The following is a 226,021-nucleotide window of genomic DNA, read 5'->3' on the forward strand; positions in this document are numbered from 1 at the left end:
CAATTAGAATGGCGATTATCAAGAATACGAGCAACAACAGGTGTTGGCGAGGATGTGGGGAGAAAGGTACACTCATACATTGCTGGTGGGGCTGCAAATTAGTGCAGCCACTCTGGAAAGCAGTGTGGAGATTCCTTAGAAAACTTGGAATGGACCCTCCATTTGACTCAGCTATCCCACTCCTTGGCCTATACCCAAAGGACTTAAAATCAGCATACTACAGAGATACAGCCACATCAATGTTCATAGCTGCTCAATTCACATAGCCAGACTGTGGAACCAACCTAGATGCCCTTCAATTGATGAGTGGATAAAGAAGATGTGGTATATATATACAATGGAATATTACTCAGCCATAAAGAATGATAAAATTATGGCATTTGCAGGCAAATGGATGAAATTGGAGAATATCATGCTAAGTGAGATAAGCCAATCTCAAAAAGCCAAAGGACGAATGATATCGCTAATAAGTGGAGGATGACACATATTGGGGGGGAGGGAAGGGTTAGTGGTAGGGTTAGAGTTAGGATTATGGAGGGGGGCAAGTATGGAGGAAGGAAGTACTGTATAGAGGGTAAAGAGTGGTGGGAGGGATGGGGGGAAGGGAAAAAAATAACAGAATGAATCAAACAACATTACTCTATGTAAATTTATGATTACACAAATGGTATGCCTTTATGCCATGTACAAACAGAGAAACAACATGTATCCCATTTGTTTACAATAAAAAAATATATATATATATATATATAAATAGGTAAAAAAAAAAGAAAGAAAAATGAAATTCTATTATTTTCTTCTTGGTTTGTTTAATAAAATAAAGCCTAACAAAGAGAAAAAAAAAAAAAAAAAAGAAAAGAAAAGGTTTTGGTGTGTAGGCTCTAAAAAAGTATTTCTATCTCAATCAGTATAACATGAAGAGGTTTAAAAATAAATAAAGGATGAATTTTTTTAAATGTGATTTTGATAGAAATAAACTGGATAATATTTTGCTTTTGTAAGATGTCTATAAACCTATTATGTGTATGGTTTTAAAAGTCATAGTTGAGTAATGTAAAACCTAAATAAGTACTATGCATTTCCACTTTCCACATAGCATATTCATGAATAATACCTAAAATACTATAACACATTAGCTACAAACATGGATGAGGCCAATAGTTATTTTATATGCTTTCTCAGTAGACCATTCCTCTCATCTGATTTTTATCTCCCTAATAAAAACTATATTTTTTATTTATTATTATTATTATTATTATTTTATTTTATCTATTTATTTTTTTGCAGTGCTGGGGACTGAACCCAGGGCCTTATGCTTGCAAGGCAAGCACTCTACCAACTGAGCCATATCCCCAGCCCAATAAAAACTATTTAAACACTAGTTCTCAGATGATGACTCCCTGCATGATAACTTGGAAGACTTTTACCCCCACTGGACTCCAAATTCTTTTTAAAAGAACTGAAATAGTATGTACTTGCTCTCTCCACTGAGATATTTTTCAATGTTCTATTCCAACACAATTTTTAATGCAATTAGCTTAACCCATTTAAAAATACTAATTCCTAAATTTCAGGTTCAAATTTGGAGCCTAGGCACCAACTCATTCGATTAACTAACAATTTTTAAAAACAACATTGAATTAGGCTCTAGTAAAATACAGGGATGTCACAAACAGTATCCTGGCCTAAAGTTACCCAAGCAAGAGGGGAACAAGACTTAAATAAATAAGATTATAAAATAGTCTTGCTAGAGGTTTCAATACAGCTAGGGAGAGATCAATTTTCTCTTCTAGAACTTTGAATATATGGTTTATTGTAAAGGATATACAACAAATAGGCTAACTTAATGGCACAAACCCAACATTGGTATTAAATGTATTAAATGTATTAAAATCTTAACATGTAATACTTTTTTCCTTCTTTAAATATTTCTAATTAGTTATACATGACAATAGAATGCATTTTGACACATCATACATAAATGGAGTATAACTTCTCATTCTTCTGGTTGTACATGCAGGTGGCTTAAATATATATGTACATAGGGTAATAATGACCCACCCCTATGCCCCCTCCCCCCACTTCACTCCCCTCTGCTAATCTAAAGTACCTCTATTATTCCCCAGAGATCAATTTTTAAAGTGTGTGTGTGTGTGTGTGTGTGTGTGTGTGTGTGTGTGTGTGTGTGACTGAGAGAGAGAGAGAGAGAGAGAGAGAGAGAGAGAGAGAGAGAGATAGAAGGACTGGCAAAATAGTGTCTCAATTTGTCTGTTTTCTGCCAGAGGAAGGACATTTCAGCTACTGAATCAGCATGCTTTCGCTTTTGGCCAATAAAATCAGCAGTTTCCTTTTTCTGTATACTTGGAATCTTGGGGAGTCTTAATACTGCCACACCTGCCCAAGCCTGGTCTGGGTCTAGGATGAGACAAAGGAGGCACTCACTGGCCTTAGTGCAAGAAATAATGAAGGGGGTTAGGGCTGTGGCTCAGTGGTAGAATGCTTGCCTAGCATGAGTGAGGAACGGCGTTTGGTTCTCAGCACAGCATATAAAGAAAAGAAGAAAAAAAAGGTCCATCAACAACTGAAAAATATATTTGAAAAAAAACTAAGAGGTCACCAAACACTCAGCATTTAAAATAAATACCTTAGTGCAATATTTAAAAAATATTTTTAGCTGTTGATGGACACAATATCTTTATTTTTATTTATTTTTATGTGGTGCTGAGAATAGAATCCAGTGCCTCAAACATGCTAGGCAAGCGCTCTACCACTGACCCACAAACCCAGACCGCAATATTTTTAAAATCAAAATTTATGCAAAAAAAATCCGTGATAAATGAAATGTCAAATTTTAAGTAAAGGCAGAATCAGCGGTAGATGTTTTTATCTTTTTGCGCCAAGCTCCCCTAAGACTGCGCGGGGAACCGCTACACTCTTACCCGCCAACATCTCACATTCTGGTCAAAGACATATCTAATTTTCAGAACCAAGATTTTCTGATATTACAATTTCAAATCAGGGAAACAATTCCTGGGTGGCTCCGTTCAGGTCTTCCGACCCACGCATCCACCACATGCATCCCCCGAGCATCATCCTAGCACAGGGATGTGCTGCAGCATCACATACATAGACGTCATAAAAGTCAGGGTTTGCCTTCATATCTTCTCTTCTTGGGATTGGCTTTAGGTCGACAGGGATGAGATAAACTTTATGACAGAACAATGAGCCACAAGATCAGCCATGTGGACCGCTGGTGCCACTGGTCGCCCGTTTTCCTGATGACCTGAGACCTGAACACCATGTCCTGCGCCCTCCAGCACTCCAACAAATCTCCGGTCGCCGAAACTGCGCTACAGAGCAGTCTTCGGGTAAGCAGCGCCTCCCTTCCGAGAACGAGTCCCAGGGCAGGGGGGGGGGTTGCTCCTGAGGTCCGGGTAGGAGGGGGTCGAGCAATTTTAAACACCTAGCAGGGTTGGAGATCAAACATCTCCTGGTTAGAGTTTAGGTACTACTAGAGATCCATACTGAAAGCCATTGACATTTTTCCATTCACCATCTGCTGCATTATGTAACTAGGGTGATTTGGAGATTATGGAGCCAGAAATTTTGGACTCCCGAATCTCACAGCCATACATTTGTGTGTATGTGAGTGTGCCCACCCCTGATAATGTTGTTCCCCCGAGGTACAAAAAAGACACTTAGAAGAGGACAAATTCTTTGAGGAACAGAAGAAGCAAAATAGAGAGCAATAATGATGGCTTAAAGAATATCTGAGAGAGAGAGGATCTGAGAATCCTGCAGCACAGGAGCCGGTAGGGCTTCCTAGAGTTCTCAGACCTGTTTGAGAGGTTAGGGGCTACTATGATTCAACAAGAATGAGAGTTTTATAATGTATCGAAAGCCATTCACAGCCAAGTCCTAACTGGAGGGGTGTATTGCATGTAGGTGAAGGAATTAATCTTCAAAGAGGGCAGTTGCTGGGCTGGGGATGTAGTTCAGTTGGTAGAGTGCTTACCTCACATGCAGAAGGTCCTGGGTTTAATCCCCAGCACCCCCCCCCCCCCCCCCCCCCCCCCCCCCCCCCCGCCCCACACACACACGGATAATTTCTCCTATAGACTTCAATGCAGACTATTCTGGCATTAAGTAATGCTACCATTTTTAAACCTTTTTCTGTTGAATCTAGATTCTAAGGTATTGGGGCAATGGAGGAAGCTGTTGTTTTTCTCCCTATGCTAGAACTGTCTACATCCCAATTCTGTGTTGGACTGTTTTTATTTTCTTGTTGTACTAACCAGTTAATTGGAAATCTGATTGCCCCCCTCACTAGGCTACTGAAATCACCCTTCAAAATCAATACCTTTTCAGAGTAACATCCTCTCTCACCCAGCGCAATCCTGCAGACTTAAATTCTATCTTCTTGCAATCCTTCTCATGGCTCCCACTGCCCTGAGGTCTCTCCCCTGACTTTACAACCACCCCTCTCTGTCTCCACATCCAGCTTGCTTCCCTCCTCCTCTCCCTATAAGTAGACACTTCACCATGATGCATTTGGGTCCCACTCTCTCCTTTGGACTGACAGGTCTCACCAGATTTTCAAATCCACCTTGATGTCTCTGAGATCTGCTTTTACACTTACAGCTTTCTGGTGGGGCCTTGACCTCTGTGTTCCACCAGAGCTTCAGTCCCAGCATTTCTCAGCTGACTATATCTTCCCTCCCAGCCTAGTCACCTTTCACATCACCAAGTCATCACATCATGAGCATCACCAGTGACTTCTCTTGCCTTGGCAGAACCTCCAGTTGCCTGCCAGTTCCCGCCAATGCTCTTTACGCATACCATGTCAGATCTATTCACTACTTCCCACTTGCCATACCTCTCAGGTAGGTTCATGACATCTAGTCTTGATGTTTTAGAGGTGGCCTTGCTTGCTGTCTGCAGCTCTCTCTGCACCCCAGGTCATCATATACCTTGTTGTGAAAGGTAACTTCCTGAAGCCTAGACTGCCACATCTTCTCTCCAGTTCAGAGATTCTGTAATATATCTGTATTGTTCCAGAATTGAGTCAATGCTGAATTTCCCAATACTTAATTAAGTCCATGCTTTTAAACTATCAATAAAACAAGGACAACAATAGAGAAGGAGGAAAAATGTGTTTGAAATAGCTTCACATTGAATAGTGTTTAAAAGCATTGATGTGGTTGTCATGGGAAAAACAAGAACTTTCTAAGATGGATTTTACCATGTAGTTAATTCATGAATATGTATGTGTGTGTGCGTGTGTTTCATGTACGTGTGTATAGATCATATAAAACTAAGTTAATTTTAAATTATAGTTTTCAACATAACTTTCCTACGTTCATATATGAATACACCACCAATGAAACTTCCACATCAGTTCCCACAAGAAAAGGATTCTAATTAGAACAAGTTCTACTCCATGTATGTATAACATGTCAAAATACTGCTGTGTATTTCTAAAAAGAACAAAGAAAATTATAGTTTACATAAAATATGTAAATTTCAGTGAGAGTTCTCCAGGCCTGTAAAAGTTTTATTTGGGCACTGATTAAGCACACACATTCAAGCCTAAATTTCAAAATTAGCTTCCATAATATAATGCAAGCCCACCTTTCTTAATTTATTTCTCAGTTGCCTTCTATATGGCTTTTCAGCTAAAGGCCACACAGCCCCACACACCTCACAGTTTACTCTCTTCTTCCATCAACATCCTATTTCTTTTCTTCTCACCCTTTAAGGCCCTGCCTGTTGGTCCTGTCCTGAAATCTTCTCATCGTGTCCAGACTGACAGGAATGTTTTCTTCCTCTGAATTTCCCAGAGCATGTTTTCTCTTTTCTTATAGCCCTTCACACATGCAACCTTCTTTTATAGCATTCTGTGTTCCTTACCTCTCCTATAAATAGATTTGTTCATAAAGAACAAGCATCTTACCTAATTTATTCCCACATTTACCAGCTAGTCACAGAGGAAACTAGTCATGGCCTAAACTAAGTGCTCACTATTTGATTGAATAAATGGTTGAGTGAATCTGTTTGGACCTACTATTTTAAAAAATATTCATCTTAAAGAATGCTTGTTGCATGCAGTCACTATAAGAGGCAGTATGGAAATTCCTCAAATAATTATACATGGGATTCCTTAAAATCTAGCAATTCCACTATTGTATATTTACTCAAATAAGTGAAAGATAGGGACTCACACAGATCTCTGTATATCCATGTTCATAGCAGAGTTATTTGAAATAGCCAAAAGGTAGATTGAGATCAACCTAAGAGTCCTTTGACAGATGAATGGGTAAAGAAAATGTGGTATATAGGTAAAAGTGAAAGAAGTTCTGACACATGTTACGACATGAAAGAATCTTGAAGACATGATGATAAGTGAAATAAACCAGTCACACAAGGACAAATGCTATAGAATTCCACTTATGTGAGTACCTAGTCAAACTCAGAGACAGAAGATAGAATGGCAGGTGCCGGGGCTGGAGAGAGGAGTGAAGGAAGAGTCAGTTGCCTCTGGGTGCTAAGCCTCAGTTACAGAAGATGAACAGTTGTGGGAACGGACGGTGGTGATGGCCACACAGCAAGGCAAATGTGCGGCCTGGGAATGAACTTGATACCACAGAACTACAAACTTTAAAATGGTAAATTCCATGTTTTTAAAAATAGGGAAAGGGTGCTCGTGTTCCTTGAGATGAAGGAAAGTGCAACTGTGTGGCTGTGTGTGGGTGGGGACTAGAACAGATTCTTCACAGACTCCCTGAAACCTGAACTTCTTGGTATAAGTTCAGGTTTCTTGGCACTTTGACATTCATACTTTGTACTAGATTCACAAAAAATTGTTGGCTGGAAAGAAACATGCCATGATTCGAAGTTGTATAAATAATTTTGTTAGAGATTTACATACACTGCTGGTATTTTCCATTTCCCTTTTTGTCTCTTCTTTTTCTAAATTTGATTTAAATCCTACTAAATACTTAGTATAGAGCTAAAGTTTTCAAAATATGTATTCTTTTCTGATGGTCAAATTAATATGGGCTTATTACAACATAGTCAAACATTTAAAAATGTATTACCTTGAGCCAGGCATGTGACATGTGCCTTATAGTCCTAGCACTTGGGAAATTGAGGTAGGAGGATCACTTGAGCCCAGGAGTTTGAGACCAGTCTGGGCAATGTAGCAAGACTGCCTCATAAATAAATAAATAATAAAAAGAAAGCAACATTTCCTTATGTTTTTAAGTGATGACTTTTGCTAACAATTTGGAGTATGTGCATTTTGTTTTTTATTTTTATTTATTTATTGTTTTTATTTTATTGTAAACAAATGGGATACATGTTGTTTCTCTGTTTGTACATGGCGTAAAGGCATACCATTTGTGAAATCATAAATTTACATAGAGTAATGTTGTTTGATTCATTCTGTTATTTTTTCCCTTTCCCCCACCCCTCCCACCACTCTTTTCCTTCTATACAGAGCTTCCTTCCTCCATACTTGCCCCCCTCCCTAACCCTAACTCTAACCCTAACACTAACCCTTCCCTACCCCCATTATGTGTCATCATCCACTTATTAGCGATATCATTCTTCCTTTGGCTTTTTGAGATTGGCTTATCTCACTTAGCATGATATTCTCCAATTTCATCCATTTGCCTGCAAATGCCATAATTTTATCATTCTTTATGACTGAGTAATATTCCATTGTATATATATACCACATCTTCTTTATCCACTCATCAATTGAAGGGCATCTAGGTTGGTTCCACAGTCTGGCTATGTGAATTGAGCAGCTATGAACATTGATGTGGCTGTATCTCTGTAGTATGCTGATTTTAAGTCCTTTGGGTATAGGCCAAGGAGTGGGATAGCTGAGTCAAATGGAGGGTCCATTCCAAGTTTTCTAAGGAATCTCCACACTGCTTTCCAGAGTGGCTGCACTAATTTGCAGCCCCACCAGCAATGTATGAGTGTACCTTTCTCCCCACATCCTCGCCAACACCTGTTGTTGCTCGTATTCTTGATAATCGCCATTCTAATTGGGGTGAGATGGAATCTTAGGGTGGTTTTGATTTGCATTTCTCTTATTACTAGAGATGTTGAACATTTTTCCATATGTTTGTTAATTGCTTGTAGATCTTCTTCTGTGAAGTGTCTATTCATTTCCTTAGCCCATTTGTCGATTGGATTATTTGAATTCTTGGAGTAGAGTTTTTTGAGTTCTTTATAGATTCTGGAGATTAGTGCTCTATCTGAAGTATGATTGGCAAAGATATTCTCCCACTCTGTAGGCTCTTTCTTCGCATTGCTGATAGTTTCTTTTGCTGAGAGAAAGCTTTTTAGTTTGAATCTATCCCAGTTATTGATTCTTGCTTTTATTTCTTGTGCTATGGGAGTCCTGTTAAGGAAGTCTGGTCCTAAGCTGACATGTTGAAGATCTGGACCTACTTTTTCTTCTATAATCTGCAGGGTCTCTGGTCGGATTCCGAGGTCCTTAATCCATTTTGAGTTTAGTTTCGTGCATGGTGAGAGATATGGGTTTAGTTTCATTCTGTTGCATATGGATTTCCAATTCTCCCAGCACCATTTGTTGAAGAGGCTATCTTTTCTCCATTGCATATTTTTGGCCCCTTTGTCTAGTATGAGAAAATTGTATTTGTTTGGGTTTGTGTCCGTGTCCTCTATTCTGTACCAATGATCTACCTTTCTATTTTGGTACCAATACCATGCTGTTTTTGTTACTATTGCTTTGTAGTAGAGTTGAAGATCTGGTATTGCAATACCCCCTGTTTCACTCTTCCTGCTAAGGATTGCTTTAGCTATTCTGGGTTTCTTATTCTTCCAGATGAATTTCATAATTGCTTGCTCTATTTCTGTAAGGTACGTCATTGGGATTTTAATTGGAATTGCATTGAATTTGTATAGCACTTTAGGTAGTATGGCCATTTTGACAATATTAATTCTTCCTATCCAAGAACATGGAAGATCTTTCCATCTTTTAAGGTGTTCCTTAATTTCTTTCTTTAGTATTGTATAGTTCTCATTGTAGAGGTCTTTTATCTCTTTTGTGAGAATGATTCCCAAGTATTTTATTTTTTTCGATGCTATTGTGAATGGGGTATTCTTCCTAATTTCTCTTTCTGAAGATTCATCACTTATGTATAAAAATGCATTGGATTTATGAGCATTGATCTTGTAACCTGCTACTTTACTGAATTCACTTATGAGTTCTAAGAGTTTTCTGGTGGAATTTCAAGGTTCCTCTAATTATATACTCATGTTATCAGTGAACAGGGATAGGGATAGGTTGAGTTCCTCTTTTCCAATTCGTATCCCTTTAATTTCTTTGGTTTCTCTAATTGCTCTGGCTAGAGTCTCAAGAACGATGTTGAATAGAAGTGGTGAAAGAGGGCATCCCTGCCTTGTTCCAGTTTTTAGGGGGAATGCTTTCAGTTTTTCACCATTTAGAATGATATTAGCCATGGGCTTAGCATAAATGGCCTTTATAATGTTAAGGAATGTTCCCACTCCCCTATTTTTTCTAGTGTTTTGAGCATAAAGGGGTGCTGTATTTTATCAAATGCTTTTTCTGCATCTATTGAAATAATCATGTGATTCTTGACTTTAAGTCTATTGATATAGTGAATGACATTTATTGATTTCCTGATGTTGAACCAACCTTGCATCCCTGGGATGAAACCCACTTGATCATGGTGCACTATCTTTTTAATATGTTTTTGTATGCGATTTGCTAAAATTTTGTGGAGAATTTTTGCGTCGATGTTCATTAAGGATATTGGTCTGAAATTTTCTTTCCTTGATGAGTCTCTGTCTGGTTTAGGTATCAGTGTGATATTGGCTTCACAGAATGAGTTTGGGAGGGTTCCCTCCTCTTCTATTTTATGGAATACTTTGAGAAGTATTGGAATGAGCTCTTCTTTAAAGGTTTTGTAGAACTCGGCTGAGAACCCATCTGGTCCCGGACTTTTCTTTGTTGGTAGGCTTTTGATGACTTCTTCTATTTCAGTACTTGAAATTGGTCTATTTAAATTGTGTATGTCCTCCTCATTCAGTTTAGGCAATTCATATGTCTCTAGAAACCTGTTGATGTCTTCGAGGTTTTCTGTTTTGTTGGAGTATAGATTTTCAAAATAGCTTCTAATTATGTTTTGTATTTCAGTCCTGTCTGTTGTGATATTTCCTTGTTCATTCCGAATTTTAGTGATTTGGGTTTTCTCTCGTCTTCTCTTTGTTAGTGTGGCTAAAGGTTTATCGATTTTATTTATTTTTTCGAAGAACCAGCTATTTATTTTGTCAATTTTTTGTATTGTTTCTTTTGTTTCAATTTCATTGATTTCAGCTCTGAGTTTAACTATTTCCTGTCTTCTACTACTTTTGATGCTGGTCTGTTCTTCTTTTTCTAGGGCTTTGAGCTGTAGTGTTAGGTCGTTTATTTGTTGAGTTTTACTTCTTTTATTAAATGTGCTCCATGAAATAAATTTCCCTCTAAGTACTGCTTTCATAGTGTCCCAGAGATTTTGATATGATGTTTCTTTGTTCTCATTTACCTCTAAGAATTTTTTAATTTCCTTCCTAATATCTTCTGTTATCCATTCATCATATAATAGCATATTGTTTAATCTCCAGATGTTGGAATAGTTTCTGTGTTTTACTCTTTCATTTATTTCTAACTTCAATCCATTATGATCTGATAGAATACATGCTAGTGTCTCTATCTTCTTGTATTTGCTAACATTAGCTTTGTGGCATAATATATGGTCTATTTTAGAGAAGGATCCAAGTGCTGCTGAGAAGAAAGTGTATTCACTCTTGGTTGGATGGTATATTCTATAAATGTCCGTTAAGTCTAAATTATTGATTGTGTTATTGAGATCTATGGTTTCTTTGTTCAATTTTTGTCTGGAAGATCTGTCCAGTGGTGAGAGAGGCGTGTTAAAATCATCTAGTATTATTGTATTGTGGTCTATTTGGTTTCTGAAATTGAGAGGGATTTGTTTGACATACATGGATGAGCCACTGTTTGGGGCATAGATGTTTATGATTGTTATATCTTGCTGATTTATGCTTCCCTTAAGTAGTATGAAATGACCTTCTTTATCCCTTCTGACTAACTTTGGCTTGAAGTCCACATTATCTGAAATGAGGATGGATACTCCAGCTTTTTTGCTGAGTCCATGCGCATGGTATGTTTTTCCCCATCCTTTCACCTTTAGTCTATGGGTATCTTTTTCTATGAGGTGAGTCTCTTGCAGGCAACATATTGTTGGATCTTTCTTTTTAATCCAATCTGCCAGTCTATGTCTTTTGATTGATGAATTCAGGCCATTAACATAAAGGGTTATTATTGAGATATGATTTGGTTTCCCGGTCATTTGGTTCATTTTTTAAATTTTATTTATTTATTTGTTTGACACAACTTGGCTCCTCCTTTATTTGACAATTCCTTTAGGATAATTCCTCCCTTTGCTGATTTGCTTCTTTGTTTTTCATCTCTTCCTCATGGAATATTTTGCTGAGAATGTTCTGTAATGCTGGCTTTCTTTTTGTAAATTCTTTTAGCTTTTGTTTATCATGGAAGGATTTTATTTCATCGTCACATTTGAAGGTAAGTTTTGCTGGGTATAAGATTCTTGGTTGGCATCCATTTTCTTTCAGGGCTTGAAAAATGTTGTTCCAGGCCCTTCTAGCTTTTAGGGTCTGGATTGAAAAATCTGCTGATATCTGTATTGGTTTCCCCCTGAATGTAATCTGGTTCTTTTCTCTCACAGCCTTTAAAATTCTCTCTTTTTTTTGTATGTTAGGCATTTTCATTATAATGAGCCTTGGTGTGAGTCTGTTGTAATTTTGTGTATTTGGAGTCCTATAAGCCTCTTGAACTTGATTTTCCATTTCATTCTTCATATTTGGGTAATTTTCTGATATTATTTCATTGAATAGATTGTTCATTCCTTTGGTTTGTTTCTCTAAGCCTTCCTCAATCCCAATAATTCTTAAATTTGGCCTTTTCATGATATCCCATAGTTCTTGGAGATTCTGTTCATGATTTCTTACCATCTTCTCTTTTTGTTCAACTTTGTTTTCAAGGTTAAATATTTTGTCTTCAATGTCTGAGGTTCTGTCTTCCAAGTGTTCTATCCTACTGGATATGCTTTCTATGGAGTTCTTAATTTGGTTTATTGTTTCCTTCATGTCAAGGATTTCTGTTTGGTTTTTTTTTTCAATATCTCTAACTCTTTATTGAAATGATCTTTTGCTTCCTGTATTTGCTCTTTTAACTGTCGATTGGTGCGATCATTCAATGCCTGCATTTGCTCTTTCACTCATCGTTTGCTTCCCTGATCATTTTAATTATGTACAATCTGAACTCCTTTTCTGTCATTTCTTCTGCCATGCTGTCATTGGGTTTTATTGATGTAACATCTAGATTTGTTTGCAGCATTTTCTTTCCTTGTTTTCTCATATTGTTCAGGTATCAGTGGACCACTGAGATATTGCAGATTTCCTTTATTGACTTACAATGTCCCTGAAGATTTCTATATATATCCCCTCTTAGCCTTCAGTAGGCTGAAGTCTTGGAGGAAGTTGATAATGCGGTGCTCCACAAGGAATCTGCCTCTCTAGGAGTGGTGGCCTTCAGGTGGGGTATATTCTCTGCTAGTGGGCAGAGGTGCCTCCACTTGTTGACCAATGGTCATCCAAAGGGGAACTAGGCTGCGGGCTGAGGCAAGGCCTGTTTGGGCCTGTGTCTCTGGTTTTACCGTCCTTGTGGGGAAACCTCACCCGGCAGGGAAGACTCACCCGGTGGGGAGGTCTCGCTGGTCAGTTCCCTCCTAGAGGTTCCCCTCAATTTACAGCTACCGCCTGGGCTGGGCTGCCTTCCTCTGCAAAGTTCCCAGGGGCCCGGCCCTACCTCCTGGGCCTGGGAGCCTCACCCTTCGCAGATGAATCTCCTTAGGCTGCCCCTCCTCAGAGAATCTGCCCGCAGGCCTGGAACCTTCACTCCGCCCATAAGCCTGTCTCTGTGCGGCTCTTCCACCAAGAAGCCTCCTAGATCCTGGGACCCTGCTCTGCACCTAATCGCCTGGCTATGCGGCCCCTCCTCTGAGCAGCCACCTGGGGCCCCGTACAATCCCTCTGAGTTCCAGAGACCCGCCACACGCCTCCTCCTCCAGACAGCCGCCCAGTATTCCGGTGCGGTCACTAGGAGTCCAAGAAACTCACTGCGTGCCTCCTCCTCCCACCAACCACCCGTAGCCCTGGGCAATCAATCACTCCGAGTCGAAGTGATCCTCCCCATTCCTCCTCCTTCTCCAGATAACCCCCCGGGTGTTCAGGAGCGGTCACTCTGAGTGGCTCTGAATCCACGCGACCCGCTGCACACGTCCTCTGGGCAGCCGCCTGGAGCTCTGGTGCGGTCACTGGAGACCAAGTGACCCACCGCGCTTCTCCTCCAGGCAGCCCCCCTGTGTTCAGGAGCGGTCGCTTTAAGTCCAAACAACTCACCACTTGCCTTCTCCTCTGAGCAGCCGCCTGGAGCTCCAATGCAGTCACTGCGAGTCCAAATGCCCTGCCGCGCTCCTCCTCCTCCTCCTCCTCCTACTCCTCCGGGAAGGCCCCGGTGTTCAGAAGTGTTCTGAGTCCAAACAGCTTGCCATGCAGCCCCTCCTCTGGCAACCTCCTGTAGCTCTGGTGCAGTCACTCCGAATCCAAGCGGCCCCGCTCCTCCTCCTCGTCCTCAGGGCAGGCCCCGGTGTTCAGAAGCAGTTGCTCTAAGTCCAAACAGCTCGCTGTGCAGCTTCTCCTCTGGCAACTGCCTGTAGCTCTGGTGTAGCCAATCCGAATCCAAGCAGCCACGCTCCTCCTCCTCCCCCTCAGGGCAGGCCCCGGTGTTCTGAGTCCACACAGCTCTCCTCGCCACTCCTCCCCTAGGCAGCCTCCGGAGCCCCAGTGGTGGCTCCGAGTCCCATCGCTGTGCTGAACAGCCTCCTCTACGATGCTCCCAGTTGTCCGAGTTCACTGCTCCAGCGGGGGGAGGGGTGTCTCGCCGGCAGCTCTACTTCACAAAGTTCCCTGCGTTCCGGAACTACCGCCCCATCTGGGATGCCTCCCCAATGGGAGAGTCTCACCCGGCTGCTTTGAGTTGGTCCCAAGTCTCTCAATTTCTCTTCTTTTGAATCCTGAGTCCTGGAGCAACATGAAATGCAGCCACCCTCTAGGCCGCCATCTTGAAACCTGTATGTGCATTTTGTATGTAAGTTATTTTTAATAAAATATTGCTCTGTTTACATGAATTACAATGACAATTCCTTTTTCTCTCTCTCTTTTTTTTTTTTTTTGCTATGCTGGGGATTGAACCCAGGGTCTTGTGCTTGCAGAAGACAATTACTTTTTAAAAATATTTTTGGATATCTTTATATGTCTAGATATCCACCCATATTAGGGTCTCCAAAGGAACAGAACTGATAAGATAAACAAATACATAGAATAATTTAGTGTGAGGGATTGGATCACTTGATTATAAAGTCAGAAGTCCTGTAGTATATCCTAAAGAAGAAGACATAAAATAAAAAATCATTAAATGGGATAGTATCAAACTAAAAACCTTCTTCACAGCAAAGGAAATGATCAAAAGCATGAAGAGAGAGCCTACATATTACTTTCCTTTGTTCATATATGAATACACCACCAGTATAACTCCACATCATGTACAACCACAAGCATGGGACGTTAAACTCCATTGTATAATATTTCAAAATAGACTCTACTGTCATATATAAGTAAAAATAACAATTTTTTTTTTTTTTTTTAAGAAAAGAGAGCAAGAGAATGAGAGAACATTTTTTTGCCACCCACACTTCAGGAATATACAAAGAACTCAAAAAGCTTAACACCAAAAAAACAAATAACCCAATCAATAAATGGGCAAAGGAACTAAATAGACATTTTTTAAAAGAAGAAATATGAACTGTCAACAAATATATGAAAAAAATATTCAAGATCTCTAGTAATTAAAGAAAGGCAAATTAAAACTATCTAAAATTTCACCTTACTCCAGTCAGAATGGCAACTATCAAGAATACAGCAACAATAAATGTTGGTGAGGATGTGGGGAAAAAGGTACACTCATACATTGCTGGTGGGACTGCAAATTGGTACAACTATCCTGGAAAGCAGTATGGAGATTTCTCAAAGAAATTGGAATAGAACCACCATTTGAACTGATTATACCACTTCTCAGCATATATCCAAAGGAGTTAAAATCTGCAGACTACAGTGACACAGCCACATCAGTATTTATTGCAGCTAACTCACAGTAACTAAGCTATGGAACCAACCTAGGTGCCCTTCAACAGATTAATGAATAAAGAAAATGTGGTATATATACACAATGGAATATTACTCAGGCATAAGGAAGAATGACTCTATGACTTTTGCTGGTAAATGGATGGATCTGGAGACTATCATACTATGTGAAATAAGTCAATCTCCAAAAATCAAAGACCGCCTGAATGTTCTCTCTGATATGTGGATGCTAACACATAACAAAGGGGCAGTGAAGGGAAGAATAGAAGTTCACTGGATTAGACAAAGGGGAATGAAAGGAAGGGAGAAGGATAGAAAAAGGAAAGAGTGATATAAATCTGACATATGTACTTTCCTATGTACACATATGAATACACCACAGTGAATTCCACATCTTATACATCTACAAAACTGGGATCCTAACTGGCATAAGATATACTCCATGTTTGTATAAATATGTCAAAATTGACTCTACTATCATGTATAACTAAAAATAACAAAAAAAAGAAAGAAAGAAAAAATAAATAAAAAAGAAGTCCTATAGTCTGATTTCCACAGGCTAGAGGCCCAGAAAAACCGGTAGTATTGTTCCAGTCTAAGTCTGAAGGCCTGAAACCTGGAAGTGCTAATTTCTACCAAGAGAAGTCATATGCTCCAGTTTCAGAAGAGCAAAGATGAACTCATCTTTTCTCTGACTTTCTGTTGTTTTGGGTCTCAAAAGACCCATGTTAGTAAGAGTGAACTACTTTACTCAGCCTATCCATGCAAATGTCAGTCTCTTCTGGAAACATACTGACAAACATGCCCAGAAATAATGTTTTGCCAAGTATCTGGGCATTCCTTAGTTCAGTCAATTTGACACATAAAATTAACCATCATACCATCTCTATATTTTCAACCTTCTGCATGCACAGTATTCCATTGTGAGGTTACACCTAATCTGTATTCCAATTATTGAGACTATTTCACAAACACAGACAAGGTGGACAGATGAACAATAATGTTCACATTTTTGGTGTGTACATCCCTGTGTATTTCTGAGTAATGGAAATGGGCTGGTTGAATGAAGTTAAAAGTATGTTTATAATTTTAACAGATAACTGCAGATTTTAAATTCTACTTTCATCAGCCTTTGCCACCCAAACACTTTGGAAAGTTGTGATTAAACATACACAATAGAACCTGGGAAGTTCAGATGTTTAAAATCCCCAGATGAGAATAGGCCTGATCCGGTGAGTTTTTCCAAGATTCAGCTTGTGTCCCAGGATAACAAAATGCCCTGATAGGAATACCTAGGCCTTAACCTACACATTCTACAAACTCCTAGATTCAGCTTGCTTAGCAAGGAATCAAAGGAAGATTGGAACTGTAATTGTGCAGCTGCCCTTATCACCAGGAGACACACCTTCCTTACTTCTTTAAATATTTGTTCATCCCACTACATTTAACTGTTTTTAAAGTTCTCTACTAAATAGCAAAACCATTCTCAGAACTTTATGAATCACCTGCTGACATTACAACCTTATCACCCACAAAAAATCCCAGCTAAAGTTTGGTGATTGTCTTCATTCTGATAATGACATGGTTTGTTATGTTCCAGAATCACAAAAAAAAAAAAACCAAAAAAACAAAAAAACTGTACCTTTCTCTTTCCTTGTGTCTTATTAGTATTACCCTTCCATGGCAAATTACAGATGGGCTCTAATTTTTCCAAATCATTTTAGATCACGTGGCCTACAAATGTTCTTTTATAATTCAGCAAAGAGCCTTAAAAAGAAGAAAAGCACTTCGATAGCTGTGGCTGGTTGTGTATTTTCAAAACAAAACCTATGGGAATAAAACTTGCTTCTTCACCAAAACTCCCATAGTATGAGTGTGTTAGTTACTTATGAAAAATGAAGATGCTGTTGCTTGCCAACCAAGGGGAAATACATTTTTCATTTGTTCAAAGAATCATAACATCTATTCATTCATTTATTCATTTGTTTGGCACTTGCTGTGAACTTCCTGGGTGCCAAGTGTACTGTGATAGACAACAAAGAGTCTTCGATAGTGACATATATTATATCCTGCTCCCTCCTCCTCCAACCCAATACTGTGTCTTCTATAAATATGGGAAACCTATCCAATACTGATACTTCATGTTTAAAGGAACATTTCAGAATAATTATTTAAAGACCAAATTATCCCACCTCATAAAGAATCAAAAACTTGTTTTGGGTATATACGTATATAGGCACATTTTGTCTCTGATTAAAAATTATTTGCAAAAAAAAAAAAATATATATATATATATTTATATACACATCTGTGCCCAGAATGAAGAATAATGAAATTCAACCACAAAAATGAGTAAATAATATATAATTGCAGAGTTGGAGTTTATCAGTTTAGAGTGGTTACTCGATGCTCACCTTCCTTTTGATCTTTTTGTAGACGTATTGTTATTGACTGCAAATGTCTCAGTACTTTTGCCCACTGGAATGTGGCTTGACAGATTAATTATATGTTATCAGGCAGTTGAAGATCAACTAAAGATGTGTGGCCACAAGAGGGATGTTGATGTCTTTGAGCTGTTCCTTTCTCGAAAGTAAGTGTACTTGATATTAAAAATAAAATTAAAAACATTATAATCTTTCATAGATTCATTTTCCCCACTTCAAGGACTGGGTAGGGAACTACAACCTAATTACTTTGCCCCTGGTTGGGGCTCACCAATTCTATTGGAGAGGCAAGATATTAAAATACGTCAAAACAAAGAATATTGAACCAGGCCCAGTTTGAATCCCAGCTCTGTCTCCTCTAGCTGGGTGATCTTGGGATAGTACACAGCCTCCCTGTTAGGACTGTCAGATTTAGCAAATAAAAATATAGACCATTTAGTTAAATTTGAATTTTAGAGAAATAGGCTTACAATTTTTAAAACATATTTCATACAGTATTTGAAACTTTTTTTTTTGTCTCTCTGAAATTCAAGTGTAATTGGATATCCTATATTTTATCTAGGAATCCTATTCCATGTGAGTACTAATACTCCCTTAGTCACAGGTTGTTGTAAAGATTAGGTGAGTTAGAAGTTAGAAGAAGATCGGGTACTCAGGTCCTCAATTATCATTAGTACAGTTAATATTGTTATTATTGTCATCATCATTAGGAATAATGGCCCATTATACTCCTATATTATAATAACTCTTATTAAATTCTTTAACTCCTAACAACCTCTATAATTTTGCTACTAAATAGGAAAAACCCTCCCTTATATCAACAGCCCCTTTGATTTCACACAAACTCTCTCCAAGGTGGTAGATGATAAAGTAGATTTTTCTGTAGGGCACTCATAGCACCTGAGATAGGAACGTAGGTATGAGAAGAAGAGGAGGTTATGGATAGGATTGTACTGTGACACCACCATTTTCATTGGCCAGTAAGTGAAACCCTGTGTAGGCATAGCTTGTATTTAATAGCAATGACCCTACAGTGGTTTGAATAAGTCCCCCAAAGTTCATATGTTGGGAAACTTAATCCCTGATGGAACATCATTGAGAAGAAGACTATTAAGAATTGATCAGGTCATGAAGACTTTGCTTTCATGCACGGATTAATGCCATTATTGTCACTCTGTATTAGTTATCTCAGGTGTGAGTTCCCAAAGAAAGAATGTACTTGGCCTCCTCTCTCTCCCTCTCTCATGAGCCATTCCACCATGTTATGATGCAACAAGAGAGTCTTTGCAAATATAGGCCCCTTGACCTTGGACTTCCCAGCATCTAGAATTGTAAGAAATTAATCTCTGTCCTTTATAAATTACCCATTATCAGGTATTATGTTAAAACAGCACAAAATAAACTTAGATATACCCGAGTCTTACTCTTCATTGTCCTTCTCCCTTTCAACCCCCAGTAGTGAGGATTGAACCCAGAGGTACTCTACCACTGAGCTACACTACCCAGCTTTTTTATATTTTATTTTGTGGCAGGGTCTTGCTAAGTTGCCCAGGTTGGCCTAAAACTTGCAATCCTTCTATCTCAGTCTGCTGAATCACTGGGATTATAGGCACATGCCACTGCACCTAGCTCCCCTTCATGATCTTTAATGCCTGCAAATTCTATGTGTTATTTAAAAATAGGCTTCACATACTTTACTAATATGTAAACATGAGTAAAACTCACCTTTTTTGTAAAGAAAATATCCTATTTTATCAATAAACTAAATCACTTTATCTCTGGTGATTTGAGGAAATATTTTATTAATAAACATTTCTTTTGTTATAATTGAATACTTATTTTTAATTTATCAGTATAGGAAAAATTTATTTATCTTTATAGTGGCCCTAAATCTTTTGGTAGTAAGGGAATAAAGAGGCGACCAATTTGAAATCTTTAAAACACACCTGTTGTAGAATGGAAAACACAGTAGAGATTTCTGACACATGGTCATGTTTTCAGCCTTTGTATAGATTAGTTAGTTTTACAATAAAGATAAATAATTCATGTAGTCCAAAGATTGCATCTTTAACCTTTCACAATTTTGACAACTGTTAATTGTTGATCACTAGGGTAAGTAGATAAAAAGAATAGCTTTGAAACACTAGAAAAATAAGAAATATCCATCCTCTGAATGTGAGTAATTGGTGATTTTCTTGTGTGAAAAGCAGCATTTTTTATATCCTAAGAATACTAAATTACCATTTAATACAGCTGGGGACAAAAAATATTTCATAATCCAGAGGCCAATAAATTAGGTGAACTGTGTTATTTGCTCCTGGAAAATGGAAAGCATCGTATCAAAATCTCCTTGAGTAATTACAGAAAACACACACCATGACATGTGTTGATAGGTTATTGTCAGTATGATTCATGGCCATCTTTAGCAGGAAAACTACCTCTTCTTGTCTTCTGTTGGCCTCTTCTTAAAATGTAACAGCTCATTATTGATTTAGGACAGGTTATATGCAGAATAAACCTTTCCAACTTGAAAGAGTTAAAGTACTCTTAAAAAGTGAATCACTTTATTATGTCATATAATAGCTGGAAATTCAACATTGATATTACTAGTACAAGAAAATTAATAGCAAGCTGGGCATGGTGGTGGACACCTGTAATGCCAGAGACTTGGGAGGTTGAGGCAGGAGAATTGCGAGTTCTAGCTTCAGCAAATTAGTAAGACCCTCTCTCAAACTAAAATATAAAAAGGGCTGGGGATATATATATATAGGTCAGTGGTAAAGGGCCCCTGAGTTCAAATACCTAGTACCACAAAAAAATTAATAACAACTTGACACATTTAATATCTTAAAGTGCTAATGTATTAAAATGACACAGTTAATATCTTAAAGTGCTAATGTATTAAAATGAATTTTATAGTCAGTTCTCTAAAGGAGGCTTGAGATCCTTTGGAGCAACCGTGTAATGCTTGTATTATTATTTGTTGTGGAAAGAGGTGAAATTAACACACTATCATTATTGCCCAATGCAATAGCTAAGGTGCACTGAGGTAAGAGCTCTCTCCCAGAAATTAGTTACAGGTCTACATAAAGAGTATGTCTTAAGTGTGCAAATTTCCCACTGAAAGTTGCTTTGGAGGAACCTGGGATATTCTACTGTGCCAGGGAAGTGCTCCAAGACCATAGTACATGTCAAAAAGACATAGGAGTTTGCTTGAAAGCCTTCAGCCTGGGTGATTAGAGAATTTTTTAAAAACACTGACAAAGAATTTTTTACAAAGCTCTTTAAATCCAGAGAGGATGTGTAAGAGAATGAATGATAGAAGAGGAAGGGCTGGGGATGTAGCTCTGTGGTAGAGCGATTGTCTTACATGCAGAAGGTCCGGGTCCAAACCCTAGCACTGAAAAAAAGGGAAAGGGGCATGCTCTTATCAGAAGAATAACAGTTAATACATGTAAAAACAATGAGAACACTATAAAAACTGAAATTTTATAATAAAAGAAAAAAAAACTATCGATTCTGGTAACATCAGTTGAATCTGAAACAATTGAGTAAAGAGTTGCTTGGGGAACAAGATAGACATGTGGGATTATAGTTTGGTCCCATGTACTACTTTTCAATTTTAAAATGGAACTAGCAGATAGCACCTTAAACAAGTGACTAAACTTAGCTTTCTCAAGAGTGGGACAAATTGATATCACTTGTCTCCAGGAGTGATGTAGTAATTAACAACTGACGTAACTGAGAAGTAATCTATCTTGAGCTTCATCATGAGGAGATGACAAGATAAATCAAGAATGTGATGTGTTCTATCAGACAACTGTGACAGACTTTTCCAAAGGTCAAAAAAGGGCAGAAGGTGACTAATCTAAACTTAAAAGAACTAAATGGTTAAGGCACCTGAATGCAAGTAATGAATGTTGATGAGATTTTGGATTTAAACAAACATTATTAAAGATATATTGGTTAATGGGAGAAATTTGAGTATGAATGATAGATTAGATGACATTATTGGATTACATTCGATCTTTTTAGGTGTAATAATATTATTGAGATTTTGCAGAAGAATGTCCAGATTTAAGGAAATGTGTACTAAACTATTAGGAGTGAGAAACCTGCATTAATAAAACTGCTCCTTACTTTCAAATGCTTCATCAAGAAAATTACCCATCTATAAGTATGGGTGTGTGTTAGATGATTAGAACAAGCAAAAATATGGCACTATATTAAAAATTATGAAAGTTCTACAAGTGTTCATGGACCCACTCCTTCAGCTTTTCTTAGGTTTGAAACCTTGATGCCAAAAGTTGGAAAGAAAAATTTATTTTGTTTAGAAATATTGTTGGCAAAGGTTTTAAAAATATATACGTTTTCATAAAAATTAGGAAAATTTTGGTCCTGCAGAGTTTTGAGTTTAAAAATAATTGTGAGAATAGGGTTGATGATACAGTTCATTGGTAAAGTGCATGCCTAGCCCTGGGTTCAGTCCGTAAGACAAAAAAAAAAAAAAAAAAAAAAAAAAAAAAAAAAAAAAAAAGATTTACCATGAGTTAATATATAATAATTAACATTAGTAACATTAGTATTGTTGAAGTTCTTTCATAAATGCCTGGCTCTTATATGCTCTATAAGTATTTGATAAAACAGTATGTGCTTTGTTAGTGTTTGAATGACAAAAAAGACATACTTGAGACCTATAATTTCTGCTCTGAGAAATAAAAACGAACTGAAAACTCCAGGCCAGGGCTGTCAAATGACCTCAGAGTCATTGCCCTCTTTTCTGTCAGGTCCCTCTGCCCACCTATCACCTGCTCCTTTGTTAAATGAGTTGCATCACCAACAAAGACCAGGGCCACTTGGATAGCTGGAGTCCCACACGGTGCAAGAAGGGAAGGTAACATATTGAAACTATAATTAAACAATAAAGTGCTCTGCTCAACGTCTGTCCTTTGGTATCCTGCAATTTCATCTAAGCCCAGCCTGCAGTCTGCCAAGATCAGAACCAACCCTGAAGTGCAGACAAGACCAAAGCAGGAGCCAATTGTTTCCACATTCACTTGAAAGTCCGATATCTTCTGTTTCTTTTTCCTCTGTCCTCTCCCCAGTAAAATCTGTTTTGAACTAAGGTTTCAGTAAATTCAGTCATGATGAAGTGCAAATTTCTACTGTTATAAAAATCTCTCTTTAAGTATGTATTAGCTTCAACTAGCTGACAAATCTTATCCAAATGGATGAAGTTATAATGATGGAATTTCAGAAATTAGCAGGAAAGTATGCCTACAATTTTGTAAGGACAGAAAGAGAGACCTTTCTGGTTACTCCCAAACCATACTAACTCTATGACCAGCTTTACCTATGAGCAAATTCATTGTTGCTAATATTCACATTTTTTTTTCTTTCCAGGGAACTGACAGATGTCATTGATCTATCTAGATTTAAAAAATTAAAATACTTATGGCTTCATCATAATAAGGTAGTATTATATTTTAAGTTATCTTTCATGTTTTAATGGAGCTAATATTTAAAAGTTTTAATATTTTATAAAATTAAAATATTTTCTAAAATTTAAACTTAGGTAAGGAATCTATATATAACATATATATCTGGTACCTAAGTATCAAGAATCTATATATCGATTATATGTATATATGATATATTGAATAAAGGCAATCTGTAAGATTCTATCAGAATGCAGTTTTATGTCTATCTCTCATGTTTTATGTTCAGTAGAATGTCTTCCTTTCCTGGATCCTGGAAAAACAAAGAAAAAACTTAGATAATCTCATGTTTCCTCTCCCATGTAATACAAAATCTTACAGTCTATTTGGTCATAGGCATAATTTCAGTTCATAAATGGGAATACATTAATAAACTGTCTTTCATCCACAAATATCTCTCTCTCTCTCTCTCTCTCTCCCTCTTTCTCTCACACACACACACCCACCACACACAAACACACACATACACACTCACTCTCTGACCTAGCTAGGACTGACAGCCGACATCCATCTGCCTCATTAAATAGGAAGGTGTGATTGGCAGTTTTCCTCTCCCATCACTTCTACCCCAGTCTTCTCCAGGTTTGGTATGGAGTTAGCAGTGTGGAGATTGAAGAAAGGGAAGGGAGAAGCAAGGTTCTTTCCTCTAGTACTAGCAAATGCTCAAGCTGACTCCTCTTTGTAGATTATTCAGTGGCCTGCCTGTTAGACCTCTCCAACACTAATTCCTCTTCACTGGTCACTCCTGAGCTGACCTCATCTTTATTCCAATGCTACTGGCAACTGAGGGTTTCCAGACTCTAGAAAACTATGCCCTTGGGCAGAATCCCTTGTTACGTGTTCCTAGTCAGCATTCCTGTAGTACTCCTGCATCTACCTTCAAAGACACAAACTGCTGGTTTTGCATTCAGTGTCCAAGAGGGTCAATGCACCCAGTTGCTACCAAACCAATTTAGCTTCCTTGAGAACAATCAGGCACCAGCCCACCATGCATTCACCTGCAGGGTGGAGGCCTCAAAGTCACAGTGTGGCCCTTGAGATTTCTCTTGAAGGCTAGGGTTTAGGTAGAAGTTTCCTTTTACCCTGTCCCTCATCATGGAGACCTAAGTGTGGGGCTCCAAGCTCTTTCTAAGCAAAAGAACAAGATTCAACTACAATTCAGACCTAAAAATTTGTTATAGTTAATTAGTCATGAGGTTTTCAACTTTAAAAAATACGGCTTTCCAAGCTTATACTTTGTTCATTATATGTTGATAACTCAATTTTAGCATTTTGAACTTAGACTTCCCAACACCAGCTGATAAAATAATTATTTCCAGCAATAATCTGCCTTCATGACCAATTCCAGATTGAATCTTTAAGCACCTAAGTTTACGAAAATGTTTGACTACTTCATTGCCTTTTTTAATCAAACAACGGAAAATGGAAAATGAAAGTGTTTCTAGTATTAACTATAAGCATAAATCTCATAAGTTGAAGTAATTTCTAGGGGAACAAACACAAATAACTTCAAGGCCCAGGCAGCTAACTGAAATGGAAAGTGCATATACCACCTAAGGATATAGAAGTTCAAAACTTTTCTAACACTCTGCCAAAAATTATTCTGGGTCATAGCATGAAACCTCTGATTAGAAAAAGATGGGAATCATCAGGCATGGCAAAAATGACTCATCTTTGTTTTCAGAGTGTGCTCCTTGCGGTGTTCAGTGGTATTCAATTTTGAAAGAAATAACATGTACAAATGTTGGCATTATGTCTACAAGGAGAGGTACAAAGAGGGGCTTAGTAATATTTTTTACTTTCTGGGAGTGGATATTGTCTGACTTCCAACCACTCATTAGATTTTCAGACAGTTGAACTGCAGATGAATTATGCACATAGGAAAGATTGTGAACTCTACAACTATTTTGTTCTTTTGTTTTTTAAGGGGATGGTGTAGGAAGGGGATACAAGAAGAGACTGAATTTCTTTCTTGTGTTTGATTTTATATATATATATGTGTGTATGTTTGTATATATATATATATATAATTCATTATATGCATAACAAATTAACTATATTATTTCTATAATCACCATCACTTACTTTGTTCTTTAAGACAGATTCGTGTAGTCCATATAACACTAAAAAGATATCACACCTAAAGCAGATTTTAAGTGAGATAAGAAAATAGGCTTATGTGAGTTTTCTTATTGATTGATAATTGACTAAGTGCTAAACTGCCTCAGCATTCATATTCCCAAACTCTTAACATGCATATTAGATATTATGGTGCTAAATCAAAGTTCACATGTAAAATGTTGATTATTTATTTTCTTCAAAACCCAGATTGCACTAGGTTGACCACCTGGAATATACTATGCCACTGTAAAATAGTCTGGAGAATTGTGTTGAACAACATTAACATTGACATATGAAAATAAATATTTAGAATTATAACATTTTGTGAAGAACCATCTGAATTTGTGACCAGCATCATTCTTACATTAGTGAACATCTTTAGAACTCTATTTAGAAAAAATAAGGCACAGTCAAATGAAGTGAAGACATCTTTATTTGTTTATTCACTTATTCAATCTACAATATTTACTGAGGTCTATGAAGACATTAGTGGTTGTCCACTCAATATCCATCTTCTCCTTTTTCCTATCCAACAAAATCTGGGTTTGGGTTTTGGAACATACTCTTCCTCCATTTCATTCCAGTAGGTGGCCCCATTCAGATCCAGGGGTGGATCCTGCACTGTCTAAGCCAACCGGGATAATCCCCTCCTCCTTGTCAGGGGCTGAACTAGTCAATGAAGGGTTTGTAACCCAATTAGGATGGGGACTTAAAGGCACATCTGCTGGGCGGCTTCCGGGAGAGGTTTCTTTATTCCTAAAAGAGAGGACAAGAAGAGAAATTCCTGTTTTCTCTGCTTGTTTTCTTACCTGGATGTGAAGGCAGGAGCTATACTACCAACTTAATGAATCAAACATACAGAAAAACCCAGAGAATCATGGAGATGGCAAGATTGAGGCGCTCATGACATCTGAACTTCCTAATGGGTGAGATGATAAATAAGAGCTCTTATCTTATGTGCTGGTTTGAATTGATCTTAGAAGTCACCTGGAGTCCAAGCATCCTAATTGATACTGCTTATTTTTTACTCCCATTAGACTCCTGACAGAATAAATGTGATGGTCCCCAATGTAGTGACAGAATTAGGAGAAGCATACAGGAGTGACTATGTTCCTGGTGAGGACATCATATTTGCAATTTGCCTAAAATGAGAGAATGCAATAGTCACTGGAGGCAATGAATGTAGTCTGGCAATTTGGGAGCCTAGCATGGTAGAAAGATACCTACTTCTTCCAAACATTATCTAGTTGTTGTCAAAACTTGACCTTCTCATCTGAACCTGGAATAGATGATGAGGTAGACCCAGGTTTGTTTCTAAGGATCTCCTCTGTTCCAGCCTACTAGATCTCCTCTAGAAACTCTGGGTTCTTTGCGTGGCTTATTTCCTCCTCATACTTCACAGCTTTTTATTAGTACTGTATTTGCTTCCTTTGGGGATTGTGTTTTCCTAATGTCCCCTGATATAATTAGGGAGATAACTGTTTTGAGGTGCATATTAACTGAGGCTTTCTGAAGACTCCCTTTCTTGTCTCATCATCTGAACAAGGAAATTTTAGATGCACAGTCTCTTCTTTCTGACCTCTCATGCAAAGATGGGTTTGGTTCAGACAGGCAATCTAGGTGATATGATCTTTCCTATTTTGCCTCATTACTTCAAAAATTTTCTTTTAGGGATTTCTGATATTGAGTTCTATATTCCTAATAATGGTACTACTTGTTAGTATCTTTCTAATTCTGAAAGTACAGCAGTACTTTGGTATATTTTATTTTGTCTCAGGTTAAGATAAGCATTTGATGAAAACTTGTATAACACCTCACCAAGCAACTATTCAAAGTGGAAGCTAGGTTTCTGTTGTGCAAAAAAACCTAATTTTAACAAATTTTACAAATTCACTTTAAATTAAATATCTTCCTTTTCATCATCTAAAGAATAACTGAAACATTTATAATAACATCGCTCTTACTATCTGACGAGAGAATGGTCGGGCTAGAATAAGATTGCTAGCTGGCTCCAATGGTGTGCACCTGTAGTCCTAGGTACTTAGGAGGCTGAGACAGGAAGATTGCCTGAACCCACAAGTTCAAGGTCAACATGGACAACATGGCAAGACTTTATTTCCAAAAAACTAAATAAATAAACAAAAAGAATAAGATTGCTTTAGGAAAGATCATAATTTGAAAATAGAAGTAATTATTTTAATGTGCTGTTTTAAATATTTGATAAAGAATTCTTTTAATGGTAGTATAGTATAATCTTACCTTAACAGTGGGAAATACAATCCAAGAACCCCCTGTCTCAGGGATGCCTGAAACTATGGACAATACCAAACCCTATATATAGTATGTTTTTCATATATATATATATATAAATATACATATATATACATATATTATGTATGAGATAAAATTTAATTTATATATTAGACATAGTAAGAGATTAACAACAATAATAAAACAGTTATAACAATGTGCTATAATAAATAATTATGTGAATGTGGTTTCTTTTTTGCTCCTAAATATTTTATTGTACTTCCACATTTTCATTCAAAGGAAGAACTTTATGTTTTCTCTTGGACATATCCAAATAGCTTGCATCACTTCTCCTGCCCTTTGGGGCCACTGTGAGGTCAAATAAAGGTTTCTTGAACATAAGTTCTATGATACTGTGGCAGTTGATATGATAACCAAAAGGCCTACTGACTTTTTTTTGGTGGTGGGCAGGGAGGTGGTATCTATCATATGAGTTTGCTGAACAAAGGATGATTCACATCCCTGGCAGGATGAAGCAAGACAGTGTGAGATTTCAACAAGCTTCACAGAATGGTGTGTGACTTAAAACTTATGAATTGTTTATTTCTGGGATTTTGCATTTAATATTTTCAGACTGTGGTTGATAGTAGGTACCTGAAACTAAGAAAAGTAAAAACACACGTGGATTAGGAAGGCTGCTGTACTTTTTCCCTAGGAATTTTACAACACGCTTTATATGGTAGAATTTGTTTGACTCCCTCAATCAGATTTATTTGTGCATTGTTTATTTATACATATTTATTTGTTTATTTGCACACAACTTACCTTTTATAAAAAAGTGATTAAAAGCACACAAACCCTATGGTAGAGTATAAGAGTTATTAAAGAACAAAATGAACCACATGCATTTCATATAATTTGTGCTCTTACACATTTCTGTTACCTCAGGGAAACATTTATTATATTGCTATGTCAATTTTGCTGAAAGAATTATGTTCTTAAAATATATTTAAAACTTCCTAGAAAAAGTAAGCTCAACATATATTACCAAAATAAACCTTCCATGGATAGTTTTGAAATTTGTGGGTATGTCTGATATATATCTACTCATGATTTAACCAAGAAATATAATCTATTTTTGGAAAGAACATATACAAAAATTTTAGTAACTTGGAAATGAGAGGGAAACACATGAGAATGAAAGTCTGTTTGTACTAGATAAAAATAGTTATTTCTGAATGTTTTAAACTGCAGATTTTATCTTTAAACACTATACATATTTTAAACTAAGAAATGAATGTACTATTTTAATTTATAGGATAGGAACATCACAAAAGTGAGCCAAGGAATCCTGAAAGTATATTGAATTTTTTTCTTTTTCCTTCTATATAATTCAGTGCAATTATTAAATTCTCTCCAACTCATATTTAAAGTTTATATAAATTTAAATCTCTAGTACCAAAAAAAAAAAAAAAAAAAAAAAAGAATTTCAATTCTGTGGCAATTTTTCTGAGCCAGTTTCATAATAAATGACCAGGTGACAGGATCAATGTGCAGCTGTGTCCAGTTGTGGGATATTCTTTTTTTTTTTTTTTTTTTTTTTATGGGTGTTAGGTAAGGAGTCTCCCTCTGGTGAGATTGATAAGCTCCTATGTCTGGTGTTTCTGATATGATTTGATATGCCCAAGTGTCCACGTGCTCCTATTTGAATTTAATGTTAAGTTTTCATTCACATGAATAAATTATCATTTTGTGCTTTTGGGTTGTCATGGATAAATGGTGGTTATTTATTTGTACAAACAAGGTTTGGAGTCATTCTACCTTAGGGCTTTTACTCAAAAATAGAGTAACTCATGGCAAACTACTAGCTTTATAAAACAGGGTAATCAAGCAGGGCACAACCTGCTCTCCACACTAATCTGTGGTCCTTCCCTCTAGAATTTTCCAAACTTGATACTCCTTGATACTTGAACTGTGTAATTCCAGGTGGTGGGAGCTGTCTTGTGCATTTTAGGATATTTAGTAGCATCCCTGGCCTCTACCTATGATTTTCCAGGAGGTTCTCCAACCCTAGAACATTTACCCAAAATATTCTCAGACATTGTCAAAAACTCCCTGGGGCTAAAATCTCTCTCTCTCTCTCTCTCACACACACACACACACACACACACACACACACACACACACATCCCTCTGCCAAGAATCACCCAATATGACAAAAAAATGTGATTGTGAAAACCTAAGTGAAAACATTCCAGGCTTCTACTCAAAACCCTGGGTGATTCCCTGTTACTTTTAGGAATGTTTTGACAGTAACCTACAGGGTCCTACACAAGTGTGATCCTGGCTATCTCTCTGTCCTCATCACCTATGATCTGTCCCTGGCTGGCTCTATCCAGTCACCCTGGGCACCTTACTGTCTGTGGATTCAGGCGCTGGTTTGTCCCCTAGTGCTTCTCCACAGGCCCCACTCCTCCTTCAGTGAGTCATTTAAAATAACTCCTCTGGGAGGCAGACCTGATCCACCTCATTAAAATGCAGCACTGCCTCCACAGACTGATCTCCAGGCTTTATTTCTTCCCACAGCACTTAGCAACTTATAACATGCATTTTACTTATTGTATGTGTTGTTTATTTAATCTCACCCTACTACAACAAAGGCAGGAATTGTTTTTCTTTTTTATTCACTGCTATGCCCTCAGAACTTAGCAGAGAAAATTGAACATAAACTACCCTACAGTGTTGAATGTAAGAATGAGTAAAACCTCTGATATTTTCTCATAAATACAATAATCCCATTTTGTCAGTAAATCACAAATGGCATGTAATTGGACATCAATTATAAATGTGAAGAGACTAATCTGGTAATTTTTTGCCTGGTACTTTTGTTCATTTGGAAATGTTACAGTCTGTTTATTTGAATCATAGCTAGAAACTTTTCTTTGCATAAACATTTGTTCAGGTGATGGGCAGAAGCATGCTTCTGCTGCTTTAAGCAGAACAATTATTAATTGAAAAGATATTGGATAGATATTATGGAGTTCAAGAATCAAGTTCAGAAAATACTCAGAATCAAAGGGTGTGGTCACAATGATGTCATAGAACCAGTTTCCACAAACACTATTGACTTGCCAGTCCACAACAAAAGCCCCAGCTTGCACTGTTGGTGCCGCTAGCACTGGCCACTGAACACACCCACTGTCACCACTGCCATCATTTCCAGGGCTCTCCCAGCCACCACCAGAATTAACTCCAACGGTCTCAACCGCTTTGCCTTACCCTTTCTTGATTTGAAGTTCAGAGTGGGTGCACTGGATTGTCTTAGTCTAGGCCCTGTGAATGCCCTGAAATGGGAAAACAAATACCTTGTCCAATGGGGAGTAAGTTCTGATTCCTACCAACATTCACTGAGTGGGGAATATCTTGAATTATGGAAAGGAAGTTTAGATGCTAGGCATTCAAAAAATCTGACAAGTGTCTCCCAAATTTTATTAAGTAATGTTTAGGAAGTTGAAATGAAAGGAATAGCACCAACATTTTCCTTAATGATTCCTGTCAGAACACCCGGATGAGAGTAGTTATTTAATAAATGCATAATGAATGGTGGGTTCAGGAATGGCTCTGATTCTGTCAGCTAACAGTATTTAGCAAATCACATCATCTCTTTAGAGTTGTTTCCTCTTGTGTAATATGGCATATTTATTCTTTTCATTGTCATGAAAAAGAAATGAGATGGCATATGTGAAGTACTAATCCAAGGAACTCACAAACAGTAGTCACAGGATAAATATTAGGATCCTATTTCCCTGCTCTTAAAAAAAGAGATAGTTCTTCTTTCAACAGAAAAATTTATGCATATATGATAATTTAAAGAATTAGCTAGTTCTACAAGTTGACAGTAGTCCCACATGCTTTGCCTCCATTTGTCTTTCTTTAGATGCAACAACTTTCGATTCCTTTAAGTGATACTTTGTTATCTATCAGCATTTCTCTAAATCACATGCAAGTGTTGCTACTACTTGATTTTTTTCTCTTTTACACAATAGCTATCTTGTTCTCACTGAAGAAGATGAGGATCTAATTCTTTCTTGTCTCCACTTCTACCACACTCATGCATACTTTCCATTCTCCAGTCTCCTGATGTGGTTGTATTGTAATTTGAGTTAAATCAATATTCGCTGGTTATATTGTTATGACAAAGTATGCTTTTCAGAACTAAACCATGTATTATGCTCTATGTTTCCTTTATTGCATTTCCTCTGATTCCCTGGAGTTTATATTTGTCTGGGTATTTTTTTTTTAATTTGATTTTTGTCACAGGCTGAATTGTGTCCTCCCCGCCCCCTAAATTTAGATGTTGAAGTCCTCATTTCTAGTACCTTAGATTGTGACTGTGTATGGAGCTTGTGTATTTAGAGAAGAATTAAGTTAAAATTAATAAGCCTGGGCCCTAATCTGACAGTGTCTATAAAAAGAAGAGATTAGGGCACAGAAAGAGATACTAGTCATGTACCCAATACAGAGAGAAGATCATGAGAGGGCACTAGCAGGTTGTCATCTACAAGCCAAGCGGAGAGGCACCAGAGTGAAGCCCAATTCTTTCAATAAATTGTTGATCAGGGACTTTCAGCTTCCAGAACTGTAAGGAAAATTTTCCTGCTGATTAAGCCAACTGTTCTATCATGTTTACTATGGCAGCCCTAGCGATTGAATACATTTTTAAGCTGCTATTCCTACTTATTCAATCTGAACTGTTAATTGACCAAAGCTACTTAATATATTTTATTATTATTATTATTTTTATTTTTATTTTTATTCTTTTGGTGCTGATGATTGAACCCAGGGCCTCATACATGCTAAGCAAGCACCCTACCACTGAGCCACAAATCTAGCCCTACTTTCATTTTCTGCCCAGGCCTTGTGACTTGCTCTGGACTGCTTGTCCTGTGTGACATGTGCAACTACAATCACCCTTCATCACCACCCTGGGCATGTCCTTGGCTCATCTCTTTCTTACACTGCATATCTTTTTTCTTCCCCCCAGAGCACAGACTCCAGTGTCTTCCTGAGAAAGGAGTGAAGGTGATAAACTTTTTAAGGTTGTGCAGGCTTGTACTTGTGTTTATTCAGTTCTCACATTCGAACCAATATTTTGGCTTGTTTAACTAATAGAATTCTAGATTGACAACAAAACACCTCTCCCTCGTCTTCTAATTTTCAGTGTAGCTGTTGAAGCATGTGAAGCCATCTGAGTCCAGATCCTTGAATGTGTGTGTGTGTGTGTGTGTGTGTGTGTGTGTGTGTGTGTTCTCTTTGGAGGCTCAAATTTTCAAATTTTCTTGTCTTTGTTCTCAGTGTTCTGACATTTCACAATAGTGTGCATTGGTTCAAGTTTATCATCCACTGGGTTGGATTGGGGAAAATTTCTATCTGGAAACTCATGTCTTTTAATTTTGGGATATTTGCTTGGGGGATTTTGATTTCTTCCTCTTCTATGGCTACAGTTCTTTGTTCCTGAAACTATATGTACATGTTAAACACTGAAATTGTTCTCAAACTTTCTTTTGTTTTCTCATTTTTAAAAATTTTATTTTGGTTTCTTTGTCATTTTCTTCTACTTTTTGGAGGAGTTCTCCAACTTTCTCTTCCAACCCTCTTAACAGGACATAACACGTTCCTAACATCTGCTCTCAGGTTTTTATTTTTCAAAGGCTCTTTTTTCTTTGTTTGTATGTTTGTTTGTTTATTTATTTTGGTATGGGGGATCGAACCCACCAGTGCTTTACCACTGAGCCACTCCCCAGTCCTTTTTTATATTTTATTTTGAGACAAGTCTTGCTAAGTTGCTTAGGGCCTCACTAAGTTGCTGAGACTGACTTTGAAGCCACAATTCTCCTGTCTCAGCCTCCAGTACCACTGGGATTATAGGTGTGTGTCACTGTGCCTGGCTTCTGTGTTTATTTTTATATTATCCTTTTATAATAGTAAAATTATATGTTTATATAATATGATATTTCATATTAAAATGTATTTATATTACCTTTATGCAATTTTATGTTGTTATATTAAAGAATATATTTTCAAGTTTTTTTGAGGCACAACTCATACATAAAAAAACTTCATGTTTAATGTATACAACTTGACGAGTTTGGACATATGCATATACTGATGAAGCAGTTACTACAATCAAGGTAACAAACTTATCAATCACCCTAAAATATTCCTAGTATCACTTTTGTATGTCCCTTTTGTTTGTTTCTTTTTGTGGTAAGAAAACAACATGAGATTCACCTTAATACATTTTAAAATGCATTCCGCATTGTTTTTTTTTTTTTTCTTTTTTTTTTTTCAGGGTATGTTAGCTATATATTTATATATATATATATTGTAAACAAATGGGATACATGTTGTTTCTCTGTTTGTAGTAAAGGCATACCATTTGTATAATCATAAATTTACATAGGGTAATGTTGTCTGATTCATTCTGTTATTTTTCCCTCCCCCCCACCCCTCCCACCCCTCCTTTCCCTCTGTACAGTCCTTACTTCTTCCATTCTTGCCCCCCTCCCTAACTCTAACCCTAAACCTAACCCTAACCCTAACACTAACCCCTCCCACCTCCCATTATGTGTCATCATCCGCTTATCACTGAGATCATTCTTCCTTTGTTTTTTTGAGATTGGCTTATCTCATTTAGCATGATATTCTCCAATTTCATCCATTTGCCTGCAAATGCCATAATTTTATCATTCTTTATGGCAGAGTAATATTCCATTGTATATCTATATCTATATATCTATATAGATATAGATATACCACAGTTTCTTTATCCATTCATCAATTGAAGGACATCTAGGTTGGTTCCACAATCTGGCTATTGTGAATTGAACAGCTGTGAACATTGATGTGGCTGTATCTCTGTAGTATGCTGATTTTAAGTCCTTTGGGTATAGGCCAAGGAGTGGGATAGCTGGGTCAAATGGTGGTTCCATTTCAAGCTTTCTGAGGAATCTCCATACTGCTTTCCAGAGTGGCTGCAGTAATTTGCAACCCCACCAGCAATGTATGAGTGTACCTTTTTCCCCATATCCTCGCCAACACCTATTGTTGCTTGTGTTCTTGATAATCGCCATTCTAATTGGGGTGAGATGGAATCTTAGGGTAGTTTTGTTTTGCATTTCTCTTATTACTAGAGATGTTGAACATTTTTTCATATATCTGTTGATTGCTTGTACATCTTCTTCTGTGAAGTGTCTGTTCATTTCCTTAGCCCATTTGTCGAATGGATTATTTGTATTCTTGGTGTAGAGTTTTTTGAGTTCTTTATAGATTCTGAAAATTAGTGCTCTATCTGAAGTATGAGTGGCCAAGATTTTCTCCCACTCTGTAGGCTCTCTCTTCACATTACTGATAGTTTCCTTTGCTGAGAGAAAGCTTTTTAGTTTGAATCTATCCCAGTTATTGATTCTTGCTTTTATTTCTTGTGCTATGGGAGTTCTGTTAAGGAAGTCTGATCCTAAGCTGACATGTTGAAGATTTGGACCTACTTTTTCTTCTATAAGGTGAAGGGTCTCTGGTCTGATTCCAAGGTCCTTGATCCATTTTGAGTTGAGTTTTGTGCAGGGTGAGAGATAGGGGTTTAATTTCATTCTGTTGCATATGGATTTCCAGTTTTCCCAGCACCGTTTGTTGAAGAGGCTATCTTTTCTCCATTGCATATTTTTGGCCCCTTTGTCTAGTATGAGAAAATTGTATTTATTTGGGTTTGTGTCCATGTCCTCTATTCTGTACCATTGATCTACCTGTCTATTTTGGTACCAATACCATGCCATTTTTGTTACTATTGCTTTGTAGTAGAGTTGAAGATCTGGTATTGTGATACCCCCTGCTTTACTCTTTCTGCTGAGGATTGCTTTAGTTATTCTGGGTTTCTTATTCTTCCAGATGAATTTCATAATTGTTTGCTCTATTTCTGTAAGGTACATCATTGAGATTTTAATTGGAATTGCATTGAATCTGTATAGCACTTTTGGTAGTATGGCCATTTTGACAATATTAATTCTGCCTATCCAAGAACATGGGAGATCTTTCCATCTTCTAAGGTTTTCTTTAATTTCTTTCTTTAGTGTTCTGTAGTTCTCATTGCAGAGGTCTTTCACCTCTTTTGTGAGCATTCCGCATTGTTAACCACATGACACCACACTGTACAGCAGATTTAGAACACATTCCTCTTCTATATCTGAGATTTCCCCACCTCCCTGCAGTCCTTGGCAACCACTATTCTACTCTCTGCTTCTAGCAGTTTGACAACTTCAGATACCTCACAACTGAAATCATATAGTATTTGTTTATTAAAGGAGTGGCTTATTTTACTTAACATAATGTCCCACAGGTCCAGCTATGTTGCCAAAACTGTAGGATTGCCTTCTTTTTTAAGGCTGAATAACATTCCATTATATTTAGATAACAGATTTTCTTCATCCTCTTCATCTTTTGATAGACATTTGTGTTACTTCCACCTCTTGGCTACTTTGAATAATGCTTCAATTAACATGGAATGCAGACAACTCTTTGGGACCCTAATTTCAATTCTTTGGGGGTACATATCCAGAAGTGGGATTACTAGATCATGTAGTAATTCTATTTTTAAATTTTTGAGGAGCTTCTACAGTGGCTTCACCATTTTACATTCCTGCCAACAGTGTGCGGCTGTTCTAATTTCTCCATTTTCTTATTGATGGTTATCTTATTTGATCACAGTTATCTTAAGAAGTATGAGCTGATTAAAATATATATTTATGTTATCTTTTCCTTGTTTCAAGGATGAAGTATCCTAATCTTTTCAAGCATAATAATAACAGTGTTGCTGCTGCTGTTTACATTGTATTTATTTTCTCTAAATTAATCTGGTTTCCATTTATTTCTTTTAATCTTTTTTATATCAGAATTTTGCCTCAAATGTACTTTACTAGCTGGTTGCAATTAAGATGGAGGTCTAAGATGTCCATGGAAAGTACTGAGCATGTGTGGTTGGAGCTTGTCAGCTGTGAGATTTATTGTAAGGTGGTTTGACTGGGCAGATTTGGGGAAAACCCTGGTATTAGTACACTGGGATCTCCTCTTCTGATAGTTGGAGTCTCCAGAAAAACCATTTTCAATCCTCTGCCCAAATGATAAAGGTCTGAACATCAATGTTCTGGGAGCCAAGCTGTGGGCAGAGGGCTGAGAGTTCTCAGCTTTCGGTGTGCATGCATCCCCTTAATCCTCCTGTTTTTCAGACCCTCTACCTTCAATTCTACCTGGTGTCTAACTGTCCATGGACTATGCACTATTCCATCTTTAGAAGAAGCCTCCAGTCTTCTGATGTGGTAAGAGAGGCTCAGTTGCCTAGTAGTAGACTGGGAACATTCTCTAGGAATAGACTCTCTTCTTACACAGGTGTCCTTGACAAGGAGAGAGATACAGCACAATGTTCTAAAAAGACTCAATAACTGAAAGTAAAAGTTAAAAGGAGGGAAAGAGGTTAGAGAGGATATTTTATCCTTGAAACAAGAAAAAGATAACATACAGTATATTTTTAGTCAGCTCATACTTGTTAGGATAGCTATTATCAAAGAAGATAAGTGTTGACAAGGATATAAGGCTTGTACGATTCACTCCTCTTCATTTTTACTTCCAGTTATTAAGTCTTTTTAAAACATTGTGGTATATTTCAGATTGTTTTCTGATTAGAATTTGGCTGTCTTATTTCTGATAATTCTGTTACCACCTGACAAATGCTTTTCAGCTTCCCACATTATATTACTGTTATCTCATTTCCTGTTCTGTTTGTCCTTATTGAAATATGTCTTTTAAAACAATCCCTCTACTGTCACTTTAGATAAATTTTTGGATGAAACAAAATTAGATATATGTGTATAATCTGTATCTTTAACAATGTCAGTTTCCTCACCTACACAATCTCATGTGTATGATTTTTATTAATGTTATCTTAATTAAAATCATAATTACATTTATGGAATATATAACATGTGGTGTTTCAATATATTATACAATATGGAAAAATTACATTAAGCTAATTAACATTTCTATCACCTTGCTCACTGGTTTTTATGGTGAAAGATTTAAAATTACTCTTTTACTTGCTTTTGAAATATATAATAATATTGACTATAGTCATCCTGCTGTGCAATAGGTCTCAAAACCTTTTCCACCTATCTGTTGAAACTTTGTATCCTTCCATCAACAAACTTCCCATTCTTCCTTATCCTCCCATCCTCCCTTTGGTAACCATCTCTCTACTTTTCACTTCTGTTAAATTCAACTTTTAGGTTCCACATACAAGTGAGATCATGTGGAGTTTGTCCTTTTCTGGCTCACTTCACTTAGCATAATGTCCTCCAGGTTCATCCGTGCTGTTAAAAATAACAGGAAGCTGGGCGCAGTGGCTCATGCCTGTAATCCCAGTGGCTTGAGAGGCTAAGGCAGGAGGATTGTGAGTTCAAAGCCAGTCTCAGCAATTTAGGGAAGCCCTAGGCAACTCCGTGAGACCCTGTCTCTAAACAAAATACAAAAAAGGCTGGGGATGTGGTTCGGTGGTTAAGTGCCCCTGGGTTCAATCTCTAGTACCAAAAAAAAAAAAAAAAAAAGAAGAAGAAAATAAAATGACAGGATTTCCTTCTTTTTTAAGACTGAATAGTATCCCAGTGTGTATATATACTGCATTTATTTTTCATCCATTTATCCATTGATGAACACTTAGGTTGATTCCATATATTGGCTATTGTGAATAATGCAGTGAACATGGGAAGGCAGGTATCCCTTGGACATGCTGATTTTGATTCCTTTGGATATATACTCAGAAGTGGGATTAATAAATCATATGATAATTCTATGTTTAGTTTATTGATGCATGCCATTTTCATAATGACTATATTAATTTACTTTTCAACCAGAAATATATAAAAATTTCCTTATCTGTTTTCTCCATCCTCATCAACACTACTCTTTCCTTTTTTTTTTGATAAAGCCTATTTTGATATTTGTCTGATGATATATCATTATGATTTTAATTGGCAATCACCTAATGATTAGTGATGGGTGTTTTTACATGTATCTGATGACTATATGTTCTTTTTTTTTTAACAAAAAAATGTGTTCACGTCTCTCTTTTTTTTTTTTTTTTTCCTATGGGGTAGCAGGGATTGAACTCAGGGGCACTTGACCACTGAGGAATATCCCCAGCACTATTTTGTATTTTATTTAAAGACAGTTGTTTTTAGTACCTCACTTTTTGCTGAGGCTGGTTTTGAACTCTTGATCCTCCTGTCTCAGCCTCCAAAGTGGCTGGAATTACAGGTGTAATCCACAGGTGTGTGCCACAGCACTTGGCTCAAGTCCATATTTTAAACAAGTTGTTTTCTTGTTACAGAATTTTTGGAATCTACATATATGGTTTGGGAATGTTTTCTCTTATTCTGTGAATTGACTCTTCATTTTGTTGATTATTGCTTTTGCTGTGCAGAAGATTTCTAGTTAGATTTCATCTCACTTGTCTATTTTCACTTTTGTTGACTGTGCATTCATGGTTATAGCCAACGAGCTGTTGCCTCAATCAGTGTTGTACAGCTTTTCCTCAGTGTTTTCTTCTAGTAGTTTCAGTTTCAGTTTCTTATATTTAAGTCTTTGATCCATTTCAAATTTACTTTTGCATATGTCTGCGACAAGGATGCGATTTTATTTTTCTGCATATGCAGTTTTCCTAGCATCATGAGAGCCTGTCCTTTTTCTCATGTGTGTTCTTGACATCTTTGTCAAAAGGTAATTGACCATAAATATGTGAGTTTATTTATGGGCTCTCTACCTTTTTCCATTGTTCAATATGCCTATTTTTATGCCAGTAACAGGCTGTGTTGATTACAATTGCTTTACATAATGTGTTTTGAAATTTGGAAATGTGATATTTCTAGCTTTGTTCTTTTTGCTCAAGATTATTTTGTCTACTCAGAGTCTTTTGTGGTTACATGTAAATTTAAGGATTGTTTTTTCTATTTCTACAAAAAAAAATGACACTGGAATTTTGAGGAATTGCACTGAATCTGTAGATTACTTTGAGTAGTATGGACATTTTCATAATATTAATTTTTCTAAGTCATGAACATGTAATATTTTTCCATTAACTTATGTTTTCTTGAATTTCTTCATCAGTGTTTTATAATTTTAAGTATGCAGTATTCAGTTTTTATAATTTTTACCTCTAACTAAATTTATATCTAAGTAGTTTAGGTTATTGTTGCTATCACAAATGGAATTCTCTTCCTAATTTTCTTTCTGGATAGTTCATTACTAGCATATAGAAATGCAACTAATTTTTGCATGCTGATTTTGTATCCTAGGACTTTACGAAATTCATTTATCAGTTTTAAGCAAGTTTGTTCATATATTAATCTTCAGATTTTTCTCTGTAGAAGATCATATTGTTAGCTTATAGAGACAACTTCCTTTTTTTTTTTTTTTTTTGAGAATGCATTTGCTTTCTTTCTATTATCTAATTACACTGGCTAGGACTTTCAGTAGCATCTTCTTGAAAAGAAGAGGTGAGACTGAGCATTCTTGTCTACACCCTGATCTTAAAGGAAAAGCTCTAGTTTTTACCACCGAGAATTACATTAGCTACAGGTTTGTTATATCTTTATTGTGTTGAGACACATTCCTTCCAAATCTAAACCATTAAGAGTTTTTATCACGTATACAATCTGAGGTTCTCTGGCAAATCTAAAGCTCTGTGATCTTGTTTCACACAAAATGTTTAAAGCCTTTTTTTTTAATTAGTGATGCTATTTGATTTTCATAAACATAGTTCCCAAAGCTGATTTTACAATCCTGGTATCTTAGGAAGTTGTTTTGGAACATAATTTGAGGGATATTCAAAAGTTTTTCTGGGTCAACCATGGCTATTCAAACTGACTTGAAAGTCAATAATTAGAAAGTCATTGAGTGTAATCCTCTAATTTCAAAGAAATACCTTGAGATATCTAATATCTTAATCTTATGAATAATATAGTAGTTTACTTTTAGAACATTCAGAAACAGGATGTTGAAAAGGAATAAAGTGAGAAGGAAAAAGGAATAATCAAGAAGAAAAAAAATGCTGAAAGGAAAGTTTTGTACCCTTACTTGTATATGATATTGCTTAGCACCAGTGTTGGGTAGTTCTTTTAGTTTGGATTTATTGGTAACCATAGGCATCTATCTAGGTTTGCTGAAAGATTTTATTAAAAAAATAAATATAAATAAATAAACCATAAGAATCTCTCTTGTGGAGTGGGGAAAAAAAATAGAACAGAGCCTAGGATCCAAAGTTATGCTGAAGTTGGGTAACCAGTTTAGAGAAACTGTTGAAAAGAACCCAGATAGTTCGAGAGGTTGAGATATGGATCAGGTAGATGGAGGGGGCTGGACAGCTCAGTTTCCTACCCTAAGTGCTTCTCAAATGTAGTGTTTTCCAAAAGGTTCTTGGGAGCCTGAGTCAAGGCCCAGTTCCACCAGGTACTAACTATATAAACTTGGGCAAGTTATTTAGCCTCTCTGTGTCTTAGTTTCAACATCTTAAATTAAGATGTAAACATTATTCCTACCTCATGTGTTTACAGTAAAGATTAAATATGCTAAAATGTATATGCATAAGGCCAAGATTATTGCATTTATCTTCTTTCTCTTCACATTTCAGGTCAAATATTTTTGTGTATAATTTAGACATGTTTATGTGCTATTGCTGAAATACTGGAAATAAATTTATAGAATATTTCCCAGTACTTGATCTAATTCTCAAATGAATAACTTATGGGTGGTTTACATAAAAGTCCTCACCTCAAATAAACAAACCCAATTATGATGTACAATATGCCAATTGTTGCTTTGAGAGTCGGACTTGGATTTGAATCCTCATTTTGCTACTTATGATCTATGGACTTTGAGAAAGTTATTTAACTTCTCTAAACTTCAGTTTTCTCTGAGGTAAACTGGAGACTGAGTAAATAGCATAAAATAAATAATATGATCCTTTCCTAAGGATCATACTGGATAAGTGTGTGGAAACATCTAGCTTAATTTCTCCCTCATAATAATCACTTAATAAATATTCTTTTCTTTCTTATCCTCCAGTTAGCTATCCTCAACTGGGAGCAACTATGCTCCCCTACCAGAGAGTGTTTCTCTCGACTAGAAACAATTTTGATTGTCACAGCTGGAGAGTGTGTGTGCTACTGGCAACTAGTGGGTGGAGGCTAGAGATGCTGCTAAACATACTGCAATGCCCAGGGCAGCCCCATGTTCCCAAATCCAAGAATTTTCTGGTCCAGAATATCCAAGTGGGAGAGGTTGAGAACTGTGCTCTAAACTATGCCTCCTTCATTTTCTGTTCATGTTGGTATCTATTTTTCCTTGGCAGTACCTCAGTGTTTCCTATAACTGCTTCACATTAAATACAAGAATCTGTAACTGTATAAAAATAATAGTAATGGTTAAGTAATAATAATAGCTATCATTTATCAAGCATTTTGCCATTAGCCAAACTTTGAATTAAGATATATAACTTATGAAATATTACATAAATATAAGATTTTTTGGAAATCTTTAGAATGAATCTTTTTTTGTTTTTCTCAATGAATAAGCATAGTAACATTTCATTTTACTAATAGCTTAAGTATTAGAACAATTAGTGTGTCTTCTAATTCCTGTCTCTGACTTGAACAATTTGCTAAATTTCCATATCTATTAATTTCTGTGAATTCTACCTTGGAACAATTTCTCAATTTCCTCTAATTTGTTCTTTTTTTCCACAGCCATTACTCTACTTTGGGTCACCACCTGTTTTCCCAAATTAGACTAATACCTTCCTTTTTTGTCTCCTGCCATTGTGGCTGCTATTCTCTCTTCCCTATGTTCTACCCTGCCATATTTTGCTGAAGTCAAATTGAGCAATAGCAGCTTCTGCACCAAATATTTTAATAGCTCCCAAAGGTCCTCATGGCCTGACTTTGTCTCTTCTCATTCTACTTCCTCTCATTCACCTCATGTTAACAAAGAGTACAGTCATAATATTCCAATAGTTGTGATCCAAGGATGTCAATGGGAAAACCATGGTTTTATAATCAAGATGAGATGGTCACGTTTGTTAGTGTTCTGTGTTAGTGAGTAATAATTAGTAACACTCCATTTATGTGTGGTCAGCAGAAGAAGAAGAGGTGATGATTTCCACTGCTGTTCTTTGTCTACATTGATGTCAGGTGTAGTGATTATTGCAGCAGGGAGAGAGGTGGAAGGAAGTAGTTTCCCTGCCTTGGAGAAACACGGGTCCTCTCATGCCTTAATGAAAACTGTGGTGAAATCATTGGTGGTTCTGCTGAATGAGTGCTGACATAATTTTGTGGGGTTGAGGCTGTGAAATGATGAGATGAACGGTACACATGCCTTTTATAGCATCATAATTTGTGCATGTTACCAATATGAAAAGAAAGGCAAATTCATCAAAGAAACTAGTGTTCAAACTTTGGTTACAACCTCAAATTCTTTTTCTGAAATATGAAAAGAATATGAGTAAAATTTCTAATAAATTCTCGCTGTCACATGGGTTGACACGTATTTAACTGAATCTATTCCTCAAATGATAAAATAGTTCTATTTAATAATAACGGACCTATAACTTTAGAAAAACAAATTTATGATCAAGATCATATATTTCTGTATATATAAAGGATTTAATATTTGATCAATAACTATTTCATGAGACTCTTCACGCTGTTAGATCCTTTTTAAAATAGTAAGAGACAATTCTTGACTCACCTGCTGCTCTTAGAATATATCTGCCCCCTTCTATGGCTCTACCATGGGCTCATCATAATTCAAACAAATAAGTGAAATTTTATTGAGATTATAGAGTCAATGTTTTTCAAATGGGGCTCTGATTGCAGGCTAACAAGGATTTCTGAAACACATTTTATCATTGAATATGCTCTATTATGTATGTAGTACTTACTGGTTCATTTAGGAAGTTTTTAAGAGAGCACTTATTTCCAGAGAGCATTTATTTCTAACTCATACACACTGAATTTTAAATCAAATCTGAAAAGTAAGAATGCAACTTCACCATATGGTCTGCAGAGCGGGGAGTGGAAAGGATACGCTACTGGAGAAATATGGTTCCTTTCTCTAAGGAAGACACAAAATTTTAGTGATTGAGTGATTCGTTATAAAAATCAAATAAATGTTGAAGTGATCAAGAAAATTGAGGTTCATGAACCCAGTGATTGTCAGGAAAGGCCTTATGAGAAATGATGAACTGCAAAGTAACAGAAGTAATAGGATCACATTGTGCCTTGTCCTCTAGTTGTCATCACTGGTTGGTTAAGTTGTTAGCACCAGACCTGATGGGCAGAGTTGCCTCCTGTATCAATTCAGATTACACAGTCCTTGGCTAAACTGAGGAGATCTGCATACCAGAAGGACAATGAGACTGGAAAGAAAAGATGGTTTTGCAGAAAAGGGCAAAGAGCATTCAAAAATGGACCATTATTCAAGAGATATGACTCAAAGTGCTGGAGCAGGTACAAATTTGGAGAAGAACATAAGTCAGTCAAAATAGCAAGGAGACAGATGTGAGATGCAAGGAGGCCAAAGGAAAGTTTTAAAAAATCGCTGGAATTGTGAAAATGTACTGTGGCAATTCACTCATGCAGGGTTTGGTATGTCTTGCTGGCCTGAGGCTGATCCTTAAAAATAACCAGAAATGTACCAGGAAGGAGGACATGCCAGCAAAGGGAAATTGTGCCTCATACAGATGTAGAAACATCTGCAGTATTATCTGAGGAGAGAACACTTGACTCACAATAATAATAGATGGGGCATTAATGGATGCATCAAGCCAAATCCAATGAAACTATGTGAAGGAGAAGTAAGAGAAACATTGCCAGAGCAAAAGAAGTAGGCTAGGTTTTCAAAGCCAGGCCAGGGAGTCTGACCAAGTGTGATAAGAGAAGTTGATTTGAAGTTAGTTAAAATCATCCTTTTCTTCACTTGGTCCTCAATGGCAACCCAGATATAATTCACAGCCCAGTCCCAAGGGCCACAGATAATTCATAATTGCTGCTAAGGTTGAATTCCTATTGTCTTATTGTGATTATGAATACATATCTATAATTATTATATAAAGTCTGTGATTCTTTCATTTTCAGCTCCATGGGATAGCATTTTTAACTAGAAACCATTGCCTGACTGAGCTATATCTAAACAACAATGCAATATTTGAGATAGTAGGTATGTTTTAAACTTTCTTTGTTGATTGAATAGGTTTTCAATTAACTAGTAATTTTCAATTATGGTAACCGTTAATGACATGCGAAAATCTGTTTTAAATAATTCTCTTAAAAATATGTGACAATCTATTTTTTAAATGTTCTTATGCACATTTCAAGAAATGTGGTGTTAGATTGGTTTTCTAACTTAATATTTTCATGTGTCTTATATGACATTTTAAAAATATCTCTTTTTAACATAGGAAACTTGCTCTATTGCACAGTTGGACACAAACTAAATAGCGTGGAAATGAATTTTAACCATATTTGGGAGCACTAATAAATATTAAAACATTATTGTCTTAAAAGTTTTTACTGGCTATAATTTTTACCAGCCATATTCCTATTTCCACTTCAAGTTAATTTTATATGTGCAACAATCTCTAAGCTGACAATTTCAAGACAGATATAAAAATATATGAGGTGTCATGATCATGAAATATGAAGAGTTACAGAACAAAACATTTCTTTTTAATACCATAAATAATGGAATCAGGGGCTGGGGATATAGCTCAGTTGGTAGAGTGCTTGCTTTGAAAGCATAAGGCCCTGGGTTCAATCCCCAACGTTGCAAAAACAAAAACAAAAAAACCCCAGCAATAATGAAATCAAAGTGTCATAAATTTTAATACCTATCATAATCTTCATGTACCATTAAGAAAGAAAATCTTGTCAATTAAACTATGATGGGACTATGATACAGCCTTATCTCACATGGATTTATGTTTAAAAATGTGGAAAAATGTACAATTCAGGAACAACGAAAATGATACGATTTTTCTATTGTATAAAGTACTTTTCAATTTGGAAGGAGACATTGAATTAGATAAGTAGTTAGTCCCTTGATTGGCATTATATATCTAAGTAACAATCATGCACATGCATACAATCATGCACATGCATACGTATACACACACCCTACAAAACAAAGAGAAGAAGGCAAATGACCCATCCAAATTGAAACAAGCAAAACCATTGCTACAGAAAACCAAATAAAACAATAGTAGTGGGAAGAAATTGACTATATTTGCACATCAAAATTAGTTATTTGAATTCATATGCGTTGTATGCTTAGCAGTGATTCACAATATCATTGCTAGGCATTCCTCTTTTTACCAGCTGTAATATATTCTCTTTAGTTAGTGTGTCTGATTAGCATTTTTAAATGTTTGTTTTCACTTATCAATTGAAAAATAAATAATCAACTTAAAAAATTGTTTAAAATCTTGTTCATTTTTTTAGGCCTGCACTATTTGCCTTCACTGCATATACTCCTGCTGCACCACAACGAGTTAACAAACATTGATGACACGGTGAAGGAATTAAAGGGAATGCTGAAATTGAGGACCCTAAGTAACAATTTGTACTTTTATATGGTCATGAATTAAAATAGCAATAGTCCATGACAGTTTTCCACTTTTGAAGTATAAAATTCATTAGAGGGGGATTGCTTCTAACTAAAATGCTTACATGACTCTATTTTATTCTTTTTAAAGACATGCTTTTGAAAGAGCAACAGGAAGAAAAGGATTATTTATGTAACAATATGGCATGTCCAATAAAAATGACAAAAATAACAAAAGATGATTTACATGTTTAAATCTGTATTTTTGGTTTTATCTCAAAAGTATGTTTTAAAATATATGATTCTATTAACATGAAATATTCCCAACAGACACATTTCTACAATACAGCAATACTGAGAGGTAACTGTTTTTAAATAGATTACTGTTCACTTAGGGTTGGGGAGATGAGTGAATTGGGGGATGATAGCTAAAGAGTACTATATAGCTAAAGAGTAAGGTGGGGGGAACAGGACCTTTTTGGGATAATAAAATGTTCTAAATTGCCTGAAATGATAAGTTGCACCACTCATGAAATCTACTAAAAATGCATAAATTATATATTTTAAATAGATTAATTGTCTCGTATATGAAGTATATTAATAAAGTAATAAACAGCAAACAAAAAGAGTAAGCTCTTAAAGTTTTCAGTTGAGTGAGAGCAAATGTCATTTACATTTACTGAATCACATTCAACAAGGAATTGATCTCAATATTAAAGAAATCTGTCTGGAAATGTATTAAAAATATGAATCATAAGCAGATTCTACACACAATACACTTTGATCTTGAGGTTTAATAGACATGTATACAACTGCAATTCAGGAAAAGCAATTCCAGGGGCCCACGGTAAAGACCCTCAGGTCAATGGGTAGGTTTTCAGATTATGGAATTTGAAGACTTCTTCATATGCTATGCTTATGAAATAGATGTTATGAAATAGATGTTTTTCCCTATCGTTTTCTATTCATTTTTGAGAATTGCTTGAGCAAGTGTTTAATATGTATAAACTAATCTTGATGGTTAAGGGTCTGCTCAGGTCAACACATAGTTACTAAAGTCTCTGTGTATTTTCATTGTTATCAATAACATCTGTTGTACTGAGGAGAAATGATTCATGTGCTTCAGGTAGATTCTTCAAATTCAAATATTAAAATCACAAAATCACACCAAGTTCATGGCAATTCCAGGGTTATTTTGGAGACATGATGAGGCCACCTACTGTTAGGAGTTTTTCACAGCCTTCTGATATTCTGTGAGAGGCTTGCGATTGGCCTGTATATGTATTTTGCCCTTCTAAGCTGAACAAATGCTTCTATGATTAAAAGACTAGTTATACTAGATCAGGAACTCTGGCCTATCTTTGTTTTTCTATAAAATTAGCTAACAGATACCTCTCAGAATTGCTTTAAACATAGAGATAACTCTGTAAAACGCTTCCTGCCATTAATGCTATTTTGAAATAACAAAATAATAAAAATTATTTTAATTATTATATATTATTTGTATGTTATATAAATAATACAATAAATTAAGAAGTCTCTTGTAGTATAGAAATTCTGCTAAGTTGGAATTAAACTCAATATGATAAGACTAATATTTTAAATAAGAATCATTACAGTAGCATATTTGAGTCTTCCCTGCTGATAAAATACTTTCTTATATTCTCATTTAAACTTTTACAGCAATCTTCTAATTAAAACTATTTCTTCTTCAATGACTGAAGTACAAGGTTCTGAGAGATTTGATCAAAGTATCAAGGAATGTTGAAATTTAATTCATGCCTGGTTTCATTTATCACTTACACGTTCATTCATTCAGTAGTTATAATATATTCATTCTTTCAATAAATATCATACATTCACTATATGACACTATACTAGATTATAAAACACAAAGTTAAATGAAAGACCCAGTCTGGGCCTTTTTGGGACTTACAGTTTTATAACTCTCAGCCTAAAGATGTCTTAGATGGAGGGGTTTGATGTTTAATTATTTGAACATGTAATTTGCTACATGTAAAAACTCAATAATTTAAGCAAATAAATTCAGAGACTAGTAAGCAAGGTTGGCCCAATAGCAGTAAACAGATTTAGGCCCTGAACCAAGGTGCTGGGTCCAGAACTAAGGGGACCCTGAAATCCAGCCTCTGCCCTATTTGTCAAGAGGGTGTGTGAGCACAGAATTGTCAGGATGGGGGTGGGGATGGAATGTCCTAGTCATTTTTTGAAGACCAGCCAGGTAATATAATATCCATATCATTACCTGTCATGACAGGTAAAGGGAATTCTACTTAAAATTGTAGTGATGTGATTCAAGTTATAGCTATGTTTTCAACTAAGAAACTTGTCATGGGGTCATTTTTTAATTTTTTTTGAAGTGGAGAAAATGCTATGTCTAATTACACACACACAAAAAGCATTTTCTGAAAATGTTTGGTAGTGAATATTAATATTTCGATCCCATATCCCATTTTGGTTAAAGTTATAATATAGGGAAAAAATGTCTGCATTCACTCAACTGCTAACGTTATTTGTGCAATCGTGTCCTCAGATTAAGTTTCTCATTTACAATCAGAGATTAGATTCAGCTCGTTAAATAAAATGAGAAAACCATGTATTTTCAAATGTTGTTGTAATTTTTGTCTTTTCAAGTTGTAAAACCATATAAAAATTTAAAGTGTTATTATTATTCCACTTCAATTACAAGTTCTTCAGAGGGTGAGAAAATAGCCTGGAGGATAAACCTCTAATCCACTTCAGCATTGCACCCTCCGCTGGCATTTATGAGAACTGCCAACTGATTGCCCAGGAGACGCAGGGCTGGGAGCTTCAGGGAGGCCTGAAACCAGCACAGAGTGTGAGGTCCTGGTAACTGGAATTCCTGTCTTCCGGCGAATCAGGGGCCCCACCTCTTCTCTCCAGGAGGTCTACCTTTCCACACCCTCTTTGCCAAACTCCGTTTTCCTCTTCCCTTCCCTCCTCCAAACTCTAAATCAGAATTTGCATGTGCCAAAGACCCACTTTATAGACGATGATTATTACTTGCCTTCAGTCTTCCTGCCCTTTTGTTGAGAATTAGGAGAAAAAACATTACCAGCAACACAACACTTAAACCATTGTTCTGTATCTCTGCCTTCATTCTTACTCATTTTTCTCCAATTTTCCCTATGTTTCATTAAGCTCATTGTTGGAAAGTATCCTTAGACTTCTACCTTTCATAATTGTTAAGACATGCTTCCTGGCGGAGCTCTCAGGAGTGACCACTGGGAACGAGAGCTTGCTCTTTTATGAGAAGGTCTCCATGTTTCCAGAGGTACTGAAACAGTCTCTAACCTTGCTGTCAGCAGTGACCCTATCCTCTGCTGATGACAAAAAGCCAGGGCAAAGACAGATGTTGGGAGGTAGGATAGGACTGTGATATCTGAGGACTCTATTTGAACCTCTCTACCTTGAAATGCTCATCAAGGCGGACCTCACAAACAATCCACCAAGTAAAAAGAAACAACTGGGTCTTTCACAACTGTTTATCTTGAAGAGAATGTTCTGATCCCTCCCCTCTCTTCATCTCCTGATTTATCAGTTTGTCTTTTAAAATAAAAGATGATTTCCATATTCAGTTAAATCATGTGTAGTGTGGTGGCACACAGATTTAAGTTAAAATTAGATAGTGGTGACAATGGAGATGTCAACCCATCAATGTAACCTTGCCCCAGAACTTCAAAATCTAGGGGTCTGATGGGTGACAGCTGAACTTCCTTCCACAGACTGTTGGTAATGCATAAGCTTTTAACCTTTCTGTATCATTTTCATTTTCCCCATCTATTAAAAAAGTATCTTACTAATTACATCAATTTTCTCCAAAGGCAACTTAAGAACATTTTGGATTCATTTAAATGATGGGTTTGTTAAATTCTGTTCTCAAAGTTTAAAAAATTAACTGAAACCAATTATTTAGATGACTGAATCTTCTTATTTTCTGTTTCATTAAGAAGTAGCTTTACACATGAGTCATGTAACTCAAGCTTGTGCAGTGTAGAGACATTTTGATATATTATTGGGAAAAAAAATTGCTTAGACTCTGAATCCCAAATTAAGATAAGCAAGACAGTGCTGGCGCCACAGAGGTGTGCTCTATAAGTAGCCTAGAGGGAAGGTGGATTAAATGGTATTAACCTATTGAAAGTGAAAGTGTAAGCAGTTTTGCTTCATAGTTTCTAAAGGAATGCGCCCATACATCACCGAAGGCTTTCAGAACATTCAGACACAGGAAACTGACTTCATATCTTGGAAAGTTAATTTATGGTAATTTTAGTAGCATCCATCCCAAACCCATAAATGCAAAATGCTATATGTTTAATAGTGTAAAAGGGAGAAAAAAAAAAAAAAGAGTTGAAAATGCTTCCTTCTAAACTTTAAGAGCAGGGACAAAGTAAAGAATAATAAAGATGAAAAGCCATTCAAATTATTTAGTTCAATTTATTTTTTAAGTTAATTTATGCAGAGGCTGCACTAGCAACTCAATTTTCTGTCACTCAGATTTTACTTTAAGATGAGATGAACAGTGAATCACAACATGCAGTTTTTAGTATCCAGACACCTCGTTAATAAGTAACGTAAACCCAAGTTAGGTGTTTTGTTTAATTGAAGCTAGAGCTTTAAATTTACATAAAGGAGTTAACTAGAGATTAGGAAAGAAAAAAAAAAAACAAGAAAAGAAGTAAAACGGCTATATTCTTTGAGGAAAAGACACTGAAAGGTGCATGGAGAGTAAAGGTCATTGAAAGATGTTGGTACATATTCCATTAGCATCACGTGCAGAGGCAGACTGGAACTCCCAGCTGCTACAATGTAGTGCAGGGTAATGAGGTGTCAGATGCGATTCCCCAAGACAGCAACCACAAGGCAGACTTCTGCACTAAAACATTTGTGACTTTTTCTTCCTCCTAAATTCTCATTAGAAACAAATGTGCTTTGCTTTTATATCCTTGTAGGGTGTCCTTTTCTTTACTTTCTCTGACTCCAACTACAATGCATGATCCCTGTGGATTGCATTAAAAATCTGTCCTTTTTACTGGTCTAATATACATCCTTTCTATTCCCTATCCTGCAGTTACAATTATGTGTTCCCACTTTAAATTCCTTCTCTTTTAAGAATAAAATTCAAGTCATTTTTTGTCACTTAAGACATCTTGAAAAATTTCTTTCATTCTTCCTAATTTCTTTCAATACATACAGATTTTCTTTCAAGTTTCTTTGTTGCTCCTGTCTGCATTTTCTTTTCTGCCTTTCCTCACTCATAACTTTGTTATGCACCAGCTGTCTTCTACTGCCTGCTTTATATCCCTATAAAGCTCATGTTTTCCACAGGGAATAGCTATATGTAGAGATTTTATTAGCCAGAGAAATTTGTGTTTATACAACAAATATCAGAATGTTTTATTATCTGCAGAGAATACATCCAGATTTTTATTTTTCAGTTTCTAACTAGTTTGCTATCTTTTAATCATGCCCCACCCAATCTTCTTTATGTCAGTCAGTTGAAGACTTATATTATCGTGCCTTTATTAAACTCCGCTGTATTTTATGAATCGTCTACAGCAGTTTTCTTACATTTAACATAGACTTTGAGGGAGTTGCGTTTTGTGGTGTCTGAGCAATAGCTGCAGCTCTTTCTGTTACTGCCATCTAGTGGTCCCCTCACTATATGCATTTTCCAAAAATATTTTCTAGCATTGCATGGAAGCAGAATCCAAAAAGCTAGATGCCCAACTTGAAATCAAAAATGCTTTATTTCAGAGTGTATTGAAATAATATTGTCTAATATTACCTGGTGGTAAATAGGGAAGATTCTTTACTTGCAAAAAAAAAAAAAAAAAAAAAAAAAAACCCTTCTGGCTGAAGATTTTTAAAAAATGCATCTACATGCTAATTCCTGAAGGAATGTGATAGCAGAAGCGCCAGGAGCCCTTCTGCACCATGTGCCTCCCTACTCCAGCCCCTGAACTGCAGAGTCAGGTTCATTACATGAAAGGACACCTGCACACAAGGCACTCAGAGCCTTGGTGTCTGGCCAAAGGTATACAAGATGCAACATCCACGCCTGCTGGGCTCCACTCTTACTGAGATCCAAAGCTGCATTTACCTATTCTGAATGATGCATAATGATGTCAAGTGGAGGGAGAAAACTCTATTGCAACAGTGCACTGCATCTCTGCCCATCCTCACGCTGGTTCCTGGAGACCTTTGAAACTAGCGGAAGAGTCCCAAATGATACTTTTGTCAAAAGCAGCCTCAAAACTTCCGTGGAGCTGATACCCAGTCCGTCCTTTAGGAATTTAAATTTACGTTTAAGTTTTTGCTTATCTGTGGCAGATTTGGGTCAATAAAATGTTCCAAGCACCGAGCACATTTCCTAGTAGATGGTAGTACCCAGTAATTATTTGTTGAATGAATGAATATAACAGATAGGAAAATTTAAGTGCTGCTCTAAATAAAAAAGGGTCTGATGAGGCCATTGGTTTGATATGAAGTAGAGCTTTATGTGTCCTTATGTTGTACATGAATCCTGCAATTTCTCAAGTTTTATCAAGTGACATACGAAGCTCCTTCTGAAATCTGACATCTTATTTTGGACTCTTCCATTGTAGGTCTATACCAAAACCCTTTGTGCCAATATAAACTATACCGTTTGTATATAATCTACCACCTTCCAGGAGTAGAGCTGCTTGACCGAAATCGTAAGGACAATTCTCTCTTGTAAAGAAATATTTGATGAGGACATATAAGGGGGGGTTGGGAGGGGTTAGCGTTAGGGTTAGGGTTAGGTTTAGGGTTAGGGATAAGGAGGGTGGTAAGAATGGAGAAAGGAAGGACTGTATAGAGGGAAAAGAGGGGTGGGAGGGTTGGGGGGAAGGAAAAAAAATAACAGAATGAATCAAACAATATTGCCCTATGTAAATTTATGATTTTTAATTAAAATAAATTTAAAAAAAGAAATACTTGAAAATCAGCCTTGCAACTCAGTGGTTTAAAATGCAGAATACCTTTGAAAATGTGTTTTTGTAAAAGAATACCATTGGATAATTGTCTTTATAATGAAAGTTTTTTAATTATTTGTTTTTGAAATTTTTGCTCTCTGAAATTTGCCCTAGTTTTAGGAATTCATGTCTTTTCCACTTTATTGGCAGAGTCATCTAACTGAGCATGAGAAAGGCTCTCCTCGTTTCATGTTGACATGCTCCATGCCAAATCATTTATGCCTAGCTCCTTAGTTTCTTATCTCAAAGATGAGGGAGTTGAACTAGATAGAACTCTGACGACCTGAGTCCTAAAATTCATTTTCTTTTAAATTCTGTAAATTCATACATATTGAAATTAATACAATCAATGTTAATGTCTTTATAAATATATCTTCCTGCATTACAGGCAAACTAGAATGTTTGGTTTATATAAGCCATGTACACACAGTCCACATCAGTGTATGACATTTTACATTTTTTGAAAGCTATCTTACCCCCAAGTGCTATGTTTTGTACTTCCTTGTCTACACATACAGATTTGAATATTTTAAATAATTTATTAGTAACTTTTATTTGTGAGAATTTATCAGAATCTCCTGGTTATACCTCTGCTTTCTGACAGCTTTGAGGGAAGGAAGGGACTAGAACATGTGATGTCAGTCATCCAATAGTGATGTGTTAGAAAGTGTGCAGGATGCAGTGGACTGCAGGATTGTGCTTCACCTTGTGACATGAGGAGCACGTATCAAGGGCTTCTAAGATTATGGAAGTACCTGTGACAACTGCTTTACGAATCTATTTTGACAAGATGTTTCCACATAACAGTTCAGTTAAATACATTTTTGAAACTGTTCAATTCTCTTTTGAATCACTCTATATCTATTTATAATGCTGTGTACTAACATTACTTTTTGCATTTATCAGAGGTTACAGAAAAAGAAAGAAGATCAATGATTACAATTTTTAACCATAAAAAGGCTCATATCATTCAATCAATTGCATTTGGAGAAAAAGTAGATGCCTCATGGAATCCAAAATTACCACTAAAGCAGAAACCTGTCCAGAGACTACCTTCAGGTAATTGGTGAGTGGGTGGGGGGTGGAGTGGTGGAAAATGAAATTAAAATTCCTTAATTTTGGATAATGATTATAATAATAGCTAAGTAAAAATTAAGTACCTACATAGTGAAATAATTTCTATTTATTTGCTAAAATATTTTTAATTTTATGATTTTATTAGTCCAATTACAGTGAATATGCAATTTTTACCATCATTCATACATATTAAACTAAATGAGGTAATGAGATAAAATGAGATAATATTAAGAGGAAATAAAGATCATTTGCAATTTTGCCACCCAGAAATAAGTACTATTAATATTTTGGATATATTCACATACGAGGTCATTATATGCAAATATAACAAATATATTCAGTGACATTTCATTAGTTGGAATTTAATTTCTTATTTCCAATAAATAGGGGTTTATTTTTCCCACATAGCAGAGTACAGAGATAGGTATGTAGAGCTCCTTGATATCATCAGTGTTGAAGAACACATTTATCTTTGGTTCTGCTTTTCTTAGTGTGCTTTAATGATTATAAGGTTGCTATACCACCATGCATCTTCATTCCAAGAAGGAAGAAAGAAGAGATGAAAAATGATGCAAAAATATAATCTTTTTTCCTCATCATGCTTTGCCAAATGGACACTCTTATTTGAAAAGAACCAGATGGATTTTATAGAAACAAAGGGGAAAATATGAAATTTGAAAGTAGCATAGAAAGAAATAGAGATATAAATTGATAAAAATTAGATGTTGAGAAAAGGAGATATTTAAAAGAGAAAATTCTATGAAAGTTTAGTAATTCCTAAAAAAAGTTATACAGAGAAATTAAGTAGATGGTAATATTTGAAGTGATAATGACTTAGAATTCTCCAAAGTTGATAAATTATAGGAAGCCTTAGGTTTGGATGACAAAATGAATTTAAAGACATAAAAGACACATAAAGTTAAAAAAAAAATTGTTTACGTTAAAGGCAAAGTAAAGTAACTTTAAAGACATCAGAGAAAAATGCAGATTATCTACAAAAGAATGACCCTAACTCCCCAACTGCGATTATGGAAGTCAGGAGACAGTGAACTAATACCTTAAAATGCTGAGAGAAATTAATGACCAACAGAATCCTCAAACCAACTATATTCAACACTGAGCAAGTGAGGGAGGAAGAAAGGAAGTGGGGGAAGGCAGGAAAGAAGAGAGATGAGGCCCAAATTAAGGCTTTTTTCTTAACCTTTCACTGTGAAATTTTCTAGGTTGAAGGAATATTAAAATAAATGTCTATACCTGCCCATGCTTATTCAACAATTGTTAATAGTCTGCCGTATTCACCAGCTTCTATATGAGGTTTGTTTGCCTCTTTATTCACAAGGACAGACCTCAGACCTGGGATTTAGCTTAGTGGAAGAGCACTTTATCCCCAGTATGGCAAAGAAGAGAGAAGGAAGGACAGGCCTTCTCAGAAGCTTCTATTTATACTTCATTGTTCATCCCCAGCTAAAGAGTCAACTGGAAAACATCAGTATGTGGTGGAACCACTTAAGTGTTTCAGTAGTAGAATCTCAACACTTCACTATTAAATAATTTAGCCTGCAAGTTGAAGAATAAGGGCATCGCTCTGTGTAACGACACCACCACTATCAGACATAAGAAAAATAACAAATTATTTAATATAGAATCAGTATTCACATTTTCCAAATTGTTCCAAGAAGGCTTTTGCCGTTGCTTTTTTCAAACCAGAATCTAGTCAAGACTCACAATTACATTTGTTTGTATGGCTCTTTACTCTCTTTTAATTTAGAATAGATTCCTCAACTTTTTTCCCCATGACCTAGAAGTTATATTATAGGATGTGTCAATTTTGATGATTGCTTCCTCCATATGTCCTTGAATTTGTGTCTTTATCCCTTATATTTCCCACGACTAGAAGTAATGTCTGTAGGACAGGTAGTGGGTGCAGCAGAGTAACGTGTAAAGCAGGGTGGGCCTTCTGGTGTGGTCCCCAAATTACCATTATCAGCACCACTTAGGAGCTTGTTATGAATGCAAATTATTGCCTGATTTACCAAATTGGAAACTCAACCACTCCCTACCTCACCCTGTGTTTTAAGCAGTTTCCTAGTGATTCTGATGCCCCACTCAAGTTAGACAACAATTGATGCAAAGGTAAGAGGCCAAACTGGGATCAGAATCCCTGGGTTTGCATACCTGTATTGCTGATCATGGTAAGACTCGTTTTGGACATTAATTTGCTTCAACTTTCTGATGTTTAAAACAAAGATTATATCTTCCTTTGACTGTTGGGATGCTTAATATGTAAAACATTTTAACACTGGATCTGACACATACCAAGCGTATCAGAAGTTGAACTATTTCTACTAGTCACTTCTTTGGTCTTCTTGTGCTTCGTGTGAGAAGTGATGGCTCAAACTGAATATTATTGGATGCATGGGAGCAAGTAAGGAAAGGAATCTATGGAGAGACAAGATCCCCTCTTAAAACCAGCTAATGCACATAGGAACAGGAAACACAGGCTGCTCCAGTCTGGTTTTCAGCCCTATAATTATCATAGGTATGAGGGAAGAAATGAGCTCTATCTTTGGTACTTTATATAGTTTTTATATAAACAGATTGCTAAAAAACTATTATCCTTCTTACTGCTTTTCATTAACTTCCAAATCAAAATCAGAGGAAAAGAGGATAGAAACTTTTTCTTCTAATTTTTTTTTTTTTTTTTTCTGGTACCAGGGATTGAACTCAGAGGCAGTCACCGAGCCACATCCCCAGTCCTATAGAGACAGAATTTCATTGAGTTGCTTAGCGCCTCGCTTTTGCTGAGGCTGACTTTGACGTTGGGATCCTCCTGTCTCAGCCTCCTGTGCCACCGGGATTACAGGCATGTGCCACCATGCCAGCCTAAATTCTTAACTCATACATATTTTGACTATAGGCATCTAAAAATCCGCAGTGTGACTCTTGATCAATCTGCTTATTTTCCAGAAAAATGACACTTGCATCAGAGCAACTAAAAAGTATTTTTAGCTCATGTGTCTTACTTTAGCTAGCCAACCATTTACAATGAAGCTAACAAAGCACACTACGTAAGTTTTCAAAACATGGCTTACAGTTTTGTAGTTTCTAAATTTGTTTTGATATAAATTTTATCTTACGGTGACATGCACATTTAGGACTCCAAATTCTTTTCTTGCAAAGAAACCATGCTTGAAATTGTTTATGAGGCAATCATTAACACCACATTTCCATTTTATTATCCTTAATCTTGAGAAAGAAACCAATTATATTCAAAATAGCTTCAGAAGCAATGTCAATTTTAAGTTTTCTTCAAATCTCAGCTAGTACTCCTTATCTGATGGGTATGGTTAAAAGGCTTGTACCTATTTTTGTTAATATTTTTGTGTCCTACTATATGAAAAGTAATACATTCAGAACCAAAATGCTTTGTCCTTTTACATGGTTTTGCGGAAACTGAGACATTTGCTGATTTTCCTGCAACTACCCAATTATGGAAAAACATTAGGGGTGTTTATAGTAAAATATCAACACACCTTTAAAATGTCTATTAATGATCCAAAAGTGAGACTGCTGGATTTCTATCACATGTGCTCTTCTCTCCAAACAAGACAGAGTTCCAGGAGAAGATACCAGGCTGAAGTATACTATGGCAGAGACTAGGCCTAGGAGCTAAAGTATCTACTACTCAGCAAGAAAAAGGGGTAAAGGAAAATCAGTCAGATTATTCCACAAACCACAATTTACCACTGAGTTGATCAATACAGACACAAGATAGGACGGCATCCAGAAAAAACAGAATTAAGTGATGAGCTGGGGAATTAAAAGCTTGGGGTCTAGTCTTGAAGAAATCTCTGACTCTGGGTAGCTATGACACCAGGTTTACCCAGAAAAGTGAATGCCAGGTGCTATCTATTTATGCCTGAAGTCTAAGATAGGTACTTGAGGTCAATGTGAGGCCTAGAGTTTGGTTAGCATCAGAACTGTGCAATTCCAAGAGTTGTGCAGTCAGAACTTGTAGAGGCAAATGTCAGCAGTCTGCAGAGCTACCACATTCCACAACTCTTAGTGGGCACCATTTACATAGGAAAGGATGGGATGACTGGGGTAGAAGGCTCATCATCCTTTCTGCCCTGCACAGCCCTGGGCCAAGAGATAAACTGGACTATTATGTAAGGGAGACATTAGACACAAAAATAGATCCTAGAGAGATTAAATATCTAAAATGTAAATGAAACTGGAGAGCACAGGAAAAAAAATATTCTTATAATTCTGAGAGAAAGGGCAATCAAAGTGCCATACAAAACCCAGAAGTCATGAAAGAGAAAATGTTGACAGATTTAACTACAGGAAAATGAAAGCTACGAGACAGCATGGGAACAAAATTAAACAGAAGTTTGGAAAAAGAATTTGCAACACATAACAGGCAAAAGGCAATATTTAGATTTCTAAAAGAATTTAACAAGTCAATTTGAAAAATTCCAGTAGATCAGAGACCAAAAACATGGACATAATTTTAATAAAAAGAAATGTAAATACTGCTCATTGTCACTAATGATCAAATTAATGTAAATCAAAGAATGAAACATCATGTTTATCTACAAGTTGGCAAAATTTTTAAAGGCTGTAAAAATGAAGGAGAAAGAGCACAATTCATTATTATTATTGAGGAGAACACAAACTGGTTCAGCTTTCTTGGAAGACCACATGGCACTATCTATCAAATGGCAAACCATTTAACACAGCAATTGACTTGAAAATCTCCCCTTCTGAATTTCCAATACACATGAACAAAAACATATAAGTGTGTCTAAGGTTGATTATTGCTAAATTTTTTGTAATAGCCAATATAGTAGAGACCACTAAATGGTCATTTATAGAGGAATGCTAGACTATGGCACATTCATGTACTACAACAATCCCACTATAGAATTATTCTAAGAATATATTGGGAGTGTTTAAAAACATTGCAGAGTAATATAATGTGGAGTAATAACAACATTTAAATTTTGTCAACAAATAAATCTGTGTACATATATGTGTGAGTACACCTGTGTGTACACATAGACTGGAAACATACATACAAAACTCAATAATGATACTTTTTCTTCTCTTTTATTTCTTTTTTTTTTTTTTTTTTTTTTGGTGCTGGGGATGAACCCAGGGCCTTGCATATGCTAAACCTGTGCTCTACCATTGAGAGAGATAGGGAACCCAGTGCTGAATGGTGTTACTTTTTTTTGGTGGGGGGCATGGTGGGACAGGGGCATTTTACAACTGAGCCACATCTCCACCTCTTTTGTATATTTAGAGACAGGGTCTGGATAAATTGCTGAGGCTGGCTTTGAACCTGAGATCTTCCTGTCTCAGCCTCCCAAGCAGCTGGGATTATAGGCGTGTGCCACCGCACCCAGCTAACAGCATTACTTCTGATAAGAATTGGAAAGGTAGCCAGATGTGGTGGCGCACGCTTGTAATCTCAGCACTTGGGAGGCTGAGACAGGAGGATCATGCGTTTACAGACAGAATTTAGAGAGGCTTTAAGCAACTTAGCGAGACCCCCTAGCTTCAATCCCTGGGTTCAATCCTGTACCAAAAAAAAAAAAAAAAAAAAAGGAAAGTTGAAATGGAGATTGGTTTTTACTCACTGTTGTTCTTTCTTATTGTTTATAATTTATATATATTTACATAATTTACAATATATTTATTATTATTCATATTGTTTATCTCATTGTAGGAGATATGTATGCTCTTTGTAATTAGGGAGGCCCTACCATTTATAGCAATATGGACAAAACTGGAGGGCATCAAGTGAAATAAGCCAGACATAGAAGAAAAAATACTGCAGAATATCACATATTTGAAATCTAAATGTTCTGACTCGTAGAGCAGGGAATAGAATGATGGTTGCCAGGGACTGAGGAGAGGGAGAGATGGGGAGATGAAGATCAAAGGGGGCAAAGTTTCAGTTATGGATGATGACTAAATTCTGAAGATTGAATGTAATATGACTTTAGTTACAGTATTATATACTTATAATCTGCTAAGAGGGTAGATCTTAAATGTTCTCATCACCACCCACACACACACCCCAGAAAAAGAAAATGATAACTTCGTGAAATGACGGATGTTAATTAGCTTATTTTGCAATATATTTAAATTGTGCACCTTAAATATGCTTAATTCTTATTTTTTGATTATACCTCAATAACACTTGGGGTGGGGGGTTGAAAAAGAAAAGAGACCTTGGGCAGCCATCATGAAGGAAGCAGTGCCCTGAATCTCCCAAGGCAGCGGCTGTGCTCTCTGATGCTTGTGGATTGGCAAGAGCCCACGTTGTGTTTTAGTGGCCCAACAGGTGCTGGTAAGTTCTGCCTTTCGCCTGGCACTAGGTCTCCTGGAGAGGAATAAACAAAGCAAGGACAGTCTGGAAGATACCCTGAGGACTCCTGGCTTTCAGGACTAGTCCTTGAACTCTAAAGCTCAAAAAGATAGAGACTCTTGTGATCTAGGATTTGTTTATTCTCTTTCTTTGAAGTTAATGCCAAGAACCCAAATGGGTGAAATGGCTCTAAATATTTCTCCTCATTTGGACTATTCGTCCATTACAGGTGCATGTGCCTGTCAAAAGAAAAAATCTACTTCAGCATTGAGACTCAAAATCTTAATTATAAAAATTCTCACTTGGGTTCCATTAGTAACTAAAATGATTAAGCGTTCTATTCTCAGGGTTTTGAGAACTGGATTGTATTAAAGATTCTGAACCAAAACTAAGGGGAAACCCATCATATCTAAGAGAAAATTTCCATTTTAGGTTAGGTACCAAGGCATTTTTGATAAACTATTTGAAAACAGAAAGCTAATTAGTTTATTTACAGCACATTTGTTTTTCAATGCTATTAAACACTTGAAAAATACTAATTTAGAACTTTTTTGTTTTAGATTTTGCATTTGCGGATAATGTAGACAAGTAAGTCTTTTTAAAAATCTTTTATGATCAGATTTTTTCTTCATTATTTCCCTAAATTAGCCCTAGTTCCTAAAATAGATTTTAATGAATTAAGAAATGACTAGCTCTTCAATAAATGTGAAAATGACTATGTCTTTTTGTGATAAATGAGTTCTAGTTTTGTATTCATGTTTGGCATATTTAGGTTTTTAATATGATTATTACACCCCAAATAAATGAAAAAGTGATTTGATGCATAAAAAAAATAACTGGAAAATTATTAGCTATTCCAAGTGAGGGGCTTTGTTTACTCTTCCTGTAAATAGGTTCAATGAGTGCAATTATGGTGCAGATCAATGTTTTATATGCACTATAATTTACATTTTAAAAAGCAAACACTTCATTAATTCTATAGAAGGTCTTTCAAATTCATAAATATTGATGAATTTTAAAATCATTCTTTTAAATTTTTGCATTTATGAATCTTTTCATTGGATTCCATAGTTGAAAAATATTATTGGGCACATTTTTAAAATGCATGAGTGTAGACAAATAATAACCTGGAAATAAAATGTACTTATGATACTAATATGCATATGCTATCTGAAAGTATTTAATCATCTAACACTGTTTTCAAACATAAATGCATGACTGTGTGAGACTCAAACTTCAACCCCAGATCCCTAAACATACCCAAATACTCTAGTTTTGAAATAAAACATATGCAACAAAAATAGTGTCACTTAGACTGAAAATCATTTGTCAGAGTTGACAAGTTATTAGTAATACTATACTGCAAACACCACAGAAATATTATAGGGCATTTATTAATTTAAATAAAAAATAATTCATTTTGATCAAACTGATTTGTTTTCTGACATGATTGCCACCCTTGCAGAACTGTCTTTGACAACCTAGAAGATGCTGTTTTTGTAAGGTCCATGAAGAGATCAATGATGGCTCTGACCACTGTGAACTGGGACTCAGTTCCAACACGAGAAGAAAAATTCCTGGAAGAGAAAGGCTCAGAACCTCCTCAGCTGCTCACAGTTACACTGAGATAACCCTGGCACTGCCGAGCCCTAGTGGCACCCAGTTGTGTATTAAACCTCCCTGCAACTTAGCATATTACTTGTTTAGTTGATATGGTTTGAAACAGTCAAATGTAAACAGAAACACTAATAATGAAAAATAATTTCTATAGTTAAGTTTTTTAATGTAAAGATTTAGCTGAAGCAAAACATGTACACAGAAGTGTACGCAAATTATAAGGGTTGAACTCAATAAATTTTCAAAAACTGAAGAGTACCTGGCATCCTTAAGAAATAGAACATTACCAGCACTCTCAAAGCTCCTCATACAGACATCATTATCCTAAGTACATGTCTGATTACATGAATGGTGTGAATCTACATTTTGTGCAACCACAGAAATGAAATGCTGCACTCCATTTGTGCACACGAATCAAAATGCTTTGTAAAAATAAACAAATGCCCCTCATTCTTATTACCAGTCACTGACCAAACTTCCAAAGTAATTGCTGTCCTGTCCTGATTTATAGATAATAAATTAAGTTTTGTGAAAGACATATAAATAGAATTACAGCAGATGAGTAATTTGTGTCTAGATTCTTTCCCTCGACCTTGTAAGATTCATCCTTTTTGCTTGCAACAATAATTCTATCATTCTCACTGCTGTATAGTATTCCATCAGATAACAATACACAATTTATTTACCCAGTGTACTGTTTTTTTTCTTGCCTCTGGAGACATTTGCCAGTTTCATATGTGGGCTATAATGATCTGGGCTTGGCCTAGCTAGAAGCCTGCTGCTAGGGAAAAGAGAAACCAGATAAACTTTTAGCAACTGCCTGGTGACTGTGACAAAATTAGACACTTACAGTAACTCAAACTCATTGGTGTTTTTTCCCAACTAATAAAGTAAAAAAAAAAAAACTTATAAAAGGCAGAGTATTTCTCCCTATCCTGTCCACACTGGGGAACACACACACACACACACACACACACACACACACACACACACACACACACACTGTAGAAGGAAGGCTGGCAAAATAGGCAAGAAATGAAAGCTTAGAAGTAGTGAATTGACACCAGGAATCTATTGCCGCCTTTGTCTGTGGGCACTTAGAATTGTGGGCACAGACAAGAGCCTAAATTTTGGGTACGATTCCTAGCAGAAGATTGTAGTTAGGGTAAATTAGAGCAATGATTTGCACATTTATGTGAGGGTACCTGATATGAAGGTGAAAGCAATTGCATGTGATATTCAAGATTAGGGGATAGAAGGAACTGACACATTCTGCTCTCTCCTGAATCACTTACTTTGGGGGAATCTAGATGCCATGTCATAATGACACCCAAGCAGTCCTTTGGAAAAATCCATATTCTAAGGAACTGAGATTCTCTCCAAAAGCCAACGAGGATCAAGTCTCTCAGCCAACAACCATGCACACAGATCCTCAATACCCACTGAAACCTTCAGATGACTGCAGCTGAAAGCTGAAAGCTGGCTGAAAGCTTTTCTGTACTCTCAAGTCAAGAAACCCCATACCAGAACCACCCACCCAGTTAAGCTGATTCTGGATTTCTGGTCTTAGAAATGGTATGAGCTAATGCTTATTGATGTTTCAAGTTGATAACTTTGGGAAAAATTTCTTACATAGCAACAGATATTCAATGCAATAACCTGGGCTAATCCATGGTGGTGTGGAGTCCCTGACAGGCTCCAACAGGAGAGTCACAACATAGTCTACAAGGGTTCATGAGCACGGACACACCACCTGGAGCAAAGGACTATTCATTATTCACATAACATTTCTAGCCATTCTACTGAATCCATCTTAGTACTGAGAGCCTGACCATTAATCAAGTAATTAACTAAAGCAACTCGCCATGAGCTAAGAACAACCCCAAGCATCAAGCAATAACACTGGGTGACAGCAATCCATTTCATGGTGAAAATACTGTATGTGGGATCAGGTTTAAGCTGGTCCATAACTTACAAAAGCACTATTTAATTAGCAGTAAATTAAGGATGATATTATAATCTCTAGATTAACCACTAAAAGAGGACTGTGCAGTCTTTGTAGCTATATTTTTAATCCCAAAATCACTGAAAAGAATGACAAATTTGTCAAAAAAAAAAAAAAAAAAGTCCAGGGTAGACAGTGTAGCTCAGTGGTAGAGTCTTGCCTAGCATGTATGAGGCCCTGGGTTCAATCCCCAGCACTGGGAAAAAAAAAAAAAAAAGAATCCTAACAAATGTTACTTGTTCTCCTTGTTAGGGAACTAATGCAATCATGCTTCAAAGAAAAAAGTGTTCTGTAAAGTGCATTCTTTACTACAGGATATAGTTTCCTCAATGAAGGGCTATGACAATGATTAGAAAACAAGTGTTAAATACCATTTGGGAAGAACACAAAATGAAGATGTGGCCCAGAAGTTAGCTAAGACTCTATGTGAGTGCAACACACCATTAAGAGGATTTTTAAAATTATATGAGATTATATTCTTTACTTTTAACAGATCTACTCTCTTTACTTTTAACAGATCTACTCAAGTGTGACTCAACTGAAAGCATATTTCAGCATCCATTGGGAGGTCTCATGACTAGGAAACAGAAAATCCTGATATATACAGTTATAGGGCTATAGAGGATTGTGGCTGAAAGCTGGGGCTCTAGAATCAAATCTACCTTTTTTTTTTTTTTTTTTTTTTAAACTTATTGTTACTTAGAAAATTTAGTTAACCTCTCTAGGCCTTAATTTCTGCAGAGACATGTTTAAGTAGCCCTAAGATGGCGGCTGGCATTGAGCCAAGAGGTGGCACATAATTGGTGTTAACATGGCATGATCTACCTTTTGCCCAATTAGTTAATGTCTCCTCTGTGCTAGTGGTCAACAGATGTTCCTCATTCTTTCTTAATTGGTACCCTGGCACATGCATGCTCCAACCGTGCTACTTAATCCTAAGCTGATTGGCTGCCTTAGGGTATACAAGACATTCTCTTCGCCTGGGAGAAGATCGCAGATTGCAGGGCTAAGCAGACAACTCTAGGTTGCAGATTGCAGAACAAAGATCGCAGAACGTGGGACTAAGAACACACCTCTAGATCGCAGGTTGCAGGTCACAGACGCACCACTAAGAAGCACCTCTGATAGAAAGCACCTCTGATAGCACGCACCTTTGGGTCGCAGGTTGCAGGACACAGGCTGCATGCCGCACGCCGCACCCCGAACCTCCAAGAAGCGACCCACCTTTAAGAAGCAGTAGACCTTTGATAAGTGTAGCCTCTCTGAAAGAGTAGCACCTCTAAAATTAAGCAAAATCTCTCTTCCTCTCAGCAAAGTCTCTCTTCCTCCATAAACTATCGAACAAGCAAGCAAGCCAGGAAGTAGCACAGATAAAGATAATAGAAGTAGTTCATTCCCAGTCCACCTCTGATAAATTCCCGCGGGATTGTTGCTGCAGGCAGCAACAAATTTCCTCATATAAAATAATAATAAAAGTGACCTCATATTCTCAAAGATTCGCATGTACAGTTCAAGTAAGTACTCAATGTATACCTACTGCTATTGTTATTTCAAGGACAATTGTGCCACTTAGGGACTGAATTCAACCCTTATGGGTTAAATGTTGGTGTATGTCTAATATTGATTTGTTAAACTCCAATTCCTAATGTAATATTATGTGGAGTTGCTGACTTTGAAAGATAACTAGGTCTTGAGAGTCCTCATGAATGGGCTTAGTGCCCGATTACGAGGCCAGAGAGCTAGTTTGCCTTCTTCTATGTGAGGACACAGTAAGAGGGCCCTTCATAATCAGTTGGTCACCAAGAGCCCAAATCTGCTGGTACCCTGATCTCAGACTTCCAACTTCCAAAACCATGAGTAATAAATACTTTTGTTTCAGTCATTTGGTATATGATAAATTGCAGCAGTAGTCCAAACTGACCCAGATACCAGATGTATTAAGGTTCTCCAGAGAAACAGAACTCAAAGACACAGGCAGAGACAGAGAGAAACAGAGAGAAACACTAACTCATTCTAAGAAATTGGCTCATGCTCTTGTCAGGGCTGGGAGGTCCAGAGCTTGGAGGATAGGATGGCAGCCTGGCCATTCAGATACGACTGGAAGATACAATCTTTAGTTTGAAATCCATAGGGCTGGCTAGCAGAGTGGCAGGCTTTTGATGGAACTTTTTAGTCTGTAGCTGTTGGAGTTTCCATGTTGCAGGCTTCTTCAGCCCCAAGTGTGGGATATATGAGGCAAAAAAGAATACATGTCACTGCCCAAATCCCAGGGTCCCAAGCCAGTCTGCTAGATCCCAGCCTGGCAGAGAGCAGGGAGAGGGAAAGGAGGGAGAAATGATAATAACACAAACATGCAAAACCATGAAAATTTAACCGGGAACTCATGTTTGTGGAGAGCAAGGCCTACAAAAACACTTTTACTACTGAAAAATAAATGCTTATCACTGTATAGATGAGGGTACTTTGATTTTTATTTTGTCAAAGGAGGCTTATTATAATTGACGATTCAGACAAAAAAAATCACCCACTGAATTCCTACTTAGCTAACCCTTAGTGTTGGATTTACTTGCATGAAGTCATCCTGGACCAGAGTGGTACAGGGTGTGTGAGAAATGCATGTGATCGGGCTGGGAGAATAACTGAGTGTAAAGAAGTGAGGGTCAAAAGATGGAATCTGACGTGCAAAGAAGTGAGAATTCTAGTCACTTGGCCCTTGACGGCACATATTAAAATAACTTTTACTTTGTTCTCTTGGTCACATTTCCTACTATTTGTCATGTTCTCTAGTATTTGTCACCTCCTGACAACAATAAATCATGAAACAAGATGAGCTGTTTACATTAGTAGGCACAATTTATTTTAAAGTCAACACAAGAAACTTTGAAACACAGAATCATCTTCAGACCTCATACCCAAGCTCTGTTTAAACACTACATCTGCTGAACATGGGGGCTAGTAAATGATAGTTACTGGGGGCTCTGAATGATAGTTAGAAATCAGTTTCTGGGTTCAGAGTCCCCTGAAAAGCTTGCAGGAAGATAAGAGTCAGCCTTTCAGGTAGAATATGGCACATGAATTAATTTTACAAGAATTGTATATTCAGTCAGTACTAAGTCAAGAACTTTGGAAAGTATCTTTTAATCCACATGTTGAAACAGCCCTGGCTCTGCCTTGGTTTCTTTGAGAGATGTGACATCTCTGAAGGTAAAAATACTACACAGAGAACATAGCTACAGGAACTGCATAAAGTTCAGACTTGCTCAGGATAATTTCTATATACAACTACAGTTAACTGAACTATGCAAAGATCTCTAATGTATAGCTTTTCTTCAGTTCAATGCGTCTTAATGTGTAGAACTTCACTACAGTAAATGCTATTTATAGGTATTTTATTCACATATATTTTTTTTCCCTAACTACACATCTCTATGGCTGTAAAAATTTTCTTTCCTGAAAATCTCTTGTCTCACATATCTGTTCTCCTTGTCCCTTTGTTCCCTAGAGCCTATATTTCTTCTTTAAGGGGATTTATTTTCTTTTGAGAACAATTGCTGGGGAGCCAGCCTCAGAAAGGGGACAAAAATATTTTTCCTGTATTGAAAGGAAAAAATATATATATACACACATATAGAGGAATACCTGTTAAATTATGGTACAGAAATCAATGGGGATTTAGGGCATGGTAGACAGAACTCTGCTTGAAAGCCTCTATTCTATGAAATGTGCAATCCTGCCACGCAGGCTTCACGAGGCAATGAGGGTACATTCACGTGAGTTTCCCAGCTACCTGTCAGGGTGAGGCCCCTTCATGCCGGCACCTGCTACATACAGCTTTTACTCCTCAGATACCTGTGGACCTGCAGGAGCATTCTGTATACCTTCTAACCCAGCCTCACTTCCAAGAGACTCTTTTTTCTCTTCCACAGAATTGTTAGGATTGGAATCCTCTTGGGAGATGCCCATTTCAGCCTCTGGTTGCTCTTCATTAACACAATTAGAATTGACATCGAGTTTGCCACCTGATAAAAAGAAAAAAATAATTTGTTCCTACCATGTGCCAGATACTATTAATGCTTTACATGTATTGACATTTAATTCTCATAACTACAAGAGATAGATTATGTCTATTACAATTACCATCATTGCTTTACAAATAGGGAGAAGACATGGGTTTGGTTACTTGTTCCAAGCTTTATAGTAAAATAGCAGAATTATCATAGAACTCAGACCCTGGGCTCCTAAGCCAATCTTCCAAACCAGGATTGCAGTTTGGAATTTGACCCAATCAGCATTTAAATACAGTTTTCCTTTTTTTTTTTTTTAATTTTGCAGGTAAATGCATGGAATTGGAGAATATCATGCTAAGCGAAATAAGCCAATCCCCAAAAACCAAAGGCTGAATGTTTTCTCTGATAGGTGAATGATGATATATAATGGGGGTGGGGAGGTAAGAGAAGAATGGAGGAACATTAGATTACATAGAGGGAAATGAGAGGGGGGAAGGGGGATGAAAGATGGTAAAATGAGACAGATATCATTACCCTATGTACATATATGATTATATGAATGATGTGAGTCTACATCGTGTACACACATAGAAATGAAAAGCTGTACCCCATTTGTGTACAATGAATTAAAATGTAGTCTGTAAAAATGAAAAAAAGAAAAAAAAAATTAAAAATTTTAACATTTTTATTACTTATAATTTTGCTTCTGCCATCTTCATAAATCAGAGCTTTTCTTATAAATGGCTTGATGTCTCTGGGTAGGTAAATGCCTCTATTCCTTGTTTTCTTATCTATAAAATCATGTTTGTAATAAAGCCTACCCTGCATTTGTGAAGAGAAAAGGTATCTATAACATTTAGAATAGTGTATGGCACATGGCTGGGAATTCTCACTCTACTGATATTTCTATTCTCTCATGATGGTTATTAGTACATAAATAGGTACCATTCTTTGTTCTAAGCACAGGATAAAAAGTTTGGTCCTCAGAACAAGAGAGGTCAAGGTAGTCAGAAGGCCTGACTATTCTCTTAATGATAAATGGTTTAATTTTTTATAGATCATTCAATCAAAACAAGAGTGTTCTTAAACCAAGTGATAAAGAGGACATTGTCCCATCGTGGGTAGAAATAGAAATACCTAGGATTGATCACTTCAGCAATTTTATCAAACTACATATATTTCCCAAGAACACAGGATAGCTTCTCTGGGGTGGGGTACAGGAGTGTGGATGATTCTCCTCTTGAATATAAGAATCATTGCTGAAGCAATTAAGTCACTGAAAAAAATGAGTCATGTAAACTTACAAGTGAAGGAAAGAAAAAGAATGTGGAACTCACCACTCTGACATTTGAAGACATTTAATCTGTATATTAGATCTGCAATTTAATCTGTAATTTATAAATATACTCTAATTTCATCTGTAGTATTAAAATTTAATTAAGAAATTTAAAGGCTTCTAATTTTAAAATCTTCTGATACCTATTAGGGCAAATTTAAGTATCCCCTTGTTCAAAAAACCTTAAAATCCTTCATAAGCAGAACACAAGTGAGTATCCATTAAGAGTCCCATCATTTCAGGGCAGTCTCCTGAGTTAGTGTACTGAATATGGAATAAACCACATTCCCTCAGTATCCTGTGCTCGTTTTCCAGTGACATTTCATCTGACTATATCCTATGTGTTATTCCAAAGACGAAAAGGGGACGCATTTAGGTGTGGTCCTTATGTCGGTCACTCTTGAGCTTCCTTGTTCCCCAGAGACTATTCAGTTCCCATGTTCTCAGTGTAAATATCAACTATCTTTCATTTCCCCCACCAAGAAGCAGAATGAGCTAAGTGGTTACATATACATACTGTTCTCCTCTTGACTCTTTTCTTTGGCAGCCTCCAACTGTTGCTTCTCATAAACGTCCTTCAGATTCTTACAGATTTTCTTATGTGCAAACCAGTGTGTTTTTTGGCATGTTTGATCACAATATATCACCTGAAAGCAATTGTAGGCTTATTTTCATTTTAAGAACTAGGACTGGAAGATTTGCCAATTATAATATCAAACCAAGAACTATTCTGTAAAAATGTTAAGTTTCCCCTGTGTGTCTCTAATTGCCCAGTGGAACTTTTCCATTGCCATGAGAACAAGCTCAGCTGTCCATCTGTCCCAACTGAGGCCAGCCAATGACAAAACACAAAGTGATCATGATTATAAGAACTGGTTTTAGAGGGTTTTCACAAGCGGTAATAGTTAGCCAACACGGATAGTCCAACTTTCACAATTGTAGCCCCAATTCACACATAAGGAAACTGAGGTTCAGAGAAGTAAATAATTAAAGGAGATAAAACTGGAGAAGTAGACTGTAGCAGATTGTGATGGGGTTTGTATAGTATGTTAAGAATTTCACCTTAAAATCAATAGGAGAAAAAAAAGTCAACAGGAGATTGTTACCAATGGGATTAAGTGAATGTACAGACACACACACATGCGAGCCATGTGTGGATCTGAGAAGATGTACACAATCAGATATGCCCTTTACAAAGATAATTCTGGCAGAAGTGGGCAGTGTATTCTCTAGAGATTAAAATTTGGTGACAGTCAGAAGAAGCCATAGTTTCTTTTATTTTAATGGTACTGAGGATTGAACCTAGGGATGCTTGACCCATGATGTTACATCCCCAGTTCCCCACCCCATCACCTTTTGTCTTTCTGAACAGGAACTCCCTAAGTTGCTTGGCTGGCTAAAATTTGGGATCGTCCTGCTTCAGCCTCCCAAGTAGTTGGGATTAAAGTTGTAGTTTTAAAAAGAGTTGATGAAAAGACTGTAGTTACAGTCAACATAAAAACAGTTAACACGACTGTGTGTTGGGGCTGTGGCTATGGCTCAATGGTAAAGCACTTGCCTGGAATGTGTGCAGCCCTGGATTCGATCCTTAGCACCGTGTATAAATAAATGAAAAATAAATGAATAAATAAAGGTCCACTGACAACTAAAAAATTAAGTAAAAAATACTGTGTATTTGTGAACTGTCTTAATCTAGGTTTCCATATCTGCTCCAACCTCAGTCCCCTCATGAATATTTTCTCATATCCACCCATTCATATCCTTTCTTTCTGTGGCATAGTCAGCATAGAAACTCAGGCAGACTGGTAATTTGGCAGAAGATAAAACACAGAACTACATTTACTCTATAATTCTCTTTCAAAACTAGTGTTTAAAATATTAGATGCAATATTTTCATATATTAGAACTTATTAAAGACTAACATCAACTGCTATGTTTACAGAATATTAAAACACAATAGCCAGCTTGGATGCAATATTAGCCAGACAACGATGAACTTAAAAGAACTCCATTCTCACCAATTTGCACACTGAACATCTCTTACTTGCTCCCTTTTCTCCACAGGTGGTGCAAAATTCAACATCCACAAAACCCACCTGACCAGTGATGGCTTGGGTAAGAACAGAGAATGCAGTGGGATCAGAACCCTAGAGTGGGTGTGAAGAGAAAACAAAACAAAACTCTGAAATCACCATAGAAGAATACTAAGATGTCACCCCATGAACAATGTTATCTAGAAACAGAAACACAAGAAAGAAAGCATTAAGAAGTCATTTACATTGACTTTTTGACAAAATGACAAATATTCTTTAAGTATACATTTTTTCTATACAAAGCATATAAGAAATAAATCCCCAGATCCCAAAAATTACAGAGAAAAAAAATATGACCTATTTTTGAATACAAGCATTTTTCAATTAGCATTACTCAGTAAGCCCATAGTGATTTCAGATAAAGGACAGTAAACTCAAGAGTAGAATTTTTGAAAACTGACATCAAGACAATATTCATATAATTGTGGGACAGTTATACACATCATGAATGTTTAACCATCTTGATTCTTAAAAGTGTGGTACAATTTAAGCATTTAAATTAATTACTAATAAAAATCAACAGTGTGAAATTATTATTACAGGGCTATTGAAAATTAAAATGGGAAGTTAAAGAAGATATATGAAAATTTGTATGAAGAGAATTATGAGGGGAAATATTTAGCTACCTGAGGTGATGCTATTAAAACCTACCTAGAATAAGTAAGCAAAAATAATTATGGAGCATCTATTTTTCTTACCTATTCCTAATAGTTCTTTGCTATGGATTACTTATTTTGAACCAATATTTTTCCACTATTCATAATTTTCATTTTCATTTGAGTCTTTACTTCTTCCTAAAAATGCTTTTTCTTTTTTTTACATTTTCTTACCAATTGTACATAATGGATCTTTAGAAAACAACACCTGGGAGCAATGTTCTATACTGTTCTATATAGTCAAGATAGTTAAAAGACTCAGGAAGTACTTTTAAAGTAGAACTCTTTTTGAAACTCTCATGCTCCTGAACACAAATAATAATGACAATAATATTTACTTTTCATGTTAAGGTGTTAGGAATTCTCTTTTGCAATAAATATTACATACTACTAAGAAAAAATTAGGTCAAATGACCCCTAGGATATCAGATACTTATCTTAATAATTCCTCCAGAAATAAAGGTGGCAATTGTGCTCAAATGGGGACATGCATCAGAGAACTTATTAAAAATTCAGATCCACCCCCTTAGTCCATATCTAAATTAGAACTTCTTAGGGTGGGGTCAAGGTACCTGCATTATTACCAACATCCCAGGTAATTCTAAGGCATATTAAAAGTTTGAGAATCACTGATACTTAACATAACACTGAATGCACATAAATCTATATAATCCTTTTGCCTTCATAGTAGAGTATCAGATTAGATAGCAATCTGGTCCACAAATCAAAAGAGTATATGATATATCCAATAGACACAGCAACAATTACATTTTCATATCCCAATAGTTCTTCACAGAACTGCCCAAGACATATTCAAAATCTCCCCCAAAATGGGACTTTTGTGGGAGTCATACAACACACTGACATTCCCATGAATAAAACTAAACATAAAACCAAAGGATATTTTACTAGGAATATGGCTGTTCATGTGAACTATTACTTCCAAAGAAAAATTAATGATGGAACAGATGAGAAACCACAGAGAATCTTTCTTATCACTGATGTGTGACAAGAACTTTCCTGTTATACAAAATCTTGTTATCTACTTAATTAAACAAGAATTTGTTTAGGTGCCAGAGCTTCTTTTATGAAAAGATATTCAGACTGGAAATAAATAGGAAGTTTTATCCGATGTATCCTATAAAATCAGAGACAGGAGCTAGGCTTTTAAAAGTTAAAATACATAATATCAATGGACACAGCAAAACATCTGCAACAGCATGATCTGCTGCAATGCTGCAGTACTATTTCTTAAATTTGGCCATGTGCCACACTTCCTACTAAGCTTTGTGACAGATAGAAGCCAGAGTCCTGTACTAGGCAGAAGGAATCAAAACCTGCCACTGGTGAACCTAGGCATGAATAGTCAGAAAGCAACAGGCAATCCTCAGGGTAGCAGCCTTGGGAACCTCATGTTACAGGAAAAGGTCAGAATTATTCCAGAGGCTTAAGAACTTGTGATACAACAAAAACTATTAGGCAATAAACAGTGGCTATCTGGGACACTCAACTACAAGCACTCAAAATAAAGTTCTCCAGAGAGTAGATGATATAACAAAGGACAACATTTTTAAAAAGAATCATCTTTCTAAATTGCATTAAGTACTATCTTAACTTTATTATGAACCTTTTCTTGATAACTTAGATTATTAGTGTAAATATGAATCATTATACTTTCAAATTTAATCACATTATTCTATCATGTGGGGCTAAGATGAATTGTTGAACCCTACGCTGACCTGCACTGACTTTTTTAAGTACTCTGGGCTGCTGTTTAAGTTTTTCTGTTTTCTTCCATGAAGGTGGAATGCCAGCAGCACTTCTTAGTGCTGGAACCCCCCCACAACAGGCTCTGCTAGTTCCTTTTCTGATGTCAGTTTCTCCAACTTCCTCACTAACCTAAGCATAATCTTGTTTAGAGCAGGAGAGTATGAATAAGACAAAAACACTCATTTCCCCAGATTCCTGTGCAGCTGAGTGGTCATGTGATACAGACAGAGGGTGTCTCAGAGAGCTTATATGTTCCAGATATGGGACCCTCTGTCTTTCTGCCTGCCTGGGATGGGAATGTGAGCCTGTAGGAAGTGTCAAAAGCCTTGTGAACATGTGGATATCAGCATGACTATGAGAACCCACACGGCTAAGGAAAATTGGGTGGAAAGTGTTTTTGAGAAATGCACCAGACCTGGTCTGCCTACCTTGGGCATTTGAGTATATGTGACTATATAAATCCTTATCTGTTTAAGTTAGTTGGCTGGAGTTTGATATGAGCAGCCAAAACATATTTATAATTAATAAGTTAACCTCACAATTTGCTAACTTTTATCTCTGAAGGCATAAACACCATATAGCAAACTATACTAAAATGGAAAAGTAAAGAATCTCTGGTGCTCCACATCATGTACAACCACAAGAATGAGATCCTAATTAGAATAAGTTATACTCCATGTATGCATAGTATGTCAAAATATAATCTATATAAAGAACAAATAAAAAAAAGAATCTCTGAACAGATGGGGAATTCTCATGAATAAATTAATGTATGAAGTCTATGAGATCTTCTTGCCTATTTCACATTTCACAGTAGGTGAAGTCTTAATGTACAAAGGAGCAGCCAGAAGTCATTTCTAGCCTTGATTTTTCTGCACTAAGAGTGATACAACAGTCTAGAGAATGAAACCAAATGCCAGAGGGAGAGAGGGAGACCGGTTTTAGGACCAGTTTTTTTTTTTTTTTTTTTTTAATATATATATTTTTTAGTTGTAGGTGGACACAACACCTTTATTTTATTTTTATGTGGTGCTGAGGATTGAACTCAGGGCCTCATGTGCTAGGCGAGTGCTCTATCACTGAGCCACAACCCCAGCCCAGGACCAGTTTCTTGGCTGAGACACAACGGCTGATACTGATAAAGGATTTGACTGATATATATATAAAAGCATGAATGGGGTGGATAAGCTGAACAGAAACCTAATCAAAATAAGGAAGACAGAGAATGTCTTAAGAAATACTCCCTAAATAAATGGCAAAAGGACAATCAGTAATTTTAAAAAACAGATAAAGTTAACAAAATTCATTTAGCAGGGAAATACGTATACACAGTTTGTGTTTTTTTCAAGTGTGAAAAGTTCCTAATCAGAGGCATCAAGAAGGAATAAAAGAAGCTGGGATATGCTTTGAGATTAGGAACCACATGACCCTTCCCATGGCTCATTCAGCTACACGCCCACAGCCTGGATATCATCACCTCTTATCATCTGTCCATGATGCAAGACCTTGTACTGATGATTCTTAATAGCTACAAGTATACCTGTGTGTATCTGTATTACACAGTAGACCTGTACCCACCGGCACAGGTTTCACAGGCATATTTAAAATCTAAGTGTCTATTATAACCATCTACCTCTCTACATAAAGAAACTCTGATAATTAAATTGAGCACTATAAAAATGTAAGAAGAGGATCACCAGGGGAGAAATGAATAAACAGGAACAGGTTTAGCAGGCAAACCTATTTCCATTTTTGTTCCTAAAAACTTTATAAAAAATAAAAATAAATACTAAAAGATAATTCATCTTTAATGATAGGATACGTAGTAACTAGGTCTTACTGATAGTAAACTTGGTTAAGAGGAGCTTACAATTTCAACAGGAGCAATGCTTCGCACCAGCTGCTGGAGGAGTGTAGCTTCACAGTAAGGGAATTTTCTGATACTTTCTCTAATGATCTTTTCCTGATACACTGGAAAGCCATCAGAAGCTCGGCCTTTTAACAAGCTGAAAGATATTTTTTAAGGACATGTTGAAGTTGACTCACTAAACATTCCCTACTAGCTGAACCCAATAGCTTTTATTAGTTTCTTCTTCGTTACGTAAGATTTTCATCATTTCTTTAAATCATGAAGATGGACTCAATTCAAACTGCAGTTCAACCTGAACATTAGGCCAAGCCTTTACAAGTTTCCAGGTTCTGAGATGCACAGGCAAAAGTGACCCCACTAGAAAAAGCTAACCACTGTTATCAGATTAGTTGGTTACTTATTACCACGTCAGTTATTTGTAGGAAGAATAAAAACTCATTGAGCCACACCCTTCTGACTTGGTTCCCATTTCTCAGTAAAGCTGCAAGAGAATATATCTCTGGTGGTCAGAAAACAAAGACAACACTCAGCTCTCCCAAATATGGCAACAGATACCCTGAGTGCCATTATGAATCCTCAGTAGCAACCTCTACCACAACACACTGAATCTCACACTTGGACTTAGGCATTTTCTAGCTGCATGATCTTATACATACTACTTAACCTCAGAATCCTCATGTATAAACCAATAACAAAAAAGCTACTGCAATGCCTATAAAAGTAAATAACTAATCTAAGTATAATATGGTCGGTCCCCTTATTTCTTGCAGACTAAATGTGATCCCAACAGTAGCAATTGCTGCTAAAATTCCTAATTTTTAAATTCATAACTAGGTTTCATATAATAAAACATTATCTACTTGTCTGTAGTTCACACATGACAGGGTAAAAACAGTACCTTTTGATCAGGGTGTCCAATTTATTCTCTCCATCTTTTAAGAAGTTAATGCATTTCTGAAAGATACAGCTGATATAATGCATTTTCATAGCTAATACTTCATTCATGTCTCTTTGTTTCATACATTTTTCACAAATCAAATCCATCACTTTATAGCACTTATTCAGGGCTGCTTCTTCTGCCAGCAGAGGATTCTCATTTACAAGCATCACAATCTAAAAGAAATTCCAGTGAACTTAGAAATTCCATGAGATATTTTCTATTTACAAATTAGGGAGGTAATTCAGTTGAATGCAAGAGATTACCAAATAAAGTCTTTCTTAGGATCATATAATTGGTGTACTAATTCAAATTCGAATGCAAATTGCCACCAAAGTAATAAAACTCATACGCAAGAACTCTAACATCAAGATATCTCTTCATATCAAAGTTAAAACATGACCTGCCATCTCTCTGAATCAAGGTATTAGTATGTCACTTCAAGTAGAGGTTTTATTGCCTCTAAAATAATCATGGCACATTTGTACCTTTATGTATAAAATCAAGTCATTGAGAAATCACTCCTTTTACTTAGCATTACTAAGTTCTATAATTTCATGAGTACAAGCATAATTCTCATTAATTCTTATTAATTATAAGGAAATGAGATTTTTATTAAAAAATATAAAAATAAAATTGTTTTTCTTTCCAATTAACTATATTTCTCTGAGGAAATTTTCCTGAAGATGCTTCAAATCATCTACACTAATATGAATAAGTCAAAGAAGAAACTATAAATAGCTTTAAAAGTGGAAACAGTCAAGAGTTATCAAATCTTACATATTATGAATCCCACATTTCTTTGTTTACCTTTTTACTTTTAAGTTCCACATCTCTTATGAATGTACAGATTAAGCTTGAATTTGGTGTAATAAGGAGTATTTTTCTTATTAGCTTTGTTACAGCATAGATTACTTGAAGTTCGGTCTGTATGAGAGTCTGCATAGAAACCCACGGTGAACATCTATATAACATGACCACAATTGTGTGCACAGTCAGTACTTGCTAATCTACATGTTCCAGTTAACTACTTATCCCAGGAATTGTAAATGTCAGGAAACACAGATAGCAGATTTAATAAATTACATTCTTCTCTTCAGGCATGAAGAAAGATCATTTGTTAGTTAAAGTAAAACCTATACCTAGCCTTCTTGGAAATTTAACACAGATTAAATGGACATGAAAAACTGAAACAGGATTTTCACTTAATCTTGATACTACTAGATTTATATATAAACTATTTTTCTTAAAATCTAACACAAATTATCAGGCTTAAGTACATATAATCAGAATCCTTATTGGCCAATTTATTGATTACTCTCCCCTCCAAATATATATCAAAAATTAATTTGTGGAGGAAAAGACTCATTAATTACCTTGTTTATGTCTGCTTACTGCAACCATTTAAAATTGTTTGCTCAATAATTTCATATATTGCATTGCAATCAGAGTATAAGCTCTTAACTTACAACTGAGAATTCTTTTTCAAAGAATCTCAAAGAGAACCTAGATTAATGATTTGTCTTGAGATACTAGGCCTTATTTTGCAGAGCAAATATTTATAGATATGATAACTCACATTTCTTTTTTACTTACCTTTCATTTTCTTTTGAGTCCCACATTTCTTATGTATGCATAGATAAAGCTTGAATTTAGTGTAATGAACCATTAGCACGCATTTCCTGAAATATTTACATAGTTGTACACAAAGGAATATTTGTGCTAGTTTCCTTCCTTTTATCTGTGCAGCATTATGAAGCAATATATTATGAAATGAATCCTTATTATTAATTACCAAGGAGAAGAAATGTATGCTTTTCAGCATTAAAAACTAGTTGGATCTGAACTCTCAAAAGACGATACCTGAGAATATGTTCATGCAGTGGCATTTGAATTCATTTTTTAAACCCCCCCTGAAAGACCAGGTTCCATACAAACATCAAAAATTATTCCAGAACCTCCTCATAATCTAAAGGCATAGAAATGTAGATTTAAAAAGTCAGCGAATCCGGGGCTGGTGATATAACTTGGGGTAGACTGATTGTCTAACACATGGGCTACCATAGGTTTCATCCCCAGCACTGAAGAAAAAAGAGTTGGTAAATCAGAAAAATAGAGGAAACTTCTTCAAATCAATCTAAACTAGAAATCCCTATAATACTCAGGGCAAAAGGAAACAAGGATCTTATAAAACCATATACATTCTCTACAGTGAGAAATCTGGTATCCCTACGAAAAACCTGTCGTCTTCCCAGCCAAGCCTGCCACACATCAGAGTGTCACAGACAAGGAGGTGATGCTGCTGTTCCCTGGAATTCTCTCTTCTGAAGGTGTGCTGGGAAGGAAAGAGCCATTAACACAAAAGAGGCAATTTTTTTTAAAGGTAAATTCTAAGTACCATTTTCTTCAGATTTTTTATGCAGTTTTTTTTTTTTTTGTTGTTGTTGTTTATAAAATGATGAATCCAAACAAAATAGCACTGAAAATAGTGAGAAATGATTCTTGAAGCTTCCCAGTTAAGCAATTTGAACTAATATGTTGGTCTAAAAGTTGAACGATCTGTTAGATTTGACTAACTGCTGGAAGAACTATATTACTTAAAGTCATTGAAGAGTCACTTGAATTAAAGATGTGTTCATGATTTCAGAATATTTCCTAGAAAGATAATAGGAGATGCCAACAGAGCACTACTCAGATCCTTTTTAATAGTCCTGTGCATCAGGCTCTGGCCACTCTGAGTGTTGGCTGAAAAAGGTTCAGAGTGGCCTCCTCCTGTCCTCAGTCAATGGCAGCCATCTCACTTCTTTCCAGATGGGAGGTTGTCTCTTCTCTCCAGGAATGGACACGAAAACCTGAATCACTTGCCACTCAGAGCAGAATGGGGTGAAGACGACTCCACCTGGGCCCCACTCTTTGCTTGGCCTTTCCTCCTACTCCAGCCTGTTGCCCCTCCTGTCTCCTAGGTTTCAGCTGAGCGTGCTCCTTCAAGAAATCTAATGAACAAAGGAGCCCACTCCAAACTCCACATCTATAAAGCTCAAACCCAGACCATTATGAGCCCATATAATAAGAGCAGTTCAAACTCTGAAGCAATATTGAAATGAAAAGCAAATACAATCAACACTGTACTACCTTGACAGGATGAAGATTTGTTGTGGTGATAATTTTGTGCAGTGGGCCTGCCAACTTTGGGGGCAGTTTTGGCTCTTTATCCAGTCCCTGGGGTTTAGTGTAATAATCCAGTCTCTCTCTTGGAAAGAAATTGTTGATTATAGTCACACAATCATGTTGACCTTTGAATAGAAAAATAGAAAAGTTGTACTTTTATCATTAAAACAAGGCATCATCTGGATTTTTTTTAACTATGATGCTGTTTCCTTGTGAAGTAATCATACATCAGGAAGGGAGTGTGGAGGAGGAAAAGGAGAGGTACATTATTTTAGAGAACATTTATAAGCATTCTAAAGTAAAGAAACAATCTTTTAAAGGAGCAGAATCCACAAAATATATGAAGATTGTGTGGATTACAAAAAAAGTAGTGTTCAAGTTATTAATGACCCTGAAGTCTTTTGTAAAAATTGGGTGTCATTTAAATGTCTCTTCTTCCACCCCTACACAAATGATAATCGTGCTTCCCTAGTCACAACCAGTTGTATTCACACGTAATTCAAATATACTCTCATATAAAGTATATCATTATAATAATTATTATTAAACTATCCCCTCCAATTTGAGAAAAGCATGGCCTTTCCTTTTTTTGCTCCCACAAGTATGGTTTCTCGTGAATCTCTAAGCCACTCCTCTGAGCCATCTCTAGGATTAGAAATGGTTCTACCGAGGCAAACCCTTCCCAGCGAGGTTGGTGGCCTCGGAGTGTGTTCGTGCTGCCTCCCCCTCCCGGGCTCCCTCTCCACTACCTCTCTGGAGCGGGGAAGTGGCCACTCTGGGCAAGCAGGCAGAACCTGCAGGGCACACTCGAGGGCACAGGCTCTTCCGTGATCTCTGGAGGAGAAACCTTTTCCTCCTCTCTGCCTGGTAAGGGCCGAGGGCCCTGTGGCAGCCAGTCCTGGGGAGGGCGCCTGATTGACGCGGCTCCAGAAGAGTGACCCTCCCTGGGCTGCCTGCGAGGCGCCTGCCCAGTGTGTACAGTCCTGGGAGCATCTGCTTGATTCTTTCGACAACAGGTGACCTGCAGGGGGATTGCACTGTGGGCCGGCTGGACCCCCGGCACTTGAGGCTGGCAGAGGGCTCAGCTTGTCTCTGGGCATTCCTGGGACAACACCGGAATGGAGCAATCCCTCTTTGTACCAGGGTCAACCTTGGACCCAAAGGCAGACTGTCGCACTTCCTTCACTGATGCCCAATCCTGGCATCCTCACCTGGCTGCCTTACAGACACAGAGCAAAGTACCCAGGGAGACTCAGCAGCTCCAAGCCTACACAGTATCTAGGACAGATGGCATCTTGGATTGACAGTGTACTAACATTAACCATGACAACTAAGGCCACAACCACAGCTGGAAAATAACAGCCCTTCAGTGGATTCTATTACAGTATATAAAGACTTTCAAGAACCACAGAAACATTCTAATTTTAAAGATTATTACATAAACCGAAAGAGGTAATCCTGTTGACTATTGAGAACTGAATCATTAATGCAGATCAAGTGGACAAAGCATCTCAAGACAGAATAATTCAAAGATAAAAATTATTACAGAAGAGAGAAGGGAGCTGAAGAGATCCAAGAAATTTAATAGTGAAAAATCCCAGAGAGAAAAAAAGGAATGGAGAGAGAATTAAACAAATGATAGAAGAATATGTCACTGATTGGGAAAGAGAATTTAGTAGTGATCACAATATCGTTTTTGGTATTTCATGTTACCATTAAATTACTGAACCACCAGTTAGTAAGTTCACTAGTTTCTGTCTTTTTTTCTTTCCTTTGGGTGGGGGAGGGGGTCTTTTTCTTCTTTCTTTTCACTTTCTCTCTCATTCTTCTTTTCCTTCCTTCATCTCTTCTTTCTCTCTCTTTCTTTCCCTTTCCTTATATAAGAAAGCTCAACGGCCTGCACCTTGAGGAGAAGTCAAACAGCAACAGTCTAAATTGAAAAATCTGTAATGAGCCAAAGCGCTCTGTAGGGAATGATCGGATCTCCCTCCAGAATCTTAAAGAAGAGAGGAAAATGACTTTCCTTCTAAGGCAGGTGTGTTGGAAATATGATAGCAGCAAAGGCAGTACAGGTATCTCTGTGTGTGTCTTACACCTGTACTTGAAGAAACTAGAGAAGATGAGACAGATTACACATGCTTCCTTGAAACACAATCTACACCCAGATTGAATAAAACATATGTTCCTATATTTTATAAAAAAGTTGTTTCAAAATATCTCATTGAAATTACCAAACCAGATACTTTTTTATCTGGTGTGACTATAAAGGAGTCAGAGGGAAATATGGAATTACTTTAAAACTGACCCTCCTTATCAGTCCCCAATTAGTACAGTCAGAAAATACTGTTAGCAGTTGGACATGGCTGTACATAAAAATTACAACGACATTGTCACAAGACTAGGGGTTTAATATTATACCTTTTTGAAAGGTAAAGATAATATTATTTTACTTTTTGTCAAGATCAATCTTTTTCATTTTAGGTGATGCTTAATTTGATATTTTGTTTCAACTAATCAACTAATGATTTATATTATAGTGATATATATGTTTAAAGTTTATCTTTATAAATGTAATTTTTACTTGATAATGTGTTAATTTTTGTAATTGGAATTCTTAAATATTTAGTTTTGCTGATTTTTAATTTATAAATTCTGAATACACAAATATAAAGTATTATCAGTATAAAGAATAAATACTATGGGAAAAGTCAGTACATCATTTAGCTCTAGTAGTACAATGACTAGACTTGAGTCTTCTAGCCTACAAAATCTCATAACATATCCTAGTAAAATTGTTTAATTTCAAGGATGAACTAAACATCAAACATTCTTTCATAATAAAAGATGAATGGTTTACAAAAGAAAATAAACTGAATTCTCATTTGCAAAACGAGAAGTGATAAAACCAATAACAATATCATACTAACATACCATATTAAAAGGTGAAAAACTAAAAACATGTTCACTAAAACCAGGATGAATTATTTCTCTTTAGTTTGAAATTTGACAATAATGCAAATACAAAATAAAATGGAAATGAAAAGCTGTAAAATCCAAGAGACTAAAAGAAATGACAAGAATAAAAAAAGGAATCAACAGTTCTTCTCTTTTTACACATAACGAGATCGGAGAAGTGGCAGAGTGTTGAGGTGCTAGTAAGAATTCAACTTAAAATAGGGATGATAACCACGAATTATTCAATATGAACTTTTTAAAAATGATTGATATTAAGGAATCCATTAAATATTGTTGAGAGACCAAACAAGTCCTGCCCAAAAAAACACATAAACAACTATGTAGTTGGATGGGAAGTCCTGACATCAAATAGATGTTTATTCTGTGCATATATATAATGACCATTAAATAAAAGATAATTTAACTTAAGGTGGTATTTCAGTACAGTGGGAAAAAGTTGGGTTGTTCAATAAATGATACTATCACAGCTATGTATCTAGGAGAAAACAAACTGTTCAAAAAAACAGTTTGAACAGTTTAAACTCTAGAAGTACCAAAAACAAACAAACAAACAAAAAAAATCCTTAGATTAAAAAAAATCCAAAGGACATTTAGGAGAATACTTGTGTAATCCCCTAACCAAGAAGACCTCTAACAAGAGAAGAAACATGGAATTTATAAAAATAAATAAGATTACTTAAAAATAAACTCCCTGTGGTAAAGCTCCTCATAAAAATCAAAGGGAGAAAGAAAAAAAAAAAAAAAAAGAGAGAGAGACTGGCGTAAAATAATTGAAATACATTTTGGGAGAGAAGGGCTTAACAACCATAAAATACACGAAACTCCTTGGCATAAGAAAAGACACCAAAAAAGAAAAATAATTAAAGAATATGAGCAGGGCTGGGATTGTGGCTCAGTGGTAGAGTGCTTGCCTAACGTGTGTGGCACTGGGTTCAATCCTCAGTCCACATAAAGATAAATAAATAAAATAAAGGTATTGTGTCTACCTACAACTAAAAAAAATTTTAAAATAAATAAAGAATATGGGCAGGCCATCCACAGAAGAGAAAATACATTTGATCACCAATAGCAATTTAATTTCACTTTAATGGAAACTTTCTCCTTATGAAGGGAAGGTAAATTCATGATCTACCATCTTTTCAACTATCATATTGGCAAAACTGAAAGAATACTAACATTCAGTTGAGGATACTAATGTGAATTGCTATATCCTTTTGGAAAACAACCTAGACTTACATTAAAATTAAAACTACATATCTTTTGTCTCAGCAACTTTACTTCTGAGAATATATGTCTTATAGATACTAAAGAACTAACCTGTAATAATTATAGCAAGGATGATTATTACATAGTTTCTACTGAACTGGTCAAAAAAACCTGTAAAATCTGTCAACAAGGAGGAACTAAATGAACTGGGAAACATTTATATCAAGGAATGTTATATAGCTACTGAAATAAATGAACTGGATTATACTTACTGAGTTTGGAGGAACTCCCATAGTGTACTGGGTAAGTGAAGGAAACAAGTTGCAAGGAATGTTTACTGTATAGTTGATCGCATTTAAAAAAATGTTTTGTACATGTGTATGCTCGTGTATATATACTGACCCACTTGAAGGAAACAAAAAGGGGAAGTGACTTTTTTTTTTTTTTGGTACTGGGGACTAAACTCAGGGACACCTAACCACTGAGACATATTCCCAGTACCTTTCATATTTTATTTAGATACAGGGTCTCACTACATTGCTCAGGTCCTCACTAAATTGCTGAGGCTGTCTTTGAACTTGTGATCTTCCTGCCTCAGTCTCCTGAACTGCTAGAATTACAGGCATGTGTATCACACCTGGCACGAATGATGTTTTTTAAAAGCTTATGGAAAACATAAGTAATCTTTCCAACTGAAGGGGTGCAATGTAATTTTCGGTCGGTGAAATCAGTCTAAACAGATTAAAATTCTATTCTTATTTTAGAATGTGACCGTGGACAATTTCTGCTTGAGATTTTTGTTAATGTTGCAGTGTAAAGAAAAAAGAACATGTGTTAATGACTGCAAGAAAAGCTCCTCCACTTCCAGACCTATGAGCTTAGGAAGGTTAAACTCTACCTGAGCTCTGTTTTGTTTCATCGTGGACATAATGATCCTCATAGAGTTAAACAAAAGTTTGGGCATCATGTAATTCCCCTGCTTCATTGCACACAGATCAGAAAACTGAGGCTCATGGAAGTGATTGGATTTTCTCAGGATGCCAGTAACAGCAGGCATCAACTAAAATATGTTTCCATAATGGTAGTTTAGCATTCTTTTCCCACTGCACTGACCCCCTCAAAATTAGCTTAGAGATGAGCTGGGAGCAACCATGGGGTCCCCAACAGGGAGATAAAATATCTCTCTGAAGCTTGCACAGCAAGGCCATACACTTCTCAAATCCTTCTGAAATCAAATTGAAATAAAATAGGAATATTTGTTTTTATAAAGCTGTCACAAAGTGACTAAGTATCAGATTTAATCAATGAAAGTTTCTATTCTCTTTAAGAAAATTTAATAATAAAATTTAACTTGATACTTAGTTATAGTTGTCCATACCTGACTAATGTCCACTGTATCTCAACTCAAAACACCTTGGAATAAAAAAGAATATCTCCTCCTTCTATGTTTTTCTATGGAATTAAATTCTCCCTTGATGTAGAGTTTCACATTGTCATTGCTATTTGCTTTTAAATGCCATGAAAGCATGCACAATCTCTATCTGTTGACCACTATAACTGAGCCACCTAAGAGTGATACTGGGTATGTAGGTTACAAACATTAAGAATTTTTAAAAATTAATCATTGGCCCCAAGCTCACTTACTGCAGACCCAATAAATCAGATGCTTCTGTCTTTGCTTTTTTTTAAAAATCAATGGACTCTCTTAATTACTAGATCAATGAGGCCAGAATGTCAATGATCAAGCATTCATTGTCATTTTGTCCTAAACCCATACATTGCATCAGGTAACAGGACTAACATGCCAAGAATCATTAGACACACAAAATAAACATTTGTGATTGATTGAGAAGATAATGAAGCAGCTGAATATTATCACTAAACATTTCTTCCTAAAAAGAATTGCATCACTGTTGTAATTATTAATAGAAACTGATACAATTTGTTTAGGACTGCATGTAAGGTCCCTTAAGTCTATCATCTCTTTTAATCCTTAAAATAACCCTGTAACCATTTTACAATGAGGAAACTGAAAGAATTGTTAAGTGCCTTGTTATTAAATGGCACAGCCAAAATTTCAATTTAGGATTGCTGACTTCACAGTTCATATTTTAAAACTTTAAGTCAAACTACTTCCATTAGAGAAATAAAATATTGTACTTCAAAGCACTTGACTGCAATTAAAATGGCCTACCACTCTTTGTATCTCACAAAATGGAAATTCAGTATAGCTGTTCTTTTTCCCCAAAGTGTCATTAGGTATTTTATTATGCTAGAGAGAATGTAAACATTTTGTTTTTCAAAAGATAACAACAAAATTTGCACTCTGAGAAGCAAAGTGGTGTTTTTTTTTTTTTTTCAGAAGGGAAACTTTGAGAATAATCTAATGGAAAATTATAGCAAAAACTCACCCACAAAAGCTGCCATCTGAGCTGCAGTTCTTCCTACAGAGTTGACAACATCTGTCTCTGCACCAGCCTCCAACATTGCCCATGTGATGTCTTTGTTACCTAGTGTTAAAGGAAATATATTTGTAAATATAAGAAATGTACAATGTAAACACCTTCAAAATTATCTATATCTCTCCTTCTTCCTCCATTAACTTTTAGCTTTCCATCATGGGAATATTTTCATGTTTTTCAAAATACGAATCATAATTATAAGTAAAAAGTAAAATGCTACAAACCAACTTAAAAATCAGGCAATAAAAAAAAAAAAAGGAATGGCAAGGGATCAACTATCGTATTTAAAAATAATTGAAATGTTTTCCTAATGATATCCTCAATATAAAATCAAAACAAACATATGAAAGTATCAAAAACAACAACAGAAGAGAAAAAATGAATAGGAATTCTCCTTTAATATCCACTAACTCATTCTGACCCTCACAATTAAGGTTCTGCAATAACTATTAACCACTTAGAATCTATCTTTCTAGATGTTTTTCTATCTAAACATCATAGCTGTTCACATTCTTTCACTACTGGAATCGTTACAGATGCTCTGCCATTAAAAACTACAGTTAGTGAATATTATTTTCCATCCATTTTTCTAAATTTGAGTCACGATTTCCTGAGGAACAGTTCCTGGAAAATATGGATGGCTTGACGGTTAGGCATATTTTCAATGTATTTTGCCAGGCTGACATCTAGGAAAGTTGGACTAAAATGTACTCACCCAAACAGTGCAAACAGTTCCTGGGCATTATCACTTTCTTAACCTTTGCCAATGTAATAAGTATAAAATTATAATTAATTTGGTTATTGCTGAAAATGTTTTGTATGTTGATCAGCTAATTGTATTTCTTTTGTTCTTTGGTAATACAGTACTTACCATTTTCTAGTTGATTTATAAGAATTGTTTATATACAAATATAGCAATATAACCATTTAAGGTATGTAATAAATATTTTCCTTCATTTTTCTTTTGTACTTTAACTCTATGGTATATATCATATATGACAATGTTTAAATTTTATGTAATAAAATTAGTCAATATTATCCTTTTGGGGCTTATGAATGCTTTTGTGTTCTAAGATTATAAAAATACAGATTACTGCTTTTAAAATATGAGATTATTGAAAAACTGCAATAATAACAGATAACCTCATTTAATTTTAGATCATATTTCTCAATTGTCTTTATTCAGCAAATAATAAACATCATGAATAAATTTCTAATGGGTGATCATGTTAAAATTGCAATGAAACAAATTGCCCCATCATAGCAGCTACTTGATCAAGAGAACCAAGAAGCGTTCACCTAAAAATATCAAGTTATAAAACAAAGTATATAAAAAACTCAGCTCCTTAATTATGTATTAGCAACATAAAAAAACAATTGAACAGATTACCAAATTAGCTATATAACTGATTTCATACTTTATAACTTTTCAAAAACCAATTCCCACCATTCTATCCCATCAAATTTGATCTTAAAATCACTAAAATAAAAATGCATTTAATTTTAAATTCATATGTACTTAAAACAAACTTGTGTAAGTAACTAATATTAATAGAGCAAATGTTCAGACTTCACCAGAAAGTGCAGCAAACATGAGGGCCGTGTATCCATGTTCATGTTGATGACAATTCACATCAGCTCCGTGTCGCAGAAGTAACTTGCACATGTCAAGTTTTCCTTTATATGCTGCATGCATGAGAGGAGTCATTCCATTCTTCAACAGAAAGGAAAAGCATATTAATTTTACATATTTACATTTTCCTTACCATGAACACAAAATAAACATGAATTAATAAAGGCATGTTAAAATCTGTAAAGTAATTTTTTTATTCATTTCTCCATCTGGATCTTTCATCAATTTCTGAGGGTTTTTTTTTTTTTTATAGATAAGCATACAGATTCAGAAAGAATATGTTCGACCTCACATGAATAATGAATGGGTGGGCCAAAGACAAGAACACAGATTTCCCAGCATTCTCATCTCTACCATACATACTTAGCTCCTGGGGAACATATAAACACATGTCAAACTGAAGAAAAATCTTTAAGCAAACCTATCAAGGGGAAAGCTGAATAAAGAATAGCATAGCCTTAACAATGGGTATTATTTAGCTATCGAATAAACTAATTTATCTGTACCTACTCATTTGGAAAAATTTGAATGTATTACTGCCAATGAGAAAAAGAAGGTACAACATATGTTTATTAGAGTACAATCATTTCATAAAACAAATATCCCCCAAATCACATCTAGTATGATCACATTATGATATCATATATATGATTGTATATATAGAGATGGTTGAAGTATTCACACTAGACTATATCGTTTGGTCTCCAAATATTTTGTACATATTCAATGGAACAGTCATCTTTATATGTACTGTGCTCCTAATATTATTTGGTGGATACATGAATGAGCTGTTTTCTATAAGTGAATTTTCTCCAGACTAAACTCTAGGTGCTGGAATGCCAAAGTGGTTTAGGATAAAACCTTCCTAAACACATGATCCTTCATTATTGTAAATCTTAGAATGCTAATGTAGTTTGAATTGCTTTTACTGATTTCAGACATTTTTCTTTTTCCTAGTACTGAGGATTGAACCCAGGAGACTCTACTACTAAGCTACATCTCCAGCCTTTAAAAAAATTTTTGAGAGTCTCACTAAGTTGCCCAGGCTATCCTTGAACTTGCAATCCTTCTGCCTCATCCTTCTGAGTATCTGGAATTACAGGCTTGTTCTACCATGCCTGGCCAGACTATTATTCTTAATACAAACTATCATCTTAACACAATGCCATACTGTTCTTTAGAAGGTTGCTGACAGAAGGATAGGCCCTTTCAGGTGGTTACACAAGAGGAAACTCATTGGGAGTAATCAATATTTCTTGGGTATAAAATTGGAAAAATAAGGAGATAATAACTTAAGACACCCTTAATTGAGTGTTTTAACAGGAACAGAGTGGGCGGGTTAGTGCGGCACTCAGACTCACTGGACACAGGCCGCCAGTGGAATGCTTTAGGGAGAGGGAATGGACTGCATGGGAATAGGCCTTGAGTAAAGCAAAAATTGAGAACATAGGATGACAGCCCTAATGGATGCTATAACCTGCACATAAAAGGAGAGTGTGTAGAGCAGGCTGGAAGGACTATCAGGGCTACCACAAAGAAGCAATCAGGTATTTCTTTCATAAATTTTTAGGAGTCAGGCTTCAGTCAGGGAGTTTAGCATTTTCTGTTAATCCAGAACACTAGGCAGCCAGAGGGTGCTCATTTTCTTGTCTGTGCTTTAACTAACTGTGTTAATCAGTTCTGCCCATTGACCTGTCTACTTCCCTTTGTTTCCCACTAGTCCCTTTCCTCTCATTTTAAAATGTTCTTTCTTTTTTCTTCTCTCCTGTTCTTTCTCATTTACCAGTTATCACTGTAGTGGGAATTATATTCTAAAGCCAATCAATAAGTGAGCTTCTTTCCAAAAATATAAAGTTAACTCAATTACATCATTTGCTGTGCAGTCTCCGAACCTGATGATGTTTTCTTGGGTCAATAATGCAGTATATATTTTTCCCATATCAATTTCAGTGCTGTGCTGGATGTTTCTGGGTGTTAGAAACCAAACTGGTAGTAAATAACAACTTTAGTATTCGAAGAATTGGGTATCACACAGGCTTTCTCATCTCCTAGTTCAATTTTGCATTATACAAATTTAGAGTAGTAGTAAGTAAATTATAAATTTTGAGTGCAATGTTACTATGTATCACCTTGGTTCTAGTACCTTTTATGGACACATTTCAATGGGCCACAAAAAAGAAGTGGTATTAATAAATTTTGATGTTCAAAGAGATGTAAAGCCACCACTATAAACTTTCTATCTTTCTGGTATATTTATACTATTTCAGAGTAAACACCAAGAAATTGAGATGAATAATTCAAAACACAACTGCTAATCTTCTAGAAAAATAATATTCCCATGTTTGAAATAAATTTGGTAAATTAAATTTAATATGCCACATTCCGATTATAACAGTATCAGGAAAAAATTAAAATATTGAATGTTCAGCTCTGTTGAAATTAGGAAAATAGTGAAGTTTCATAAAATGTTACAGTGTTAAATGTAATTCATCAATTTTATGAAATATTTCATTTTTATATTTAACATCTATGAAATTGAGTTTCCATTTAAGAGTACTGGAATCCTACAAATCATAATGTTGTTACCCCTCTTTTTTAACATCTCTAAAATCTAGATGAGTTTTTAAATCTATGGCATCTTGGATCCAATGAAAGACCAGAATGAAACTTCTAACTTCTGCGCCCTTTCCCAAAGACAAACTAGGAATATCTATCTAACTAAATTGTATGAAAAATGAGTTTTTATAATTCTTTAAATACAATGACTTTAAAGATAATTGTATGTATCTTCCATAATTCTCAAAGAATTCATCAATATTAGGCTACTATGTTGCACTTCTGTAAGAACTCTAATTTCTTCACATCATCATGGATATTCATTATTACCTACTTTTTAAAATTATAACTATTCCAAGTGGATATGAAGTAGTATGTCATTGTGACTTTGATTTGCATTTCCCTGGTGGCTAATGATGTTGGGCATTTTTTCACATGTATATTGATCATTGATCTATTTTCTGTGGAGTAAAGAATTTTTTTGAATAAAGTTATATGTATCTTATTTATTAATTTATAGATGTTTTTAATGTATGTTCTTGTTGGAAGTCCCACCTCACATATACTTTAAAATTTTTCTCCTATTTTATAGGTTCTATTTTCACTTTCTTAATGGTAGCTTTGAAACATAAAAGGTTTTATTTTGGTGATTTCCAATTTATCTAGTCTTCATTTTGTTGCTTTATTATTGCTTTTAAATATTTTATTATATTTAATTTTATTTTTCCTAACTCATTTCTCTTACTTTTTGTGTATACTTTAGTCCTTTTATATAATTCCATGAGTTTAAAACTTAGACCATCACAAAGATTGAAAGTACAATGATAGCTAGGCATGGTGGTACACTCCTGTAATTTCAGTGACTTGGGAGGCTAAGGAAGGAGAATATTAAGTTCAAAACCAGCCTTAGCAACAAGGTGAGGCTTTAAGCAACTTAATGAGCCCATGTCTTGAAATTTAAAAAAAATAATAAAAAGGGCTGGGGATGTGGTTCAGTGGTAAAAGGGACTCATTTTCAATCCCTGGCACCCACCACCCCCCCCCAAAAAAAAAAAAAAAAAGAAAAAGAAAAAGTACAATGATATAAATGCATATCATGTCTTCTAAATATCACTTTGGTCACCTAGCACAGCTTCTGATAAATGTTGTATTTTGAGTTCAAAAGTAGCCAATTTCTATTTCTACTTCTTCATTAACCTAAGATTTATTTTTTTGTTTTGGTTTTTTTTTTTTTTTTTTTTTTTTTTTTGGTACCGAGAATTGAACCACAGCCACATTCCCACCCTTTTAATTTTTTATTTTGAGACAGGCTCTTGCTAAGTTGCTGAGGCTGGCTTTGAACTTACCATCCTCCTGCCTCAGCCTCTCGAGTTGCTGGGATTATAGGAGTGTGCCAACACTAGCCTGTTGGTAAGAATTATTTAGAGTTAACATATTCTAAGATATATGTTTAATTATTTTGATTACTTTTTATTTTTCATAATGCATTTGGTGAACCTGTTTGATATCAGCTAAAATTTCATTTAAAATAGTATAACACATAATTAATTAGTATATAAAAGATCTTGTTTCTTATACTTGACCAAAAACCAATATGATTTGGACTTAATTTGTACCTATTTGATTACTAACAAGGTTAAACATGTTTCAGATGCATGTCTGTTATGACTGCTTACATTGGTTTGGAGATTGTCAGCATAATTTGAACACAAATACTAGATAACTTTTATTGACAGATTATATATGTTATCCATTCACACAGGAAATAAAACTTAATGTTTTTCATTTTACCTCATCCAAACAGTTAACACGAACATTCTTACTGGATAAAAGTGTTCCAGCTTCTTGGACAGTACCTGAAAATAAGTTGAAAACTAAGATTATTTACCACTAGAATTAAACATATCAAATAATAAACTTTAAAAGTTTATCTATAAAACTAAGTCCAGTCAGCTTGGGTTGCAAGGAAAAACAGCATTCAGTCACATACTACTTATTCATAAAGTCCAGAGGAATAGATTTATAGAAACTAAAATAGATCATCTTGTTTTTACTTTAACTGACCTTAAATTATGTTAAATTGGCCACATTTTCCTTTTGGCTATCCTACAATAACCACAAAGCATAAGGATTAATACTGAAACAAATCTTATAGAACATCTGATCTAAATTACCATACACAGCTTAAATTCCAGTCAGTGTAATACTTGGAATTTAAAATGCAGTCAGTATTTATATAATTTGTCAGCACTAGGTCTTATGAATTGTTGCATGTTTATAATGGAATGCTTGGTTTGGAAATGCTTAGGTAAAACTCAGCTGTAAAGTCTGGTACCCCACAAAAGTGTTCTATGGTCAATATTCAAACCAGCATGCTGAAAGTGATCAAATTTAAATTTGAAGGTCAGTCCTCAGTGAATTTGGAAACCATTCATAATTCGGCCCATGATTATCAGGTTTTTCCAGTTTTCTGTGAGGTGTAATGGCAGAAGCAAGTGATTGTGGGAGAGAACGTTGAAATTATCATCATTAATACAAGACATCTTCTGCCAAATAATTTCTGGTTTGACTGGAAAGAGAACAAAAAAATTGATGTTCTCAGGGAGGAAGGATGAGATGAGCCTCTTCTCTAAAAGAACATTAACAAATAGGTGTTCTCTGCTTTTCAGAATTATTGTTCGAGAATGTGCTAAATTCTGCTAGTCTTCCAGAGTAAAAGATGGAATACTTAATGAAGATTAGCATGTTCTTTTCCCCCAACCCACCTCACAGACAAGTCCTCTCAGTGTTGCACTCCAACAGAGGAGGAAGAGAAATTCCCCTTGGTATACGAAGACATGGCTCTGTTGGGAAAATGTCAAGAGAATGATCTACATGTCCCTGGAGTATGACAGCAGCTATTTTTGTAAATAGTGCATTTCTGACCCTGAACTCCAACCAAAGACAGTTGGTATCGTTAGCTGAATGCCTGGGGGTTGGAGAGAGAAGGGGGTGCTTTCAAGTTAATAAGCAAATTCTACATTAACCTTATTCATATCTGTGGCTTCTTGTCAGAGACTTTCTCAACCCACTTTAGAGAAGAATTAAAACTGAACAAAAACTCTTGCATACCATTTTCACTTGAGGAAGACATTTCAGCTGAATCCCATTCTCCACTGAGAACTAATGCAGTTGCTTTGGCCAGGAGATGTATATGCAGTGACGAACACTATAGGGATTGTGAGCATGTCAAAGCCTGCTACGTGTCAAGGTGAGAATGGGGATTACAATCAAAATCATTTGGCTCTCGTTAGCAAAGAGTCTGCTAATTCTATAAAATGTTTGCTCAGTAGCCAACAATCCGAGTTAATCTGGTCAGAGAACATTTTTTTTTTTTTAAGTGTAAAGAGACAAAGCAAAAACAAAAACAAAAACCAAAAAACAAACCGTTCTCTTCTGTTAAACTCTCACTCAATACTTCACTTCTGACACCAGATATGTGAAGGTTTTATTTTCCACACACCAATCAATTCTCCAGCAGACAACAATGGGGCGTTCTTCTTGAGTCTGAAGTCTTCCTAAGATAGCTCACAGAACTCAGGGAAAACCTTTGCCTACTAATTTTAAAGAACATTACAAAGGATGCAGCTAAAAAGCTCAATGGAAGAGAAACATAGGGCAAGTGTATCATCCTTCAAGAAAGGGGGAACTTTAGGAGGCTGAAGGAGGATCCCAGTTTGAAGCCAGTCCCAGCAACTTAGTGAGACATGGTCTCAAAGGAAAAAATTAAAATGGACTACAGTCGTCAAGTGCTCCTGGGTTCAACCCCCAGTACCCTCATCCTCCAAAAACAGAAAAGGGTGACAGTAAAACACCATGTCCCTGAATGTTCCCTTTCTGTTTCCAAATACCTACCCAACTTAAGGGAAGAAGTGAGAGCAAGCCTGGGCCAGAATGTCCAGATACATATTATCTTGAAGGACATTGGCTTTCTCAGGCACACTAGAGGCAAGTTAGTGCTCTCTGCTGAAAGCTACTTTCTTGCATGTATGCCAGGACAGTTACTCCTAGGGATGCTTATCACATAAGCAAACTAAGCAAGCTAATGCTGATGTCACTTCTGCAACCTAACACAAAATTCCTCAGTGGTGACTAGTGCAGAACTGAGGGCACTGTATAAAGGATATGTGTCACTCATCCAGCCAAACACCACTGGACAAAATCCACGAGGAACAGAAGCACTACTTGGTGAAGCACTTTGAGGGATGGAGGTACTTTCAGCCTATTGCCACAGAACTCTTCTTAGAGCTGTCACTGATATCTTGTAAGTTTTTCTCAAAAAGTCATGTTTCCCATTCCATCTCTGGGCACTTTCTTTGATCTTTCAGCAACATTACCAATGGCCTGGCACAACTGGGGCTGTGAATGTGACAACAGGGTATATGGAAAGGGGGACAAAACTCTCTTTGGGTGTTCCAATTAGCAGTAACCTGGATACTCTCCAAACCTCATAGTTAGCAATACATGTAGAGGCTTCAACACAGAGACGTAATCTATAATTGACTCAATCTTCAGCCCCTCTGCCCTTCCTGGAGGATGGCAAGAGGACAAAACTAAAAGATTCTAATCAGGGCTTGGGCTCTAGTGACGAGCCCCATTCTTAAGCTATCTAGGAGACCACCAAGAGGCAACTTATTATAACAAAAGATGCTCCTGTGTCCCCAGATATTAAAAGACATTAACAAGTGTTTTCAGGAACCAGGGTCAAAGAACAAATGTTACAGCAAAAGATGCACTAGAACTCCTGTTATTTAGGAGTTTCTGAGAGTTTTAGAAACTGTGTCAGGAACTGAAGGCAGAGAGCAAATACGTATTTATTATATCACAAATGCATGTGCCTGCATACACACAAACACACACATATATGCCATTCAATAAGCTAAGGAGTTAGCCTTTTGAAATGCAAGGACCAGGATGAGAAAATTTCTGAAATAGTTTGGGCTTCTATGGAATAAAAACAGGTTTTGGAAAATGGATGAGCAACAGTATCTCAAGAAGAAAAACTTGTGATGGCTTTTGAATTGGTGTTTATAATTTAATGATAGTAGAAGAAACCATAGACAGTCCAGAATAGTATAGAAGTGCGAAAAACATGGCTTATATGGAGGTTTTACTTTATTCATTCCTTAGTGCCCATAGTACATCTCAAACAATATTTTTCAATGAAGTTTGAAAGATAAACTGATATAGTCTGAGACAGAAATGTGTTAAATATGATATAACAAACTCTTAAGGTGTGGAGATACATCACTGAAAGAAGAGATGTGATAAAGCCAAAATGTACCTTCACTGGAGAAAAAAATTAACAGATCTAATTTCTTTTGCTATTTTAAATAAAAATTCACTTTTATGTTAAAAAAATTAACATATCTAAACTAATGAAAGTAATATTAATGATTTGTTTCCCTTCTGAGGAGTTCTCTAGGTTGCTCAAACCAAAGAAAACACAACACAACACAACATGCTTCATTGAAGTGAAACTGTTCAATTTATCTGAATAAATCAGCATTTCAGCAGGGAAGAGGTGGTGTAAGGAGTTACATTTTCTGTTATTGTGTTCTCTTCCTCCATACTACTGCCCTTTCAGGACTACTGTGAAATTCAACATGACCTACAAAACCCTCAGATTCTTCATAGATGAAACAAAGATAGTAGTATCCATCCCACAGGATTCTGAAGAGGACTAAGGGTTTTCCCCAATGTAGGTAAGCTGTAAGCCTTTGCTGTGTATTAGCTGCTCTTTTTATTTCATATTCAGAGCAACACAATATAATTCATGGTTACATTTCTAATATCTAGAGACAGTAGCTCATTACTGAAGATAATCAGATATAGCCAAAGCAAACAAAAAGGGAGCAACAAACCTGTGACATTCTGTTGCCAGAAGTCCATCACCAGAAAATCATGAGATTCAGGCATGTATTTTTCTTTTCTTTTTTTTTTTTTTTTTTTTTTGCAGTGCTGGGGATTAAACCCAGAGCTTCACACATGCTGGATGTTCAGTCTACCGCTGAGCTACACCCTCAGCCCTTAGGTAGGTATATATCTGAATAATTATTTTAGTGAAATCCCCAAAAATGGACATTGTAAGGAATCTACACCTGAGTGAATGATTTAAAAACTATTTGGCATGTTACTTGCTATAATGTTTATATATAAATAAAGTTATATAAAAACATTTAAAGTGCCTTAATTTAAGAACATACAGATCTTGATATAATCACAGATATAAAGTTATAAATATATTTCTATAGACTGTCATGTGTATTTGCAATAGTGGATTTGCGTGAAGTCTCTAAAAGTTCTCCTACTTCATTTTCCTTGTCTATAAAGAAGAGATTACCATATTTACCATAGCAACAGGTAGCAGTGCTTTAAATGTTTTACCTATACAGATTCATCTCATTCTAAGCACAATGTTGTGAGGGAGGTACTGCTATTATTTTCATTTTTCACATGGAAAACTTGGAACTTAGGAAAAATAACTTTCACACGGCCACATCAGTAGTAAATGATTGATTCAAAACCAGACCACATGGCTAACCACCACCCCAAGTGGAATCTCAAAATGTAATAGTTTAAAACTAATTTCTAGCTCATCAAGATTAAATGCATTAATAAATGCACAGAGCTTAGAATTATGCCTTGCTTGTAATAACATTCAATCAATACTGCCTATAGTTGTTATCTTCTAGTATCTCCCATTACGCTTCTTGAGAGGGCAGGAATCACCCACAGACCTTCATTTATGAATAAATGAACAAACTAAATTCACTTCCACTCTTTTCTCATTGATATGGGCCAATAAAAGTGATGAAACATAGCATCCTGCACTCATGCAACTTGATCCATAATGTGATTCCAGAAACATCACAGTACATGAATTCTGTTCTACATAATCTTCAGAATAATAACTGGTGGACCTCTCAGACTTTATCCAAGAATACCCTCCTCCTCTTTGAGAGACCTAGTTTATAAAACTGCTCACTATTTTTCACTTTCAACAGAGTATGTGATAGTTCTGGCCTGTTTAAAATTCTCATCCTGGTGGACTGCAAGTTGATCTTCTGTCCCCCCCCCCCACACTTTTTTTTTTTGGCCCAGCAAAAAAATCTGGTACACCCCTGGAATTCACGTTTCCTGAACTGAATCCCTCAGACACCAAAGAGAGGGAGAGATTACTCAGAGACAGGCAGAACAGAAAGACTGCAATGCCAAATAGGTCATCCAGAACTGTGCAGTACCAACAATAACAACCCAACCCGAAGTTCCACAACTCTGGCAAAGAACACAAGATAAATCTAGCTGCAACTTACTTGGAAATGTTGAGATAAAATGAAATGGGCTCAGCCCATCATCACCTGTTGAGTTTAAACCCATTTTCTTTTCTTCTTTATGTCCGGGCTTTCCTTATTGTTACGAAGAATAAATAGACCTTATTCTCTGAGATTTCACATTTTAAGTGGCTATTTAGAAGATGGGAAATTGGGGGGCCTTATGCTGCAATGCTGGGCCTTTCTGCCATTCGAGGGCAGACGTGGCTTTCTAATTCCTGAATTTAAAGCACCACATTAATCATGCCGACAGTCCCACGCATCCTCATCCCATAGCTCTGACAGTGCAGGAGAAGCACGCGGTCGTGCGGTTACCTGCCAGGTAACGGGATTCGGCAGGGAACTCCTCTGGGACGTCCACTCTAGGGACTGAGGCCAAAACATGGCTTCTGGCTGATCCCGGTGGCTCCCTTTCTACAACCTCGAGCAGCGGAAGTGGGACATGCGTAGGGAGGGTGGAAGCAAAAGTGCTGAGGAGCGGGATTAGAAGACCCCAGAGGTGCAACACTGGCAGAAGGGTGATATTGAAGTCTTGACAATTTCCTCGCCTTTCTGCATGATCTTGCGGCGGCCGGGGCTTCTGGAAGCAAGCCAGGGAGGCCCTGGATGCGGGGACCTCAATACAGCAAATTACGGACCTAGTTCTGTGCCCCTGTAAGAACTCCCATCTGTAGTAGGTCCCACCACTCTCCAAGAGGGGGCGGGGACTAGCAAGGGATCCAGATCACTAGGCCTCCGGAAGTCGAAAGGGCCCTTCAGACGCCCGCCTAAGAACCTGAAACTACCAGGCCACTGTGGACAAGACGAACTGTGGTTAAAATCACCTGAGGAATTTTGAAGAACATGCACGCTGGGGCCCTCGCCCCGGGGAGGCTTCATTATGGTCTGAGGTGGGCAGTGGCAATCTGTACGTTCCCAAAAGCTGATTTAGAGGACGCTCTTCTGCAAACCTCCTTTCCTGTACCAGCAGTGCTTCTGCTTCCCTTACCTTCGCCCCCGCAACGCTTTTCCTCCGGCCCCAGGCTGCCAATTTCACAGAATCGCAGAAAAGGGTCACCCGGACCAGGGACGCCCCCGGGGTCCAGCCACTTCCCGCGGCCAGGTTGCAGCGCCCAGATCAAAGCCCGACACCCATACCTTTCCCGATAACTTCCAGCAGCTCCTTTTCCTCCTGAGTCAGCTCGCCTTTCTTTATGTGAACCATTGCTCCCGCCAGCTTGAAGATTGGTTTCTTTGGAAGTGTTAAAAAAGAAACGATGTCCCTGTGTTTCAAACGTGAACCGCAAAGACGCAACTTGAGACCTGGACACAGTAGCCAACCGCGGAAGCGCTAGACTTCTCTGGCTCCCACAGGCTGGCGGGCTAGGGGCGAGCTTGGGCGAGCCGGGAGGGCGGTCTCCGCAGATCCAGCTGCAGTCACCGCCCCCCGCGCGTCATTGGCCCGGCCAGAAGGAGGAGCAGCAATAGGCAGCATTAAGAGATCTCAATTGGAGCAGCCTAGGAGGGAAAATCCAAGTGGAAAAAACTAGAGGGGGATATTAAATTCGCCTTACACATTCCACACCTACATCACGTCTGGTTCACTTATTTGGGGATAAGCATATTTAACATTTTGTATTTGTCATTCTCTGTCCGACATTAGCTTCCTGGGGTGCGCAAAGGTCTCCAGCTCTCGCTTCAATCTCAAGAAAACCCCGGGAGTGGCGCTATCCCGGCGCGGGGCGGGCTCGGAGGCGGGGGCGGTGCGGGAGGCGGAGCTTCACCAGGTTCCGTGTGTCTATGTCAATGTGTCTGTCCTTCACTCCTCCATTGTCTGCCGCCGCCACTGCAGCTGCAGGAATCGCCGCAGCCCCCAGCCTCGCGCGTCGTCGCTACCTCCTCGGACAGGTAAGAGGAAACCCGGATGGGACCGGGAGACCCAGCAGGATTGTGGGAGCCGTGGCTGCCACCGCGTCGGGGGCTTCTACCCGGCCAGACCAGGCAGGGAAGAAGCATGTGCCTCCTGGGGTGGCTTCCTGCCTTTAGGTGAAGAAGCCCCGATTCCACCCCAACATCGCCACGTATATCATGTATCAGTGCCCGGGAATGGAGACCCCCCCCGACTCGCCACGTTTGGCAGCCCCAGGAGACCCTATGAGCACGAGCGGGCGGGGGCCGACCACGCGGTGAGAAGTGGCGGGTGCACATGGTCTCGTGCGTGGCACCGCCAGATGCGACCCCAGGGGAGGCGGGGACTGGGGCTCTGGGCGAGAGATGAGGAGTGGAGCTCCTTTTTGCGAGCGAGATGAGCTCATGGTGAACGACTCGGAGAAGGTAGTTTTCTTTTGGCAAACCTCCCCCTCCTACTACTTGTCATCTCCTTTTGGCCTCTGTGGAAGCTGTAGGAGAAAACCGCACTTGATCACCCTGTGGTGCCTATTAAGGATGTTTGGAAGCAATTTACACTTCCACTAATACTAGGTTTATAAGAGACAACCTGGAGGAGAGGGAAGGAAGGGCCTCTTCACTCTTCTAGAGTTCCCAGTCTCTTTGTAACTCAGATTTTGAGATTTATGGAACTAGGGAGGGGAGGGTGGAGAGGGCGGAGATTAAATTGGTGTTGCTGTCTATATATAGCCTTAGATTAGCCTCTTAATCCAAACTTCATTCAACTGTAATAATGTAGCCCGAGTTTCCCCATAGGTAAATAGTGGGTATATAAAAGTGTGTACTCTCTTGTGGCTTAGAAGAAACAGGACTTGCTTTCTAAAATATGTTGTCAGTAATTCCTCCAAGGTGCATATCCATAATGTATTTACAGCATCAACGAAAGCTTCTTTAAAAATTACTGTTTGCAGTTTTACTGTTGTTTCTCTACAGGCTAGTATTGATGTTTCTCTCAAGACCCATCTGTGTCAGAGAGAAGTATTTGAATAATTATGTAGATGGTTTTTGCTAAGCATCCCCAGGACCACTTTTTCTTCCCACAGTGCCATATATAAAGTGAAATGCATTTTCCTCTAGCCTTATGTCTTCATTGTGCTTAAAGCATTTACTAACTCTTTTGAAATCCAGGGAAGATGTTCATCATTATTTCTTACCTTTAACAAAAATTTTCTCAACTCCTGCTACACCCCTCCACCAAGGCTTCAGCTTTTGGGGGAAGAGGGTAGATGTGGGCCAGAATATCTCACATAAAAATGGTTTGAAATTATTCATCTCCATTTATAACAAAGAAACTTTTGTTTGATGATGCTTTAATAATGATGTGGCTGTTCAAACAAGTAGCATAGCTTTTGAGAGAGACCAGTCTTTTGTAACACTCAGAATGCTTTACTGCCACAGTTACAATCAATTTATAATGTATCCTGCCAAAGAAACCCAGGGACCTAAGAAAATGCTTGAGGGGTAACCTCAACATGTGACATAATATCTTACCAGCAGATGCATAGGCAGAATTGGGTGCTTCCCTGCCAGTATTTCCATCTCTTGTGCCAAATCTGGGCCATGGTTACTTGAAGGTCACACCTGTTTGTCTTGCTGGGGTTGTCAGTTCCTCGAGGATACCAATTTATTATCTATTTTCTTGGTGTTTTATGATACCTGGTTAATCTGTGAATAATGACTTCTGTCAATTTTAGAGTCAATAAAATTTAAAGACAAAGAAAAACTAACATCCACCTAGAATGCAGATAAATTGCATGTGCAGTTTAAATTTCTAGAAACTGATACCTAATGGAGAATCTTCATCAGATAGATCAAGTTAATTAACTTTATGTAATATGAATAATTAGTGTAGGGATAGGATTGAATAATGAGCATATTATTAAAATGTTTTCATATCAAAGAAGTATTTTGATAATAAAATTGCTATTCAATATTGAGTATTTCGTCTATCCTAGTTATTCTACCAGATGATTTGCATAGAATTATTTTTTTCATTGTTGTAACAACCAAGGAATTAGCCAGTATAATCTCTTTATGCAAATAAGAAAACAAATTAAGGTAAGTTTTTTTGCTCATAACCCCATAGTTAAAAAGTGTCAAAGCCAGAATTGGAACCCAGTTGGTTGGTCTATCTCTAAAACTTTTTTCTTTTCATTATTCTTTATGGGCCTGCAAGAACAGGGACATTATATATTTTTCGACTAGCTAATAGTTAGTAAATCCATGTAGTTCAACATGCAAAGGTACAGAAGTCTTCCTCCAACCTCTTCCCCCAGTTTCTTTTCCATTATGTACTACTAATGGGAATGAGTATGTGTGTGTGTGTCTTCTTTCTGAAATATAGCATATATGTGTATTTCTACTACTCTTTTTCTTTTTCTTTATTTTTTTCACCCAGAATTGGGAATATATTAATAGACCATTGTTTAATGGAATTTGTATGGTGCTCTCTTCCATATCTGTCTCTACCTTTTTAAAAACAATCATTTCTGAAATATTCTTCTGTATCCTCTCATCTCCTTTTCTACTACTACTGCCTTAGACTTCTCTTGGCCTATTCTAGTGAGTTCTCAAATAGCCTGCATTTTTCTCACTTCTACCCATCCTCCTAATTCAAGGAACTCTCAGTTCAACAAATATTGAATACCTACCATGCTGTTATTGTCTCTCCATCAACCACAAAACAGGACTCCATCTTGTGGTCCCAACAAGCATTTCCAGTCAACCAGACCCTCCCATATTGCCCTGAGGTCACCACACTGCTGGTTCCCTAACCTGCCGGTAATTTCCACCCCTTTGTTCCTGCTTTTCTCTTCCGGGAATCACCTCCCTTCTTTCTTCACCCAGTCTCTTCTCCCCAGATCTGATGAACTCTTCACCTCTCAAGACATGACTTAAATATGTTGTTTGCTCCAACTTCATATTCACTTCTCCCACCCTGTTCAGTGAGGGGAGTACAGAACATGTGAAACACATTATTCATGTCTCTGAGCAAGTAGGCAAGGAAAATCTTTGCACAAAGATGGCATTGACAAGCATCATAGTAGCTGGTACTATTATTGGTGTTCTCTGATTCTTTCCCATCTTCTTGCAGACCCCAGGAAGCCCCGCCCCTTACCCTCCTCTGAATTACCTTCATTACTTCTGGATATGGATCCACATAAAAATATGTAAAGCTAGCACCACTCTTATCACATTCTATTATAGCTTATATTAATTTGTTTGGCCCCTTCCTGTTCTATGCTATAAATTAACTAGGTCAAATTCATCTTTGTTTCTCAAGATATAACCCAGTAACTTGCTCAGTAAATGCTGAGTTGAATTCATTTGATCTCTAAGTTATTTTAGGTGGATTTGTTTCCCCACTTGACTAATCCTTCCTGGCAATGTGAGATGATGTGGCACTGAGCACATATAACCATAACCAGGGGCAGAAAGTCTTTAAATGCTTTGAGTCTCAAGCTTCTTGACATTCGAGTGAATGCTGTCAACCAAGAAAAGAAAAATTGTTCATAAGCACATATTAGAAATTTCTCATTCCATTCCTGGATTCCTCCATTCAAGAGTCTGATCTCCAGCTCCACTTTAAGAGGACCCTGTGTCCTTTATATTGCAGTACACAGCTCATTTTTTGAGTTTTGATTGTCTTTCAGATACTGTTTGCCTTGACATTGTCTTAGACTTATACTGAGAGTATATCTTAATTGATACTTGATATTCAGGAATTTTAATTGTTTTTATGTTTGGAATAATGTTGTGGTTATTTTCAAAACATTCCTATCTTTCAGAGAAATGTTCTGAATTATTTAAGGGGGGGATGGTATGACATCTGGGATTTGCTTTAATGTAATTCTGTGACAGGGGAAAGGGACTGAGTGAGGTTATAAATGAGATAAAATTAACTATGCTGTTAGTGTTTGAAGCTGGACGATGACTACATTATACTGTTTCCTTTTCTGTGGATATGTTTGAAATTTTCCATATCAAAGGTTTTAAAGGGAAAATTTGGAAGCAAAACAGCCCCTAAGAAATTGTTTTGTTTTTTTTTTTTCACACAACATGAACTACTATGAATGCAAATGTCATTTCTGTATGATTGGAGTTTGACTTATGCAATTATTCATTTAAGTACTAAAACAATTACTCTTAAATCTGCAAAGGACTGTTTTGTGAACATTTCCATAAGCAAATCACATCACATTTTAAACTTCTCAACAGAACTAGAAGGTAGGTGGCATCACTCAGTGCTTGTTTCACAGTTTTATGAGTATCTTGCTGGCAGTTCATCTCCATCTTTTTTGGAAACCAATGAAGTAATTTTGCAGGCAAATCAGAAGGGGTGCAAATATATTTAGCTTAACGAAGAATTGAAATGTGAATGAAGTAGAGATAACTGATTCTCTTCTGTGTCTTCTAAAGCAACTTCAGAAAGTATTCCCAAAAAAGAAATATGAAAACTGTTGTGAGCAGTATCAGCATTGTTAGGATAAGTATGTTAATATTGAAAAATCAGGGCCAGAGGACAGGGTGTGCCTGCTAGTTTCTTACTCAGGGTTTGCGTAACTGAACACTAGCTTAGACATCTTCTTTCTGCTTCTTTTAACTTTGTAGTTTGTTTCCTGGTGTTCAAATATCTTTGTGGGCCTGGTTTGTGGCTCAGTGGTAGAGTACTTCCCTATCATGTGTGAGGCCCTGGGTTCAATCCCCAGTACCAGGAGGGGAAAATTTTGCTTTATATTTTGGATATGTTTATTATTATTATTATATTATTATTATCATTACTTTATGGTGCTGGGGATTGAACCCAGGACTCCGTGCCTGTGAGGTAAGCATTGTACAAACTGAGCTATATCCCTATCCCAGTATTATTTTTTATCATGTCTTCACACACATTATTTGAAGGGTTTTTAGAGATCACTTAATTACTATAAAATCTACCAATATTAATAGTTCATACACAAGAATGCTTTCCATTCTTCGCTCACTCTGGTGTTTGTGTATTGAGGCCACAGATCTCTTCAGCAAGTATCCTTTGGGCAGTTAGGTGCCAAGTGGAATGATTTGGCCTGTTCCAAATTTGGCATGTGTTGAGTCAAGAGTGCCAAAAATGCTCAGATAGTCATATTTGTAAACTATCTGCATTGAAAATAAGGTTTAGGTAGCTCACCGAATGAACCGTTCTTTGTTAAATGCCAGAGAGACAATATTCTCTTTATTCTTTCTTGGATTTTAGCATTGGGTACTTCCTTTGATTTTGTTGTATGTATGTCAAAAACAAAGGAAATATGATGATGTAGATAAGATTAATGTCCCATATTAATATTAAGGATTTTGTAGTCCTTTGGCTATCTTTAATTTTCTTAATTCTAGAAATATTATTTTAGTAGGAAAACAATCAATTTGTGTAAGATGGAAAATTAGAGTTTCTCTTCATATGTCAACTTATTTTTATACTAGATGAAGACTTTTAAAAAATAATTATTAGATGTACCTGTTATTTTTGAGAACTTCAAATATATCTCAAGAAAAGCCCCAGGGCAGAGGAAATAAGGGTACTAGGACTTAGCCACTGTAGAGAACATATCATAAGATCCTATGGGGTATGTAGTGTTGCAATTCTCCTGTCATCCTTTTTCTGTAATCACAAAAGGACTTTAATGCTTTTCACACTCATCTGGACAGCTTTCTAGATTTATGGTCATTTCTAATGAAAAAAAGAGCATGACATATGTTTTTCTCAGTGTACAGAGTAATAGAATGGGGCCATTATAAACAGGAAAGGGAACCCCAAGTTGATGGTGCAGAGGAAACTGCTGGCTGAAGGAAGAGGATGTAGGGTTGGTGTTTGGAAGGCTAAAATTGTTTTTTGCTAGAGTTGATTTCTACAGGAAACAATTTAGAAACTAGATTTTATAGTGTTACAGAAATCATGGTGCCATAAATTTCCTAATATTAGTATGTTCCTAAGAGGCAGTATTTTTGTTAAATCCTCTCTCTAAAGATAAGTGGTTGTTTTCCTTAATAGATCTCTGTGGAACCGGATGTGGCAGCACACACATATAATCCCAGACACTCAGGAGGCTGAGGCAGGAGGATCACAAGTTCAAAGCCAGCCTCAGCAACCTAGTTAGGCCCTAAGCAACTTAGTAAGACCCTGTCCCAAAATAAAAAAATGAAAAGGACTGGAGATATGACTCAGTGGTTAAGTGCCCCTGGGTTCAATCTCTGGTACCAAAATAAAAATGATGAACTCTATGGAGAGCTGTTTGGCATTTTGGAGGTAACACATGCTAATTCAATTTATCTAAGTGCTGAACTAGGCTTTAAATTAATATTTATGTTCTACTCTATCTAATTCTAGACTATAAAAATCTCTGAGGCAAATAATGAAAAAACTGCCTTCAGGAATCATATAAATAACTTGCCAAGACATGGCAACAACTTTGGTTCTTTGGAAGGTGCATTGAGTAGAAACAGTTGATCGACTCTGGCCCATACTCTTCTATCCATTTAAGGTCCAGATGAGCAAGGATCTTTGTGCTTTGATGCTTTGTGCTTTGTACTTTGATCTTCACTGTATCACCACTTCTAAAGTGAAATGTATGCCCTCAGCCAAGTGGTTTGTCATCTCCGTACCTTATCTTGGAGTTAGCTGAGACCAGTGTTTAGAGCCATGGTTTTCAAAGTGTTCCATTCCTCATAGATGTCAATTATAATTTAAAAAGGAAAAAAAAAAAACAGTATTATTAAAACATTAATAAACACAACTGAACTACAACTCAAATTTACGACGACATAATGTATGATCATTAGTTTTTTTTTTTTTTTTTTGTCAGTGCTTGGAACTAAAGCTCCACCTGCTAGAAAGCAAGCATCATGAAACCTATCTGATATGCTGATCTGCTCCCTATTGTCTTCCTATCAACTAAGCACCAGACCTGGTTGTGTATTTGGCAAACAAGTCAATGAATGATTCTCTATGTGTTTGAACCTTGTCGAAAAGTGCAGTTGAGAGAGTTTGTGTTGCAGTGGTCTCCCCACCTCCTTTTTAATTAGAATTTGTGTGGTCTACTTCTATACAATTCTATCAGGGAATGTTGTCCAATATCATAGGTATGCTGTGTCTTATCTAGTTCATGTTCTCACTCTGTAATAGGCTTGTGTGTAGTTTGTGTGTGTGTGTGAGTGTGTGTGTGTGTGTGTGTGTGTGTGTGTGTGCATGTGAGAGAGAGAGAGAGAGAGAGAGAAAGAGAGAGAGAGAGAGAGAGAGAGAGAGAGAGAGAGGAGAGAAAAGACAAACCCTTCAAATAAAGCATCACTTGGTAGACAGGCTTGGGTAAGTCCCCTACTGAGAGGAAGGGGCAGGAGGTTGTTAGTTGAGAGAACTAATAAGTGAGCAAATGTTTGAACACATGCTCACTCCACCATCTTTAAGCTTCTAGAAAATCTATTACCATGTATTTTAAACAGTTGCTACAAGGCAAAATTCTTCCACTATTACCAGTCTAGGACTTTATTTTTCCCCCAAAAGATTGTTTTTCTTTCTCCTTGATTAAAACCCTGTGAAGAGAGAGATACATTTCAGTACACATGGTAGAAACTTCAGTCTTGGCTTCCATTTTGACCCACTAGCCACAAACACTCCCATCTGTTTTGTGTTCATTCGGCCCTCAAAAACTGACTACTCTATGACATTTGACATCTATTCCTTGTATCTCCTGGATTTACTTACCTCAGTTAGGAAGGCCTTGGTTGTATGTGCATCTTGGATGTACGTACATCTAGGTGAAAGGTAAATCTCAGGTAAAAATCACCTTTTTCCTGTACTAAGTAAGGCAGTCTTCTGAAGAGGTAGACTTTTCCTGGAGGAATAAACATTGGAGATGAGGAGACTTTTACCTTTGTGTTTTATTCAATATAGGTGGAAATTTCATACATACACTTTTTCTGAAGGTCATGCAAGACAATGTTAAAGAGTTGAAATTACTGTCCTTCCCATAGAGTGCAGCTAGCACATGAGAACAGTGAAAAATTGAGAAATGGACTTCACTTTTTACTTTATGCCCTCTGTATGTTATTAATATTTGTTGTTGTTTTGCCATAAGTACATTATCAACATAGAAACCATCTTGTTATTTCCTGAGCTTAAAACTATAATGATGATTAACAAATTTCATGTATATTTCCCTTTCCAAGAAAGGTTTCTACTTTTCCTAACGTGAAGCATTGAAACATAACTCCCACTCCCACCCATTGCTGGAGATCAAACCCAGAGCCTTGTGCATGCTAGGCTCTGAGCCATACCTGCAACCCAAAATAATGCTTTTAAAAGAAAGATGCTAGAGACTTAAGTTGAATTAAGTCATATAACTCCAAGTCCTAATGCAACATTTTTCAAAGTTATACTTTAAGATTAGAAAAGATGATAGAATTGGATTTTAATTTTTTTCTGCATATATGCTGTCTATGAAAAGAAGGAATTTACATTTTGTTTAAATATATACAAATGTCACTTACTGAAAGTAAAATTTATAATTTTTCCTAATTTTTCTAAATTTTCTAGAATATACATGGTAAGCTGACTTTATAATCAGTTATTTTAAAGGAATTATTTTCTCTGCACAGGCATTTTTTTCCACACCTTTATCAAATAAGGAAGTGGCATATACTGTTGTATATGAAATATATGACCATATGTTAATGAGAAAAAAAAAACAAGCATAATGGGTAAAATAAACCCAAGCATTGGAAGATATAGAACTTCCAAATCACCACCTTCCAAGATTGTGTATTCACTGCTGATACTTCAACTAATCAATAATGTTTTTGAAATTACTCTTGAGAATTATTTATTACCTTGAATGCTATATATAAAAATTGGTCTTATTGTTTTATAGTCACCCTTCACTTTCACTTAAAACTACTGTTATTACTCCCCTTAATTACCTACATTTAGTTTTTTTTTCCAATATTTTATTTCAAGTACATATAAAGAGTATGTATATCAGGAAATATGACTTGATTGAATATAGAAATACATACACCAGGTAACTTCAAAATGGCCACATGCTTTTTTCAACAGATTAGATTCTAAATTATCTCTGATTTCCTAGAATTAAACCCTCCATCAAACAGTGAAATTTTCATCATTGAAGATAATGAAGAGAATGTTCTCCAGACTCTGGGGAAATTCTTTATAACTCCCTTTAACTCCAGGGATTGGAGTTGAGAAATATATTAATTAAAAGGAGTTTTGATCAGTAGTAGCATTATTAGTTTAATTTATAGTCTTTGTGGGGGGTTTTGTTGTTAGTTTTTGTGTAAATTCTGAAATATGTGCTTTTTAATGAGTTTAATTACTATGTACCATTGTGTACTTACATGTGTATTGCTTTAATAAGTTTTTTTAATGTAGAAAATGGGTTTTAATAAATGTTTAAAAATTTTTGTTCAGGAATCATTTTTTAGGTATTTGTTTTGAATTTGCATTTTCTTTAAACACCTCGTTTTATTTTACACACACACACACACACACACACACACACACACTTTTTTAGTGTTGAGTTTATTTTTTTCAGGATGACAGTATTTAATAATCACTTTCATTTCATATATTTCTGAATTTTTCCTCCATTGACAGTGTAATGTGGAAAAATATTTCCACAGCAGGAGTTGCAGAGGTAGTACAAGGCGTGGCTAAGCACTTCATGGCTCACTTAAGCCAAGGATTTTATATAACGTTGGTGTGCAGCAAGGTGAAGAACCCCCTGCTATGCTATAGCAATAAAAACTTTTTAAAAAAATTCATCATTGTGCACAGAACAGTGAAACACAAGCTAATATACTAGCCAGAATAATCTATTTATTATTAACAGGTTCATATCAGGAGTTAATTTATTTTTTCCTGAGTGTGTGAGTTGTTTCCTACTTTACAGCTGAGCAAATTCTGAGTGATGTGGAGAGTGATGCTACCTCCCTCTGTGGCAAGCTGTATTTCTTAGCAGTCCCAGAAAATACAAAATTCCTTTTGAAACTGAGCTTCCTGGGCTTGTTCATCTCCTTGAATCATCCCCCATGCCAAAATTCATTCTCCAAGATATAAATGGCTTCCTGTGTTTGCCTTTGCTCTGTGTGTATATAATCATTTATGTTTCTGAAGGATTTGAAAGTAAGTTGTGTACACTATAACCTTTTTCTCTTGAGTATTTCTGAAGAATAAGATACATTTCTTACAGAACCACGGTGCAATAATAATATTCAGTTAATATAACAGATACTAGTATTAGTTATAACTTTTTGGTTCCCTTTTAATCTAAAACAGTTCTTTGGTCTTTGATTGTAGAGACATTTACATTTTCTAAGAGTACAGGCCAGTTGTTTTTGGAGAGTATTCCTAGGTATACTTTTGTTTCTTGATGATTAGATTCAGTTTATCCATTTTTGTGTGGAGTACCACATGAGCAATATCCCATGCTCCTCAGTATAAATCCTCTGAAGGTGTGTGGTTGCCCGTGTTTCTCCAATGTGTACTCACTGTGTTTCCTTTTGTGATTTGTGTGAAGATGCTTTCAGGCTTTGCAGTTGTCCTGTTGATTATCATGGGCTTCCCAACACACACACACACACACGCATATTCATCTTGATTTAGCATATAGTGATGAATCTTCCATATATTGATGCATGAGTCAGTTTTTAGTGTGATGTTTGCAGAATGGTGAATTTTCTAATTCCATGTTTTCTTTTCTTGTTTTTATTTATTTATTTTGTTTATCTGTTGGTTTTATGGTGCTGGGGAACAAAACCAGAGCCTGGCATGTGTTAGGCAAGCACTCTGCCACTGAGCTACTATATCCTCAGTTCCCATGTTTCCTTTTCTATTTACTTGTTGATATTGTATTTAAAGAAAAATTTTACCTTCTCCCCAATTATTTACCTTTCTGTTATATACTAAGTTGTTTACTTTAAAAGGAATATGAGCCAGGGGTAGCGACATACACCTGTAACCGTAGGGACTCAGGAGGCTGAGGCAGAAGGATCTCGAGTTCAAAGCTGGTCTCAGCAACTTAGTGAGGCCGTAAACAATATATGGAGACCCTGTCTCAAAATAATAAAATGAAATAGGGCTAGGGATGTGACTCAGTAGTTAAGCGCCCCTTGGGTTCAATCCTTGATATAAATAAATAAATAAATAGAATATGAAGGTATAAGTATAAAATTATGAGTTCTTTTATTCAATAGCTTATTCATTATTGCTATTCTTTCATTATTTTGTTAATCAAATTGTCCCCAAGCTAAGCTAGAGGAATTGTTCTATCTCAGTATCTATCCCGCCCCCCCCCCCCCCCCCCCCGCCAAGAAAAGATCCTGTGTTTTGTTTAATTCTGAGTTTTTTTAAACAGTTCATATTTTCTGGAATAAGACATCCCAGGATCACAGTGAATCTAACCACCTGTAGTCTCGGAATCAGCCATTTATCCAAAGAATCTTGATTTCTTTTAGCAGGGAATGATTCTAGTGTTATAGAAAGTTGTTTAAATCCTGTCTAATATAATTTCTCTTCATGCACATATAATATTGTTGCTTGTGACTCTGAATTTGATAGGAACTTCAGAGGAAGTTAAAGTTTTTCACTTAAATATATACAATTTTTTTTTATCTATGCCTGTACTTATATTACAAATAATCTAGAGAAGTATAGATAAGAGGAATTAAGTGTCCCCTTGAACCCACTGCTCATTGAGTGCTGATGTATTTTACATAGCCAGCGTCATATCATGCATACAAAATTTTGCATTTTACTGTATCCACTCAGCATATCTTTGTTTTCTCCAAGTCATAAAGATTAGACAATTTCATTTTTAGTAATGTTTATCATTTTAAAATTTGTCTTGGTTGTCTTTTTGCTCCTATTCATTATTGCACTATCCTAAAATAGGAATAATACATCTGCTAGTGCTCAACCTTCTCTTTTCTAATTCTTTCTTTAAAATTATATTCTGTCTGTCCTCTACCCTCCCCATGAATATCATAGAATATAAAACTATCGGTGCAGAAATAAAAAAACTGGGAAACATTTATTTCATACATTTTGGTACTTTGCTTTCATGTAAAACAGTCTACTCAGTGACAAATTTGTTTTTTCCAATATTTGACATCAGTGTTTGACAAATGTAAATAAGTCATTCAATTAAATATCTGCCGAGTTGCTGCTGTGGTATGGTTAGTCCTGTGTGCAGAATTTTTAGGTCTTAAATACGCCACTATTTCTTTTCTAGTGTAATGTCTTTTAACCAGAGCACTGTTGAAATTTTGGACCACATACTCCTTTGTTGTGGAGGGCTTTTTTGTGCTTGCAGGTTGTAGGATGTTTAGCACCATTGCTACTCGATGCCAGTAGCATCCATCCCCATCCTCTGACTGTGACAATCAGAAGAATCTCTCGAGAAGCCAGGCACAGTGGCACGTAACTATAATCCCAGTAATTTGGGAGGTTGAGGCAGGAGGCTCACAAGTTCAAGGCCAGCCTCAGCAACTTAGTGAGACCTTAAGCAATTTAGCAAGAACCTGTCTCAGAATAAAAAATGTCGAGACAGGCTCAGTGGTTAAGTGCCCTTGGGTTCAATTCTCAGTAACTGCACCCCCCCCTAAAAAATAAAAAAATGTCTCCAGACATTGCCAAGTGCTTCTGGGGGACAAAATTATCAACTATCCCTAAGTGAAAACACTGTTCCAGTACAATGTCTTACCTATAATAGGCACCCCCAAATACTTGATGCATTAATATATACACTTTAGAAATTGGATGGATCCTTGTTTTATACCACTATTTCCTCAAATTTTTCAGGATTTACTATTTTCAATATTAGAGGTATTCAATTGTTATTACAATTATGTTATCTTGTAGACAGAGGTTCCTAGGGTCTTATTTAGAATAGAGGTTTTAGGCCATCAAGCGATAGGTTTTCTGTTCTTTAATGTAGGTAGTGTGCATGTGTCCATGTCTTTGCAAGTACTGAAAGACATAAGAATGGCTTCAGAAGATCAGAGCATCTGGAAGATTGAATAAGCCTGGTCAGTTGAAGAGAGGTGGATGAGAATCAGGGAGAATGTCCATCTGGGGACAGCATAAGGGTTCAAAGAAGGAAACATGGATGCCCTAAAGGACTTGGAGGTTAGATGAAGTGGAGAGCAGGGGTTGACGGGTAAGACTTAAGTATTTTAGGAATAAAGTATGTTTCTTAAAAGTTTTTGAAAGTAACTTCATTAAGATAAATTATATGTAATTGCCTTAATTTGGTTCTATATAAAGGTTGTACATGGATACTTAGCATGTACTTTTTGGAACATTTCTATTTTTATTCCAAAGGAAATATCAGCATTCAGAACTTAGGTAGTACTAATTACACTTGATAGGAACTAGTCCTGGAAATATGAAAATGCCAACTTTGTCATGGTGCCTTTATGTTTTCTTTCTCTTATTTTCACAAGCCAATTCCCTTGGGCTTAGATAATTCCTTCCTTATAAGGTAGTTGCTTAGCACAACTTGATTCCACCATTAATGTTCCCCACTGAAAAATATGCTTGTAAATTTTTGAGAAGAAACTAATATTGTTTTATGCTGTTTGACAAGGTTATTTATGCTCTTTTATAAGAAGAGGACCTGAACATAATAATATTTTTGTCTTTTAAGAATATTGGATTTATTTAGAAACATTTTATAGCTATACGATCTTGTTTTTAATTTTAATAGTATAACTTAGAATTCGTTAGGGCATTTCATTAAGTTTTTTGCAGTGGCTGGATGATTTTGAGTATGAAGAGGCTTAGTTACAAAGTCATAATAAACAAACTAATGCTATTCTGGGCAACAAACTGCATGGTATTACTATAGACATTCAGTTGATTGCTTTAGTGGTAATATTTTAAACTTGTAAAGCCAGTTTAATTATTTTTGGGTTTTTTTTAGAGAACTTTGCTACAATATTATTGACCCAAAAGTTTCCTGGATTGGACATGTTTTATAAAGGATTTTATGATGCTTGTTCTTGAACTTTAACTTTAATGAAAAGAAAAATCGTTTATAATTTCAGGTAATTTTTAGTTCCTTCTTTTTTGGTGAGTTATCTTACTCATTAGGATGTGGAATAAAAGATAATTCTTGAATCTTGGTCCTAAACACAAAATACCTCAGGAGAATGGCTTAGTTTTATTGAGTTTTATGGGGGGGTCGTGTTCCATCTTTATAAAACTCTTTCTACTTTGGAGGTGATATTCTTGTCTTATACCCATTAGACTCTAAAGTCTTCTTCCCCAAAGTCTTAAGCAATATTGTTGGTACACAGGGCTCTTTGAAGCGTGATGCCACATGACTTTGATATTTGGATAAAATGCTCCACAGAGCTGCGTTATTTGAAAAATATTCATTAGAAGTTTCTGTCTTTTGGATGTATTTTACTTTTTTATCATTAAGTATTAGACAAGAGAAGGATAACTTCATAAGTGCAGTCCCCAACATGGGCCATCAGCCACATTGACTATTTAAATTTAAATTTTAACTAATAATATGAAATAGAATTAAACATTCAGCTCCTCATTCATACTAGCCACAGTTCAAGGGCTCAATGGCCAAATGTGATTATGGTTACCATATTAGACTATGAAATATAGAACAATTCCCTCATCAAATATGGTTCTATTAGATACAGTGCTATAGAATAGAGGTCTATAAACCGACTTGGGAGGCCAATGTACACTACTGTCCATTTTGTTAATAAAGTTTTATTGGAATACAGCCATTATTGTCAGTTTGCATATTGTCCATAACTGTTTTCAGACCAGGGAATCAAGTAGTTGGAACAGAAACTATGTCACTCACAGAGCCTAAAATATTTCTTTTTTTGTCCTTTCACAGAAAAAAAAAATGTTGTGACCTCTACTTTTGACTATATATATTCATAAGGCTGAGGTTAAATAATATGATTATTATGTGCATAGCACATATTGAATACATTTGTAGTATAGCATGTCATGTAAGGCAATTGATCATAGTTTAAAGATGAGCTAAGCCAGAAAAAGAGTTAAAAATAAAGCATGAGACCACACCTTTGGATTACTGGATAAGAACACTCACTCTCATGTAGAAACAACTGAAAGATTAAGTCCTTCTCTGGTAAATCAGCTCTTTTAAAAAATGGAGAGAATTAAACAAGAATACCGGGCAAGACTCAACAGCCAACATCCAAGTTGTCAGTCCACCTTAAGTGGACTGGGAAAGCTAGCCGGATTTGTTATGAGGCCCATCCAGGCTACAGGCCCAGTTGTCACCTGTGGGCCCAGAGCTTGGTTCTGAGTTAAGGATTGACTCTATGGTGGACACTAGGACAGTTCGAGAATTAGTGTATTTGGGTGTGGTGAGAAACATCTAATGTGTCAGACCTTAAAACCTTCCCATTAAACCCTTCAACATACTTTGAAAGAATGCCCCCCCCCAAGAAAAAACAGTTTTTAATTCATTAAAAACTAGTTCCCAAATTTTGACTGATTGAATCAGTTAAATATTTTTATGACTCTTTTATTTTGTGTGATATCCAAGAAATGCAGTCTTTAGGTGACCCATAAAATACTTAAATCCATTTTGATGACCGTTCTGCATATAAATCTTAATACTATTAAACCATAGAGCTGTTCCATTTTGTTATTTTATTTCAAAATTATAATGAAAAGTAATACATGTAAGTTTTTGACATGTAAGCCTTAGAATTGCCTGTTACTGTTTCTTTGTTACTTTTCCAGGTTTAAGCTAACACTGTTTTCTGCTCAAAGTGCCCTGGCTTCTCTTAGGCCAGGGCTCTCTCTGATAAGGGCTTAGCAAGGACCTTATAAAGGCTGACCCTCACTGAGCAGATTATAGTGTAGCATGGAGCTAAATTTAGAGGAAAGCTGTGTCTCTGCTCCAAATAGTAACAGCTAAACCATAGATACTCTTGGTGAAGAGAATACCTTCATTTAGTCTTTCACTACGTGGGTGAATTTTTGAGTTTTGTTAGTTTTATATGGTAGTTTTTATGTCAAATCTTTGCATATATAACTGCTTACATTTTATTATGTTATTTTCTACATAAACCATATTGACGGTGTGGAAAATAAGCCCCCATAACTGGGCTCTGAAGAGAACCTTTTTCATTTAGAACTGAAGTAGGTATAAAAGCTAGGAATTTTTAAAATAGAGTAATTCTCTCATACTATGTTGGTAATTTTCCAATTAACAGAAAAAAAAAAAAAAATAGAAACAAGATGCAAAGGTAGAGTTACTTAGAGAGAATTCCATGAGTTTGTAATCTAGACTAAAAATTAAAAAAATTAGATATGGTTCATGTTTAAATTGTTTTAAAATTAATTATGAAACAAAAACATCTTTGGTAGCGAGCAGCTCCTTGAATGTTTGCCTACTGAAGACCTTTCAGTCTATTTAGGCTCTGTTTTGTTTTCGAATGAGACCCAAACTCTTGACAGATCTTCGTTGTTGCCTTTTTTTTTTTTTTTTTAAAATAATAAAACAAGAATACATTCTGAATATTTATTATGTTTGGAAGGTACAGAGACAAGGAGGAACTGCTTACACAGTGACATCAATTTTGCACCATTAAATGTTTGTTGATCCACAATGAATCTGAAAATGCCAACAGGGAACTTTGTGAATGAGTTTTACAGTGAATATAAATAATGGATTAGAAACGATTTCCAACATCCATCAAATGAAATGGGATTTTATCAATTACATTGATAGTACTTGAAACTTTTGATATGCAGCTATTGCCCCATATTTGAGCTAAATTTAGAGGAAAGCTGTGTCTCTACCTGTCACTGTCTCTACCCTGATTCTGGTCTGTACTTCTGTTTCAAGAGTTGCATTGTTTTGTGAAGGTTTGGATTTTATCTCTCCTGCTAGGTTCGTTCCTCAAGGGTGTGGATTTTTGGCTTAGTCACTTTTTGTATCTCCAAGTGCTCTGTTAAGTTCATTTTACTTTATAGAAATGATCAAATTTCTCTCAGGTGGTAAAATAAGTTACTTTTGCATTGTTACAGCTTTTGTAATTAGTTTCACTTTTTAAATAATGATTGATTAGAACTTTTCTATGGCAAATTGTTATTTTGTTTTACTTTGTTGGTGCTGAGGATCTACCCAGGACCCCCAGCATGGTAAGCAAATGCTCTGCCACTGAACTACAGTCCTGGAATGGAAAGTTTGTTTCATAAATAAAATAATGATTTTTCCATGTTTTTAAAACTGTGGAAGATGAGATAATTTGCCTCACTAGTACATAATATCTTTCATAATTTAATTAATCCAGATATATTTTAGTTTATGATATTTATACCAGCAAACTTATTCTCAATTGTTAAAGAGGTGTTTTGGAGCAAGTTTTACATAATTTTTAATCCTTCTCAAAATTTCCTTTTGTAGAAAAGTATATATTCTATTTATTCCCTTTTTAATCAAATAAAATTATACATTCCATTCTCTTATTATTATTTTGGTTGTTTTTGTTTTCTGTTTTGTTTTTGTTTATTTCTTTCTCACTAGTATTATGCCTGGAACATTCTTCTCTATCAGTGGAGCAGTGTATTTGATGAGCATTTATTAAATGCTATACTTTGTTAGCTTTTTGGGTATTAAAGATACATTATTGAGTAAAACCTATATGACTCTTACCTCATTGAGGTTAACTTTCATGGGGGAAGCAGACCACAAACAGATAAAATGGCAGATAATGCTAAAGGTTAGGATGAGAGAAAAAACTAAGTAAAGAGAGAGTAACAAGGGGCCATCCATGTTTGTCAGAACATTCAGAAAGGCATCTCTGAAAATGAGGCATTTGAATGAATGCAGTAGGTAAGCCTTGTGGACAACTGGGGAAGAGGCTTCCTGAAAGAGGCAGGTGCAGAGCCTCAGAAACAGGACCCTGTCAACAGTAGGGTAGTGTGGCTGAAACTCACTGAGTGATAGGAAGAGATGTAGATTTAACATGCATATGTAATCAGAGACACAGCTAGGGCCAGAAATCCAATTCATTCTTTTGTAAAGCTGCCTGATGTTTCGTGCAGTGACTGACTTAGGTCTTGTCTAATCAGACTCATATTTATGGTCATTTAACTCTCCTTGTTTTTTTTTTTTTTTTTTTTTTTTTTTTTTTTTTCCATGAATCCAGCAATACTGCAACTAAATCCTTTTACTCATACACATACACATGTATGTTGGCATTTTGTGTGGTTATAGCTGTAGGGTAAATTCCTAGGAAAGGAATTGATGTAGTATTTATAGATACTCACCATATGCTCCTCAAAAGTATGCTATTGAGTCTAACCTTTGCCAAAGTTGACATGTGGTTGTTTTCCCCGTGTCGTTTGAAAACATTTGGTATTAGTAAACTTTAAAAATTTTTCTAGTCCAATTATTTTAAAATGATGTTCATTTGTTGGTTGAGAGTGAACATATTTATTAGCCATATTTTTTATATGAACTGCTTATTTTAAGTATATAACGTTTATTTTCTTTTTCAGAAATTTTATGAATAAGCATCAGAAGCCAGTGCTAACAGGCCAGCGGTTCAAAACTCGGAAAAGGGGTAGGCTGTATTGTGTTTGTGTGTTTAAAATTCTAATCAAAATATCAGATTGAAGGAGAATTCAATGATTTGTGCTTCCACTTAATTCCACTAATTCCATTCATTTGTGCTCTGAATGTAGAATCTAAAGTTTTGCAATCAAGCGAACTCCCAGTTTCCTAGATGTTTGTTGGAGAAGTAATTTAGCTTGAGAGCAATTGATATACTTTACTCTTTTTAACATCAGCATTTGTATTTGGATTTTGTTTTCTTTCTTTTTTTTTTTTTGAGAAAATATTGATAGCAAAGGTGGTAATACTGAGAGAAATATGGATTATTAAAAGAGATGTTGAAGATGTTTGATTTCTTAGAACTTAGGAAGTCAAATTAAATCTATCTTAAATTCATTGTATTTTTAAATCTCTTTTATTGTGAATAGAAAAGTAATAAGACCCAGTTTGACAATGATTGATAAAATTTCTTTTTTGCATTCTATTCATCTTAACTGTTCTTTCTGTGTAAGAATATTTTAAACATGATTTTACATTTAGTCAGTTTTGCACAATTACACAAATTGTTATTTTATAATTATTTTACACAAATACATAGTTTTACTCAATTATGCATTATATATTTTGCATTTAGTAAGTTTGTGCAATTATGTCCTTGAGTATAAAACAGTTGACCTGAAACTCAAAGAGGAAACATGAAATGAATTATTAAGCTAACTAATATTGAGGGGATGGCTGAAAAGATTTAAGAAAGTATGCTGTAAAGATAAATAACCTTGAAGTATAATCCCACTCAGTGATCTTGAGTACTGAATTGTTTTGTTGGTGACCCATTGTGTGCCCTTGAGTTTCTCAGTGCTAAGCAGTATCTGCAGCACACAGTATTTCCATTTTCCACTTTCCTTATCCTGTTTTTATTTTTAATTCCTGGTTCATCCCATAAGCTGAATAAGTACAGGTATAGCCTGTGCCACCTGCATTTAGTCCTCATCTAATGTCATCCTCACTGCATTTCCCCCCTGGAATCTGAAAGCAAATACCAAACATGAGGTGCTAACCAGCATGCATTTATTGTCTCCTTGTTTAAAACAGTGTTGAGAAAAAAAAAAAAAAAAGATGCAGATAATTTTGAAAGGAGTTTAACAGTCATGAACAATATAGTTCAGAAACTTTATTACAGTGAAGGTTTTGTGGGACCCAGTAATGTGACACCAGTTAATCTATGCCCAACTGAGAGGCACAGAGAGGTTTGCTGCTGAAGGGGACGTGCTAATCTCAGACCTGGATCTCCAGCTCAAGCTGCGTGATGAGCGTGACGCTGATTCACTGTAACTGAGCTTCCAGAGCCAGGAGAGCACAAGAACTATTGCACAACTGCAGCCGTGACTCCACCAGTAAGCTGGCCCTTGCCATCAGCCTGCAGTTGGGAGCCACAAAGATGTTCCCTAATTCTGAACAGGTTTGCCTTGATTCATTGGGTGGTCAAGATATGCAGCAAAGGCATTCAGGGAGAGCTACTGAGAGATATACATTATTTGTCAGTTGATCTGGGTTTGTATCACTCAGATCTGTTGGGGATTTAAGCAACGCTTGAGCCATTTTGTGCCAAACTGCTGACTGGGAAAAATGAAATTGTGTCAACCTCATTTTCTGCTCTTCATACTAAATTGCCTCCTGATAATTTATTGTGTATTGACTTTTCCTTGCCTTTATCATGGGACTGATTTCATATAATTGGTTAGCAGTTTGATAGGTGTGAGCAAGGGAAACTATAGGGGCTATCTCAAGGACATTTAATGGCCTATCTTCTAAAGATCTGTCTTTACTTTGAAACTTTTCCTAACAAAGATAATGCTTTTGCATGCCAAGTTAGTTAAAAAAGAATTGTATTTCTTATTGCCTAACTTAAATATAAACATTATTGTAGGACATATCACATAGGATCCATTTATACCCTTTTTTATGAAATATATGTTCTACAAATTTATGTTTTCTTCTATGACTTGTAGAATTAGAGGATTGGATAAAAATTGAAATCAAGAGGGAAAAAAAGAGGAACAAATTGTAGGCATCCAAAGTGACAATGTACTCAAGCTTGTCCCTCAGACTTTAGCTTTGTTCTGTTGGGTTTCAATCACTTTTAGATTTATAGGACTGGAGTTAGCACAGTAGCAGAGCAGTTGTCTAGCATATGTGGGACCCTGGGTTTGGCTACAAAAAAGGATTTATGATAAGTATATTAGTAGCTAATTGAGTAAACCTATAAATCTTGAAATATTTAATCTATGTGTAATTAGAAAATACATGATTTTTTTACTCGTTTACCAAGCCTCTGACTTGGGAAGGGATGTAGGTTATATTATTAATCGTTTCATTAACAGATTAGACAAATGCTTTATTAAACAGTTACTGTAGCTCTTATAGTAAGCAATGCTGTCAGATAACTTACAGGCACATTCAAGCATCAGGAATAGGCCTGTTTTTCTATGTCAGTGAGAGGGCCATTATGACTAACTCCTCAGCGTCGCATTTGTGATTCACCAACACAGTATAAATTTGAGACCCTAATTATATACTTCCCACTTCAGCAGAGTTTTGAACTGCCAAATGGAAACCAAAGGAGGCAATAGTATATTTTTGTTAGGATTTTTAAGTATTTCTGCTAGTTTGTCCTCAAATTAAATGCGAACTACACAATATTCTGTTGTTTCAGATGAAAGGGAATCTTTGGATAAAATGTTGTCTTGTTTCCTCAAACTTCCATTAGTGGTTCTTGACATTTTCTTCTATAGGAGTTTCTATTTCTGTTAATAGAGGCTATCTTAGCAGTTGAGAGATTTTTGAGCATGCAAGAATCATTAGTCCCTACATACCATCCTAAGTTTTTAAGGCTTACAAGCTATAAATGGTCATTTTGACTTAATGCATTAATGTTCACTGTTAGAATGTCCTTGGCCATAATATACTGTCTTCCTTTTACTTTTTTCCTTGGCAATTCGTTTGGAAAATTAGAATGGGACAATGAAGGCCTTTTCACAAACACAAGTTTTTAAATCGTTCCTTAAATTCAAAACAAGGTCTTCCACATGGATTCTTGGCCTACCCTAAGTTTTTCCTTATTTACCAATTATATTACCCCATGTCTCAATTTGTAATTTTCAAACCATCAAAATCTGATCTACCACCTGAGTCAACATCCAAACATGTGTCATTGTGGGGATGGCCTCAATTCATTTTGGAAGCTGACCACAAGAGTTAATAAACAGCCTGTGGTTTTTCACTTCCAGTGTTCTCATATTATAGGAAAGAAAACATTTTTCTCCTAAGAGGAAGGAGAATTACCCTTTGGTTAGATCCTGAATAAGAAGTGAAGTTTTCTTTGCTTGTCAGTGGCTTCCTCTTGCTTAGAGATGCAGTTTTCCTCTCTTCCAGCTCTACATAATATGTTCCTCTAGAACTCTTATCTATCCCCACCATTCAACACAAGACTCTAATTATATTTTTTTCTGCTGTCAACATTTGTGTGTTCTTGGCTGCATGATGTTTTGCTTATGGCATCAAAAGGACTTTTTATCTTGTGTGATGAATATTGTTCTGTTCATTTGTGTATGTCTTTATGGCTCCGACTGGTACTGGTAATGCCATTCTTCCCCGGTTTTGATGCTGATGTAAGTTAACCACTGAAAACCCATCCTTTCTGTTAGAAACGACAACTAGTCATTCTGTACAAACCAGACAGTTTGATTTTTAAATGTAATTTTAATTTTATTAAAATTATGCAAGCACATCATTTAAATAGCCAAACAGTTCTGCAAGACAGGTTATAACAGCAGCAGGGCCTGCTCTTTGAACCTTTTTAAGTGCTCTTTTTGATATTTACATTCATGTAGTCAGACAGCATTCTTGTATAGCTATTTCTTGATTTTTCTGTTGGAGGTGTTCAATAGGCACTACCACTATAGAATGTGAGGATTCTGCTTTCTCACTGTCCACACCCACCTCGTACCTCTTGGCCTAGTCTTCTGTATCATAATTTCATTTAGACTTGTGCTTAGGATTCATAGTATTATGACTTATGCATGCTGTTCACAGCTGAACTGTTATTTGATTACTTTTTTTAACATCATTTTTTTTTCTGAATTAAATGAATTTAATAACATCTATTCGACTTAGTTTTCAATGACTTAAAACTAGTCGGCCTTTGGCTGGGGGTGTAGCTCACTGGTATATCATATACCTAGCCTGCATCAAGGCCTGGGTTCCATCCCCCACACTGCCAAAGAAAAACTGAAATGAAAACTCGGCTACCTTCACCTTTCCTGTTGTATAAATCTCTTCATACAAGACACTTGAGGTTTCTAGCAGAGAGGATACTGAAGGGATTTGTGTGTCCTAACACCTTGATGAACTCTAAGTCAGCTGTGGAGCCATTGGCTTGATGTGTTTGAAATGTCCTTTCACCATTATCCTCAACCGTGCTATTTGTTTTTGTTTTCTACGACTTGTTCCTTAGTCCTCTGTTTTAGAAGCTTTGGGTGTTTCACTGTACATTCACTTTGCTCTTACTCTTAATTAGTCGCTTGGCTAAACACTACGATTCTAGGTTGGCGGCTCTTTTTCCTCAAAATTTTGAAGAAGCTTCTGCTTTCTGATATGTCATGAATTTTTGAACAGTTCTCATCACTCTGTTCTTGTTGCTTTCTGTATAACTTCTTGTTTTTGTTTCCCTCAGAAACTCTGGATAGTTGCTCTGTTCCCAATATTCTGTAATTTCATGATAATGAACATACCTGATATGGATCCCCTTTCAATCATTGTGCTGGGCGCTCAGAAAGCCCTTTTATTTGAAAGCTTGCAATCTTCAATTCTGTGAAACTTAATGAGTTTCCTTTACATTTTTTTATTCTTTTTCCATACTTAACGTGAATATTTGACTGATCTGCTCTTCTTAACATTTTTGCTCCTATTTTCTAGGCCTCTGTCATATACACACAAACACACACACACACGTTTTGTTTTTTCCCATATTTTATTGGTTCGTTATAATTGTATATAATGGTGGGATTTGTTGTTACATATTCATACATACACACATAGCAATATAATTTGGCCAGTGTCATTCCCCAGTTTTTAACAGATATTCTCAGCTTTCCCTTTCAATACTTCCATCGGGTTTTTCACTTTTTCGTCATATTTTTTATTTCCAAGAACTCATTTGTACTTGTGAATTTTTATAGTATTATTCCCTCCCCTTCCACCTCCAATTTGTCTCCTCCTCCTCCAACATCTGACTCCAAATCCACCTTCCATGAGAAGTATCTTTAGTGTTTAGACCAAAACTCCTTCCAGTACTTCCCCTCCTGACAAGTTCTCTGCTCACCCACCAGGTTCCCTGCAACAATTCATTTATGCTAGTGAATATATGCCTTTATGATTGTTTTAGATTTGTCTTATCAATGTTTGCTGAGAATAAAAAGCTGTACAACATCTATAGTCCTTTAAATATTCTTTCAGGGGATCGACAAACCAAAACTGTTAACAGTACTAACGATTATTAACCTCTTTTGCATGTTCTCTGAGTTTGCAGTGGAGTTTATACAGTCTGTATGGTATGTGATATTACAGTAGATTGAACACAGTGGGTGTAACACCTGTCCGTCTACAATTAATCAGGTGTTAAAAAGTTTTTAAGTGTGTGAATCAGTACCACTCTTCTCATTACTTTTCTCCTCTAATAAATATTCTAAAGTTTTCTATTTTGATTTCTGGTAAAATAAGTGTCCACAGATATACCCTCCATGAACAAAAAAACTCTTTTTTAATCCTTAGTACCTTTTAAGAGTGTCAGGGGTTGAGGAGAACAAAAAGTTTACATCCTCTGCTCTGAAGCTATAATATACATCTGTGACTTATAATACTTATTGAGTAATTAAGTTCTGGAATAATTAACTATTATAACTATTAACTCTTATAAAAGATATTCCTTCTCGTTTCTGCCTTCTCAAATTTTGCTTTTTATTTTTATTCTTATAAATTCTTTGATGTTTCTCTGGATCATCTTCTTGCTTGGTCTTAGATGAAAAAGTAATTAAAGTTTCAATTGTTACACTCTTTATTTTTTTATTCTGATTAAAATTATTAGATTATATTGGCCCAGCCTACAAATGAGAATTGAGCAATCATTACTTTTATTATATAGTAGATAATTAAAATATATTTGTGGCCCCTTTGAACAGAATATACATTATTTGCCTGAGTAAATATTTCAACAAGGGTAGAACATGGAATTAGAATGAAGAACTTAAATTGTCCTTCAACTTCTAAATAAATAAATAATCAACTTCTAAATAATCACACTAAATAAAGAACCGTGGACAAAGGGAATGTGTAGTCAATCTTCTTGGGGAAATATAAAGGAATGATTTTATGCATTTTCAATTTTAGATGAAAAAGAGAAATTCGAACCCACAGTCTTCAGGGATACACTTGTCCAGGGACTTAATGAAGCTGGTGATGACCTTGAAGCTGTAGCCAAATTTCTGGACTCAACAGGCTCAAGATTAGATTATCGTCGCTATGCAGACACACTCTTTGATATCTTGGTGGCGGGCAGTATGCTTGGTAAGCCATGCATTATAACATCTTCTAATATATATATAAATGTTTTAATTCTATTTTAATATTTCATTATAAAATCCTTTAAGCTTGCATATATTAGGATTTATTTTTAAAATGCAAGCAAGAGTCTACAATTTTTTACCTAACTTACAATTTGGAATGATATTAATGTGGATTTGAAATGATAACACACTAATAAAGGCAGAACTGAAATTTTCTGTTGACATTACAGCAGTCAGCTACTTTGCTTTCCCTAAAAGCCAACTGTCCCGTGTATCCCTAATCCTTAAATGTTTATGAAGACACTCTGAGAAAGATATTTTCTACATTGGAGTGTAACTTTGTATATGTCTGGATCTTTCTGGTACACTTACTGAGACCAAATGTTATCATATGGCAACTTTTCTTTTGAACCCCACCCCTTTATTTGGTACATTGAAATGTAACTGTCAACAAATTCAAAAACAATTTTTCAAGGTTTAGTCAATGCCATTTCTCCATAAATAATAAAATATTCAAGAACTATAGTTTAAGCCTGGTTTTTTTTTATTGTTTTGTAGTACTGGGAATTGAACCCAAGGCCTTGCAGATGTTCAAGGCAAGTGCTCTAACACTAAGCTACATTCCCAGCCCTTTTTTGAGACTGAATTGCCCAACCTGGCCTTGAACTTGTAATTCTCCTACCCTACTTAGCCTCCAGGATAGGGAGGATTACAGGTGTGTACCAACATGTCTGCCTTAAGCCTACCTAGTGTTCCTTTTAATTGTGAATACTCTACATGACTAGGACTAAAGATAGAACATTGGAAATTATTAAAGACTGGTAAAAAACAAAATAAAAGCTATTTCTTACAGAGCAGAGAAATCAAGGGGAAAGGCTTCAGGATACTATTTGTGTGTATTAAACCACTGACCAAAAAGCTTACTTAGGCAACATAACTGCTCGTTTTCTTTTCTTTTTTTTTATTTTTTCCTATCAAGATCATTCTTAGATCTTGATTGTTATAATTAGTTTCTATGGCAGTCATAATCACTGGAAAGGGTCAGTTTTCCTAGGCCAGTGATTTTTCAATTGTTTAGGGGACATTTGCAAATGTATGGAAGTATTTTGATTGTTACAAGACTTGGGGTGGGGGCAGGTATGTTTCCTATTTTGCTATGTGAAGATATTTCAACACAATGAAATATTGCCCTGCCTTAAATGCCATCTGGGCCTCCTCATTGAGAAACACTGCTCAGGTCAGCTTTCTTTGACTTTGAGACACGGTGTGTAAATTCCCCCATTTTGAGGTGGAACCTGATCTAAGCTCTTATTCCCATTACTTGTTTTGGTACTTGGTCTCATTTATAACCAGGCTTTATTGTCCTGCATTGCTGATTTTCAGCACACAATGAATTCGTTTTATTGTTCTTACTGTTTACATAGATTGCTTATTATCACTTCAAATCATTCAAATTCAAATATAAAACTGTATGCATTGTGTTCAGCTCCTAATACCCAGAAATGACCATTGTTTATATTTTGTTTGATTTTCTTCTAGAATCTCTTTACCTCATAAACTTTTGAGAATGTGATAATACCCAAAATATGAGACTATATGTGGGAATTTACATTTACTCAGCAATATATTAATGCTTTTCACACCCATGAGTATTACATTCAATGATTTTAAAAAGAATTAAAGCCAAACTTACGTTAAAGAATATTTGTTCAACATTGCAAACAATGGTATCAGTGTCTGTGTATACATCTTAGTGGTATTATCTGATTTACATCTTTATTTACATAGCAAAGGAAGGATTAATAGATTAAAGGATGTACATACCCATATCTATTTGTATTTGCCTGAGAGAGAAAATTAGCCATCAAAATGAATACTGTAGTTAATATTTTGTCAAAAATCACAAGTACCTACTTATGTGCACTTTCAGCAATGTTAGCGTAAGCTCGGCGGGTTTGTGGGGCACAGTTAGTGGCCAAATAAAATTGGACAGAAAGTGGCCAGAGCAAGCTTTATTGGAATTTGGCTCTCAGACAAAATTCCCAGACCCCTGGGGTATAGGGACCCGTGGCGTGGCTGCCCAGGGGTTTTATATGCTGGGATGGGAGGGGGTCCTGTTGAGTGACAGGTGGGTATGAAGGTTCAGTGGAACTTTCCATCCACCTTGCTGGGAACTTTCTGGTCACCTTTGGTCTTTGTTCCAACTGCTCAGCTTCTTTGTTCCAGCTGCTCAGCTCTGCCCGCTACAGTCACCTAATTTCCGACCTAACAGATAACTGAGTGTTGTTGGCTTTTTATTTAGAAATCCATCAATTAGGTGATAAATATTTCAAAATTTATAATTGGTAGCAAAATCAAGAATTTGCTAATATGATTATTGGCTTTAGTTATTGCATTTATTTTAAAATATTTTATTAACACACTGGTAACACCATGCAAAAATAATCTTCAGCAAGTTCTTACCAAAGTTCCACATGACTGCATTAATCAATCATATGGATTTTGTTGTTGTTACTATTTATACAGATTGTTCGTTGTTTCTTTAGATAATTCAAGTCAAGATACAAAAGCTATATGTAATGTTTTCAACTCTGAGTGACTTCCAGGCTGCACTGTTGATCTTTCTGTCATTCTGAGATTTGCTTTTTGTTGTTGTTTTGTTTTGTTTTTGGTACTGGGAATTGAACCCAGAGGTGCTTTGTCACTGAGGCTCATTCCCAGCACCCCCCCCCCTTTTTTTTTTAATTTTGATACAGGGCCTCCCTAAGTTTCTGAGGCTGGTCTTGAACTTATGATCCTTTTGCATTAGCCTCCTGAGTCAGAATTACAGGCATGCACCACTGTGCCCAGATGATTTATTTACTTTCTTGAGAGTACCTGGACTCCCAACCTCTCTGAATATCAGTTATTACATGATTCCTGCTTCTAGTCACCCTCCACTCCCTTGTATTAAATTATCTGTATACTTTGCATTGGTTATTTCAAGGCAGTATTTGCCATGATCAGCAAATTAATCTCTGAAGTCCAGATTTCACTCCTTTTACCCTGTGTTCACACATCTAAGAAGGAGGTTGGGCAAAAATGTTTGGTACCACTTAGCACAGTCAGTACAATGCCACATGCCTTCTGAATCCATGTTTATGGTGTGATTAATGAAGTCAGCCATCTGCATCTTTTAATATAAGCACCTTGTTTAATTATCACATATATAGGAATTTTCTTCACACAAAAATTTTACCTTCTATTATTCCTGAGTCAGCAACCATATTATTCTTCATATTATTCTTTCAGGTTTAGCCTTGACATAATGGCTACAAGACAGAGTCTACTTTTCTTTTGCTTCTACATTGAGAAAAATAGCAGGACCTCAAAAAACTTCAGAAATGGTGATTTAATACCTGATTCCAATATCAGGAGAAAACATAAATGCCAGCTGTGGCAATATTTTAATGTGTAACAAGTGTTGTGAAAAATAATGATTTTTTTTTTAATTTAATTTTTAAGATAACGAATACACTTTTAAAGTCAGAGCTCTCAGTTATATAATTTTTATCAGGAAGAATTAGCCCAGAGTGTTTAGGAGATTATCATCTTAATAAAATTTTGTTCCAGGTGGTTGTGTTCATTAAAAAGGGCTAATTAAATATTGTGCATAAATTAATTGAGTGAAAATGGACTTCTGAAGGAACTGACGACTCAAACTAATTTACTTACAAGACTGTTTGCTGGAGTCTGAAGCACATGAAGGAAACAATAAACAAAAGAAAGTAATTCCATTGAATTTTTATTTGCCTGTGTCTTCTAACTAAGGTCACTATGTGTGGCTCTTTTCATCCAAAGATCTGAAATCACAAGTTAAATCAAGGCAAGTATGCACTAAAATGCACAAAAGGAGTGGCCCAGATGAGTAGATAACATTGTCTTTTACCTTTGATCACTACTATATTATTACTGCCTAGCAGAGTAGCTGATATAAGTATATATCTACAAATACTGGTCAAGTATATGAAAGGTATCGTTCTAACTTGGCCTGTTTATACCATCTACACTAATTACAATGAAGGAGAATCAGAAAACAAAAAATACCTAATATTCTCAATCTGTCCTTCTAATCAGTCAATGCTTATAATGGTCATCATTAAAAGTTAGAGTAGGAGCCCCTGAATGTGGAAAGTTGAATTGTAGAAAAGAAAGGCATTCTTTTGTTCAAGTGCATTTAGTATATCAGGAAAAAGATAGCAGGGAGTCAGGGTGTGCTCTGTTCAACCAGGCATGGATGACTGGATTAGTGGAGGAGGGAAAAGTTTAATACTGATCCAAGTGGAAGCCAAGAAGATCTGTAAGAGTGTAATCTGGTTAGTCCCATGCTTGGGTAAACAAGAGTTCAGTAAAATATTACCAAGCCTAGAAAGAGAACCATGTTGGAAAGAACCAGATTTTTAGCAATAGGCTCTAATAAAGGCAAGGATATGGAGCAATGTTATATATAGTGGTTGGCATATGAATTGAAACAACCAATTTGTATTATACTAAATATGTAATAGCATATATATTTACACAGGCACATTATCTATGAAATTTTGTGTGCCTCACATTTTATATCTCCTTTCATTGTTGTCCTTGATATGCAGGAATTGATATGTTCTGCAGGTGCTCTTGTCATTTGAATATTGTCCTGACTGTAATTGGTTTTCTCTTTTCAGCCCCTGGAGGAACACGCATAGATGATGGTGACAAGACTAAGATGACCAACCACTGTGTGTTTTCAGCAAATGAAGATCATGAAACCATCCGGAACTATGCTCAGGTAGAGCCTGACCTTGAGAGGTTGCCATAGTGTTAGAAGAGAAACATTTGAACAGGATTGAAGAAAACAAAACTCTACGGCCCACTTTTTAAATATGGATGCTATTTAACTTTTAAACATATGAAATTATATACAATTGCATTCATAATAACAATAGGCAGTAAAACTACAATAAAATACCATTTTCTTTACCTTTCACCTTTAAAAGGTATGACAGACCAGATACCCACAGCCATTGCAGGTGGGAATGAAAATTGGTCCTATCTTTGGAGAAAGTCTTGTGTACTATTTTACGAAATTAAAACTTCACATTTTCTCTGACCCAGCAGTTTCATTTCTGGTTCTTCATTCTGAAACTCTGCCTGCACATGTGTGAAGTGCCACAGTCACGTAGCATTGCTTATAGTTGTATTGAAGGATGAAAACAATATAAAAATCAACAGGGGACTATTTAAATAAAATTTGGTAATTGATATTAATAAAGTGCTATGTAAACATTAGACGGAGATAAGAAGATTACTTGTAATGCATAGAACCTATAAAGATTCATATCTAGATTAAGGAAAGAATTGTAAATAAGGATACTGTAGCTCAGTGGTAGAGCACTTGCCTAGCATGTGTGAGGAAAGAGGCACTGGGTTCCATCTTAAGCACCACATAAAAATAAATAAATGAAATAAAATAAAGAACTGCAAATGAAGAGAAGATAAGCAACCAATTAGGAAAAAATATCTACTGGTATTTCAAAGGAAAGGAATCACAGTTCCCCAAAAATATATGAAAGCATGTTCAAACTCATGAAGTCATAAGTTCTGTAAGGTCTGGAAGTGGTGGGGCTGTAAAAAGGACCAACCTATTAGACATTACCTTAAAATCTGAATGAATGTGCATTACTGCACAGCTTAGGGCTGGCATACTTCTTTTTTGGATTCTATCACTGACCCTTCTTAAAAGGCAGTTGTTGATTCCAGCTAAGCTCTTAGGGCAAGTCCCAGGGGAACAAGTTGTCTTATTATACAATTTCAGTATACAAGATGGAAAAGGCCATGAGAATTAACCATGGCTAAGTGGTCAAACTTTAGATGTTAGAGAATATGCCTTTACTTCAGTTATTAAAACATGAAAGGCATGCTAAGCCAAGTGATTTAGGATGTGTGGCCATTAATAATTTAAACTTTTATGAAATCATTTTAACCACCTGCTATTTTAGCAAAGACATCTTTTCCTTTTTTATATTTAAAAAATAAACAAGGGAAATATTTTTTAAATAGAGAAAAAAATTGAGTAGACAGGATTGAGTGGGTCAGACTTTAATCTGTCCTCTAAAACTCTGTGGTTCTACTGTTTGTAATGGCTATCAATGTCTTGAGAAGGTATATCCTGAGGTAAGTATACTCAATTCAGAAGCTGGTTCTTCTAAATGTTTAATTTACCTGGATAAGGGTAGTTCACAAGGGATCACAATTTTTAAGTGCATATTTATGCTTTGATACTTTAGTAGTTGTTTTCAGCTCTTCCAAGGGATGATAAATGGTTCTTACCTTCTCCATTGAATTTTTTCAGGATCAAATTAGTGTGAATACAAGTTGCATTAGTCATTATTTTAAGTCTAATTAATGGAAAGATAAGGGCTGGAAGAAAATTCAGTATAGCCATTCCCATAAACATAAAAAGGTAAAGAGCTTGGCCTCTTCATTATTATACATAGGGTGTTTTCTTTTTACTAATGACTTATTTTTCATATGGAGTATGGATATTTGAAGAAATATCCTTTGGCTTGTCATTTGAGTTTTTAATATTGTATATTTACAAATTGGCCAGACTGGTCAATGGAACAAGGTTCAGACTGAGAGAAGTTAAATGGAGGGGAATATCTGAGTGGAGCTTAATCTTATAAGCTGTTAACTCACTGGAGAATGCTTTTGTTGTATGATAACATTTGCTTTCATATGTAGACATTTACCTGTAGGAATATAGATTATCATTCTTAAAGGGAATTATGTTTCATATTAATAATCATGTTAAAGAATATGCGAGTACTAGTATAAATTGGAAATCAAATTTTATAGGGCTTTAATGCAATTGATTTCTTTTTCTTACTTCATATCAATTCCCTGCTTGGGCCACTAATCTTTATTCCATAAAGGACAACTATAATCTTCACTCTTAAACTCCATCTTAACTATACTAATAACTGCAGCAAAAGCTGTCAGAGTAGATCACACAGATATAAGAGAAAGGATATAGATTTGGAAGACATTTCCACAGTTATTAAAAATAAAGAATATTCACAAGATCCCTCCTGAAATAAAAACATTGTCTGACTGAAACAGTGACATACCCTGTTTCAGAATCTAACTGGTTTGTAGGGACCAGTAATCCTTGACTGCCAGAAAACAATAACATTTTTTGCTCATATGCAGACATGCTTGTTGTGCATCTGGAGAGTGATCTGCCTGGGTTCTGCTTTCCCCTTCAGCATGTCATTATCTGAGGGTTAGACCTCTGATCCCTTTTCTCAGCTCTTCTCCATCACTACATCCCGAAGATGTAAAACCCTCCTCATTTCATTTTCATCAACATTATTTTTGGTTTCTCTACTTTTTCTGCTCTTAAATCGATCTGTTTTATCCTGCGTGTGCATTTTGACCCTATTTCCCCCCAGGTCATCATAATCCTTTTGTAGTTCTCCTATTAGACACGAGCATGAAATCATTTTAACCACTGTTGTTATGATGATGCTGATTAGTCTATGGGGTAGTTTTGGTGAGTTTCTACACTTCTGTAGGTTTTTAAACTGCTTACATAATATTTAATGGTTCTGTTTTATGTGTAGGTCTTCAATAAACTCATCAGGAGATACAAGTATTTGGAAAAGGCATTTGAAGATGAAATGAAAAAGGTAAATAAATAATGCCTACCTATTTGAAGTGATGGAATGGAGGGGAACAAAAAATTTGCACACACCATGGTAGCCCCAAAGCGTATGATGAGTTTTAATAAATGTTTGTTAAATAAATGATTTGGTATGACAGATCAGTAGCTTACAACTGAAGGAAGAAGCATGTAATTATCCTAGACTTTCTTTATTATTACTATTTATTTAATGTAGAACAGTATGTTTTGTTCAATTGGAATAGTTTTACAAATTGTGATCTTTTCTATGACAAAACTTTAAATGATGCACAAGAAAAAGAAATGCAATCATTTTTCACTTAACGAAGAGGATCTATTCTGAGAAATGTATCATTAGCTGATTTTGTGTTGGGCAAACATCATGAAATGTACTTGCACAAACCCAGATGGTGTAGCCTACTACACCCTTAGGCTGTTATAATCTCATGAGACTACCATCATATGTGTGGTCCATTATTAAGCAGAATGTTATGTGGTATGTGACTGTTTATCAAGGCAAGACTCAAGATGAGGTGATTAATTACTTATGGCATATGTAAGAGTGTAGCACAGCAGCTAACACTCAGTAAAATTCTTTAATTTTTGGAAAATGCAATGCAGCAAAGGAAATAAAAGCACATCTTTTTTTTACAGGTATAAGTTTAGTGTTTTTTCTCTTCATTGAATGGCTGTAATATGAGGATATACCTTACCTGTGTTGTGGGAATAAATGAGATATTATAAGGTGATTAACATAGTAATTGGCTTCTAGTAAGTTACCAAATCAACAGTAGTACTTTTTTTAAAAAGTTGGGATTTTCAGTAATTGCAACTTGTTTCCTCTTCTAATTTCTAACTCCATTATATTTATATACAGCATTCAATGTATTAAATTCCAGCTTTGTATGTTGCTGGGTCATTGTTTCAAAGTTTATATATCTGCCTAAACAAAATAACCACATGAAGTTACCATAATATCTACTTCTTTTCTATTTATTCTGCCCCTGTTCAAAGCGATCCCATAGGTAATACTGAAGAATGTTTTATCAGTAAATTCATGTGAAAAAATAACATAATCCATGACCCTCCCGCTCACTTATAAAATTCTCCAGCATGGATATCTAAAGCTAAATGTGTGAAGATGTTCATAACAACACTGAGAAGCTCATTGGTAGAGACTAGTTATGGCCTCTCCACACGTTGGAGTACTCTGTGGTCCTATGAAGACGGAGGCATAGCTGCACTCATTAATAAGGGAAAACATCTATGATAAATTAAGTGAAAAGGCTAGGTTGGAAAACAACCATTTAGTAATAGTTTTACCTTGACTAAGTTAGTTTCTTTGTTTCTTAGATGTCTTTTCTGTAATTGAGGATCGTGGCTATTTGTATCAGTCCATTTCCTGTTGGCAATAACACGATACTACAGATTGGGTGACTTGTAAGGAAAAGTTTATTTCAGTTCATGGTTCTGAAGGTCTGTGGTTAGGGACTTCATCTGGTGATGGTCTTCTTGCTGTCAGAATTCCCAGGTGGTGCAGGGTATCACATGGCAATAGATGGGGGAGGGGTGTGTGTGTGTGTATCTGTCTGTCTGTCTCCTGGTTTCTCCCCATCTTATAAAGCTACCGGGATTCAATCACTGGGGCTCTGCCCTGATGACCTTGTCTAATCCTAATCCCCTCCCAAAACCCTATCTCTAAACTGCACAGTCGGATTAAGTTTCCTCTTAATACCTCACAACAGGAATTAAATTTCAGCACCTGAGTCCTTGGGGGATGCCCGAACTATGTACAAACCCTAGCAGGATTGTAAGCATTAAGACACATAAAGCCATCAGAAATGTTTCCGGTTCACTCAGGGAGTTTTCACTGTTTCGGCATATCACAACATAGAAACTGTGTGTACACGAGTGATTATAGAATGTAGACGAATATAAGTGCGTTAAAATACTCTACTGTCATGTGTAACAAAAAAGAACGAATTTTTAAAAATACCTGGAAGGACACATCAGACTGTTAATTAAAATTCTAAGAGAAGAATTAGGGGTACTTTTCACATCTTTATAGTATTCTACAATTGTTTGATCATGTTCAACAAGCATATAACAATTTTTAATATGAAAAAAATTAAGTGAGAAAGAAAATTGTCCACTGTACTGCTAGCTGCTCTGAAAATAATTAGTATTCTATTTTTTTATGGTATTTCTGTTTTTAAGCCAACTGTTATAAACCATATAATTGTAATGTTGACCAATACAATTAAGCAATGTGATTATTTATTTCCAAGGAAATATGATTAGGTATATTTTAATGAACATGAGTATATTAATGTGCTTAAGGAAATAGTATTAAATTTTTATTTTGGAAGTTCTTTGTTATTTAATTTTAATCTGTTGATCGGTTTTTACAAGGAGAAAAGGCTAACTTTCTATTAGCTCTTTCCCACTTCTCTCTTCCTGGTGTTTTGGGAACTTTAATCTTTGAAATTCTCGTTTCATCTCTCCTGGCACTTAGATGGTGACTTCTATTTGTTGAGTATAGAAAGGGTATAAATTGAAAATCAAATGGACTGATTTGACTGTAGAACTGTTCCTTATTCACAGTGTAAATATTTGGATAGTTACATAGCTCCCTGCAATATAGTAATAATTCTCCAACTGTTGGGGAAAGTCAGTTACTATTGTTCTGTCAGCCATAGAGCCAGGGAAGAATCAAGCCTTTAGCACATGTGCACTTGGTGTGTATTGATGCCAGTGAGTTTTCAAAGTGTTGGAAAATCAGCAAGGTCTCTGCAGTGATGGTAGCCCCTAGAAATCTCAGTGTTGTGCTTGAGAAGTGATCAAATAGAGAAAAGGCTGGGGCATATTCAAAGCACGAAGTAGAGAAGCATTAGGAAAAAGGAGGGTTTCTCACCAGGCTGATTACTCTTAAAACTCAAAATGGGAAATGGGGTATAATCCCCTCTCTTATATTTCACTTAAACTTTCTGGAGTCATCCTTTATTCAGTTCCACTATTCGTGGTGCAAGAGAATTAGGGCTTGGGTCTTTCTGGGATCCAGCGTCTTTGCCCCCCTCAGATTGCTCTTTCCAGCCCATGTCAGTTGTGTTTAGAACTTCTCCTACCTGATATCCTACAGTGCCTCTTCACTAAAGCTGATAGTAAAGCTATATAGTCCAGAAAATACATCTTTGAATCTAAATATGTTTAAGTGTCAAAACCAAAGGCCATATGTTTTCCCTGATAAGTGGATGATGATATATAATGGGGGTGGGAGATGAGAGAAGAATGGAGGAACTTTAGATTACAGAGAGGAAGGGGGGTATGAAAAATGGTGGAATGAGACAGACATCATTACCCTATATACATGTATGATTACATGAATGGTATGAATCTACATGGTGCTCAACCACAGAAATGAAAAGATGTACCCCATTTGTGTACAATGAATCAAAATACAGCCTGTAGAAATAAAAAAATTAATAAGTAAGTAAATAATAAAAGAACTTAGCCATTTTCTCCCTCAACAGCCTTGCTTTGAAGACTGTTGTATGCCGTGAGCTCAGAAAAGTGTAAATTGGCTGTGAAATGCTTCACATGAGCCAGGCATGGTGGCTCACGCCTGTGATTCCAGTGACACTGGAAGCAGAGGCAGGCAATTGCAAGTTTGAGGCCACCTGGGCCACTTTGCAAGGCCCTATCTTAACATTTTTTAAAAAGGACTGAGGATGTAGCTCAGTGGTAGAGTACCACTGGGTTCAATCCCCAGTACTGCAAAAAAAAAAAAAAAAAAAAAAAAAAACCAAACAAACCTTGAACCTTTCCCTCTTTTTTGGTGGATGTTTTCCCATAAAAATTCTTTCTTCCCAAAAGAAAATGGGTATATTTAACACGTGGAAGAAGCAAGAACCCAAAGAAGTGAAAAAATGTGAAAGTCAATGTATTTCAGAAAACATTCTGTTCATTGTATGTACTTGCCTTTTTTCATGTTTGTAACCAAGTGTGAATTATTTATTTGCACACATTGTTCTCCCAATGTCTTTTTCTTTTCATGGTATGTGGATGACCTTAGAGGAAAGGAACTAGTCTGATGCATTGCTTTCTATAGCATCTATTCCTAATTGAACATGTGTGTTTCCAGGGTATAACAGCCTAGTGCTACATGTAACATACTGTTTGTGCACCATGGATGTACATTCTAGTTGTTACTCCCCTACTTTGCTGCTGTGCTTTATAGACATGGTTTCTTTTGTTTGACCCACAGCTTCTCCTCTTCCTTAAAGCCTTTTCTGAAACAGAGCAGACAAAGTTGGCCATGCTGTCCGGGATCCTGCTGGGCAATGGCACCCTTCCTGCCACCATCCTCACCAGTCTCTTCACTGACAGCTTAGTCAAAGAAGGTAATTGTGCTCAGGTCTTCTCACCTGTCAGATGTACAAAGGAAAGGGAAGCCATAGACAGGAAAACACCAATACCTCTTTTTAGTGTCTTTTGCTGCTTGTCCTCAGAATGTGTCCTCAGAATGTTGTACATGTTCACTGTAGAAAATTAGAAGAAAAAATATACCTGTACAAAGATATATACATGCCTAGTCTTAGGTATAAGACTAAATATCTAGGTTAGAGACCCTGAAACTGATCCAATCCAAGCCATTTTTTAAACATAATTTCTTTTTTTTTTAATTTTTATCTTCTTAGTTGTAGATGGACACAATACTTTTATTTATTTTTACGTGGTGCTAAGGATCGAACCCAGTGCTTCACACAAGGCAAGCATTCAACTGCTAAACTCTCACGCCAGCCTGACATTTAACCTTTTTCACCTTAGATACAAAATGCCAGCTGGTGGCACCTACTCAACATTTGTTATAAACAATGAAAAGTACTCCATCACATTTAAATGTTCCCCAAATAGGGCCACTATTCTAAACCAGTTCCTCTGGAGATCTGGAGAAACATCCTCAAGTGTCCATTTTGATCACACTTTTAAGATACTCATTGTCTTAAAGACAATGACCACTTTTAGAAAGAAATTGAGACTGTTCCATCAGAAAGAAGTTTGTCTTAATTTTAAGGCATTAAAATTTAATGGGAATGCATACAATGATGTGGTTATAGAATAAAACAAAAGTGGGCTGTTTTCTTGTAGGAGGATAATGATATTCAAATTGATGTAACACAAAATACAGTTATTTTTCCTTAAAAATAAATTAAAAGAGCTTTTGTGAGAACATCTGTTTCTTTGGAGAATTTTAGATTTTTTTCCTCCTACAGATATGAAGTCCCAGCCTCATTCATGCCCATAGTAAAAGGGGTTATAGTTTTCTTAGAGGTAAGGAAAAAAAAAAAAAAAAAAAAAGTAGATCAAGAGTACATTCAGGGCTGGGGAGATAGCTCAGCTGGTAGAGTGCTTACCTCACAAGCACAAGGACCTGAGTTCAATCCCTAGTACCACAAAAAAAAAAAAAAAAAAAAAAAAAAAAAAAAAAAGAGTACATTCAAAGACTCTATAATGTTTGACTTAAAACAGCTCAGATATATGATAATTCAAATTACCCAGATTCTGCAATTGTTAGTGTGTTGTTAATTTAGGACATTTGAAAGTATTCTCCTAAAGAGAATTCATGATACCTCACATGTCTTATTTAGTTATTTACCATTTTACCCAGAAAAACAGGTAGAATTTAAACCTTGAAAATGAATGAAATTAAATTGTCTTAGACATTATAACAAAAATAATTGCCTTTCTAGTTAACATTAAAAACCTAAGTAATGTCTATAATTTATTTTGAAACATCCAGAATATTAACAGTTGTAGAATCTAGATGGTGTAGATATGAGTGTATATTCATTTTGTACAACTTTTCTATAGCTTTGAAATTTTTTGTGATAAAATATTGAGGGGAGAGAATGCATTTGCTATGGAAGGAAAATAGTGACTTTGTCATGGTTTTTCCTTTTATTCTACCATCTTTAGAAACTCATGTTTTAAACTCTTGCTTCCTCATTAGAAAAGGATTAAGAAATTACACCTTTGCCCAGAAAATGTATCCAGCAAATGCTAAGGGGCAGGGTCACCCCACTCAGTAAAGGATAACTATAAGATTCAAATCTAGTTTTTAAACTCTTAGTTTCTAGTGTACTTTATTTTCTTACCTATGGGATGGATTGCAGTCTCATGCTAATATTATTTAATTATATAAATTTTATATTGATTTTATAAACTAATAATGTTTAAAATCCCTGTTAATAAATTGCTATCACTGGGCACAGTGGCGCACACCAGTATTCCCAGCGGCTTGGGAGGCTGAGGCAGGAGAATTGAGAGTTCAAAGCCAGCCTCAGCAAAAGGGAGGCACTACGCAACTCTATGAGACCCTCTCTCTAAATAAAATACAAAATAGGGCAGGAGATACGACTCAGTGGTTGAATGCCCCTGAGTTCAATCTCTGCCCGCCCCCAATAATTAATAAATAAATAAATAAATAAATAAATTGTTATCTTTAAATTTAACAGTTTATAATGCATGTTTTATTGCCATTACCTAATTTTTCTATGTAGTCCCTCTGTTGCTTCAAGTAAAAAATGTCAAGCAAGTTAGTATCTGTATAAATGATAAATCAGTTGAATGCTTTTTCCTGCCAGTAACAGGAAGACCTGCACCAAATAGGTATATAAGGATTTTATTTCTTATATAATATTATAAAAGTAGGTCAGACTGTGGGATAAACACCAATATGGTTTCCCCTTTATCAGGATACATTATTGTACCTGCCTCCTTGTTCAGGTTCAGTAGAAGAGCACTCCTCTTGAACACAGGATAATTTATCTTTCCATAAGCTGATTAGCTGATGTGGGTCACATGACCAGTGTGGGCTAGTGAGTTAAGGCTGAGGTTACTAAGTTAATCATGCATAAAGAGGTGGTGCCACGACTTAGACTAACCAAAGTTACCTGGCCTGAAAAACATGGGAATTCGCTTAAAAAAGGAGGTAAGGAGAGAGTGGCTGCTTGGACCACAATAGGTGAAAACATCAATTCAGGAAAAATCTCTTAAATATTTCAACTGCTCCTTAAAAAATGCAACATAACAGAACTTAATAGTGTTTTTAGAAGAGCTGACTCCTAGTTTTCTGATTATTTATATTTGGAAATAAATAGTATAAATGTGGATATGTGATTGAGTGGTTTCCTGATCAAAATAAACTAAATAATTTAATTTAAAAAAATCTAGATAATGCTTAATTTGAAAGAGTCACTGTTAGTTTTCTTTTACCAGCAGCACTAATCAGGAAATTAGTTGTCATCTGTTGACATTAGTAGCTTACTTTTTGCCTCAGGATCACTATTGGAGGGTTTGGGGTGTAGCTCAGTGATAGAGCACCTACCTATCATTCATAAGGCCTTGGGTTTGATCCCTAGCACTGCAAAAGGAAAAATAAATAAATAGAAAAGGTCACCTTATAAACATGAAATACTGATGAACCACAGAATGAAGTAGATGCAAAACCCCTGTAAATTCTGACTTCAAATGTTATTTTTGACCAAAGTAAAAATAAAACACATAAACCAGGTTGGAATCAGGGTGTCCAACTTTGAAGAATACTTTAACTCTTCATATGAAAGTGTTCTATTTATTGTAATGAAAAGAGAAGAACTATGTCTGCAGATCAATCCATTTTTTTTCTTTGTGCCAAATCAAGTCTTTTTCATTATTTTCCCGTTTCAGGAAACCTGGTAAGAAATGTTAATTCATACATCATCACAAGTGGTTTTTCTTATACAAGGAATGAAATTCTCGTTTTCTTTTTTTTAACAGGCATTGCAGCCTCGTTTGCTGTCAAGCTTTTCAAAGCCTGGATGGCAGAAAAAGACGCCAACTCTGTTACCTCTTCCTTGAGAAAAGCCAACTTAGACAAGCGGCTGCTTGTGAGTGTCCCCAGCAGAGGTCGTGTGCGTGATGCTGCTGTCGGGGCCGGAGCTGCACCCGCAGTGTATCACAGGACACAGATGCTTGAGTCTGATCTGAATTGGAATAATGTTCCCTTTATTTCTGTATAATTGGCAAATAGAAACTAATTCCATTTTCATCTTTTTTGGGTAAAAATAACAGCCTGATAAGTTTAAAGGATTATGGGATATAGACTTTCAGACTTGAAAGTTTGTTGACATAGTGTTAACATTTTATTAGAGTTAAAACTTCCTTTTCTAATCAATAACTTTCTGGAAACTCTGGAAATACTTAAGCTGTTGAAGAAAGCAAGCAAATTAATTACAGTTAATTTGAAGTTTCCATGGTCACGGTTGATTATGATTTTATTCCTCCATCTTTACATTTTCAAAGAAAATGATTTTGTTCTTCAAATTTCTCTCTGCTCCCTACAGTTTCTTTGTGCTAAAGCAACAGCTGTGCAGATACAAAGACTTTACCAAGTGGAATTGCTCTTATAATTCTAAGATGAAGTCTAAAATTGAGATACCCCTGCCATATTCTCTTCTTATCTTTTCCATTTTTCTCTTTGTTGTGCAAGGAACCTATTCAATGGATAATTCTAAAACATTTTTCATCAAGAAAACCTGAAAATGATTTTATATTTAAATCCTTGTACTTTCAATCACTTAAAATTCCATTTGTCACTGAATGTTTAGTTTACAATAGCCCTATTTCTAAAGTCTTTGAATTATGGTAAAGAAGGAAAATGAAGGATTTTTAGGTTCTGACTCATTTCTGCTAATGATAAGTTTTCATTCAGGTTGTATTTGTTTTTATGCTGGGTGTTGTGGTGGAACCAGTGGAGAATAGTATCAAAAACTTCCTTGCCTTCTTAAAACCTACTTCCTACTGGATTGACAGCAAATCTCTGTAAATAGAAGCGAAGATCAAAAGACGAGTGAATACGTTGTTGAGGGAGCATATATCTTACCCATGAGTTGTTTGTGTATTAGCTGTATCTAGGCTAGGCCCAGCTGGACTCCCTATGTCTTTTCATTCTGGAACCCAGGCTGGAGGAGCAGCACCCCTCTTGTTTACTCTGTCCTCATGTCAGAGGACTACAACACAGGGACTGAACTGAACCCCTCAAGTGCATAAAACTTAACTTCTATCTACCAAAGGAAATCACTTATAACCTTGGCAATGAGTGGGAAAATCCAGTCCACTGCTAGGCTACTTCTGCACCCCTGCAGATAGATAGCAAGGAGGGGGATCCCTTGATACTCTTGAAAAAAGGGGGGTGGATGATTGGAAACAAACTATTACAACTTGTGGAAAAGACTGTTACTTCATGTAAAAAGAAAATAATTTCCTTTCGAAAACACATGTCATTGAGCTGTTCTTACTAGATTTATGTCTGTACATATTTTGGGAGTGAGAAGATGGGTGGTGCCTTCTACCAGATGTCCAGCACCATAAGCTGGTTGAGAACAGAGTAGCTGGCAGTGCATCGCAACTGTGCCTGCCTGGTATTTGCTGGTTCAACACGTGAATAAGGACCTAGAGCATCCATTTCATTTTCAAGGGGGAAATGTTTGTTTCATGAATCCATATAACAAATTCTCTTTAACTCTGAGCCACTACATACTAGAAAACAGTTCAAGGAACTGGAGATATTGAAAGAAAGCAAACAGTAGACTTCTCGAGCTTACATCGTATTTAGACTAAACAAGTAAAACACACTGAAATAAAAGGTGACATGCTATGGAGAAAAATAATTATGTAGGGAAAAGCTGAAGGGTATCAAAATTTGAGACGCAGTTTTCAGTGGTCAGGGAAGCCAATATAGTAAGGTCCTAACATTGTACAAAGACTTGAAGAGATAAGTGAGTGAATTATAGGAATATTTCAAAGAAGAGCATGCTGGACAAAGGGAACAGAAAATACATAGGCTTGAAACATGGAGTGTTAAAGATAGCAAGAGGAGAAGGTTGGTAAGGATGAGAGTATAGATTAGCTCAGAGAAGCAGCAGGCCTTGTAACACAGAGACTTGGGCTTTTATTCCTAGTCAGACGGAAGCTATTGGGATATTCCCTGCAGAACTGTATGCTTAATGTGATTGATTCTTCCTGCTGTCACTCTGATTGATGCACTGGGAATAGACTCCGGAGCAAGGCAGAATAGGGAGACCTAAATCTAGGGATGAAGTGATGGAGATTTATACGAATTTAGGGTTTTTTTAAACAAACGTAAACCATGTTCCAAACCAAAGAATGACATGGTATGGTTTAGACTGGCTTTACCACAGTTTCTGAATAATAATTTTTAGTATATTACATAGCATTCATAATGTCTTTGGATATGCTTCATAAATAAATCACAAGTGTTATATTTGATGACATATTGCTGTGAACATAACTTTAGATCAAACTTTGTAGTCATGCTCTTACAAGTTGAATATTGAGTGCCATCACCAAGTAATGGAGTAAGTTTGACTTGGGGCAAACAGCTCTGTCCTTGAATATTATTTCTAGCTGTAGAAATTGGGTCAAGCTGCTAAACCTTCAGACTTAGCTTATCATGTAGGAAAATTTCTATGAAGAAAATGCCAATATATATTGATTCACAGAAGAAACTCCATAAAATTAAATTCCCCTAAATTTGGAAGCTCGAGTGATAGTGGAAATAGTAGTGACAAAATTTCAGTCTGGTGTAAAACGTTTGCTTTAACATGAATATGTGTTCGATAGCTGCTCCCACCAACTCTGTTCTGACATTTTGAAACATCTGACTCAAGGGAAATCATAGGATGATAATATGGGGAATATTAAAAATTAGTCCTGGCAAGGAAACCCTCTAGCTATGTTTCTATAAAGGGTGAAAAAAACCTATTGCACATGTCTCCACTGAGACTTATATTGGAGTCATATACCCTTTGGTTATAGATATATGCAAATTAACCAATATAAAGTTTGGGTCTATTTTTTATACTCCGCAGCAGTTTGAATAACTTGAAAGCTTTGAAAATTGCCTTAATTTCATAGTTGGGTGCTGGAATTCACATGGGATTAGATCATGACTAAGTGTTACTGAGATTCTGCCAAGCTTTGTAGGGTAAAATGAAATGTGCAAAAATATGAGAGCAACTATGGTATATTGCTCTTTTTAAAAAAAAAAAAAATCCTTAGGATTATGTAATGATGGAGAGGGTTTAGATCAACTCTCACTGTGAACTTAATTGAGAACCACCACAATTAGTAGATAATGACAAAAATCTCTATAACTCCTGAATAATAGCATTTTTTCAAAACAAGAATAAAGGTCCTTAAGATAATGGTCAGTATTGTTTCTCTAATATTATCTCCAGTGATCACATACAGCATCACCAAAACTGACTTTTGTCTAGTAACTGGTAAGGGAACAGTATAAATATCTAATAATTTCAATATTTTTCTTAGTTTACCACAGTTAAAAAGGGACTAATGGTTCAAAAGGAATGTAGCTATTTTATCTAGGTTGCTTAACATTCTCTTTATAAAATTGCTACAATTGAGAAAGTACTTAGCTCAATAAATATACTAGGGATTTATTCTGTTTTTTGGAGGGGGGTAGGGAAGAGAGTACTGGGATTAATTCAAGGGACTTTGCTGCAGAGCTATACCCCCACTCCTTTCCCCCCCCCCCCCTTCTTTTTTCACATAGAGTCTCACTAATTTGCCCAGGCTGGACTTGAATTTGTGATCCTCCTGCCTCAGCCTCCCAAGTCACTGAGCTTATAAGCATGCACCGCCCTGCCCAGCTCAAGAAATTTATTCTTTTGAAAACTACTCCTTGCTACTCATTGTTCTTCTCTTCCAAATATGAGCTGTCTTAAGCAATATTTTTAAATGGAAATTTTGTCCTTTGTGCCTGTTGAAATTTAAATAGCTTGTTGTATAACAGTCTCTTTTACTTTCTTTCAGGAACTCTTTCCAGTAAATAGACAGAGTGTGGATCATTTTGCTAAATACTTCACTGACGCAGGTCTGAAGGAGCTTTCAGATTTCCTCCGAGTCCAGCAATCCCTGGGCACCAGGAAAGAACTGCAGAAAGAGCTCCAAGAGAGACTGTCTCAGGAATGCCCAATCAAGGAGGTGGGAGACCATGGGCAGACACCACCATGGGCAAATAAAGGAATGGAAGTCTGGAGATGTCACTCAGTGGTAGAGTGCTTGGTGAACATATGTGAGGCTCTGGTTCAATCCCCAACACCACCCCCTAAAAAACATACAAATGAGAAGAATTATGTAGGTCATGTACCACAAGCTTTGCCTCCGTATTATTTAAATTAGTTCAAAGTATTGATTCAGAATCCTCTATTTCAATACATTTTAGAGTGTATCCAAAATTAATGTCAGTCCATGTAAATGACTTATTTTGCCAATAATTATGTGATTATGAAAATATTTCATCTGACAAATGGATTTGACTATACATTCCCCAAATACCCTTTTATGTGATGGTTTTTCTGTTTTGTAGTAGATTTTCAACCTGGTTAAGCATTTGATTACTGTCTGAAATCAATACAGGGTATTTTTTGCATCACTGAGTATGAATATGTAGGGTTTATTTATTTATTTAGTGGTGCCAGCGATTGAACCCAGGACCTCACACATGGTAGGCAAGTGTTCCACCACTGAACTATAGCCCAACTCCTAGGGCTTTATATTTGAAGGGAAAAAAAGACCTACTGTACTAGTTTCTTGTTTGATCTCATTCATACTGGCTGTGTATCTCCATTATGTAGAAGTTGAAGAGTTCTTTCTTTTCCCACATACTTCCTTCCTGACCCTGCCACCCTCCACCATGCTGTAAGTCCTGCAGGGCTTCTTGTATGGTTGAGGGTTGGAAATTTTCAGATTGATACTTCCCAGCAAGTGGGGAGGTGTTGGAGAAATGAATATTCCTTAAACCCCATGGCAGTAAGGTCATGATTTTCCATGGTGTAAAAAAAAAAAAAAAAAAAAAAATAGTTAAAACAAAAACCCTTTTCACTCAAGAAAGAGAAGGAAAAGGTTGTACTACTACTCACAAAATAACATACTTGATGTGCTCTAATCACTTCTAAGGTACTAATCTCAATTTGTGATTTTATTTCAAAAGGAAAAAGCATCCAATAAGTTTGATATACAATACATTGTTGCGCCAACCTACATTCCATACTGTCAGAGTTGAGAATAAATTTACATATTTATACATAATTCAAAGGGGGAAAGCCAGCTGAGTATGGCGGAGCTGATGTGTACCAAATAAAGAAAATTGCCTTTGCATTTTATCATGTGTTCACAAATTAACTTTCCACTGAGGTGTGGGGCATAAAAATCAGCAAAAGTGTTAATAATTTGTGGAGAATGGGCTTTTACAAACCCAAGACATTATCCATCAAGAGGTTTAATGCTGAGCAATGGAGGCAAAAATTCACAGCCCTGTTACCTTCTTCAAACCCCAGAGAAGTCAAATTGTTCCAAGTGTTCTCCTTTGGGAATAAATCATTACGTTTTCCCTTTCTCTCATAATCTGAGAATACTTACCAGGAAAGAAGGAACTTTCTTTTCTATGTCAAACCTTTTACTGCTGAGGCAATGAGAGGGGAAATCTCCATCTGCCTCTTGCTTTCTGACCCTCTTTCCATGAAATGTAGGTGGTGCTTTATGTCAAAGAAGAAATGAAGAGGAACGATCTTCCAGAAACAGCAGTGATTGGACTTCTGTGGACCTGTATAATGAATGCTGTTGAATGGAACAAGAAGGAAGAACTTGTTGCAGAGCAAGCTCTTAAGCACCTGAAGGTAAAAATCTTAATACGGAATTCTTTGAGCTGTGGACCAACTACAATTCTTAAAAGTATAACAAAAGGGTTCTAACTGTGATTTTCCAGAATCAAGCTAAACATATGCTTTGTAATATTTTCCTTTTCAAATATCTTGGGGTACATTCTCATTAAAAATAGTATTAGAAATAGTATTCAATATGTCATCATATACACTATTTTACATTAAAGAGAGATATCTATTGGCTTTCTGTTGTATATGCAAGAAAGGTCAAATATTTTTGTTTAAATAAACAATGATTGACATTAGAATTTGAAAATATCTAAGTAGTCGAAGAAATCAACCGATTGTGTTTTGTATATTCAGGTGCATAGTTACATATGTTTTTTGTTTTTATTGGCTTATCCCTATAGAACTATATTAAGGCAAGTGGAAGGTTTAGATCCTGCCTTTATGTACAGTTTACACTTGAGTTGGAAAGTCAATGTCAGAATGAAAACTAGGTAGAATAGAAGTCAAAAAAGATGACTCTGAGTGTTTATGAGAACAGAGGAATACATTGTGCAGCTCCGTTGATTGGGGAAGGCTCTTCAGAGAAAAGCGCTGAGTAGGTCTTAGAAAACAACGGCTAAACATCTGAGACAGAAAGTCAGGACGTTTGGGGTGAGAGAACAGTAGGAACAAAGCCTTACAGATGACCTGTAAAGGTTCTAGGATGTCTGGGGAAGGAGAATCCCACTCTTCTAAAGGCAGAGCCTTACCACTGACACAATAAATAGTGTATGAGGGTGTAATTCATTTTCACAGTACCTATTACACATAGTAGGCCCAGCAGTGATCTTTAATATAGGCGGTCTCACATTTGGTGTGATTTCATGGATTCAGTGAGGGAAATCTGTTAAGATAGTAGGATAAAAAAGCTTTGGATTGGATATAAGATGAAGATGGTAATCCCCAAGTGAACATTTTCTAAACAAGCCTCCAGATTATTGCTATGATTCCGGCAACATTGGCCCCATACCTTCCACATAAGTAATGAGGTCTATCCTCTGCTTCTGTCCTAGCAATACGCTCCCCTGCTGGCTGTGTTCAGCTCCCAAGGTCAGTCAGAGCTAATCCTCCTCCAGAAGGTTCAGGAATACTGCTATGACAACATCCACTTCATGAAAGCCTTCCAGAAGATTGTGGTTCTCTTTTACAAAGGTATCCATCCATGTTGTTCCACAACTGTATTTCTAAATTTGTTGAAGTCCTTTGAGGGCAGAGTGGGATGAGGCACAGAAGACCAAAGGTTCTGTTGATGGGGGAGCAGCCAAGATACCAGTTTGTGAAAGTTTTAGTGAGGCAACCATATCATGTAGAGAGAGTGCACAGGCCATGTATGCATTGCCTCAGGAACTGAGTCCTGATTAGGCTCCTGGGCACTTCTCACTGGTAGAAGTTGCCAGAAAACAGGATGAACTGGTTGTTTCTTGGGGGTTGTGAGAGAATGTAATTATATAAGATAATTAGTCTGCTTTTGAATAGTAACAATTAGCTCTAATAACAATGATTATCAAAATGCTACATATACTATGTTCAGACCCTTTTAGGTGCCATAAAACTGACTTGGAAATTGCTGAAATAATTAGTCTTTTCACTTGGTATTTTAGTTTTCTGGCCCAGCCATTCTCCTATTTTCCAAGGAAATGAGTATTTTTAGATTTTCACATTTAGTGTCTTTTCATTGTATTTATAAGGGTTAGGTTGCCTTGACAACTGGCACTAAAAATGAATGTTAAAGGTTTTGACTGATCTCAATCCCCATACCTACAGCATATAAAAAAATGATCCTTGACTATTCCTTAGTCTAGATTTGCATAGTTTTATGGGGCAAAGAACACTTAAGAGACATTTTAATCATCATAAGCTTCTTATCAAAAGTCATTATCAAAAATAGATGGCATAAGATCAGAAAAATCAAAATATAAAGTAATAACAGTAAATGTTTATTTTCCCTTTGATGTATTCTTAAAATTGTCTATTTTGAATGATAACTTTGGAATTTGATTAATGACTATTCTTAGTCTGTTTAATAGCACTTCATAATGTACTTTTTTAAAGGAACAGTTTTTTTTTAATTTTTATTTTTAGTTGTTGATGAACCTTTATTTAATTAATTTATTTATATGGGGTTCTGAGAATCAACCTAGTGCCTCACACATGCTGGGCAAGCACTCTACCACTGAGCCACAACTCCAGCCCTCACAATGTTTTTTGTTTTTGTTTTTTGTTTGTGTTCTTTGGTACCAGCAATTGAACTCAGGGCCACTCGGCCACTGAGCCATATCCCCAGACTGATTTTTTATTTTATTTAGAGACAGGGTCCCCCTGAGTTGTTTAGTGCCTTACTTTTGCTGAGGCTGGCTTTGAACTCTTGATCCTCCTGCCTCAGCCTCACAAGCTGCACCCAGCTCACAGTGAATTTTAATTGGCCTTCCACATTTTCAAATGTACACATCTTGGTCACAAATTGGCCACAATCAGATCTTTTTGAATGTGGTCATGAGATACCAGTGTCTTAGAATTAGAGTTCACCAAATGATACCTAAGGTGACCCATCAGAACCAAGCCTGCAGGTCATATTGCCAACACACAGGTGGTTGCTGGCAGCCAGAAGTGGGTCCACCTAGCCACTGACCATTCTGTTCCCTGTAGGCACACTGACTCTGTTTGAAAGATTGATAGAGAAGCCCACAGAACAGATTTCACATTTGCTTTGAGAACTTTTTTTTTTTTTTTAATACTACAGAAAAGCAAATTGTTTATAAACTGGTTTCACAAACTCAGTTTCTTTTCTTGTCACTTAATAGATAATCCAACCAACCAATTTCTTCACAAAACTTTTTCTAATTGAGCACAGTTGTTTGAGCAACCCATTTCATTGTACGTAATTCACACACAAAAAATGACAAACTGATATCAATAACGGCATCTAGATGGCATTTGAACTATTAACATCCTTCAAATTTCTCATTTCGTCAATTAATGAGAACACCTTTTCCCATTATGCTCTTATAACAACTTTTGACTGGGAAATAGCTACTTGGAGTTTTGTTCTTTTTCAGTCCTAAACGAAAAAGTGACAGTAACCTAGTGTTATAAAATAACCCAGAAGGAGGCACCAGGAAGTGAGACCTCAGCTCCTCAGGCCATTCTTTAACCAAATAATAAGCTTTTAATAACCTTAAGTTGATAAGGTCTTTGGCCAGTCTGAGGAGATCCAAGGAAACATGAGAAAGGTGTCAACATCAATTTTATTCTGCTTATTATTTTTTTTTAATGAAATCAGGAAACTTTTTTTTTGTTTTTTAATGGAAACCTAAATTATATTACTGATACGTTAAAACTTTCTAGGTAATGTCATAATATTCCATAAACTTTATACATGGAGTTTCCTAAATGAAATAATACACGTTTTTCCTGAATATGGAGTCCCTGAAGAATGGGTTGTTACTATGGTTACACTTACCTCTCTTTTAAGTAGTTATTTACTTTGACATTACTTTGTCCAACAAATCCTTGTGTGCTAGGAGACATGTATTTCACCTGTCTCTGTGAGAATGTGCATGCCCTCATTCTGTGTTTTATATGCCTACAAGGGCAGGATGAACAGTGAGTTTTAAAGCACTCCTTTTCCAACTCTAGCGAGCTTAGAGATACCTGGGGTGCTTGTTTAAAGAGATTCCCTAGGGGTTCTGGCTCAGTTTGTCCAGGGTTGAGCTCAAGAAGTTGCATTTTAACAAGCTTCCCACTTTAAGGAACATTTTGCTTTAAAGCAAGTTTTCAGAACTGTCATAGAAGCCCATCACTCCCTTTTCACTTTTCATCTCTCTTTCTCTTGTACACACACACACACACACACACACACACACACACACACCTTCTCCAACATTTCCAGAACTTGAGGATAACAGAAATTTAATTTATTATTAAATTTAAATTTAATTTTATGATTAACCATGTCCCTATAACTGAATGCCATTCAAAACCATTATTGAAAGATTTTTAAGACTTTTATAGAAACAGTAAAATAAAAGTGAATAAACTATAAATCATACCTTTCAGCAATAAAAGAAACAAGTGATTAGTCATTTAGCAAAGGTTCACTTTCTGTATTAAAATCTAGATTTTTATATTTCTAAGGCAGTGGGAATAAATAATAAAGCCACCACTTTCGACCAACACATTATTCAGTTTTCAATATAATTTCTCCCTTCCTTTCTCCTGAAGTAAATGCCACAGTCTCGGCATGTAGGTCTATAAATAAAATTGCCTTCTCAGGTACTATTATTATCTCTCTCATGGGTTCTCTTATTTGCAGAAATTTCTTAGGTTAAATTCTGTCCCTTATGCAAGTTTTTCTAAAAAAGACTGTGTTATTCTTGTTCTTTAAAAAAAAAAAAAAAAAAAAAAAAAAAAGAATGGCCTTCTTAGCAGAAATTCCTAGCATTAGGGGAAATTATTATTATTTTGTATACCTAAGTGACATTATTAATTTAAAAAATTCTGAATTTCCTAAGTTTCAAGCAATGTAGTTTTAGACTAAACTACCTAAATAGCTAGCATTTTGTAAAGCTTAGCACTTCTCAAACTACTTTTATAATATTGTCTCTTTGATCCTCGTATACACCCAAATTTTAAATCAGAACTCTACAAATTGTGAAATTATTAATTTTTCTCATCAAGTTAATGCTTCTGTCTATTGTACGTGTATTAAATGTATACTGTATTTCGGATCTTGTGTTAAATGCTGGAAATGAGATGAACAAGGTAGCTGCCTACTTCCTGAATTTCAGGATATGGAAGAAAACAGAATTACAATCCCCATGTCAATTGCTAAAATGAGCCTCCTACAGAGGGTGTCAGTAATGGTAGGAAGACAGAGAAGGCCACTAACTTGGAGTTGAAGCTCATTTTGGAGAAGGAAAAGAGAAGGTACCCAGGAGTGCAAATAATTGCTGCAGACATAATGAAGAGAATGTCTAGATGAAAGGAAAAAATATGTATTCTAATCTGAGGGAACTCTGTGCAATCGAGAATGTCTCCTTTTCTCACTGTGCTTTCACTGATATTGTATGTTGCTAGTAGGCACATCTGGAAACAGATGTTGAGTTGTTCTTTTTTGATGTTTAGGTTTTGCCTCATAAGTTGTCCTGTATGCTGCTTTGGTCTCTGTTATTAATTCCCTTGTACTAGAAATTTGCTCTTTCATCAAGTATTTATCACTAAATTGGGTCTTAATGTTTAAGAACTCAGCTTTGCACTGCTTATCTGATTTTATGGGGGCAGTGCAACTGATAGGCTTTACCTATCGTTTTGTGTTCTATTCATAAGCACTGTCACTAACAAGCGTTTTAGTAAATGCATGGCCTCTTTCAGCCTCTGTGTGGCAATAAAACACAGGAATGCTCTCTCAACCTTCAGAAGGAAACCCCAGACAAATAGTATCACTAAACAGCAGGCTAAATCAGCTTTCCAACATGTTCTTTTTACACCCCCAATTCGCTAAGGTATGGAGAGAAAATAGAATTTTCCTTCACATTCTTGTCACATCTTTTAATTCTATTTTTTGTTTTATAACAATAATAATAGCTCAACTTTGCATAAGTGTAATTTATAAGCTCAAAAATATGCTCAAAATTGTCTTGCTGACAGGGATGCATGATCAAAACAGTTTCACAATTACTGATCTAAATCACAACCATCCTAAAGATAGTTCACCAATTATATAAAAGGGGCTTTTACAGTTCCTAATTAGTGTGCCTGAAAATTCCCTTCAAGGCAGTCTTCCACAGTTACAGCCACTTCCTGAGGCCAGAGCTGCCTGCTCCTCACCTGTGAAAACTGACCTCTGATGTCTAGTGGAAATTTCTTTCATACTTCTTAGTGGATAATGGAGAGCAGAAAATGTAAACAGCTTGAAAGACTGGAAGATAAGAGTAATTTTGTAGGATCTTTGAGTTTAACTCTCGGGGTTTAGGCCTTATGAATGATTAAATCCAGACCGCTAAATGCGTAGTACATTTAATGGTAAAGGTAAACCAAAAAACCGGTTTTCTAAGACCAATCATGTCAGTTTAGTTTGTAGTCAGTTTAGTCTCTTTGGTTCAATTCATGAGCCTCTTCCAAGAGCCAGTTTCTTTTTAAAAGGAAGGAAGAAATAACCCTTAACGTTTTTTGTTATGAAAAGGTTTTATTTTAAATGAAATAATATTGAATCATTTCTATCATTTCCATAAGGAAGAATTATATTTTAGTTGCAAATATGTCATCAGAGTGATTTGTCAACATTGCATGAATTCATAAGCATTTGTAATGGATTTGGTACCCATTGGGGACAGTAATAAACACTTTTTATGTTTGCTATCTCGTTTCTTACTCAAATCCCAAATGACAATCCATCAGAACACAGGCAGGCCATCGGGCTTTTATTTCCATATTTGCCCTTCTTTTTTTAACATTAAATATTCTCAATGGTAACTTGAGGGCATGAAGGTACATGGTAATATTTAAAGTTTTAGGTAATAGGTTCTTGACACTTTTCGTTCACTGTGTGTTTGTTTTTCTCTTAATGTAGTACAAGAATAATAGTACTCATGATTTAGGATATTGTGCTGAATGAAAATAAGTGAATGATTTAGTGATGGCCTAAGTGTAGCACTTTGGGTTATGAGCATATTGATCCTGCCACATACCCAAGAAGTTCATCGTTATGTCCAATTATTAGCATCATTTTTGCATCCTATCTACATTTTTTTTTTCCTTTGCCAATTTCCCCTAGAAAAGAAACCCCCTTAAGAGTCATTTGAGGTTGCTCTTTAATCAAGATAGGATTGAACTTGGCAGGACACAGAGTATTCTAAAATGCTGGAATTGCTGATTCATTTGCAAAATTACATAATAACCCTGCTTCCTACCAGCAAACCAATGCTGTAGATTTCCACATGCCATTACCCAGCTATATGCTTGTGTTACATCATGCCTGATAAGATGCCATCATCATCAACAAAGCGATTATTAAATTGTTAGAATATGACAGTGTGCTACTTGGAAATGAGCTTGGATCTTCTGCTAAGTTTCGGAATGGATTTCTCTTAAAATGGAGCTTTAAATATTAAGAGATTGCTTTCTACTAAGGTATAGGACCTGAAGTTCATATTGACAGTCAGTCTGGGGACATGCATCTGAGGTAAAGCACTTTCCTAGCATGTGCAAGGCCCTGGCTTCAATCTCCAGCACCACAAAAATAAATTCAAAAGTGAAAATAAAACAACGTTCATGTAGTAACATTAAAATATTTTATTTGAAATTACAGCTGATGTTCTGAGTGAAGAAGCGATATTGAAGTGGTATAAAGAAGCACATGTTGCCAAAGGCAAAAGTGTTTTCCTTGACCAGATGAAGAAATTTGTTGAGTGGTTACAAAATGCAGAAGAAGGTATGCTTCCATTTAATAACTTTGATGGTCATGAGACAAATAGTTAATTATATTTCAATTGATATGCCTCTTTCACTGTTTCCCCCATACCTGGCTTTCCTAGACTAAGGTTCTTTTTCTCTTCTTCTTTTTAATTTTCTTTCTTTTTGAGATGGGGTCTTACTCTGTGTTGCCCAGACTGGTCTTGAGCCCCTGAGCTCAAGTAATCCTCCCATCCCAGCCTCCCGAGTTCTGGGATTACAGGTGTACATCTCTGTACCTGGCCCAAAGTTCGTGACATATCTCCCGTATCCAACATTTTGCCTATATCTTAGGGCTCCTTTCTAAAATTAAGGCAGTAAAAGTTTCTACACATGGTGCAAAGTAAAAGACAAAAGAAACTAATTATCCTGATAGGATGCAATGAGGAAGAAATAATCGGCAGATGTAAACCGAAACAAATATCTTTCCCTTTGTCACCCATTATGGAATTATGCAGATTTTTATAGCCCCTTTACCAGTATTTAGAATATGAACACAAGGTAAAAGATAATAATGGATGAGAGTGAATCTAAGTAGAATAAAAAGTTCATTTTAGATGAACCAAAGAATGAGAGAGGCTATATTCTTCATTAATACATATGCGTGGGTTGTATTTTTCAGAAAGGCAATATTCCCTTGAAAGTGGAAAATAGGAGTAAGAGCTTGCTATCAGCCCCCATAGATACCTGTTTTACCTAGTGAATGGTAAAGTGCCCTGGGTTGATGGCAAGGTTGGAGCCATGATGATTCGGAATTTTTTCATGATTGTATTTAAAGGAATCTGGGCAGAAATACCTGACTTCTCTCTTTCTTCTCTCCTAGAATCCGAATCAGAAGGTGAGGAAAATTAAAGGGCCGACAAGCACAATACCTAGGTTACCACACACACTCTCTGACTGGGAACCTGACTCATTTGGGAAGAGAAACTTGGCTTCAGTTTTCACAAAAGAAAAAAAAAAAAAAAAAATAGGATAGGCTTCCCTTGTGCAAAGGGGAAATGGTTTCTGTTCTTGTTTTGTTTTAAATGGAGCCCTGAGGCATTGCTACGACACTTGGGACTCTACCTCTCACTCACTGTATGCTAACTTAAAGCCATTCAACCAGGAGTCCAGTAGGAATCTGAAACTCAATACTCAGCAGACTCCTCTTTTTTAGCTGTATTTTTCAGGTACTGTGTGGTGAACGCCCCACTGGTGTCTATTACAGGGCCACTTTGGTAGTTGTGTATCTGCTCGTGTATGTGATTTGACAAACCAGTTTTTTAAAATAAATGGCTTTTTAAAAATCTGCGTTTATATTCTCGGAGCTTTCATTTCTTTACCACACACGACTCGTCCCACGAGTGCATTTCCGCCTTTGCGTCCACAATGTTGAATAACTGCATTTCTCACCATCCCTAAAAACTGCTGTGTGACTTTTACATTCCCATCATCTCCATAGTGGAATAGAAATGAGCCCCAAACTAGTCATTATTGGCAATAACACCATGAAGTTATTAATGACTATTATTAAACATAAATATATAGTTCCATCGTTCTCAAGCTTTCCTCAGCTTTCTTTCCTATTTAAAGGGGAACTAACAAGTCGGTTGATTTAGTTCTCAAAATTATCCTGATCTCAATAATAATATGAAACATCATTTGGGAAAGCTTACAGTTTTATTACAGAAGTCTTTCTTACTCATAAAAAAAACCTAAGATACGACTGCATTGTAGTGGCACACACCTGTAATCCCAGCAGCTCAGTGAGACCCTGTCTCTAAGTTAAATATAAAAAAGGGCTGGGGATGTGGCTCAGTGGTTAAGCAGTACTGGATTCAATCCCTGGCATAAAAAAAAAAAAAAAAAACCTAAGATACTACCCTGTTATTAGGGCACTAGTCGTCTCCAAGAAGGCAAATATTTTATCTAAATAAGAGTCAAACAAAAAGGAGATACATTAGTAACTATACTCTCCAAGATAAGAATCAAAAAATCTTAGTGTTAGGTCATTATCAAACACCAAAAGATGTTTCCTATTTGTTCAGGAAGAAAACAGGACCACACAACTAAATCATCTATGTATGAGGGTGTTATTTTTATTACACAAGAAATTATGACAGGACATCTGTGGCCAGAATGACTGAAAGTCACAGAAGAAAGAAATACGTAAGTGCTTAGCATACCTCTGGATGCACATATATATTCTTTCCTAAAATTGATCTATTGGATTACATCCCTCATTTTGGGTTTTTTTTTTTTGGGGGGGGGGGTGGGATTGGGTGGTGCCAGGGACTGAACTCAAGGGCACTCGAGCACTGAGCCACATCCTCAGCCCTATTTTGTATTTTATTTAGAGGCAGGGTCTCACTGAGTTGCTTAGCACCTATCTTTTTTGCTGAGGCTGGCTTTGAACTCTCCATCCTCCTGCCTCAGCCTCCTGAGCCGCTGGGATTACAGGTGTGTGCCACCACGCCAGGCTGACATCTCTCTTTCATATGCTGTTTTTCCTTCCCAGTCTCCCACTTCACAATTGGCCAACCTCTGTTTAATAAAATAGATTTTAACGCACCCATCCCATTAGTATTCACTGCCCTGGGGATGAAAAGCACATGGAATAAACAATGGGAAAACCCTAGAATGTGGTGTTCTCATAGCATGCCTTCATGGCAAATCTCCATTACCTATCGTTCCATCTGAAACTTGGAATTATGAAATTTAATGGTAGTCCCATCATAGAGTGTGTGTTAATGTGCCTTTTTGGATTGAGAAAGTAAAAAAGTTTTAATTGAAAAATAAAATTGGCTAACTAATTTGACAAATGTCTACTACCAGTCAGGATACACAGCAGGTGTGCTTCATAAATTCAATCTGCTTCTCTAATCTGCTGACAAAAATGTATCTGAAGATTTGGGAAGTTATGTGCAATTTATAATTCTCTTGACTTTCAGTTTTGTTTGATATGTTTTACATTTAATTTGTATGTCAATACTTAGGGAAGTGTTCATGAGAAAGTGCAAAGGCCCCTGCTTGACAGCACGTCTGACTTTGCCCCATCATTTCTAAGGTAAACAAGCTGAGGCCCAGGACAGTGTAGGTGTCCAAAGGCTTAGAGTCCGCAACCCAGATGAAACTAGAAGGCCCATCTTCAGACACCCACACCTATGCTCTATTGTCTACTGAGAATAACTTTCTACACTTCAAGTAAATGTGTTTTTAAAACTAACACTTCTGGACTGGGGATGTGGCTCAGTGGTCAGGCGGCCCTGGGTTCGATCCCCAGTACCAAGAAAATAAATAAATAAAAAGAAATCATGCCACAGGTGTAATAAGTACAATGATGACTGTATTAGAGATAAAATTGGTAAATTAGAACATCTAAGAGAAAAGGACTAATTGGCTATGATGAATCCTTATCAGAGACTGAGATAGGCCCAGAGAAGTTCATAATGAATTGTTAAGGAAAAATGTAATTTGAAAAGACTATTTAGTGCAGGCCATATAGCCCTTCTCGTAGAGTGCCTGCCTCTCACGCAGGAGGCCCAGGTTCGAGTCCCCAGCACTCTGAGATTACGGAAATGACAAACAAACAAAACCAACCTAAAAAGACTATTTTCTCCATTAAAAAGTTAGGTAAGTACATTGCTTGTGGAGTTGCAAATTGGTGCAGCCACTCTGAAAAGCAGTATGGAGATTCCTCAGAAAACTTGGAATGAACCCACTATTTGACCCAGCTATCCCACTCCTCAGTTTATATCCAAAGAACTTAAAATCAGCATACTACAGTAATGCACCCACATCAATGTTTATAGCAACTCAATTCACAGCAGCTAGATTGTGGAACTAAACTAGATACCCTTCAACAGATGAATGGATAAAAAAAAAAACTGGCATATACAGTGGAATATTATATAGCCATAAAGAAGAATAAAATTATGGTATTTGCAGGTAAATGGATGGAATTGGAGAACATCATGCTAAGTAAAATAAGCCAATCCCTAAAACCAAAGACTGGATGATGATACATAATGGGTGTGGGAGTTAGAGAAGAATGGAGGAACTTTGGATTATGTAGAGGGAAATGAGAGGGGAGGATGGTGGAATGAGACAGACATTATTACCCTTTGTACATGTATGATTATATGAATGTGTGAATCTACATCATGTACAACCATAGAAATGAAAAGTTGTACCCCATTTGTGTATGATGAATCAAAATGCAATCTATAAAAATAAAAAAAAATGTAAAAAGCTAGGTAAGGTATAGTTCAGTGGTGAAGTGTGTGTTTAGCATAGGAGTCCCTGGGTTTGATCCCCAGCATGAAAGGAAAACAAAACAAACAATAAAAAACAGTGTATATATAATAAACCTTATAGGTACAGAGAAAAGGGATAATATTTAATAATTATTGTAAATCATTGTTTTTCTTGACTATGTTTCAGGCAGGGGTAGGAGAAAAAAAGATGAATTATTTCTAGTCATGGATGTTTATTTGTGTTTCTTTAAAAAAGATCATTCAATATCTTTATAATTTTAAAAAATTAATATATATTTAAAACATTAAAAAGCTTTTAGAAGAGACTAAACATTGAACAGTATTCAGCCATAGGAGCATTTCTAATATTCTTATATTTTTACAAATATGGTTTTGCTGAACTCGGTAGAAATTCAAGTCCTTTTTATACCAGATGGTTTGTTTCTGTTTTTTTGTACCAGGGATTTACTCCGGGGTGCTTAACTACTGAGTTATATCCACAGACCTTTTTTTAATTTATTTATTTTTATTTATTTATTTATTTATTTTTTTTTTTTTGAGACAGGGTCTCACTAAATTGTTTACGATGTCACTAAGTTAATGAGGCTGGCCTCAAGCTTTCTTTCCTTCTGGCTTGGCCTCCCTAGTAGCTGACATTGCAGGCATGTGCCACCACACCAAGCTCTATACCTGTTTTCTGCCCTGCTCTTTAATAATATTCTGTAACATTTTACCATATCAACATAGTAACTGTTCTTCAAAAGCATGGTTTTTAAATCTAATTGTTCTTGATATGGATGAGGCATAATTTTATTATTTTGTATATGGTATTCTTAACTTATTACTTTTAAAAATTGCCATTTAAAATATTCTTTCTTTACATAAATTATTCATTCATGGTTATTAAAACATGGAATTTGGGTCAAAAGATTTGAACATAACACAACATGGTCTCATTCTCTGAATTGTACATTTGAATGCATTTTATTCCCATTTTGGGCATATTTCAAGATGATTATTTCAGTAAGAAGTGAACAAATTTGCCAGACATAGTGGCACAAGCCTGTAATCCCAGTGAAGCAGAGGATCTCTAGTTTGAGGCTAGCCTCCGAAACTTAGCAAGATCCTCAGCAATCTAATGAGACCCTGTCTCAAAATACAAAATACAACTGGGATGTAGCTCAGTGGTAAAACATCACTGGGTTCAGTTCCTAGGATCCTAAAAGAGAAAAGAAATGAAAAATTGATTTTAACCTCTAAAAATAGGAAATTATGGAACTTTCTGAATTAAGCAGTTTTCAAATTATAAAATTTTGTAAAGGCAGAAGGAAGTAAAAATCTTTCTTCTTCAAGTCAAGAAACCAACCATCATAAAACACATCAGGTTCTGCATGGTCACAGGGTCACCGGTTTGAGTCAGTGTGCGTCCTATTACTAATTACACACTCCCTTCCCAGGCTCATTCAGTGATCTGACCTCACCTCAGAGCTAATGGCAATTATTCCCTTTCAGCTATCTGTACTTAAGAAAAAGGGTGGACTTCAACATCCCTCCTGGTAGATGTCCCTGCACTGCTATGGCCCCCAACTTGTGGAATAGGTGCTCCTAAAATATCTTTTCCATGAAAAATACTTTTAGAGCTGGTCTTTGCATATTTAAAATTTCTACACCTTGATTTTGTGTGGTTTTAACTATTGTATTAAGGCACAACATATAGAAAAATACAACTAAGTCTATAGCTTGAATAGAATCAGAACACACCTGTTTGATTAGTAAATGAAGAAACAGAACATAGCTCCCTCAGGCCTCCTGCCAACTCTAGTCTCCACCCTCAAGGAAAATTCTGACAGCATAGATTCCTTCTGCCTGTGTTTGAAATGGGAGCAGGTAGTATTATTTTGTTAATGCCTTCTTTCACTCAACTTTGTTTTGCCTTCTGTTGTTCACTGTGTTTAGTTACTTTCTGGTGAATGATTAAGCGAACACGGTTGATCTCCCAACAATAATGCCCAACTCTTTCAGCAAGAACACATTGATCATGAAAGCATTGTTTTTAATGAACCAGAGGGTAGCACTGTTCTCTTCTGACACAGAAAATAATCCCAGCAACTAGGGAGGCTGAGGCACGTTTCTGTTCCTCAGAGATAATTTTGGATCACATACTATTCCTCTAATAGTCACTACAGAAAGAAGATCATCTTTGCTTTCTCTGAAAAAGTAGTCACATTTTAAAGGGGTATGATAGATTTTAAAAAGAAATCATAGATCTCTGTGGCTTTAGTTGTTTATGTCTTAGCACATTTGACCTTGCTGCTAAGTAGAGGAGAGATGGGCTCAAGAATTGGTTGAGTTGAGCTTGAAACACCAGTGTACCCTTTAATTAGCTGTTTAAGTAATTAGCAAGTCACTACACTTGGTATTAACTTTGCTTAATTATAAAATGAGGGTCTGGACAAGATCAGTCCCTAAACTGGAACTGTGAACCTTAGAAAGAATTGTGCAAAACTCTGTTTTCATCAGATTCTCAGACCAGTGACATAAGAAAGGTGAAAATCATTGTGCCCCTACCCAAGGGTCTGACTCATCTGTCTACTAGGGTCTAAGGATGTGTGCATTGCTAACAAGTTCCCAGGAAGTGCTGATCCTTCTGTGTCAGAATCACACTTTGAAAACTGCTGGGACAAATGGTTACTAAGGTCTATTTTTGTGCTTTCTAAAGTACATCATGTCCTCAGCCAAAGAGATGGATTGTAGTTTGCTCAACTCTGTATTTTTGATTGCCATTTAGCACAATGCATAGCTTGCAGGAAGTTGGTGTTCAGTGAATGCTTGAATGAATAAATGAGCAAATATGCATTAAGAATTCCTTTCTGAGGGGTTGATGATAAATTCATCCTTATGTGCTTCTATTCCTTCTTTTTAAAGTTCAACAGTGGGCCCACAGTTTGCTTTTTAGTGAGTACTTGGATTAATGTACTAAATAGAACTGCAACATTATTGATTGTGTCATTCTCTGAAACAGAGCCAATAAAATGTGTTTCCATAATTTATTTATAAAATAGTCTTGACACTTTATTACGTATCTCCAAATAAAACAAAAATATTAGCTGGATGTGGTGGTGCATGCCTATAATCCCAGCAACTCGGGAGGCTGAGGCAGGAGGATTGCAAGTTCAAGGCCAACCTCAGCAATTTAGCCAGGCTCTAAGCAACTTAGCAAGACCGTGTCTCAAAATAAAAAACATTAAAAGGAGGGGCGCTTGGGATGTAGCTCAATGGTAAAGTGCTCCTGGATTCTATCCTACTACCAGAAAACAACTTTCCTGTGAGAGTTGTGTCACCTGACTTTGTAACAACCCAACCAACACACTGTAGGCATTGACCACAAAATATTGGCCCACTGAGTTCTTCAGCCTAACTTCTATACCCTAGAGTCGGTCTAAGACGGTAAAATATCACTGGGCTAGGTCACCAATTCCCAGACTTTAATGTGCATCATATCCCCAAGAGTGCTTGTTAATTACAGATGGCTGGCAATAGTTTCAGGAGCTCTGACTCAGGACCCCTGGACACTGGTGGGACCTGAGGATTTGCCTTTCTAACAAGTTCCCAGGTGATTCTACTGATGCTAATCCAGTGACTCCAGATCGAGAACTACTGAGCTAGCTGATTCCTAATCTCCAGTAAAAGGCAGTTTGAAGCAAGACAGCCCCATAGATTGAAAGCTTGGGTTAGGCCAGCTCAAAAGCTATTGAATTTCCATAATTTCCAACTTAATTCTCCCTAACTCTTGTCTTCTCTGAAATCCTAAAATATTCTCAAGAGGCATGGGAAGGTTGGAAATGCCTCCACTTGAAATCCTGGACTTCCTACAACAGACTACATCTTCGGATAAATCCTACACCCTATCTCATCATTCTCTTTTCCCTTTACCAGGAAAGCCAGCGACTTTCTAAGTGCAGTCCCCAGACCAGCGTCATCAGTATTATTGGGGAGCTTGCTAGAAATGCATGTTGTTAACATCCACACCAGACCTGCTAAATCAGAAAGAGGAAGGGGGTCCTCTATTTACGAAGCCCTCCTGGTGGCTCTGATGCATGCGCAGGTTGAAGAACCACTAATTTGGCCTAACCTTCAGGTGCCTACCCACCTTGGAACACACCACCAAAGAGACCGAAGGGTAGCAGACACTTACAACAGAGGCAGGACCAGGCATTGACACAATTAGTGAGATGGCAGATTTCATTTTATTTTTTCAGGCTGATTGAAGATTGAAAAATTTTAAAAAAGAGAGAGGCAGAGAGACTGGAAAGCATTTCTGGAGGCAAGGTTAACAGCATTCTCCAGCAGTTTTTACCTGATGTAAGAGGATGCCTGTCAGCCCCCTGTAGCCATATGACTCAGATCAAGCCATGAAAATAACTGGCTGCTAATCTAAACTCATTCCCAAGTATGTGGGAACTGGCTTTTCTCAACTTTTCTGTTTTCTCATTAAACAAAGAAATAAAAACATATTCAGTTTCCCCCCCACCCTTCTTTCCAGTAGGCTCATCAAGTGCAAGGGCACGTTTTGCAGTACCAAAAGGCAGCTCTTGTGAATATGATGGAATCTAGGAGATGAATCATTATAATATACCTCAAAATAAACTGATGGATAATTGAGAGGAACCCAGGGGCATCAGAGGAGTGAAAAATGAATGGATTTTCTTGCATAGCAGAGCACAACTTAACAAGCTTGCAAAAAAAAGATTGAGAAATTCTGAGGCAGCACTAATGCACTATAACATGTGAATAATTTGATCATTTATCTTTTCTGGCCCAACTTCAAAGTTTTCCCATGGATTTTAGAAAAGCTGTTCATTTTGCCCATATGGCCTCTAGTCTTTTATTCTAATCAAAACATGTTTCACATCATAGCATGTACATCCTAAATGACTTCTAAACATTATGAGCAGGGGCAATGGCCCATGGATGATTTACAAGTACTGTGTTTAATTTCCAGATATTTGGGTTTTTCTAATATATTATAGTCACTGCTTTCTAGTTGAATTTCTTTGTCATCAGAGAACATACACAGTGTGATTTCAGTGCTTTTAAATTTACTGAGGCTTATTTTATAGCCCAGCATATGGTCTATCTTGGTGAATGTACTATGTGCTCTTGAAAACAATGTGTATTCTGCAGTTGTTGAATGGAGTGTTCTATAAATATCAATGAGCTCTTGGTGGTGGATTGCTTTGTTTGGAGGTTCTGCATTGTTAATGCTTTTTTTTTATTTGCATAGTTATATCAGTGACTAAAAAGGGGTATTAAAATCTCTGGCTATGATTATAAACTGTCTGTTTCTCTGTTTAACTTAGCCACTTTTGTTTCATGTATCTGGAAGCTCTATTATTAGATGTGAACACATCTAAAACTTATGTCTCTTGCATGATCGGCTAGTTTTTCATTATGAAATATCCCACTTTGCCTCTGGTAATAATCTTTATTTTGAATTCTACTTTATCTGATATTAGCATAGTACTCCACCCTTTGAGGCATACTGTTTGCATGCCATATCTTTTTTATTCATTAACTTTCAACCTATCTGTCTTTGTACTTAAAGTATGGCTCTTATATATAGCACATTACTGAGTCTTGCTTTAAAAGAAAAAAAAAAAAAAAAAAACAAAACCCTGGAACTGGGAACATAGTTTAGTGATGGAGGACTTGACTACCCTGGGTTTGAATCCCAGCACCGAAAAAAAAAAAAAAAAATCTGTTCGGATAATCTTTGCCTTTCAAATATTATGTTTGGTTCATTATTGTTATCATTATTATTCCAAGGATGATTGAACCCAGGGGTGCTTAACCACTGAGCCACATCCCCAGACATTTTTATTTTTTTATTTGAGACAGGATCTTGCTAGGTTGCTTAGAGCCCTGATAAATTGCTGAGGCTGGCTTCAAACCTGTGATCCTCCTGCATCAGCCTTCCGAGCCACTAGGATTATAGGCATGAGCCACCATGGCTGGCTTGGTCCATTATTGATGTGGTTGAATTTAAGTCTACAATTTTACAGTTTATGTTCCCCTGATGTCTTTTAGGTTTTATTCCTCTGTCCCTCCTTTCCTGGTTTCTTTTTGAATTCATCGAATATTTTTTTAAATCCTGTTTGGGGCCGGGGTTGTGGCTCAGTGGTAGAGTGCTTGCCTAGCATGAATGAGGTCCTTGGTTTGATCCTCAGCATCACATAAAAATAATAATAATAAGATTCTGTTTTAATTTGTCTATTGCCTGTTAGTTATACCCCTCCACAGACCATCACTAGGGATTGAATCCAGGGGTGCTTTACCACTGAGTTACATCCCCAGTCCTTTTTATTTTTGATTTTGAGACAGGATCTAACTAAATTGCCCCAGACACTGCTTCTTGAGTCACTGGGATTACAGGAATGTCACCATGCTTGACAAGTGACACTTCTTTTGGTTATCTTTATACTGATATCTTTATATTGTTTCCCCAGGGATTTATAATATACTATCTTAAGTTTTCATTCTACTGTGATTATCTTTATACTGTTTCCCTAGGGATTTATAATATACTGTCTTAAGTTTTCATTCTAGGTAGAATAGCTATTGTAGTATACTGCATAAGACATAAATGCCTTGAGATTGTATAGGTCAATTTACTCTCTCCCCAATCTTTTATATGGTATTTGCCATATGTATTACATCTAAAAACATAAACTTCATAATATAATGTTATTAATTTTTGTTTTAGACAGTTCTGTGTATTTTTATGAGTGATGCTGGGGATTGAACCCAATGCCTTGCACACCCAAAGCACATACTCTACTGCTCAGCTATGTCCACCTCCCCCAGTTCTATGCATATTTTAACCCTCCTCCAGTTCTATGCATATTTTAAATAATTTGAGAGAAATCTGTGCTATGTTTTAAGCATATCCCCAAAGTTCATGTGTTAGAAGCTTAATCTCCAAATTCTTTGGTTAATGGTATTTGTAAGTTGGGCTCTTAGGAAGTATTTAGGGACAGATGAAGTCACCAGGGAACCTGGGATGGCATTCATGGCTTTATAAGAAGAAGAAGAGAACTGAGCTGGCACACTACCTGTGTTTCACCATGCGATGCCTCCACCGCATTGTGTTGCAGCAAGAAGGCCCTTGCCAGATGCTAAACAGATGCCAATGCCACGTTCTTAGAATTCCCAGTCTTCAGAACCATGACTCTAATAAACCTCTATTCTTTATAAATTACCAGATCTCAGGTATTCAATTATAGCAACAGAAAACAGACAGTTTAACCTATTTGTATATCATTTCTGGTGCTCCACTTCATAAATAATCAGCATTTCCATCTGATATAATTTCTTTCTCATAAAACAAAACCCTATTTTTAGAATTTCTAGTAGTATAGATCTGCATAAAAATGTTCTTAGTTTTTCATTTTTTGTTTTTGTTTTTGTTTTTTGCAGTGCTGGGGATCAAACCTCACACATGCTATACCACTGAGATCATGGACTCTCTGTTCTTTTTTTTTTATCTTTATAGGATTTTGGTTCCATTTCTTAAAAAGTCAGAGAATTCAGGGCTGGGGATGCAGCTTAGTGATAGAGCACATGCCTGGCATGTGAGAGGCCCTGGGTTCAATCCCCAATAATACTCACGGTGGTGACATAATGACCTATGTTTATAAGTCTACACTTACAAAAATAAGATCCAGACTTGAAGAAGCTCTGGATTTGCCTCCTGACCTCCTTAAACCAAGTTGATACGCTCTCAGAGCACCCTAAAAAACAGCTATACTAGAATGACATAAAGGTTTGCTAATTCTACAAATCACACTTTTTAAATGCTCAATGAAATTCATGGGAGCTATTAATAAAATCCTCCCCACCCTATGGGGAGGATAAAATAATCATTTAAATAAAAATAAAATAATCATTTAAATCAAACATTCATGCCTAAAATTGTTTTAGAGTTCTAAGTTTTGTCCTATTTCCCACTTAGAGTTAAAATAAAAGTTCTTTCCTGGATACAATAGAAATGAAGTTTGAAGCAAACAAACTCTCTAGAAGCAGTTATGATTTGTGCATTATTTCATTATTTTAGGTGTGGGGGAAATGTTCTTGAAATCATGCTGAAAATAATAACTCTGACAGTGAAAGACTTGTGAGTAACTGAAGGAAAACAGTAGATGCCTTTGAAGACTGAACTACAAAATATGTTAAAAATGTGTGCATTCAGGAAAATTACAGAGAACTCTTAAAAGAATATGCCACTTCTAAGAAAAACAAATGGCCTCCAGCTGGTGAGGCTTGCCAAGCCATGGAATCAAGGTAACTCTGGAAGACAGTCACAGCCCCACGGCCCCCTCTCAGGTGAAATGTGTGTGCCACTTATCAATATCAGAGTCCCCTTCCGGAATCTCATTTTTATCCAGGGGGATGGTCTTCCTTCCTTCCCACATATTCTCACAATGGAAAAGTAAAGAGGAAAGGAGGACAGAGAGTATGAACAATTGAAGGGACACAAAGAGGAAGAATGTGCCCTGACTTAATGAAATGCCTGCTCCAGGGCCACTTTTGTTCACCTTTCAGTTGGCAATTAGCTCTACAGCACTGCAGGACTCTGGTTCCAAAACACCAATGACTCCTTTTCTATAAAAATATGAAGTTTAGGTAACTCACTTTGTATTTTTATTTTTATAAACGTTGTCCAACACAATAAGCTAGCTATTGTGTTGTGGTCTCTTGTGGTGTCTGTTTTGGAGATGTTCTTTTTCCCTCCCCTTTATAAACAATTTTGAAAGTAAAATTTAAAAAGTGACCTGAGGTCTGGAGGTATAGTGCAGCAATGGAGTGCTTGCCTAGCATGCACAAGGCTCTGGGTTTAATCCCCACCACTGCAAATAACAGAAGCAAAAAGAGATCAGGCCCGAAGATTCTGTAAGTGGAGAAAATCACTTAAACTTCTTTAATGACCTTGCTAGATAAACATAAGTAAAATTTAATTTGAGTTCAGTAAATGCCCACATTAAAAAAAAAAAAAAAAAAAAGTGTTTAACCAGGCACAATGGTGCATACCTGTAGTCACAGGTATGCTAAAGAGGAAAAATCACAAGTCCAGGATCTTGAGACCAGGCTGGGAAACATAGTGAGAACTTGTCTCATGAGTAAAATAAGCCAGGCATGATGGCACATGCCTGTAATCCCAGCAGCTCAGGACTGAGGCAGGATCACAAGTTCAAAGCCAGTCTCAGCAATTTAGGGACACCCTAAGCAACTTAGTGAGACCCTGTCTCTAAACGAAATATAAAAAGGGTTGGGGATATGGCTTAGGGGTTAGGTACCCCTGGGGTCAGTAAGATAAAATAATTTTAAAAGGACCGAACTTAATCTAATCAATGTAAAGTAAACAAAATATTTTAAATTATATCAGTAGGGACCGTCTATGAGGATAGACCAAATAAGACAACTGTATAACTATAACCACCCAAATATTTTCTTTCCTTCTCTGTCCATCCTGTAACTTGCCCTCAGTGGGGCTGCTAATCCACTTCTGGTTACAAACTAGTTACCCAGTTTACAAGCTGTTTTTTGCTCAAACTCTTAAAACTATTTATCATGCTTCACTTTACCTTTTCAATACACTGAAAAATAACTTTAAAAGTAAACTACTTAGTGTTAAAGATCATTTTTCAATTTTGATTGGAATGGTTAGAGGTGATGCTAGTTTCCAGAATTCCAATACGCAGAGTGAATCAAATTTAACTTCATGCTTTGCCCTTTTAAAATTTGATCTTGCATAGGCCATCTTTCAACAGGATTTTAGCAGAAAACGTGGAGGGAAACACACACACACACACACACACACACACACACACACACACACATACATCATTACCCCAGAAGAGATGACCCAAATAGGTGAGAGGAATAGTCAGAAAAAGCATCACAGATCGATATTTAATTAAGGAAAATGAAAGTATTGTGGTGGGAAACACTTTTTATATCAAATTGTTGTGATAGTTCCAGGCTTACATCACAGAATAAAGATTCTAGTTAATTCTACTTGAATTCTCAGAAAACCTAAATTAGATCCAACAGTAAAGAAGAGCTGAAAATCCTGATTAGTCACTAGTTGGGTACAGGGATTGGTGTTACTTTGTGTGTTCCTATATATTGTCATCTTTAAAATAAATGCTAGTGTTTATGTTATGTTGAATGATCCTTCTAATCTATATCTTGGGCACTCAGACGCAAGAAAAGAGCCCACCCTTCCTGCAAGACAGACAGCTCGAGCAACTCACTGGAGGCTCAGCTACCTTTCACCATGGTAGCCACTGGCCTGAGCAGCGTGGGACTCACAGACACTCACCTAAACGCAATGCCCGGGTTGAGTGGGAGGATCCCACGGGGTGATGAGGGCGGCTGCAGACCACTGCTGTTTTAGTGTCCCACTGGCACTGTGACAAATCGCAAATGGAATGGCCACAAATTTGCTATTTTACAATTCTGGAAGTTGGAAGTCAACAGAGCTGGGTTCCTCCTGGAAGACCTAGGGAAGAGCCCAAGGCCCAGCATTCTTCACTGAGACTTTGGGCTTCTGGCCTTTGCTCCAACTTCAGAGCCAGCAGTACAGCCTGGCTTCCCTTGGCACTGGGCTAACTCTCCCTCTCATAGGACTGGTGTGACTCTCAGGGTCTGAGACAATCTAGGGTACTCTGCACATCTCACAACCCTTACTAAGAATTCTTCGTTTTTTGCAGTGCTGGGGATAAAACGTCACACATGCTATACCACTGAGATCATGGGTTCAATCCCCAGAACCACCCACGGTGGTGACATAATGACCTATGTCTAAAAGTCTACACTTCCATAAATAAGATCAAGACTTGGAGAAGCTCCGGATTTGCCTCCTGACCTCCTTGAACCCTGTTGATATGCTCTCAGAGCACCCTAAAAAAACCTATACTAGAATGACTTAAAGATTTGCTAACTCTACAAATCACACTTTTTAAATGCAAAGGCTCTTTCGCCACGTAAAAGGTTCCAGAGGTTGGGATGAGGATATGTTAGGGGCCATTATTCCACATACAGTTATGAAAATGCTAATCAGAATATAAAGAAGTTTGGTAGAGTACAAACATGCTTAGCATGAAAAAGGACTGACCTATGGGTCGACCCTCAACACCAAAGATATATTATATATATTATACATGAATGAGCACATAAAGCACTATGTTAGCTATTACTAGGTGCTTAAGCCAGAGGAAGGGAGAGTTCAAAGCCAGCCTCAGCAACTTAGCTGGACCCTGTCTGTAAATAAAAAATAAAATGGGATGAGGCTGAGGCTGAGTGGTTAAGCAAGCTTGGGTTCAATCCCCCATACTAAAAGAAAGGGGGGGGGGGCGGGGAGATGGTAGAAAGATAAATAGCTAGCTAGCCCTTATTTATCTTTATTTATGTTCCCTATTGTCCTAAAGTTAACTCTTAGTCTGATTACTAAAAGGGAACAAGAATCCTCCTGATTTCTCAGTTTTGTAGTTTTTTACATTTATATTTAACATTTGCTTTTATTAGTTATGCTCTTAAGTATTGTTGACCATAGAGTCATTTTGTTTTATGGAAGGCAATATTTGTTTTAGAGAATTGCATTTGTTTCCTTACAGTTGTAAAACGTGTTTGCCTAGGATGTTGGATTTCCTCATCAGCCTTGTGATCACCGCAGATCGTGAGTTCATTGATCCACACATAACCCATTCAGCCAAAAAAATAAAATAATAAAAATCACTGTTTAAGGAAAAAAGTGTTTTGTATTCTTATTTTGCGAGTAAAACACAAACATAAACTGTTTTCTCAGCAGCACAATGTTTTTATGAGTCTTTTGATTCATCTATCAACTCCTTTCAATAGCATGTGGTCATATCCTGAATGTGTATATCCAGGTCCTGGCATCTCTGTTTTTACACACGTTCAAAATTTTTTGTAATTTAAAAGAGAAAAAAAATTAAACTATTCTTATAATCATTCAACACTATACATTTGGGAAAAAAAAAAAAAAAAAAAAAACAACAAAACCATTCATTTGAAATTATATTTTAAGCAGGCTACTGTGGTGCACACCTGTGACCCCAGGCTCTAGAAGCTGAGGCAGGAGGAGCACAATTTTCAGACCAGCCTCAACTTAATGAGACCCTGTTTCAAAATAAAAAATAAAAAGGACTGGCAGGGTTGGGGATATAGCTCAGTTGGTAGAGTGCTTGCCTTGTAAGCACAAGACCCTGGGAATCGGTGGGAAAGTGCCCCTGAATTCAACCCCCAGTAACACACCCATGCACACACACACACACACATACACAAATACACAAATTCTGAGCAGACAGTAGAGTACTTGCTTAGCATGTGCAGGACCCTGGGTTCAGTCCCTAGTTGTGGGAAGCCGTTCGTGTTTAGCAGAATCAGGCTTGGCTGAGCTGTGAGACACGGAAGTCTGACTCCCAGGAACTGGCAGTCATGAGAAACTGTTTCAGATAACCTGGGGTAGGAGACCCTGTACAGAGGTGGCTCACCCCTGAGGAAATGCTAATTCTCTAAGCAGACGACTTCCCTAATGCCACCCCATCCTGTTCCTCACAGAAGACCCTCCCGGTCCCCCTTTACCTGTGAGACTATAAATAAAGGGAAGGTGGGCTACTCCATGTCTTTTTGAGGCCAGATCTTGGCATGGCCCAATCCGTCACCCCTCTTCCCATTTAAAAAGATTATTGGCTCTTGTGTTTATTTAATTAATTAAGTTTCTTAGTGATTAATCAATAGCCGGCACCATTCTCTGACAGAAACCTTTTCCCTTATCCATGCTGGGCGTGACAAGAGAACCCCCCACACCTAGTACCTTCCAAAACCACACACCCAAAATTACTATTTAATCAAGTGTATTAAAATAAAATCATTCAGCCACCAGTCATTAGGGAAATACAAGTAAAAGCCACAATGAGATACTGCCTCATATTCATAAGGACTGCTATTATCAAAACAAAATTAAGGGAAAAAAAAACTAGAAAATAGCAAGTGCTGGCACTGAGGTGGAGAAATTAGAAAATTTGTGCACTGTTTGTGGGAATGGAAAATAGTGCCACTGCCATGGAAAATATTATGGTGGTTCCTCAAAAAACTAAAAATAGTTTATTATTCATCCATCCAGCAATTCCACTTCTGGGTAGATATCCAAAAGAATTGGAAACAGTTTTGAAGAGACTTGTACACCCATAATTCACAATAGCCCAGGGGTAGCAGCCAACCAAAAGTCCATCAATAGATAAACAGATAAACAAATGTAACACATGTTGCCACATAGGCACGTCATGGATGAAACTAGGAAACACTAAGTGAAATTAACCAGTCACAAAAGTCGAGGGTATGATTTCATTTATATCAGGCACGTATAGAAGTCAAATCTCTAGGCGTAGAAAATAGAATGATCATTCCCAGGGCCTGGGGGAGAGCTTCAAATTTGTTTGGACTTTCAAGGGAGTATTCCAGAATACTTCCAGCATCTCTTGATTTTCGTTGTCATTAAAGACCCTGATAGCCAGCAACTTTCTCTAAGGCAAATGATACAAACTCAAAGAAGTAAAGTTATGATAAGATTTTGAATTTACTAAGTGGGCTATATGCCAATGGGTCCAAATATGTAAAAGGTTATTTGTTCTTTTAAATCATTTGATAACCCTGAGTGGTGCATAAATAATTAAGTAGTGACTTTTAATTAAGGCTCTGTAGAGAAAGCTGCTTTATGCAAAATTAAATGCTTTTTCACAGCTAATTTAGAAAACATTTTTTAACCTGGACGCACCATACCAGAACACTGAGAAAATTGCTAATTTTATCTGGCAATATTCTCAAAGAACACACATGGCACTCAATTTATTTTTTTATAAATGAATGTTTCTTACACAATGCTCAAAAATATGTTGTCGTTGCTGCTGTGGATCAAATCCAGGGCCTTGCACATGTTAGGCAAGTGCTCTGTCACTGAGCTACACTCCCAGTCCTTAGAATTTTGTTTCAACATTAATAATACTTCTCACAGAACAAAGACATCAAGTGATGTCTTGTGATACAGAGCACATACTATATTAAATATTTCATAATATTTGGTAATGTTAAATATTTCATTAAAATATGAAAAAATAATATAGTCTATAAACACTTGAAAGCTAAAGAATGAGTTCCGTATCCTCATCTATTTTTTATAGACATTAAGTGTAAGTGGGTGTTGTGGGTTGAATTATGTCCTCAACAAATTCATAAGTTGATGTCTTAACCCCCAGTATCTTAGAATGTGAAATTGGGAATAGAGTCATCATGGATGTAATTATTTAAGAGGAGGCGATAATGGAATAGAGTGGGCTCCTAAGTCAATATGACTGGTGTCCTTATAAAAAGGGACAATGCAGACAGAGACATTGACACAGAAGGAGAGTGACAGGTAATGCTGAGGGCAGAGATTGGGATGATATAGCAGCAGAATCCTAGGGACACCAAAGGTGGCCAGAAAGTTCGCACATGCTGGGGAGTGGCATGGAATAGTCTCTCCATCCGCCCTCAGCAGGAACCAGTCTGCTGACACATTGACGTCAGACTTTCAACCTCCATAAATGTGCAATAAATTTCCTCTATTTAAGTCACACTGTTTTTGGAACTTTATCACAGCAGCCCTAGCCAAATACGATGAACCGAAAGTTTCTGTTTCTTCAAAATTCATATTTTGAAACCCCTAACTACCATTGCAAGGGTATTGGAGTTGAAGCCTTTGAGAGGTAATTAAATTCACATGAGATCCTAAGAATGGGGCCTCCAACATGATCTTAGTGTCCTCATAGAAAGAATCACCAGAGAGCTTGCTCTCTCACCATCTAAGGACACAAGAAGGCTGACTTTGCAAGCCCAGAAGAGGGCCCTCACCTGAAACCTAACCATGTCGGCACCCAGATCTTCCCAATCTCCAGAACTGTGAGAAATAAATATTTGTTTTTCGAGCCACTCAGTCTACAGTGTTTTGTTATAGCTACCTGAACTGACTGAAAAAACAATTAAGAAACTAGGTACCCCACCTGAAACTCAAAGTTGAGTAATGAGTACAAAAAGCTCTTTGGTTGCTAAGGTCAAGTTGATATTAAAATTTCTTTTTGAACATTCAAGATAATTATGACAAAATATCAAATTTGCAAAAATCCTAAAACTGATCACAAATTGCTTTTAGAGACAGATAAATATAGCAAATACTTTTAAATGTGCACTTCAATATTCAATTCAAGAATGCCAGATGTGGTGGCACATGTCTGTAATCCCAGTGATTAGGGAGGCTGAGGCAGGAAGGTCTCAAGTTTGAGGACGTCTCAGCAACTTAAGGAGGCCCGGTCTCAAAATTAAAAAAGAAAAAGAAAAGAATTCTTCAGTATTGGAACTCTTGTCACTCAGATCTAATTTAACTATTTCCAAATTAAACGTATAGCCATCAAATAAATACACAAACTTCTATAAATGTGCCTAGGCAAACATAACTGTCATTTCAGTAATTATACTTAATTCTGCATGGCAAAAAAAAGAAAGAATTTATTTTTATCTTATAAACAACTTTTCAGAGTAAATCCTTTATTAATCTGATTTAACAGCTGGCAAACTAGCTTATGGAAGCTGAGTTACATTTTTACAAATAACAAGTCATCGAATTCTGATTCCTAGGCCTGGGTATTTTTGTTCATGCTCTACTACCCTCAAAGAAAACACATAGCTTTCTAATACAAATTCTAAGTTTGTTTTGCAGGTCTATCATTGTTTTAATAAAATGTTAAAAATGAAAATTATCCCTGGAATTTATCACCTCTAAATGTTTGGACAGACCCTTTGAAGTCTATGATTATACTCAAATATACTTAAGGATATTATTTTGGCTTTTTTTTTTTTTTTTTTTTTTGCCTAAGTAGAGATTTTAAGGTAAGATTTAAACTCAACATTGATGGATGTCTTATTTTTTTATTTGTTTTCTTTTTTTTTTTTTCTTGGTACTGGGTATTGAACCCAGGAGCACTTTACCTTTGAGCTACATCTTCAGCTCATTTTACTTTTTATTTATTTATTGGTACCACAGATTGAACGCAGGGGTGCTTACCAACTGCACCACTCTCCAGTCCTTTTTTCTTTCTTTTTCTTTTTTTACAGAGTGCATTTTGATTCATTGTACACAATGAATACTGTCTGTTTCATCTACTATCTTTCTGTCCTCCACCCCCTCCCACCCATTTTCCTCTAAAGCATCCAAAGTTTCTTCATTGTTCTCTTCCTCCACCACTGCCCCCCCCCCCATTATATACTGTCAAGCATTTATCAGAGAAAACATTAGGCCTTTGATGTTTTGGGCTTGGCCTATTTCACTTAGCATGATATTTTCCAACTTCATCCATTTACCAGCAAATGCCATAATTTTCCAGTCCTTTTTATTTTTTATTTTGAGACAGGGTCTCACTAGTTACTTAGGGCCTTCTAAGTTGCTGAGGCTGGTCTCAAACTTGGAATCCTCCTGCCTCAGCCTCCTGAATAGCTAGGTTTACAGACATGCACCACCATGCCTGGCTTACTTCTTATTTTGAGATGTGGTCTTACTAAGTTACTTAGGGTCTCACTAAATTGCTGAAGCTGGCCTCAAACTTGGAATTCTCCTGTCTCAACCTCCCAAATAGCTGGGATTACAGTCATGCCCCCTGCACCCAGCTGTGGGGATCCTTAAACATACTGTTACTTAACTTTTCCATCTAGTATTTGAAGAATTAAACAGAATGGAACAAATGTGTTTTGCGAAGACATATTGCTATTTCTTATGACTGATCTAATAGAATATTGGTGTTAATATAGCAGTCTGTAATCTTGTGTTCTGTTTAAGATCAGTCTTTCCCTAACAAATACTTTGATCGTTCGGCAGTACCAATAGAACCCAGGACCTTGAACCTCCTAGGCAGGTTCTCTACCACAGAGCCACAACCCTGTCCAACCCATTACACTGAAACAAACTCATCTGTTTTTTTTTTTTTTTTTTTTTTTTTATCTAGGGCTTTGCCACAATTGTTAATTTTCCACAAATATCCTCCAAACCTCTTTTTAAAAGTATAGTTATTGTGTTTATTTGAAAGTCAATTGATGCCAGGAGCAGTGGTACACACCTGTAATCCCAGCTGCTCGGGAGGCTGAGGCAGGAGGATCCTGACTTCAAAGCCAATCTCAGCAACTTAGTAAGGACCTAAGCAACTCAGTGAGACCCTGTTTCTAAATAAAATATTAAAAAGAGCTGGAGATGTGGCCCAGTCGTTAAGGAGCCCTGGGTTCAGTCCCCAGTACAAAAAAAAAAAAAAAAAAAAAGAAACAAGAAAAGAAAGTTAATTGACCTTTCATAGGGTTGCTGTCACAATGGGATCAGATCATTATAGTTATTAATACAAGTTATCTCAGACATAAGCTTATAAAAGTGAGCTTCTCATGAAACTGTAATCTTAATTAGATGAAGTGATATACATAATATGCTTAGCATGCTGTCAGGAACAATACAGGCACTCATTATGTATTAGTTGTTTCTAATAACAATGAGATCCTCTTAATAATGAATAAAGAGCCAGATGCTGTGATGGACACCTATAATCCCAGAATTTTGGGAGGCTGAGGCAGGAGGATTGCAAGTTCAATGCCAACCTCAGCAATTTAGCAAGGTCCTAAGCAACGTAGAGAGACCCTGTCTCAAAAAAAAAAAAAGAAAGAAAGAAAAAGAAAAAGAAAAAAATGGACTAGGAATGTGGCTTAGTGGTTAAGCACCCCCATTACTACTACTACTACTACTAATAATAAATAAAACGCTTTTTGGGGGGGAAAGGGTACCAGGGATTGAACTCAGGGGCACTTAACCACTGAGCCACATCCCCAGCCATATTTTGTATTTTATTTAGAGACAGGGTCTCACTGAGTTGCTTAGTGCCTCACTTTTGCTAAGGCTGGCTTTGAACTCTCTATCCTCCTTCCTTCCTAGTCACTGGAATTACAGGCATGCAACACCACTCCTGGCAATAAAGAGATTTTATGTTATAATAATGAACCATTTATCATGTATAGTCTGATGGTAAAAGGATGATTTAAAATGGGATGTAAGCCTTTATCTATACTCAGTAAATTAAAGCAAAAATGTAAATACTTTTTTTGCATGCCTTTGTACTTTCACCTGTTCATCAGTAGGGATACCCCAGAAAGTCAAGCCAATAGACGCAGATTGCTCTTGAGGCCCAAGGGGAAGCTATGGTATCTGGATGATAGTTGGATTTGGAGCCTATAGGCACTCCATGACCTGAGTCTCATTCTCCAGGGCTCCTCCATGACCAAAAAATTGCTCTCCAAACCATTGGCGATTGTGTCATTGATTGTGTTGAGATTGCTTCCTCTGCAATAATTGCTGACTTGAGAGCTAAATAAGTTGAAATGTGCCACTTCTCACGAAGATGATCAAGCTCAAGATATCTACTGCCTAGAAAGATGGGGGTTATAAGAATTTATGCAGGATGATTGCTTCAGAAGTTCTTGGCAATTTCCTTGATGAGTTCTAGAGTCTAGTTAGCTATGTCAGTGTTAAAAGGTGGAAACCAAGAATATAGGAGAGTATGTCTGTGTTGTCTTCTTCCATCATGTTTCTGGGATAAAATGTCCATGCTGCCAAAGTTTGTGGCAGAAAACAGTTTTATGGGGTTTCAGAGCACAAAGGGCTTTTATAGGAGAAAAAGAGGGTGCAGAGTGACAATGGGTAGGAAATGCCCAGGCTGGGTGCGCCCTTCCTCTCCACAATGCAAACCTGCATGTCTCTGTCTGCTCCCACTCCAGAACATCCTAAAAGACCTCACCTTCTAAGGCCAGTACCTGCATTTTCCTTTCTGACAGTCATGTTACTTTTCTGCAATTCAATTCAATGATCTTAAGAAAGGAGTGGTTATTATGGAGATCTTTCTTTAGATTTAGAATACCATGTGAAAGGGGTGGGTCCTTAAGAGATTAGAGAAAGGATTAGGAAGAGGAGAAAGTCATTTTGGTACAGAGAGCTTGAGGGTGAGGGAACTGCTCTGTTACAAGAGTTGAGGGTGCTATAATCTCCCTTTCTTTATTTTTTTACTGATTACCATAAAAAAGTAGACTTTTTTCTGTCCTCGTTATTGTGCCACTGGGTATCCAATACAGGGCTGTGAACATGCTAGACAACATCTCTATCACTGAGCTACATCCCCAACTGGTACAATGCTTTGTTTTTTCAGTGGTGATTGGATGATTTAAAACACACACACACACACACACACACACACACACACACACACACACACACAAATAAAGAGCAGATGGCTCTTTGCTGGTTTTAATATTTGGCAAATATTCTTGAGTCGAAACAAGACTGGCAGAAACATTTTGGATTTCTGTGAGTATCCTCTGTAACAGAAATGATTGAACTAGTAGAATTAAATAGAAACTTATATATAATATTGGAAGAGCTTTAGTAATGTCCATGTGGTAGTAAGTAACAATGGTGCTGGGTTGTGCAGTACAAGATGAGTGATATGTGGATGTCGCAGGACAATGCAAATGCTGCTGAGGTAAGAAAGCGAGCAGGAATTTTATTAAAAACAGAAGAATGAAAAGTTATACTTCATTATGTATGATGTGCCAAAATGCATTCTTTCATGTATAACTAATTAGGACAAATTTTAAAAGGAGGGAGCAAAGTTAAAGAAAGACTCAGAACTTTCAATGCAGCGTGTTTGGGAGGGGCAAGAGTGCATTTAAGACTTACGACTCTCCTCCTTTTAAAGGCAAGTAAGAAATTGATGAGCTCCTCTTGAATGGTTTTTGATATTTCAGTTGTTCCATGGTGAGCACAGGCCGGATTATGGGTTATGCAGTTGTTTTTCTAATTATGGGAATTTAAGCCCTTTCTGAGAAATAGGAACTGTTTTATAAGGTCAGGGCATGTTAAAATGGCTGTTCTCATGCTTGCCCTCATGTCAACCATTACTGTCTCTTCCATACTCTCCCCTGAGTACCCTGCGGATTTCGCTATGACCAAAGGACCTAAACAACACAGAAGAGGGAAAGTTTTACTTAGGGCTCATGTTCTCAGAGGGCCCAGTACATAAATGGGCAACTCCATTGTTCTGGGCTCAAGATGAAGCAGAACATCATGTGGGAAGGACATGGCAGAGGAAAGCATCTCAGGACATGGCAATAGGAAGCAAAGAAGGAGCTTCACTCACCAGGGACAAAATATAGACCCCAAAGTCATATCCCCCCTGCCCCTGTGTCCTTCCTCCTCCAGTCACAAACTACCTGCTTATAATTACCACTCAGTTAACCCTTATCAGTGGATTAATTTACTGATTAGATTAAACCTCTTATAACCTGATTGTTTTACCTCTAAAAATTCTTGCACTGTATAACACATGAGTTTTAGGGAGACACGTCTTATCTAAACCGTAACAAGTGGTTTTGTAACAGAGGTCCACTTTTTGCTTTGAATATAACCCTTGTTGTTCTACCACTGCAGCTTGTTTTTAAACGGATATGTTTCTTTCTCTTCCTTTCTCCCTGATCTTTCCTCCTCCCAATCTCAGGAGAAACAGGATTACTTTCCTCCCCATTTTAGGCAGATATATCGGTCCTTGAGCACACACCCACCATAGGAAGGAAGCAATCCAGACTTTGGGGATGGTACCAGAAGATCTCAGGAATGACTCTCAAATTAACAAGTGAATTACAACTCCAACAGAGAACATGTGGAACGCAGCCTTTGAGACCTCCTTAAAAGCCCCCTGTTCCTGCTGATGGGCAGAATCACAGCCTTTGGAAAAGGAGTCCCCTTTGTTTCTCCTTTGCTAGCAAAGCAATAATCATTTTTCCTTTTTTTCAAAACTGTGACCTCTTTATTGGACTGACATCAGGACAAGGACCAAGCTTTTGGCCACAAATTTGGTGACTCAGATGGGACCCAAGAGCAGCCCCTGCTCCAGCTTTCTAGACAAGACCTGGCTTTCTAAGGAACCCCACTTCCATGCTGAGGATTCATAAACTTTTTGAGTGCCGACTTCAGGAGAGTGAGGGTAAGACTGTGTTTGCGCAGGTCAAACCAAAGGAGCTGTTCTGTGAGTAAAGGGAGGGACTGAGGGACCATCCCAGCAGCTGCTGAAGCTCCTTTTGCTTTGGGGAACTTCTACCTTCTCTCCCTGAATGGTACAGTTTGCTCCATCATAATCCACTTTGAGAAAAATGAAACTGAACTCAGGAAAGTCGTGACTACTTTGGTCGTTTGGGAAGTCCCTCAGTGTGCACACTGAGATCCTTTATTTCACATGCCTGGGTTCCTCTTTGTGGGAACATCTGGACCCTCTTTCTGGGGACATCTATGGTGCCACTGGTATAGGAGTCATGGTTAAGCGGGACTTGAGAACATAGGGATATGTACTCCCTTCTGCCCTTCTGATCTGTTCTAGGTTCTCATCTGTTTGTTGGCTGTAGGCTTGGGAACTCCCTCTGGTTTCTGTTTTGTTTGTATCCCTTTTAAGACACAGCCAGTACTGCACTGATTCTATAGGTATCCCTTGGGAAATACCTTGGCTGTTCAATTTAATAATTCCCATCTGTCAGCAATGGTTTCAGTGATTCTCTCCTGCCTGGTTTTTTTTTTTTTTTTTTTTTTTTTCTGTCTGTTCATGGTCTTTTAAGATGTGGGCCATGCTGCATTATCTTACACGTAGTCTGTTGAGCAGAGAGATCTTGACTGAATGGGTCACCTATAGGTGTGAGCCTGTCTAAGAGAAAGTGGTTTACTGCAACACAATCTGACCTTTGAATGGTTTTTCTGGATTATTATACAATCTTGAAGTTGAAGTTGGTCTGTCAGGGTAAAGTATATGAAAGAGATTCTGTGAAATTCTATGAAATGAATTCTATGAAATGAGATTCTATGAAATGCCTGATTCAGGCATTTAAGCAGTTGCATAATAAGGGATCTGAACCGTCAGGAACTAAGTTGAAGGTGCCAAAAGTCACTGCCTCTGGTGTGCAAGGATAACAGGACACCAGAAGAAAGGGTTTTTAAAAAAGACTAAAATCCGTTAGCTTCTGTGCTGACAGATCTACTCAGCACTGTTTCTCACCCCAGGCAGCTGTAGATCATCTCTCTGTGGTCAAGGACACTAGCCCTAAACTGGGTGTGTGTGTGGGGGGTGAATCTCATAAAAGCTGCCTGAACTGTAGAAAAATGGTCAAGGAGAACCTGTCCTCTGCCCTGCCTTCCAGCCCCTTTTGCCCATGGAAGGTAGAGTCTGCTGGCCACAAAGGATGTGGCAGTAGGTTCCAGCACTCTCAGTTTATGACACGGAGACAGGAATGGTCTCCCCCTTTATGATCTGACAGGACATCCCATTTGGCCAGGGGATATCCATCACTTGGGCAAAGCAATTCTTGCTATAACAGTATTCCATCCAACTAAATGCCCGGGGAGATTGGCAGGATAAATAACTGCACCCAGAAAAGAAAAAGAAAATAAGACCAACTTGTGTTTTGTTGGCAGCCTCTGCAAAGGAATCTCAAAGAAACCTAAAGAAAATGGAAAGGGCCTCCCCCATTGAATATCAATATGCCTCGTATGAGAAAAAGGCCCAAAAGGAGCCTCTGAATACAGTGGTCAGTGGAGAACCATTGATGGCATGATAATGATGATGGAGACAGGTCAGGCTAAAAAATACCCTGTGCTCCAAACCTTAAATGCAACCTGGGAGAAAAAAGATAAAGCACAGTTTTTTTTTTTTTTTTTTTTTTTTTGTATATGCTAGATTGTCCAACTCTCTCCTGAGATAAAATTTGTTGTGTAAACTACATGCACAGATAGCATTCATAGGGTCTGTTTCAGAATATGAATTTAAGTTTCAAAGCTAGAAAAGATAAAAGAAAGTTATAGGCTTGGAAATATTTTATAATGGAAAATTAGAAGGTTAAAAAAAATGTTTCTGAATGGGAAAGTATTTGTCTGGTAAAGTACCATTCTTGGGCTAAAGTCCAAGATAAAAGAGGACAAAACTAAGAATGTAAAGTTGTGAGTGTTTAATTAAGTCACAGAAAGTTTGTGAAAGGTAAGTCTTCAAAAAGTTTGTGTTTATGATTAAATTGGCTGTAATTAGCACAGTCAATTAAAATTATTTGAACTTTAATATACTGATATGAAGCAAAGTCTGAAACATTGAGATAATTTTCTTCTATTTGTTAGATTTTATTACTTGGGGGAAACTAAGTCTTAAAGGAATTAGGTTTGTACCTGTTTTAAAGTCTTAAATGATTATTTTGTAACTGGTTAAACAAATCACTGTTATTTAGGTTATAACAATATTGTTTACACCCAAAATATATGTGACTAGCTATATGTATGCATCTGAGAACTATATCTATCTATGCCTTGTCTAAGTGTTATGTAAAACTTTATAAAATTAATGCTTATGTAAGTTTACCAGCAAGATAACCAGTAAATGCACTCTTTTATAGATTGTATCTGACACTGTCATTTGAAGACCTGTCTTGTATCTGTTTGCTTCAACTAAGTCAATTTCTGATCCTTAACAGTGTTTCCTAATTGTATTAAGGATTTAAGATTATCCTTTGATTTTCGGTAACATATGCAGACATGTGATTATTGTTACCATACACTCTGGATTCTAAATTATATTTTAAAAGTTAAACTTAGTTAAATGTAAAGCTTAAGACAGCACTTTGCCAAATTAGTGTTATCCAAACTAAAATTATCTGTAGCAAGTCTTGGATTTATATAGATATAGAATATTTGGTTGGTATTCATTCATGTCATTTGATGTTTTATAGCTAGATAAAGTAATCTGTTGTCAATAAGTTATATATACAACTTTGTGTTATTCTTCACATTGGAATTGGAACTTAGATGAATTTTTGGAAGATAATAAAGAGATCCTGATCTGTTTAAAGGTGGCACTATAAAACATGCAGGCATTTTGCCATTTTTTCCACAAATAGAAAGTGAAAAGCTCTCTTAGCTTTTTTTGATTCATGTTTCAGATGTAATGTTGTGTTATTTGTGAAAAGCCCCACCTTACCTGAGATAAAGCTCTGCCTCCCAACTTACTCCATGTTAAAATGGCTCCAAAATAGGCTAGACTTCAGCTGTTTTAAAGTTTTGTTCAAAAGATTGATTTTTGTTGTAAAGATTACTGTGATCTCAAACAGGAATATACTAAATAAGTAGTAAAGGTTCAAGATCATAAAAGTCATTTTTCTTGATACATAACTATTACACAAACTAAATATGTTTTTACTTTGTTAATTTCATTTTTTATTTTCCTTGCAAACTTTATAACTGTTGCTGTTAGTGTTTTGCAAAGGTACTCTCCTAACCAAAAAAAAAAAAAAAAACAAAAAAACAAAAAACCTGGGTTAATTTAAGATAATAAACCTTCACCTACAGGACAGATATATATATAATGCTACTTCCAGCACTAATACTAACCCTAATTAAATGAAATGGGTAACTGTAAAATTATAGATATTGAAGTTATAACCTGTTGCTCCCTCTTTAAGACTGGTGAAACTGGCTTGCTGGGTGTTTAAAACCAAAAACTTGGAGACCAAAGTCAAGGAAGTAAAAAGGTCAAGGAAAAAACAGCCAACATTTTGGCCCTTGCCCTCTACAGTCAGCCAGAACCCAGAGAATGACAGAGAATGACCCTTCTCTGGGCCCTACAGCTCTGATGAGTCAGCCTATCTGCTGATCAGGGAGATTGAGGGGACCCTAGAGAACAGGAAGTCAACCATTACACATTTAGTAAAGAGAAGGGTCATTGGAGATGGAAATGTCCCTGATGCTTCCAAGAGAAGCCACGTATGGTCAGCCAGACCCAACTCATTCTGGCAAATGGCATCACTGGTAGAGGAAAGCTAAAGGAGTCAGGAGGTTTTGCACATGTCTCCAAGAGTGATCTCTGAGGAATCTCAGATGACTCTTAAGAATAAATAGGAATAAGGTCAGTTTTGACCAAAGTGGTCTTAAACACTTGGCAGGAGAGTATAGCCAAAGCAGGTCTAAATGGACATTTAAAGGGGGAAAAATGTTTTTTTTTTTTTTTAAATGAAACTTAAGATGTACACTTGTATCAGCCATACCAAAAGTAAGGCTATATAGGAAGGATTCTTGTATGGAAGTGCCTAAGAGTAATGATTTCAAAAGACTCCAGATTTGCCAGTTTGTCCTGAGTTAATTTGAGCCTAATATCATAGACTTACACATCTTCCTAACCTCCTACGTTGATAAATTTGATCTGTCTTTCACTGATATGATTATGAGTTACTGTCCTCATGGTTTTCAGAGACTGGCTGAAATACTTACTGCTTTTGTGTTAATTGTTTACAAAAGGTAAGCTTTGCTGTCTTTATTGTTGTCATGGCATGATCTGCGCCCTATGTATGCCTTCTCCAGTCACCTGCCATCTACCACTGTGGACCTCTGGACTGCTCTGACGCTGAATGCCCTTAACTGTTCATGCCCCACCTGATAGACAACAAGGACTTTGGGTTACTTCCCCCAACTTTGCCCCCTTTCAGCAAGAAGTAGTTTGGAGATGTGGTCACCCATTTTTCCATAGAAATGGAATGTAAAAATTGACAGTGGAGAAATATAACAGTGGTCCACTTTATGCTTTGAATATAACCCTTGTGGCTCTGCTATTGTAGTTTATTTTTTAAATGGGCGTATTTCTTTCTCTTCCTTTCTCCCTGCTGCTCCCTAGTCTCTCCCCTTCCCTAATCACAGGGAGACAGGATTACTTTTCTTCCCCATCCTAAGCAGAGTTTTCTGTCCCTGAGTATACACCCACCATAGGAATGAAGCAATCCAGACTTTAGGGGTGGTTCCAGAGGATCTCAGAAATGACTGTCTCCAAACTAACAAGTGAATTAGGACTCCAATAGCGAACACATGGAATGTAGCTTTTAAGTTACCTCTTTAAAAGTCCCCTGTCCCTGCTGGTGGGCATAACCACAGCCTTTGGGACAGGGGTCCTCTGTGCTTCTCCTTTACTAGCAAAGCAATAAGCCTTTTTTCTTTTTCTCAAAACAGTGTCCACCTTATTGGATTGGCATCAGGGACAAGGACCAAGCTTTCAGCAACAGTTAAGCATTTCTGGGTTCAATCCCCAGACTGGGTAAAGAAAAAAAAAAAAAAAAAAAAAAAAAAAAAAAGAAAGAAAGAAAAAGATTTTAATAAGAAAAATCAAAGAGAAGACATCATCAATGGAACAATTGGAAGGTTATGGTATCTTCTGAATAATTAATATGCAGAGGACTCCTTAAAGATTGAATGGCTATGGATGACATTACCAAAACAAAAAGAACCACGTGAAAAAGAACACTGTTACTTCAAGGCGGTATAACATTTCTTTTCAAATGCAAACCTATGAGATGCTAGGGTATCTTATTCTTTCTAAAGAAAGAATACACAGCCTCAGACTGGGTAGGACTACACCCACCACCTCATCTTTCATTGTCAGTTTGATGAAAGGAATAATTTCCCTTTTGGTGTGTCATGACCAGACTTTTCAAAGACATCCTCTAAAAATTTAAGTATACATAACTTGGGTAAAGTCTTTAATCAGTTAATTAGCATTTCAAAAATCAAAGATAATAGGCTTCTCGAAGTGTCTCACATCTCTATGGAGCTGTCCAACTGCAAAGCAGATAGCCCCGGTTTCTCTCTTCCCCTCTGAAGTATTATGGAAAATAATATCCCTGCAAGATAGCCCCCAAAGAAAAATGGAGAGAGGTACATCTGGAGGAGGAAGGGTAAACTAGCCAAGGATTAATCTCCCAGCAGATCGTTTTCTGATAACAATGGGTCCTGGGGAAGTAGGGGGTGGGAGGGGACACTGAGTACTGGGCCTTAAAATCTTGACCTTCCTCCATGGCAAATTAATCCTAAATGAATGCACAGCAAATAACAATAGGCAAGATTTGAGAACTCATCCCTCAGGGTCCGGACTCTTATTTCCCAAGACAACAATGAGTTTTGAACTTTTTATAACTGCCCTTCTAAATTAAAATTTTAACCTGTACAACCAGCCCCTGGCCTGCATGTTCAAAACTGCACATACACAGCTTCCAATGATTACATCATCATCATTGTACCCTATAAGACCAAATCCCCTCTGAAACTGATGGCCATTTTTGGATCTGGAAAATGTGCCCTGATGGTACCTGAGTCTGTGAATGACTAAAGGCTTCTCTGAATTCCTTGAGGTCTGCTTCCTGTCCTTTTGCACTTACACCCTCTATCTGCTCTAGGCTGCGCTCTCTCTCTCTCTCTCTCTCTCTCTCTCTCCTTACTCCCTTTCTCCTCCTCAGTTTTAGGAATAGGTTATTTGTATTTTTTCTTTGTGATAACTCTGTGATCATCTTTACCATTTTCTCTACCTGTTCAGTTGTTCTTACTCCTGTACCTCTCATAACAAATATTTATGCAACTTCTACTTTGTATTAGGCTCTGGGCTAAACTTTTGTAAGTGTATATTTACATATAAAATGCTTGCATTTCCTGCTTTTCTTCAGTCTGTACTTTTCCCCTTTTTCTTTTCTTTTTTTTTTTTGGGGGGGGGAGTGGGGGAGGTACTGGAGATGAAACTCAAGGGCACTCAACCACTGAGTCACATCCCAAGCCCTATTTTGTATTTTATTTAGAGACAGGGTCTCACTGAGTTGCTTAGTACCTCACTTTTGCTGAGGTTGGTTTTGAACTTGCAATCCTCCTGCCTCAGACTCTCAAGCTGCTGAGATTGCAGATGTGTCCCACAGTGCCTGGAGTCTTCTCTTTTTCTTCTTACTTCTTCAAACTAATTAACTGAATATAATGTGGAGTTTTTATTTCATTTTTATTTTTTCCCACATTTTTTATTGGTGCATTTTAGTTGTAAATATTGATGTGCAGAGTTTATTTTTAAAAATATCATTTGTCCTAGGTGTGGTGGTGCATGCCTGTAATTCCAGAAACTCAGGAGTCTATGGCAGAAGGATTATAAGTTCCAGGCCATCTCAGTAATTTAGTGAAACCCAGTTTCAAAATAAAAATAAAAAGGGCTGGGGGTGTAGATCAGTGGTAAAGTGCCCCGGGCATTGTTAGGGTACATGCAGATGAAGATCATGGGAAAACAAGGTTAAGAATAATTCTATGAAGTGGGCCCACTGTGCTCATCCCCATATGTTTACTTGACCCCTGCATGCTTTCTTTGCCCAAAACCAATTTACCTGTAGCCCTGCCAGGCCTAAGTGGACAGGATATGTCACATTCCTCAGCAAACTACCCCTTATCTGCAAGGAAATGCAGGCAGGAAGTAACAATACGAGGAGTCCAAGTTACTTTGAAAGGAGAAACATTTGTGAACCTTTTCACAAACTAGATTCCAGAAGATAAAAATAATTCCCCCTAATCATAAACTTGGAAAAATGATGAAAAATCCAATTAGAACCAGTCTGCACTGGCCAAGGTGAGAATTTTCATAGCAATTGGGACTTGAAAATCTGATGTCACCATGTAGTCAGTCAAAAATCAAAAGGTGGACCTGGGCTGGACTCTCTGGAAATGTCCCTGGGACCCCCCCCCCCCCCCCCAATAAAACTGTAGTGCAGGAAAGTCACGTCTCTCTCCACTCTGAGAGCACCTCCTCTCTTACTTGAGAATGTCCTCTTTCCCTTTTTCTATCCCTTCACTAAACTCATTCCTATTGTTTTGAGGAACATTTCTGAAATCTTTCTGACTTAATCACAAGAACTGGGGCTTGAAGGGGGGGGTCTTCATCCTCCCTCAGTTTCTCAGAAGGCCTGATCTTTGTAACAGGGATAAATTCCCAGTATGTAGGTATATTTGGTACTGGGGATAAATGAAAAATCAAATCCCCTGCCTCCATCCCACATTTTAATGTTTTTTACTTTGAAATTTAAAATAAAAAATTAAGCAATAATGAAGCTAACTAAGCAGTCTAAGGTACCATCTATGTATTCAAGCACATTAATAATTTTCAGAAAAATGTGTTAAGGTTATTCACAAATGGACTAATAAAGATTTTACTTAGTCTCATGTCATTTGAGGTCAAGTTTTATTCCCAAAAGAATCTCTCAGCACTAGACTTACAAAATTTGTATAATTCTCAGAGATTTTTATTATGGAATACGTGTAAAAGATTTTAGAGTTGCCAAGCATATGCCTGACATATAGTAGGCACTGTTAGAAGTACTTATTGAATGAAAAAAATATCACCAACTTTGTTGTCTTGGTATTTAAAATCAAATCAAAATATGTATATCATATAAGGACAAATACAAATTATTAGAAAAGAGGCTTAATTATCCCTGTTGAAGACAGGAAGAGTTTTTCTTCCCCTTGCAACAGTGGTGAGACTGGGCAAAAGGACAGTCAGTGTAGGTAATGAATGTCAGGAAGATGGGAACTGAAAATGCTAATATCTCCAGAACACTTTCCCCTCCTCACCTACCTCCAGGGAATTGTTCCTCCCAGCAAGGAGTTGTTAATGAATGCCCCTTTGGGTGGCTCCCTTCCTGCCTTTCTGGGCAGATATGGAAAAAAAGGAAAAGTAATCCTGGATTGCTTCTTTCCTGCTTTGGCCATGTAGGCAAGATAAAAGGAAGAGAGGAATGAGAAGAAATGAAACCCAAAATCTATAAAAGGGGCAAGAACCCAAAATCTATAAAAGGGGCAAGACACCCCCACTCTCTGGGGCACCAACTCTGGACCCCCTCCTCTCTGGAGGACTCTCTCTCTCTCTCTGTCTCTCTCTCTCTCTCTTCTATAAATAAAACTTTTTGCCACACTATTTCTTGGGTGTTCAATCTTCAACACCAGGGGAATGGAACCTGATTCTGATTTTCAAGACAGGTTTCAGTGACCACTTTATGCTTTGAATATAGTCCTTGCTTCTCTGCCACTGTAACTGATTTTTAAAGTGGACATGCGTCTTTCTCTTCTTCTTTCCCTTCTCCTTCATAAGTGCCCCCATCACAGAGAAACAGGATTACTTTCTTCCCCATGTTAGGCAGAGTTTTTTGTCCTTGAGCACACACCCATGAGAGGAACAAACTGATTCAGACTTTGGGAATGGCACCAGAAGATCTCTTTGGAGATAGAAATGACTACCTCCAAATTAACAAATAAATTACAACTCTGGACAGAGAACACGTGGAATGTAGTCTTTGAGTCAGTTCTTTAAAAGCCCCCTATATTGGCATCAGATCCGCCATTTTAGGTCAGAAGACATTTTACCTATGAGGCTCCTAAGTTTTGATCCTGAGGCAATGCCACTTAGCTTCCTATAAAACGTAGAGGTCTATCCCACCCCAGGCCACAACGCAACCCCTGGGAAGAATTCCTACTGCAGGCTATTAAACTGCTCTGTGAGAACCAATATGCTGCCGCTCTCCCCCAGGGGACAGCTTTGTCAGTGGGCTCATGTGCTACTGACAATAAATCTCTTGTGTGAGATTCCGGTGTGTGGCTTGGTGCTTGGACTCTATTCATACTTTGTGCATGTCCTCTCATTGGTGCCATGACTCAGATAGGCTGTCCAATTCATCTTGCCCTCCCTTTGGGGATCTGAGCTGCTTTGGGATTCTATACTTGGTCCTAAGCCCACCCTCACCTTGAACTCACCTTCCATTTCACCGAGCACTCCACTTCTCATCCACCACTGACTGATTCGGGTAAGTTACCCTGCCTTCAGTTGACTCAAATGGCCTGTGCATCCTGGGAAGTGACCATTGACTATCTGGTACTCCCAGCATTTCTTGTTTGGCTGGGGGCACCCCCAACCACCGCTTTCAGAGCTACAGTTGATCCCTACCATCAACTGAGTCTGTAGGTCCAGAGGGCCTCACCCTGGTAAAAGATCCTCCTCTGCAGGTCTCTTTCACTCTTCTGGCTGAAAGCCCTGGTGTCAGGCATCAAGAACTCCTACAGGCCTTAGCCCAAGCTATCACTGTCCTGAGATAGTGACAATTCCCAAAATGGTTAACTCCTTCTCCTTTGGTACAAAGGAACACAGAGGGACACCTCTGCTTCTGCCTACCAACTCTCTCTTTTCCCATGGGTGCAGCCACATCTACCATCCCCTCAGACACCCCTTTGGGTTGCCTTTTGGCAAATTTGGACTCACTCTGCCTTACCCCTGACTTAAAGTCTCAAAATTAGTTTGTCTTTGCAACCAAATTTGCCTCTTCTATACCTTAGACAATGACTCCAAATGGCAGCTTAATGGCACCCTAGATCCTAACATTTTGAGGAACATTTTCAGCTTTTGTGAGTGCTTGGGAAATGGAAAGAGATCTCATATGGTCAGACCCTCTACTTCCTCTGTTTCAAGCCATCCCTCTGCTCTTCTTATTCTCTGGTCCAGGTTCTACTAGACTTTAAGAACCCCTCAACCTCAGGATCTTCCTGAAAATCCAGATTTTGACCCTGTTTATGAGCCCCCTCCCTACTTAGCTCAACCTTCTGCTAAAGAGACCTTGGATGATTAGTAAGAAAATGCCCATGTTCCCTTTCTTTGTATAGTTAGCCTTCACTAGCCTATCTAGAATATCCCCATTACTGTTCCTGTGCTTAAATTTTTTTACTGTGTTCTTTTTTAAGCTACAAGAGGGAGGCATTTAAAATCAACCCCTCCCATGAGACCCTCCAAGGAAAGGATGTTATATGCCTAACAACCAATAGATATTCCCTCACTCTCTGGAGATTCCTTTAGTCTACAGGGCAAAAGAAGTAGACAAAAAATGCAAAATTTTTACTTTTTTGGTTTTTCATAATTAGTAGTTTATAGTGGCAGGGAGGAAAGCAGTAATGGCCCTTAAGTCTGAATCCTTCAAGGGTCTCTGGCATAGGGCAAACTTGGACCCTAGCACTTTGCCAAAGAAGGCCAGAAATAACTTTGAAGAAACCAGGCAGTGAGAGACAGGCTCTTCTGGACTGTATGTCCCTAGTACTATTTCTTATCCAGATGAAAGCTTCTCTCTCAACAGTATTGCTAAGTTCACCACTAGCCTGCATACTGAAAAATTACAAATGATCAAGAAAAGTGCCTCTCATATGTTACCAGGCTTGGCCTCAATAATCTCTACCATGAGAGGAGAAAACTTTAAGGCATAACCTTCTAAGGGAGAAAAATCAAGGGGAGTCCCCACAACTTAAGACAGATAAAAATAAATTTAGGAAGGTTTTTGGAGGATCCAAATAAATATATTGAGATGTTTAAGAACTTATGTCAGGTATTTGGCTTCACCTGGAAAAATTATGCTATTACTTAGCCATCTACAGCACAGGCAGTTCCCAGAAACCATCCTAACTGGGATTCAGATAATGAGTAGAATGGCTAGAAAACTATTATATGAGGCCTTCAGGAAAGTCCTGTTATTTTCATGGAGAGGCAATAAGAAAAGATGCCACCATGAATCCTGAATCCATACAGGGCCACCTACTTCTAAAGGATAAATTTATCATTCAATCAGCCCCAAACATTTAGAGGAAATTACAAAATTGGGATATGGCCCTAATCAATTCTTAGATGATCTCTTCCGCTTACATCTCCCTTTTTTATAATAGAGATCAAAAGGAAAAGAAAGAAAGGGAGCATAAAGACAGGAAAAAGGACTTATTTAAGATCATTCAAAACCTCAAATGGCAGAAATTTTTAATGCCTTGCAACAGCCCATGCAATTCACACATTTTAGGAGTTCAAAAGCCAACTGCCTAGTTCAAAACCTTAGAACAATTAATGAAGCAATAATTTCCCTCCACCCTGTAGTTCTTAATCCAAGTACTCTATTGTCTGAAACTCCAGCTGCTGCTTGGTTTACTATGTTAGATTTAAAAGATGCCTTTTTCTGTATACCCTAGACTCTCAGTCGCATATCTATTTGCCTTTGAGAAACCAGATAGTGGATCTCAACTAACCTTGACAGAGTTGCCTCAAGGATTTGGAGATAGCCCTCACCTGTTTGGACAAGCCCTAGCTAAGGACTTAACAAAATTCAGAGGTAAAACACCTGTAATTGTTCTCCAATATGTAGATGACATCCTTCAAATGCCTCCATCCAGGAGGAATATAAAAAGGCCATTATAGAGGTCCTAAACTTCTTAGCTGACAGGGTTATAAGATCTCAAGGAAGAAAGCTTAATTATGCCACCAACAGGTTCAATACTTAGGATTGGAACTGTCTCGAGGAACCCACAGGCTAGGACAGGAAAAATAATCACCATAGGACAATATCCTCTGCCCCAGACCATAAGGCAACTCAGAGGCTTCCTGGGGAAAACTGGATACTGCAGGCTTTGGATTCCTGGTACTGGGAAATTAGCCAAGCCTCTTATAGCCTCCTTAAAAAAACTCTACACAGAGGAACAATTGCTCTAATGTGAGAACCAAAACATACTAAAGGTTTTTAAAATATCAAAAAAGGACCTTACTTCAAGCCCCTATCCTCAGCTAACCTATGGAGCAAGATTTAACCAGTTTGTCACTGAGAGGAAAATAACCCTAAAAATATTCACCCCAAAATACTGGATAGGCAGCCATTGACAAAACAGGTCAATAGCCAATAGTATATCTCAGTAAGGAGTTTAGCATAGTAACTTCATTATCAAAAATAATGGAAAATAAGTTCTCATAATTTTCTTTGACATCCAAACCTGTCCTGAAAATAAGAAATGGTCAAAATGCTCTAGGCATCAAGTTTCTCCTGGAATCAGTAATCTCTCTCAGCTCCTTCCAGATCTCAGTCAAGACTTAACATTAAAATGTAAATGGAAGAAGCCTGAAGGCTCAGTAGGAGACAAATCTCAAAATCTAGGGGAAAAAAGAGTCTTTTAACTGAACTCCAAAAAAAGTAAATTGTATGGTGCTTTACTAAAATAATTAACAGCCATGTCATTTTTCCAGGACTCTTGTTTTTTCCTTAAATTCCATATTTTTTGAGCTTATGACATTAATGTATTTTTGATCAGTCCTATTTTTATTCAACTAGAGTTTTTGAACTTCTGTTACATTGCAACAGAGATTCACCTACAAAAAGCTACAAGGCCTTTGCTTTTGTGTTATGTGTAATCATGTCTGTCTATACAGGTGCATGCATCCATGTGTCATGTACATGATATCAAAATTGATATATAATGAGTGCTCATGAATTAAAGTTAAAAAATGGATCCAGATACATTTAATTCATGTAATTTTAAAAGGCTTAATTTAAATTGGGTAAACAAAAGAAGGTAAATGTCTTTAAAATTACTTAATGCACAAGTCGTTCTAGGTGGTCAAGCTAATAAAATATTGATGTCTATAAAACGTGTAATCCATTGTTTCTAGGACTTTTCTTCAACGGGAAAAAGATGGCAGAAACTGTTCAAGACACTTGTCTGATATCTTGATTTTTACAGTAAAATAAGTAAATTAGATATGACATATACAGGATTACTCAAATATGTTTGTTAGAGATCAATTAATTTACAAAGTTAAAATGCTAACTATTAAATAACACCGAGTACTCTTAACTCCTCAAATTCCATGGGGTGATATACTTGAACATTGTGGTTTCATAAATTGGTAAACAAACAGATGTGATTCTATGTGCAAGGAGTCCAAAAATTTCAAGTGTCCTTCAGTTAGAGTACTGTAAGTAACATAATTATTAAAATGGAGTAATTCATCTAAATTCAGAAATTTCATAAGGGTTGTTTCCAGAATGTGATCAAAAAAGGGGTCCACAGATAGGAAACAAAATAAAGTTTCCAGTTATGAAAATATATTGAGTAGAAAGGAAAAGAAAAAATTTCTGGATAAGAAAGTATTTGTGTGATGAAATACATGAGGATCTAAGTAAGGTTCAGAAAGTCTGTGTGTAAGTAAAGGGCAAATTTCAACAACTCTGTGTGTAACTAAGCTGGTTATATGTATGTGAGACAATCAGTTAAATTTATTTAAGATTTTCCCCTAAGGTCAAATACTAAGGTACTGATATAAACCAAAGTTTAATCCATATGTTAAATTGACATGGATTTCTTAGAAACACTAATTTACTCTTAACACTGTGTGAAGTTTTATTCTTTAGAGCAATTAATCTTAAAAATTAGGGCTTGTACAATTATGGTTAAATAACAATTGTTAGAGTATAGTGCTATGTTACAGAGTCTAAATTTTTCTTTAAAAGCTAAACTTGGTTAATATAAAAACATCAGGATAATTGTACTATTACTCTTCTTTCTATATTAAATGTGTTCATATCTTCAGGGTATACAAGTCTTAAAAGCAGAAAATTTATCAAGCTGCTATTCTCCAAACTAAACTTGTCTGTAAAGGTAATTTTACACTTACAAGAATAATGAATTTTATTGGGGATTTATTTATGTCATTTAATGTTCTGTACCTGGATCTGAACCTTATGTTACCCTCTTCACTGGGATAAAAGTGTAAATGTATTTCTAAAAGATAATGAGAGGCTGATGTGTTTAAATGTGGATATTATGAAACATGAAAGCATTTTGACACTTTGCTACACACAAGGAAAGTTAAAAACTCTCTCAGCCTTTCCTTGATTTATGTTTTAGATGTAGTGTCATATTGTGCTAACATTCATATAGGAAAAATATATGTAAACTTTGTAACATGATATTTAAAAAGGAGGCAAAAATGAGATTCACAACTAGAACACTTAAGATTTGTGATGAGCCCCACCTTACCTGAAATAAGGCTCTGCCTCCCACCTTACTGCACGTTTGATTGGTTCCAAAATAAGCCAGACTTCAGCCCATTTAAAGTTATATTCAAAAGATTGTTTTTGTTGTAAAGTTACTGTGATTCCAAACAGGATACAATGTGATGTAATGTATAGTTCAGCCATAATTCAAGATAGCTATTACACAAACTAAATATGTTTTTACTATTGTTAATTTCATTTTGTATTTTACTTGTAAACTTTATAACTCCTGATTAATGCTTTGCAGAAGTACTGCTTCAAGAACAAACAACCTGAATTAATTTGAGATAATACGTTATCACCTATAGGACATATGGGATAATACAGACCCCAATTAAATAAAAGGGAGTAAATGATTGTAAAGTTATAGATATTGAATTTAAAGCCTAGTACTCTTACTTTATCTGGTGAGATTGGCTTGCTGGAAGTTTAAGATCAAGATTTAAAGATTGAGATTAAAATGAAGAGGCCAAGAAAGCCAATATTTGGCTCTTGTCCTCTGAGGCAGCCTGAACCCAGGGAATGCAAGAACTTCTCTAAGGAGTTTTGAAAGTCTTGGCCACATAACCTCATGATCAGGGAGATTAATGAGACCATTAGAGGATGAAAAGCCAATCAGAGCATCTGCTGCAGAGAGGAGGTCATTAAAAGAGGGAGACATCTCTGATGCTTCCAAAGGAAGCACCTCATCAAGGAGACACTACCTAGCAAATGGCACTAAAGGAGCTAAGAAGCTGCTCTCAACTTCTCCATGAGTGACACCTGTGGGAACTCAGCTAACTCTTAATAGCAGATAGGAACAAGGTCAATTTCACCAGCTTGATCTTGAATACCTAGCAAAACAATTAAAATCAAAATATAGCTGTTCCTGAGCATTTAAAAGAAGAAACAATAGTTAAATGTAACTTTAGATGTACAGTTGTGTTAGCCCCAAGAATAAGTAAGAATGGAGGCTACAAAAGGGATTCTTAGGCAGGAGTGCCTGATAATTATCAAGAGAAACTGCCAGAGTCATAAATTTTTAGTCTGTTTAAGGCCTACAGATCTTCCTAACAGAACCATGTCTGCTAAATTACAGAAGTTCCTACAAGATAAGATACACAAATTCACCAATCAATTGCTTCTCCTTCAAGACTACCAGTCCCTGACACCCAAAGCTGAGATCTACAACTCACTATTGACACCTCTGGCTCCAAAAATTCTGCTCCCACATAAAGTCCCCCCTGATCCCCTTCTTACAGAATGAGATTCTTTGCCCCTAACCAGCAGGAAGAAGCTACAGAAGAAAGACCATTGTCCCACCCCCCCACCCCCGGTATCTATAAAAATGAAAAGGGAGGAATATTGGCATCAGATCCACCATTTTAGGTCAGAAGACATTTTACCTATGAGGCTCCTAAGTTTCGATCCTGAGGCAATGCTGCTGAGCATTGTAAATGTAGAGGTCAACCCCACCCCAGTCCACGATGCAACCCCTAGGAAGAATTCCTATTGCAGGTTATAAAACTGCTCTGTAAGAACTGACATGCTGCTTCTCTCCCAGGAGGACAGCCTTGTCAGTTGGCCTGTGTGCTATTGACAATAAATCTCTTGTGTGAGATTCCGGTGTGTGGCATGGTGCTTGGACTCTGTTTGCACTTTGCATGTGTCCTTTCACCCTGTTCCCTCTGATAGGCAGAATCATAGCCTCTGGGACAGGAGGACCCTGTACTTCTCCTTTGCCAGCAAAGTAATAAAGCTTCTTTTTCATTTTTCCTCAAAACCACATTCTCCTTATTGGATTGGCATAGGGGACAAGGACCAAGCTTTCTTTAACATATTGGCACCCCAGATGGAACCTGAGAGCAGTACCCACTCTGGCTTTCTTGAGTAGGTCTGGCACACCATGCATCTCCACTTTCATGCTGAGGAAGAACAATGGCTGGTAAACTTGTTGAACATCAGCTGCTGAAGTTAGGAGACAGGTGAATTTTCCTCAGGTCAAGCCAGTGAATAAAAGAAGGGACTGAGGGATGGTCTCAATAGCTGCCAAAATTCCTTTTGCTTTAGGAAACTTCTGCCTTCTCTATCTGAATGGGACAGTGTGCTCCATCTTGGTCTACTTTGAGCAAAAGGAAACCGAACACTTAAACTCCTGACACCCTTGACCATCTGGCAACTCCACCAGTGTGCATGCCAAGACGCTTGATTCCAGAGATCTTACTCCTTTTTGTGGAGATATCTGTGGCACCATTGGTGTAAGAGTCATGATTAAGCAGGATTTGAGAACTGGGGAAATTTTTACTCCCTTATGGTCTGTTCTAGTTTCTCATCTGTTTGTTGGTGTTGGATTCAGGAATCCCTCAATCCCTCTGGTTGTCTCTGTTTTTTTTTTTTTTTTTTTTTTTTTTTTCCAGTGCTGGGGTTTAAACCCAGGGCCTTAGTGCTTGCAAGGCAAGCGCTCTACAAAGTGAGCTATATCCCCAGCCCCTTGTCTGTGTTTTTGTTTGCATTTATTACTGCTCCCTTTTAGACATGGGCAATGCTGCTTTAATCCTATAGGTAGTCTTTTGGAAAAGATTTTGACTGGCCACCTATATGTATAAGCCTATCTAAGAAAAAGATGATGTTTTATTGTAATGATCTAACCTTTGAAAGGCTTTCTGAATTATTACACAATCTTATAGTTGGAGTTGGTCTATCAGAAGTGAAGTAAATGAAAGAAATTCTGTATGTGCAGGTCTCTGTTTTAAAGGTTCCCATCTCTTGGCTATGGTTTCAGGAGTCCTCTTCAGTTATCTGTCTGTGCTTCTTTCTTTGTTGTTGTTGTATCTTTTACTGACCCTTTAAGACATGGGCTATGTTACAGCAGACTTACCAGTAGTCTGTTGAGAAGAAAGATCTTGAATGAATGAGCCACCTATAGGTCTAAAAGAAAGATGTTTTACTGTAACACAATCTGGCCTTTGAAAGGATTTCTAGATTATGATACAATCTTGCAGTTAGAGTTTATCTGTAAGAGATAAAGTAAATGGAAGAAATTCTATATGGACAAGCATTTATGCAGAACCATGATAAATAGTCAGAACAGTCAGAAACTAGGTTGAGGATGCAAAAAAAATGCACTGTCTCTTGTGTATAATGATACCAGGACACCAGAAGAAAGGATTTTTTAAAAAGTCTTAAATCCTTCAGGCTGTGCTGACAGTTCTACTCAGCCCTGTTTCTCAGCCTCACCCAGGAAGCTGCAGATCATTTTACTGTTATTCAGGGATGCCAACACTGGGTTGGGAAAAAAAAAATCCAGGAAAGCTGCCTGAGCTGTAGAAAAGTGTGCAAAGAGGACCTGACCTCTGTCCAGCCTTCCCAGCCCCTTTTGCCCATGGAGGGTAGAGGCTGCTAGCCACAAAGGATGTGGCAGTAGGTTCCAGCACTCTCAGTTTATGACATGGGGACAGAAATGGTCTCCCCCTTTAAGATCTGACAGGACATCCTATTTGGCCAGGGGATATCCATCACTTGGGCAAAGCAATTCTTGTTATAATAGTATTCCATCCAACTAAATGCCTGGGGAGATTGGCAGGATAAATAACTGCACCCAGAAAAGAAAAAACAGACACTAAGGTCAACCTGTGTTTTGTTGGCAGCTTCTGCAAAGGGATTTTCAAGGAAGCCTAAAGAAGAAAATGGAAAGGGCCTTCTCCATTGAATATCAATATGCCTAGCATAAAAAAAAAAAGACCCAAAAGGAACCTCTGGGTACAGTTGACAGTGGGGAACTCACTTAAATTTGGTGGCATAATGATAATAAGGCAGACAGGTAAAGCTCAAAAATATCCTGTGCTCCAAACACTTGAATGCAACCTGGGAGAAAAAAGATTAAGGCACAATTTTTTGCATATGCTGGATTGTCTAACCCTCTCCTGGGATTAAATTTACTGTGTAAATTAAATGCATAGATGATGTTCATAAAGATTATTTCAGAATATGAATTTAAGAAAGGGTCTGAAACTAGAAAAAAGATATTTAAAAGGTACAGGTACAGACATATATTTTAGTATAAAAAATTAGAAGATAAAAAGAAATGTTTCTGGATGAGAAAGTATTTTGTATGGTGAAGTAATATACTTGTATTAAAAGTTCAAAATAAAGATAAGACAAAATTAAGAATGTAAGTAAGTTGTAGCTAAGTACGTTTGCAGAAGGTTTGTGGAAGGTAAATCTCAGAATGTGTGTGTATATGATTAAATTGTCTCTAATTAGCATAGTCAAGATTATTTGAATTTTAATGTACTGATAATGAAGCAAGATCTGAAACATTGATCTGTTCTTGATTATCAAAATAATTGTCTTGTGCCTGTTAGGTTTTATTACTTTAGGGAAACTAAGTTTTAAAGGAATTAGGATTTGTACCTGTTTTAAAGCCTTTTAAATGATAACTTAGTAACTTGTTAAATACAACAACTCTTATTTTAGGTTGGAACAATACAGTTGACACCATAAGTATATGTGACTAGATAATTGTATACATCTGAAAACTATGGTTTGTCTGAGCCTTGTCAATGGGTTATGTGAAAGTTTGTAAAATGACAGTTTATAAAACCAAAGTGCTCTTTTTTATATATATTGTATCAGACATAGAAGGACCACACTCCCATTTGAAAACCTGACTTACATCTGTTTACTTTGACTTAGTCTATTTCTGATCATTAACACTGATTCCTAAGCGTATACGAGATTTAAAGCTATTCTTTGATTTTTTGCTAGTACTACTAACACATGCAGATCTGTGATTATTGTTATTGTACACTACAGATTCTATATTTTACTTTAAAAGTTAAACTTAGTTAATGTAAGGACATCTATGTAATTGTGACCCTAACCATTACTAGCTTTTCTATTTGTTAGATGTATTCATATTCTTTAAGTATACAAGCATTTTAAAATACAAAGCTTAGGAGAACACTTCACTAAGTTGCTGTTCTCCAAACTAAAATTATCTGTAATAGTCTTCCTCAGATTTATAGATAACAAATTTTGTATCTATTTATTTGTCATTTAATGTTTTATAACTGGATAAAGGTAACCTGTTGTCAGTAAGTTATACGCAAAATTTTGTGTTTCTCTTTAGACTGAAATGGGAATTTAAATGCATTTTTGGAAGAAAGTAGGAGATCCTGATTTTTTCAAGTGTTAACAATGTGGAACATAAAAAACATTTTGCCACCTTTTCCACAAAAAGAAAGTTAAGAACTCTCAGCCTTTCTGTCTGATTCATGTTTCAGATGTAATGTAGTGTCATGTTAACTCACATTCTGATAGACTTGGTAAACAATACATAAGAATTCTGTAAAATGATGCTTTCTATATTTAAAAAAAGGCAAAGATCAGCTTCAGAAATAAAACACTTTAAGATTTGTTAAGAGACCTCACTTGAGTTAAGGCGCTGCCTGTTATCTTTCTCCATGTTAGGATGGCTCCAAAGTAGGCTAGAATAAAATTTATTTAAAGTTGTGTTCAAAGGACAGGTTTTTTAAAAATTATTCTAAAGATTATTTGATCTCAAAATAAGCAGAGGGTAATCCCAGCATGGTGGCCTATGCTTCTAATCGCAGCAGCTCAAGAGCTTGAGGCAGGAGGATTGTAAGTTCAAAACCAGTCTCAGCAACTTGGTGAGGCCCTAAGCAAATGAGTGAGACACTATCTCTAAGTAAAATATAAAAAAGAACTGGGGATAAGTCTTACTGGTTAAGCGCTCCTGTGTTTAATCCCTAGTACCAAAATAAATAAATAAAAATGAACAGGGGATACAATGCAAAACTTTAGTAGGGTTTTTGATAAATTGTAAAAGGTACTTAACTTTGTAAAAGAGTTTTTGTTTATTTTAATAAAAAATCATAAATTTACATAGGGCAATGTTGTTTGATTCATTCTGTTATTTTTTCCCTTCCACCCTCCCCTCCCAACCCTCTTTTCCCTCTATACATTCCTTTCTTCCTCCATTCTTACCACCCTCCTTATCCTTAACCCTAAACCTAATCGTAACCCTAACACTAACCCCTCCAAACCCCCCACATGTCCTCATCTGCTTATCAGCGAGATCATTCGTCCTTTAGTTTTTTGAGATTGGCTTATCTCACTTAGCATGATATCCTCCAATTTCATCCATTTGCCTGCAAATGCCATAATTTTGTCATTCCTCATGGTGAAGTAATATTCCATTGTATATATATGCCACAGTTTCTTTTTTTTTCTTTACCCAGTTATCTATTATTGAATGATAAGTGATTCTTTTATATTTATTATACACATTATATATAACTTTCATTTGGGTTTTTTGCTTAAAATTTTATCATAAACAATTCCCCACTTTATAGAAGTCATTTTATAATACATTATAAAAGGATAATGCTTACAAATACACTACATTATTTGTTTTAAATATTAGATTGATGCATTTTCACTAAAATAATGCAGTAAACACTGGAACATAAATCAATTTTTCTAATATTTTGAGTTATTTAGATTTTTAGGAGCAAAAACAGTGGGAAATACATGGATTCAAGTTAGAGATATATCATTAAATTTAAGAAAGATTAAATCATTTTTCAAATCAATAGTTGTGAATGTTGAATCATTTTTTTTAATTTTATTGTAAACAAATGGGATACATGTTGTTTCTCTGTTTGTACATGGCGTAAAGGCATACCATTTGTGTAATCATAAATTTACATAGAGTAATGTTGTTTGATTCATTCTGTTATTTTTTCCCTTCTCCCACCCCTCCCATCCTTCTTTTCCTTCTATACAGTGCTTCCTTCCTCCATACTTGCCCCCCTCCCTAACCCTAACTCTAACCCTAACACTAACCCTTCCCACCCCCATTATGTGTCATCATCCACTTATTAGCGATATCATTCTTCCTTTGGCTTTTTGAGATTGGCTTATCTCAGCATGATATTCTCCAATTTCATCCATTTGCCTGCAAATGCCATAATTTTATCATTCTTTATGGCTGAGTAATATTCCATTGTATATATATACCACAGTTTCTTTATCCACTCATCAATTGAAGGACATCTACGTTGGTTCCACAGTCTGGCTATTGTGAATTGAGCAGCTATGAACATTGATGTGGCTGTATCTCTGTAGTATGCTGATTTTAAGTCCTTTGGGTATAGGCCAAGGAGTGGGATAGCTGGGTCAAATGGAGGGTCCATTCCAAGTTTTCTAAGGAATCTCCACATTGCTTTCCAGAGTGGCTGCACTAATTTGCAGTCCCACCAGCAATGTATGAGTGTACCTTTCTCCCCACATCCTCGCCAACACCTGTTGTTGCTCGTATTCTTGATAATCGCCATTCTAATTGGAGTGAGATGGAATCTTAGGGTGGTTTTGATTTGCATTTCTCTTATTACTAGAGATGTTGAACATTTTTCCATATGTTTGTTGATTGCTTGTAGATCTTCTTCTGTGAAGTGTCTATTCATTTCCTTAGCCCATTTGTCGACTGGATTATTTGAATTCTTGGAGTAGAGTTTTTTGAGTTCTTTAGAGATTCTGGAGATTAGTGCTCTATCTGAAGTATGATTGGCAAAGATATTCTCCCACTCTGTAGGCTCTTTCTTCGCATTGCTGATAGTTTCCTTTGCTGAGAGAAAGCTTTTTAGTTTGAATCTATCCCAGTGGTTGATTCTAGCTTTTATTTCTTGTGCTATGGGAGTCCTGTTAAGGAAGTCTGATCCTAACCCAACATGTTGAAGATCTGGACCTACTTTTTCTTCTATAATCTGCAGGGTCTCTGGTCTGATTCCGAGGTCCTTAATCCATTTTGAGTTTCGTTTCATGCATGGTGAGAGATATGGGTTTAGTTTCATTCTGTTGCATGTGGATTTCCAATTCTCCCAGCACCATTTGTTGAAGAGACTATCTTTTCTCCACTGCATATATTTGACCCCTTTGTCTAGTATGAGAAAATTGTATTTATTTGGGTTTGTGTCCATGTCCTCTATTCTGTACCATTGATCTACCTTTCTATTTTGGTACCAATACCATGCCATTTTTGTTACTATTGCTTTGTAGTAGAGTTGAAGATCTGGTATTGCAATAACCCTGTTTCACTTTTCCTGCTAAGGATTGCTTTAGCTATTCTGGGTTTCTTATTCTTCCAGATGAATTTCATAATTGCTTGCTCTATTTCTGTAAGGTACATCATTGGGATTTAAAAGGGAATTGCATTGAATTTGTATAGCACTTTAGGTAGTATGGCCATTTTGACAATATTAATTCTTCCTATCCAAGAACATGGAAGATAATTCCATCTTCTAAGGTTTTCTTTAATTTCTTTCTTTAGTGTTGTATAGTTCTCATTGTAGAGGTCTTTCACCTCTTTTGTGAGATTGATTCCCAAGTATTTTATTTATTTCGAGGCTATTGTGAATGGGGTAGTTTTCCTAATTTCTCTTTCTGAAGATTCATCACTTAAGTATAAAAATGCATTGGATTTATGAGCATTGATCTTGTAACCTGCTACTTTACTGAATTCACTTATGAGTTCTAAGCGTTTGCTGGTGGAATTTCCAGGTTCCTCTAAATATATCATCATGTCATCAGTGAACAGGGATAGTTTGAGTTCCTCTTTTCCAATTTGTATCCCTTTAATTTCTTTGGTTTGTCTAATTGCTCTGGCTAGAGTCTCAAGAACGATGTTGAATAGAAGTGGTGAAAGAGGGCATCCCTGCCTTGTTCCAGTTTTTAGGGGGAATGCTTTCAGTTTTTCACCATTTAGAATGATATTAGCCATGGGCTTAGCATAAATGGCCATTACAATGTTAAGGAATGTTCCCACTATCCCTATTTTTTCTAGTGTTTTGAGCATGAAGGGGTGCTGTATTTTATCCGAATGCTTTTTCTGCATCTATTGAAATAATCATGTGATTCTTGACTTTAAGTCTATTGATATGGTGAATGACATTTATTGATTTCCAGAAACCCACTTGATCATGGTGCACTATCTTTTTAATATGTTTTTGTATGCAATTTGCTAAAATTTTGTTGAGAATTTTTGCGTCGATGTTCATTAAGGATATTGGTCTGAAATTTTCTTTCCTTGATAGTCTCTGTCTGGTTTAGGTATCAGTGTGATATTGGCTTCATAGAATGAGTTTGGGAGGGTTCTGTCCTCTTCTATTTCATGGAATACTTTGAGAAGTATTGGAATGAGCTCTTCTTTAAAGGTTTTGTAGAACTCGGCTGAGAACCCATCTGGTCCTGGACTTTTCTTTGTTGGTAGGCTTTTGATGACCTCTTCTATTTCATTGCTTGAAATTGATTTATTTGAGTTGTGTATGTACTCCTCGTTCAGTTTAGGCAATTCATATGTCTCCAGAAACCTGTTGATGTCTTCGAGGTTTTCTGTTTTGTTGGATAATAGATTTTCAAAATAGCTTCTAATTATGTTTTGTATTTCAATCCTGTCTGTTGTGATATTTCCTTGTTCATTCTGAATTTTAGTGATTTGGGTTTTCTCTCATCTTCTCTTTGTTAGTGTGGCTAAAGGTTCATGAATTTTGTTTATTTTTTCAAAGAACCAACTATTTATTTTGTCAATTTTTTGTATTGTTTCTTTTGTTTCAATTTCATTGATTTCAGCTCTGAGTTTAACTATTTCCTGTCTTCTACTACTTTTGGTGTTGGTCTATTCTTCTTTTTCTAGTGCTTTGAGCTGTAGTGTTAGGTCGTTTATTTGTTGAGTTTTACTTCTTTTATTAAATGCGCTCCATGAAATAAATTTCCCTCTAAGTACTGCTTTCATAGTGTACCACAGATTTTGATATGATGTTTCTTTGTTCTCATTTACCTCTAAGAACTTTTTAATTTCCTTCCTAATATCTTCTGTTATCCAGTCATCATATAATAGCATATTGTTTACTCTCCAGATGTTGGAATAGTTTCTGTGTTTTACTCTTTCATTTATTTCTAACTTCAATCCATTATGATATGATAGAATACATGGTAGTGTCTCTATCTTCTTGTATTTGCTAACATTAGCTTTGTGGCATAATATATGATCTATTTTAGAGAAGGATCCATGTGCTGCTGAGAAGAAAGTGTATTCGTTCTTTGTTGGATGGTATATTCTATAAATGTCCGTTAAGTCTAAATTATTGATTGTGTTATTGAGATCTATGGTTTCTTTGTTCAATTTTTGTCTCGAAGATCTGTCCAGTGGTGAGAGAGGCGTGTTAAAATCACCTAGTATTATTGTGTTATGGTCTATTTGGTTTCTGAAATTGAGAAGGATTTGTTTGACAAACATGGATGAGCCACTGTTTGGGGCATAGAGGTTTATGATTGTTATATCTTGCTGATTTACGCTTCCCTTAAGCAGTATGAAATGACCTTCTTTATCCCTTTTGACTAACTTTGGCTTGAAGTCCACATTATCTGAAATGAGGATGGATACTCCAGCTTTTTTGCTGAGTCCATGTGCATGGTATGTTTTTTCCCATCCTTTCACCTTTAATCTATGGGTATCTTTTTCTATGAGGTGAGTCTCTTGCAGGCAACATTGTTGGGTCTTTCTTTTTAATCCAATCTGCCAGTCTATGTCTTTTGATTGATGAATTCAGGCCATTAACATTCAGGGTTATTATTGAGATATGATTTGGTTTCCCGATCATTTGGTTCATTTTTAAAATTTTATTTATTTATTTGTTTGACACAACTTGTTTCCTCCTTTATTTGACAATTCCTTTAGGATAATTCCTCCCTTTGCTGATTTGCTTCTTTGTTTTTCATCTCTTCCTCATGGAATATTTTGCTGAGAATGTTCTGTAATGCTGGCTTTCTTTTTGTAAATTCTTTTAGCTTTTGTTTATCATGGAAGGATTTTATTTCATCATCAAATTTGAAGGTAAGTTTTGCTCGGTATAAGATTCTTGGTTGGCATCCATTTTCTTTCAGGGCTTGAAAAATGTTGTTCCAGGCCCTTCTAGCTTTTAGGGTCTGGATTGAAAAATCTGCTGATATCCGTATTGGTTTCCCCCTGAATGTAATTTGGTTCTTTTCTCTCACAGCCTTTAAAATTCTGTCTTTATTTTGTCTGTTAGGCATTTTCATTATAATGTGCCTTGGTGTGGGTCCATTGTAATTTTGTGTATTTGGAGTCCTATAAGCCTCTTGAACTTGATTTTCCATTTCATTCTTCAGATTTGGGAAATTTTCTGATATTATTTCATTGAATAGATTGTTCACTCCTTTGGTTTGTTTCTCTAAGCCTTTCTCAATCCCAATAATTCTTAAATTTGGCCTTTTGATGATATCCCATAGTTCTTGTAGATTCTGTTCATGATTTCTTACCATCTTCTCTGTTTGTTCAACTTTGTTTTCAAGGTTAAATATTTTGTCTTCAATGTCTGAGGTTCTGTCTTCCAGGTGTTCTATCCTACTGGATATGCTTTCTATGGAGTTCTTAATTTGGTTTATTGTTTCCTTCATGTCAAGGATTTCTGTCTGGTTTTTTTTTCAATATCTCTAACTCTTTATTGAAATGATCTTTTGCTTCCTGTATTTGCTCTTTTAACTGTCGATTGGTGCGATCATTCAATGCCTGCATTTGCTCTTTCATCTCATCGTTTGCTTCTCTGATCATTTTAATTATGTACAATCTGAACTCCTTTTCTGTCATTTCTTCTGCCATGCTGTCATTGGGTTTCATTGATGTAACACCTAGATTTGTTTGCAGCATTTTCTTTCCTTGTTTTCTCCTATTGTTCAGGTATCAGTGGACCGCTGAGATATTGCAGATTTCCTCTATTGACTTACAATGTCCCTGAAGATTTCTATATATATCCCCTCTTAACCTTCAGTAGGCTGAAGTCTTAGAGGAAGTTGATAATGCGGTGCTCCACAAGGAATCTGCCTCTCTAGGAGTGGTGGCCTTCAGGTGGGGTATATTCCCTGCTAGTGAGCAGAGGTGCCTCCACTTGTTGACCAATGATCATCCAAAGGGGAACTAGGCTGCGGGCTGAGGCAAGGCCTGTTTGGGCCTGTGTCTCTGGCTTTACCGTCCTTGTGGGGAAACCTCAGCCAGCAGGGAAGACTCACCCGGTGGGGAGGTCTCGCTGGTCAGTTCCCTTCTAGAGGTTCCCTTCAATTTACAGCTACCGCCTGGGCTGGGCTGCCTTCCACTGCAAAGTTCCCAGGGGCCCGGCCCTACCTCCTGGGCCTGGGAGCCTCACCCTTCGTAGATGAATCTCCTTAGGCTGCCCCTCCTCAGAGAATCTGCCCCCAGTCCTGGAACCTTTGCTCCGCCCCTAAGCCTGTCTCTGTGCGGCTCTTCCACCAAGAAGCCTCCTAGATCCTGGGACCCTACTGTGCACCTAATCGCCTGGCTATGCGGCCCCTCCTCTGAGCCGCCACCTGGGGCCCCGTACAATCGCTCTGAGTCCCAGAGATCCGCCACATGCCTCTTCCTCCAGACAGCCGCCCAGTATTCCGGTGCGGTCACTAGGAGTCCAAGCAACTCACTGCATGCCTCCTCCTCCCATTGACCACCCGTAGCCCAGGGCAATCAATCACTCCGAGTCAAAATGACCCTCCCTGTTCCTCCTCCTCCTCCAGGTAAGCCCCCGGGTGTTCAGGAGCGGTCACTCTGAGTGGCTCTGAATCCACGTGACCCGCTGCACGTGTCCTCTGGGCAACCGCCCGGAGCTCTGGTGCGGCCACTCGAGACCAAGCGACCCACCGCACTTCTCCTCCAGGCAGCCCCCCTGTGTTCAGGAGCAGTCGCTTTAAGTCCAAACAACTCACCAATCGCCTCCTCCTCTGAGCAGCCGCCTGGAGCTCCAATGCAGTCACTGCGAGTCCAAATGACCCGCTGCGCTCCTCCTCCTCCTCCTCCTCAGGGCAGGCCCCGGTGTTCAGAAGTGGTCTGAGTCCAAACAGCTCGCCACGCAGCCCCTCCTCTGGCAACCGCCTGTAGCTCTGGTATAGCCACTCCGAATCCAAGCGGCCGTGCTCCTCCTCCTCTTCGTCATCAGGGCAGGTCCGGTGTTCAGAAGCAGTCGCTCCAAGTCCAAACAGTTCGCCGCGCAGCTTCTCCTCTGGCAACTGCCTGTAGCTCTGGTGTAGTCACTCTGAATCCAAGCGGCGGCGTTCCTCCTCCTCCTCCTCAGGGCAGGCCCCGGTGTCCTGAGTCCACACAGCTCTCCTCGCCGCTCCTCCCCTAGGCAGCCTCCAGAGCCCCAGTGGTGGCTCCGAGTCCCAGCGCTGTGCCGAGCGGCCTCCTTTTCGGCGATCCCAGTTGTCCGAGTTCACTGCTCCAGCGGGGGGAGGGGTGTCTTCCAGGCAGCTCTACTTCACAAAGTTCCCTGCGTTCTGGGACTACCACCCCATCCGGGACGCCTGCCCAATGGGAGAGACTCACCCGGCTGCTTTGAGTTGGTCCCAAGTCTCTCAATTTCTCCTCTTTTGAATCCTGAGTCCTGGAGCAACATGAAATGCAGCCACCCTCTAGGCCACCATCTTGAAACTCCTATGTGCCACAGTTTCTTTATCCATTCATCAACTGAAGGGCATTTGGGTTGGTTCCACAGTCTGGCTATAGTGAATTGAGCAGCTATGAACATTGATGTGGCTGTATCTCTGTGGTATGCTGATTTTAAGTCCTTTGGGTATAGGCCAAGGAGTGGGATAGCTGGGTCAAATGGTTGTTCCATTCCAGGCTTTCTGAGGAATCTCCATACTGCTTTCCAGAGTGGTTGCACTAGTTTGCAACCCCACCAGCAATGTATGAGTGTACCTTTTTCCCCACATCCTCGCCAACACCTATTGTTGCTTATGTTCTTGATAATCGCCATTCTAATTGGGGTGAGATGGAATCTTAGGGTAGTTTTGATTTGCATTTCTCTTATTACTAGAGATGTTGAACATTTTTTCATATATCTGTTGATTGCTTGTACATCTTCTTCTGTGAAGTGTCTGTTCATTTCCTTAGCCCCTTTGTTGATTGGATTATTTGTATTCTTGGTGTAGAGTTTTTTGAGTTCTTTATAGATTCTGGAAATTAGCGCTCTATCTGAAGTATGAGTGGCAAAGATATTCTCCCACTCTGTAGGCTCTCTCTTCACATTACTGATAGTTTCCTTTGCTGAGAGAAAGCTTTTCAATTTGAATCTATCCCAGTTGTTGATTCTTGCTTTTATTTCTTGGGCTATGGGAGTCCTGTTAAGGAAGTCTGATCCTAAGCCAATAAGTCGAAGGTTTGGACGTACTTTTTCTTCTATAAGATGCAGGGTCTCTAGTCTGATTCCAAGGTCCTTGATCCATTTTGAGTTGAGTTTTGTGCAGGGTGAGAGATAGGGGTTTAATTTCATTCTGTTGCATATGGTTTTCCAGTTTTCCCAGCACCATTTGTTGAACAGGCTATCTTTTCTCCAATGCATATTTTTGGCAACTTTGTCTAGTATGAGAAAATTGTATTTATTTGGGTTTGTGTCCGTGTCCTCTATTCTGTACCATTGATCTACCTGTCTATTTTGGTACCAATACCATGCCGTTTTTGTTACTATTGCTTTGTAGTAGAGTTGAAGATCCGGTATTGCGATACCCCCTGCTTCGCTCTTTCTACTGAGGAGGGTTTCTTATTTTTCCAGATGAATTTCATAATTGCTTGTTCTATTTCTGTAAGGTACATCATTGGGATTTTAATTGGAATTGCCTTGAATCTGTATAGCGCTTTAGGTAGTATGGCCATTTTGACAATATTAATTCTTCCTATCCATGAACATGGGAGATCTTTCCATCTTCTAAGGTTTTCTTTAATTTCTTTTTTAGTGTTCTGTAGTTCTCATTGTAGAGGTCTTTCACCTCTTTTGTGAGATTGATTCCCAAGTTATTTTATTTTTTTTGATGCTATTGTGAATGGGGTAGTTTTCCTAATTTCTCTTTCTGAAGATTCATCACTTAAGTATAAAAATGCATTGGATTTATGAGCATTGATCTTGTAACCTGCTACTTTGCTGAATTCCCTTATGAGTTCTAAGCGTTTGCTGGTGCAATTTCCAGGTTCCTCTAAATACATAATCATGTCATCAGCGAACAGAGATAGTTTGAGTTCCTCTTTTCCAATTTGTATCCCTTTAATTTCTTTGGTTTGTCTAATTGCTCTGGCTAGAGTCTCAAGAATGATGTTGAATAGAAGTGATGAAAGAGGGTATCCCTGCCTTGTTCCAGTTTTTAGGGGGAATGCTTTCAGTTTTTCACCATTTAGAATGATATTGGCCATGGGCTTAGTGTAAATGGCATTCACAATGTTAAGGAATGATCCCACTACCCCAATTTTCTAGTGTTTTGAGCATGAAGGGATGCTGTATTTTATCCAAATGCTTTTTCTGCATCTATTGAAATAATCATGTGATTCTTAACTTTTAGCCTGTTGATATGGTGAATGACATTTATTGATTTCCGGATGTTGAACCAACCTTGCATCCCTGGGATAAAACCCACTTGATCGTGGTGCATTATCTTTTTAATATATTTTTGTATACGATTTGCTAAAATTTTGTTGAGAATTTTTGCGTCGATGTTCATTAAGGATATTGGTCTGAAATTTTCTTTCCTTGATAGTCTCTGTCTGGTTTAGGTATCAGTGTGATATTGGCTTCATAGATGAGTTTGGGAGGGTTCCGTCCTCTTCTATTTCATGGAATACTTTGAGAAGTATTGGAATGAGCTCTTCTTTAAAGGTTTTGTAGAACTCGGCTGAGAACCCATCTGGTCCCGGACTTTTCTTTGTTGGTAGGCTTTTGATGACCTCTTCTATTTCATTGCTTGAAATTGATTTATTTGAGTTGTGTATGTCCTCCTCGTTCAGTTTAGGCAATTCATATGTCTCTAGAAACTTGTTGATGTCTTCGATGTTTTCTGTTTTGTTCGAGTATAGATTTTCAAAATAGTTTCTAATTATGTTTTGTATTTCACTCGTGTCTGTTGTGGTATTTCCTTGTTCATTCCGAATTTTAGTAATTTGAGTTTTCTCCCTGTTTCTCTTTGTTAGTGTGGCTAAGGGCTTATCAATTTTGTTTATTTTTTCAAAGAACCAACTATTTATTTTGTTAATTTTTCTGATTGTTTCTTTTGTTTCAATTTCATTGATTTTGGCTCTGATTTTAACTATTTCTGTCTTCTACTACTTTTGGTGTTGGTCTGCTCTTCTTTTTCTAGGGCTTTGAGCTGTAGTGTTCAGTCATTTATTTGTTGATTTCTACTTATTTTGTTGAATATGCCCCATGAAATAAATATTCCTCTAAGTACTGCTTTCATAGTGTCCCAGAGATTTTGATATGATGTGTCTTTGTTCTCATTTTCTTCTAAGAATTTTTTAATTTTCCTCCTGATGTCTTCTGTTATCCATTCATCATATAATAGTGTATTATTTAATCTCCAAGTATTGGATAAGTTTCTGTTTTTTATTCTGTCATTTATTTCTAATTTCAATCCATTATGATCTGATAGAATACAAGGTAGTATCTCTATCTTTTTGTATTTGCTAACAGTAGCTTTGTGGCATAAAACATGGTCTATTTTAGAGAAGGATCTATGTGCTGCTGAGATGAATGTGTATTCGTTCTTTGTTGGATGGTATATTCTATATAAGTCAGTTAAGTCTAAATTGCTGATTGTATTATTGAGATCTATGGTTTCTTTATTCAATTTTTGTTTGGAAGATCTATCCAGCGGTGAGAGAGGTGTGTTAAAATCGCCTAGTATTATTGTGTTGTGGGTCTATTTGATTTCTGGGGTTGAGAAGGATTTGTTTGACGTACATGGATGAGCCAATGTTTGGGGCATAGATATTTATGATTGTTATGTCTTGCTGATTTATGCTTCCCTTAAGCAGTATGTAATGTCCTTCTTTATCCCTTCTGACTAGTTTTGGTTTGAAGTCCACATTATCTGAAATGAGGATGGTACTCCAGCTTTTTTGCTGTGTCTGTGTGCATGGTATATTTTTTCCCATCCTTTCACCTTTAGTCTATGGGTATCTCTTTCTATGAGATGAGTCTCTTGCAGGCAGCATATTGTTGGATTTTTCTTTTTAATCCAATCTGCCAGTCTACGTCTTTTGATTGATGAGTTCAGGCCATTAACATTCAGGATTATTATTGTTATATGATTTGTATTCCCAGTCATTTGACTCATTTTTGTTTTTTGACATGATTTGGTTTCTCCTTTATTTGGCTATTCCTTTAGGCTAGTTCTTCCCATTGCTGATTTGCATCGTTGTTTTTCATCTCTTCCTCATGGAATATTTTGCTGAGAATGTAGAAGTACTACTTCTAATGTAACAACCTGAGTTAATTTAAGACAATGAGTCATCCGTAGTACAGCTAGAATATAATGCTGATTTCCAGTACTAATACTGACCTCACTTAAATGAAAGGGGTAACTTTAAAATTATAAATATTCAAGTTATAATCCATTACTCCCACTTTAAGACTAGTGAAACTGGCCTGCTGGATGTTTTAAACTCCAAACTTGGAGACCAAAGTCAAGGAAGTAAAAGAACCCAAGAAAAATAGGTCAACATTTTTTATTTTTGCCTTTTAAGGTTAGCCAGGACCCAGAGAATAATGGGACCCCTCTCTGGGTCCTGCAGTTCTGGTGAGTCACCTGACCTTCTGATCAGGGGACTTCAGAGGAACCTAGATAACAGGAAGCCAACCAGTACATGTTCTGCAAAAAGGAGGGTCATCAGAAAGGGAAATGTCCCTGATGCTTCCAAGAGAAGCTACCTATGATCAGCAAGAATGCTACCCATCCTCCAGATAGTATGACTGGTAAAGGAAATCTAAGAAAACCAAGAGGCTTCTCACATGTTCCCAAGAGTGATCTCTTAAGAGTAGATAAGAACAAGGTCAATTTTGACCAAATATTTGGCAAGAGAGTATGACCAAAGCACAATCATACATGAACATTTAAAAGGAAGTACAATGGTTTTTTAAATGTAACTTAAGATGTATACTTATGTTAACCCTACCAAAAGTAAGTAATGCTGGAGGTTATAAACAAAGGGGTCTTGTGTGGGAGTGCCCAATAATAATGATCACAAAGGACTTTAGAGTCACAAGTTTGTCCTGAGTCAATTTGAGCCTGATCGCACAGATGTACAAATCTTCCTAACCTCCTACATAGACAAACTAGATCTATTTTTCACTGGTATAATTGAGTTACTGTCTTCATGGTTTTCAGAGACTGGCTGAAATACTAATTGCTTTTGTGCTATTTGAAAAAAAGTAATGCTTTGCTGTTTTGTTTATCATTGGCTTAGCATGATCCCTGCCTTATGTATGCCTTGCCCAGTCACCCACCAACTTCCAATAGACCTCTGGACTGTCTTGATGCCAAATATCCATAATTGTCCATGCCCTACCTGATAGAGAACAAGGACTTCTGGTCAGTCCCCCCAACTTTGCCCTCTCTCAGCTTGGAGATGTTGCCAACCATTTTTCCATAAAAAATAGAATGTAGAAACTGATAGTGGGGAAATTTTATGCTTTGAATATAGTTCTTGCTCCTCTACTACTGTGATTTATTTTTAAAACAGACATGTTTCTTTCTCTTCTTCTCTCCCTGTCCCTCTATAACCCCCACCTCCCAATCTTGGGGAAATAAGATTACCTTTCTTCCCTATGTTAGGCAGATTTATATGACCCTGAGTACACACACACCAGAGGAATTAAGTAATTCAGAATGAGGATGGTACCAGAAGATATCAGAGATGTCTGTCTCCCAAATTAACAAGTGAATTACAACTCTGGACAGAGAACACCTGGAATGTAACCTTTGAATCACTTCTTTGAAAGCTCCCTGTTACCCCTGTTGGGCATAATCACAATGTGTGGGACAGAAGTTCCCTGTGGTTCTCCTTTGCTAACAAAGCAATGAAACTTCTTTTCCTTTCTCAAAACCAGGTCCTCGTTATTAGGTTAGTATGGGAACAAGGCCTGAGCTTTTGGAGAATTTACATGAGAAAACTTGTAGCTGGAGATACTTCCTTCTCTTTCTTTGTATATAAAAATCCCTTTGAAAACTAGATCGACATTTTGCCAGCTTTATGACCCACGAATGCCTCTCTCAAGAATTGTGGAGCCTATGTACAGTGGTATATGCCTGTAATCCAGTTACTCAGGAGACTGAAGCAGGAGGTTGGCAAGTTCAAGTACAGCCTGGGCAACTTAGCAAGGACCTATCATAAAAATGTAAAAATTAAATTAACTAAAATGAATTTTAAGAAACCTTTGGAGCCATATTTTTGAAATGTAAACATCATGAGGAGAGCCCTCCTATACACCAGTTGTTATGAAGCCTACGTGAGTGTACACTTTACTTCAATTTGCAAAACTACTTCCTGTTGTAAAGATAGGAGAAGTTTGTCTTTTTTCTGGAAAAAGTCCATTAGCCAATATAAATGGTCCCTAATATAGATGGGCCCCCCAATCTCCAGGTAAAGTTAGGATGACCTATGTGTGTTTCTCTTCCTTGAGAACTAATTATCTGTTTATCTTGAAAACGTGTAATGAGTTGCATCTGCTTGGTTATGGCTATGGTTTGTTAAGTAGTCTAGTTCTTAAAGGTTCATGTGTTGGAAGTTTGGTCCTCAGTGTGGCAGAGTGGAGGTGGTGAAATCTTTAAGAGCCCTAGTAGGAAGTGGTTAGGTCACTGACGGTGCTTCCCTCAGGAAGGGTTAAAGTAGGTCTTGTGGAACGCTCATTAGCTCCTGTGAGAGTGAGTTGTTATGAAAGAGCAAGCCTTGCCCACAAATTTTTCTCTGGTTTCCTGTCTCACCACATGATCCCTCTTGCATGCAATCTTCCTTGCACATGTTCCCACCATGATGCCATCAGCTATGAGACCCTCCGTAGAGTTCAAAGTGATAGAGCTGCCCAATCTTGGACTTTCAGTCTCCAAAACTGTGCACTAAATAACCTTTATTCCTATATATTATCCAACCTCAAGTACTTTGTTGTAGCAACAAAAAATGAACTAATACAGCTGTATAAAGTGTTGAGATTTATTTCTGTGTTTGTGATCTCTTAGCATATTATGATATGTATTCCATTCTAGTTTATTGCGCATTCAATAATAAAAGTGTTCTCTTTTTTTACTATCTTTGTGAAGGTTTGACAGGAAATCTTGTTTTAAATTGTATCCTCAACAATTTATACCATGATATAGTAGCCACATTTTAATGTTCAGTTAACATTAATTATTTTCTAGTTTAATTTTTATTTGCTCATGATAATTTTTAGTTAATGTTACATTAAATCTTGCATGATTAAATTTATTTGCTGATAATGCCATGCTGATATTTATAAAGGTCTTTTTTATTTCATGAAATAAATGTAAAGTGTTTAGTGTATTGGCTCCAATTTACAACTGGATCCAAGCATTTGGTAGATATTGCCTTTGAAAATATTATTTGGGCAGGATGGTGCTGGCCTGCAGTCCTATCTACTTAGGAATCTGAGGCAGAAAGATCACTTGAGCCTCTGAGTTTGAGACTAGAATGGGCAACATAGTAGGACCCCACAAAAAAATAACTAAGCCGGGCATGGTGGCTTACACCTGTAATCCCAGCTACTCAGGAGACTGAGACAGGAGGAGGCCAGCCTTAACACTTAATAAGATCCTGTGTTAAAATAAAAATTAAAAGAAAAAAGACTGGGGATGTAGCTTACTGTTAAAGTGCCCCTGGGTCTAATCACCAGTACCCAAAACAAAAACAAAACAAAATAAAAAGCGAACACATACAAAAAAACTAAATACATAAATACATAAAGGAATATGTGTCACTCTTGATATTGCTATACAAGACAGAATTGAGGGAAGAACAGTATTTTACAAATTTGGAAAAAGAAAAAAGAGAAATACTCCTAAGTCAATAGCAAAATCTAAGGAGGAAAATGAAATACATCAAAGCTGATGACTGTGAGGGATTATTTCATTTAATTGGCTCACAACAGTGTTCTAGTGAAGTCACAAGTTTCAGCTCACTTCAGACCACAGCACATGTGCTACCATGTAAGCCTGGTTTTATTCTGACCTTTGAATAAAGTCCCATTTGTCACTCCCTGTAGACATTTGAAATTATTGTTCAAGTAGTACATCTGTTATGGGGCACAACTTAAGAGCAGACCGATCACCACTGAGAAGTCCAAACTTGAGAGTCTTTATTAAGCCGGCTGGCTGACTGTCTCACACAATGCCCCAAAATATGGCTATTGGGAGAACAGCCCCGAACACAGGGTTGTAGGGGTTCTTACACCAAAAATCACATTAATCATAAGTGTCTGATGCTATGATTCGGAATTACACATTAACATCATTGACAGACGGGGAAGTGGGTCAAAATGACCCTTACTAGGTACAAACTAAAGAATGGTTGCTAACATCCACACAATCACTGTTCACATAGTACATTGTTTAGGAACAATAGGAATCAAAAGAGAGCAATTCTTTACTACACAGGAGTTGCCATTGTATATTATTAAACATGTCACACCAAGTAACTGATGATAGGCACAGAGGCGGGGTGTTCCCATGGGAGAAGCTTATTTCCTACATAACATGGAGTCTCAGAGCAAAATGGAGTCTGTTCAGTCATTTCCCTTGGTGTCTGGCCTATAACATTCTCATAGAATCAGATCTGTCAGCCCATCACACATCCACCAGTGTTTTCAGGATTTAGGTCTTTATTTCACTAAAGTGGCTGCATAAGAGAATCCCTGACTCAAGGACCTTATGCAAACACATTGACTCATTTAATGCAAGTTTAGAGGAAGGACAGAATTTCATGGTTGTCAATTCCAGAGCTGGGATTTTATTTCTCTTTGCTTCCATTCTCTGTGCCTTCTTTGTATTTCATTCTTCTCAGGCTGGGTTCCCTTTTGTACCCTTCCTTCGTCATTCCTTGTTTTACATCTGTCTGTTGGGAGAGGAAACTTTTGCTCTGACACATCAAAGGAAGGTCCTGGAGGCTCTCCTCAATCAGACCACTTGGTTTACATGTCTCTCCCTGAATCAGAGCCTGTCACCAGGGACTGACTACAAAAGGCCCATCCTTGAAGACAGACTGGGATCAGCTTCTGAGTTCCAAGTGTTGCTTTTGGAAAATAGTGTTTTCTTTTAGCAAGGGAGAACATGGTAGTGGGAACAAATGAACGTATGGTAGGAGCCCAGCGCTCAATGTGCAGTGTAGGCCAACACATGTCTGCTAAAAATCATCCAACACACAGTCACAGAGCACACATAAGTTAGTTCTGTTAGGGAAGACTCAGATTGTACCTGTGTGGCATGTTTTCCCACACTCTCATACTAGTGGTTGACTCATTAGCATGTAATACATCTGTGGTGGAGATGAATAGCACTCATTATATTTAGTCCTCAGGAGACTACCCAGACCCTGGCAGGAATGACTTCAAAAAATGAGCCATGAGGAGTGACTGGAATATTGGAACAGGGGCAAGTTTTCCATGCTTCTTCTTCCTGTGAAGAAACCCTAAGAATCTTATAAAAAGCTGGGCACAGTGATAAAGGCCTAGAGAAGCTGAGGCAGTAGGATTGCAATTTTGAGTCCAGCCTCAGCAACTTATAGAGGCTCAAAGAAACTCAGTGAGATCCTGTCTTAAAAATAAAAATGAAAAGGAGTAGGGTTGTAGCTCAGTGGCAGAGTGCCCCTGGGTTAAATCCCCAGTACAAAAATAAAGAAATGAAAAGAATAAAAAGAATCTTATATAAAACTATTCAGATCAGTACATGGTAGACCCTCCATCAACATGAACTAGGTGATGATATGGAACAAAATGAGGTTCTGCCATCGCTGATAAAACAGCATAAACAAGAAAGGAACTTTGTCTTCATTAACCCATGAGATCTCAGGATTAACATTACCACATCATAAATTAGTCTATTGGGATTAAATTATTTTGACCACAGTATTATATCATCTTTGAAATTATGTGGGGACTGTTCTAAGTTTTAAGTTCTGTTATTTATTATATAAAAATAATTTTTAGATATAGATCCAAGATGGCAGACTAGAGGGAGGGTGCATTCCTTGTCCCTCCATAACTCCAGTTTCAAGCAGAGGATATCTGCTTCTGTGAGGCAGTCTTTGCTGCTTATTGATCCCCTATTGTTTACCCCATTTATCCACTATGATCACCTGCAGTCTGCAGGCATATCACTACTTTTTGAGTACAGATTTCTCACTGACTGATGCCTATCTTCCTCCATTTGCTCGTTTACCTGCTTCTTGCTTGCACATCGCCTGCCTTTCACCTGCTCATTGCCCGCTGCCCAAGGTCCATCTGCTGATTGTCCACTGGTAGCCTGCAGACCAGCCACAGACTTCCAGCAGAACACCAGTTGCCTGCTGATGCCTGGAAATCCACTGTCACATTACTGGCAGGCTTGGTTACACTTGATTGCTGCCACTTTGAGACAACAACAAGGACCTTCAGGACCCCCAACCAGACTGACTGAGCCCTGTCTCCAGGACTCTTCAACCAGACTGATCACACACTGCCTCCAGGACCCCCAGCTGACCACACCCATGCCCCAAACTGCAACTCCCCACTCGCCAACACATTTCAAAGCCAGTGTGCCCATCTTGGATTATCCTGGAAGCAGAAATTTCCATCTTTAGGTGAGGCAAATCCCATCCTGAGATACCTGCTGGAGACTAGAAGCTCATTGACATGTACTTCTCATGCATCTGGCTATTGAAGACTGGGAGGTTTGAATACTATATGACTGTTATAGTGTAGATATTTTTTCTTTTTTTTCCTCCTTTTTGAGAATTCTGAAGTTTTTATTTCTTTACTTTTCTTGCTCTATTTTCCTTTTATTTACATGTTTCCTCAGAGTCTCTTTCTCCCTTTCCTCATGCTAACAACTAACTTCTTTTGATTATACTTTCACCCTTCCTACGATTGAGAAGTTCTATATACCTTTTTCTCATTCCATTAACAGTTACATCCTACACCTCTCCCCTTCCTCTTTGTCCTTCATTAGAAACTGCAGATCTTATTGCAAATCTACTTGTTATACTGTAGATAATAATTGATCTCATGCTCTCTGTTTATTATAACAACATTGTTAACATCTTCATGGGGGCTATTTGGTTTACGGCTGCATATTGTCTGTACAGGGTGCTGCTAATATTGATCTCCCCCTTAAAGAGGAGATTTTGGAAACTTATAGGGTCAACATAAGCCTATATGGAGAAACTGCAATAGCCCAGATCTGCACTGCTAGAGGGGAAGATATGTGAACAACATGAAAAAAACAAGGGAAGAAAATGTACCAAACAAACCTAGATTCTATATTAATAGAATCCAGTGACAGCATGGTTGAAGAAATGTCAGAAAAGGAGTTCAGAATATACATAATTAAAATGATTTGTGAAGCAAAGGATGAGATCAGAGAGCAAATTCAGGCAATGGATGATCGTTCCAATAAACAGTTGAAAGAGCAACTGCAGGAAGAAAAAGATCATTTCAACAAAGAGATAGAGATTCTCAAAAAAACCCAAACAAAAATCCTTGAAATGAAGGAAACAATAAACCAAATAAAAAACTCAATGGAAAGCATCACCAAAAGACTAGATTGCTTGGAAGACAGAACCTCAGACAATGAAGATGAAATATTTAATCTTGAAAATAAAGTTACCCAAACAGAGAAGATGGTAAGAAATCATGAACAAAACCTCCAAGAACTATGGGACCTCATGAAAAGATCGAATTTAAGAATCATCAGGATTGAGGAAGGCACAGAGATACAAACCAAAGGACTGAACAACCTATTCAATGAAATAATATTAGAAAATTTCCCAATCCTGAAGAACGAAGTGGAAAATCAACTATAAGAGGCTTACAGAACACCAAATGCACAAAATTACAACAGATCCACCCCAAGGCACATTAATGAAAATGCCTAACATACAAAATAAAGATAAGATTTTGAAGACTGCAAGAGAAAATAGGAGGAAACCAATATGGATATCAGCAGATTTCTCAGCCCAGACCCTAAGAACAAGAAGGGCCTGGAACAACATATTTCAAGCTCTGAAAGAACATGGTTGCCAATCAAGAATCCTATACCCAGGAAAACTAACCTTCAGAATTGAAGATGAGATAAAATCCTTCCATGATAAACAAAAGTTAAAAGAATTTGCAAATAGAGAGCCTGTGCTATAGAATGTTCTCAACAAAATATTCCATAAGGAGGAAATGAAAAACAACAATGTAGGTCAGCAAAGGAAGGAACTACCTTAAAGGAAAATCCATTCAAAGGAGAAACCAAGCCAAGTTAAAAACCAAAAATAAGCCCAAATGACTGGGAATACAAATTATTTCTCAATAATAACCCTGAATGTTAATGGCCTAAACACATCAATCAAAAGACATAGACTAGCAGAATGGATTAAAAAGAAAGACCCAACAATATGCTGCCTGCAAGAGACTCATCTCATAGAAAAAGACATCCACAGACTAAAGGTGAAAGGATGGGAAAAATCCTGCCATGCACATGGACTCAGTAAAAAAGCGAAGGTTTTCATCCTTATTTCAGATAAAGTGAACTTCAAGCCAAAGTTAGTCAGAAGGGAAAAAGAAGAATATTTCATAGAGCTTAAGGGAATCATAAATCAGAAAGACATAATGATCGTAAATATTTATATCCCAAACAATGGCGCATCCCTGTACATGAAACAAATCCTTCTCAATTTCAGGAATCAAATAGACCACAACACAATAATTCTGGGTGACTTTAACACACCACTGCCACCACTGGATAGATCTTCCAAACAAAAACTAAACAAAAGAAACCATAGAACTCAATAACACAATCAATAACTTAGACTTAACAGACATACATAGAATATTCATCCATCAACGAGTGAATACACTTTCTTCTCAGCAGCACATGGATCCTTCTCATAAATAGACTATGTGTTAAGCCACAAAGCAGCCCTTAGTAAATGCAAAAAATAGAGATACTACCTAGGGTTCTATCAGATCATAATGGAATGAAATTAGAAATCAATGACAAAATAAAAAAAAATTACTCCAACACTTGGAGACTAAATAATATGCTATTGAATGAAGCATGGATAAGAGAAAACAGCAGGGAGGAGATAAAAAATTCTGAGAGGTAAATGAGAATGATGACAGAACATATCAAAATCTCTGGGACACTATGAAAGCAGTACTAAGAGAAAAATTCATTGCAAAAGATCGTTTCAAAAAAGAGATAGAGATCCTCAAAAAAAAAAAAAAAAACGAAAATCCTTGAAATGAAGGAAACAATAAACCAAATAAAAAACTCAATGGAACGCATCACCAAAAGACTAGACCACTTGGAAGACAGAACCTCAGACAATGAAGACAAAATATTTAATCTTGAAAATAAAGTCGCCCAAACAGAGAAGATGGTAAGAAATCATGAACAGAATCTCCAAGAACTATGGGACATCATGAAAAGACCAAATTTAAGAATTATTGGGATTGAGGAAGGAAGGCACAGAGATACAAACCAAAGGAATGAACAACCTATTCAATGAAATAATATTAGAAAATTTCCCAAACCTGAAGAATGAAATGGAAAATCAACTATAAGAGGCTTACAGAACACCAAATGCACAGAATCACAACAGATCCACACCAAGGCACAGTACAATGAAAATGCCTAACATTCAAAATAAAGACAGGACTTTGAAGGCCGCGAGAGAAAAGCACCAGATTACATATAGGGGAGACCAATACGGATAGCAGCTGACTTCACAACCCAGACTTTAAAGGCTAGAAGGGCCTGGACCAACATATTTCAAGCTCTGAAAGAACATGGTTGCCAACCAAGAATCCTATACCCAGCAAAACTAACCTTCAGATTTGAAGATGAGATAAAATCCTTCCATGATAAACAAAAGTTAAAAGAATTTGCAAATAGAAAGCCTGCACTACAGAATGTTCTCAACAAAATATTCCATGAGGAGGAAATGAAAAACAACAATGGAGGTCAGCAAAGGGAGGAACTACCTTAGAGAAAAACCACTCAAAGAAGAAACCAAGCCAAATTAAAAACCAAAAATAAGCCAAATGACTGGGAATACAAATCATTTCTCAATAATAACCCTGAATGTTAATGGCCTAAACTCCTCAATCAAAAGACATAGACTGGCAGAATGGATTAAAAAGAAAGACACAACAATATGCTGCCTGCAAGAGACTCATCTCATAGAAAAAGACATCCACAGACTAAAGGTAAAAGGATGGGAAAAAACCTACCACACACATGGACTCAGTAAAAAAGCGGGGGTTTCCATCCTTATATCAGATAAAGTGGACTTCAAGCCAAAGTTAGTCAGAAGGGATAAGGAAGGACATTTCACACTGCTTAAGGGAAACATAAATCAGGAAGACATAATGATAGTAAATATTTATGCCCCAAACAATGGTGCATCCCTGTACATGAAACAAATCCTTCTCAATTTCAAGAATCACATAGACCATAACACAATAATTCTGGGCGACTTTAACACACCTCTGTCACCACTAGATAGATCTTCCAAACAAAAATTCAACCAAAGAAACCATAGAACTTAATAACACAATCAATAACCTAGACTTAATAGACATATATAGAATATTCCATCCATCAACGAGTGGATACACTTTCTTCTCAGTAGCACATGGAACCTTCTTGAAAAGAGACCATGTGTTATGCCACAAAGCAGCCCTTAGGAAATGCAAAAAAATAGAGATACTGTCTTGTGTTCTATCAGATCATAATGGATTGAGAGTAGAAATCAATGACAAAATAAAAAATGGAAATTACTCCAACACTTGGAGACTAAATAATATGCTATTGAATGAAACGTGGATAACAAAAAACATCAGGGAGGAGATTAAAAAATTCTTAGAGGTCAATGAGAATGATGATACAACATATCAAAATCTCTGGGACACTATGAAAGCGGTACTAAGAGGAACATTCATTGCATGGAGCGCATTCCAGAAAAGAATGAAAAGTCAACAACTAAATGACCTAACATTATAGCTCAAAGCCCTAGAAAAAGAAGAACAGAATAACAGCAAAAGTAGTAGAAGACAGGAAATAATTAAAATCAGAGCTGAAATCAATGAAATTGAAACAAAAGAAACTATTCAAAAAATTGACATAACAAAAAGTTGGTTCTTTGAGAAAGTAAACAAAATAGATAAACCCTTAGCCACACTAACAAAGAGAAGGAGAGAGAAGCTCAAATTACTAAAATACATGATGCAAAAGGAAATATCACGACAGACACCACTGAGATACAGAACATAATGAGAAGCTACTTTGAAAATCTATATTCCAACAAAATAGAAACTAATGAAGACATTGACAAATTTCTAGAGACATATGCTCCTCCCAAACTGAACCAGGAGGACATACACGATTTAAACAGATCAATATCAAGCAATGAAATAGAAGAAGCCATTAAAAATCTACCATCCAAGAAAAGTCCAGGACCAGACAGATTCTCAGCCAAGTTCCACAAGACCTTCAAAGAAGAACTCATTCCAATACTTCTCAAAGTATTCCAGGAAATAGAAAAGGAGGGTACCCTACCGAACTCATTCTATGAAGCTAATATCACCCTCATACCCAAACCAGGAAAAGACACATCAAGGAAAGAAAATTTTAGACCAATATCCTTGATGAATATAGATGCAAAGATCCTTAACAAAATATTGGCAAACCGTATCCAAAAACATATTAAGAAAATTGTGCTCCACGATCAAGTGGGGTTCATTCCTGGAATGCAAGGATGGTTCAACATTCGTAAATCAATAAACGTAATCCATCATGTCAATAGACTTAAGGATAAGAATCATATGGTTATTTCAATTGACGCAGAAAAATCATTTGACAAAATACAACATCCCTTCATGCTCAAAACACTGGAAAAAATAGGGATAGTAGGAACATAGCTGAACATTGTAAAGGCTATTTATGCTAAGCCCATGGCCAACATCATTCTTAATGGAGAAAAACTGAAACCATTCCCTTTAAAAATGGGAACAAGACAGGGATGTCCTCTTTCACCACTTCTATTCAACATTGTTCTTGAAACTCTAGCCAGAGCAATTAGGCAGACTAAAGAAATTAAAGGGATACGAATAGGAAAAGAGGAACTTAAGCTGTCACTATTTGCGGATGACATGATTCTATATTTAGAGGATCCAAAAACCTCCTCCAGAAAATGTCTAGACCTCATTAATGAATTCAGCAAAGTAGCAGGCTATAAAATCAACACACATAAATCTACAGCATTTTTATACGCAAGCGACGAAACAGCTGAAAGGCAAATGAGGAAAACAACTCCATTTGCAATAGCCTCAAAAAAAAAAATAAAATACTTGGGCATCAATCTAACCAAAGAGGTAAAAGATCTCTGCAAAGAAAACTACAAAACACTGAAGAAAGAAATTAAGGAAGACCTTAGAAGATGGAAAGATCTCCCATGTTCTTGGATAGGCAGAATTAATATTGTCAAAATGGCCATACTACCAAAAGTGTTATATAGATTCAATGCAATTCCAATTAAAATCCCAATGACATACCTCACAGAAATAGAGCAAGCAATCATGAAGTTCATCTGGAAGAATAAGAAACCCAGAAGACCTAAAGCAATCCTTAGCAGGAAGAATGAAACAGGGGTATCGCAATACCAGAACTTCAACTATACTACAAAGCAATAGTAACAAAAATGGCATGGTATTGGCACCAAAATAGACAGGTTGATCAATGGTACAGAATAGAGGACATGGACACAAACCCAAATAAATACAATTTTCTCATACTAGACAAAGGTGCCAAAAATATGCAATGGAGAAAAGATAGCCTCTTCAACAAATGGTGCTGGGAAAACTGGAAATCCATATGCAACAGAATGAAACTAAACCCCTATCTCTCACCCTGCACAAAACTCAACTCACAATGGATCAAGGACCTCGGAAAAAGGCACACTCATACATTGCTGGTGGGGTTGCAAATTGGTGCAGCCACTCTGGAAAGCATTGTGGAGATTCCTTAGAAAACTTGGAATGGACCCACCATTTGACCCAGCTATCCCACTCCTCAGTTTATACCCAAAGAACTTAAGATCAGTATACTACAGTGATGCTGTTCATAGCATGAGGACGTTCATAGCAGCTCAATTCACAATAGCTAGATTGTGGAACCAACTGAGTTATCCTTCAATTGATGAATGGATAAAGAAACTGTGGTATATATACACAATGGAATATTACTCAGTCATAAAGAAGAAGAAAATATGGCATTTGCTGGTAAATGGATGAAGTTGGAAAATATCATGCTAAGTGAAATAGTCCATGCCCAAAAAACCAAAGGCCAAATGTTTTCTCTGAAAAGTGAATGATGATACATTAGAAGGTGGGGTGGTGGGAGGGAAGAGAAGGAATGAAGGAACTTTGGATGGTGTAGAGGAAAATGGGTCAGAGGGGGTGGGGGAAGGAAGGATAGTAGAATGAAACAGACAGTATTATCTATGTATATGTATGATTACATGAATGGTGTGAATCTACATTGTGTACAATCATAGAAATGAAAATTTGTACCCCATTTGTGTACAATGAATCAAAATGCAATCTGTAAAAATAAAAAATAAATAAATAATAATAATAATGTTTACATTGGCAGAATTGTTGAAATGTTTTCTCTTTATGGCCTCATCTTCATCTCTTTTAAGACTATAAATTAGTATATTAATCATGACTTTCCTTAACCAGCCCTGCTACTGGGCCTGCATTTTCACGGACATAAACTTGTACTTCTTTTAAAAGTAACATTGTTTGGCCCAGCATGGTGGTGCAAGCCTGTAATCCCAGGGGTTCTGGAGCCTGGGGGAGGAGGATCATGAATTTAAAACCAGCCTCAGCAATTTAGCGAGGCCCCAAGTCACTTAGTGAGAACCTGTCTCAAAAGAAATATGTAAAAAGATCTGGTGGCTGGTGGCTCAGTGGTTAAGTGCTCTTGGGTTAATCCTGGTACTCCCTGACGAGAGAGAGAGAGAGAGAGAGAGAGAGAGAGAGAGAGAGAGAGAGAGAGAGAGAGAGAGAAGAATAAAAGAAGTAACACTGTTTGGCTTTTAGGTATGAGTCTCTTGATTAGTGATTTAACTACTATAAAAGATCCACCTAAAGTTATAAGTCAAATGAAAGATTGTTA

General features: G+C 36.8%; 3 protein-coding genes across 8 annotated transcripts; 2 read left to right on the forward strand and 1 right to left on the reverse strand.

The window, feature by feature from the left end:
- Positions 1–3,299: 3,299 nt before the first annotated feature.
- On the forward strand, positions 3,300–63,420 carry LRRC72 (leucine rich repeat containing 72; the record flags this gene model as incomplete). Its single annotated transcript, XM_079150383.1, has 9 exons — positions 3,300–3,368; positions 17,859–17,932; positions 23,190–23,259; positions 44,887–44,968; positions 46,249–46,359; positions 52,999–53,088; positions 54,295–54,447; positions 61,405–61,432; positions 62,310–63,420. The coding sequence occupies 9 exons, from the start codon at positions 3,300–3,302 to the stop codon at positions 62,473–62,475; spliced, it is 843 nt and encodes a 280-aa protein (XP_079006509.1). The 3' UTR covers positions 62,476–63,420.
- A 3,878-nt stretch (positions 63,421–67,298) lies between these two features.
- Positions 67,299–99,907, reverse strand: ANKMY2 (ankyrin repeat and MYND domain containing 2). The gene is made up of 10 exons (XM_079151908.1): positions 99,647–99,907; positions 92,928–92,992; positions 88,523–88,661; positions 86,897–86,995; positions 80,268–80,428; positions 77,097–77,311; positions 76,199–76,334; positions 71,828–71,956; positions 70,327–70,456; positions 67,299–68,485 (listed from the first exon to the last, which is right to left on the reverse strand). Exons 1-10 carry the CDS (start codon positions 99,711–99,713, stop codon positions 68,301–68,303), a joined length of 1,326 nt encoding a protein of 441 aa, XP_079008034.1. The 5' UTR covers positions 99,714–99,907; the 3' UTR covers positions 67,299–68,300.
- On the forward strand, positions 97,438–155,906 carry BZW2 (basic leucine zipper and W2 domains 2). 6 transcript variants are annotated; one of them, XM_079151911.1, is made up of 13 exons: positions 97,438–99,399; positions 100,341–100,396; positions 118,998–119,062; positions 125,497–125,673; positions 130,376–130,479; positions 133,316–133,381; positions 137,639–137,774; positions 141,193–141,302; positions 145,270–145,440; positions 146,988–147,134; positions 148,181–148,319; positions 154,474–154,596; positions 155,440–155,906. In XM_079151911.1, exons 3-13 carry the CDS (start codon positions 119,005–119,007, stop codon positions 155,466–155,468), a joined length of 1,260 nt encoding a protein of 419 aa, XP_079008037.1. In that variant the 5' UTR covers positions 97,438–99,399; positions 100,341–100,396; positions 118,998–119,004; the 3' UTR covers positions 155,469–155,906. The 6 variants fall into 6 exon arrangements, with proteins under 6 accessions (XP_079008037.1, XP_079008036.1, XP_079008035.1 ...); XM_079151910.1 differs by lacking the exon at positions 97,438–99,399 and having other exon boundaries at positions 100,250–100,396; XM_079151909.1 differs by lacking the exons at positions 97,438–99,399; positions 100,341–100,396 and adding an exon at positions 115,948–116,460.
- Positions 155,907–226,021: the final 70,115 nt, after the last annotated feature.

Source organism: Sciurus vulgaris, assembly GCF_902686455.1.
Source record: "Sciurus vulgaris genome assembly, chromosome: 8".
NCBI classification, from domain to species: domain Eukaryota; kingdom Metazoa; phylum Chordata; class Mammalia; order Rodentia; family Sciuridae; genus Sciurus; species Sciurus vulgaris.

What these genes read in the sequence shown, in the direction of transcription:
- ANKMY2 (XM_079151908.1), bottom strand. Translation starts at nt 99,713, where the DNA reads ATGGTTCACATAAAGAAAGGCGAGCTGACTCAGGAGGAAAAGGAGCTG. An exon ending in GATGTTCAGTGTGCAAATTG is followed by an intron (nt 70,457 to 71,827) that starts GTGAGAATGGAG and finishes AATTGCTTTCAG; the next exon opens with GTGATATATTGTGATCAAAC. An exon ending in AAAGAGTCAAGAGGAGAACA is followed by an intron (nt 68,486 to 70,326) that starts GTATGTATATGT and finishes TCTTTTTATCAG; the next exon opens with GTGGCAAACTCGATGTCAAT.
- BZW2 (XM_079151911.1), top strand. Translation starts at nt 119,005, where the DNA reads ATGAATAAGCATCAGAAGCCAGTGCTAACAGGCCAGCGGTTCAAAACT. An exon ending in GTTCAAAACTCGGAAAAGGG is followed by an intron (nt 119,063 to 125,496) that starts GTAGGCTGTATT and finishes TTTCAATTTTAG; the next exon opens with ATGAAAAAGAGAAATTCGAA. An exon ending in GTTACAAAATGCAGAAGAAG is followed by an intron (nt 154,597 to 155,439) that starts GTATGCTTCCAT and finishes CTTCTCTCCTAG; the next exon opens with AATCCGAATCAGAAGGTGAG.